Source organism: Stegostoma tigrinum, chromosome 17 (genome assembly GCF_030684315.1).
Source record: "Stegostoma tigrinum isolate sSteTig4 chromosome 17, sSteTig4.hap1, whole genome shotgun sequence".
NCBI lineage: Eukaryota > Metazoa > Chordata > Chondrichthyes > Orectolobiformes > Stegostomatidae > Stegostoma > Stegostoma tigrinum.
The window spans coordinates 4745847-4989944 of record NC_081370.1 but is presented as its reverse complement, the minus strand read 5'-3'; the positions used below and the strand labels follow the sequence as shown (position 1 = coordinate 4989944).

Here is a 244098-nt window from a genome sequence, read left to right as displayed (position 1 = left end):
CAAAGGAGGGCACAAATTTGATGGGACAACACATCCATATTAGCACAAGCCAAACAGAGACATGCCAGGGAATTCCTAGAGGCCTGGCATTCCAAACAGAGCTCCATCAACAAACATATTGAACTGGACCCGTTGTACAAACTACTGAAAAATAGAACCAGAAGTAACACCAACCACCCCAGCAATCCGAGGCATGTAAGTACAGGCGAGACTGAACAGCAACACTTCACCAAAGGCGCACTGATGATGTTACCTAGCAGGGTGACGAAATGTCTGTGATCAAACATACCGGCTTGGCGAGCAAGTCTACAAGCTCAATCAGCTCTGTTGCTGTAGATCTGGAGTTGCGTATATCACACCAGGCAAAGATGGTATATTTAGTTCCCTACTGATCATTAAGTGATATTGTTCCTGTCGTATATTGTGTTTTTGTTTTGTCTTGTACTGATCAGGACAATGCATAAATACCAAAGTAAAGGTAAAATAATATTTATGCTGTAAGAGAGGAGAGTGCTGATTGGGTGACAAGTAGACTTTAATTGGTAAGGACATGAGCATGTACTGTTAAGGCTGACTGATTGTTAACTACAAAGCTTTGTTTAAATTTTGAAGCAGTCATGTTGATTCTGATAGGGCAATGGCTGGACCAGAGAAATGAACGAGAGAATGACTGTCACTTATCTTATTGAGCTGAAACAGATGTAGCGTGTATGCATTACCTTTCCACAAAGGGACTTGTGTATTAGCATGTGTGAATTCCAGTAACAGCACGTTTGCTACACCGTAAGCCTGACTGACAATCTTAAATGAGTTGTCAGTATTATTCTTCACATAGACTAGATTATTTAGCGAATATGGTTTAATCATAATCACATCTCTTGTTGGACACTATGTTGTGAATTTTGTGATTGCAGGCTAGTTGAGCACAGTCAGCGCCTTGCTTAATGTGAGCAGCCAAAGGGTTATAGTGTTGGGTATGTTTCTTCAGTCTTTGGAATGTATGCCCTACATCTGATCAGGATAGCCGTGATGTTATAGAGCCACAGAGATGTACAGCACTGAAACAGACCCTTCAGTCCAACTCGTCCATGCTGACCAGGTATCCTGAAATAATTTAGTCCCATGTGACAGCATTTGGCCCATATCCGGGTAAACCCTGTGATAATGGGAACTGCAGATGCTGGAGAATCCAAGATAATGAAATGTGTGGCTGGATGAACACAGCAGGCCCAGCAGCATCTCAGGAGCACAAAAGCTGACGTTTTGGGCCTAGACCCTTCAGCAGAGAGGGGGATGGGGTGAGGGTTCTGGAATAAATAGGGAGAGAGGGGGAAGCGGACCAAAGATGGAGAGAAAAGAAGATAGGTGGAGAGGAGAGTATAGGTGGGGAGGTAGGGAGGGGATAGGTCAGTCCAGGGAAGACGGACAGGTCAAGGAGGTGGGATGAGGTTAGTAGGTAGGAGATGGAGGTGCGGCTTGGGGTGGGAGGAAGGGATGGGTGAGAGGAAGAACAGGTTAGGGAGGCAGAGACAGGTTGGACTGGTTTTGGGATGCAATGGGTGGAGGGGAAGAGCTGGGCTGGCTGTGTGGTGCAGTGGGGGGAGGGGACGAACTGGGCTGGTTTTGGGATGCGGTGGGGGAAGGGGAGATTTTGAAGCTGGTGAAGTTCACATTGATACCATTGGGCTGCAGGGTTCCCAAGCGGAATATGAGTCGCTGTTCCTGCAACCTTCAGGTGGCATCATTGTGGCACTGTAGGAGGCCCATGATGGACATGTCATCTAAAGAATGGGAGGGGGAGTGGAAATGGTTTGCGACTGGGAGGTGCAGTTGTTTATTGCGAACCGAGCGGAGGTGTTCTGCAAAGCGGTCCCCAAGCCTCCGCTTGGTTTCCCCAATGTAGAGGAAGCCACACCGGGTACAGTGGATGCAGTATACCACATTGGCAGATGTGCAGTTGAACCTCTGCTTAATGTGGAAAGTCATCTTGGGGCCTGGGATAGGGGTGAGGGAGGAGGTGTGGGGGCAAGTGTAGCATTTCCTGCGGTTGCAGGGGAAGGTGCCGGGTTTGGTGGGGTTGGAGGGCAGTGTGGAGCGAACAAGGGAGTCACAGAGTGGTCTCTCCGGAAAGCATCTCTCCGGAAAGCAGACAGGGGTGGGGATGGAAAAATGGCTTTGGTGGTGGGGTCGGATTGTAGATGGCGGAAGTGTCGGAGGATGATGCGTTGTATCCGGAGGTTGGTGGGGTGGTGTGTGAGAACGAGGGGGATCCTCTTTGGGTGGTTGTGGCGGGGGCGGGGTGTGAGGGATGTGTTGCGGGAAATGCGGGAGACGCGGTCAAGGGCGTTCTCGACCACTGTGGGGGGGAAGGTTGCAGTCCTTGAAGAACTTGGACATCTGGGATGTGCGGGAGTGGAATGCCTCATTGTGGGAGCAGATACGGCGGAGGCGGAGGAATTGGGAATAGGGGATGGAATTTTTGCAGGAGGGTGGGTGGGAGGAGGTGCATTCTAGGTAGCTGTGGGAGTCGGTGGGCTGGAAATGAACATCAGTTACAAGCTTGTTGCCTGAGATGGAGACCTGAGAGATCCAGGAAGGTGAGGGATGTGCTGGAGATGGCCCAGGTGAACTGAAGGTTGGGGTGGAAGGTGTTGGTGAAGTGGATGAACTGTTCGAGCTCCTCTGGGGAGCAAGAGGCGGCGCTGATACAGTCATCAATGTAACGGAGGAAGAGGTGGGGTTTGGGGCCTGTGTGGGTACGGAAGAGGGACTGTTCCACGTAACCTGCAAAGAGGCAGGCATAGCCGGGGCCTATGCGGGTGCCCATGGCCACCCCCTTAGTCTGTAGGAAGTGGGAGGAATCGAAAGAGAAGTTGTTGAGGGTGAGGACATTGATGACTGTATCGGCGCCGCCTCTTGCTCCCCAGAGGAGCTCAAACAGTTCATCCACTTCACCAACACCTTCCACCCCAACCTTCAGTTCACCTGGGCCATCTCCAGCACATCCCTCACCTTCCTGGATCTCTCAGGTCTCCATCTCAGGCAACCAGCTTGTAACTGATGTCCATTTCAAGCCCACCGACTCCCACAGCTACCTAGAATACACCTCCTCCCACCCACCCTCCTGCAAAAATTCCATCCCCTATTCCCAATTCCTCCGCCTCCGCCGCATCTGCTCCCACGATGAGGCATTCCACTCCCGCACATCCCAGATGTCCAAGTTCTTCAAGGGCCGCAACTTTCCCCCCACAGTGGTTGAGAACGCCCTTGACCGCGTCTCCCGCATTTCCCGCAACACATCCCTCACATCCCGCCCCCGCCACGACCGCCCAAAGAGGATCCCCCTCGTTCTCACACACCACCCTACCAACCTCCGGATACAACGCATCATCGTCCGACACTTCCGCCATCTACAATCAGACTCCACCACCCAAGACATTTTTCCATCCCCACCCCGTCTGCTTTCCGGAGAGACCACTCTCTCCGTGACTCCCTTGTTCGCTCCACACTGCCCTCCAACCCCACCAAACCCGGCACCTTCCCCTGCAACCGCAGGAAATGCTACACTTGCCCCCACACCTCCTCCCTCACCCCTATCCCAGGCCCCAAGATGAATTTCCACATTAAGCAGAGGTTCAACTGCACATCTGCCAATGTGGTATACTGCATCCACTGTACCCGGTGTGGCTTCCTCTACATTGGGGAAACCAAGCGGAGGCTTGGGGACCGCTTTGCAGAACACCTCCGCTCGGTTCGCAATAAACAACTGCACCTCCCAGTCGCAAACCATTTCCACTCCCCCTCCCATTCTTTAGATGACATGTCCATCATGGGCCTCCTGCAGTGCCACAATGATGCCACCTGAAGGTTGCAGGAACAGCGACTCATATTCCGCTTGGGAACCCTGCAGCCCAATGGTATCAATGTGAACTTCACCAGCTTCAAAATCTCCCCTACCCCCACCGCATCCCAAAACCAGCCCAGTTCGTCCCCTCCCCCCACTGCACCACACAACCAGCCCAGCTCTTCCCCTCCACCCACTGCATTCCAAAACCAGTCCAACCTGCCTCTGCCTCCCTAACCTGTTCTTCCTCTCACCCATCCCTTCCTCCCACCCCAAGCCGCACCTCCATCTCCTACCTACTAACCTCATCCCACCTCCTTGACCTGTCCGTCTTCCCTGGACTGACCTATCCCCTCCCCACCTATACTCTCCTCTCCACCTATCTTCTTTTCTCTCCATCTTTGGTCCGTCTCCCCCTCTCTCCCTATTTATTCCAGAACCCTCACCCCATCCCCCTCTCTGATGAAGGGTCTAGGCCCGAAACGTCAGCTTTTGTGCTCCTGAGATGCTGCTGGGCCTGCTGTGTTCATCCAGCCTCACATTTTATTATCTTCGATTCCTTGATTGTCTGTGTGGATTTTGCACATTCTCCCCATGTCTGTGTGGATTTCCTCCGTGTGCTCCGGTTTCCTCCTACAGTCCAAAGATGTGCAGACTAGGTGGATTGACCATGCTAAATTGCCTGTAGTGTTCAGGGATGTGTAGATTGGGTGGGTTATAAGGGGGATGGGTCTGGGTGCGATGTTCTGAATGTTGGTGTGGGCTTGTTGAGCTGAAGAATCTGTTTTCACACTGTAGGAATTCTATGATTTCATTGTAAGAACACATCAATCTGTGCTCAGTGAAATCCCACAAACAGTAGTTTGATGATAATGAGATCTTTTTTTTCTGAACACAAATGTTGCCCATGACACTAGGCATAATTAACTTCCTTGTTCTTGTTTAAGTGTCCCGAGTTCTTTTACATTCATAACACAGATTGCGTCTCAGCTGGGGGTCCATACCTCCGACAACGCAGTGCTCTCAGGAATGCACTGTGACAGGCTTGAACACAAAGCTTCAGACTAAGATTAGACCCTGAACCTGGTGATTAAGAGGTGAGATTGCTCCCAACTGAGCCACAGCTGGTACAGATGTGTTAAATGCAGTGTACTTTATCTGACAGTAGTCCAAATTAAGACCACTGCAGCATACAAGGATGAAGAATGCTGGAAATAATTTGACCTGTTCATAGGAAAGAAAGATGAGAGATTGCCTTTGTCATAACTATGTAACTTCTGTAGAAGTTGCACAAGTGTGAGTGAGGTGGGCATGATTGTTCTATTTTCCTCTTGTTTTATTGCAGCATTACTGGTAACATGGACTACTGAAGACAAAAATAATGCATCTGTCTCATCCTACTATGTTTTTTCTCCTGGGACATGAATTGTTTTTTTTTCTCGATCTGCTTATATGTGCTTTCCGGTCAAGCATTAGTCCTTTTGCAGTCTGATGCCCTTGTTGCTATTCACCACATTTATATATGGCTGAATTGCATACCTTAATACATCAAAATGCAGAAATTGAATTCAGCTCTGTAGCACATATCTCTTCTTACATAAACTCCTGACTTTTTGTTTGAAGTGTTCCTAATTTTAATATTTTGCATGATGCCTCAGTTCTCTGCCTCTAATATTTCCAGTTTGATTTACAAGCTTGGAATTTTATTAGAATACCAATTAGTAGGCTATGATAAAACCTTTGCATCTGAATTGTTCCCTGTGCTCTTATCTTTTTTACAATTATATGTACTGACACTGGATGCAACAGATTGTTTGTGCGTTCATAAGTGATTTATTATAACAGCATTCCACCATTTCAATTTTAGTGTAGGGTTTTTACCAGTCATTCAAATGTTTTATTTCTCACAGCAGCTGCCGTTATGTGCACGAGGACATTTTTCAACATGAGAAACATTATTCTGCTTTTTCTGCTGCCCTCCCGACACCATCACTGATATTTTTACTACCTATACAATTCTCTGGATTTACAACTATCTCCCATTAATGTCCTTGTGCTATTTGCCATTGAGACAAGGCAGATGGAATTTAATTTGGATAAATGCGAGGTGTTGCCTTTTGATAAAACAAACAAGGGTAGGACTGATACCATTAAAATTAGGGCCTTAAACAGGGAGACCTAGGAATTCAAGTACATAATTCTTTGAAGTTTGCATCATAGGGTGATTAAGCGTGTTTAGCACGCTTGCCTTCATTGCTCAGTCCTTTTGAGGATAGGAGTTGGGATGTTGGTGAGCTGTCTTCTGGAGTACTGTGTCCTGTTCTGGTCACCCTGTTATGGGAAGGATGTTATTTAGCTGGAGACAGTTCAGTAAAGATTTACCAGGATGTTACTGGGAATAGAGGGATTGAGTCACAAGGGGAGGCTGGAACTTTTTTTCACTGAAGCATAGGAAGTTGAGGAGTGATGTTATACAGGTGTAAAAAATCATGATGATGTAGATAAGGTGGGAATATTTTCCTAGGGTGAGGGTTTTTTTTAAGGTGAGAGGAGAGCAATTTTAAACAGTCACGAAGGGCAATTTATTTACACAGAGAGAAGTTCACATATGGGATGAAGTTCCAGGTACAGGTGGTTGCAGGTACAGTTCCACGTTTAAAAGACATTTGGATAAATACATGAATAAGAAATGTTTGGAGGGATATGGGCCAAGCACAGGCAGATGGGACTAGTTTGGGAACATGGTCAATGTGGACAGGTTGTGTTGTGTGGCTTTATAACAAGGATAGGATTCTACAGGTCATAACTGAATCTTGTGCTTTGCAACATCTAGTCAGCTTGAGACTCCATCTATACCGCTGTTTGATCAGGGTTCAGTCATCATGTAATAAAACCACTTGGAATAGTTCCAGCCAGAGTTTAGAGGAAATGTTACCTTGTTTGTTTAGCTTGGTCTTGAGAGCCCCAGACGCTCCAACTATTGTTCTCTTGCTGTCTACAGTGCTGATTGTAATGAATGATATTAGTACAAGCTCAAGGACTAAGTGGCAATAGCCCAAAATGATGCAGCCCAAAGTTAAAAGGGAACATATATCTCCCACAATATGTACAAACAGCTTCAAATCAAAACTGGTTTTTAGTTACAAAATTGCACCAGTTTCACAAGTGGTCTCATTTTGAAAGAAGCCATTTATTTGAAAAGGAAAGTTTACATTTAGCAAATGGTACAGGTAAACCATGCAATTGAAGAACGTTCTAGTTTGCACGATGAAAGTGAGGAAAAACTTTGATGGCAGTGCCTTTCAGGGCTGGTTCTGGCACATCAATGCCATTCAAGCTGTGTGCCAAATAACCATTTAATTTTGCAGACCTGAAATTCAAATCCTAGAAGTTCAGTTAGTTTGTCAAATTTATACCCTTTAAAGGTTCTCCTTGTGCTGTTATCTGTACTTCAGTCACTGATATGCTAAATTGAAACTGAATAGGTCACCTCTTTCCATATCTCACAGGAGAGTGTACAGTGACTCAAAAACACTTGGTCATCGACTGAATTGGCTGACAGTATTTTTGACGGGCCACCAAGTTTAGTAAGTTGGCAATACGGTTGGCTATTCACTATTATTCTACCCTCCACACTTATTCCTTGTGTAGAATTACATACTTAAACTAATCCATTCATGGAAATTACTTTTGTTCATAATGTTTTAATTGCAATTTTTATTAATAAAATCATATGCTAGTAAGCGTGCATAAAGGAGAAACCAGCATCCCACTGGTAACCTTTGTGTATAAATTTTGATACTAATGTTTACGTGCATAAAAGGAAGTGAGGGCAGTAAAAAGAAATAGCAGCAGACTTTCCACCCAAATCTGATAGCATGCTAGAGTCTTGCTCCTACCTGAGAATGAGTCAGTGTAAATGAGCAAAAATAGTTTTGTTAATGGTAAAACCTGACCAAATGCAAAGCTGGGAATTCAATGCAACATATATGCATTGGCTGTTGCTGGTTATAGCATAGTGTGTTAAGATGAGAAAGAGTGGGCTGTCCAGGATTAGAGGAGGTCCTTAAGGACAAACCAGTGTATTGTTAACATCAGCTGCACATACCTGGGAGTGAGAGAGAATCTGTGTACATTGAGGCTCGCATTCTGTAGGCTGGCTGTATATATCATATCATTAGTGAATTTTATTCAGCTGCAGCCCTGTAAAATTTGTGTGGACGATCCTTCCAAGCTGCTGAAGAGAAGCTCATTGGTCTAGAAATACAGTTCTGTAGATCTCAGGTTTTCACCATCACTGATGTTGTTTTATTTTCAATATGGTGTTCCTCCGATGCGTAAATCATTCAGCCTATGCCTTATGCCATTTTGGTCAGGGCCAAACAGTAATTGTCCTTCATCTACATGAGAAGCAGGTTTGGGCTATTAATGTATTTAAATAAGATGGTTAGCACCTTTTTCCTTGCTCCTTACCAACACCTAAGGCAAGTCAGCATCAGTGGTTCTTTTCAGAAGCCTGTAATTGTGATGTTAAACTGCCTGAAATGAATAAAAGGTGAATACTTTAATCAGCACTGCCCCCAGTTTTGAGATCTCCACCGTCAGCTCTCATCTGCTTCCCTTCCCTGCCATCCTTAACCTCTGAGGCTCAGCCAATCATCATAATCCTCAGTTGTTTCTTGGAACACCTGCACATAAAGCTGTGTAGCCTCTGACCTCCTTTCTACATGACAATGAGGTACAAAACCTAAACTGTTCAGGCATCTCCATTTGAGCGCATGTTGATTGCACTTATGGCCCCAAATGAATACAGCTAAACTAATAAAGCCATTGAATCATGGAACATAGGAGGACACGTGGCCTGGCCTTTTATGCCAGTGCTTTCCAGTGAGTCCCACTTCCCTATTCATTACCACTTCAGGAATTATCAGCCGTTGTCCAACCTGTCAAGGAGTAGCTTACTTTTGGATAACTTTTGCTTTCCGTTTTAGAAAGTAATGTATTGCAATAATTATTAAAGGAAGGTAACTTTGGTTTCAAATGCATGTTTGAATGTGTATACACCATCAATTGACGGTTTTTCTGTTGCGCATTTACCTCATTTAATTCGTCATTCCGTACATGCGTATGCACATGTTCTGTTGTTAAGTCTTCTCATACCTGAGAAAAATGCGATAATAGATGTCTCGTCAGCTAAGTAGTGAATTGCAGTTGAGTCAGAAGATTCTCCAGCATTACCTATAAGCTCTCTTGATTTATAAGTGCCCCCAGTCCTAGTTATCCTTCTTATCTAGTTACTGAGTTCTGTTACTGCAGGTTCTCTCTCTGAAAGAGCAGAACATTAATTGAGTATTAACCAGGATCTTCTCACTCGTATATTAAAATATGTAGAAGTTATAAAGCAAAAACTGATCCTTCAGATTAATTACTCCAGCTTATAAAGCAAATAGTTATAAATGTGTTTAGCTGGTTAATTTCCTTATCCCTGCACTTTTATCCAGCTATCCAATTTGTTTTGCAGACAAAGAAACTGAACACCACTACCTGGAGTTTCTGTAGGGTTTCTTTCAATCTCACTGGAAGTTTGGCAGAAACATTAGTGATATGATGAAAAGTTGGTGCGTGTTTGGAATCCCTTAAGAATGAGGCTTCTATGAGCACACTTATCCACATGGGCAGTGTGTTGTCATTACGCACAAATGATTAACTGTTCCAGCTATCAGTGTGAATGTATGAGTCACTTAACAAATGGTGCAAATCATAAACTTGATAGAGATGAGAATCATGCATTGACCTACCATAGTGCACCCCGTCCAAATGGCAAACATTTTTTCTCACGTCGCCACATCCAACTACCTTTGCTAGAAGACTATTTCATCACTCTTTACAATCTATATTCCAATTCATTACTTGCAAATTTTCATTTCCCGTGAAGTGACAGTATCTACAGAAGGATCCAAACACTAGTTTTATTACTTAGTCTGGATTGTGTTTAAAACAAGAAGAGTTCTGCAGCAAAACAGGATGAAATTCCAAACATGGAAATTAATTTCTCTCTATGGTTTTCGCAAACCTTTTAAACAAGTATTTGAAAACTTATAGAAAAGAGCTACCATTTATCATTATCTCTATATAAGTGCATTGTATTATGAGTAATAATTTTCTGCTTTGAATTCATTTTTCATTATGTACAATTTTTTCATTAAAAATCTATAAAATATTCACTTAATTTAATCTCCATGTGTGTGTATATATATATATCCCATCTTCATATTGTACAGGAATACTCTTACATTACCACAATGTTATTTTTCACATTATTAAACTTATTACTAAAACTTTTTTAGTGCCTCACAGTAATGAAATCTATTTACATCAGGTATTCCTAATGTTACTGTACCATTTGAGGAAACGGTGGGCTGTTCAGTCCCCTGGACATGTTCTCCTTTTTAATCAGACTATGGGAGACATGCACCTCAACCCAATTTTGGCCACTTTTGGTACATACCACTCAACAGCTTCAGTTAGTTAAAACCCAATGCTCCCAGACTCAAAACATTCAAAATACCCAGCACCCAAAGATTTTTGATTGTGTGAATTATAGAGTTCCATGACGATTTTTGTTTTGATGAAATTCTTTCTGATTTTATCACTGAATGGTGTTACTATTGTGACCCTTTTTTTCTGAATCTGTCAGCAAAGAAGATAATGATTCTGCATTGTAACAAAGTGTGAGGCTGGATGAACACAGCAGGCCAAGCAGCATCTCAGGAGCACAAAAGCTGACGTTTCGGGCCTAGACCCTTCATCAGATTCTGCATTGAATCCTTTTCTAACCATTGAATCTTTTTCTTAATTCTTCTTCAAAAAGGGGAACATATCATATTTTGTTGATACTAGATTTGTTTTTAATCAATAGAAGTTCCCATGCTGTTCAATGGTATTTGTTCTCATTTATTGAGTAGAAAAAACAAGAATGATGCTTAACCTAAAGATTTTGGTTGACATTGTCCCCAAAAAATAACTAAAGTCTTGCATATGTCTACACCTTTCGTCCAGGTCAGCCCAAAGCTGATTATAGCCAACGATGTAATGCCAAAATAATCTGTGAGATGTCCCACAAATAACAATATGGTAAATGGCTAGATGTTGGCTGAAAGGTAGGTGTTCGCTCCTGAACTTGGTTATTTTTCTAAATAGTACATGTGACCTTTGCATCCACTTGAAAAGGCAAAGGGGTAGTTTGTTATATATCATATCAAAGTTGCAGAAGTCCCTTTAAGCACCACAATGTAATATTGGGCGTGGCTTGAACCTATCGTTTTCATGATGTAGGGGAAAAAGTGCTAGCCTGAGCCAAGGTGGATCGTTGTCTTTATCTATGGGATATTTGATTTGATTTATTTATTGTTACATGTACCTAATTACAGTGAAAAGCTTTGTTTATGAGCAGTACAGGCAGATCATTGTAAGCAAGGACATACAAATCATAGGGTGGAAAAAAAACTTAGAGTGTGTTGCATGGGGCATGCGCTAGGCAAGATGAACATTAGCAAGATCAGCATTGTTTGAAGGTAAAGAGTTAGATACAGGTTTATACCTGTCAAAGGAGGACGAACAAAGAATTGCTATATTATGAAGATTAGATGATGCAGTTTGTTAGAAGGACAATTACTGATTGACCTCTTAGACTGAGAACTGAAACCCAATCTTCCATTAGAAGATTAGATTTGCTCTTTCTGATGGCTTCAAAAATTTCCACATGTCATTAGATCGATAAACCCAGTTACCAGAAGGCAATCAAAATTTTCCGTAGGCATATGCTGGTTCGACAGAGCTCACCAAATCAAACTTTAGATAAGAGTGTACAACTGAAACATTGACACAATGAAACAGTGTTCATCTGTTCCTGGGTGTGATCTTTAAAATACAACACTTTCGTGATTGAACGGGGCTTGGAAAAATATGTAGTTCCCCAATACTCTGCCTTAAGGGAGAACAAATTCACACAGAATTTCTCAAGGTAAGCTGGAGAGCTCTGTGATGAATTTTCCTTTTGCCAGAGATATGTAAATCAGTTGTTGTTTAAAAGCAAACAGCAGGTAATTAATCTTTGTGGCTATTCATATCTGAAGTGAAAATCAGATGACAATATAGACGTGTCCATTATCAATCAGTGATACACAATATACATTTAAAATACTGTTAAATTGACCATGATGTTAGGACAATTTTTCACAACAAACTGTTTTGCTCTTACTGTGTTCTAAGTGTAGCATCAGAATTTATCACTCAATGCTTAAAAGGTCAATATGTCATTACATATTCATCAATTCAAGGCTGTTAACCCAATATATTTGAGACAGTTTGTTATTAATAATTTTTATTTATTATTGCTTAAATTTCTTTTAAATAATTACTGAATGCAGTCTGTCCTCTGAGACGAGTGTAAAATACTTTATAATCCAACCACTGGGATTTTCAGCAAGCAAGGTGCAAATAAACAATCTATACTGTTTACAATCTAATCTGTTTGCTCCTACAACGGTGATTACATCTGTAGGAAGGATTGTACCTGTTGAAATTATGATGGGGAAGCCTTCAAGTTCCCAGCCTGTAAAGTACATTATTTTATAAATTTAATAAGAAGTTTAATTTCTCTCTTCTTCATATTTGGATTTGAGAAAATCAATAATACATAATTAGTCCTGTCAGAAGTGGTCTCAACTGGAACCCCATGAGGAAAGACTAATGTTCTAATCCATATCTGCTCCAATGCAAAGACTCAGAGCAGTAAAATTACAGCAAGTTGGAATATATTGCCCAAGGAAGTGTAGGGGCAAAGTTTTTTTGCCCAAGCAGGTACACATTTCAAACCCAGCTGGCTCCTGTTGGATTATTGCCAACCCCAGGAAAAATGGATATCAGAGCAGTCATCAGAAAGCTGGGATTGCTCATTAGACATACATAGGTTGCAAACAGCACCAAGTATTTTCTACATTTTTCTGTAAAGCAATCACATTTTGAAAACTAGTATGCCTTCATTGATTCACTGGCAAATTCTAATAAATTGCACATTCAATGGAACTATCAGAAGGAAAGAACTAGAATTACATATAAAACAAGTCTGACTTCATTACCACAACATAATAGATAATTCAAATATATATATATATGCGCAGGTATCTGTGTACATTATAACTGCAAATCAACTCAAAACCACATATGCCTTGAGTGCACCCTGACAATTTACCGTTTTATGCATGACATAAACAGTATGCTCGCTCCTCTTATTTATTCAACAAACACCCAAACAAATAGCCAGAAGATGCACAAAACCTTTCCTGCCTTTCACGTTATTTTGTAGTTCCAATAATGTACATCCAGGATCCCTATTTATCCACAAAGTCTGATCATCGCAATATATCAGTCAATTGTTTGCAAATTCTTTCTCACTGCTACAGCATAAATAGTTTGAAAAAGGCAAATATTTAGGAAAGGATTCAGTCCAGGGTTAATACGTGGGATTATTTGTAGGTCTAGGGCTAACATAGCTCTGCTTTCTGAATGGGTAATAACATCAGACAATTACCTCTTTATTATGTTTAATCATTCTTCACCTATATATGAACCATTCAATATGAAGCACACAATAGGATAGCAACTTCATATCAGCTCTTGTTATCGATGCATTCAATTATCAAGCCAAGTTCATTGTGATTTGTAGTTGGCTCTTCCACTATCCTGCTACACATTTTCCAGTACAAGGCTGATGCAAGTAAGTCAATAAAGTAAAAGGAAAATTAGTGTCTCAAACTTGAATTTCCCAAAGCACCAGCCATAAAATGTAAGAATTTAGTCACCATGCAAAATATTTACACGTGCCAAGAACATGTCATTGTTGCTTTGCTTTATTTCTTTCGGAGAGCATGCCACATGGAGACGGGTTTCCTTAATGTTGCCAGCATCTGATTCCAATGAGTGCCGCCCATCCCACTGGTCTCAGGCCCAATGATTACGTGTCCTATGTTCTCAGTTCTTCCATCTTCAATGCATTCAGCCACTGTTATTCTCAATGATAATTCCTGAGCCACAACAAAATTCATAGATCATTTAAACTCTTGAAAGAATTGGGGATTGCAGTGTCCTGTTATGATATGCTTCAGTGAAAGTATTCAAAGGCATTCTTCATTGAGGGAGGGGTGGGTGTGTGTGTGTGTATAATTAATATTGTCCTCCTCACTTATTAAGTAGCAGAGTGGTGTTAACATGGTTTATGTACTTTAATTCGGTGGCAAAAATTAGATGCTGGATGTTAAAACTAACCTTTTCTGTTGAAATTCCTACTTGTCACTAATACATGGATTGCTTTGGGACGCGTCTTCCCTTTAGTTTCTGCACTGGCTAAGAGAAGAACAAGCTGAGAAGCAAGTCTTTTCTATAATATTTACTAATTCTGTTCATTTATATGATAAAATCATTTATACATAAAGATTTACTGCATTAGAACTGGAAATGAAATAGAGGTTGCACCAGATTGTATCTAGGTGTGACAGAATGATAGATAGTGAGCTCTACCGGATACTATTTTCAAATTAAATCTGTTAATTATTACACCCAGTCTGGAAAGGAAAGGCTTGCATTTAGAGTCATAGAGGGTACAGCTCGGAAACACTCTTTAGTCCAACTTGTCCATGCTGACCAGATGTCCTGATTTAGTCTAGTCCCATGTGCCAGCATTTGTATGGCATCTTTGATCAACTCAGATATCCCAGTGTTTCACAGCCGATGAAATACTTTTGAAGTCAAGTCAATGCTGTAATGGCCCAGCAACAGACAATGCTGTTGGTGCTCAGCACAGTTAGACACATTTTCAGCCTCCAACAGATAACAGGCCACAGTGGACTGAATTTCTACATCTAGCTCAGAAAGACTGTAAATCATCAATTTCTCACATCAGTGCTTATTTATTATGAAATTGAAATTAATCTGCATTGGCTAAGCTGCAAGCCAATGATGATACAGTAGCTTGTGTGAAATCTTAACAGTGATGTTTATAAAATAGAATCAAGGGATACTGAAGAGCCTACATAATCAGTTTTGCGCCTCCAGTTATTATTGCTGAATGACACATAGTTCTCCCATGGTCAGCCTTTCCTTTGGACACCTCCTTTGCACCAGTCCAACACTGGACAGAAAGAAATTGACTATCATACATACACAATAAGCAATTGAATTTATGGCAAGGAGAAAAAAAAACAGACAATATGCTCGATTCGTACCTGTAGAACAATCGCGGGTACTGAGAATATCATGGCCTCATTGAAAACAGGATTAGGATCATCTCGCTTCACTGCTGTCTTTTTCTTACTTATTTTCCTTGTGTCTTGAAGGAGATAAACTTTCACAAATGGATCTGTACACAGCCACGAAAAGGACAGAGTGTTATTATATGTGAAAATTAAAGTTCTTATTATAAACAAATATATTCTGAGGTAGAGGAAAGAGTAGGAACATGGGATTTAGGGGGACGAATGGGTCATTCACCCTTCAAGACTACTTCACCATTATATGAGGCCAGAAGTCTGACAACACTAGGTTACAGTCCAACATGTCACCTGATAAAGGGGCAGTGCTCCAAAAGCTTGTGATTTCAAATAAACCTGTTGGACTATAACCTGGTGTTATCTGACTTCTGACCTTGCCCACCCCAGTCCAACGCTGGCACTTCCACATCACTATTTAAAAAGAACATAATTCTGGTTGTGATTTTCACTCCACATTCCTGTTTCCCCTAACCCTTCATTTTGATTCCCTTGTCTATTGAAATCTATCCAGTTCTATTTTGAACAAATTTAATGACCCAGCCTCCACTGCTTGCTAGGGAAGAGGATTCCATGGACTATTGACGCTGATAGATAGGATTTCTCCTCCTCATCGTTTTAATGTGTCCCCCAGTTCCAGTCTTCCCCACAGGAGGAAACATAATTCCCATAACCACCCTATTAAGTCCTCCCATGAGCTTTTATACATCAATAAGTTCACCTCTCATTCCACCAAACTCAGATGAGCATAGGCCCAATCAGTTCAATGCCTCTTTGTAAGATCAGTCCTTGATCCCAGAAATGCGTGAGCTTTCTCTGAACTACTTCTAATGAAATTATGTTTTCTTTTCCATTAAGGAAACCAAAATTGTACACAGTTCTCCAAATGTGGTCCCACCAAGGCCAAGTAAAGCTGCAGTTGAATTTCCCTAATTTTATATTGCATTCCTCTTGTAATAAGTGACAACATTCCACATGTCTTCCTAATCACTTGCTGTACCAACGTGTGAATGTTTTGCCATTTGTGCACCAGGACACACAAATCCCCCTGTATGACTGATTTTTTGATCTCTCTCCATTTAAATAGTATGCTGCATTTTTTTTGTTCTCCCTGCCATATTTTCACACAGTATTACAGAATCCGAATCACAGAATTGTGATTCAGTCCATTCAGTCCTTGCATTGGCTGTCTGTGCATTTTACTTATTGGCATGCTCTTGCCTTTTTCCCATAACCCTGCACACTATTTAAATGATCGTCTGATGCGCATGAATGTGTGTGAATTGAACATGCCTCCACCGAACTTCTGGACAGTGCATTCTGGACCCTAACTACTTGCTGAGTGAAAAGGTTTTTTTGTTCCCTCACTTCACGTTCGATTCTTGTGAACAAGCGCTCTAAAGCTGTACCCTTTTGTTTTCAATCCATGTGCAAGTTTCTCTTTATCTGTTCAGTTCCGACATCTCATGCTATTAAAAACTTCTCTCAAATCTCAACTTAGCCTTCTCCTCTCAAAGGGTAATAACATTTCCAATCAAAATTGAAATGCCTCATCCTGTGACTATTCTCATAAGTCTCTTCTGCACACTCTCCAGTGTATTTACATCCCTCCCCTAGTGAGTTGCTCAGAACTGCACGCAATATTCCAGATGAAATCAAATCAATGTCTTATATAAGTAAATTCAACATACCCTCCAAGTATATGTATTCTATGCTACACCTCAAGAAGCCAAGAATACTACATAGTTTATTAGCAGCTGTTTCGACCTGTTCTACTATCTTTATGGATTTATGCATGGACACACCCAAGTATCTTTGCTGCTGCACACCATTTGGAACAGTTCCCCTTCTTTTATAGAAACCAAAAAAATTGTGGATGCTGTAAATCTGAAACAAACATAGAAACTCAGCAGGTCTGGCAGCATCTGTAGAGAGAAATCAGAATGAACATTTCAGGTCAAAGTGACCTTTCTTCTCCACGGATGCTACCAGACCTGCTGAGCTTTTCCAGCAATTTCCCCTTCTTTTATATTGTCTCTCCGTATTCTTTATACCAAAAATACATCATCTCACACTTCTTTGCATTAAAACATGTCTGCTAGCCGTCTGCCTGTTGCACCAACATCCTTTTGAAATTCTACACTGTCCTCTTCACAGTTTAGAATTCTTTCAATTTTCATGTTGTTTGCAAACTTTGAAATTATGCCCTGCATGCCAAAACCTATTTTTATATATCAGGAATAGCCTGACTCCTGGGGAATTTCCACCCCCAAATTTAGGGAACACTGAATATAATTACCAGTACCTCTGTAATTTCCACACTCATTTCCCTCAATATTCATCTCATTCCATTTCTGGTCCCTTATTCAACTTTAAAATACCAACAGCTTACCCAATACCTCCTCCTAAGCAACTTTAAACCCTTTCTAGTGACTGAATTTCCTCCTCTGTCACAATCAGTTGGGCTACATCTGCCTCCCGGGTAAAGACACATTCAAAATATTAATTTAAGACTTCAGCGATGCCACATGCCTTGAAGTGTAAAGCCACTTTTTGGTCTTTATTCACCCGAATCATTCTATTACCATTCTTTTATTACTGATGATCTTATAGAAGACTTTTCAACGTTCCTTTAATGTTAGCCTTTTTTCACAATTCCTCTTTGCTTATTATATTCGCTTTCTCACCTTTCTTCTGAACACCTGTATTAAGCATGGTTTGCAATTGTATTGACTGCCTATCACTGCTCAGAAAAGTAAATTAGTTAAACACATTTTTCTTTCACAAAGCCATGATGATATTTTAAGCAGAGATAATGGGAACTGCAGATGCTGGAGATTCCAAGATAATAAAATGTGAGGCTGGATGAACACAGCAGGCCAAGCAGCATCTCAGGAGCACAAAAGCTGACGTTTCGGGCCTAGACCCTTCATCAGAGAGGGGGATGGGGGGAGGGAACTGGAATAAATAGGGAGAGAGGGGGAGGCGGACCGAAGATGGAGAGTAAAGAAGATAGGTGGAGAGGGTGTAGGTGGGGAGGTAGGGAGGGGATAGGTCAGTCCAGGGAAGACGGACAGGTCAAGGAGGTGGGATGAGGTTAGTACTCATCCCACCTCCTTGACCTGTCCGTCTTCCCTGGACTGACCTATCCCCTCCCTACCTCCCCACCTACACCCTCTCCACCTATCTTCTTTACTCTCCATCTTCGGTCCGCCTCCCCCTCTCTCCCTATTTATTCCAGTTCCCTCCCCCCATCCCCCTCTCTGATGAAGGGTCTAGGCCCGAAACGTCAGCTTTTGTGCTCCTGAGATGCTGCTTGGCCTGCTGTGTTCATCCAGCCTCACATTTTATTATCATGATATTTTAAGCATCCTGCTAAACTTCCTTTACAATGAACTCCCTGTGACAGATACTTGGCTAACTAAAGTTTATTCACCTGCTTTCTAGTCTCCCCTTTTAGATGGGAGCATACGAGGATCAGGGGTAGATCATTTGATCCCTTGATCCTGTTCCACCATTTAATAGGATCATGGCTGATCTGATTGTAACAGCATATCCGCATTTCCATCTACTCTATAACTTTCACCCCTTCCTTGCCAAGAATCTATCCAGCTCTGCCTTAAAACATTCAAGAACCCTATTCCCATCACTCTCTTGGGAAGAAAATGGCATGGTGGATCACTGGTTAGCACTGTATCCTCACGGCATCTGGGGCCTGGGTTTGATTCCAGCCTTGAGCAACTGTCTGTGCGGAATCTGCATGGGTTTTCTCCCACAGTCCCACGGCCATGTTAAATTGTCCATCATGTCCAGGGATGTGCAGGTTAGTGGGGTAGCCATAGGAAAATGCAGGGTTGCAGGGGTGGTCTGTGTAGGATGATATTTGGAGGGTCAGTGTGAACTCAATGGGCCAAATGGCCTGCTTCCACACTGTAGGGTTTCTATGAAAATATTTCATCTCTTCTGTTTTAAATGGCACCCTCTTGTTGTTAAATGGTGAATTTTAGTTCTAAATTGTCCCGCGAGAGGAAACATCTTTTTCACATCCCTGTCAAGGCCCCACACAAACTATGTGATTCAAGCAAGTAGAAATTCCCAATACCAAAAGGCTTTCTCCAACGGATACAAGCCTAGCCTGTCAACATTTCCTTATAAGACAACATGTCCATCCCAGATATTAGTTTGAGCAATGTAAAACAATTACCATCACCAAGGAAAACAATTCAAACTAAAGGCCGAGAAGCCCACAGGACCCAACAGCCTGCATGTTGAGGTCTGAAAGAAATGGCTGCAAAGAAAAATGATGCATTGGTCACACTCTTCCAAAATCCCTTAGAATGCAAAAGGGTCCCAATGGAAAATGGCAATTGGTTCATCTCATTTAAGAAAACTAATAGGAAACAGAAAATACACAAGAATGAACTTTTTGTGGTTGGTCAGATGTAACAAGTGCTGTGCCACAGGGATCAATGCTGGGGCTCCTAAACCTTCTCTGATGTGCATTCCAATGCATTTAATATCCTTTCTTAAATAAGGTGACCGGTATTGTATACAGTACTCCAGGTGTAGTCTCACCAGTGTCCTGCATAACTTAAGCATAACTTCTGCACTCTTTTATTCAATTCCTCGCATAAAAACAAAATCCATGAGCTTTCCTAGTCATTTTCTGCATGAGAAAATTGGTCTTCTGCCATTCAAACATTAGGACACATACAGTCCACTGCTCTACAATCCCTCACCATTTAGGTAACATGCTTTTTTTTAATACAGACGTAAAAATTGACAATCCCATATTTTGCTCCATTTATCACATCTTTGCCTCCTCACTTAACCTAACCTTGGGTCATCAGCAAACTTAGCAACCATCCCATCATCCTTTTCATTCAAATAATTTATCTAAATCAAAAAGAATTGGGGCCCCAGCACTGATCCCTGTGGCACAGCACTTATTACATCTGACCAACCACAAAAAGTTCATTCTTGTGTATTTTCTGTTTCCCATTAGTTTTCTTAAATAAGATGAACCAATTGCCATTTTCCATTGGGACCCTTTTGCATTCTAAGGGATTTAGGAAGAGTGTGACCAATGCATCATTTTTCTTTGTAGCCATTTCTTTCAGACCTCAACATGCAGACTATTGGGTCCTGTGGGCTTCTCAGCCTTTAGTTTGAATTGTTTTCCTGGGTGATGGTGATGGTTTTACATTGCTCATTCCCAGTAACATTATGATTGTCAATTCACCTCATGATTTTCAATTATTTTTTGGACATATTCTAAGACTTCTACAGTGAAGACAATCACAAAATATCAAGCCATCCACTCAGCCATTTCATTGTTTCCCATCATTAATTTACCAGTTTAATTCTCTTCAGGAGGAATATCAGCTTTAGTTACTCTTTTCCTATTTAAATACTTGCAGAAACTGTCTTTTATACTACTATATCTCATAATCTGATTTATTTTCTTTTTTTAGTCATTCCTTGTGCTTTCTTAAAACCTGACTGATTACATTTGCAGAATTGCGCAGTGTTTTTTTTATTCTCAATTTGATATGATCCTTAACTTCCTACATCAACAACAGATGATGCATCCTCCTCAAACAACCTTTCTTTCTTGGAAGCGCAAATCTTTGCTACCGCTTATTGAGCATCTTCTTAAAAGTCTGTTTCTCCATTTCTAAGCTCTGACCTTTCAATCTAGTTTCTCAGTTTGCTTTAGCTCGCACTACCTCAATACCCTTCTATTTTATTCAGGTTTAAAATGTGAGACTTAGAACTACATTTCTCCTCTTCAAACTGAATGTAAAATTCTATATCATGTTGTGACCTCCGTTACTTACAGGCCCCCCTACCACCAGGTAATTGATTAATTATGTCTCATTGCACTTGCCAGGCCTAGGATAGTTTACTTGCTGGCTGTCCCCAGAATGTATGGCTCCAAGAAATTGTTCTGAATACACACCAGTTAATTTTATCAATCTTATTCACTCAATCTACATATAGATTAAAGTCACTCATGATTATAGTGATAGTTTTCTTACATGTCCCATTGACCTCTTCTTTTGTATTGTTCTCCTACATTGTAACTGAAATTAAAGGGCCTATAAACAATACCCACAATTGACCTCTTATCTTTCCTATTTGGTATCTGTGTCCAAACCTGCTCTTTTGAATTAAGATCATCCCACATTACAGTACTGATGACATCCTTAATTAACAGAGCTACCTGCTCTACCTTTTCCTATCATATTTTTGCCTCTTTTGCTGACATTCTGTCTATTGTGAATTTGCTGCTAATTGTCTATTGGATAACATAAATTATAACAAAACTGGTTTTTGGAACTTGTCAATTTCTGCCAATCTAATTAAATATCATCCTGGTAATGTATTGATCTGGTACTAAATATGCCTCCTTTTGACATCATTCATTCAAGTATTGTGAAATGTTGGACTTAGTTACAAAAGCAAAATTAATTCATACCAAAAAGTCCACCGTTCTTACAACTTATGATGAAGAAGGATCAGTGTTGAAGGAGACTTTTTTTTCTACAAGAAAGTTGCTAAAATTAACTGATGCAAAATCCGTCAATGTGATCACTCATATGGCAGACAGTGAATACTGACAAGAATAAACCCACATTGCAGAAAGTGAACACAAGCAGGACCAGCCCACATTTGTTACACTGAATACTCCTAGGATACGCTGAGTGAGTATCAACATGATCAAACTACATAATCAAATGCGTAGACTTATGTCATAGGAGTTTCACCACCAGTTTGCACCTCCAAGAGTTAGCTTCATTGGATTGATTTGGGCTGGTAATAAAAGCCCCATTGCTGCAAATAAAGAGGGTGATATGACCCTGTTCTGCTGTCAGCAGGGACAGTCAATAGTTAACTAAGAGCCTTCCATCAGACCCATTTTCCAATTAAGAAAGGTCCCCATTGCTAGTGTTGGCCAGTCTGAGGGTCTAGCTCCTGGAAAAGAGCATCACAATGGTGAGGCATGCTTGAAAGCAGCTGTGTTAAGTTGGGGGTTACCATGCTCGGTCAACAAGGGCCTGATAATCTGGACAGAAAGAGAGTGGGTTCCAAGATAATAAAATGTGAGGCTGGATGAACACAGCAGGCCAAGCAGCATCTCAGGAGCACAAAAGCTGACGTTTCGGGCCTAGACCCTTCATCAGAGAGGGGGATGGGGGGAGGGAACTTGAATAAATAGGGAGAGAGGGGGAGGCGGACCGAAGATGGAGAGTAAAGAAGATAGGTGGAGAGGGTGTAGGTGGGGAGGTAGGGAGGGGATAGGTCAGTCCAGGGAAGACGGACAGGTCAAGGAGGTGGGATGAGGTTAGTAGGTAGCTGGGGGTGCGGCTTGGGGTGGGAGGAAGGGATGGGTGAGAGGAAGAACCGGTTAGGGAGGCAGAGACAGGTTGGACTGGTTTTGGGATGCAGTGGGTGGGGGGGAAGAGCTGGGCTGGTTGTGTGGTGCAGTGGGGGGAGGGGATGAACTGGGCTGGTTTAGGGATGCAGTGGGGGAAGGGGAGATTTTGAAACTGGTGAAGTCCACATTGATACCATATGGCTGCAGGGTTCCCAGGCGGAATATGAGTTGCTGTTCCTGCAACCTTCGGGTGGCATCATTGTGGCAGTGCAGGAGGCCCATGATGGACATGTCATCAAGAGAATGGGAGGGGGAGTGGAAATGGTTTGCGACTGGGAGGTCCTCCGACACTTCCGCCATTTACAATCCGACCCCACCACCCAAGACATTTTTCCATCCCCACCCCTGTCTGCTTTCCGGAGAGACCACTCTCTCCGTGACTCCCTTGTTCGCTCCACACTGCCCTCCAACCCCACCACACCCGGCACCTTCCCCTGCAACCGCAGGAAATGCTACACTTGTCCCCACACCTCCTCCCTCACCCCCATCCCAGGCCCCAAGATGACATTCCACATTAAGCAGAGGTTCACCTGCACATCTGCCAATGTGGTATACTGCATCCACTGTACCCGGTGCGGCTTTCTCTACATTGGGGAAACCAAGCGGAGGCTTGGGGACCGCTTTGCAGAACACCTCCGCTCAGTTCGCAACAAACAACTGCACCTCCCAGTCGCAAACCATTTCCACTCCCCCTCCCATTCTCTTGATGACATGTCCATCATGGGCCTCCTGCACTGCCACAATGATGCCACCCGAAGGTTGCAGGAACAGCAACTCATATTCCGCCTGGGAACCCTGCAGCCATATGGTATCAATGTGGACTTCACCAGTTTCAAAATCTCCCCTTCCCCCACTGCATCCCTAAACCAGCCCAGTTCATCCCCTCCCCCCACTGCACCACACAACCAGCCCAGCTCTTCCCCCCCACCCACTGCATCCCAAAACCAGTCCAACCTGTCTCTGCCTCCCTAACCGGTTCTTCCTCTCACCCATCCCTTCCTCCCACCCCAAGCCGCACCCCCAGCTACCTACTAACCTCATCCCACCTCCTTGACCTGTCCGTCTTCCCTGGACTGACCTATCCCCTCCCTACCTCCCCACCTACACCCTCTCCACCTATCTTCTTTACTCTCCATCTTCGGTCCGCCTCCCCCTCTCTCCCTATTTATTCCAGTTCCCTCCCCCCATCCCCCTCTCTGATGAAGGGTCTAGGCCCGAAACATCAGCTTTTGTGCTCCTGAGATGCTGCTTGGCCTGCTGTGTTCATCCAGCCTCACATTTTATTATCTTGGAATTCTCCAGCATCTGCAGTTCCCATTATCTCAGAAAGAGAGTGGGGGTTGCTGAGCAGCACCATTGCTGCAAAGACAGTCAGTATCACTGTGAGCCCCCCCCGTGGGCCACGGAATACCCATGGTGGACATTCCCATCAATACCCACTGGGAAGACACCAAGTTTCACCTGGCAATCTCTCCACATGGCAGTAAGCCCTCCTGACGTGGGCAAAGTGTCTGCTGAGATGCCGCACCTGAACTCCCAATTTTCCTCACTACTGGCACTGTGGCATAATAGCAGCAAGATACTGTCATGGTATCATTAAATCCCTAAAGTGTGGAAACAGGTCATCTGGCCCATTGAGTCCACCCTACCTCTGAATAGCGTTCCTCCCAGGCCCACTTCTCTCCTACCCTATCCTTGTAACCCTGCATTCCCATGGTTAATCCACCTAGCCTGTGCATCCATGGACACTGCACAATTTAGCGTGGCCTATCCACCCAACCATCTTTGGACTGTGGGAGGAAACCAGTGCATCTAGAGGAAACCAACACAGACATGGGGAGAACGTGCAAACTCCATACAGCCAGAGACCTGTGGCTGGAATTGACACTGCTAACCACTAACTACCATGCTGCCCCGGTCATTTTATCAGTCCTCCTCCTTTCAGCTCCAAAAGAACAGGAATATTTGGCACATTAAATCAGCATTGCCAAGTGGCACTTTGGTTGATAGTTATTCGCAAAACATGCTGGAAGTTTCTATTTTCAGAGTTACTTCTGAAAGTATGAAACCTATAATTTGAAAACAGATAAACGGAAGCTTCCGAAGGGGTGGGTTTGAAGCTGCTTGTATTTGAATAACATGAGTGCTATCCTGGTACCTGGATAGCAGTGAGAAATTGAAGATGATAATTATTACTCAGCACTTAGCTAGCTGAAAAGTACTTTAACCTGCATCTAACTCATAAAAAATGCTTGGAAAAAATTGGAAAGGTAATTGAAAGTGGGCTTGTCATTTTACAATTACTTCCTTGGAGACAAATTTGCTATAAAATGCTTTTACAATCAAGTAAAATTGAGCTTGTATTAGTCCTGTTAGACTCAGCAAGTTCATCCTCCTTACTTTCCACTGTATGGGGTGCATTGTGTTTCTTTAAGCAGTGAATCTGCCTTCTCACCTTACCCTTTCACTATGTCTTTGATGGAATATTTAACCAGCCTCTGAGAGCAGAGGTGTTAAAACATCTTCCATGTTAAAATCCATCTGCAGTCATTAGTCCACCCACCTAGCTGACCCAGTTACTTTATTCTTGTCATTAGATTGCGTTGTCTGTGTTGCAGTCTACAGAATTTTTTTTTAAGAAGTATCACAGAATCATACAGCACAGAACAGGCCCTTCGGGCTGTGGAGTCTGTACTGCCAGAAACATACCGCCAACTACATTCATTCCACTTTCTCACAACAAGGCCATAGCCTTGCCTGTTAGGACATACTTAGTGCTTCTCCACGTATCTTTTAAAGGTATTGTGGTCTCCTGCCTCAACGACCTTGCCAGGTAGTGCATTCCAGATTCTCACCACCAACATTTTCCTTCAAATTCCCTCTAAACCTTCTATCTTTCAGTTTAAAGTTATTCCCCTTTGATATTGACCTTTCCACAAATAGGAACAGCTGCTTTTAATACACCCTGCCAATGCTCCTTACTCACCTTTATTGGGTTCCTCCTCTGCTCCAATTAAATGAACTCAAGCTTGTCAGGCCTCTCTTCAGTGCTGAAATGCTCCATCCCAGACAATATCCTGATGAACCTCCTCTGCGACACCTACAGTGCAATTATATCCTTCCTAGAGTGTGGTGACCAAAGCTATGCACAGCGTTCCAGCTGGGGCCGAACCAAAGTTCTGTACAGCTCCAACATATCTTCCCTGTTCTAATGCCACAACTAGTAAAAGCAAGCATGTCCTAAGCAAGGGGCTCACCTTTGTCCCCCTCCACCCACACATCAACGAATACCGGTCACGTTTGGACATCGAGCAGTTTTTCCAACGTCCTCGCCTCCACGCTTACTTATTTAACCGGGAGCCGAACTGTCCCTCCACTGACCCCTTCACCCGCCTCCAACCCAAGTCCTCTTCCTGGACACCACCCCCAGGCCTCCTAACCTCCCTCGACCTCTTCATCTCCAACTGCCGTCGAGACATCAACCGCCTCAACCTCTCCACCCCTCTCACCCACTCCAACCTCTCCCCCGCAGAATGGGCAGCCCTCCGCTCCCTCTGCTCCAACCCCAACCTCACCATAAAGCCTGCAGACAAGGGAGGGGCAGTGGTAGTATTGCACACTGACCTCTACATCGCCGAGGCCAAACGCCAACTCTCCGACACCACCTCCGACCGACCCCTTGATCATGACCCCACCCCCGAGCACCAAGCCATCATCTCCAACACCACCCATGGCCTCACCACCTCAGGTGATCTCCCACCCATAGCCTCCAACCTCATTGTTCCCCAACCCCGCACAGCCCGCTTCTATCTCCTTCCCAAAATCCACAAACCCGCCTACCCTGGTCGACCTATTGTCTCAGCCTGTTCCTGCCCCACCAAACTCATGTCCACCTTTCTGGACTCCATTTTCTCCCCCTTGGTCCAGGAACTCCCCATCTATGTCCATGACACCACCCACGCCCTCCACCTCCTCCAGAACTTCCAATTTCCTGGCCGCCAACACCTCATTTTCACCATGGACGGCCAGTCCCTATACACCTGCATTCCTCATGCAGATGGCCTTAAGGCCCTCCGCTTCTTCCTGTCCTGCAGGCCTGACCAGTTCCCCTCCACCGACACCCTCATCCGCCTAGCTGAACTCATCCTCACCCTCAACAACTTCTCTTTTGATTTCTCCCACTTCCTACAGACAAAGGGGGTGGCCATGGGTACCCTCATGGGCCCAAACTACGCCTGCCTCTTTGTAGGTTACCTAGAACAGTCCCTCTTTCGCACCTACATTGGTCCCAAACCCCATCTCTTCCTCAGTTACATTGATGACTGTATCGGCGCCGCTTCTTGCTCCCAAGAGGAGTTCGAACAGTTCATCCATTTCACCAACACCTTCCACCCCATCCTCAAGTTCATCTGGGCCATCTCCAACACATCTCTCACCTTCCTGGGCTTCTCTGTCTCCATCTCAGACAACCAGTTAGAAACTGATGTTCACTTCAAGCCCACCGACTCCCACAGCTACCTAGAATACACTGCCTACCATCCACCCCCCTGCAAAAAGTCCATCCCCTATTCCCAATTCTTTACCTCTGCCGCATCTGCTCCCAGGATGAGGCATTCCACTCCCGCACATCCCAGATGTCCGCGTTCTTCAAGGGCCGCAACTCCCCCCCCTGCAGTGGTCGAGAACGCCCTTGACCGTGTCTCCCGCATTTCCCGCCACACATCCCTCACACCCTGCCCCCGCAATAAGCGCCCTAAGAGAATCCCCCTTGTCCTCACATACCACCCCACCAACCTCTGGATACAACGCATCATTCTCCGACACTTCCGCCATCGACAATCCGACCCCACCACCCAAGACATTTTACCATCCCCACCCTTGTCTGCCTTCCGGAGAGACCACTCTCTCCGTGACTCCCTTGTTCGCTCCACACTGCCCTCCAACCCCACCACACCTGGCACCTTCCCCTGCAACTGCAGGAAGTGCTACACTTGCCCCCAAACCTCCTCCCTCACCCCCATCCCAGGCCCCAAGATGACTTTCCACATTAAGCAGATGTTCACCTGCACACCTGCCCATGTAGTATATTGTATCCACTGTACCCAGTGTGGCTTCCTCTACATTGGGGAGACCAAGCGGAGGCTTGGGGACTGCTTTGCAGAACACCTCCTTTGGTTCGCAATAAACAACTGCACCTCCCAGTCACGAACCATTTTAACTCCCCCTCCCATTCCTTAGACAACATGTCCATCATGGGCCTCCTGCAGTGCCACAATGATGCCACCCGAAGGTTGCAGGAACAGCAACTCATATTCTGCTTGGGAACCCTGCAGCCCAATGGTATCAATGTGGACTTCACAAGTTTCAAAATCTCCCCTCGCCCCACCGCATCCCAAAACCAGCCCAGTTCGTCCCCTCCCCCCACTGCATCACAAAATCAGCCCAGCTCGCGCCTGCCTCCCTAACCTGTTCTTCCTCTCACCTACCCCCTCTTCTCACCCCAAGCCGCACCTCCATCTCCTACCTACTAACATCATCCCACCTCCTTGACCTGTGCGTCTTCCCTGGACTGACCTATCCCCTCCCTACCTCCCCACCTATACTCTCCTCTCCACCTATCTTCTTTTCTTTCCATCTTTGGTCCTCCTCCCCCTCCCTCCCTATTTATTCCAGTTCCCTCTCCCCATCCCCCTCTCTGATGAAGGGTCTAGGCCTGAAACGTCAGCTTTTGTGCTCCTGAGATGCTGCTGGGCCAGCTGTGTTCATCCAGCTCCACACTTTGTCATCATCTCATGTACCTCTTTTATTACCCTATTAACCTGCCCTGCTACCTTCAGGGATGTGTTGATAATCACCCCAAGGTCCCTCCCTTCCTCTGAACTTCCTAAGGTCTTGCCATTTACTGAGTACTCCTTTGCCTTGTTGTTTTATCCCCAAAGTGCATCACGTCTCATTTATCAGGGTTAAATTCCATTTGCCGTGGATGTGCCCATCTGAGCAATCCATTCAAATCCTCCTGCAAACTAACACTTTCCTCCTCACAGTTGACCATCTAGCCAATCTTTGTGCCATACACAAACTTACTTATCATGGGTTTGGAAGGTGTTGTCTAAGGATCTTTGGTGAATTTCTGCATCTTGTAAATGGTGTGCACTGCAGTTACTGAGCATTGGCGGTGGAGGGAGTGGATGTCTGTGGACAAGGTGCCAATCAAGTAATTATTTTGTCCTGGATAGTGTCTAATGTCTTGAGTGCAGTTGGAGTGAAATTCATCCAGGCATGTGGGAGCATCACACTCCTGACTTGTGCCTTGTGGATGATGGGCAGGCTTTGGGGAATCAGTATTCCAAGCCTTTGACCTGCTCTTGTAGTTTATGTGGTGAGCCCAGTTGAGTTTGTGGGCAACAGCAACCGCCAGCATGTTGACAGTGAGGGATTTCTAATGTGAAAAAATAATAACTGGGTTTTGAAGATTTACCAGCAAGTCCCATGAATCTGTGGAGCACCAGGCACTGAATTAAATTCTACTGGATGTTTTGAGAAGTATTGCTTACAACCTGATTCGACCCCACCTGCTTCACTTACCAGATGTGGTCTTTCCATTGTTCCAGACTAGATTTTTGGCTTTGACCACCACTACTGTCAGCCTCTCTGCTGTAGGTAAGTAACTGAGAGAGAGCAGGATCTCTCCAACTGTGTCCGTTGCCTAACAGACAGAAGTATGGTCAGTTGTCCATATAACAGTTCAGTGATCCAGCAAAATGAAAATCAGCATTAGGCACAGTAATGTTTGACAAGTTGATTTGTTTTCCAGCTGGTAGGTCAGTTTACTTCGTGGTGCATTCACATCCCCTGTGGCCATTACAAGGACAAAGTAGTTATACCCCTCATTGTTGGATAAATAACATCTCAGTCCTTGTAACTATAATCACAAATTTCATCTCACCATCATAATGTAAGACATTAATGTCCTTAATCATGATCAGTTTTAATTCCATCTTAATTGTTATTAAATAGTTATTATCACCTTGAGTGATTCTAGCAACTAGGCTGGGACATTTCCCAGTCTGTGCTAAATACATTGTTAATATGTTAATGAATGAAACATTGCTGGCGCTGTGTAAGTGTCCCCTGCTGAATGCTATTTGTTTTGTGTTTCTCTCACCTTATTGACATCCTGCAGATAAAGCCAAGTATTGAAGGCACGGCAGCTGAGATCCAGGTCTGACAGCTTCAGGTCTGCCAACCCTGTACTGATGTTTCTGTCATCTTCATCGATTCCAAATACTGAAAAGCGTAGACTGTTCTCCTCAAGAGCAGAGGGGTCCAGTGGAATGGAAAACTTCTCATCAAAGAAGACAGAGAATGCATTTCTCTGAATCTACGCAAAAGAAAGGGTGTAGCTTGAGGTAATAATTTGTATTTCAGTTTGTGATCACAGTGTTCGGGGATCATCTCAACTCTATCCCTGATCATTCAAGATCATTTGCATCATTTGTAATTTCACTGGCTTCAAATCTCAAGGCCTCAAATGAAAACTATAGCACATTTTAATGTTGTTACACGGTGCAGGCATTTCCGGTTGTATTCTTCCAGCAGTGAGTACGGCTTTCTCACAAAACCTATCATTAGCCTTAGTGCAATGGCTCTGACCCTTTTTAACTGTTCCTGAGACTGAACTAGGTTCATCCTCAGAGTACAAACCTTAATGGATAAACCAAATGTTCCCTTGGCACATTAATGTCACAACCAAGTCTCTGTTCACTTAAATGTAAGATGCCTTCCTTTAAATCTGTTGGCACTCTGTTTTAAATAAACTGTACTTAGAGAGCTGTGACTAACAATCATTTAAAATTATAATAACATTAAAACATGAATATGACAGCATCATGCGTTTCTAAGGCTACAGCAAGCCGTAATATTACACAGTAACACTGCAATAATCTCGACAGCACAGAGCTACTCTATGTAATATAATAAACACTGATAATTTCCAAAGTAATACAAATATTACAATGCATTCATTATTACTTGATATGCATTCGAAGGATGCCAAATTCATTCCATTTTGAGGAGATTTAGATGCTTCATTGCAGCATTTCAGATTGATTTGACTGTCCAAACAAAGCTTTTCAGGTACGGTTGACTGACAACATTCTTGAGCTGCAGACAAGGAATGATATCTATGTACTTCTAAGAAAGCCAAGCTACTAAGCTAGCCATACCCAGCCAACTTAAAGATCTGGGCATTGGTTCCTCCAGACTTGGTTATTGGCAATGCATACAATATGTTTAGCATTCTATGTTTTTAAGGCACCTCCTGGCTCAGGATGTGATATAGCGGAGGAGAGGTGTTGAGGGATGACTGTAGTTGATATATGCTTAACTTGAAAATGTCTGACAAAAGAGCCTGGAAGAAGATTGTTAATGGTGGATTGACAACTGGAAAGTGATTTTGTGTTGGTTAGTGATAAAAACATGAAAATGACTTAAAAAAAACTGAAACAGCGCAACATAGACCCTTTGCTCAAGATTAGAGAGGACCACGAGCAACCAAATAATGAAGGCACCCTGTAGTATGTTATCCATTGCCTTGCTGGTGCTGAATGTAAATACCAGCTTAGGAACTTGTGACTGAAAAATCAAGCTGTACTATTTGGGATCCGTTGTTCAATCTGTACTCTTTATCAGCCATCAAAGAACTCAGTGCAAAAAATTAGATATTTTCCAACTGCTTCATTAATATTGGAAGAAAAGAGAGAGATATTCTAAATTCCTCATTGGGGTTGTTGGTATTGCTGGTGAGGTCCGCATTTGTTACCCATCCCTGAACTTGGACTCCCATGCCCCTTTATGCTTTCAATTTCCAAAGCCTTTCATCGTTTAGAAAATAGTCAATGCATCTATTCTTCCTAACAAAGTGTACAACCTCATACCTTCTAACAGTGTATTCCATCTGCCACTTCTTTGCCCACTCCCCTAGCCTGTCCAAATCCTTCTGCTTGTTCCCCGCTTCCTCAGTAATACCTGCCCTTCCACATATCATTTTGACATCTGCAAACTTAGCAACAATGCCCTCAGTTCCTTTATTCAAAATGTTAGCATATAATGTGACTAGTTGTGGTTCCAACACTGACCCCGCGGAACCTCACTGGTCACCAGTTCACTTCACTGGGCTTATATCAAATAACCTGGGGTCACTAACACCCACATGAATTGTGTGCTTATGTCCTTAGTTGCACTGTGTCTCGTTCCCTTTTCCCTAAATATTACATAAAGTGTCACCAAACTCTCCTGTGGTGCAAATGGGAATACTGTCACTTGCTTACGTCTTTTCTTTCCTCAGCTACGTCCTTCAGATGTGATCTCATTAGTGATTGAGCTCAGCAGTGATTCTGCACGAAATGTCGTCTTCAGACATATTCCATCTATCAAGTTATATCACCTGTGGTGTTCACAAATAATATAAAGCAGAAATAAAACAATTTGTGCCTTGGTGACAACTCAAAATAATTCTAGTCTACACTGTGTCTCTAGTATCCTATTATTAGAGCAATTTCTCCATCATAAAGTCATTTTCTCCTCCTGGTGAGTCAAACAGAAATTGTCCCTCCCTGGGTATCAAGGTGCACTGATGATATTTCACAATTTACAATTGCCTTTTACAATTACATTTTACAAATGCCTGATGCTAGCAACAAGTTACCAGTACCTTCCAAAGCTGTGATTACTACTATTAATGAGGGCATGGGCGGCAGATGTCTGGAAACAGGACCAACTCCCCTTAAATCCCCACACCATCCTGACCTGGAACAATGTCGCTGTTCCTTCATTGATATTGGGTCAAAATCCTCAAACTCCCTTCTTGATAGCACTGTAGGCATCCCTACACCCTGAGGACTGCTGCACTTTAAGAAGGCAATTCATCAGAAACTTCTTCAGGGCAATTGGGAATGAGCAATAAATGCTGGCCTATCCAGCAATGCCCATATCTTGTGAATAAAATTTAAAAAGGAATGAATTCCACTCCGAGATTTTTACATACTTCCCAATGGAATTATGAATATTATCCAAAAATCTTCCTGAAACAATATTTGAAGAAAACTAACATCTTAAACCTGTTTTAATTTACAGTATAACTCATTCTCTGTAGTTCTGGTTTGGTGACACGATATGGAATTTAAAAGAAAACCATGGGTTGGAAGTCACATGCACCCCTCATAAGGGATAACAAAGTGCAGAGCTGGATGAACACAGCAGGTCAAGCAGCATCTTAGGAGCAGAAAAGCTGACGTTTTGGGCCTAGACCCTTGCTGGCCTGCTGTGTTCATCCAGATCTACACTTTGTTATCTCAGATTCTCCAGCATCTGCAGTTCATATTATCTCTCACATGCACCCCTCAGCAGTGTTTGGGGATGGGGATAATGTGTATTGGCTGAATGGTTGAACCCCATCCCCACACATTCCCAGTCTCCTCCGAAATGCAGAGAGTTGTTTGGGTGCCAAATTCAGCAGTTTACCCAAGTATATAAATAAATAATTAAGGGTCATTTGAGCCTGTTAAAGCTCAACAAACTCAAATGGCCCCAGTATTTCTCCCCACATGCCATAATGATAGAATCCCTACAGTGTGGAAGCTTTCATTTGGTCGACTGCATCCACAACAACCCTCTAAAGACCATCCCACCCAGGCTCACCTCCATTCATGCAACCCTGAATTTCCCATGGCTAACCCACCTAGCCTGCACATCCTTGCACACTATGGAGCAATTTAGCATGGCCAGTCCACCTAACCACCTAACCCACGTCTTTGGGCTGTGGGACAAAAACTGGAGCAAACACAGGGAGAATGTGCAAACTCCACACAAACAGTCACCTGAGGCTGGGACCACACCCAGGCCCCTGGCTTTGTGAGACAGCAGTGTTAACCACGGTGCCACCCCAATCTGGTCGGTAGGGAGATGGGAATGAAGTCCACAATTGTTTTTAAAAGCTCTTTAGTGTGGCAGGAGAGATGGAGTGCTCATTATCCTGTCAGCATAATCTACATCCTGGGAACAAGATAATCACCCTGTTCCTGAAACGTCAGCTGGTGTCAGGAATCATTTCCGTTATTGATATAGCTCCCAGTCAATGGAAAGTGAGGGGGACAGTTGAGACAAAGAATCTGCCCTGATTCTTAATAAAATGCAAAAGCTTAGCTCTCCGCAAATACTGTAATTGGCAAACATTCAGAAGACAGTGAGCTCATCGTGTGAAGTGCATTGCAAATAGGTGCTTGCAAGCGAATGCAACGGTAATTGAAGGAAATGTGTCACAGTCTGCTGCCTACTCAAGTCCCAAGAGAAAGTAAAAGCTGGCTAAGGTTCCTTTTCATGTCATCCATTCAATTTTCAGCATTTGTTGAAAATCTGCATGAAACAATGAAGGAATACTCAAGTAGCTACCAAGGTCTTTAGAAAATAGGACACTGAGAAATGAGACTATTTAGAACTTACAAAGATTTTTTCCTTGTCAAAAAAATGACAGCTGTGCACACTATTGCATCTCATTTATGGTGTGTCTGACTTTGGAGGGTCAGATCATTCTGACACTTGTTACAAAACCAGAACTGTGGTTATTCAGGAAATAGCAGAGCTGTACCTTAACAGGGAGCAGCTCCTAATTGGCAAAGGTTAAAAGAAGGCATGCCAGGGCAGGGTCAGCGTGCCAAAGATCAGAACAAACAAGTAATTATCTCTGGCAGGAAATCCATGACAGCAAACCACCAGCTCCACTGTAGTTCAGGAGGTGAGATTCAAAAAGTCATTCTAACTCACATCTAAGTAACTTCAATCGAGTCCTTCAGTCCAGTGCACTTTTTACAAAACAAACTCCATTATAATGGTCCATATTATGCATTATAGTAATCAGGCTACTAAAGGGATGAGTGCACAGTAATATAACCTTCAGTTATATTCCTTGTTACTGCAGGACAGATGGATGTGCTGCAATATAACAGTGTTCCTGATGCACTGTATCAGAAAGGAAAATGGTGTCGGTAAGCGAGAAAGTTCCACACCTGATACGGAGCGGAAACACATATCTTTGAATCACTACAGGCATGTGACAGCGTTTTCGCCTGCATTGACAACCACTTGGAAACACAGCAGAGTAAATGTAGCAAATATACATTTGTACTGGTATGCTGGTGGCTGGTCTGTTGGCCGGGCGTGAACAGTGACACAACTGACAACAGAGTTCAGAAACAACTTAATAGAGATGGCAGATGATTCAATTCCCATCGGTAAGACTCAAAAAGGATTTACCCCTGTGCACTTTGGCATCCAAAAGCTACCAAATGGATTTCTGTAGAGTTTACCACCAGTTCTTTGCAAGTAAGCATGCCCGACTGATATATGCTACCTGTTCTACACGACGGATTAAACTACTTACTGTTGGCCTTGCTGCTGAAACATGCGAGGCCTGTGGGGACTGAGATCTACCACAGTAATTCTGCTGCATGGCCTTGTGGCCGCTCAGAATCAATATGCAAAGGAAATTGCTATTAGACAGCATGTACACAGAATTAACACATTCTCCATTTAACATTGCTCCTATTTATTAGTGGGGAGGAGTATTCTTTTGTAGGATGCATTCCCTTGCTCCTAACGAACAGGAAGAGCCTTCCTTCAGATGTAAATGTGTAACAATATTTATTGAACCCAGCAATGGAGATTAGTTTCATCTCAGTCATAGGTCCTAACTGCTTACAGAAAGAGAGCATCTCCCTTACGGTGAAAGTGCTTCTGATGTATCCTTGTTAATGCTTTTACTCCCCTACCTTGTGAGAACTCAGGCATTTTACATTGCTCACTGTTTGGTTACAAAAGAGGAACTCTGCTGGGAAATGTATCTCACCTTAAAAAGAAATTCTCTCTACATTTATCCAGCAACTAATTTGAAGGCTGAGTGATCAGTACAGTTAAAATCTAAAGTTCCTGAGTCTCCCTGTCTGGGATGGCTAGTTCTTATTGTTGATGACAATGGCTTATATGCAGAACTCACTCACTCTGATGTATAACAGGATTAGAATACCACTAACCTATTGCTTCAGATCTAATTAAAACCTGGATCGGATGGTATGGATACAGTTGTCCTAAATTGATCTGTTTTTCTTTTGAATATTGCCACTTCAAGGAGAGAGTCATAAAGTCAAGGTCCTGACGAACAGTCAATGGGGAACTTCAAACCAGCGTCTACAGGAAAACGACACATACGGACCAAATACTGAACTACAGGAGTAACCATCCCAACACCCACAAATGGAGCTGCATTAGAACATTATTCCAACGAGCCACCACACACTGCAGCACAGAGGAACTACGAAGAGCAGAAGAAAATCACCTATACAGCGTATTCAAAAAGAACGGGTACCCAATGAACACAGTCCGCCGATTTCTCAGCAACAAACCCAAACAAACAGACAAAACAGGCCCAGAAACCATAACCACTCTCCCCTACATCAAAGACATTTACGAAATGACTGCCAGACTACTCGGACCTCTTGGCATCAGGGTAGCCCACAAACCCACCAACACACTAAAACAGCAGCTAATGAACTTAAAAGACCCTATACAGACAACAAGCAAAACGAACGACATCTACAAAATACCTTGCAAGAACTGTGACAAACACTACATTGGACAAACAGGCAGAAAGCTAGCCACCAGGATACATGAACATCAACTAGCCACAAAACGACATGACCTACTATCACTAGTATCCTTACATACAGATGAGGAAGGACACCACTTTGATTGGGACAACACATCCATCCTAGGACAAGTCCAACAGGGACACGCAAGAGAATTCCTAGAAGCATGGCATTCCAACCGGAACTCCGTCAACAAACACATTGATTTGGAGCCAATCTACCATCCTCTGAGAAAAAGAACAGGAAATGACATCACCAATGCAGGAAAGGACATCACCGACCCAAGGAAACCTAAACAGATAAATAGAAAGTGGGACATAACACCAGCGCTTCATCGGAGGCTCACTGATGATGTTACCTAGAATGGTGATGAAACGTCTGAAAACTAACCTTCCAGCTCAGCGAGCAAACTTACATCAAGGTCCTGAATTGTGTTTCCCTCAATGTGGGATGACATGTGAAGGGAGTGAGGTAACATAGCAATGGGCAACATGGCAAGGACACTGTGCCTGATTTTTACCCACCTCTGTTGGTGTATTGACAACAGTGGGGTAGGTGCCAGGTGGCCAGCCTGTCCTTTAACCAATCACCACTTTGGGACCTAGCCCTGCCACCATTGATGTTCTACCCAGCAACAGGTGGATACCCATGCTACGTGGCATGAACAGGTAAAAACTGCTGTCCAGACTATAAGCTGGTGGGCATTGGTCCCTCCCTGTTTGGACATAGCCCCTCCTCAATGGAGACTGGCACCCTTGCTTGTTCCCAGTCCCTGGTCTTGTGATCAGTGCCCTGCCTGACTGGCACTGGAAAAGCTGCCCACTGACTCACCCTTGAGTCCAACCTTCAGTGTACCCTGGGTGAAGACCGCTGCAGCTTGACCCTGTCAGACCTGACAGCTATCAGCGAGTGGTGGGACTTCATTGCAATGGGAACAGTCAGAGTAGAAGATACAGAGGCTTGAACACATGCACCAGCAGGTTCAAGAACAGCTTCTTCCTTGTCATTATGATGAATGGGCTGTCCAACTTCAAAGAATGCTGATCTTGTTAATGTTGGTCTTGTACGGGGCAAGTCCTGTGCAGTACAACCGATATGCCCTACACTGTCCATTTTTTTCTTTTCACCCTATGATGTATATGCCCCTAAATACTACGATCTGCCTGTACTGCTCACAAACAAAGCTTTTCACTGTGCTTAGGCACAGATGACAATAAATCAAATCAAATCAATTCAAGACCTTAACAGCTCACCAACCGTTAAACTAGGCCCTGCCTTCCTTGCTCTCTGGAGATGGGTTCACCCCCAATTTTTTTGTTGTTGAGAGAGAGCCCATTGTTTCTGTAGAGAAATTCTGACCAGTGTCACTGTAACACAGAGGAAGGCCATTAAGCCCATCAAGTCCATGCCAGCTCTCCACCGAGAAGTCACCCTCCCCCCCCGCTATCTCCACAGTCCTCTAAGTTTATTTCTCTCATGCAATTTAATCTTGAAATCATTCAGCTGTTCTGCATCCACTCGCCGAGTTGGCATGAGCTCCAGGTCATTACCATTCTCTGCATAAAGGAAAGTTGTTTCTCATACTCCCGCTGCATCTCTTAGCCTAAACCGAATGATTTTTTTCGAGTGGGGTTTAGAATGGTGATGGGGGGTCACAACATTTTATGGAAGGAAGAACTCAGTGATCTTTTCCGATTTTTTGTTTTTGCAGGTTCATACCTTCATGATAGGAACTTGGATTCGTTCCGAATCGAATTTAGCATCTTTGCAATCTGCTTTCGTCATAACCCAAGTCAATGAAGCACTCTCATCCAGCAGTTTTTAGGTTCCAATCTCACTCTCGAATTTGAGGGGGGAAAAATCAAGACAGATACTCCAGGAACATTACTGAAGAAGAGCAAAGGTGTCAGGGATCCCAGATTTTGGATAAGATGTCAAACCAAGGTCCTTCCTGTTCTCTCCGGGTGTATGTGAAAGGTCCCATTGGCACAGTTTTAAATCTGGGCAAGGAAATTAGCCTTTGGGTCCATCCCCGTATTTGCCTCTTGATTAACATCACAAAAGCAGACCATCTGGTCATTAACTCATTGCCAATCTTCAAATCAGCCTGTTCAGAAATGTTACGACACACCTCTGGAGCAGATGAGACTTGAACCTGAGTCTTCCGTTTTAGAAGTGGAAAAACTACCACTGCGCCACTGTGACTCACTTAAAATGCACTCAAGCAAGGTAAGAGTCTACTGTACAATCTTCTGATTCATAGTCAAACCCATTATCCATTGAGCCACTGGCCCCAATGACAAATGGAGTGCAGAATGCGAGTTTTGATCACACTACCTCTCACGTGTAAAACACTTTATTATTTAAATGAATTGCCCTCAACACAAAAATGCAGTCACTGCTGAAACTCCTCGGTGAAGTTTGTTCGAGTCCCACATTACAACAATGACTGTACTTCCACAGTAGGCTGTGACCTAGCGAAGTGTTAAATTAATGCAAATCTTTCTTCCTTCCTGCCCAGTTTTGAAGAATAAATCTATTGGACTTATAACTTAAAAATAACAACAGAAAGTTGTACTAGCAAAAAAATAACATTCAGTTATTCCAGATTCTTAATCACCCATGGCCTGTTTTATCTGAAATAAATCTGACAATTTTCTACCTTTCAAAGGTTATATCTTTCCAAATTGACACCATGTGCACATGTACTGAATTCCAACGTAATATGTAAATACTGAGAACAACAAATGCTGAAGATCACAGCGGGTCAAAAAACATCTATTGAGACAGAGCAAGCTGATGTTACGAGTCTAGATGACTCTTCATCAGAGTTCTGATGATGAGCCATCTAGACTCAAAATGCTAGCTTGCCCTCTCTCCATGGATGCTGTCTGACCCGCTGTGATCTCCAGTATTTATTGTTTTCAGTACAGCTTCCAGCATCGGCAGTAATTTGCTCCAGGATACTATTTGAGTATGCTGTTGATTCTTGTGTTGCTTTCCACAGTCACTGCTGATGTCCTGGTTCTGCTTTTGTTCACATTTCTCCTATCCCTCCATTTAATCTTCCTCTGTTTTAGCAGGAGAGATTCCAGTGGGCCATGGTAATTCATTCATTGAGAGGCACCCTTCGCGTTATTAAATTTAATCTTCTTTTTATGATCTCAGAATTATCGCTTTGACCAACCTATCCTGGGTTCGATCTCATATATTAACTTTGACTCTGGGTGAAATTGTAAACTGGGCATTATCAATTCAGCTATGCCTCTCATTTCGAAACCGAACCTCCTGACACTTCTTGAGAAACTAATTTCCTTGCAGACAAGTGGACATTTTTAAATATTCAATATTAATATTTTATATTTCATGCTTCACAAAATTGAACTTTTTGTGAAATGGGGTGGTACATTGCAATTGCACTAGCAACTGCATTGTTTGCACTTAGTTCAAAGCAAGCAAAATTGTTATCATAGCTTAAAATAAGGAAAGTGAAAACAAACAGACTTACAGGTACAGAATGGCAGAAAACAGTCTTCTCAAAGATGGGATTGAACCAAAAAAAAACAACCAATCAATGAACAACATGTGCTACTGTGAATGATCGATTTGATTGCTTGCACTGATCTTTGACCAGCATTGCCCTGAAATCCCTCCTTCCACTTCTGCTGAGGAGCAATCATTAACCCAACCCATTGTGTTCAATAGAATCCGCGGAGATAAATCTGGCAGTTTGTCCCTGAATGTAATACTCTCTGCTGTCTGAATTGAAAGATCAAAGCATCATCCTTTTAACCTCCATTCCTGCACAGTCAAGCGTGAAAGTGAAAATTCATCCGGCTTACCCGAGAAATTCCAACAATTTGCTCATCAGGCAGTAAGCTGATACGCACGAAGCAAGATTCAAAATTGACATCCTCTTTCTCAAGCAAATCTTTCCCTTGTACCAGAGTGACGTGCAAGGTATTTGAGTTCATATTGTATTCTAAGCACATCTCAATTTGCCCAACAGTGAAGTCATGGCCAAAGTTATTACCAATGGAAGATATGGAATTCAGTGAGTCTGTAGATACAGATTTTTTCATGTGTCCATAGGATGTCAACTCCAAATCTTTAGTCATCAGTTCCAGAGTTCCGAGCTCATTAATAGTTTCAAATGTTTCATCTATCTTTAGGCTTGATTGACGGCTTGGAAAACTTTTCTCTGGAGGTTTTTTATAACTTGAAGCCACTGATCTCTGGGGAGAGAAAGAGAAAAAAAAATCAATCCGAGCACTGACACATATTTCTGTCTGTAATTTAAGTGACTGTTTTGAACATCTGACTTCACTATGTGAAACTGAACTTAAACTAGAAACTAGACCAAGTCCAAATATTCAGACTTCCATAACCATGAAGAACACTAGTGACTTGTTGAAATGGTTTGCGGTATTGTTCACCAAAGTTAATGGATGTACATCAAAAATATTACTGATAGTTTGTCTCATACCTTTGAACCTAAACTGCTTTTTTAAAAAGGCAATCTATATAGTTCTCATATAAAAACAATTTAACACAACTTAGGTTTGAAGAAATATTGATTGAGAATGTTTCTAGCTTGGGAAAGGAATCTTTATCTACAGTAGGATTAGCCCCATTGTGACACTCAGTCACACAGTTATACCTTTGTACTGTTTCACCAGCCTGACAAGATCGAAGAAAATTAGAAGATAGCTCAATATGTTTTATGTTAAGTATATGGTTTGGTAATAAAGCATTCAGACACACTTAAAATAGGTTCAAAAACAAAGTTGCTGGAAAAGCTCAGCAGGTCTGGCAGCATCTGTGAAGGAGAAAACCCAAAACATTAACTCTGTTTTCTCCTTCACAGATGTTGCCAGACCTGCTGAGCTTTTCCAGCAACTTTGTTTTTGTTGCTGATTTGCAGCATCCGCAATTCTTTTTGTTTTTATTTAACATATGTTCAACTTCAGATCATTTGTACCATTAAAAATGAGTTAACGTACAATAATTTCCAGCACACTATTTGGGAACAGTAGTGAGCTTCTCACCTTTTTCAGATTATTATGTTATTCAATTTGATCATTGTTGGCCTGTATGTTAAATCTACACTTTAGTTCCATGTTCCTTACATCCTTATCTAACAAAAGTTTTCAATCTCAGTTTTTAAATTTTGAATGGACCCTGCACCAGTCACCCTTTTCGGGACAGAGTCCTAAAATTTCACGATCTTTTTAGTGAGGAACTGCTGTCTCAGAGCAATGCTAAACGGTTTGGATTTAATTACAATGTTATGCTCTGTTGTTCTGGAAATCATTTATGTCTATCCACTCCATAAAACCCTTTAATCATCTTGAACACATCTGTGAGATCGCTCTTCAATCTTTTAATCTCAGGGGGATACAGGCCTAATCTATACGACTTGTCTTCTCACTTTAATTTTCTTCAGCTCGATTTTATTGCAGGAAATCTATGCTTCGTACCATCCACGCATGTCTCTCCAAATGTATCAAAGAGCCTCTGACGCCTACCATGCCTCATCCTGAGTTTGAAGAGTCCTTAACCTTGCTTGTACAATTAAAGCTGGACTTTGGCCAATTTTTCCCTGGAAACTGGCAATTCAAACACAACTCTCAATGCATGGCTACAGTTTGGTTTCGACAGTAGCCCTGGGAGTAGGCTCTCTCTTGACATTTTGAATGATAGTGACTCTTGCAGAATGAAACTAAGTGGAACAAATAAACTGTGGAGAAATATTTCTAAGGAAAGGGAAAAAGAAACAATGCAGAGACGCACATGAGCTGCTCAGTGGAAGATGTATGTGAACATGCTTACTGTATTCTTAATTTCGATGATTCACTGACAAAATTTTACTTATTGAGTTTTCAAATTCACCAAAGATCCTCAGACAGCACTTTCCAAACCCATGACCACTTTCATCAAGAAGGACAAGGGCAGCAGATATATGGGAACACCACCACCTTCAAGTTCCCCGCAAAGCCACTCATCCTCCTGACTTAGAGATTTATTGCCATTGGGCATTGTGGGTCAGCAGTGGTTCAAGAAGGCTGCTCACCACCACCTTCTCAAGGGCAACTGGGGACGGGCAATAAATGCTGGCCTAGCCGCGATGTCCAAATCCCACAAATGAAGAAATAAAGTTCATTTCATAATTTTAATAGCCTGAAAGGCTATTTGCCATTGGTTCCACAGAATGTGACCAAGAGAAACCTACACTCTTCATTCTCTGACACCAAAAGCTCACCGTAGGCTGTGAAATTAAAGCTCTGGGAAATTAGATTGACAAATCAAACACCTTATCATCTTTTTAGACATTTTAGAGGTTTTTTTAACTTACGTATTTCAGCAAGTTGGCTAATTTATGGTAATACATTCGCATGTAAATAGGGTCCAATCTGTTTCCTTTTTAAATAGACATGAAACTCAACCTACAGAGTGAGGACCGCGTAACCACATTGAGCATTTATCACCATAAGCTTCTTGTATAATGAAAACAATATCATAGAAAAAGCTGTAACAAGGCCAACAATATCATGTTGAAATCTCTTTTGAGAGCTCGGTACATTATAATTGACCCAATTTGACTCACTGGGAGATGCTGATAAATGGAAAATTCCAAAAGATAAATAAACTTTTCTTACTTATGCATGACCCTTCACAAATCAAGTGATCACCCAGGGTTTAAAACAGCTCTTTTAACAATGACATGCATTTTGTTAACTTTTAATTAAATGTCCATGCAGAGAGTGCACTGAGATCAATTTTACATGATAACTAAAGTTTATTGACATTTTTGTTCAGTCTTAAGTGAAATCCAAAACTTAATTGAGGGTGATTGATTAGTCAATTTGCTTAAGCTAAGTCTTTAACCACAGTATGTTAACACAATACACACTGTAAAAGACCCCATAGGTCTTTCTTGGGAATACAAGGCATACCTTTCAAGTACATATCCAATTCTCTTTGAAAGTGACGGGTTTACTGCAATTCAGGAAGAATTTCAAAGCCTTGAAGAAGATACACATCAGATTTATCAGACTGATTCCAGAAGGGCAGGGAATTCAGTGTTGTACAGAGATGAGAGAATCTGGTACTATTCTTAGAGTATAAAAAGTTAACAGGACACTTAATAGAAGCGTTTATAGATTGTTGGAATAAATAAGGAGTGACTGTTTTTGTTGGAAAAAGGCTGCAAAATCAAAGAACATGGATTTAAGAGTTTTGTCAAAAGAACCACACAGAAATCTGGATGATGGTGCAAGTCTTCTGATGTCTGGATTCAAGGTGATGAAACTGAAGTTGGGAGATAAGTGTCAGAATATTCTGGAAGTCCAGGCATATAGGCATATGTGGAAATTGTTCAGGAATTTTACACTTTCTGCGGCTGTCTCCAAACCTTAGCTCAGAGCAGAGACTTGGACCGGGTAAGTGGAACTTAATGGCATACTTACCCAGGAAGTATTATGCTGTTTAATACCGAGACTATTCATTAGGTACAAACTTTAACTCAACTGAACGCTACAACCAGGCTTCCCCATCTCTCCATCTCCAGCAATCACATCCCTGAATATGTGTCTACACCCCAATCATCCAACTCCCTCTCCAATCTGCCCACTAGCTTCCAATAATTGAACTAGTGGAAACCTCTCCTCCACATCCACTTTATCCATGCCTCTCAGTATTCTGTATGTTCCAATGAGACTCCCCACCTCATCTTTCTAAACTGCATTGAGTACAGACTCAGAGTCCTCAATAGCTCCTCATAAGACAAGCCCTTCATCTCCAGAATTATTTTTGTAAACCTTGTCTGGGTGGCCTCGATTGTGAGCACAGTGTTTCTTAGTCACAGGGCCCAAAATTACTCACACTATTCCAAATATGGTCTGCCCAGATCCTTATACAGCTTCAGCAGTACATCTATGCTCTTGTATTCTAGCTCTTTCAAAGTGAGTGGTAACATTGCATTTGCTTTCCTAACTGCTGATTGAACCTGCATATTACCCTGAAGAGAATCCTGAATCAAGACCCCAAGTCCATTTGTCCTTCAAATTTCAGAAGCCTTTCCCCCTGGAAAATAGTCTATGCCTCTGTTCTACCTACAAAAGTGCATACCCTTATGTTTCAAAATTGCAATCCATCTGTCACTTCTTTGCCTATTCTCCTAGGCTGCCCAAATCCTTCTGCAGCCTACCTGCTTCCTCAACGCTACCTGTCTCTCCACATCCTTCCAATTTTCTCAGCATTGACACTGGTAGATTAGAGGCACATTTTTTTCACAGTAAATTGTTGACAATATAAAATGCACTGCCTGAAATGGTGTTGGAAGCTTAATTAATAATTTTAAGATAAGATTTAGATAATTCCTTGAGAAGTTTTCTTCTGTAAGGCGAGGTTCTGTGACCCTGTGTTGCTGCAGCAACCTGTATAAACATGTCAGGATAATAAAATGTGAAGCTGGATGAACACAGCAGGCCCAGCAGCATCTCAGGAGCACAAAAGCTGATGTTTCGGGCCTAGACCCTTCATCAGAGAGGGGGATGGGGTGAGGGTTCTGGAATAAATAGGGAGAGAGGGGGAGGCGGACCGAAGATGGAGAGACCCCGCCGCATCCCAAAACCAGCCCAGTTCATCCCCTCCCCCCACTGCACCACACAACCAGCCCAGCTCTTCCCCTCCACCCACTGCATCCCAAAACCAGTCCAACCTGTCTCTGCCTCCCTAACCTGCTCTTCCTCTCACCCATCCCTTCCTCCCACCCCAAGCTGCACCTCCATCTCCTACCTACTAACCTCATCCCACCTCCTTGACCTGTCCGTCTTCCCTGGACTGACCTATCCCCTCCCTACCTCCCCACCTATACTCTCCTCTGCACCTATCTCCTTTTCTCTCCATCTTTGGTCCGCCTTCCCCTCTCTCCCTATTTATTCCAGAACCCTCACTCCATCCCCCTCTCTGATGAAGGGTCTAGGCCCGAAACATCAGCTTTTGTGCTCCTGAGATGCTGCTGGGCCTGCTGTGTTCATCCAGCTTCACATTTTATTATCTTGGATTCTCCAGCATCTGCAGTTCCCATTATCCCTGTATAAACAAGTCATATGTCTTCATACCAACACCATTGAAGTTTTAAAGGGGTAAGAAATGTACAGTCACTATCCCCTGCATTACAATACCCAGAAAGGACAACTGTCTAGCACATACCTTGAATGTTACTGCTCCATTATCAGGTCAGTCCTAGCCAAGGATCTTGTAACAGTGAAACTGGACTGTTTTGAGGGATGTAGGGCATTAAATTAAACACATGCCATTAAAATGTTTGGGGAGCACAGATACCTACCTACAGCACACAGACTGCAGTGGCTCGAGAAGGTAGCTTTTCACCACCTTCTGAAGAGCAACTGGGGGCAGGCAATAAATGCTGGCCAGACAGTGAGACCCATGAGTAATTTTTTTTTAAAAAATCATGTTGCATTGCATTACTCTGAAAAAGGGAACAAGAATTTTCCCTGGAGTCTTGGTCAATATTTATAACTTAGTCAACAACACTTAACCTGAGGTTTTTAGTCATTTATTGCTTGGTTGCTTGTGGGATCTTGCTGTGTGGCTATAAACCATGGGCTGACACTGCATCAGTGACTATGCTTTGTGATCTGCGCTTTGTGTCATCTTGAGATCATGGAAGGTTATACATATTATAAGCTTTTCCACCATTGCCTTCAAGACAAAGTGATATCTCTTTATTCAGTTGTGTTGCCATGATATTAATAGTGCTGGAATACACCTCTATATTATTATATTGTCATGGACATCACAATAATGCTATTTCAGCCATCTCTCCTGCCTGTCTAAATGATAAAAAGGTAGACCGAACACTTTTATTTCAAAACAAAGAACATATAAAATAATCAGAGGGTTAGATAGGGTGGATAGGGAGATCCTTTTTCCTAGGATGGTGACGGCGAGCACGAGGGGGCACAGCTTTAAATTGAGGGGTGAAAGATATAGGACAGATGTCAGAGGTAGTTTCTTTACTCAGAGACTAGTAAGGGAATGGAACGCTTTGCCTGCAACGGTAGTAGATTCGCCAACTTTAGGTATATTTAAGTCATCATTGGACAAGCATATGGACGTACATGGAATATTGTAGGTTAGATGGGCTTGAGATCGGAATGACAGGTCGGCACAACATCGAGGGCCGAAGAGCTTGTACTGTGCTGTAATGTTCTATGTTCTATGTTCTATGTTCTATGTTCTATGTTCTATGTTAAAGAACCTAATATTTCTTATGATTGTACGAGATGACCTTTCTTCTTCTCTCTACTGGACTTTGTCCAATATTTCATCATTAACTTGGGACTCAAATGCTGTAACAGGAACAATCTCAGTTGTTACATGTTATTAATTGTTTGCTACAGTGTTGCTAAAGATCTAGATCTGTGATTAACCAGCAGTCTAGAGGTCTATAATAAATGTCAGTGATGCTGGTATATGGCATTACCAATAACACATGATGCACCAACAGCTTTAGTTCCTTCACTGACCTATTGAATGAAGAACTACACTGACAAATTCATCACTGCTACCATCGCAACACATTGAAGACTACAACGTTAAAATGTCCTGATGTTGGGAATATATTCACAGTGAGTCATGTAGTCAGGACTTTAAACTACGTGCATGACAAATTATAAAATGATCTAATATTATGTTTGAATCTTGTACTGATGGCAAAAGTGTTGAATAAATTATGCAAATAAAAAAGGTCTGAAACACAATACATGTACTCAATGTTTGTTCACTCCATAAATTTTATCATAGTTTTCTTATTTGATAGACTAAAATATATTTATGCTTGATAGAGTGCTCAGAGGCAGCACAATAACATTTAGGCTTCATTAAGATGCCTCTGGGGATAACTCAACCGAAATGGCTGTAAAATCAACAGCAAGTGACTGTTAACATCATCTGAAAGGAGATCACCGCCTAAGGGGTCTGAGCGACAAGCTCCGGTATAATGTTCCAGGAAGTCATTCCCAGTTGGGAAGCCGAAAGAAGTTTGAGGGCTGGGGGTATCCCAGGCAAAGGAGGGCCAAGGCTCCCATGTGAATCCTTGTCATGTTTGTCGACTTTTCTAAGCCTGTTTTGATTTGGCCTTGATTCTTCCTCCCCATTCCCCAAGGGAGCTAGTCAGGTCAAAGCAACTGATTGGACTTCAAATTAAATCATCAAGGCCTAACCTGTAGACTCTGCTGGCAATGTAAAATTACAGTTGGGCATATTATGGTTGGAAATTGTGCAAAAGTCCCCTCTGATGATTTAACTGATTCCCCGCTTAGCTTTCCCCAGGTGGGTGGTGCTAATATCAGCCACGTCAGGTCTTCCTCATAGAATCCCTGCAGGTTTGGGTGGATTGGCCGTGATAAATGTGGGAGCAGGCCATTCAGTCCATTGAGTCCACACCAACCCTTTGAACAGCATACTGCCCAGACCCACCGCTCCCTACCTTCTCCCTGTAACCATGCACTTCCCACATGGCTATTCTATGTAGCCTGCACATCCCTGGTCACTATTGGGCATTTATCACGGCCAATCCACCCGAACCTGCACATCTTTGGACTGTGGGAGTAAACTGGAACACCTGGAGGAAACCCTCGCAGAGATGGTGAGAATATGCACACTCCACCCAGACAGTCATCCGAAGCTGGTGCTGTGAGGTAGCAATGCTAACAGGGCAGAAGGATTGTACTGTCCCAAAATACTCAAATACGATAGTTGTATAGTTTCCCTTTCATACCGAATTTGAGGCCTTTCGTACTGTCGGGCTTAAGGTATCGCTATGGCAATAATATTGGAACTACTGTTCAGTAGGATACATGCAATCAGCAAAGTGCGATGGTCTTCATCCCATCGGCCTGGACTGAGGTCAAACCCATAACTCAGAGGTGGAAGCTAACTCACTCACTGGTGCTAATATTGTTGAATTAGTAATGGGAGCAGGCATTTCATCTTTGGTAAGCAAGAAGTTTCTATTAATTCAGATCAAGTTCAATTATTATTTCACTCGGTTTGTCTTGTTAATATTCCTGTCCTAATAAATTGTGTCAGCATTCAGAATCTGCCAGCTGCATTGCTCACACTTCAATGAATACAAAGGCATGGAGCACTTTCTTTTTTAACCAGTAAGTGCCCTGTTCAATTGGTATTGTCCCTGAATACTTACAGACAATACATGAATATTTCATAGAGATACTGACTCTTTTTCTGGCTCGTTGAAATGAAGCTGTGTTTGGCTCTTATCTGCACTGAGTAATTATAGCTCTAAGTACCACCTTGGAAAGATGATACAGTTACAAAAATACGCAGAGAATTGCGTTCAACGACTATTTTTAATGGTCTAATTTTTGAAATGCAAGAATTGTGTGATTTTCCCTGTTGTAAAGCATTTTTTATTTAAAAAGAAATTGCAGCTAATGTCCTTGCTTCTCGATGGAAATATGCAGTCTGCAGAGCACAGTCAAGCTGTACAGATCAAGCTGTACCTGGAATGAGGGATGTCAGGCAGATTATGGTGATCAATTCACTGGGTTCTGGCTACATTTACATCCCATGACCAAGTGCGAGCTCAATACTATCCTAAGTTCATCTTCAGGGCTCATCGTAATAACTCAGGCAACCTAATCAGTATCAACTGATATTGAGTACTACAGAAACGCCAGTGGAGGTTAGGGGAGAGGTAGTCAATGATTACAGAGGGCATCTAAAGGACAATGGGAGAGTGAGCGTGGTGGGCATGAGTGCAGGCTGATACCAGTCCCTGGTTAAACTTATAGAGGGAAGGGGAGGTGATGCTGCTCTCTCAACTCCACAGATTCTAGTTTTATTTTTTGACTTTTTTTGAGTAATTTAGAATCACAGAATCCCTTCACAATGAAATCAGGCCATTCAGCTCATCAAGTCCACACTGACCATCTGAAGTGCACCCAACCCCGACCCATCATTCTGTCCTATCCCTGAAGCCCTACATTTCCCACGGCTAACCCACCTAGCCTGCATACCCCTGGACACTATAGGCAATTTAGCACGGACAATCCACCCTAACCTGCACATATCTGGGCTATGGGAGGAAACCAGAGCACCCAAAGGAACCCCACACAGATAGAGGGAGAATGTGGAAACTCCACACAGACAGTAGCCTTTGGGTGGAATTGAGACCAGGTTCCTGGCACAATTACATTCATAATTGCTTTTAAGTCCTGTGATGTATGGCAACTCATGACCTAGAAATGCTAGAGAGTGCTTTTGCATGATATATCAAACTAAATTCAATAACTCTGAGTATGGAAATGAGGCCTTGCTCATTCCAGGGGAATGCTGTGGCCACTGAAATGAAGTACCTGTCAATTTAGCAGCAGAACAATATTGCATTTTTATCACTCACATGAGCCAAGATTTGAAGGATAACTGGTGCCAATGGAATGATGGGCAGAAGTTTTAGCCACTGCCAAGTTTGGGAACTGATGGAACTCAAATGTCTTTTGTTCCTTTATTTTCATTTTATTCCTTTATTCATTCATGGGGTGAGGGCGTTGCTGGCCAGGCTAGCATTTACTGCCCATCTCTAAATGCCCAGAGGGCAGTTAAGAGTAAACCACATTGTGGATCTGGAGTCACATGTAGGCCAGACCAAGTAAGGATGGCAGTTTCCTTCCCTAAAGGGCATTAGTGAACCAGATGGGTTTTTCCTGACAATGGACAACAGATTCATGGTCATCAGTAGATTCATAGTTGAATTTAATATTGAATTTAAATTGCAACATCTGTTCTGGTGGGATTTGAACCCAGGTCCCCAGAATGTTATCTAGGTCTCTGGATTGGCAGTCCAACGATAATACCACTAGGCCATCGCCCACCCCTATAAATACCAATGTCAGTCAGTGCGCTAGATTCCTCTCCCTATTCTGCACAGTAGCGAGTGCAGGTGACTTACACTATTGAGGCAGGCAGCCAGTTAGTTCATTAATACACTTTCTGAAATAAGGTTGCCTCTCATTTTCTGTTGTCTCCTGAAGTGATAGTGGGTGGTTTTAACTGCTTGGAGCGGGGTATCTAGCCAGCTTGCTTTGGTCTGGATATTGCGAAAGGCCACCCTATAGATGGAGAGCCCAATCCCAAAACTTGTAGCCTGGGTGTATTGTTCTTCACTTAGACTTGAAGAAGCTTGGTGAGCAGTAACCTCTATGTTGAAGCTCCCACTCAGTTATTTACTCTTTATTGCAGCGCACTGCTTGTATTCATTTGAAAGGTTGTTGACTGGTTCTCCAGGTTCAAGAGCCTGTCCCACCCTCAATCACACAATGTGTCCTCATGCCACCTGAGGGGGACATATCTGTGAAAATCCCATTGAGCGATTGTTAGCCCCACATCCACCCACTCCGCCTGCCCCGCCCCACCCCTGGGACTCAGTGTGGGACCTGGAAACAAAGGGGTAAAGGATTATACATCAGAAAAATCACATGCTGGATTGCTTACAATTTGTGGTGCAAGAACATCCTTGAGCCCCGAATCACGATATGATATTGACCTCCTCCCTATCTTGGAAATATCCTGTGACATTACAGGCCTCAGAGATCTCTGTGTGCCTGTTGTGCTTCTTTGACTTTTACAACATTTCTTCAAACTTACTTCTTTCACGAGGCTTTTGGTAATTTAATATCACCTCATTGGCTTGGTGTCAAATTCTGATTGATTATTCTCATGAGAAATTCCCTTGGAATTGTAACCATGTTAAAGACTTAATATAAATGTTAAGGCTGTCTCTGAAAAGTACCAATTTGAAGTGCATCCACATCCTATGTGTTCTGTTGCCAGCTGATCTGAGCAGCTTTCTTTACGTTTAAAACCCACCTGATTATTGCAAAATTGAGGAAATAATTGTGGAGTCGGCATTTCATTAGCAACTCTGTGCTAAACTTCCTAATTTCTTTCTAATAAGATAATGTTTGTCAGTTAGCTGGAGCTAGCACCCGTCAGTCAGTGATAAGATCCCTATCATTCAGTCAAAATGGTGCAGTTTGGATGTCTGCATGCAGTAACTAGATTGTCACTTCTGAATAGTGGTTGTCCAGGAGAGGTACTTGTACCCAATGAAGGTAGGTGCAACCCACAGCCCCATGAATGCATTGGCCACTCATTATAATGATCATAGAACGATAGAGTGTGAACAGACAGAATGTTGGCCATTCACTCCTTCATACTCATGCCGGCACTTTGTAAGAGCAACCCAGCTATTCCCATTCACACATCTTTCTTTGCAGCTTGCAGGTTTTTTTTTCCTCAAATAATTGTTTCGTTCTCTTTTGAAGATCCAATGGAAGCTGTTTCCACCACATTCTCAGATAATGCATTCAGATCCAAAAGATATTTGGCGTAAAAACATTTTCCCTCACTTCAATGTTTTTTTTAAACCAATTATCTTAAATCAATATTTTCAATGATTCTATCAATGGTTTCTCCTCATTGACTCATTCCAAACCTCTCATGACTTTGAACATAGAGTCATACAGCACAAAACAGATCCTTCAGCCCTACTCATCCATGCTGACCAGGTTTCCTTAACCCAACGAGTCCTATTTGTCAGCATTTGGTCCATATCCCTTTAAACCTTTCCTATTCATGTACCTATCCAAATATCTTTTAGTGTTGTAATTGTACCTGTCCCCACCACTTCCTCTGGCAGCTCGTTCCATGCCAACGAGTGTGTGAAAATGCTGCCTCTCAGGTCCCCTTTAAATCGTTCCCCTCTCACCTTAAACCTATGCCCTCTAGTCTTGACACTCTCCTAATCTGGGAAAAAGGGACTATTCACTTTATCTAAGCCCCTCATGACTTTATAAACCACTATAAGGTCACCCCTCGGCCTCCTCTGCTCCAAAGGAAAACAATTCTAGTTTACCCAGCCTTGCCTTGTAACTGAAGCCCTCCAGTCTCAGTAACATCCTGGTAAATCATTTTTGCACCCCTTTCAGTTTAATAACATCCTTCCTATAGGACTGCAACCAGAATTGTAGACAGTATTCCAAATGTGACTTGACCAATGTCTTGTTTAGTTGTAGCATGTTATACCAATTCCTATACTGAATGCTCTTACCAATGAAGGCAAGTGTGCCAAATGCGTTGTTCCCAACCTGTCTACCTGTGATGCCACTTTCAAGCAACTATGTACCCAAACCCCTGGGTCCCTCTATTTGACAACACTCCCCAGGGCCCTACCATTAAGTGTATAAGTCCTGCCCTAGTTTGTCTTACCAAAATGCAACACCTCACACTTACCTAAATTAAACTCCACCTGTCATTCCTTCACTCATTGTCCTAGTTGATCAAGATCCTATTTAACTCTTAGATAACCTTCTTCACTGTTCACTATACCACCAATTTAGGTGTCATCTGTGAATGTGCTAACCATGCCTCCTACATTCTTAACCAAACCATTTATATGAACGATTAACAACAGTGGACACAGAACTGATCCTTGAGGTACACTACTGGTCACAGACCTCCAGTCCAAAAAGCAACTCTCTATCACCACTCTCTGTCTCCCAGCTCCACCAAATTCTATTCCATAATCATCTTCTTTGACAAGAATCCTTCATTCATTAATGGGATGAGGGTTTCGCTGGCTGGGCAGCATTTATTGCCCATCCCTAATTGCCTCAGTGGCAGTTCAGAGTCAACCACGTTGCTGTGGGTCTGGAGTCATGTGTAGACCAGACAAGGTAAGGATGGCAGTTTCCTTCCCTAAAGGACATCAGTGAACCAGATGGATTTTTCCTGACAATTGACAGTGGATTCATGATCATCTTTGGATTCTTAGTTCCAGACATTTCATTGAATTCAAATTTCACCATCTGCTGTAGCAGGGCTTGAACCTGGGTCTCCAGAACACAATCTGGGTCTCTGGATTAACAGTCCAGCGATAATGCCACTAGGCCATCACCTTCCCAAGCTTCATAGTCCTGGCTTCTCCAAAATATTTACCGAATGGAAGTCTCCGATCCTCAAAAAATTTTTTTGCTAAAGTACCAAATAGGAGACAGCCATTTGGCTCATAGTCCGAATCCTAGCTCTTGAAGCAGCTATTGTCATAGGTGCAGTTTCATCCACCATTTCTTTCTAATGCAAGTTTTGGTTTTTCTTTTCTATATCCATCTCACTTTGGAAAAATGAACAGAATTCAAATGCCTAAAGAGGATCCAAAGCACTCTCATAGATCACTGTCCAAGCAGTATATGATTAACCCTGCTGGGATATACTATTAGTGAGAATTCACAGGCTTACCTTTTGCCGAACCTCGGAGTATGATGTTCCATACTTCTGCTCCAAGTATCTGTAATCGTAATTTGGGAAAGGAGAGGGAGCAGGATAGTTTCCAGATTTCCACAGTTTCCAGAGGTTCACTCCAATGATCATCAGGATGATCAGGACTCCTGAACCATATATGCCCATTTCCCAGGCTGGTGGATTTTTGATCACTGTTGGAATCATTAATAAAGCATTGCTGTTGTTAACAATACCAGCATTCAAAGAAAGTCAACTGTTCACTCAGCTGTACCTGAACATTCACAAGAGAGTTGTGAACAGAGGCTCATCAGACTCTAAATCAGGTTAGGTGCTGGCAGGATGTTTTTTTGTAAGTGAATATCACAGTACTGTGTGCTGGCATAGATGAATGTACAAATTGCAGCACTGTGTTTACATGGATGGAATATGTACATAGGTGCCAATGTGAAGTAAGATGTTGACAGGGTTTCATTTCCAGATATGTTAGCAGAACTGAGAGGTTCAAAAGTTGAAGGAAAACTAATGAGGGCAGGGCCCTTAATCAGGTCTGACCCATTTTTGCCCTCACCCTGCCTCTTCCCTCCCACAACAGTGATAAGGTTCCCTTTGTCCTTACCTACCATTCTAACAGCATCCACATCCAAAAGATCATCAGACGCCATTTCCGTCACCTCCAGTGAGTTCCACCACCAGACACATATTCCCCTCCTCTCTCTTGTCTGCTTTCCATAGGGACTGTTCCCTCTGGGACATCCTGGTCCACTCCTCCTTCACCCCCAAACAACCCCTGACAATCCCACAGCAACTTCCCCTGCAACTGGTGAAGGTGTGACACCTGCCCATTTACCTCCTGTCTCCATGGTATCTAAGGGCCCAAACATAGCTTCCAGGTGAAGTAACACTTCACCTGCACTTCCCAGAATCTAGCCTACTGCACTCATTGCTCGCAATGTGGTCTCCTCTACATTGGAGAAACGAAGTGTAGATTGGGTGACTGCTTCGCAGAACATTTACCTTCTGTTCGCAAAAGAGACCCTGAGCTTCCAATTGCCTGCCATGTTAACACACCACCCTGTTCCCTGGTCAGCATCTCTGTCTCAGGCTCGCTGCAGTGTTCCAGCAAAGCTCAATGCAAGCTGGAAGAACAACACCTCATTTTCCACTTGGGGACCCTGCAGCCCTCCGGACTCAATATCGAGTTCAATAATTTTAGAACCTAAACTCTCCCATGTCTTAGCCCCAAAACCACACACCAGGCCTAATGATCACACAGCCTGCCTTTACACGTTTCCTAATGTTAGTTACTAACAGTCCCTATTAAGAGCTATTCACACTCCAAGCTAGATCATTATCAACTCTCATGTCTATCCAACAGCTCTCTCTCTTTTTGGGCTCTATCTGCATCTATTGTTTACTCCCTACCCCCTCACATCCCCTATCTTCAGCGTATAAAATGAAGTTTTCCCAGCTACCATCAGTCCTTAGGAAGGCTCACTGGACCCGAAATGTTAATTCTGATTTTTTTCTTCACAGATGCTGCCAGATCTGCTGAGATTTTCCAGCAACTTCTGTTTTTGTTCCTAAAAACCAACTGAGTATGTTGAATCTCTCATCATGGCTAATACCCTCCAAACCAGTAAACCGTTTCTGTACCCTGTCCAAAACCTCCACATCCTTCTGGTCATGTGGCAGCCAGAACTGTATGCAATATTCCATGTGTGGCCTAACAAAGTTCTATACAGCTGCAACATGACTTGCCAATTTTTATACTCTATGACCTGACTCATGAAGGCAAGTGTGCCACATGACTTTTTTGACCACTTTATTCACTTGTATCGGCACTTTCAGGAAGCTGTGGACCTATATGCCTCCATCCCTCTGTATGTTAACACTTCTCAGGGTTCTTCCACTTATTGTATATTTACCTTCTGCATTTCACCTTCCAAAATGTAATTTTACTCAGTTGTGATGAAGAACAATGCCTGAAGGAATACATGTTTGGTGCATTTTAAATTGATAACATTTTTTACAATAACTGCTTGAAAATGGGCCAGACAGCCCTGTAATGAATTTCCTACAGCTCATGTTTCAGATGGTCTTGTGGATCGTGTTGTTAATTTTGGCTATTTTTGAGGACCAATGAAGGTGACAAATGCTTATGTGGGAAGCTTGGATCCAGCAGTGAAGTGTCAACTTTATTACTTGTTTCCAAAAGCGCAGAACCTCTGTTCCTAGAAGCATTATATTTCATTGCAAAATGGAAAGGGTTGTTATAAAACAACTTGCCGCGATCCAGCTTGGAAACAACTTAACAACATTAAATTGAAAGTGGCTTTTACCTTAATCAGAACTTTTCTACTGGAGAACTCACAAGATCCTATGGGAATGTGCTGCTTCATTTGCAACACCCATAAAATTAGAGTGAAACAATTCTGAAGTTTCTGTGCTAATGAAACTCGAAAGCTTGTCACTTAGGAAGAGAAATCTACCTTTCTTATCTGGCTGATATGTTACTTCAGACCCACTGCAGCAATGTGGGTTGACTCTTAATTAGCCCAGCCATAGCCTAAGAACCAATTGGTTCAAGGGCACTAGGAATGGGCAACAAATGCTGACTCAGCAAGTGACACATATATCCCAACAATCGAGTAAAAAAGGAGAGTGTGGGAAAACGAGGGAACATGCTTGGTGGATAGACTGAGGATTGATACTAAAGAGGCATCATACTGATCTTGAGAGCTGGGCTCTTGTTCTCAAGAACTGCAGCAGCTTTCTAACCAGCTACCTCTACACCCACACTCCTTCTGCATAGCATCATGGGTCATACAACCCAAATACACATCTTCCAAAGGCAGATAAAAATGGTGGAAATGAGGCTCTGAGGCAGGCTCACCTTTTGAAAGTTTCAAAAGGGCCGGATTCTTATTTTGTGGATCTAACATGAAAACCTAAGAGTTGGAGTCTAGTGTGTGAGCGTAGAAATTCCACCTCTGCTTCGATGCTGAATTTGAATGCCCTCCGCTGTCTCAGTCAAACTCAGTCTCATTTCTCTTTACAGTCAGAATGTGGCATCCCCCTGGCTTCAGTCAGTAATCTTCATTTCAACTGATCCCTATTGGAAATTGGTTTAAGTTGGAACAATTAGAATCTTCTTTAACCAGCATTTTCATTTTACTCATGGGCGTTGCTGTCCAGCCAGTATTAATTACGCATTTCCAGTTCCCCTTGAGAAGGTGGTGGTGAGCTGCCTTCTTGAACCACTGCAATGCATGTGCAGTAGGTGCATCCACCATGCTGTAAGGGAGGATACTGCAGGACTCTGACCCAGTGACAGCTACAGCACTTCCAAATCAGGATGGTGAGTGGCTTGGAGGGGATCTTGCAGGTGATGGTGTTCCCATGTATCTACTGCCCTTGTCCTTTGAGATGGAAGTGGTCATGGGTTTGGAAGGTGCTGCCTGAGGATCTTTGGAACACGTCTGCAGTGCAGATTGTGCATAGTACACTACTGAGTGTTTGAAGTGGAAGGAGTGTATGTTTGTACATGTGGTGCTACTCTAGCTAGTTGCTTTGTTCTGGATGGTGTCAAGCTCCTTGAGTGTTTTTGGTGCATGCCCATCCAGGCAAGTGGGGATCTTTTCATCACACTCCTGACTTGTGCCTTGGGTGGACAGGCTTTGAGTAAGTTTCTGGTCAACAGTTATCCCTTGGATGTTGACAATGGGTGATTCAACGATGGTAGCGTCATTGAATGTCAAAGGGCAATGGTTAGATTGTCTCTAATTGGAGATGGTCATAACCTGGCATTTGTGTGGCGTGATTGTTACATGCCACTTGTCAGCCCAAGCCTGGATATTTTTCTGATCTTGTTGTGTTTGAACATGGACGGCTTCAGTGTCTGAGGAGTCATGAATGATGCTAAACATACCAACTTATGACTTTGTGATGGAAGGAAGGTAACATTTGAAGCACTTGTAGATGGTCAGGCCAAGGACACTACCCTGAGGAACTCCAGTATAGATATCTTGAAGCTGAGATGACTGAACTCCAACTACTACAATCATCCTCCTATCTACCAGATATGACCCCAACCAACAGAGAGTTTGCCCCCTGATGCCATTGATTCCAAAATTCCTAGGGTTCCTTGATGCCACACTCAGTCCAATGCAGCCTTGATGTAAAGGGCTCTTACACCCACCTCACTTCTGAAATTCAGCTTTTGTTCATGTTTGAACAAACACGGTAATGAGGACAGGGGCTGAGGACAGAACCTAAACTGGGTGTCACTGAGCACGTTACTGCTGAGCAGGTGCTGCTTCATAGCACTGTTGATGACACTGTCCATCAATTTACTAATGACAGCAGACTGATGGGGTGGTAAATGGTTGTGTTGGATTTATACTTCTTTTTGTGTACAGAACATACTTGGGCAATTTTCCACATTGTCGGATAGATACGAATGCTGTAACTGTTCTGGAGCAGCTTGGCTTGGGGAGCGGTAAGTTCTGGAGCACAAGTATTCAGTACTATTGCCAGAAAGTTGTCAGGGCCCGTAGCCTTTGCAGTATCCAGTATCTCCAACCATTTCTTGATATCACGTGGAATAGATCAATGTGGCTCCACATGATGGAGGTTATTCTCCACATGAAAGCGGTGGTCATTCATACCAAAGCTGTCATGGACAGATGCATTTGCAGCTGGCAGATTGGTAAAGATGAGGTCAAGCACTTCCACCACACCCACCACCTTACAAAACTGACATCTGTAATGCTGGGGACCACATGAGGAGGATGGATCATTCACTCAGCACTGCTGGTTGAAGATTTCTGTGAAGCTTCAGCCTTTTGCACTGACGTGCTGGGATCCCCCATCTTCAAGGTTGGAGATATTTGTAGAGCAATCTGCAATGAGTTGTTTAATTGTCCCTCACCATTCTGAACTGGATGTGGCAGGACTGCAGAGTTTAGATCCGAACCGTTGGCTGTAGAATCACTTAACTCTGTCTATCACTTGCTGCTTTCGCTGTATGGGGTGCAAGTAGTCCTGTTTGGTGGCTTCACCAGTTTGATACTTCATCTTCAGATATGCCTGGTGCTGCTCCTGGCATGCCCTCCTGCACTCTCCATTGAACCACGGTTGATCCCCTGGCTTGATGGTGAATGTTGAGTGGGGGATATACCAGACCATGAAGTTACAGGTTGTGCTGGAGCACAATTCCGCTGCTGTTGATGGCCCAAGGCACCTCATGGATGCCCAGTCTCGAGTTGCTGGATCTGTTCAAAGTCTGTCCCACCTGGCATGGTGACAGTGCCACGCAACATGATGGAGGTTATTCTCAATGAGAAAGCGGTGGTCATTCATACCAAAGCTGGTGAGGTCAAGCACTTCCACCACACCCACCACATGACCAGCTCGATCAATAGTGCTGCTGCCAAGCCACTCCTGGTGGTGGACATTGAAATCCCCCATGCAGGGTACATTTCATGCCCTTGCCATCTTCAGTCATTCCTGTACGTGTTGTACAGCATGGAGGAGTACTGATTCATCAGCCGAGGGAGGACAGTACGTGGTAATCAGCAGCAGGTTTTGTTATCCATGTTTAACCTGAAGCCACGAGATGTCATGGGGCCCAGGGTCAATGTTGAGGATTCCCGAAGCAACTTTCTCCCGACTATATATATTTCAGTGCGGCCACCTCTGCTGGGTCTGTCCTGCTGGTTGGACAGGACATATCCAGGGATGGTAATGGTGGTGCCTGGGACATTGTCTGTAGGGTATGATTCTGTGAGTATGACTATGTCAAGCTGTCACTTGACTACAGGTTTCCCAATGTTGGCACCTGTGCCCTGATGTTAGCAAGGAGGACTTTATGTTTCTGCCATTGTCTTTTTTGGTGCCTGGGTCAATGCCAGATGGCCTGTCGGTCTCATTTCTTTTGTGAGACTTTGTAGCAATTGATACAAACAAGTGCCTCACTAGGCCATTTAAGAGGAGAGTCAACCACATTGATATGGGTCTGGAGTCACATTTAGGCCAGACCAAGTGAGGATGGCAGATTTCCTGCCCATCATTATTAAGTGAAATGAAATGAAATCCGTGCAATGTCCTTTCCTGTAATTCAGCTGAGCTCCACTTTACTCCCACCCTCTAGTATCATTCTTGGTTCTGTGCAACAAATGTGAAATAAATGGGCGGCATGTTTTAGGCCTCTTAATGATTTTATGTCCATTAAAATTCGTTGGAAATAGGAAATAGGCTGCTGGTTCACTGTTATGGTTTTACATTCCTGGTCAAAAGCACTGTACATTACTGACTTACATTTTCTGTCTCTAGCTAACTTTCCTTCTCACTTATTTTTGTGCCTTTGAAAGTGGCTTTCTGTTACATGCACCCTTCTTCTCAACCAAAGAGATAATTTTGAGAATGTCAGATTATCTGCCTGTTTCTTTACAAACCACATTTACTCTAAAAGCAGCAATGTTAGTTGGTGTTAAAGGCTTTCTGCAGCACTCACCACTTATGGGATATTCCGTTGGGTTTTCTTCCATGGTGAATTTGTGGCTTTTGAATTTGCCTGCCAACGAGAAACAGGGCAATTATATCATCCACAGCAGTCTAGTAATAGGAGCCCTGAATAAAGCAAAACAAACAAATCAAATATTTTTTGTGAATTTTGAGGTGGTGTTCAGAAAATTAATACAAAAGCCACGTATTGCAGAAGCTGGAGATCTGAAACAATATCAGAAAGTGCTGGAGAAATGCGGGGCAGCATCTGTGGAGAGAAAGAAACAGAGGATGGAATCTTCCCAGTCCCTGAATGATATAAGCATAGAAATTTAGAAAATAGGTGCATGAGTAGGCCATTCGGCCCTTTGAGCCTGTACTGCCATCCAATACGATCATACCTGGCCATGCAATCTCAGTATCCCATTCCTGTCCCCTCCCCACACCCCTTCATCCTCTTAGCCGCAAGGGCCATGTCCAGCTCCCGCTTGACTACATATAATCAACTGGCCCCAACAGCTCCCCGTGGGAGAGAATTCCACAGGTTCACAACCGTCCGAGTGAAGAAATTCTTCCTCTTCGCAGTCCTGAATGGTTTACTCCATATCCGTAGACTGTGATCCCTCGTTCTGGACTTGCCCAATGTTGGGAATATTCTTCCCAAATCCAGCCCATCCAGTCCCATCTGGATTTTATATGCATTGGCTACAAAGTCAGGAAAAAAAAATGTCTGGAGAGATTAGCAAGAATGAGATTCTGGACATCACAAGGAAAAAGTCCCATTCTACAACCAAATGTTGAATGGTGAGTTGAGAATCTCACTAGTGAGTGGAGAAAGGCATATTGGCATCCATTTATATGTATCAGCATGTCATTAGTACATGATCGTGCCTCAATTATATGATGTTTCCTATTTTCCAAACTGGTAGTTGCCATGATCCCTGTACCTTTGAGAACTCCCCTGTTACTGCTTCAGTTCAAGGGGTGGACAACTTATGAGCTGGACAGGAACCATTCAATAATAATTCCCCAAGTCAAAGTCTCTGGTTCACAGCTTGCTCCTCCAATCCTCTATCTTGGGCATCAGATACCAACACCACAGGGCACACTCCCCAGGCAGTGGGACCCATTCCCTCTGAACATGGTCTATTGTATTGGATGCATTCTAGCCTCCCTGCAGTCTCATTATGTCTTCAAACCACTTATATTATTGGAGTGCGCCAGCGCCTTTCATGGTAATGCTTCCAAAGGGCACTTTGTGTGAAGGGAAAGGCATCCATCTCATAGATTCAACCAGGGTGCACCTCTTGGCACTCTCTTAGCAGTCACTCACTTTATGCTGAGTTTGAGACTCACGACATCTCCACTTTGCCTTTCTGTGTTTTTCCCTCTTACTGAGTTTTAAGGCTCTCAGTACTTCTAGAACATAGAACAGAGAACAGTACAGCACAGTACAGGCCTTTTGGCCCATGATGTTATGCCAGACTTTTACCCTAAACCTAACGTCGATCTAACCTCCACCGCTACCTTATACTATCATCCATCTGCCTATCTAATTGCCGCTTAAATGCCCCTATTGAGGCCGACTCCACTACCCTCTCTGGCAATGCATTCCACGCCCCTACCACTCTCTGAGTAAAGAACCTACCTCTGGCGTCTCCCCTATATCTACCTACTTTCACTTTAAAACTATGTCTCCTCATAAAAGCTACCTCCACCCAAGGAAAAAGTCTCTGGCTGTCTACTCTATCTATACCTGTAATCATTTTGTACACCCCTACCAAGTCACCTCTCACCCTTTGTCACTCTAAGGAGAAAAACCCTAGCTCTTTCAACCTTTCCTCATAAGACCTTCTCTCCATTCCAGGCAACATCCTGGTAAATCTCCTCTGTACCTTTTCCAATGCTCCCACAACTTTCCTGTCATGAGGTGACCAGAACTGGACACAATGCTCCAGATATGGCTGAGCTAGGCTTTTGTATAGCTGGAGCATAACTTCACGGCTCTTGAACTCCATTCCTCTTTTAATGAAAGCTAACACACCATGCTCCCTCTTAATAACTCTATCCACCTGGGTGGCAGCTTTCAGGGAACTGTGGACATGAACCCCATGGTCCCTCAGCTCCTCCACACTGCCAAGAATCTTTCCGTAATCCCTGTATTCTGATTTCAAATTTCAAAATGAATCACCTCACACTTTTCAAGGTTAAACTCCATCTGCCACTTCTTAGCCCAACTCTGCATCCTATCACTGTCCCTTTGTAACTAGAACAGCCCTCCGCACTTTCTACAACTCAACCCACCTTTGTATCAGCCGCGAACTTACAAATCCACTCTTCCACTCCTACATCCAAATCATTTACAAAAATCACAAGTAGAAGAGGACCCAGAACAGATCCTTGTGGTACACCACTCGCAGCTGAGCATCATGTTGAATATTTTCCGTCCCCTACCACCGTTTGTCTTCTAAGGGTCAACCAATTCTGGACCCAATCTGCCACATTTCCCCCTATCCCATGCCTCCTTAGCTTCTGCATGACCTTACCACGGGGAAACTTATCAAAACAGGTCAGGGGGCAGGTCATTCCTCACAAACCTTATTGAGTTCTTTGAGGATGTGACTAGAAAAGTTGATGAGGGTCGAGCTGTGGATGTGGTGTATATGGACTTCAGCAAGGCATTTGATAAGGTTCCCCGTGGTAGGCTCATTCAGAAGGTCAGGAGGAATGGGATACAGGGGAACTTAGCTGTCTGGATACAGAATTGGCTGGCCAACAGAAGACAGCGAGTGGTAGTAGAAGGAAAATATTCTGCCTGGAAGTCAGTGGTGAGTGGAGTTCCACAGGGCTCTGTCCTTGGGTCTCTACTGTTTGTAATTTTTATTAATGGCTTGGATGGGGGGATTGAAGGATGGGTCAGCAAGTTTGCAGACGACACAAAGGTTGGAGGTGTCGTTGACAGTTTAGACGGCTGTTGTAGGCCGCAGCGGGACATTGACAGGATGCAGAGATGGGCTGAGAGGTGGCAGATGGAGTTCAACCTGGATAAATGCGAGGTGATGCATTTTGGAAGGTCGAATTTGAAAGCTGAGTACAGGATTAAGGATAGGATTCTTGGCAGTGTGGAGGAACAGAGGGATCTTGGTGTGCAGATACATAGATCCCTTAAAATGGCCACCCAAGTGGACAGGGTTGTTAAGAAAGCGTATGGTGTTTTGGCTTTCATTAACAGGGGGATTGAGTTTAAGAGTCGTGAGATCTTGTTGCAGCTCTATAAAACTTTGGTTAGACCGCAGTTGGAATACCGCGTCCAGTTCTGGTTGCCCTATTATAGGAAAGATGTGGATGCTTTGGAGAGGGTTCAGAGGAGGTTTACCAGGATGCTGCCTGGGCTGGAGGGCTTATCTTATGAAGAGAGGTTGACTGAGCTCGGTCTCTTTTCATTGGAGAAAGGGGTGAGGAGAGGGGACCTAATTGAGGTATACAAGATAATGAGAGGCATAGATAGAGTTGATAGCCAGAGACTATTTCCCAGGGCAGAAATGGCTAGCACGAGGGGTCATAGTTTTAAGCTGGTTGGAGGAAAGTATAGAGGGGATGTCAGAGGCAGGTTCTTTACACAGAGAGTTGTGAGAGCATGGAATGCGTTGCCAGCAGCAGTTGTGGAAGCAAGGTCATTGGGGTCATTTAAGAGACTGCTGGACATGCATATGGTCACAGAAATTTGAGGGTGCATACATGAGGATCAATGGTCGGCACAACATTGTGGGCTGAAGGGCCTGTTCTGTGCTGTACTGTTCTATGTTCTATGTTCTAAAACACCTTACTTAAATCCACGTATACCACATCCACTGTTCTACCTTCATCCATGTGTGTGGTCACCTCTTCAAAGAATTCAATAAGGTTTGTGAGGCATGGTCTACCCCTCACAAATCCATGCTGACTATCACGAATCAAACAGTGTCTATCCAAGAGATTATAAATCCTGCCTCTTAGAGCCCTTTCTAATAACTTGCCCACCACTGACATCTGCTTTGAGTTTCATTTTAGTGCATACACAAAGCCAGGCAACCTGTGATGACTTTTAGCAGTGATCCATCAAGGGGGTGGACATACATCCCCTTGCTATATCAATTTCACATATGCACCATGCGCCAGCAGCTGTAACCCTCGATATGCTTCAACCAATGCCCATGTCACAAAGTCATGAGGAGGTCAAGTCCAGTCAAGAGAACCAGAATTCAATCAGGGGGTGCTGCACAGCAAGTCAAGGACAGTGTCTGTTATCCATCCAGGAGCTTGTGCACAGTTAGTCAGTCACTTGGGGCAGTGAGAGTTAGGTGGTCCATGTCACTATGGTCTGCCGAGTAGGCCACCGTCAGTCCTGCAGGTCCAGGGAGTCATGATATGGCAGTCAGGAAGTTGCACAGGAGTCTGGACCAAGCAAGTCAGTCAGTGGGGTTGGCCACAGTCAGTCCTGGGGGTCAGCTCACTGAAAGATGTTAACAGAGGCCATTGGCTTGACGGGGAAGTCAACTGCGGAGGTTGGAGGCAGTATGCTGGGATACAGAGGGGACGATAATTGTGATGGGTGAAACAACCTTTTTTGTAGTTGGAGTGTGGGACAAGATGATAGTACATTGAACAAAAGGGGTTACTGTCGGAGGGGGTGTCACCATGGATCATAAAGACCCTGGCTTTGTAGGAGGAAAAATGAAGCACGGTGGGTAGTTTGTACCACTAACCTTCAATTCCGGGATTTGAGGGTTATTGTTGAAAGAGGAAGTTTTAATTCAAAGACGTGTGTGTGAGAACATTTGGAAGTTCAGCAAGGATTGGCTAGACAGAGAGAGCAAGGAAGATAATAACACAGTGGTTCTGGGGCAGGATGCCTTGAATACCAGGCTGAGCTTGTGAGCCACTATGCTGAGTGTGATTTGCGTTGCCTTCTATACTCTTGTGACCTGCAAGTGGACACTGGGAAAAGCAAGATGGCTGCGGCCACAACTGGAATGGGCAGAGTGAACGTATCATTTTCTGTCTCTTCACGTGGCGAGTAATATAAGGGCTATGAATGGGAATCGCATTAATCAGGCACTTACATTGTAGAGGGCGAAATGCAGGCAGTATCCGATGCAGTGAGATACAAGTCCTGGTCACAAATAATCTAGACAATTACACATTGATCATCACCATTTCTGTGAGGCAAAAGTAATTGCAGTTGACCTTAAAAGTGGCACATGCAGGCTGCAAAGGAAAGATATCATTGGCTGCACAAACAGACTTCCGTCCATCTTGTAATTATTTGCCGTTCTGCTTGAATATGCTAAGCTGCTTTAATTGAATGATGTTGGGATAGTGAGCATTGATTTGGTGATCATACAGTATTTACAATTTGCTGCTTTGTTGTGTTCTTCTGAATAAGGTCCCTCTTTACAATATACATTAATGATATATACAAAGGCATTAAAAGTAATATTAGCAAATTTGCTGTTGACACAAAGCTGGGTAGCAGTGTGAAATGTGAGGAGGATGTTATGAGAATACAGGGTGACTTGGACAGGCTAGGTGAGTGGACGGATGCATGGCAGATGCAGTTTAATGTGGATAAATGTGTGGTTATCCTCTTTGGTGGCAAGAACAGGAAGGCAGATTACTATCTAAATGGAGTCAAGTTAGATAAAGGGGAAGTACAACCAGATCTAGGTGTTCTTGCACATCAGTCAATGAAAGCAAGCATGCCGGCACAGCAGGCAGTGAAGAAAGCTAATGGCATGCTGGCCTTCATAACAAGACGAATTGAGTATAGGAGCAAAGAGGTCCTTCTGCAGCTGTACAGGGCCCTGGTGAGACCGCACCTGGAGTATTTTGTGCAGTTTTCGTCTCCAAATTTGAGGAAGGACATTCTGGCTATTGAGGGAGTGCGGCATAGGTTCACGAGGTCAATTCCCGGAATGGCAGGACTATCATATGTTGAGAGATTGGAGCGACTGGGCTTGTATACACTTGAGTTTGGAAGGATGAGAAGGGACCTGATTGAGACGTATAAGATTATTAAGGGATTGGACACTCTGGAGGCAGGAAGCATGTTTCTGCTGATGGGTGAGTCCCAGAACCAGAGGACACAGTTTAAAAATAAGGGGTAGGCCATTTAGAGTAGAGTTGAGGAAAAACTTCTTCACCCAGAGAGTGGTGGATATATGGAATGCTCTGCCCCAGAAGGCAGTGGAGGCTAAGTCTCTGGATACTTTCAAGAAAGAGATGGATAGAGCTCTTACAGATAGTGGAATCAAGGGTTATGGGGATAAGGCAGGAACAGGATACTGATTGTGGATGATCAGCCATGATCATAATTAATGGTGGTACTGGCTCGAAGGGCCAAATGGCCTACTCCTGCACCTATTGTCTAGAGTCCATTGTCTATTGTTAGAAGTCCATGTAGAAGGTTTCTACGGTGATCCTTATCCCACTGTGTTGGACTACTGTGGTGAACCATCATTTGTGAGTGATATGAATACTAACTGCTCACATTACTAAGAACCTATCCTTTCTGATAGCCCCCACATAGGTTCATTGGAAACATAACTAACTGGGATCAGAGCAGAAGTTATCATTACTGTAGCAGCAGGGCAACAAAGGCACAGAGAAATTAAGGAGGAACAATTTGGTAGGAAACCCAGATAAAGAGCAACCTCTAGCAGTTGCTAAACAGACCTCACATGAGGGAGTTGTACCTGAAAGTCCTCTCAGGATGTAGAGTTAATTCAGAGTCCATCATCTTTGATAGGATTTCCCCTGAGGTAGAGTGTTGCTGCAGTCTGAAAATGTCTGAGAACCCCGTTCACAAGACTGTGTCATTTGCTGCTTTAGGACTTGCAACATCAACCCACAAGTGAATCAAGGCTGTGATCGATACCATTTGTCCCAGGTCACACTACTTCAACACATTTCCCTATTACGAGGTCATTGTTGCAGCCCGGACAGGAGGCTATGCCAATGCAGCTAGCTTTCCCCAGGTGCTGGGTTTTATAGACTGTACGCATAACACATTGAGAGTCCCATATCATGCTGTGACTGACTTTGTCAACAAAAGTTCCATTTTATCAACGTATGAGTCATTTGTGATAACAGATATCTCATTTTGGAAGCCTGTGCCAGGTAACCTGGGAGTTGCCATGATCCCTGTACCTTTGAAAACTCTCTTGTTCCTGCTTCAGTGCAAGGGTTGGATGACTTATGAAGATGGTGACAGGGACACAAAGTTATCATTTACAAAGATAGTAGGACCTGCCGACGCTGCAGAATCTGCGACAACGAGGTGCATCCAGCTCTACACCTTGTTATCATCTACAAATGTGGCTGATGTCTCCGCTACTCAACCTCCTGACTGAGGCCGAGTGTAGCTATAATGCAACCCAGCTTCGGCCAGGCCCGTCATAGGGTAGGCAATGTGCCTGCCGAAGATGATGTTCCACTGCTTGAATCGGTCTGGGGAAGCCTCACAGTACACTGCAGAAAGAGTGTAGAGCATAATCCTAGCAAGCTGTTCCCCACACAACTGGAGCAGGCAAAGAGGGGAAGTGAAAGCTGAGAATGTAGGAGCAGTCTTCCCAGTTGGGACATGAAAACACTGAGCAGGAGGCACATCACAATTTGTACGCCTGGCCTGGCAGCAGTCTATCAAAATAAACCAGGCGCAACTTAAGTTCCAGTAGATGACACCTGAGTGCAGTTGTCATTCATTGATTGTAAAACTGATGTTGCTCAAAAGGCAAGCAGTCCACGTTTGTTCACAAAGATAAAAGCAACTTCCATCTTTAAGTGCTTTTCTTTGCTTTTGTTGTTGTTGAATAAAAATGAATGTTTTCAACTGTTTGAAGGTTTTCTAGTCCATGAAGGTTGGGTAATGAACAATGACAAAGATTGGGCATTGGGAATAAATGTTGCGTTGTCCTAAATCAGGGTTCTAAGATGCGATGATGCTAAGGATAGGAAAAACTGTGAAGTTACTTCTTAAACAGCAGAAGGTTTATAAATGCTCAGTTGTATTTGCAATGGAGTGTTAGCTATGTACCGTGAGAAACCTTTGGATTTGGTGCCACGCGTATGGTGAAGGGTGGATCTTGATTGGCAGTATTTGGCTAAATGTTGGTGGGGCTTTAAAAATGGCCCTGGTGCCAGGAATCCAAGGAGATGTTTGTTGTGGTGAGACAGAAATATGACAAGCTGGGTACCATCGGGACTTGACACGTGGGTCATGAGGTGGATTTTTGGAAATTAGCATGAACAAACTCACTCGGCCTCACAAAGAGAAGCATTGACTAATCTTGACAATTTTCTAACAGACTTCTAATATCTCAACTGCAATATGACTCTTTTTGAGTTAACTCTGTGTTTCTCTCTGCAAAGTTGTTGCCAGACCTGCTGAGTTTCTGTAGTACTTTCTGATGTTTTCTCCGCTCCCAGTTAAATAACACTGCTGTCTTTGAGGTGTCATTTTTCCCAGGATGCTGTACGGGCCCATGAAGAAATGACAGCCAATGCTGATGACAGTAAGCCAAGATTTAAAGAAGAGATTTGTTGTTCTGTTTCCTCTTCTTCAAGCCATGGATCACAATAAACTGTGCTCGTAATGAAACAACGTCCAAGACCCCTTTATATTAAAATCACATCGCCAAGGCAACCCACTGGTCTCCTGGAAAAGAGAGACAAATTTTCATAAATGTTTGATGAAGTAGAGGTAATAACAAGTTCACCTTCAGGCTAAAGGTGAACGAGTAAGTAAACTTCGAGTTTGACTCTGGAGAGGATTTGTGAATGGAGGCAGCACCTATTCACATGTCCCTGGTCGTGGTAACATGAGGTCACAATGTAGTTTCACATATACTAGGGCTTCTCAGACCAGATAAACACGTCAGTCATAGGAGGTCCCATTTTCTCCCTCATTGAACTGTCAGCATTTACACGTGCACTCTACGATGAATCTATGTACTTCAGACACTTCACCACAGTCATGGCCCATGGGCCTCAGTCTTGACAACTGAGATGCACCGGGCAACCTTTAGCAGGATTCCTGTCACATTTACAGCAACTGGATGCTTTAATAAGCGGAATTTTATGGTGCTCCAGCAGGGACGCGGTCATAATAAGCAAGGACATACTCTAAGAAGGTACAGCAGACCCCAAAAATGTAAATCGTCACATTTGTGTCAAACGCAACGAGAGTCAAAGCTATCAAAGGTTAATTCTGGGTCTGATTTGGAGAGGGGGGGTGAGAAAGAGTGAGAGAGAGATCGAGAGATAGAGAGGGAGAGAAGGGGAGAGAGAGAGGGGTGGAGATAGAGATGGAGAGAGAGATGGATGCCCCTTCTAATCAGGAAATCATATGACCTTTAGCACTGTTACTTTATGTTTGTCACCTTCTATCAGGCAGTTCCAGGAAGCATTCATGACAGGTGGACAATAGTAAAGCGGGTGGTGTGCAGAGCGCAGTCTATCCATTAGCGTCAATGTTTGATAGATTGGATTTAGATAGTGTGAGCAGAGATAAGGGAAGTCTGGAACTGAACACAGAATCGGTGTATAGACAGGTTAGCCAACTCTAGATGCTTTACCAGAGGTTTGACATGTCTACATAATCATGTGACAATGATGTCAGTAATGCATAAAACCTGATCACATGATTATTGATTATATGCTATTTGGTTTCTGCAACTGTACATGAATTTATCAAATGGAACTTGGGCCCCCTGCAGTTAAACAGTTTTGCTTGTGGTTTGCATCAGTAACTGCTCTGCAACAATTCTAAGGATCAGGAGGCTTCCCACAAATAGACAAAAAAAGAACAGCATGCATGCAGGGCAATTTGTAGAGGGCAACTGGAATTGGGAGGAGCTTTCATTTCATTAGTAACTGTACAATAATGGGGTCAATGTCAGAAAGATATATGATGATGTTGTATAATGATATCAGTGTCACATTACAATGTAGAACGAACTGGAGGGAAACGGAATATATAAATAAGAGCAGAAATATGCTATTCAGGACTTCAAGCTTGGGCCACCACTCAGGAAGCGTGTAGCCGATTTGTTTGTGATTCTTTTGAATTCCACATTCTTATCGAGCCCTCATAACCCTTGATTCACCTGCCTAACAAAGATGACTCCAACATCTTTAAGAATACTCAAACGATCATGCCTCCACCTTCTATACTCTCAAAACCCGCTGAGAGAAAAGGATTGTCAGTGCCTCCATGTTATTGGATCAACTTTTAATGGCTGAAAAAGATTAAATTACAGCCATTCCCAATGAAGTTCCAGGGACCTGGAGGATTGTCATTCAGAGCCGAAGGACAACTCACGGCAAAGCGTAGGTGAAACGGGATAGAAATCACGGAATCTGCCTGGCATTCAGAATGAAGAATACTCTTGGGACTGAGAGGGAAGGCATGCTTAAAGCTTATGCTAATCTACAAGATGGATGAAATTGTAGCCTAGAGAGTGAAGGTTGAGGTGAGTTTCAAACGTTGTTCGCAGTTGGGGAAAAATTAAAGAGAGGGAACTACATTGCCATAAAGATAATATGAAACCAATCTGCTTATACATATGAAGAAAAGAGCCATACCCACTTATGGATAATATTTAAAATAAAATGGAACGTCTGTTCAGACAAGAAGTAAGTTCCCTGGTTACTATACCAACAAAATGGTGCTCAGGTATGGTTATAGTACTAAAATTAAATGATTCAAACAAAGTTCAATGAAACCATAGGCATGGTTTGGAACAGATTTATTTGAATTCAAAGGAAAGATCTTCATTATCATCATAGGCAAATACTCAAGGCAGGCTTAGGTAAACAATCTACACAAAACCTGGCAGACACAATGATAGAATGCCTCGAGAATGTACTCAATTCTGGACAGTGTAGTCACTTCCAAAGGTTCACAGTTAGCAAATGAACAGTTTAAGAGACTTGCATACGTAAACAATTTTATTCTTGTTAAAAAATGGACTCCACTGTCCTCAAATGAATGGGGAAGTTTGAACAGGGGTTTGTACAATCAAGGCATTATGGAAGAACATGGTTATTTAGACAGAAGTGAAAAGGAGCAATTCAAACAGTCCATAGAGACCAAACTGTAGATAAAAAGTTTCTGCAAAAAGCTCATGGACTCCAGCAGCTGTACTTTGGGAGGTAAGTTAGATCCCAAACACAGAATAAAACCGTAACTGTTGATAATGAATGGTAACTGAAATTGTATTTAATTCAATCACACTCCCTGATGACCAACAGTCACACAGGTTGGAATCATACAGGGGCTTGAACAATGTGGAAAATGGCAAGAAATCTGGGACGGCCATGTGAGATGTCCAGTGGGGCCTTGCTCAACATTGGGAACATTGTCCGCCAGAGTTCCAGACGAGACTCTGGCTTGGGAGTGGCAAGATCATGGGGATCAGCCTCATTAATGCACAGCTTCCTATCCTACTCTCCATGAGGAAGCTGGACGTCGAGAATTCGCAACATGAAAGTCAGAGGGGGGTAACCCCGCTTCCGCTGCTGGATCTCCATCATGGAGCACAGTCTTAGGTAGCATGGTGTAGAATTGCATCCTAAACTAAGCTGCACCTTTAAAAGAAGGCACAGCCAAAAATCAGAAGGCCTGGGAATAGTGTTGGGATTCCTAGGATCAGATCCTAACCAACACTTATAATGAGCTCCTGAGTCGAGCTGAATTGGTAATGATCAGGCCATGGTTGCAATAGGTCAGCAATGTTCTACCTACCTTACAGAAGCCCACTGATCCAAATGCCTTCCCAGTGCCTCTGGAGACATAAAACCCTGCTCCTTGGTTCAGGTGTCAGGCAGCAATCGCAAGCCAATCACATCCAGGCATATCTGCTGTTGAAAAATCAAATCAACAACATTATTATTGTGCTGTTGCTTTTCATACCCAGGTTGACTCACTAGAGACCCGTCCATTTTGAGATTCAGGAGATAACAGATACCACTGGGGACAAAAAAGATACAAATAGCTCAGAATCCTTCAGAGGGGTAGAAATATAGAAACTCAACTCTCGGGAGGAGTCAAATCTCAGCATCCAGTGCTAGAGATCCTCTGCAAAATTTAAACGTTGGGAGTGGATGCCAAATAGAGTGCGTAGCTGTTCAGGTATGGGAGGGTTATGTTGCAGCACTGTGTGTGCTGTCCTGTTGCACTCTGGGAAGGAGAATAGTACTCGGGTTGCCTGTTATTTCATTAGTTTTTGCATGAGGGTCAATTGCTGTGGGATAGTCTTCATTTCTGGAAGTGGACTGTGATTTTTTTTTTAACCCCACACCTCCTCTTCCAGCCCAAGCATTGCCATTGGTGGGGATTCACAAGTGTCGCTTGCATTTAGGGTTAGGGGTTAAATTAGGCAAACCACTCCCTTTGCCCATGATGTCCACCCTTCATGGGGGCTGGTTAACTTGGTTGCTGGACGGCTGCATTGCCAGCAGCATGAGTTCAATTCACTCTCCAGCTGAGGTTGCTATGAAGGATTCTCTGTCTCAACCCCACCCCTTGCCTGAGGCATGATGGTCAAACCCACCACCAGTCGCCTCTCTCTAATGAGAAGCAGCCCTAGGATCCTCTGAGATTATGCCAACTCTACCTTACTTCCCTCATTAGCATCACCCATGTCACTTTCTTCCCCATTATTTGGTAGTCATTACTGTAGACCCAACTATAATGCATCCAAAGTCCCTCTCACCTCCCATGATAGTCTCCCAGAGAGCATTCTCTGTGCCTTCACAATTTCTCAAGGAAGGTTCCTACATCCACAGGAATGAGAGTGTGACTTCTGGGCCCCAGTAGATTCAGTGGAAAACATGGAAGGTGGACCCTTTGCAGTCTGAAGAAACTATGTCAGAAATGTGTCAGAAATCTATAACCAAGTGTCACAAATGGCTAAACTTCATCAATTCCCCTCTGGGCTGATGCAGTAATATGCAGAAGAGACAAAGTTCTGCTTAATCCCAAATTTTGAGCTGCAAATTTTCTTAAACATGGAGATGTCTGGAGTTCAGACCTCTTCCATTATTGCTGTATTGATTTCTAGACATTTTGTGCCACCCATCAGAAAATTCCATTCTTGCTAAGGTAGACCAGTGAGTTTGCAGTGATGGGTGAGTGGGCTTTTGGGCTGAATTTTATACAGGAGCACCCTCCAATAGCCCCAGCATAAGAGTTGGGGGCAGGTTTACCAGCATTAGGACTGCAATGGTTCAATTCGGCAGCTCACCACCAAGGCCAACGAGGATGAGCAGTAAATGTTGGCCAGTCAGTGGGGTCCAGGTGTATGACTGAGTGAAAAGAAACCTGACCCTTAATTAGGTTGAGTCAGGACTTCCAGCCCCATCTGAGAGGAAGCCCTACCTTCAAGAGATGCTGACCAATCATATAGCCAATATGTGTGATAATGGGAACTGCAGATGCTGGAGAATCCAAGATAATGAAGTGTGAAGCTGGATGAACACAGCAGGCCAAGCAGCATCTCAGGAGCACAAAAGCTGACGTTTCGGGCCTAGACCCTTCATCAGAGAGTACTGTGTTAGCAGTGCCACTGGGTGCAGTGGCCACAGCTGGTACTACAGTGAGTCCCTGAAGATAAGGAGGTCTGGAACAATGAAATTTATAAACTAGGCTGGTGCCATGCATGGGGCAGGTGGAGAGAGTATGTGGGAAGCCTCTGACCGGCCTGAGGGTAGGCCTTCCTTAGTGCGCGTGTTTTCTTGACACATGAAAGTCATGATGACAGTGAGTGGAGATGCTTAAATGGTTATGACTGCCATGGGCCCAGACATCTGTCTTCCTACCATCCCACCCTCCAGGGGATGGGGGTATAACAGGCAACCCTTGGTGTGGAATGGGGCCCAGGGAGCAGAATTTTGGACAAAGTGAAGTTGACAAAAGGCAGAGGAAGGGTGACCATGCCAGACAGCAAAAGGATTGTCAGGCAGTGTTTTTAACCAGCACAAGCCACTCTTAAAGGCAGGAATAGAGAGAGGTGTGGAGAATCCGAACGGTTCTGGAACACATTGTAAACACTAACTCACTCGCAATTCTAGGTTTTGTAACAGACATGACTGGACCTGCACTGGTGAATGGGAGGATTTGTCCTTCAAACAACTCTGGCACAGATCAGAATTGATGCATTCTACCCTGCTCCCAAAGGCTATAGGAAGCAAAGTGGGATGGCTGGTGCCTGGTTCTCTGATGGCACTATGGGGGTTGTGACATGTTAATTCCTGCAGAGGGGAGGATAAAGCCAACCTCGCTGACCAAACAGGCAAGAGCTGGAAGTGACTGTTGCAATCAGCAGTCAGAATGTGGTTGCTTGAACCTGGATTCGGTGCCACTAGAGGTTCAACGACCTCTCAGGAGTGCAGGAGAAGTGAACGTAATCTCTCTTACAGGAACCAGCTCCCAGACAGGGATATCTCCAATATTTTTCAGCACAGCACACCATAGAGCTGCACTCCTTGCAGCCCCATTTGTTCCTGTCTCTTGAGACCCAACATCAGACCTACTAATGCTCACACTCAGCATCATCTTACTACATTCTCACGTCCTTCCCGAATGGTGACCATCCACACAGTTGTTATCACAGCCTTTGCAACGCAATTCTTGCACTCGTAATTCTCTGACGTCTCTCCATGTGGTAGAAGACAGCACATTGCTCCAGAGACAAATGAGAATGTTGGGGATGGTGCAGAGGAAATGGCCTTGGAGACCAGGCAGAATGGAAGAAGAGTGAGACAGAGATGGAGGGATTTCTAATTCTGGGAGTGATTTCTCCCGAGGGTTGAGTGTAGGAATTGGGGTCAGTAGGAGGACAGCAGTGGTTTGGCCTTGTGGTGCCATAAGGCTTCACACACTCAGGTTAACTGAACTGTGTCTGGTTGAGTCTGTCCTGGGATTAGCTGGTAGCTCAGTGACTCCAGACACCCTGAACACATCAAGCCCCTCCCTCTTTCGGAATGTAGAGCAGTTTTCACCTCTCGTCTTACAGCTCTTTTGTATCACTTGCAACTTGGTGAGCTTCTGTCAGTCTAGTCTGGGTAGTATGTGCTCTGTGAGTCAAAATTGTCCAAGATGGCAGCAAAATAGGATGGCCCATCAGGAGCTTGTCTGCTCTGTCCATTTCTTTCTCATTTCCTTCTCTTTATTTTTTCTTCTTGGTGTTTGTTCCTGGCCTCAGCGTGGACCCATTGAGGTGTCTTTGCTGTTATGTCGGCCTAGTCTCTAAGCAGCTCATGGCAGTGTCTCGGCCTGATCTGTCAGCGATCGTGGTGGGTCTCAGCCTACTCTCTCATCGGCTCGTGGTGGTGTCGGCCCGGTGCGAGATTAGGTCCTGCATGGGCATATTCCAGAGGCACCAGGGGGTGACTGGGGAGGTGGCAGCATCCGCAGCAGCGATGGCATTGCAGCCCAATATGGGAAGAGCAAACAGTGAGGGAGCTCCCCTGGTATCTGTGACAGAGGCATCGAGCACACGCAGCCGAGGTCTCCCAGAGAGCTAGATATACTTCTTGGACACAAGATGATGAGAGGCACAGACGGAGTGTATAGCCAGAGACTATTTCCCAGGGTGGAAATGATTATTACAAGGGGGCATAATGTTAAGGTGATTGGAGGAAGGTCTAGGGGAGATGTCAGAAGTAGGTTCTTCACACAGAGAGTGGTGGGTGTGTGGAATGCGCTGCCGGCAGTGGTAGTGGACTTAGTTACTTTAAAGGCTTTTAATTGACTCTTGGATAAGCACACAGATGACAGTATAATGATGGGTAAGCAGGGTAGATTGATTTTAGTAGGATAATAGGTCAGCACAACACAGTGGGCTGAAGGGCCTGTACTGTGCTGTACTATATTCTTAGTGGAGGACTCATCAAAGCCTGTTGAACTTTTAACTTCAGAGATAATGGGAACTGCAGATGCTGGAGAATTCCAAGATAATAAAATGTGAGGCTGGATGAACACAGCAGGCCAAGCAGCATCTCAGGAGCACAAAAGCTGACGTTTCGGGCCTAGACCCTTCATCAGAGAGGGGGATGGGGAGAGGGAACTGGAATAAATAGGGAGAGAGGGGGAGGCGGACCGAAGATGGAGAGTAAAGAAGATAGGTGGAGAGAGTGTAGGTGGGGAGGTAGGGAGGGGATAGGTCAGTCCAGGGAAGCCGGACAGGTCAAGGAGGTGGGATGAGGTTAGTAGGTACCTGGGGGTGCGGCTTGGGGTGGGAGGAAGGGATGGGTGAGAGGAAGAACCGGTTAGGGAGGCAGAGACAGGTTGGACTGGTTTTGGGATGCAGTGGGTGGGGGGGAAGAGCTGGGCTGGTTGTGTGGTGCAGTGGGGGGAGGGGACGAACTGGGCTGGTTTAGGGATGCAGTAGGAGAAGGGGAGATTTTGAAACTGGTGAAGTCCACATTGATACCATATGGCTGCAGGGTTCCCAGGCGGAATATGAGTTGCTGTTCCTGCAACCTTCGGGTGGCATCATTGTGGCACTGCAGGAGGCCCATGATGGACATGTCATCTAGAGAATGGGAGGGGGAGTGGAAATGGTTTGCGACTGGGAGGTGCAGTTGTTTGTTGCGGACTGAGCGGAGGTGTTCTGCAAAGCGGTCCCCAAGCCTCCGCTTGGTTTCCCCAATGTAGAGGAAGCCACACCGGGTACAGTGGTTGCAGTATACCACATTGGCAGATGTGCAGGTGAACCTCTGCTTAATGTGGAATGTCATCTTGGGGCCTGGGATGGGGGTGAGGGAGGAGGTGTGGGGACAAGTGTAGCATTTCCTGTGGTTGCAGGGGAAGGTGCCGGGTGTGGTGGGGTTGGAGGGCAGTGTGGAGCGAACAAGGGAGTCAAGGAGAGAGTGGTCTCTCCGGAAAGCTGACAGGGGAGGGGATGGAAAAATGTCTTGGGTGGTGGGGTCGGATTGTAAATGGCGGAAGTGTCGGAGGATAATGCGTTGTATCCGGAGGTTGGTAGGGTGGTGTGTGAGAACGAGGGGGATCCTCTTGGGGCGATTGTGGCGGGGGCGGGGTGTGAGGGATGTGTTGCTGGAAATACGGGAGACGCGGTCAAGGGCGTTCTCGATTACTGTGGGGGGAAAGTTGCGGTCCTTGAAGAACTTGGACATCTGGGATGTGCGGGAGTGGAATGTCTTATCGTGGGAGCAGATGCGGCGGAGGCGGAGGAATTGGGAATAGGGGATGGAATTTTTGCAGGAGGGTGGGTGGGAGGAGGTGTATTCTAGGTAGCTGTGGGAGTCGGTGGGCTTGAAATGGACATCAGTTACAAGCTGGTTGCCTGAGATGGAGACTGAGAGGTCCAGGAAGGTGAGGGATGTGCTGGAGATGGCCCAGGTGAACTGAAGGTTGGGGTGGAAGGTGTTGGTGAAGTGGATGAACTGTTCGAGCTCCTCTGGGGAGCAAGAGGCGGCGCCGATACAGTCATCAATGTACCGGAGGAAGAGGTGGGGTTTGGGGCCCGTGTAGGTGCGGAAGAGGGACTGTTCCACGTAACCTACAAAGAGGCAGGCATAGCTGGGGCCCATGCGGGTGCCCATGGCCACCCCCTTAGTCTGTAGGAAGTGGGAGGAGTCAAAAGAGAAGTTGTTGAGTGTGAGGACGAGTTCAGCTAGGCGGATGAGAGTGTCGGTGGAGGGGGACTGGTCGGGCCTGCGCTGTGGGAGTCGGTGGGCTTGAAATGGACATCAGTTACAAGCTGGTTGCCTGAGATGGAGACTGAGAGGTCCAGGAAGGTGAGGGATGTGCTGGAGATGGCCCAGGTGAACTGAAGGTTGGGGTGGAAGGTGTTGGTGAAGTGGATGAACTGTTCGAGCTCCTCTGGGGAGCAAGAGGCGGCGCCGATACAGTCATCAATGTACTGGAGGAAGAGGTGGGGTTTGGGGCCTGTGTAGGTGCGGAAGAGGGACTGTTCCACGTAACCTACAAAGAGGCAGGCATTGGACTGACCTATCCCTGGACTGACCTATCCCCTCCCTACCTCCCCACCTACACTCTCTCCACCTATCTTCTTTACTCTCCATCTTCGGTCCGCCTCCCCCTCTCTCCCTATTTATTCCAGTTCCCTCTCCCCATCCCCCTCTCTGATGAAGGGTCTAGGCCCGAAACATCAGCTTTTGTGCTCCTGAGATGCTGCTTGGCCTGCTGTGTTCATCCAGCCTCACATTTGATTATCTTGAACTTTTAACTTAATTCCTTTATTTTCTCATTCAAATTAAGAAAGACTTTAATGTTAACTATCACTGTATTGCTTTATTTTGCTACTTATTCTGCTTAACATTTTAACTCTGTTTTTCTTGTAACTTTGCACCTTTTTTTAATCTAGGTACCTTTGTTCCTAAGATGGCACCATGTGTGGTGATTGTGCTCTTTTTACTGTAATCTATAATTGAGTATATGTAACAATAAAAATCTAAAACCATTGAGAGATAGGCATGAAACTAGGGGAAGGTAAAGGAAAAAGTGGGAGTAGGGTCCCTCAATGGTTTATTGGAATGAGGTCTGGTGAATAATGTCATTTAGAGTCTTGTTTATTGTTGACTTCTCTCCTGCCATCTGCTAATGCCAGTATGGTTAATTCTCCACCAGTTTGTAAATTAATATTGAAATAGGAAGAAGCTCTGTTTCTGGAATGAAGGATGTGGAATTGGAATTTCAATCCGGTCTTGACTGAATATACATGAATCAAGCCTGCAGTGAATACTGTTGTTCCTGTTCCCTCCAGTTCTTTTCCTGTTATATTCTGTCATGGATTGTAGAGATGGCTGTCTAGGGCTGCATTTATTGGCTGGTTGATGGTGTGGAGCTGATGTTGCCAGCAGATAGACAGATAAATAAATTTAGGGTCCCTTGTGCCAACAGCTACTTCTGAAGGAGCTAGAAAAATTCAGAAGAACAAGAAAAATTGTTGTAAATGCAGACACTATATACTAGATATGGATAAATGTTTGATGAATCCAAAAGGGTTGAAACAACAAAACCCATACGTGATGATAACAGAACTTCCTCCATCACATTCCACCTACAGGCCGAAGCATCTCCTTTGTGGTAAATCCCTTGGACAAAGACATAAAACTACCACTAGGCTGGCAGAATTAAGGAATATTAAGGCAGTTCAGCTACTTGAATTTGGAGTTTATTTGTACTGCAAGTGGGAAAACAAAAACACTTTAGCATTGCAGACCGGAATAGAATAGTAATTTGTTGTTACTTGTGTTTTCACAAAAAAAAATGCAATGAAAAGTACAGTGTGGAGTTTGCACATTCTCCCCATGTTTGCATGGGTTTCCTCTGGCTGCTCCAGTTTCCTGCCACTGGTTAGGGTGGATTGGCCATGCTAAATTGCCCAGAGTGTCCAGGGATGTGCAGGCTGGGTAGGTTAATCATGGGAAATGCAGGGTTACAGGGATATGGTGGGGGGGTTGGGACTGGATGGCATGTCCTTTGGAGGGTCGGTGTGGACTCAATGGGCTGAATGGTCCGCTTCCACACTGTAGGGATTCTATGATGCTAAACGTATAAGTCACGTTACTCTGGCACCTATATTAATAACAGAAATCGTATATATGTATAAAAATTAAGACAGAGTCCATCTTTTCTCAATTCATGGACTTATGGGATCCCAAGGACATGGAAGAGACAGGAATCACATCCTCCAATGTCGTGGAGGGCTGACATCGAAGACGCCAAATCTCGGGTTGTTGCGCTGAAGCGGGCCGCCATGCTGGGCCTTTGAAATCCCAGGCTGGAGGACGCCACAGAAGCCACCTCGAAGAATCCTGGATCGTTGGAAACACCAGGAGGTGGCCAAATGGCCACAAGGAATGGTCCACACTACCTTGGCCGCTGCAGAAACCTTCTGAAACCTCCCCCAACCAAAGCCAAAGAAGGTGAGAAAAAGAAGCTGATAAGAAAGAAGGATGGCAACGGGCATGGTGATCAGAAGCACATAAACTCAGAAGCCCAAACGAGTTTGAGCACCAGTACTGCCCGACACATCTTCAAAACTCGTCAAATTACAGAGACATTCAATCACCCAGCCTGAAAGATAGGAGGACAAGCAACGTTCACTTTTTTTTAGAGTGAAAGGAACTGTTTGGTACCATCGTAACAATCTCTACAATGAGGCGCTCTTAAAATTTTGTTGTCTCATCCTAATTCGTGGCAAAGAAAATTGTCAAATCAGAAAGAAAAAGAATACACACTGTTGCTGAGCAGTTGATATGCTACTTGCCATTGACATTCTACGCAAAATTTTTGTAAAGCAGTAAACATGGATGAAATTTTCATGTCAGATGATATTCATTTAATGCCAAGTTAATGAATGTCAAGCATCATTTAATATCAAAGTAGTTAATGTCAAATGAATGTATTTCACAGTGGATTGTTCGCCTGTGTAGCAAACACTTTGTGAAATTCTCAAACATTTGTAATATATCCCACCCCTCTGCCTGTTTGGTATGTGCAGAATAAGGAAATAGAAGGGGGCGTTTTGTTTTGCAACAAGACATCAGCAAACCAATGACATTTTTGAATTGCTTGTATAATTGATTTTCAAGGCAGACGGAGAAAAGCTCCTCACTAACAAGGCTGTCAAGAGTTATTGGTGCAGGCAGGAGTGTGGAGTTGAGGCCCCATCAGTCATAACATGTGCAGGAGCAGAGCAGTATTTAAGGGCTGAATGGTCTACTCCTGCACCTAATTATACTGTTCACACGCACATGAAATCAACTGCACAAGTTGCACTGAGGTGGAGCAATGACCAGAAAGGCTTATGGTGTTGTGAAAGACCTAAAAAGCCTCTGCATATGCATTATATTAACGCCTTGCTTGCAAGGGACTTGCTGTGAAAGATGTTGAGCCAGATTTTCTCAATATCACAATTGCTAACCTTGTTCATTTTATAAAGTGTGAGGAATAGCTCAGTTGACGTTCTTGCTTCTGAGTCAGATCATTGTGTGTTTAAGGCCGACGCCAGAATTTCAGCGCAAAAATCAAGGCTGACGCTTCAATGCTTTAGTGAGGGACGCCTGAGTTGCCAAAGATGCCAACTGTCAGATGAGGTGTTGAACAATGACCTTGCCTGACCCCTCTAAACGATTCCATGACACTAGTTCAAAGAAGAACTGGTGAGATATCCTAGACAATACTTACCTTCCAATCAACATCAGAAAAGATTGCTCACTTTCACATTGTACACAGGAAGCTCCTACTAACAGGAAATTGATAGATATGTGCCCTATAGTATAGCATAGGGAGTCGGTTAGCTTGAATGGTTTGCGATGCAGAGTGATGCCAACAGCGTGGGTCAATTCCCACACTTGATTCTTCTTCTCAACCTCCCCCCTCACATTAAACCACGACCAGCTGGTTCTCCCTGATAATAGAGCAGCCTTCTGGTCCAGCAGGATTATAGTGACTTTTCCTTTAGCTTTACATTTCAAACGCATTGCATTGCCTGTAAAATACTTGAGATATCTGGTCAAGGAAGGCACTATGTAAGTGCAAGCCTTCATTTTTTTCTGAAGTACAGCAACAAATTACATGGACTAAAATCTCATTCTTGAAGACAGGCCACTTCCCAACATTATGATGGAGGAGCAAATTATTACAGATGCTGGAATCTGTACTGAAAACAAAAAAAGTGTTGGAAATCAGGCAGCATCTGAGAGCAAGCTAACGTTTCAAATCCAAATGACTCTTCATCAGAGCCAATGTTGTGACCTTGCATCCTGCCTTCCAGTGCCTACCCACGCTATTTTCATGGTGGGGATGGGCCGGTATCAGGGTCACCGTCTCCTGAAGCAGGCCCTGAGGTAGACATGAAGGGAGGTAGAGCCCAGGCAGGCATTTAAGTAACCTGCCTCCAATCAGCCCAGCTTTATTCACTGAGGCATTGGTCCAATTCTGCAGATGAGAGTGAAGTCCCAAACCCTTCACCCCTACATTCCTCAACCCCATGCAACTTCACTTCTCTTTGCTCTTATCTCCCTTCACTTTATGCTTGAATATCATCCCATCCTCCTTATTCATCTATGTTGCCTCCATATCTCCTATGGTCACTCACTTTCCCCCATCTACCCCTCTGAACTCCAAATGCTCATTGGTACAGTATCCACTTTGTACAGAATTCTTGTGACCTATGAGGAAGACTTTGAGATGTTCAAAGAATGGCCAAATTCAACAGACCATCATTGAAAAGGGCCACTTTAATTCTCTAATTCTAGTAGTTATAAAACTGGGAAGTTAAACAAACTCACAAACTCCGTTGATGGCTGACAAGCAAAACCAGCTGAGTAACATTCATTAGGGGGTTTGCAACTCGGTGAAGCATTCATAATGGGAGGACAACTGTGTTGACATAGCCTCCAGAGCTGAATATACTAAAGCCTTTGAAGTCATTGAAAGTTCTCAGCTTTCTGTTCCAGTTTTGAAGAACTGAAACGGATAAGACTCAGCGACGTGAAACAATGAATCAGATTTCTGAGCTGTCATTCAATGGAAATATTAAACCACTGGATTCCAATGACACAGTCAAATCTGCAATCAATGTCGTTCACTGCAGAAGATAACTTTATACATGAAGGATGCATTCTGAGCACCTGAAGACTCTCCCACTTACAATGCAGGTCAATGCAATGGAGTTATCTTTCAAGAACAGAATCCTATCATCAATCACAACAGTAAATTAACAGAAATAATTTAACCAAACAGCACTTTGCCACACAGCCCTTCAGCTCTTCAACCACATCATGAAACAAACCCACTACATGGCCTTCCTCAGCTCCTGTAACCTTCCCACCCATCCCTGGCTCCCGTTCCACCTTTTGACCCTCCCTTCCAGCTGCCAATCAGATTCAACCTTCCCATTGGTCCACCAGGTTGTACCTACTACCATTGTCCATCTATCACCACCATTCCATTACCCCACCCCACCTCTTTATCTGCAGCATCCCCTACCCCCACATCCATTCCTGAAGAAGGGTAATTCCTGAAATGTTGACTGCTCCTTTCGTCCAAAAGCTGCCTGGCCTGCTGTGTTTTTCCAGCCTCCTGTTTGTGTGTCTTGGATTCCAGCATCTGCAGATTTTTCGACATGTGAAATTAGCAATACACCTTCAACTTACCTGTCAAAAGGCTGCCAGACTACAGAACAGGGATTCCCAATTGTTCACGACACCTTTAAGCTTTTCTGAACCTCATTTCCTTCAGACATTTGCCTGGCATTATCGACATTTCAGGAATGGCTATTCCAGCAATGGAGCTGGCAAAGCCAGGACCAATGAATGTAAGCTTGACATCTCCGCAGCTTAAAGTTCTCATGATGGGAAATGGGGGTAGGAATCCCAGAATCAGGTCTTGCCTACCATCTCCCTGTGACCATACATAAATATCTGGACTCCCATTGTGCTGAAGTGGATACAGAGCACAATCCATGCATTAGCAAACCTAACTGTCTTGAGACAGTATACCACTTATATGTTTTATCTTATGCATACATTTTTAGGTGATAATAGGCCTGAACAAGCCAGTGAATGATGATGCGTGGGTCACTAAACTGGGTTACCTTGCAGACACAGTCAGTGAAATGAATTATCTGAATAAAACCACACAAGGTAAGAGAGCTCACTCTATTGCTCAGATGAAAGAATTGACGCATTCAAAAGGAAACTGGAAAGTTCTTGTTTCTGTGCCAAGATCCTTGAAATCTCTTCCCAACAACATACTGGGCATTTCTACATTAGGTGGGCTGCTGCAGTTTAAGAAGTTCATCAGCACCTTTTCGGGGGCAACAGGAGATGGGCAATAAATGCTGCCCCAGCCTATATTCCATAAATAAATAATAACAATAAATTCCTTCATTCAAGTAGAATACATTGATTTTTGATGTAATGAAGCTACATGTGGCAGTGTAACTTTCTGATATGAAATTTCATCCAATATATTATTTATTTTCAAAGGTACGTGATGGCACAGTCTGCTATCCACTTATTAGCTGCAAAAGCTGTCAAGGATAATATTGAAGCTAAGCTGCCATGCACCCAATGATTAGAGGCACCCAATGATATTTCATAAGATAGTTATGAGGGAGCTAAGTTCAGTGAATGGACCACAGTTATGAACATTGCTGTGGCGGGCTCCTTTTTCCAGAATATCTGCAACATCTTGAGGCTTACTGAGTGCTGTTGCCGAAAGGCAACAGATGAATTGGACTCACAATTTCACCAGGAGGAGAGGCATTCCCATGGTGAATGATGCCTTTTCCTGCAAGGTCTGTTAGTCTAACTTATTAATACAGCAAAGTGCCAGAACTCCAAGCAGTTCCATTTCCTCAATATCCAGCTGGTTACTAGCATTGATGTCCTCACCCTGCTCTGAGTCTCCAATTCAGGGTACAGTCAGTAGCAGATTTCAGGGACAACCTCTTTGGTGAAACAAAGGTACCCAATGTCCTGTTCCTTGCCAGAACTGGGGTAGGAGAATTGCTCCCTGAAACCTATGGGTGGGAAAAGTCTCTTGCTGAGAAACTCTCTCCTCCTCCTCCTTCCACATTTAGCAGTTTACTTCCTCTGTGTTGTGACTGTTAATTCTCCCTATCATTTTCCAGGCCAAGGGATAGAAATTACTGTCCCCATGACTGGGATCAAGTAACCTGAGTAAAATCCCTGAAATCAAAATTAAGGCCTCTAGGTTGTATAACTCTAATGTAAGATAACAGTGCAAATCACCATACTTTTCCGCTGATCTGGTATAAACAATACAACTGAACAACTTGGGGCAACACAGTGACTCAACAATTAGGACAACTACCTCACAGCACTAAGGGCTCTGGGTTCAATTCCAGTCTCAGGCGACTGTCCACGTGGAGTTTGCATATTCTCCCCCATGTCTGCTTGGGGTTTATTTACGGACGCTCGGGTTTCCTCCCACAGTCCAAAGATGTGCAGGTTAGGTGGATTGGCCGTGCAAAACACGGAGCTACAGGGATAGGGTGAGTCAGTGAGTCTGGGCTCTTTGGAGGGTCAGTGTGGATTTGTTGGGCCAAATAGCCAGTTTCCACAATGTCGGGATTCCATGGAACAAGTAATCAAAAAGAAATTGATGGTTTCTTTAAATAGCATTGGTTGGGGGTTCTTCCTATATATTTAGCTGTGTGTGTTTAAGAGAGGATGGTAGCTTGAATATGTCAAAATTATTTCAATGCTAATGTCATCAGTTTCCTACACTGCACATCTCTAGCTTACAATCCCTGACCCAATGTAAAGATTGGTGACATTCACATCTCAGCAGCACAAGTCTACAAGTGGATGCCATGTAGGATTTGAAATAGAGTTGTGATGCTGGAAATACTGTTGTCCAAATTTACTTAAACAATTATAACTTTGAAATTAGTAACACAATTTCAAAACTAAAGAATGATTCCAAACTGAACTGTATTGGTAATACAAGGACTGCAGTAACAAAATACAAGAGGAAATTTGTTGGACCCGTCCAAACTATCACATTATGTTTGGATGGAAAATTGGATAGTCTAGTACAGGATTCAAATGGAGAAGGATATGTCATATCTGACCCCTAATAGTCCTTAACATTTTGTCTAATTTTTGTTTATTTGATTCGCTTTGACTTATTATGTCACATGCACCTAGATAGAGTGAAAGGTTTTGTTTTGCGTGCAATACAGGCAGATCATACTTTACAAAGATCATAGGGTAATCGAACAGAGTGAGGAATACAAAGCTTCAAAGAAGGTGCACAAAAGCAAGATCAACGTTAGATCTGAAATTTGACAGGGACCATTTCAGAAGCTATTCTGGAACATGTTGGTACTCATGTTTGAGGCTTTTGTATCTTCTGCTTGAAGGAAGAGGTTGGAAAAGATTATAATTGGGGTGGAAGGGGTCTTTGAATATGTTGGCTGCCTTTCCGTGGCAAGAAGAAGTATAGATAGAGTCAAAGGATAGCAGGTTGTCTTGTGTGATGGCCTGGGCTGAGATCACAACTCCCTGTTAGAGTCCTGTGCAGAGCAGTTGCCACATGCATGCTGACCATATTCCCAAACTAAACTAGTCCCATCTACCTACACTTCATCCAGGTCCCTCCAAACCTTTCCTATTCACGTCTTTGAAATGTAACTGTACTCGCATCCACCACTTGCTTTGGCAGTTCATTCCACGCATGAACCACTATCTGTGTAAAAACGTTACCCCTCATGTCCTGTTTAAAACTTTCACCCCTCACCTGAAAAGTATGCCCTCTAGTTCTGACCATCCCTGGCCTAGGGAAAAGACATCCTGCTATTCACAAACCCCTATAATGTCAGGTGGAGGGTATGTTATTTTCCCGATACATTGCTCTTATTCTGACTGGAATGAACATCAAATCAGAGAAAGGAATGTGCTCAAAGAGGGCCACCTTCATAGGTTAGATTAAAAATTGCAGCTGCAATTTTCTAACTCTCATTTAAACAGGACATGGTGCCACATCACAAGCACAGTGATTGGTACATTATCCATCAAATTCTAATGACTAACACTAATTCCCTTAACAATACATTTGAATGGAATTAAAAATCAAGTGTCCCAAATCCCCATCACACAGCAGCCTTTTTAGTACTCATACCTTTTCTGAGTTCAGTAAGTCATTTCTCCAAAGAAATAGGGTGCACCAACATTACATCCTAATTAACTTGACCTACTTCTTTTTGAAAATTAATTTTAACATGTAGTACAAGAGGAATGCTTCATGAAACTCCACAGGATACAGTTTGTATCCCATGTTTGACAGTGCTCATAATTCAGTTTAACCTAGATTTTCGACAGACTGCATAGAATTTACTTCACAGGGACAGGACATCACAGCTCTGTGTTGGTGTTTAGACTGTAAATAAATCATCTATCATCATATTTAATTTCAGATCCTTCTAGTTCTTTCTCCCTTAAAGTCAAGATTCCCTCTACATGAACCTATGCTATCCACATGGCAACAGATTTAGGGTAGTTTACAGAGAGCTGGGAAAATCACGTCCAATGGGGAGGAAGTGGGGTGATTGGGAGAAATAGAGGTGTCTGTTCTGGGGAATTGCTAGGGAGTCAGGTCAGGCGCAAGGAGATGAGGGGATGGTTGAGTCAAATTCAGGAGAAGGAATGGGTGATCAGATCCTGTATGTGGTAGTGTCCAGTAGTGATACTGTGGCATGGGGTGTTGGGATTTGCAGCCTGTGTAACCTGATTCTTATAGCTTGTGGTTACAATCACAGTTCCTGGTAATAAGAGAAAATAGCATTCCGTTTCGGAATGTGAGCTCACATTTCCAATGAAGGATTCTTCGCAGCTGGCACCACTTGACCTACTGCGCAGCTCGCCTTTAAATGTAGTGCCGGCAGTGAAAATCCTGGCAATGTGAGTACCTCTGCTGCTGATAGTGCCAGCACAGTGCCATAGCAATGTGGTTTATACATTATGTTTGTATATAGCTGCATAAAATTCCATAAGGTCAAAAATGTCAGGACACCAGGTTGTAGTCTCTGATGAAGGGTCTAGACCCAAAACGTCAGCTTTTGTGCTCCTGAGATGCTGCTTGGCCTGCTGTGTTCATCCAGCTCCACACTTTGTTATCTTGGATTCTCCAGCATCTGCAGTTCCCATTATCTCTGACCAGGTTGTAGTCTGACAGGTTTATTGTGATTTTTGACCTTGTCCACCCTGATCCAACACCAGCAACACCACATCATAAAATTCCATCAGATAACTTGCTAAAGCTTAGGGAGAGAAAGCCTCAAAGAAACTGCCCAAAACGACCAGCTGATACTTGGTAAAATTCTGCCAAACTCGCTTTCTGTTGCAAGGAAAGGGAGAGTTTCAAACTGAATGGTTTGGAAGGTATTTTGAGTTAAAGAATTTCAACTGACATCGGACCTCTGAGCTGCAGAATGCTGCAAAAGCAGAAACAAACATCCGGAGCTGTCCATTTCTCCAGCCCTCTCTCTCCGTGCACGGAAAAGACAAAAAAATGAACCTCAAACAAGCTCAAAAGAAAGAACTTCAATGCCAAAGAAGACCTAAATACCCCCAACCAATCATCGTATCAAAGAATGACCATCACCCTATAGACAACAGTGTGTCATCACTGACAAAATTAAAAGAACAGTGAGAATTAAGTTTACATCTTGTGATCTGGACATTTTATCTTTGGAATTTTGCTTAGCCTCTAGATATTCTTTTCTCACCCACATTAACCATGCTGAAAGATTTGTCTTTTGTCTGTCTTAATCACGACTAAGTGTTCATATATTTTATGATTTTAAAGGGGGTATAGTTTACATCACATTGTAGTAGATTAGTAAGCAAATGGTAGAAAAGTAGGTAAATCCCTCTTCCGTACCTACATTGGCCCTAAATCCCACCTCTTCCTCCGTTACATTGATGACTTTTTCGGCGCTGCCTCATGCTCCCACGAGGAGCTTGAACAGTTGATCCACTTCACCAACACCTTCCACCCAACCTTAAGTTCACCTGGACCATCTCTAATGCCTTTCTCTCCTTCCTGGACCTCACTGTCTCCATCTCCGGCAACCACCTAGAAACCGATATCCATTTCAAGCCCACCGACTCCCACAGCTACCTAGAATACACCTCCTCCCACCCACCTTCCCGCAAAAATTCCATCCCCTATTCCCAATTCCTTCGCCTCTGCTCCCAGGATGAGTCATTACACTCCCGTAAATTTCAGATGACTGCGTTTTTCAAGGACTGCAACTTCCCCCCTCAGTGATCGAGAATGCCCTCAAACGTGCCTCCCACATTTCCCGCAACTCATCCCTCACACCCCCGCCCGGCAATAAAAACCAAAACAGAATCCCTCTCGTCCTCACGTACCATCCCACCAGCCTCTGGATACAACACATCATCCTCCGACACTTCCGCCATCTGCAATGCAACCCCACCACCAAAGGCACTTTTCCCTCCCCATCTTTATCTGCTTTCCAGAGGGACCACTCTCTCTGTGACTCCCTTGTCCACTCCACACTCCCCTCCAGCTCCACCACACCCGGCACTTTTCCCTGCAACGGCAGGAAGTGCTACACCTTCCACCTCACCCCATCCCAGGTCCCAAGAAGACTTTCCACATCAAGCAGATGTTCACCTGCACATCTGCAAATGTAGTATACTGCATCCGCTGTACTCATTGTGGCCTCCTCTACATCGGGGAAACCAAGCAGGGGTTTGGGGACCGCTTTGCAGAACACCTATGCTCGGTTTGCAATAAACAACTGCACCTCCCACTCGTGAACCATTTCAACTCCCCCTCCCATTTCTCAGATGACATGTCCATCCTGGACCTCCTACTGTTCTACAAACCATTCAAAGTGTATGAAAACCCAATTCAACCACCAAATCACCAATGTTCTTGATGGACTACTGTTCAGGTCAAAAACAATTCTTAAAAAAAAGCAGAAATTGCTGGAAGAAACTCAGCAGTCCTGCTAGCATCTGTGGAGAGAAAGCAGAGTTTAATTTCAAGCCCAGCGGCACTTCTTCAGAACTGATGGTCATTGGAAAAAGGTTGGTATATGTGCTCCAGGAAAGGTGGGGGCATGGGGCAGGAGTGAACAATCGGTGGAGGTAGAGCCCAGAGAGAGAGAGAGAACAACAGTTGGACAAAGGAATGGTAAAGTCAACCTGGGAGAGTGAATAGCTGCTAATAGCGACCATTTATAGCTGAGAATGGGATGTGTGTGGTCGCAGTTCATGTGACGACGAGGCCTGGTGTGTTTGGGTTAGGGTGAGGACATAGGAGAAGGTTCTAGATTCAACATCAATTTCAAACATTATTGAAATTGATGTTGAGTCGAGAAGGCTGTACAGTTCCCAAACCAACAACAAATTGCTGTTCTTTCAGCTTGTGCTGAGGCTCACTGCAACATGCCCAAGACAGAGATGTTGGCCCAGAAACACGATGATGTATTGACATGGCAGGCAACTGGACACTCAGGGTCACTTTCTTTCAGACAGAACGTAGGTGTTCTGCAAAGCAATCGGTCAGTCTGTATTTTGTCTCCCCAATTTATAGGAGACCACATTGCGAGCAGCAAATACAATAGGCTAGATTGAGTGAAGTGCAGGTAAATTGTTAAGTCACTACAATGGAAATCGATCTCTCTATATAATAGTGCAGTACCTTAAACCAGTTGTAAAAGCTGGAGTTGTCTGAAAATGTTCCATACAACATTTTTAATGAGTAACATATAATAAGTAGTACACCTGGACAATGTTTGGCCAAGCATTGGAATAGTGAACCTCCAGACTAGTTGATGGCTTTACTCCTTTGTGCAATCCTCTAATTCACTCTCCAAGTGGTCCTTGATCCCAAGCAACCCATATATAACATATATTGGATTAATTTGCACTCTGTGTTTCATATAATTTCAAACAGAATGGTTTACTACTCCTGGAATTGTTAAATATATTAATGCAATTCAAAGACAGTACAGATGTGCAGCTTTATGGACGTATATTTAAAGGATTTACTGTAGAAAAATAATGCACAGGTTCTTACTTGTTGAATAGGTGAGAGTCATTTTAGATGAGAGTATAACAGATTCATCCCCCTGGTGCCCAGGAATAGATTGATTCTACGTCACTTGCATTTTGCTCTCCAGCATTTAACATTGATCAAAGAAATTTCATTGGAATACAAGTTTCAAATAAGTTTTAATCTACCATATAAACAATGTTTATTAACTACTAAAATAAATAATGTTGGAATTCTGTATTAATGAACATATCACATTAATATAGAAATTCATTTATGTTGATTGTAGGTAGGACAAATTTGGTCAAAAGTTGCTTTAAAAATGGTTTGGTGCATTTTCTTCCAAATTTATTTCCACTATGTTGGCTGAGTCTGTGAACCTTGAACTCTAGCAAGGAAGTGAAGTGGGAAACAATATTGTGACTTTGGGCTGTGCCAGTTTTGCTCTGCAGTCAGTTGGCAAAAGCAGTACTGCAGTGTGAGCCAAGCAAAACCTTTTGACAACTCTCATGTCTTTCAGCTTACAAGAAATCCCGGCTGTGCTCACCACTGGAACTAATATCCTGTGAGAGATCAGCACATGTCCTGAGAGAATATCAGGCAGCTTTATAACTGGGACTAGATTGACCCAGTGTTGCCAACATTCCTTGGCATGATGTCATCAAAGAAAGGGCAAATGAAGATATATGGGAACACCACCATCTCCAAGTTCCTCTCCAAATCACTCACATCTTGACTAAGAAATATATCGCCATTCCTGCACTGTCACTGGATCAAAATCCTGGAATTCCCTCCCTAATAGCATTGTGGGTCAACCCACAGGAGGAGGAATGCAGCGGTTCAAGAAGGCAGCTCACTGCTACCTTGTCAAGGGCAACTAGGGATGAGCAAGAAATGCTGGCCAGCCAGTGACGCCCACATCCCACAAAATGAATAGAAAAAAAAAATGAAGAGGTCTGGTTACATCATTAAAATGGTTCTTTTGTTCCAAATTTTTATGGTATTTCTATGATTTTCAAAATTTGATCTGGAGATTGCAAAACAATTTTATTGCAGACACCAGTAGTTGGATGGGAATACTCCCAGATCAGTTCGTTGACAACCAGATGCAGCATAACTTTCCCTCATTTGCTGAAAAAACAACAGGATTGATTACATTTGTACATTTCTTGTTAAGGCCTTAATTAAAAGTGTGTAAATCTTATCATATTGTATCAAACTTAACTCAATAGTTTAACAAAGGAGGTATCCGTTTTTAAAATCTGACTTTCTAACAATGTCTCTGAACTGATGTTTCCAACACATTACCAGATTTCTTAAATACAACTCAAAGATTGCCACCAGTTACATTTACCTCATTACCATATATTGCAGACAGGAGATTTTTTTATCTCAGCAGTCTTCAAAAGTTCTAAAGTGGATGTTCATTAATTCAAAACATTTTCTTTGTGATTTTACAATTGCTGATAGTACTATGCAAACTGAGGCATTGTCTTATAATAAACAAAAAAATACCATTTCTCAGGCAATAACTTGCATTTAAAATACATTCTAATAAATGGCAGATCTGTAAAAGGGAGAAACAGAATCATGAGTAGTTGAGAAAAGGAGGCCATTTGGTCTGTCATGTCCATGATGTCTCTCTGCAAGAGCAAATCAGCTAGTCCCACTCTTCCTACCTTTCCCTAAAATGCCAAAAATCCTTTTCAATCACAGAATAACCTAATTCTCTTTTGAAGGTCACAACTGAATCTAGTTCCAATGTCCCCTTTGTCTGTATATTCCAGATATTAACCACTCATTTTATGATTAATTTTTTCCCTCACATCTGTTTCTCTGCCATTCATGTTAATCTGTCATCCTCTAGTTCTTGACAATTCTATCAATGGGATCAATATGATGCTTTTCACTGTATCCAGACCTTCCAAAAAATTGCATGCCTCTATCAAGTCTCACCTTCTCCTTTTCTTCAGTCAGGTCTGAGGGTAAAGTGTTTGACTTTCATATATTAACATAATTTGCTTGAGCGTTTGGATTTTGAAGTAGTGGCATGTTGGTTTTGGTCCAGGCATACAAAGGTTTCAATAATGAACTTATCAGTCTTTCTGGAGTTAAGGTGATAGCGATTGGTTTGCAATGTGAGACTTTTATGAACAATGGAAATTAACGTTTAAAAGAATTAGAAACAAAGTTGCTGGAAAAGCTGAGCAGGTCTGGCAGCATCTGTGAAGAAAGAAGCAGAGTTAATCTTTCAGGTCTAGTGACCCTTCCTCAGAACGGTAAAATCACAAAGGATATGTTTTGAATTAATGAACATCCACTTCAGAGCTTTTGAAGACTGCTGAGATAAAAATCTTCTCTCTGCAATATATGGTATTGATGTGGATCTAACTGGCGGCAATCTTTGAGTTGGATTTGGCATATGCGATACTGTGTTGGAAACTTGGTTTTTTCTGAGCAATGGTCACCAGACCTAAAACTCTGTTTTTCCTTCACAGAAGCTGCTTGCTTATAAGCCATTGCTTATTGGTTCAGTATTTATTGCCAATCCCAATTTACCTGGAGTCACATGTAGGCCAGACCTGGTAAAGACACGCCCTTTAAGAGAATATGGCAGGTTTACTTCCCTAAAATACATTAGTCAACCAGATGGGTTTTCTGAAACAATTGATTGGTTACAAGGTGTCCACTAAATGAGCACGGTGGCTCAGTGGTTAGCACTGTTGCTTCACAGCGCCACAGACCCGGGTTTGATTCCAGCCTCGAGTGACTGTCTGTGTGGAGTTCGTACATTCTCCCCATGTCTGTGCAGGTTTCCTCTGGGGTGCTCTGGTTTCCTCTCACAGTCCAAAGATGCGCAGGTTAGGTGGATTGGCTGTGCTAAATTGCCTGTAGTGTTTTGGGATGTGTAGATTGGGTGGGCTGTAGAGGGATAGGTCTGGGTGGGATGCTCTGAGGTTTGGTGTGGACTTGATGGGCCAAAAGGCCTATTCCCACACTGTAGAGATTCTATGATAAACTAGCTTTTCATTCTAGTTTTTTTTAAATTGAATTCAAGTTTCAACATTTGGTGAGGCAAGGTGGATTTGTACTAAGGTCTCATAAATTTAGGGTTCCAGAAATATATGGTATTACCACTATGTCACTGTTACATTGCTTTGCAAATGATTATGCTCATTTCAGGGCAAAGGGATTGCAATATTTGATTAGCTGAATTGAAGCAGCCAATAAATGGTCTTCATGCAGTCTGCTCATTTCACTGACTGTACGATGCACCCAAGTATGAAATGGGTAGCTGATTGGTTTTATGCTTGACATAGGGTTCCATCAGTAAGATGGTCACCAGGACACACCAACAACCTATGCTTTATCCAGCTTGCCATTCTCTCTTAAAGGAGAAGTACACTCATTCACAAGCAACTGCAGCTGGAACTCTGCCGGAAAGGGTTGGATAGGTGGAAGAAAATGGAATAACATGAGAGAGAGCGAGAGAGAGAGAGAGAGAGCGCTTCCCCACTTTCTGATGCAGGGCTGGAGGCCTTAGTCCAAGAAGCTGAAGGAAGTGAAAGGTGATATTTTCTCAGGAGCCAGAAGCCTTGTAAGACAAACACATGAACAAGAGTAGGAGGTGCCCAGAGAGGTCAATCCTCAAAGTCTGTCCAAGAACCTGGCTGCAATGCTGGAAAAAGTTCAATGATCTGAGACACATGGTCAAGATCACCAAGTGCCCAAACACACTGTGCGTACAACACCTTCTCCTTCTCATATACTCAATATGCCACAGACCTGTCACCCATTCATCAGCGAACAGGCTCATATCTAACATACAGATACTCAGCCGTATCCTCACAGACCTAGCATCAGTGTCAGTTTCTCACTCATCCTTTGCAGCTTCCACACACTTCTAGTTATATAGCTAAGTCAGATCCAACATTTTGTCATACCCTTCATGCCATTTTGTGTTTTCTTTGTGTGGAGAAGCAAAGAATTGGAGGGCAAAAGACATGCCTGCATCTCCTGAGATAATGGGAACTGCAGATGCTGGAGAATTCCAAGATAATAAAATGTGAGGGTGGATGAACACAGCAGGCCAAGCAGCATCTCAGGAGCACAAAAGCTGACATTTTGGGCCTAGACCCTTCATCAGAGAGGGGGATGGGGAGAGGGAACTGGAATAAATAGGGAGAGAGGGGGAGGCGGACCGAAGATGGAGAGTAAAGAAGATAGGCAGAGAGAGTATAGGTGGGGAGGTAGGGAGGGGATAGGTCAGTCCAGGGAAGACGGACAGGTCAAGGAGGTGGGATGAGGTTAGTAGGTAGCTGGGGGTGCGGCTTGGGGTGGGAGGAAGGGATGGGTGAGAGGAAGAACCGGTTAGGGAGGCAGAGACAGGTTGGACTGGTTTTGGGATGCAGTGGGTGGGGGGGAAGAGCTGGGCTGGTTGTGTGGTGCAGGATCCCTCCCCCCACTGCACCACACAACCAGCCCAGCTCTTCCCCCCCACCCACTGCATCCCAAAACCAGTCCAACCTGTCTCTGCCTCCCTAACCGGTTCTTCCTCTCACCCATCCCTTCCTCCCACCCCAAGCCGCACCCCCAGCTACCTACTAACCTCATCCCACCTCCTTGACCTGTCCGTCTTCCCTGGACTGACCTATCCCCTCCCTACCTCCCCACCTATACTCTCCTCTGCACCTATCTCCTTTTCTCTCCATCTTCGGTCCGCCTCCCCCTCTCTCCCTATTTATTCTAGAACCCTCTCCCCATCCCCCTCTCTGATGAAGGGTCTAGGCCCGAAACGTCAGCTTTTGTGCTCCTGAGATGCTGCTTGACCTGCTGTGTTCATCCAGCCTCACATTTTATTATCCTGCATCTCCTGAGCCATTTGAAGAAGGCCGTTATGGAGGTCGTTGCCTCCTGTATTGCTGAGAATATTGAAGATGATGTGTGGTCTTCTCTTACATTCTCAAACTCTGCCTCATCCTCATGCTGCTAACTGGCAGAAGTTCAAGCTGCAAAAGTGGCCATGAGTCTCTTGTTTCCCATTCTGTTCAACTTCTTTCATATCAATTATTTCCTTCTTTAATTTTGCTCTCACTTGCCCAGAATGTACTAGTGGGCTAGTCAGTGGTAGCCAACTGACATCAGATGAAAAGACATAACTCGATCTAAGAGATAGCAAGAACTGCAGATGCTGGAGTCAGACAGAACGCAGTGTGGAGCTGGAGGGACACAGCAGGCCAAGCTGCATCAGAGAAGCAGGAAAATTCTGCAGAAGGGCCCTGACCCAAAACGTTGACTTTCCTGCTCCTCTGATGCTGCCTGGCCTGCTGTGTTCATCCAGCTCCACACTGTGTTCTAACTTGATCTAATTCTGGTGGCCAGCAGCTCAGTTACCTTTGAGAGCAAAGCTTCCCAAACTGTGATTGCACAAAGATCACATTTGTAGCTGTGAGTATCCCTCCTTCAAACAGAAATGGTGACTGTGGAGAATTCCCAACCTGGAGGCTCTGGTAGGACACAACTGGGTCTCTTAGATGCATTTCACCGAATAGCCCAAAGCGATATCTTATTTCGGAAAACAGTACCTGTAGTGGGTTTGAGTGGGCCTGGAATGTTTGTGCGCTGACTGGCCCAGGTTCATGTGTGGGAGGTGGAACTCAGTCACTGACCGGCAGTAGGAAAAAGCCAGCATGTCATGCAAATAAATCAAGAGGTAGCTCCAACGCAGACAGGCTTTTGACTTGTCAATGGAGTCCTCACCCTGGACTGGTGACAATGTTTCACGGGCACCAACAATTAGCTCAAAAGTGGGAAATGGGAGAATGGTTGCTGAAAAAATAGAAAGGATGGGATTTGAGAAGAGGGTCAGCTGGTTGAGGTAGTGGAAGGGGGATGGATTTGGAAATAAAGGTGTGTGTGTGTGTGTGTGTGTGTGTGTGTGTGTGTGTGTGTGTGTGTGTGTGTGTGTGTGTGTGTGTTTAAGTGTGTACGGGGAAGGGGATATTAGGTAGATGGCCGTATTAATGAGGATGAGAGAATTGCTTCATTAAACCTTCCATTACAAAATATGGTGAATTTGAAACTTGAGTTGAAACATTAAATCTTTACAAAGTGCTTTAAAACAAAGACTTTTTTTTATTTGCATGATATTATTATTGCATTAACCTACAATATACCGATCTTAATAATTGCTTACTTCTAATATTATAATGATATTTTTATTGATGTTTACTTTTGCCGTTGTCTGGGCTCATGTTTGTTTTTGGGTGTTTAAAATGGAAGCATTAAACAGTAGTTTTGGAAAGGCTATCTGAAAGGGTAAGATGCAGAATTAATCAGCATATGAGAGTCATTGGGTTCAGGTAGACTGTAGTCAGGCCAGGAAGGAAGGATAGACTGAAGAGCAGATTCCCAGACAGTGCTGCTGAGGCTGAATCAGATGGCAGTATCAGTGGGGGAAGCGTATAGGAGAAAGCTGGTGGAGGTACACATGGAGATATTTAGTGCATTGGCAGCCTTGCCATAGCACCGTTGGTCTCTGCCCAGTCAAAGATTCTGGAATAGTCTAACCGGAACGTAGCCAAGTGATTTGAACAGAATGTGTGCTATCCTGCACACTTCTTTCCTTCGTCCCACTGAAGTGAAATGCTCACTGAAAGACTGTCAATAAAGGCCTGAGTTTCATGAAAGTCAGAGGTGTATTGCACAGCGGAGTAGTATTTGATAAATATTACACTTCTGATGATAAGCTAAAGTACTTACAAACTGATTGAGAACATTTGAACTGTAAGAGTACAAGGATCTAGCATTGAGGAGAGCTTCAAACACCAGCCACGAAAGCAATGTCATACGGGCTGGGAGAAGAAAGGCTTATGATTGCAAAGGGTTAAGGTCTAGCGTTCAGGTCTCCTCACTGTCTCTGTAACAATCATCTTTAACGTCTATGTTATTTGTATATAGTAGCCATTGTGCAATAAATTCATTTAAGACAGGAGCATTTTTCTGTGAGGTTACCAAGTGACCAAAGAGGTCCCATTGAACTTACCAGGAAAGAGGATGGTGACAGCAAATCTCTCAGGTAGCTCACATTACATGTTGATGCCAATGATTCAGTTCACAACAGTAGTCACCATGGTACTGTCAGAATCATGATAACCAATTTGTACACTGCAAGTTCCAACGTACGACAAAGAAATAAATGGTCAGAGCATCAGTTTGGCTGTTTGTCGAGGAACAAATCTTTTCTAGGACACAGAAAGAAAGTAAATATTTACTTGGGCTCTCTTATTCGCATCTTAGAGGACAGCTACCCTATTGGTTCATCTGAAAAATGGCACATTTGGAAGTGTAGCACTCCCTCAGTACGGCATTGAAAAGTCAAGTCGGATTTACACCCAGATTTCTGCACCCTTGTGCTATCATTCTGGGCTGGGATTTTCATTTGGTGTTGATGGTGGAAATGGAGTCAGAAATGATAAAAAGGAGTTTTTGAAATCACTGTTTTGCAGTGTCCTCCTGACTTTGGTTTACTTTTGAATGTCTTCCCCAAGAATCAGAAATGCCTTGGATCATGATCCCACATATACCACTTCGGAGTTTGGGGTTACCACTGTGACCCCTATAGGGGATCATGAACTGTGCTGACATCTGTCAAGTGTATTGAACAGGTTGCAACCATTGGGTGAAGCCTGCTGGAATGTCATGGAAATTCTGACAGTCAAGTGTAAGTCATACACTTGTTTTGACATGTAAATGTTTAGACAACTTCAAATGTCACCTTTGGATGCTGTCTTGTGATGCAGTTTGATTTAAGCTACTGCGATTCAAAGGGTGAGTTATGTAGAAGTCAATTGAAATCTCCACTGTTTGAGATATTCAGCTTCATTGGAATGTTTTTTTTCCATTGGGTAAAGTGACACTCAAAACTGTAGAAGATATGTTGGAAAACTCTTCTGTCACACTTTGGAGTGTGAGTTAAACGTCAAAGGAATTTACTTTTGAAAAGAATTGCCACGCTGCTGTATGGTTAAAAAATCTGGTCCACTCCATTGATTGACTGCTTCAAAATGGAACGGACACTGACTGTAACTTCGAGAAGAATAGATGTGTTTATAAGTTTAGCAGACTTATAAGTTTACACTTCCAATAGTTTACTTAGATAGCTAGAACTATTATGAATGCTTGATTACGTTGCAAAAGTTCAAGTTCCACTTATCTTAAAGGGAGTGCTCACAACTTCAGTGACAATTTTGAAAGGATATTGAAATATTATCTATCTTCGATCAGGTTACTGAATAGATATTTGTGTGTTTATACAACAGATTGACCACATGAGATAATATAGTTTTTTTAAAGACCTTTGGAAGACAGATATTTCAGGAGGACATATATTTGAATTATAATTCTACTTTTCTACTATATTTCTATTAGATCGTGTGAAGTATTTTTCCCCAGTAAGCACTGTGGTCTGCCCATCATGCTAAATGGGGGAGGGGTAAGTGGGTGAGTGGTTGCAGAGGATACATGGGAAAGGGGTGGAGAATGGAGGTTTTAGAAAGCATGCGAGCCTGAGAACATAGAGAACAAAAGAGGGTATTGGGGTTACAGCAGAATGTGGAGAGGGCATGGGAGGGTGGATTAGGGCTTGAAGAGTGGGGGCATTTAGAACAGCATTGGGAGCTGGGCTGGTGTCTCTGAAAACTTGCATCCAGCCTGCCTCCAGACCCATACTGCTTTGTTTCTTACAACCTGTCCCTTCCACACCCAAAATACAATGAGACTGGGCTCTGCAGAAGGGTTTGGGTTTCAGATCAGGAGTTGGCCCATCTTGCATTTCCCAAGGCATATTGTTGCTAGATGAAACAATCTGTACTTGCTCACATTATACACTATTCTGCATGGAAACAGCTTTCAAACATTGACTTGCTATATGTGCATGTAGACATTTACAAATGACACCTAGAGACATTGAACAGAATGCATTTTCTCACACGCATAAACAAACATAGGAATATCTAGACATTCCAAACTTCCAATAGTCAACAAAAATTTAATTTAATTGATTAACTTTGAAGCTGATATGAGAGTCAGCTAGAGAATGGTTTAAATGGGGGTGACGGGGAGAACACAGCTGAAGAGGCAATTACACAGCTCCCTATCCATTGATGTCTTTCTATAAAGCAGGGCTGTTAGTGCGTGGGTGTTTAATCTGGATTTCTGCAGTGCTACCAAACACATTCTGTGGGAGATTGCTCTCCTGAGGGATAAAAACAACTGCATTTTCTTCATATAAATTACTCTATCTTGTAGATTATACAACCTGACTCTTGATCTTCATTACTGCCTTCTGCATTGTAAATTTAATTTACCTATTTGCCACTGGCTAACTGTTCTTGTTTGAGTTGAACAAATTATTTAGAGGAATCCTGAAACAGGTTTAATGCAATAGTAATTACACAGGAGAGATTTACTTTCTTTGATCAATTTCTAATTCTAAATGGGATCCTTTTATTTAGCTAGGGCACAAATTAGCTTCAGATTCTCACCTTCTCCAGAAATCTAAGGAAACTTGTAATAAAACAAAGCAATTAAAGTAGAAAATATGCAGTTTACCAATGTCTCTTCACGAGTCTAGAGAGAGGTTTTGAAGATGGAATTAACATAACCTAGAATGACAGATAAACGCTCTGATTATTATTTCATCTTTACTCTGACTAACAAATATACATCAAGCAAAGTTAAAGAATCAGAACCTTATAAAGGCTATCCATACAGTTGTACAATAAGAAATCTAGGATATAGAGCAAATAGCAGTGTTGCCCTATTGCTCAGAAAGTAGTTCCTGCCTTGTTGATTAAATAGAGTTCTTGCAAGCAATCCTTTATTGTTTATGTATAACTGCGATTCAATTGTGAAACAAATGCTCTCTCTAGCACGTTAAGCATTTCCCGGCTGAATAAGCATGGTTGACATAGCAATATACAGCGAACATCAAATAAACCAAAAGCACAAACTTGTAACAAGATTAATGCCTGCCCTGGTGAAGAAATAGGAGCTGTCAACTATTCTCCAGTGGGTAACTCTGAACTTGTTCAACGAGCAAGAAGTTTGCACAGGCACACAAATAATCTCACAAGGATAGCAGGCCAGCGTGAGAAAGGGTGTGTCAGGTTAGGCGTAAAGAAAAAGGAAGAAAGTCCTTTAAACCTATATCTATCAGAGCTGAAGGGTATGATGCGATTTCAATCAGCTGGAGAGTAAAGTTAAGAATTAACTTTTAACATAGCTAACTTCCAAATGGAATTTAATGGCTGAATTAAATAGAATTAAATTAAATGGATGGCTGGGTAAGCAAATATTGCAGCTGTAGAATGCAACAGCTGGTAGATATCAGCAATATCCATAGTGAGTGTATCCATGTGTAGTTCACTGCTCAAGGAAGTTTGACTATGGGATGACGAGCTTGAGTCTGAGTTGTGCTCCCTGTGGCATCTCAGGGAGGGAAGAGTTACCTGCTATTTCAGCAGGCAGCGTTAGATTAATCACACGAAATCTGGTGTGTTGGCAGAGACAGTGGGTGCTCCTGTGAGCCAGGCAGATAGGGGGACCTAGGATTGAGCATGCGAGAAGCCTCAGTCAGTGCCATTGTCCGATAGCTACAAATTTCTTGCTCCTCCAGTGTGGACAAGGGCATAGAATGTAGGGAAGGTAAGTGAAGTGATCGCAGGACTGTGGCCCAGAGTGTCAATCAAGTGGTGGAACCAAAGAGAAAGGTAGTAGTAAAAGAGGGTAGCCAGTTAGCAGATTAGGGATTGTTCTCTGTAGCAAAGACCAAAGAGTTCTGAAGGCTTACGTAGCCATGTGTACTATGGACCTCCTCTGGGCTGGAGTAGTGGTGAAAGATCCATGCATGCACCAACAATGGTGAGACTATGAAAGGAATTTTACTGAAGGAATATTCGCAGCCTGGGGCAAGATTATAAAGCAGAAGTATAAACGTAATAACCTCCAAGTGATTACCTGAGCCACTTGTAAATTGGTAAAAGGTAAATAGAATTGGAGAGATGAATGTGTGGCTCACAGATTGGTATTGGAGGAATGGATTCAGATTTATGGGGCAGTGGCTCTAGTACTAAGGGGAGAGAGAGCGGTTCTATTGGGACAGGTATAGGTTGAATTACACTGGGACAAGTGACCTGGTGAATCAGATAACTTGGGTTATAGATAGGATTTTAAATGAATGAGTGGGAAGGGGCAGGGTTCAATGGATAGGTAGTTTTAAAAGTAAAAAAGAAACAAGAGAGCTGTGGTGTGAGGTAGTCAAGTAGTAAATGATTGAATTGTGATAGTTAGGTGTAGAAAATGTATGCAGAGCAGGGCAGCAGAGATTAGAACCCGTGCAAGAAATAATTATTTTAGAAAAGCATAAGACTTTTTTTCTGGATGCCAGCAGAAATTGTAACATATGAAAGCACAAATTCAAACACATTAATATAACTTGGTACCTGTTAGAGAAAAGTGATTGCAGGATGACCAGCACTATGAATTCAGTATTTATGAGTGTTAATTGTTTCAGAAGAACAGGCAGACAGGAAATGGAGACTTGTAAGGAGGGCATGAAAATGTTACGGCGTAACTTTAATCTGCATATTGACCAGACAAACTAGATAGGCAAGAGTAACATGGAAGATAAACTTGTACATCAGGTATTGTTTCTTAAAGCAATACATTGCGCAACTTACAATCTACCTACAAAAGGCTATTTTAAACCTAGCAAAGTATAATGAGATAGGATTAATAAGACATCTCAAAGTTAAGGATATACTGGCTTTGGAGGCAGTTCAAATGAGATTCAGACAGTACCAGATGTCTGGATTTCTCTACCTGAGAATGTGTGGAGGCTAGATCACTGAAAATATTTCAAGGCGAGACAGACAGATGTTTGAAATATCAGGAGTTGATGATTGTGTGGAGCTGAGATGAAAGCAGAATTGAGTCTTAGGGCATATTAGCCATGATCTTGTTGAATGGCAGGGGCAGACATCAGGAATGTCCTACTCATGCTAAATTTCATGTGTGTTTATTTTGGTGAGCAATGAGACATTTCACACACTACAGAAGTAATCTCGACCCCGCTGAACAGCAACAACTGTCCCTTGATTTGAACTTCAGTCTACTGAATGAATCAAGGTTTCTGTTCGGGAGGATGGCCGATATTGAGCTTGAAAATGTGAAGACCATTTAGAACTTGATCATAGAACAGTACAGCACAGGAACAGGCACTTCAGACCACAATGTTGTGCTGAACATAAAGCCAAATGAAACTAAATTCTTCTGCCTGCCTGCCCTTGGTGCATATCCATCCATTCCCTGCATATTCATGTGCTTATCTAAAGTACCTTAAATGCCCCTGACATATCTCTCTCCATCACTACCCCGGCAGCGCATTCCACACTCCTACCACTCTCTGTATTAAAAAAAATTCATCCTTCATATCTACTTTGCACTTTCCCCCTCTCACCTTAAATGCACGCCTCCTAGTATTAGACATTTTAACTCTGGGAGAAAGATTCTGACCATCAACAGTACCTATGCATCTCATAATTTTATAGCACTCTATCAAGTCTCCCCTCAGCCTCCACTGCTCCAAAGAAAACAACCTGTGTTGTTCTAGCCTCTCCTTTGCTTTTTTTCTTGTTTGGAGTGAATGGCAATACTTGGAAGGAAACTGCATTTATTCCCAGTCTCATTCTTCCCCCAAATGCAAGCTAGACGTGCAAAGGTGAAAGTCATCAAAGCCTCCAGGTTGGAAACCCCTGGGATCAAGTGCCAAGGCAGTGCCTAATTCATCAATTGACTTCAGTGGAGAATCATTGACTTCTAGGAGGAATAAAACTGGGCCTGGAATAAAAGCAGCATTGGCTTAGAACTCAATAGTTGGATTTGCTTCAACTACTCTCATTGTCTCTGGCCCCGTTTTACAATCTGTTACATCACTGTTGATTTAATCTCTTCTGATGGTTGCAATTTTGCCATCCTATTCAAATCTAAGATCCCTGGGCAGATCAGTGACAGATGGAATTTAACACTGACAAACGTGAGCTAGTGGACTTTGGAAGAAGGAACAAGACAAGGGAGTACTCAGTGCTTGGCAAAGCCACTAGGAAGCTCAGAGGAACAGAGGAATCTTGGGATTCTTGTCCACAGATCCCTAAAGGTGCAGGCCAGATTGATAGAGTAGTTAAGTAGGTCGAGGGGATTCTTGCCTTTAGCAGTCAAGCACAGATTATAAGAGCAGGGAGATTGTATTGGAGCTGGAATTTTGCTTAGGCCAGAGCTGGAGTGCTGTGTGCAGTTCTGGTCACCACACTATAGGAAGGATATGATTGCACTAGAGTGGATGCAAAGGAGATTCACCAAGATGTTGCCTGGGATCGAGCATTTCAGCTATGAAGAGAGGATGGGTAAGCTTGGGCTCTTTTCTTTGGAGTTGGGAAGGTTGACGGGGTGGGGCGGGGGGTGGTACCTGAGAGATTATGAGCAGCATGGACACTGGATAGACACAGCTGTTTCCCTTAGTTGGAAGGTCAATTTCAAGGTGACGTAACTTCAAAGTGGAAGGCAGAAGGTTTACAGGGTGTTGATGTGAGATGCATTGCCTGGGAGGAAATCTGAGGCGGGAAAACTCACACCCTCTGAAATGTACTTGGGCAACTATGTGAAGTATCACAACATTCAGAGCTATGTGCCTAGTGCAAGAAGGTGGGATTAGTGTAGGTGGTTGTATAATTTTTGGCAGCACAGACTTGATAGACTGAATGGCCTATTCTGGACATATGACCCGATGATTAAGCTAAGATCCTGACCCAATAAATTCTCCAGTTTGCTTTAAAATGCATGACTCGATTGCCACCCATTCTTCCACATGCTTTCCAAAAAGAGATGGTTGGAAAATCCCGAACCACAATAACTGCCTAAATTATTGAGATTCATGCATTCAGAACACTTATAAATTATTACAAGTAATTAAACATCAGTTGTTTAACTACTAATTAATGCCACAATGTTGGAACAATAAACACTTTGCAAAATCTAACAATGTGCATTAATGCAAAGAAGGTGCTATAATTCCCTTGGGTTCACTACAGGGGGAACAGTTTTGGAAAGAAGTTAGTTTAGTTCTCTGTCTCCTCAGGGTTTAGACAATCCTGAGATTTATCCATCACAGATTAGGCTGAAAGCCATAGGCTAACCTCCTAATTAGTTTTGTTACATCTTACCCAAACCACACATTGAGAGAATTAGAAAACAGCCTGCTTAATTATTTTCTCTGTGAAGAATTTAAATGATGTTAATTTTTTTTTGTTGGGAGTGGGACTGTTTGAACAGTTGGCGCAAAGTTAGACACATTTTAAAGGTCACTAATGCAACACCTTTGTTTGTGTAGTGCCTTCTGCTTCACTTTGAAATTACATTTGTTGCCTAAATCATGTGAAGTAACCCAAACTGGAGGAGAGCAGTGAAAGAACACCTCATTCAGCAAGACTTGCACCGCTTCTGCTTTCCACCATGTGCAGTTACTGGTGCCAAGAAAATTTTCAAAGTCTCCCAGATGGTTTGGAAACCTTTTAAACTTCCTGGGCTGAGGATACCTCTTGTATACGTCACTTACATCAGTGCAGTCTGGGCTGAACCAGCTGAGACGTTTGGGGAATTTTAATTGCAAGCAAAGTACATCCAAAATCATGGGTTCATAATTAATGCAATGTTTTATATTTCTTCAAGGTTCAATTCACCGCAAACAGGCCTTGCCCACACTTACTGTCTGAATCTGAAGGAATTCAGTGATTGCATTGGTTTTGGGAGGGATCTACTAAATTAATTCATTTTCTTGGGTATTTGTACATGCAAGCATGTTTTAAAAGCTTTCTCATTTTAAAACATATTTAATTTACTAATAAACTGACTAGCCTTTACTAATGAAATTATTAAATGGTTCAGTAAATTTTTTAAAAAATTGCTTTTTCATTGATTTCAAATCAGTTTATCCAGAGGCTGGAAAATTGCACATTCTTATTACATTTTCTTACATTTTGATGACAGAAATGTATTAATAATTGCATCAATGAAAGTGCAACAGTTTACTACTCTCAGATTTATAAGGAAGTGCTTTGGAATAGAATGAAGGAAATAATTAGATTCCATTATACCGCCTGATAATGCTGATTCATGGCATATTCAATGTTAGTGATTGTTGTATTATAACTGAAGGGTTTCAGAACATATCAAGGCAGTTACAAAATGTCACAAATTCTGACATTCTGGTATAAAAGCCCTTGCCTTGCATTCAGTCCTTTGTGTGTGGCATGCAATCAGCGTAGTGTCTTTAGTCAGCAATGTGTATGTGATGTACAGTAACATTAGTAAACCACAGAACCCATGCTGTGTGTCAGCTTGTAATGTTTTAGCTGTGCAGACAGTCAGTGCTGTAAATCAACTTCATGACATCTGCCTCGCTGTGGTATGTGTTGTATGGACAAACCACAAAGCAGATCTGGTGGCAGCTATAAAAGCTGGTTCGTGGAAGTCAACAAATGCTGAAAACGTGATAGCAGCGTGACAGTTGTGGAAAGTTATTTTCCAGTCAATACTCCTACAGTTTATTTGAGTACAGATCTGAAGTCCCACTATAATCAAGACCAAAGTGCTACAAGTAAATCTAAAGATAAGGTGACAGATCTCTACTGAAAGACAAGGAGTACTCTGTAACTCTCTTAACAGCAATGTAGTTTATGAGAGGTTCTGTAAACTCTGAATTTGAAAAAATATCAGTGTTGAAGTTTAGCTCTGTTCTAAGAATGTGATCCTGAAACAAATTAATGAAAATAAAAACAGAAACCTATTTTTCTACGTAAAAATGTTGTACAAGTTTCTTGATGCTGTTCAAATCTGCTATTTCCTTTTCCAAAATGGCATTAAAAATAAGAACAGCCCCTCCAACATCATCACTAATTTATGGTTTGAATGTCATCTACAGTCAGGAACCTGTAACTTTTAAAGCTACGATTATAAAATGATGAGAAGACAATGAGAAAACAAAAGTAAGGCACAATGCTGCAATATGGTTCTTAATCCTGATACTTACAAGAGCGTAAGGGTATAGAAGAAAGACAGAAAGCAAACATTGCACAATGGACTAACAAGCTATTGACATTTTGTAAAAGCTTTAGTTATTTAAAGAAATAATCAATCTTTATGAATCAACAGACAGCTTACAAGAACAACAGGCAAGCAAACATCATCTTGTTTTGGGCTCTGAAACAAGAAGAACAAAATCTTTTGGTATTTTGATGAAGATGGCAAAGGCCTTTACATTTTTTTTTCAAATTTGAGAAGAATAATTTAAAGTTTGAGTATATTTCAGGATACACAGTCTTCCAATCATGTCATATGAACAATAGCCAGGTAAATCAATGAACCAATTTGTAGACAGGTATCAATACAAAGGTACAGACATGATTTCACTGAAGCTAGCTCGGCTGAGAAGTGTTTGGAATTGTCCTCTGCCTCAATGCCCATTAAATCCTTCAGGTTAGCACTACTGGACAGACGCAAAGGATATAACCATCAGCATTTTACAAAAAGAAGGATGGGAAGTTCTAAACAATTGTAATAGGCCAGCAGCATCTGCAATTGTTTGATTCCAGAACAACTATTGCAATTGTCAATGGATTCTTTAGCACATCCAAATCTTGTACGAAGAGTGGATTATCTCACTGACCAAAATAGTGCCCAGCATTACATGCCAAACGCAAGCTACACTTGACAAAAGGAAATTTTGCTAAAATGTGTGAAAAATCTAATTGTCTAGAGAAACCCAAATTGCAACACAATGTTTCATTGTAGCATGTAAAGAAGAGCCAACCAAGGAACAATGATGAAAGTTTCTGAAATTTAGTCCATGGCACACAAGCATTTCAACAAAGTCCAAGAGATAACTGCAACATTATGGCTGACAGACCCCTGTCAGACAGTACATGTGGTAAATCTGACAGAGCACATGGATACCTTCAGAAAAGCTTAAGCTTTCACTTCCATCCAAGTGACATATACCAAAGGAATGACTTTCCACAATTGACACAGTTGAAAGTACAAGTAACAACTATTTATGTAGCTTACATGAGATGTACTCAGTCAAATGTCACACTGTTGTGCACTCCACACACCAGGTCCAACATACCGTGCATTGGCATTTTCTATCTTAAATGCCACAATATGAACACTGGGTTGGAGATCTAAATCCTTTTACATAACTGAAATGGATGAAACACCTATTATTGGTTTGCCACAAATCCTCATGTTACCATGACCCATGAGGTCAAATCTGACAGTTCTTTCAAAGATTCCAGATTGCAGTATCGAGTTAATCCACCACCCGACTAACCTCTACCGGTCAGGTTTAATGCTGTTGGCAACTTTAAAGATCTACATTGTTACATCTGAACATTGATGCCTAGCTGAGTATCAAACATACTTGTAAGTGCAGCTTTCAGGTTCAGCAAAAGCCCAAACTAGAACTGGACACTGTCGCACCAAACAAAGGTTTTTGGGGTCTGTAAGTGGTTATTACTGAATCTGAAATGGGATACAGCCCTAACATTGATCCCAGATATTTTGGAAGCCAAGCAGAAAAGAACCAGCAAGCTATGTCAGGTGGTGGCCAAATGCAACAGCTCAAAAAGATCATCAATGGGTGACCTGAACACCCCCAACAGCTTGCCCAGCTTGTATAATCCCGGTAGTCATTCAGAGATATGCTGGGCCTCTCTGAGAATACACTCTTCAGAAGCAAAGAACTAATAATTCTGCAAGCTCTATGTCAAGATATACTACATCTTAAATTTAGGTCACATGGATGCAAAAATCCTCCAAAAGGTTAACACAAAAATTCACCTATGGACCTAGAACCAATAAGGACGTCAATCAACTGATCCAGTCAGTCGAAATATATCAATTCTATCAACTTCTGTAATCAAGAAAACCTCTTGTTCAACATGAGATTCCCTTAGCGCTGTAGTGCATCACTGATATTTTCACTGACAAAGACAGAATCTCTTTCTAGTGAGAGTTTTGCCAAATTTCCTTTTATGCAAAAACACCATTTGTGTGCCAGTTCATAGAATTCCTATAGTCTGGAAGCCCATTGAGTCCACGCTGACCCAGGCTCAACCCCTACAATATCCCTATAACCCTGCATTTCCCATGGCTAACCCATCTAGCTTGAACATTCCTGACCACATTGGGCTGGTTAGTACGGCCAATACACCTAACCTGCATATCTTTGGACTATGGGAGGAAACCCACACAGATATGCAGAGAATGTGCAAACTCCACACAGAGGTTGGAATTGAACTCAGGTCCTCATGTCCATGAGGTAGCAGTGCTAACCACTGAGCCACCATAGCCACATTGACTGCCTTATTTAGTATGTTAAGCATTTCACAAGAAAGGTGTCTAGGAACAGAAACTCTCCCCATAATTGTTATCACCACATTGGAAAATCAAACCAATGTTCTACCTTAACATTTAGATACCAGTGAGAAAAGTTATTCTACTCGTTAATAAACATAAAAGCACACAGCTTTAGTTTCCATTGGCTGAAAACCAAGGCAAACTATTAATAACAAAAGTAAACCACTTTACAATATTGTTAAGATGCACTGTTGCCAAAACGTACATAACTATCCTCTAAATCTATGCCAATGAAATCATTACAAACGTAAGTAACTGAACTCTTCTACAATGGTATAAGAAATATTCCTATGCAGTTACTACTTTCATTGCCATATTGAATCATATAAACTTTTGGCCTGATCAGCTCCTCTCAAAGGTTTAGGGGAGATATTCTAGCTTGAATAAGCAGGTTGATAAAGAGCGTCAAAATATATTAATAAACATAACCAATTGTGTCCGCTGTAGCTCAATTGGTAACACTTTCACTTCTGAGTCACAAAGCTCGAATTTCAAAATCCCTTCAGGACTTGAGTACAAAAACTGCAGCTGACACTCCTGTGTGTAGAACTGAGAGAGGGCTGCACTGTTAGAAGTGTTGTCTTTTAGTTGAAGTGTTGAACTGAGATCCTGTCCACCTCCTCAGGTGGGTCCACAGCACTGTTTCAAAGAAAAGGAGGAGAGTTATTCCTAATTCCCTGACCAACCTTTATCCCTGATTCATTGTCACAAAAAGGACATCATATTGTCACTCTCATATTGCCGTTGTGGGAGGTTTGTTTGTGGAAATTGGTTGCGTTTCTTCATACATAACTACAGTAGCTCCAATTTTAAAAGTACTTCATTGGCTGTACAGCACCTTGGAACTCCCTGTGGCTGTCAAAAAGGCTGTATAAATGCAACCCTTTCATCCAAACACTTTAAATCCATGTTACATTTCTAAGTTCTGAGGAATGGTCACTGGACCCAAAATGTCGACTCTGATTTTTCTTCACAGATGCTGCCAGACATGTTGAGCTTTTTCAGCAACTTCTGTGTTTGCTCCTGATGTACAGCATCTGCAGTTCCTTTGGTTCACATTTCCAGCTTGCTGGCATTCTGATTGGGGTTTTTTGTCAATTCAGCGTGGTGTCTAGTTACTCAGATAAACCTAATTGAACAGGTGAGAGGAAGAACAAGTTAGGCAGGCTGGGATGAGCTGGGCTGGTTTTGGGATACAGTGGGGGAAGGGGAGATTTTGAAGCGGTGAAATCCACATTGATACCATTGGGCTGCAGGGTTCGCAAGCAGAATATGAATTGCTGTTCCTGCAACCTTCGGGTGGCATCATTGTGGCACTGCAGGAGGCCCAGGATGGGCATGTCGTCTGAGGAATGGGAGGGGGAGTTGAAATGGTTCGCGACTGGGAGGTGCAGTTGTTTACTGCGAACCGAGCGGAGGTGTTCTGCAAAGCGGTCCCCTAGCCTTCGCTTGGTTTCCCCAATGTAGAGGAAGCCACACCGTGTACAGCGGATGCAGTATACCACATTGGCGGATGTGCAGGTGAACATCTACTTGATGTGGCAAGTCATCTTGGGGCCTGGGATGGGGGTGAGGGAGGTGGTGTGGGGGCAGGTGTAGCACTTCCTGCAGTTGCAGGGGAAAGTGCCTCTCACCTATCCCCTCCTCCCACTTCAAGCCGCACTTCCATTTCCTACCTACTAAACTCATCCCACCCGCTTGACCTGTCCGTCCTCCCCAGACTGACCTATGCCCTCCCTGCCTCCCCACCCATACTCTTCTCTCCACCTATCTTCTCCTCTATCTATCTTCAGTCCGCCTCCTCCCCGGCCTATTTATTTCAGAATCCTCTCCCCATCCCCCTTTTCTGATGAAGGGTCTAGGCTCGAAACATCAGCTTTTCTGCTCCTAAGATGCTGCTTGGCCTGCTGTGTTCATCCAGCTCCACACTTTGTTATCAAAGAAATGCCCAGTTGTTTGAGGGACGTGAATGTATTCTACATAAATTAAGCTGAACAAAATAAAATCCCTCCTACTGTAAGGGTAGCCCCATTATTTTGATGGCTGCTCAATTAGGTTTGACATGTTTGAGAGGGATTTTACAAGTGGTTTTCCTTTGCTGACTGAGTGAAATGCCACAAATTTCCCCGCATTTATTTTCAACAATGCTGCTTGGAAAAACAGTTCTTACTCATTTTTATTTATTCCAGATCCACAGATGATTTCCCCTTTCTTCTTTTCTTCCTTTCAAAGAGATTCTGTGATGTGTTAATTGTAACCAATTCCTTCCCTCTGGGATCCTTGTGGCAGATGGCTTGGAGCATCAAAATGTGGAGCGTGCATAAAACAGGATCTTGAATTCGCCTTTTCCCATTTTGCTGAGGGATCAGCGCCCATTTCTGCAACTTCTACCCTTCCACAGAAGCTGTAGCTTAGGGGTCACACACCAGAATTCACTCCAGGAGATACTGTGAGGTCCTGTCACGATACTATGGTTTTAAGAGGTCTATTTTGTCCGTTTTCTTTTAAATGAAGGTTTTAAGACAGAAGTGCAAAGATGTGAACAGCTTGTGAGATCTTGTGTTATTTTAAGAAGTTAGAAAAATAGGAACAGCTTGAAAGGGTGTGGTCAAGCTCCCACAGAACTAGGATTTTTAGTTTCTCAGTTTTTCAGTTGCAGTTGCTGCTGAGGTTTTGAAGAAGGGGAAGCTATTTTTCACCTCGCTCAGTTACAGGTAAAACCTGGGAGCTTTCTTCCTGCTGCTGGAGTTGCATATGAGGCAACCGGTTTCTGAATTTGCTTTTTGCCAAACACATCTTCATGGAACGTTACTATTTTCATACTCTAACTGTTGTAGCTAACTAATCTATTATTCTATTAAGTTGTCCAATCGAGTTCGGTTATTTCAATTCCTTCTTTCTTTCTTTTGTTGTATTTTAACTCTAGTGGGTGAATAAAGCGTGTTTTGTTCTGGTCTGGTCGGTTGATCAATCGAACTGCATCTGGAAAGCAATCCTTTACATTTATGTTGAAAGTAAGGAAAAGTTAAGGTCTAAGACTATCTTCTGAATATTTTGGCGGGGTTGGGGGGGTGCGGTTGGTCTGGTCCATTACAGTCTCTCCTTCCTTCAGGATTCTCTTTAAAATTTACCTCTTTGACCAAGTTCTTGCTCACTCTTCCTCCAAATATACGTTGCCTTGTCTCGGTGTTCATTTTCATCAGTTATGCTTGTGGTTGCTGTTGTATCTCCCCTGATGGAGTCGGGCTGCAGAGGAGATGAGGCAACTGATGTATGGTGTGTATGTGAGGTGTGAACTTACTTGTGAATGCATGATCAAAAACGGTGAACTCATGTGGCACCAGGAAAGAGCTCCCACTGGCCCCAAAAGACCCTGCAGCCAGATAGGGCACTGAAGGGGTATATATAATTATTTCAATGGAGAATGACGTTGAACAGCTACCTATTGGTGTCTATCATGAGGTGGTCCAATGATTACACACAAGAGGGATTCATCCTTCTGAACGCACGTAAGATGGATCCCAAGATAGATTGCTTCTTCCTTAAGGAATCCCACCTATCCAAACTCAGATGCACTGAAATAATGTTAGAATTTATTGCACATATATCAGCGCGTTCCTTCCTTGAGCCTCCTGAAGAAAAAGATTATCATCCAAAAGCCAGCTACCCTGCAGCCAATTAATGCTGGGAGCAGCATTAACCATTTAAGGTCGCGACTTCCTCTTTTACCTTAGGAAGAAGTTTCGTCTTATAGCCCCAGCCAAGCCAGGAAACAACTGAACTACTTTCCTCGTCTTCCTTTGCCCATGAACTATTTTTCACAGCCTCTGTCTAAGTGAAAGTTTATAAGAAGGTTAGAGTTTTAATTTATAGTGATATACACTGATGGTTTGTAACTGTTCATTGGTCGCTAGAGTCTAATTACTGTTAATGAATAGTAAGTCTTGTTTAGTACAGAAATCTTCCCAAGTTTTCCGTCAACCTGGGTTTGGAAATTGGACAAGTTGGGAAACTTTATGTCCTTGTTAAAAAAATTCTTTAAACTTTTCTGGTGATTCCTGGTATATGGGTTTGATTTCCAGCATGCTACCCTAGTGAGTGGAGGCATCCCCGAACTCTGCATTGAACTGAGGTTAATCTCCAGGCTTGATAGGCTGGAAAGAAATGCAAGTTGCCACTCCTTGGACCACAGGCAACCCTCAAAAAAGAGAAGATACTGACACGTCCAGAGGATCAGCAGGCAAGGTAGAAGAAATCACTATTCCTCATAGTCATGACCCAAAACCACAACCCCTCCCCCACTACCGCTTCGAATACAGTGACCCTACCCTGACCAAAGCGTAGTGCACAGCTTAAAACCTATCACATTTCCAACTTTTCCTGGTTCTGTCGAAAAGTCATTGATCTGAAAACTTAACTCTTGTTTCTCTATCCCTATATGACGATGGTTTGAGAAGGCAACTCACTATAGTTTTCTCAAAGGCAATTATAAATTGGGAAAATAAAGTCCCCTTGGTCCCAGTATTAAAGAGAGATGACTGGTGGTTGGTTTACCCTGAGGGTTACCATGCCTAAGGTGAGGGGAAAAGTTCAGAAAGAGAGTCTTTCATGGTAACTTCAGGCAGTGCAGGGCTTTAACTCTGCAAACCAGTCATCCAGTTAAGGATGGGAAATAAATGCTGGACTTTCCAGTGACACTCATATCTTATGAATAAATAACAGAAGAAATGTCTGACCCAGCAGTGAATCTGCACAACTTGCTGCCTCTGCTGATCAATTTCAAATATTTCTGGGCTTTGGAGCTCGTCTGAGAAAATAAACAAACAGCGAAATTCACAGTTGACTTTGGAGAAACCTACGTGGGAGAGCTCACAGCAGGGAAGTAGCTAAGTGGTTAATTTCAAAACATAGCCTTACTGTTTTATTTTGTAACTCTACAATAGTGAATAGAGTGGGTCCTTTTTGATTATATGTTTTTATTCAGATATGTCTCATGACTAAACTTTAAAAATATAAAAACACAGGTACTAAGTTAGCCTGGAGCAGTATTTTTAGAGCAGTGGGATGGTGCTATTTTCTGGGTCTGTAGATTGTTAACGTGCAAAGATGGCATTTAGTGGAGTGATGTGCTCTCCCTGTCAGAGGTGGGAGATCAGTTTGAATTTCCATGTTATCGATGATTATGAATGCAGGAAGTGTGGTAGTGAATCCTATCAGATTGCAAGGATCCATTTGAGTGGCAGTTAGGGGCAATGAGGAATTTATAGGAGCTAAGGGGTGTGATGGATGGCAGTTACAGGAAGGGAGATAAACTGAAGATGCAGTCAGGTAGTTGGGTTACCTCCAGGAAAGGTTATAGACGGAGGCAGATAGAGTAGGAGTCTCCTGTGGCTATCCTCACCTCAAACAAGTATGCTGTTTTGGAAAATGTTGTGATGGACTCTTGGGGGAATATAGCACCGACAGCCAGGTTTCTGATACTGAGACTGGCTCTAACGTAATGAGGGGTGTCTCAGGTTCCAAGTGATCCATTGTGATACGGGATATTTCTGTGGCCACCAGCGGGAAATCAAAATGGTGTGTTGCCTCCCTGGTACCAGGATCAAGGAAATCGTGGAGAGGGTGCAGAATATTCTCAAAGGGGAGACCAGCAGGAGGTTGTTGTACACATTGGAGCTAAAGACTTGGGAAGAGAAAAGAACAAAATTTTGAAGAGAGAATATAGGAAGTTAGGCAGGAATTTAAAAAGGAGGTCCTCGAGGGTAGTACTATGTGGATTGCTCCTGGTGTCACTAGTTAGTGAGGGTAGGGAAAGGAGGATAGAGCAGATGATTGTGAGGCTGAGGAGCTGGTGCAGAGGAGAAGGATTCACATTTTTGGAACATTGAGGTCTGGAGGATGGATTCTACCTGATTGGAGGGGGTTGATTATACTGCTGGGGAGATTCACTAGAGCTGCTCAGGAGGATTTAAACTAGTCATCGGGGTGGGGGCATGGGTAGTTGGGACCCAGGGAGATGATGAGGAAAGAGATTAGTCTGAGGCTGGCGCAGTTGGGAATAAGAGTAAGCTAAATTGTTAGGACAGGCAGGAACAAAGCAGAGAACAAGGTAGGACTGATAAATTTAACTGCCTCTATTTTAATGCGACAGGCCTCACAGGTAAGGCAGATGAACTCAAGGCATGGTTGGGAATGTGGAACTGGGATATCATAGTGATTACAGAGACGTGGCTGAGGGATGGGCAGGACTGGCAGTTTAATGTTCCAGGATATAGATGCTGTAGGAAGCTTAGAAAGGGAAGGAAGAGAGGAGGGGGAGTGGTGTTTTTGATTAGGGATAACATTACAGTTGTACTTAAGCAGGATATTCCTGGGAATACGTGCAGGGAAGATATTTGGGTGGAACTGAGAAATAAGAAAGGGATGATCACCTTACTGGGATTGGACTATCGACCTCCTCATCCCAATAGTCAGTGGGAAAGTGAGAAACAACTTGTAAGGAGATCTCAGTTCTCTGTAAGAATAATAGAATGGTTATGATAGGAGTTTTTAACTTTCTGAACATAGCCTGGCACTGCCATAGTGTTAAGGGCTTAGATGGAAAGGAATTTGTCAAGTGTATAAGATAAAAATTTCTGATTCAGCATGTGGATGTACCTACTTGAGAAGGTGCAAAACTTGACCTACTCTTGGGCAAGGAGGAAGGGCAGGTGACTGAGGTGCCAGTAGGGGAGCACTTTGAGGCCAGTGACCGTAATTCTATTGGTTTTAAAACAAGGATGGAAAAGGATAGACTGGATCTAAAAATTAAAGTTCCTAACTGGAGGAAGGCCAATTTTGACATTATTATTAGGGAAGAACTTTCAAAAGTTGATTCGAGGTGGATGTTTGCAGGTAAGGGGATGGCTGGAAAATGGACGGCCTTCAAAAATAAGATAATGGGTGTCCAGAGACAAGATGTTCCTCTTAGGGTGATGGGCAAGGCTGGTAGGTGTAGGGAATTGAGAAATTGAGATTTCGGTCAAGAGTAAGAAGGAAGCATATGTCAGGTGTAGGCAGCAGAGATCAAGTGAATCCCGAGAAGAGTATAAAGACAGTAGGATTATACTTAGGAGACAAATCAGGAGGGCAAAAAGAGGACATGAGATAACTTTGGCAAATAAGGTTAAGGAAAATGCAAAGAGATTTTACAAATACATTAAGGACAAAAGGGTAACTAGGGAGAGAATAGGGCCCTTTAGAAATCAGAGATAGTAGGAACTGCAGATACTGCAGAATCTGAGATAACAAGGTGTAGAGTTGAATGAACACAGCAGGCCAAGCAGCATCAGGGGAGCAGGAAGGCTGACGCTTCAGGCCGAGACCCTTCTTCAGAAATCTTGAGTTTTCCGAAGAAGCGTCTAGGGCTGAAACGTCAGCCTTCCTGCTCCTCTGATGCCACTTAGAAATCAGCAAGGCTGCCTATGTGTAGACCTGCAGGAGATGGGGAAGATACTAAGTAAGTATTTTGCATCACTGTTTACTTTGGAGAAGAATGTGGAATATAGAGAACATGAGGAAATTGACAGCAAAATCTTGAAAAATGTCCATATTACAAAGGTGGAGGTGCTGGATGTCTTAAAACTCATAAAAGTGGAAAAATCCCTGGGATCTGATCAGAATTCTGTGGGGAGCTAAGGAAGTGATTGCTGAGCCCCTCACAGTGATAACTGTAGCATTGATAGCTGCAGGTGAGGTGCCAGAAGACAGGAGATTGGGTAACACGGTGACATTATTTAAGAAAGGTGACAATGCAAAGCCAGGAAACTGTAGACAGGTGAGCTGAACGTCAGTGGTGTGCAAGTGGTTGGAGGGAATCCTGAGGGATAGGATTTTTACATGTATTTGGAAAAGCAAGGACTGATTAGGGATAGTCAACATAGCTTTGTGCTTGGGATATGGTGTCTCACTAACTTGATTGAGTTTTTTGAAGAAGCAACAAAGAATGATGAGGGCAGAGTGGTGGACATGATCAACATGGATTTCAGAAAGGCATTCGACAAGGTGCCTCATGGTAGACTGGTTCACAAGGTTAAACCACGTGGAATACAGGGAAAACTAGCCATTTGGATACAGAGACAACAAAGTGTGGAGCTGGATGAACACAGCAGGCCAAGCAGCATCTTAAGAGCACAAAAGCTGACATTTCGGGCCTAGACCCTTCATCAGAGAGGGGGATGGGGAGAGCGTTCTGGAATAAATAGGGAGAGAGGGGGAAGTGGACCGAAGATGGAGAGAAAAGAAGATAGCTGGAGAGGAGAGTATAGGTGGGGAGATAGGGAGGGGATAGGTCAGTCCAGGGAAGACGGACAGGTCAAGGAGGTGGGATGAGGTTAGTAGGTAGGAAATGGAGGTGCGGCTTGAGGTGGGAGGAAGGGATGGGTGTGAGGAAGAACAGGTTAGGGAGGCAGAGACAGGCTGGGCTTGTTTTGGGATGCAGTGGGGGGAGGGGATGAGCTGGGCTGGTTTTGTGAAGCAGTGGGGGGAGTGGAAGAACTGTGCTGGTTTTGGGATGCAGTGGGGGAAGGGGAGATTTTGAAGCTGGTGAAGTCCACATTGATACCATTGGGCTGCAAGGTTCGCAAGCGGAATATGAGTTGCTGTTCCTGCAACCTTCGGGTGGCATCATTGTGGCACTACAGGAGGCCCATGATGGACATGTCATCTAAAGAATGGGAGGGGGAGTTGAAATGGTTTGCAACTGGGAGGTGCAGTTGTTTATTGCGAACCGAGCGGAGGTGTTCTGCAAAGCGGTCCCCAAGCCTCCGCTTGGCTACCCCAATGTAGAGGAAGCCACATCGGGTACAATGGATACAGTATACCACATCGGCAGATGTGCAGTTGAACCTCTGCTTAATATGGAAAGTCATCTTGGGGCCTGGGATGGGGTGAGGGAGTAGGTGTGGGGGCAAGTGTAGCACTTCCTGCGGTTGCAGGGGAAGGTGCCGGGTGTGGTGGGGTTGGAGGGCAGTGTGGAGCGAACAAGGGAGCCACGGAGCGAGTGGTCTCTCCGGAAGGCAGACAAGGGTGGGGATGGAAAAATGTCTTGGGTGGTGGGGTCGGATTGTAGATGGCGGAAGTGTCGGAGGATGATGCATTGTATCTGGAGGTTGGTGGGGTGGTGTGTGAGAACGAGGAGGATCCTCTTTGGGCGGTTGTGGCGGGGGGGAGGGGGTATGAGGGATCTGTTGCGGGAAATGCGGGAGACACGGTCAAGGGCGTTCTCGACCACTGCAGGGGGAAAGTTGCCGTCCACCGACTCCCACAGCTACCTAGAATACACCTCCTCCCACCCACCCTCCTGCAAAAATTCCATCCCCTATTCCCAATTTCTCATGCCTCCGCCACATCTGCTCCCAGGAGGAGGCATTCCACTCCTGCACATCCCAGATGACCAAGTTCTTCAAGGACCGCAACTTTTACCCCCACTCATATTCCGCTTGCGAACTCTGCAGCCCAATGGTATCAATGTAGATTTCACCGGCTTCAAAATCTTCCCTTCCCCCACTGCATCCCAAAACCAGCCCAGCTCCTCCCCCCACTGCATCCCAAAACCAGCCCAGCCTGTCTCTGCCTCCCTAACCTGTTCTTCATCTCACCCGTCCCTTCCTCCCACCTCAAGCCGCACCTCCACTTCCTACCTACTAACCTTATCCCGCCTCCTTGACCTGTCCATCTTCCCTGGACCGACCTATCCCCTCCCTACCTCCCCACCTATACTCTCCTCTCCACCTATCTTCTTTTCTCTCCATCTTCGGTCCGCCTCCCCCTCTCTCGCGATTTATTCCAGAACGCTCTCCCCATCCCCCTCTCTGATGAAGGGTCTCGGCCTCAAACGTCAGCTTTTGTGCTCCTGAGATGCTGCTTGGCCTGCAGTGTTCATCCAGCTCCACACTTTGTTGTCTTGGATTCTCCGGCAGCTGCAGTTCCCATTATCTCTGATACATTTGGATGCAGAGCTGTCTTGAAGGCAGAAGACAGAGAGTGGCTGTGGAGAGTTGCTTTTCCGATTGGAGGCCTGTGACCAGCGTATGCCACGAGGATCAGTGCTGGGTCCACAGTTCAATTCAATTATAGAAATGATTTGGATGGGAACATAGGAGGCACAGTTAGTATGTTTGCAGATGACACCAAAATTGAAGGTGCAGTGTACAGCGAAGAGGTTACCTCAGAGTATAATGGGATCTTGATCAGTTGGGCCAATGGGCTGAGGAGTGGCAGATGGAGTTTAATTTAGATAAATGTGAGGTGTAGCATTTTAGCAAGGCAAATCAGGGCAGGATTCATATACTTAATGGAATGTTGCTGAACAAAGAGACCTTGGACTGCAGGTTCATAGTTCCTGGAAAGTGGAGTCGCAGGTAGCGAGGTTAGTGAAGAAGGCATTTGGTATGCTTGCCTTTATTGGTCAGTGCATGAAGTTTAGGAGTTGGGAGATCATGTTGCAGCTGTACAAGACATTGGTTAGGCCACTTTTCGAATACTGCGTGCAATTCTTGACTCCCTGCTATAGGAAAGATGTTGTTAAACTTGAAAGGGATCAGAAAAGATTTACAAAGATTTGCCAGGACTGGAGGGTTTGAGCTATAGGGAGAGGCTGAATAGGCTTGGGCTATTTTCTCTGGAGCATCAGTGGCTGAGGGGAGGCCTTAAAGAGGTTTATAAAATCATGAGGGGTGTGCATTGGGTGAATATACAAGGTCTTTTTCTCCAAGACGGGAGAGCCCAAAACTAGAGGGCATTGTTGAAAAGGTGACAGGGGAAGGGACCTAAGGGGCAACGTTTTCACACAGAGGGTGGTGCGTATATGGAATGAGTTGCCAGAGGACATAGTGGATGCTGGTATAATTTCAACATTTAAAAGTCAGCAGGATGGGTATATGAATAGGAAGGGGTTGGAGGGATAATGGGCCAAATGCTGGCAAATGGGACTAGATTTATTTAGAATGTCTGGTCAGAATGGATGAGTTGGACCGTACATCTCTATGCCTTTATCACTCTATCTGATAAATATCTTCAGCATTTTCTGCTTTTACTTCAGATTTCCAGCATTTGCTGACTTTTGCTTTTCTGTAAGTGATCAACTTCTCCTGCCTTCACGTAAAATGGCTTTCCTCCTCTCCAGACTTTGTGGCCACAACTGACCGAGTTGCACAGGTAGGATTATTTCCATTTACTGATTCACAAAGCCAATGTTCATGAAATTTTAAGACAAATTGATCTTCAGTAATGGATGACTCACAAGAAAAAATGCCATATAGACGATGTAAGTTTACACACAGCATTCACTGTCATACTTAACCTCTGAAGGGCTGAAATGATTTTACCCATGCAAAAACAATTTTATGACAGCTAATGTCAAACCTACCCTCAGATAGCCTTGACAAAGTCCACAAGGAATGAAGGCGACCTCCAACGCTCCAGCACCACCACTTCATTCTATAAGGAATGGAAATTTATTCCTCCCTGGCTGCTTTTAGCAGCCCTGTGTATATTACATCACATCCTAGTGTTTCATCTAAGGATGCTAATCTCCTCAATACTTCCATTCTCTCTATGTTTATCGCACCCAAAATTTCACACTCCTCCTCCTTATGTGCTTGAGAATGTAATGATTGTGTAGAATTATTGGTTGTAACAAATGATTCATTGATATGTTTAAGTTCTTACTAAAATACATAGCTTTCAAAGATGCAATTTTTAACTGATCACCCATCTAGCTCCCATACCTTTTTCTGAATTTCCTTGAAGTTAGGTTCAATTTTAAATATGATTGATATGATTTCATACTCATCATTCTCCATCCTGACAGCTCACTCCCCTTGGACAATTTTTATTTGTACTTCAACTCATTTATTATAAATAATTGTTTAGTCCCTCCCACTTTGTCACTATTTAATTGCATTAATTAGCGAAAATGCTTTGCCTTGCTTTGTTTTTCCAATAGAAATAAAAGTATGTCCCTCAGGATTAACCGGAGCAGAAACAAGGTTTTGGGTTAGTTATAAATGTTTAATAAGATTTATGAGCAATCCCGTAAAAACTGACATGAAATGCTAGTTAATTATTGAAAGCTTGTTTTGTGATTAAGTGCTTTGCTCAATGCAAGGCATTTTTTTTCCCAGATCCATTTAGGAGATTACATTGTAATCAGCTAGTTTCCACTGCCTTGCTGCTGTGAGGATGACAGTTTTCTTTAAATAACATCAACTCATTCTCGCTGCCATGATAGAACATGGAACTTGCTCCCACATGGAAGAGTGAGGTGAATAGCACAGTCACGTTTAAACAGAAGCTAGATAAGAACATGAGGGAGAATGGAACAGGACTTAATGCTGACAGGGTTACATGAATAGAGGTTAACTTTAAACCTTGCAAAGGTACACTGGGCAGAATGGCTTGTTTCCTCCTGTATAGTAAAAACACAGGGCGCATTCTTCAAAAGCCTTAAATGATTTTAAGATATTGCATTACTGACATCAATTTACTGCTGATGAAGGATGCCACCAAATCTTCACAAACGTTATTTAAATCATTTGAACTACAGCTTGGAATTGCTTTTAAAGAAGATCTCTTACTTCTCTCAACTCCGAATATGTTGACCGTTAGAGCAGATTTTAGACAAAAAAAATTGTTTTGGCATTATGAAATAGCAATTGTATTTTGACATCGATATGAGAGATATATCATCACTCTTGTTTTGAATTAGTGTATAACTTGTTTTGGCTTAAGCATAAAATCTAGGCTGACACTCCAGTAGACTATTAACAGAACACTGCACTATTGGACAGACAGTCTTTCAGTTGACACATTAAACTGAGGCCCTATATGGCAGAAATAAAAGATCTTGCAACACTATTACAGAATGGTTTATCCCAGTATCCTAGTAAATATTTATCCCTTAACCCAGAATACTAAAACAGAATATTAGTTTGTTATTACAGTATAATCAGGTCTGGGCCGTTGCCTCTGTGCCCATTTATGTGATAGTTCATCTTGTTTCTCAGAACTGAATCCAATAATTTTAGCTCTACCAGGGTGAGGTTAAATGACCCATAATTATTCTATCCCTCACTCCATTTTTATATGAAGGTACAATGTTCACAGACCTCCAGTGCTCCAGCACCACGACTTCATCCAGTAAGGAATGGAAAATTATTCCTCCCTGGCTGCTTTAGCAGCCCTGTGTATATTGTGTCAGGATCTAGTGTTTTATCTAAGGATGCTAATTTCATCAATACTTCCTCTCTGTGGTTATCACTTCTAAAATTTCACACTCCTCCTCCTTACGTGCCTGAGAATGTAATGATTACATAGAATAATTAGTTGTAACACATGATTCTTTGGAACTCTTAAATATCTTAATAGCTTCGCTCAGTTTATGAAATGAGGGATAGAATAGGCTTTGCTGCATCCGGTAGACTACCCTCCATGACATAAACCCACACCAGGCATAGCCTTCATTGCATTCTTGCCATCTATTCTCTCTTGTGCCCTCCCCCCATCACCTCAAGTGCTCAGGGCTCCACCATTCTTTAGAGGATGTTACCCATTATTTCCACTGGGTTCATAGTCTGATAGTCTTGCACCACATTACCAAATGTAGCCTTCCTGCCTGGGTTAATGGCCAGCCGACTGTCACTGGTAGCTCTTCCATCTGCTGTCCTACACCCATGATGTTGGCAGTGGTGATCCCTTTCAATGCTTGAGCGCTCTGTGTACTCTCCCTGTCACATCAGCACTACTTAAGCAAACAGACAGCACCTGAAAGCAATGCGCTCCATTCAGAATTCTACCTTCCAACTCTAACAAGTCCTTAACAGGCTTTTAGACTATTTTAAGTGGAGCAGTCGATGTCTAAATGCCAGCAAGTCCTGGACAGTATCCATGTTTGGGCTGACAAATTGCAGGAGATGTTCAGACTATTCAATAGCCAAGTCATTACTTTTTCCAACCAGAGAAAGTCCATCAACATTCAATGCCATCACTCTCACCAAATTCACAACTACCAATAACTTGGGAGTTACCATTGACCAAAAATTAAGCTGGACTAGCCACATAAATACTGTGACTACAAAATCAAGTCAACAGCTAGGAATACTGCAGTGAGTAACTCACCTTCTGACTCTCCAAAGCCTGTCCATCAACTACAAGGCACAAGTCAGGAGAGTGATGGAGCACTCCATCCTGTGGGAGTTGATTAGTTCAGTTGAGTGTCCGGCTGGTTTACAATGCTGAGTGGTGCCAACATCTCGGGTTCAATTTCCGGACGAGCTCAGGTTATCTTGAAGGGCCTGACTTCTCAAATTTGCCCAAGGTGTGGTGACCCTCAGGTTAAACCCTCCCAACAGCTATCCCTCTCTCATGAGGGCAGCCTGTAATCCTCTGGGACTATGACATTTTTAATCTATCTTTATTTAGGAATACTCCCACTTGCCTGGACAAGAGCAGCTCCACCAATCAGAAGCTTGACACAATGAGGACAAAGTAGCTCACTTCATTAGAATCACATCTTTAAACAGTCACCACCTATGCTCAGCAGCAGCACAGTGTACCATTTGCAAGGTACTGTGCAGAAATTCCCCAAGGATCCTTAGGTAGTTCCTTTCCAAACCCATGACAAGTACCATCAAGAAAGAAAGACAAGGGCAGCAGATATGTTGGACCATAACTATATGCAAGCTCCCTCCAAGCCACTCACTACCCTGACTTGGAAACATATCATTGTTCCATTTGGCATAGGCTAGTTAAGTTAAGGACCAAGATTGGCTTCCCTAAAAGACATCAGCAAATCAGATGTAAGATAACACAGTGTGGAGCTGGGTGAACACAGCAGGCCAAGCAGCATCTCAGGAGCACAAAAGCTGACGTTTCAGGCCTAGACCATTCATCAGAGACGGGGATGGGGAGGGGGTTCTGGGATAAATAGGGAGAGAGGGGGAGGCGGACCGAAGATGGAGAGAAAAGAAGATAGGTGGAGAGGGGAGTATAGGTGGGGAGGTAGGGAGGGGATAGGCCAGTCCAGGGAAGAGATTACAAGAGAGTGGCAGTGGGAGACTGATTCCCTGAGGTTGGTCCGGAGGGAGGAGGGTAACTCCTTCAGGTTATTTTTCCTGGAAGAGGCTGGAAGAGCAAATCAGATGTCTTTTTTTTAAAAAAACAACTGTTTCAAAGAGTGAAACAGCATGGAAACAGATCCTTCGGTCCAACCAGTCCATGCCGAACATAATCCTAAACTAAACTAGGCCCACCTGCCTCCTCCTGGCCCATACCCTTGAAAACCTTTCCTATTCATGTACTTATCCAAATGTCTTGTCAATGTTGTAATTGTACCCACATTCACCACTTCCTCAGGGAGTTCATTCCACATGTGAATCACTCTCTCTGTAAAAAAAAAATCGCCCTGGATATCTTTTTAAATCGCTCTCATCTTAAAAAAATGTGCCCCCGTGTCTTGAATTTCCCCATCCAAAGGAAAAAAACGATTACCGTGAATCCTATCTACACCCCTCATGATTTTATAAAGCTCTAAAAGGTCAGCTCTCAATTCCCATACTCCAGTGAAAGAATTGACCTCCTACCCAGCCTTTCTTTGTAACTCATACCTGACATCATCCTGGTAAATCTCTTTGGAATCCTCTCCAGCTTAATAGTATCTTTGCTATGACTGGGTAGCCAGAACTGGACACTGTATTCCTGAAGAGGCCTCGCCAATGTCTAGTACCACTTCAATATGACGTCTCAGCTCCAATACTCAAAGGACTGATCAATGAAGGCAAAACATCTTTTTACCCCCCCTGTCTATATGTGATGCAAACTTCATATAATTATGTACCTGAACCCCTAGGTCCCTCTAATCTACAACACTACCCAAGGCCCATCCTAAATCCTGCACCTGTTTGTTGTGCTAAAATGCAGTGCCTCACATTCTTCCATATTGAACTCCATCTGCCATTTTTCAGCCCATTGGCCCATTTGATCAGGATTGCTCAGTAATCTTGGAAAACCTTCATCACTCTCTACTATGCCACCAATTTTGGTGTCATCTGCAAACTCATGCCTTTTATATTCTCATCCAAATCATTTATATAAATGACAAACAAAACTGAAGTTGTTGACTTGCTCGCCGAGCTGGCTTGTTTTTGTTCAGACATGTTGTCACCATGCTAGGTAACATCATCAGTGAGGTCTCCGATGAAGCGACGTTATTCTACTCCGCTCAGAATTTATACTGTCTGGTCTGTTATGATGAGTACTGTAATTTCTAGTTTTGATCTGTATGGGCTTGTATATGGGGTCCAATTCTATATATTTGTTGATTGAAGTATGGGTGGAGAACCATGCCTCTACGAATTCCTGTGCATGTCTATGTTTGGCTTGGGCTACTATGGTTACTTTGTCCTAGTTATTCTGATGGCCTTCATCATCTGAATGTACAGGTATGAAGGAGAACTCATTGTGCCGCTTTGCTGCTAGTTGATGTTCATGTATTCTGATGGCTAGTTTCTTTCCTGTCTGACTGATGTAATGTTTGTGACAGTCGTTGTATGGTATCTTGTAAACTGCGTTCATTCTACATGCTACAGAATGCTACTAGCAATGATTAATGATGCCAATAACTTACTCCACAGGTATGAATGAGAAATTGTGAGTCAAAAATCACAGTATCTAAACTCTAAACCAGCAATGGTCTTCAACCCTAGAACAGGCCATCACCATCAATCAACACAAAACCAAAACCAAGGAGAGACATGAGCTACTGGACAAACTCACCGAACTGACAAGAGAAACCCCCTAGTCCTCACAGACCACCCCACCAACCTCCGGATACAACGCATCATCCTCCAACACTTCCGCCAACCACAATCTGACCCCACCACTAAAGACATTTTTCCCACCCCACCCTTGTCTGGCTTCTGGAGAGACCACTCTCTTTGGGTCTCCCTTGTCCGCTCCACACTCCCCTCCAGCCCCACCACACCTGCAGGAAGTTCTACACTTGCCCCCACACATCCTCCCTCACCCCTATCCCAGGCCCCAAGGTGACTTTCCTTGTTCACCTGCACATCTGCCAATGTGGTATACTGCATCCGCTGTACACGGTGTGGCTTCCTCTACATTGGGGAAATGAAGTGGTGGCTTGGGGACCACTTTGCAGAACACCTCCGCTCGGTTCGCAATAAACAACTGCACCTCCCAGTCGCGAACCATTTTAACTCCCCCTCCCATTCCTCAGATGATATGTCCATCCTGGGCCTCCTGCAGTGCCATAATGATGCCACCCGTAGGTTGCAGGAACAGCAACCCATATTCCACTTGGGAATCCTGCTGCCCAATGGTATCAATGTGGACTTCACAAACTTCAAAATTTCCCCTCTCCCCACTGCATCCCAAAACCAGGCCAGGTCCTCCCCGCCTGCCTAACCTGTTCTTCCTCTCAACTATCCCCTCCTCCTAACTCAAGCCGCACCTCCATTTCCTACCTAACCTCATCCCGCCTCCTTGACCTGTCCGTCCTCCCTGGACTGACCTATCCCCTCCCTACCTCCCCACCTATACTCTCCTCTCCACCTATCTTCTCCTCTATCCATCTTCAGTCTGCCTCCCCCTCTCTCCCTATTTATTCCAGAACGCTCACCCCATCCCCCTCTCTGATGAAGGGTCTAGGCCCAGAATGCCAGCTTTGGTGCTCCTAAGATGCTGCTTGGCTTGCTGTGTTCATCCAGCTTCACACTTTGATATCAAGGACAACAACAAACTGGACACACATGATTAAGAAACCGCTCTAACAGACAACTCACAAAAACTGAAAAAGCTGTTCTATTACACAGACTGAACGATAACCACAAAAATGTGAACAGAACAGACTTCGTGGCCACCCTGGAGAACACTTTAAAAGACAACAAACTTACAGGTGAAACACAACAAGCAATCTGATAAACTATAATCCCCATACTACATCGAAGGAACAAACGGGACAACCTGAACACAACAGAGAGAAAAGCACGAGATAAACTCAAGAAAGACAAGAACATTATATTCCTACCAGCAGACAAGGGTGCATGACTGTCATTATGAACAAACCAAGCTATGTTAAGAAAGTGCAGACATTGCTTGCAGATACAACCACTTGCCAACAGGTGGTGATAGACCCAATACCACTGCTTGCGAATAGGATCACCCAGACACTGAAGAGACTAAAGGATGCAGGGCAGATAACCAAGACAGGCTTCATGAGAATGAAACCAGAAGGCACAAACACCTCCCGCTCTATGAACTGCCTAAAGTAAATAAACCAGGCATCCCTCTCAGACCCTCAGATGGCCTCAAGGCCCTCTGCTTCTTCCTGTCCCGCAGGCCCGACCAGTCCCCCTCCACCGACACCCTCATCTGCCTAGCTGAACTCGTCCTCACCCTCAACAACTTCTCTTTTGACTCCTCCCACTTCCTACAGACTAAGGGGGTGGCCATGGGCACCCGCATGGGCCCCAGCTATGCCTGACTCTTTGTAGGTTATGTGGAACAGTCCCTCTTCCGCACCTACACAGGCCCCAAACCCCACCTCTTCCTCCGATACATTGATGACTGTATCCGCGCCGCCTCTTGCTCCCCAGAGGAGCTCGAACAGTTCAACCACTTCACCAACACCTTCCACCCCAACCTTCAGTTCACCTGGGCCATCTCCAGCACATCCCTCACCTTCCTGGACCTCTCAGTCTCCATCTCAGGCAACCAGCTTGTAACTGATGTCCATTTCAAGCCCACTGACTCCCACAGCTACCTAGAATACACCTCCTCCCACCCAACATCCTGCAAAAATTCCATCCCCTATTCCCAATTCCTCCGCCTCCGCTGCATCTGCTCCCACGATAAGACATTCCACTCCCGCACATCCCAGATGTCCAAGTTCTTCAAGGACCGCAACTTTCCCCCCACAGTGATCGAGAACGCCCTTGACCGCGTCTCCCGTATTTCCAGCAACACATCCCTCACACCCCGCCCCCCCCCCCACAACCGCCCAAAGAGGATCCCCCTTGTTCTCACACACCACCCTACCAACCTCCGGATACAACGCATCATCCTCCGACACTTCCGCCATTTACAATCCGAACCCACCACCCAAGACATTTTTCCATCCCCACCCCTGTCTGCTTTCCGGAGAGACCACTCTCTCCGTGACTCCCTTGTTCACTCCACACTGCCCTCCAACCCACCACACCCGGCACCTTCCCCTGCAACCGCAGGAAATGCTACACTTGCCCCCACACCTCCTCCCTCACCCCTATCCCAGGCCCCAAGATGACATTCCACATTAAGCAGAGGTTCACTTGCACATCTGCCAATGTGGTATACTGCATCCACTGTACCCGGAGTGGCTCCCTCTACATTGGGGAAACCAAGTGGAGGCTTGGAGACCGCTTTGCGGAACACCTCCGCTCAGTTCGCAACAAACAACTGCAACTCCCAGTCGCAAACCATTTCCACTCCCCCTCCCATTCTCTAGATGACATGTCCATCATGGGCCTCCTGCAGTGCCACAATGATGAAACCCGAAGGTTGCAGGAACAGCAACTCATATTCCGCCTGGGAACCCTGCAGCCTAATGGTGTCAATGTGGACTTCACCAGTTTCAAAATCTCCCCTTCCCCTACTGCATCCCTAAACCAGCCCAGTTCGTCCCCTCCCCCCACTGCACCACACAACCAGCCCAGCTCTTCCCCCCCACCCACTGCATCCCAAAACCAGTCCAACCTGTCTCTGCCTCCCTAACCGGTTCTTCCTCTCACCCATCCCTTCCTCCCACCCCAAGCCGCACCCCCATCTACCTACTAACCTCATCCCACTTCCTTGACCTGTCCGTCTTCCCTGGACTGACCTATCCCCTCACTACCTCCCCACCTATACTCTCTCCACCTATCTTCTTTTCTCTCCATCTTCGGTCCGCCTCCCCCTCTCTCCCTATTTATTCCAGTTCCCTCTCCCCATCCCCCTCTCTGATGAAGGGTCTAGGCCTGAAACGTCAGCTTTTGTGCTCCTGAGATGCTGCTTGGCCTTCTGTGTTCATCCAGCCTCACATTTTATTATCTTGGAATTCTCCAGCATCTGCAGTTCCCATTATCTCTGATACTATCCCTCTCAGACCCATTGTCTCCCGACCAGGCATACCGTCGCACAAACTGGTCAAGGGCCTACAATAGAGATTGAAACACCTCACAGACGGATCACCCCTTCCTATCCACTCAACCCAAGATTTTCTCGATGTCCTCAAGAACGGCGAGATTGTGGTATCCTTCGACATCACCGCTGTATTCACATCAATTGACATCCCACTCTCCAAAGAAACAGTGGCCACATACTAAAGGAAACAGCAACACAGACCAGCAGCACCATCAGCAAGGACAACCTACTTAAATTACTAGACCTCTGCCTCACCACACATTTTGTTTTTAATGTCAAATATACGAATAAATCAACAGTAAACCAATGGGGTCACCCATCTCTGGACTCATATCTGAAGCACTCATGCAAAGACTAGAACACACCACCCTCCCCCACATGCAACCTAAACTGTGGATCCAGTATGTAGATGACACATTTGTCATTATTAAATGCAACAAATTGGAAGAGACCCACCACCTCATCAACAGCGTATTCACAGGGATTAAATTCACAAGGGAAGAAGAAACCAAAAATCAACTTCTGTTTTTGGATGTTAAAGTAGAACGACTGACAAATGGGGAGCTCTAAACCTCAGTTAACAGAAAAGCAGCTCACACTGATCAAATCCTCAACTTCCACAGCAACCACCCAACGTCCACAAACAAAGCTGCATTAGGAAACTATTTAAACAGTCCTGGGCACACTGCAACACTCCAGAAATATGCCAGGAAGAGGAAGAGCACTTATACAAGATCCTCCCTTTAAATAGATATCCCCACAACCTCATCCACAGATGCCTACATAACAGGCAACGACAGGAGGACACAGTATGCCCTAAACACAGGCCACTTGGCCCTACATCAGGAACATGTCAGAACTGACAACGAGACTCCTGAGCCCACTAGGAATCATGGTGGCCCACGAGCCCACAGCCACTCTACGACAAACACTCACAAGGATTAAAGACCCCATTTCCACAACATGCAGAAGCAACATAATTTACAAAATACCATGTAATGACTGCCACAAACATTACATCAGGCAGACAGGAAGGAAACCATCCATCAGAATACATGAACATCAGCTAGCAGCAAAAAACCATGATGAACTCTCCTTAATACCTGTACATTCAGACAATGTAGGGCATCAGATTAACTGGGACGAAGTAACCAGAGTAGCCCAAGCCAAACATAGACATGCATAGGAATTCCTCGAGGCATGGTTCTCCACCCATACTTCAATCAACAAATATATAGAATTGGACCCCATATATAAACCCGTACAGATTTAACCGGAATTGACAGTATTCACCATAATGGACCTGACAGTATAAATTCCAAGTGGAGTAGAATAACATCATCTTCATCGGAGGCTCCACTGATGATGTCACCTAGCATGGTGACGAAATGTCTGAACAAAAACAAACCAGCTTGGCGAGCAAGTCAACAACCTTATCCAGAACCCGAGTTGCAGATCTTTGCCAAAACTTTAGACAAACAAGAGTTGCACAGTTACTATTCGGCAAGCTTTTACTTCAAGGATTTTTCAATTGAATGCAAATCTCACAATCTGCCAAGGTGGGATTTGAATCTATGTCCACAGAACATTAGTCTGAGTCTCTGGGTTATTACTGCAGTGACAATGTCCCCATGCCACCAACTTCCCTCATTCTGTTGCTGAAAGTAGAATCAAAGATGACGGTAGGCCGACGGTGATGGTGATTATGAAATTGGAGAATAAATATGGTCCAAGACAGAACAACAGGTGAAAAAGGAACATCTGTTCAAATTCCTGGCTACTGTCTGCAAAGTGCTTGAAAAATAATTGCGTTCCCTGCAAAACCATAGGAATTGATTTGTTCCTCACGAGGGCCATCAGTAAAGGTTTCAAATTTTAGATAGATTAGTGTTCAATGTACTGCAAGAAATAAAAAAAATGACACACTGACAAAGTGATTACTGCAGAAGCAATAACAACTTACAACATTCAAATTCTTTGAAGCTGCACTATGTGATCTTGGGGAACTGCAAAGAGTGGCGACTTCAAAAGGAAAGCGCACGTTTATTGCGATGTCAGCCTGAGAACACATGCAAAATACAAAGCCTTTGCCAAAGTTTGTCCTGAGGATAAGACTTCATGATGTGCTATACAGGATCTGCATTACTTTTCCAGACAACATGAAACAAACGTCGGGATTGTTAACCAATGCTTAGGAGAAGTTGAAGTCGTAGGATTTCACGATGCCGAAAGCTATCTGTAAACATTACAGATTCAGCAAGGCTTTCATTTAGCCTGTTAAATGACTATGTCAACTGGAAAGGCTCGATTCAGACTTATCCAGTCTGCTGGCCTACTCATCTGGAATTAGAAACCTATAACTGGGGCAAATCAAACTCCCACCAGAGCAATGAAGCGATGGTTTTGCAACAAATCTCCTGTTTTGGTGCAAATGAGCCCTGTGCCAATACCAGAGCAGAGGACAGCAAGAATCCTTGGAAGAAAGAGCAAATCAGGGCTCAGCTCTGGACTCAATTATTTACCTACATTAAAAGTCACCAGTTTTGGCACACAGCCAAAAGAATTTGCAACATCTTTGCCTTCTGGCAAGCATATTAAAAATGCCCACACTTTAGACTTGAAAAAGCTAGAGCTTTTGTTTTAAAAGAAAGCTTGCAATGTTGCCTAGTAAGAGGACTGCTTTATGCTGACATTCTGTTACACACCATGTGACTCTACAGTGCATCCATGAATGTAGCCCCTGAAATACTTACACATAACCATTGGTTCCTGATGACAGTTCCTATTGCTTTACACAATAAATATGATTTTGTGGTATGTAAAACACAATATTAACCAAAATAGTAGAATCAATAAAAGTTCTATTTTTCCCTCAGATATGAATTGAAAGAAGCAAAGATCAAGTCCCACTTCTCTCATTTCCAATCTTACTAGAAGGCGCATGAGACAATAGTAATGGAGTTGACCAATAATAGCAATTATTCTTTAATGAATTAGATTGCAAAAAGCCCAGATACGAGGCAAAGAAAACTCCAGTGGTGATGAGCTCTGAAAATCAAAAGTCAAAAATCACTTGCTCTTTCCACAAGTCACATTTAAATTACTCCAACATGTCATTGTAAAGTATCACTTGCCAAAGGAAATTTTCATTAAAGTTAGTCACAACTAACTGCTTTCTCTCATGACTGGGAGGAAAGACCCGAAGGAGTAGTGGCCGGGGTGGGGGGTGGGTGGGTGAAGAGGAATATAAGGGTTAAATATGTGGAATGTGGTCTCAGTACATCAAAGGATTATCAAGGCATCCTAGTATGCTGCACTGATGGTAGGACACTGCACTAACATACTTGTTCTTAATTTTGAAGCATCATCACTTGCTGATGAAATCAAAGAAAAATTGAGTAATGTCTGTGGTGCAAACCTTTCCTGTTAAATTTGGCATCAGGCCAAATAGATCTCAATGCATCCAGCAGCAGTGAGGTTAGCAAGCAGACTGGCTTCACCAGAGAGCTACAAAGCTCACACATTCTCAATCAACAATATTTGCACACATTACATGATAATCTTAGATTGAAGAAGTGATTCCAGGCCTATGCCATTCAAAGTTCTCCACCACTGATGTCCTCCTCACCTCATGTCCAGATTTATTTGTATTGGTTATTGATTTCCTTGTGCATTTCTTTCTTCTCTGAAGGACTGATTTTGTTCCAGCATCTTCTGGTTCAGCTTTCATGTTTTATGCAGCATGCACAGAACAATCATTAATTGGTAACTTCTTTTGAAATGCAAGACAATCGAAACATAAATTATCCTACTAATGGTGCATTTATGCGATGAAACAGTGCCCTAACATTTTGGATTGAAGTTATCTAGTTTTAACAGTGCAAATACAGCAGTTATTTGACACATACAGGAACGAAATGAGTGATCTGTTGCTGTTATAAATCTAACGGTGGTGCAGTGCAAACCAGGGAAGAGATAATAGTATCTTAGGAATATCATTGGCCTAGTAATACAGATGCCTTGTCTAATGGTCTGATGACAGAGGTTTAAATTTACAACTAAGTCTAATCTCAGTAATGGTGACAAGGTGTCAAATAAAACCATCGATTATCACAAAAGCCATCTGATATCTTTAGGGAAGGAAATCTGCAATCATTGCCCAATCTGGTCTACATGTAACTCGCGGCCTACAGCAATGTGGTTGACTCTTAACTACCCTCTGAAATGGCCCAAGTAAGTCACTTGATTGTTTCAGCCTGCAGCAGAAAGTCAAAGACAAACTGAACCATCCTGGCCACATGGCATTGACTGAGGCATCAAAAATGCCCTGATCCCTGTCGATTCTGCAAAGTCCTCTTTACCTAGATAGAACATAGAACATAGAACAATACAGCGCAGAACAGGCCCTTCGGCCCTCGATGTTGCACTGACCTGTGAACTAATCTAAGCCCATCCCCATACACTATCCCATCATCATCCATCTGCTTATCCAAGGACTGTTTAAATGCCCCTAATGTGACTGAGTTAACTACATTGGCAGGCAGGGCATTCCACGCCCTTACCACTCTCTGAGTAATGCACCTGCCTCTGACATTTGTCTTAAATCTATCACCCCTCAATTTGTAGCTATGCCCCCTTGTACAAGCTGACGTCATCATCCTCAGAAAAAGACTCTCACTGTCCACCCTATCTAATCCTCTGATCATCTTGTATGTCTGTATTAAATCCCCTTTTAGCCTTCTTCTCTCCAATGAGAACAGACCCAAGTCCCTCAGCCTTTCTTCATAAGACCTTTGCTCCAGACCAGGCAACATCCTGGTAAATATCCTTTGCACCTTTTCCAATGCTTCCACATCCTTCCTGTAATGGGGCAACCAGAACTGCACGCAATATTCCAAGTGAGGCCACACTAGCGTTTTGTACAGTTGCAGCATGACATCACAACTCCGGAACTCAATCCCACTCCCAATAAAACCTAATGCCTTCTTAACAGCATTATCAACCTGGGTGGCAACTTTCAGGGATCTATGTACATGGACACCAAGATCCCTCTGCACATCCACACTACCAAGAATCTTTCCATTGACCCAGTATTCTGCCTTCCTATTATTCTTCCCAAAGTGAATCACCTCACATTTATCCGCATTGAACTCCATTTACCACCTTTCAGCCCAATTCTGCAGTTTATCCAAGTCTCCCTGCAATCTGCAACATTCTTCCACACTGTCCACCACTCTACTGACTTTAGTGTCATCTGCAAACTTACTAAGCCATCCACCCATGCCTGCATCCAAGTCATTTATAAAAATGACAATCAGCAGTGGTCCCAAAACAGAACCTTGCAGCACACCGCTGGTGACTGGACTCCAGGCTGAATATTTTCCATCAACCACCACTTGTTGCCTTCTTACAGAAAGCTAGTTTCTAATCCAAACTGCTAAATCTCCCTCAATTCCATGCTTCCATATTTTCTCCAATAGCCTACCATGTGGAATTTTATCAAAGACTTTACTGAAGTCCATGTACACCACGTCAACTGCCCTTCCCTCACCCACATGCTTGGTCACCTTCTCAAAAAACTCAATGAGGTTTGTGAGACACGACCTGCCCTTGACGAATCCATGTTGACTATCTCCAGTCAAATTGTTGCTTGCTAGATTATTATAAATCTTATCTCTTATAATCCTTTCCAAAACATTTCCTACGATAGACGTAAGGCTCACTGGTCTATAATTACCTGGGTCATCTCTACTGCCCTACTTGAACAAGGGCACAACATTTGCAATCCTCCAGTCCTCTGGTACTAAACCTGTAGACAATGAGGACTCAAAGATCAAGGCCAAAGGCTCCGCCACCTCCTCCCTAGCTTCCCAGAGAATCCTCAGAAAAATCCAATCTGGCCCAGGGGATTTATCTACCTTCACACCTTCTAGAATTGACAACACCTCCTCCTTACTAACCTCAAGCCTTTAAATTCTAGAAGCCCGTAACTCACGCTTCTCCTCTATAATATTCTCCTTTTCCTGAGTGAAAACAGATGGAAAATAATCGTTTAACACCTCTCCAATCTCCACAGGGTCCACACACAACTTCCCACTTATGTCTTTGACTAGCCCTATTCCTACCCTAGTCATCCTCTTATTCCTCACATACCTATAGAAAGCTTTAGGGTTCTCCTTTATTCTACCTGCTAATGTCTGTTCATGTCCCCTCCTTGCTCTTCTTAACTCTTTCTTTAAATCCTTCCTAGCTAGTCTGTAACTCTCCATCGCCTCATCTGAACCATCTCGTCTCAATGTCACATACGCCTCCCTCTTCTGCTTAACAAGAGATACAATTTCTTTAGTAAGCCATGGTTCCCTTACCTTATCACTTCCTCCCTGCTTGACAGGGACATACCTATCAAGGACACACAATGTCTGTTCCTTAAACCAGCTCCACATTTCAACTGTCCCCATCTCCTGCATTTTACTACCCCATTCTATGCCTCCTAAGTCTTGCCTAATCACATTGTAATTGCCCTTCCCCCATCTATAACTCTTGCCCAGTGGCATGTTCCTATCCCTTTCCATTGCTAAATGGAACATAACCGAATTATGGTCACTCTCACCAAAGTGCTCACCTACCACTAAATCAAACACCTGGCCTGGTTCATTACCAAGTACCAGATCCAGTGTGGCCTCCCCTCTTGTCGGCCCTTTGACATATTGTGTCAGGAAACCCTCCTGCACACATTGGTCAAAAGGGATCTAGGGAATTGCGCCATAATCCGGGAAAGCTGTCTTGCAAACTACACAAACAGCAGTTTGACGGTTATAGTCACAAAATCACAGTTCATCACAGTTTACAGACAACGTCCATAAAGCACGATCAACATCCCGTCCCACAAGCAGGACAACGTCGCCAGGCATGGTAGCACATTGCAGTCAGGATTGAGTGTCCCTGGGAGCCTTGACCTCCTGAAGTCTCATGACATAAGATTTGATAATGGGAAGAAATGCTCCTGATGACTATTAATTTTCGCAAGCCCACCACTCTCCCTACTCCACTCCCTTAGCTGATAAATTAGTACAGCTTCAGGTGGAACACCATTCGATTGAAATATGGAGGTGGTGAAGGCAGAGAGTGTACTCTAGGGATAGGATGTCAATGTTGATCACTCAGATGGCATGGTGGCTCAGTGATCAGCACTGCTGCCTCACAGCAAAAGGGGCCTGGGTTCAATTTCACCTTTGGCTGACTGTCTGTGTGGAGTTTGCACATTCTCACTGCATCTGCATGGATTTCCTCCAGGTGGTCCAGTTTCCTCCCTCAGTCTAAAGATGTGCAGGTTAGGTGGATTGGCTGTGATAAATTGCCCATAGTGTCTAGGGACGTTAAGGCTTACGTGGGTTAGCCATGGGAAATGCAGGGTTACAGGAATGTGGTACGGGTTGATGGGTGAGATATTCTTTGGAGGGTCAGTGTGGACTTGATGGGATGAATGGCCTGCTTCCACACTGTAGGGACTCTAAGGCTGGTTTGGCTGCATCAGCACTGACCTAGCCATCTGAGTTCTAAAGGACATAGCTGTTAGCCCGGGTCTACAAAATGTAGTGAAGGAACTACCAAGTGGAAAGGAACTACTTGACTTCATCCTTACCTGTCACAGATGCATCTGTCCACGACAGCATTGCTAGGATTGAGTACCGGATATTCCTTATTGTGACAGAATCACATCTTTATTTGTTCATTCATGAGATGTGGGTGTCACAGTCTGGACCAGCATTTCTTTCCCACTTCAAGTGGCCCTTGAGATGGTGTTGGTGAGCTGCCTTCTAGAATTGCTGCAATCCATTTGATACAAGTAGGCCTATAATGGTGTTAGGGAGTGACTTGCAGGATATTGACACAGTGGCGATGAAGAAGCGATGATACATTTCCAAGTCAGGATGGCGTGTGACTTGAAGGAGAAACTTGTAGGTCATGTATCTGCTGCTTTACCCTTCTCAATGGTGATTTCTGGTGATTTGTAGCTCACTACAAAGGCTGAATCTTCTGCTCCAAGAAGTGGGCAAGCTTAGAGGTAAGAAATGGCGCTTACTTAGTTGGGGTTGTGCACAGCAAGTCAACTACTTCCTCATTTTCCTGAGAATAAACTCTCTTGGTGGGAAGGCCCATGGTTGGCCTTCCTGTCCTGTCACCGGTAGAGGCTGAACTAAGAGTGTGAAACTGTAAAAGCAGTAAAAGCATGGAACTGCAACGTTCCTACCTCTGGACAAGTCAGACAAGGGTGCACTCCAGTCAGTCTGAAGGTTGTGCTCCATTCTGTCTGGTGGGTCGCGGCCTGCAGTCAGTCCTGGATTGGGAAAGCTCCATCCAATGCATTGCCGTAGCGACGCTAATGCATGACCAAGGCTCAGTCTGGATGTTCTAGTGAAGTGGAGAAGATGGTCACAGGTATGAGGGAAAATGTGGTAATGTGAAAGTTGGATGCTGAGCGTTAGAGTTGGGGCTGGAGGTGGGTGGGCTAAACATTCAAGAAATGTCAGAGTACAGTTTGCTTTGATCAGAGGGGCGTGAAGGATCTGTCTGGGTTTCTAAGGGCAGGTTGGAGACTTCGGTTGTAGTAATAATGGGCTTTGTAGTTGAGGGTGGGGGAGGGATGGGCAATAGAGATGGTGAAACACTGAGGACGGAACAGAATGGGGGTGAATCCAGTGGACAACAGACATGGAGATTGGTTGGAACACAAACAGTTCTGCTGCTAACCTGAATCTCACAATGTTCCCTATGTTTTCTTCAAATGAACTATGCAACTATCTTTCAATTTCAAACAGTGCTATGTCCAAATTGGCATCAGGGGTGGGTGGGGGGTTATCTCTTGCATTTTGTGCCTCCATAATGAGGAGTCCAGCAGATGGACAAGAAGGTTGAGTTGCCCTTACTTGCAGCATCTCATCACATTTCAATTAAATCACCTGAACTCATGGATCCTAAATATATTTTTGCCTCATTGCCACATCTAGATCTCTCAGGTGAACAATATGTAATGCAGCAAAAGGGATGCATGTGATCTATAAGCTGGCCCAGTGGTACAAGGCACAATGAATGCACAATTTGGCAACCCCTCTAGGTACTATAGCCACAAGGGGAAAGGTGATAACAGCTGTGGTTAAATCTAAGGCGGACAAACGGTACTTGTTGCCAGCACTATCATCTCAATGCCACAATTGAAATGTTCTTCTATAAATTCTGTGAATAGGAGTCAATTCTACTGATCAATAGAGTCATTCAGGGAATGTGGCTTATTTGGGTTGTCAGGAAGCTTTCGATAAAGCTCCACACAATGCTTAAAAATTAAAGCAAATGGGACAGGAGGTAATTTATGGTGACAGATAGAAAATTAGGTAGTAGGTAAGAAACACAGAGTCGAAACAAATGAATCTTTTTCTGAATGGCAGGCAGTGACAAGCCGGGTACCACAGAATCAGTACCAAAGCCTCAACTATTCATGTTGTGTGTTAATGGTTTAGATGAGGAAGCTAAATGTGATATCTCAAAACGTGCAGATGACATAAAGCTGGCTAGAAGGGTGAGCACGATGCAGAGATACTGCAGTGTCATTTGGACAGGCTGAGTAAGTGACAAAATACAGTATAATGTGGATAAATGTGAGGCTATCCATTATGGTGGCCACACTAGGAAAGGACATTGTTACTTGAATGGCTGTATAGCGAGAGGGGGGAAGGTTTAATGAGACCTGGGTGTCCTCATGCACCAGTCATTGAAAGTAAGCATGCAGGTGCAGCAGGCAGTAATGACAGCAAACTGCATATTGGCCTTTATAGTGAAAGGATTTGAGCACCGAATCAGGGATTCTTGGCTGCAGTTATACTGGGTATTGGCAAGGCCACACCTAGAATATTATGTGCAGTTTTGGTGTCCTTATCTGAGGAAGGATGTTCCTGCTAGAGAGGGAATGCAGTGAAGGTTTATCCCAGAATGATTCCTGGGATGGTAGGTCTGATGTACAAGGTGAGATTGACTTGGTTAGAATTGTATTCACACGAGTTTAGAAGAATCGGGAGGAAATCTCATAGAACCCACAAAATTTTAACAGGACTAAGACAGGTTAGATGCAGAAAGGATGTTTTCAATGATGGGGCAAGTCCAAAACTAGGGGCCATAGATAAGAGGTAAACTTTTTAGGATTAAGATGAGAAATTTCTTCACCCAGGCAATGGTGAGTCTGTGGAATTCACTACCACAGAAATTGTTTGAGGCCGAAATATTATGTGTCTTCATGAAGGAGGGTGGATATAACTCTTATAGCTAAAGGAATCAAGAGAAATGTGGGGAGGGTGGGATTGGGGTGTGGAGTTTGATGACAATACCGAGTGGTGGAGCAGCTCAAAGAATCGAATGACCTACTCTTGCTCCTTTCTTCTATCTTAATATGGGAAAGTGCACAGGCCTTGCTTTCAATTCCCTGGAGATGCTCAGTACCACCAGGTGCATGGTATGTGACTTGCAAGGAGCTGTTGTTTGACACGTGGAACCCATGATGGTTGGGGAGGAGGTGAGTTGGGAAACATTGTGAGGTAATGTACTTTCCTAGGACAGATGAGGCAGTGCAGGTGCCTGAGAGAAAGAGGACTATCTGCAGGACATTCTCCACAGATCTCCTGAAAACTACATCAAGATCAACCCTGCCATTCTTCAGGTCATCTTGTTCCTCAGAAGAGAGCGTCCAGGGAGGTGTCATGTACTCAAATGTTAAAAGCAAGAACAACAAATGTGGCAGCAGCGGCAGCGTAAGCAGAATCCAGAACTGGTTACTGACCAGCCTGCGCAACTGGGCCCACATAGCTGAGAAGTGTCATCCCAAACCTGAACCTGCAGCTTTTGTTGCAGCTATCTGCAGAAAACAGACCAAAAATCAAGGGATGACATCCCAGGATATCCTGGGAAGTTATCTTCTGGATGAACACCTCCATCCTCAAAGACTGGGAGGGAATACCATTCCAGTTGTCTTGAAAATGGCAGCCGTCCTCAAGTTCTGTGTGTCATTTCAGGGAACCACTTGCGGAATCTCACAGGTATTCACATAGAAATGTATCCAGGATATCACTGCTATTGTTTGCTAAGGCTGGCCTATTGACTGATTTCCCATTGGATGCTGGTGGTCAGCAAGTTATGGCTTATTGTCATTGCAGGATTCCTTCAGGGTGCAGACTGGAGCCAGAGTAACCACCCTGTGACAGCTACTGCCGAATGTAAGGATCCCATACCCAAAACCAGCAAAACTGGGGTTATATACAAAATACCATGCAAGGACTGTGAGAAAGACTACACAAGTCAAACTGGAATAAAATTGACAATACGCATACATGAACACCAACTAGCCACTAAAAAACACGAGCAATTTTCACTTGTCTAACTACGTACGGACAACGAGGTGCACAAATTTGACTGAGACAACACTTTGATAACTGCACAAGCCAAACAGAGACATGCCTGGGAATTCCTGAAGGCCTGGCTTTCCAAACGGAACTCATCAACAAACACATTGAACTGGGGCCTGTGTACAAACCACTGAAAAACTGAACTGGAAGTGATACCAACCACCCCAGCAATCTGTGGCATATAAATAACAAGTGGGACAGAACACCAATGCTTCACCGGAGGCGCACTGATGATGTTACCTAGCAGGGGGACAAAACATTTGCAACCAAATCCACCAGCTCGGCGAGCATGTCTACAACTGCATCCACAACCCGAACTACAAATGTTCTTGAAAACTTTAGACTGTACCCATCAGAGCACGCTAACAACCACCAGCAGTCTTTCTGAATCGGGAAGGCTACCACCCCATGAAAGTGCAGATCGTGAGTGAACAGACCAGCAAATAAAGCAGGGAGATGTCATAATGCCCTCATTCTGGAACATTTAAAGCTGCCTGAAACTTTCAGCCTCCCCTCAGCTTGTACAAGGATGGTAGGTCAATGACAAGCCCTGTCCTCAAACGCTGAGTCATGACATGTCAGGAATCCACAGGCTGACAATGCTGCACATGCTTCCACAAGGACCATTGTACAGCAGACCATAAGGCTCTTGAACATGAGATTTAGATGCCTGGATTGGTCTGGCAGTAAAATGCAGTGTTGCCCAATCAGAGTTATGTAGCTTCCATAAACTTACTCAGGAAGTGGGGGGATATCTTGGGAGAGGTTATAACACATCTCTCATACACGATCTTCTGTACTGAATGTAACCTTAGAAATTATACTTGAAGTGTGTACTCCAATTTTAGGCATTGGACATAATTCTGTGTTGAGTAAACCTACTACTGAAATACAGTGAAGTGTACAATCCAGGAGCTAATCACAATTAGCTCCCATTGGATGCTGGTGGTCAGCAAGTTATGGTTTATTGTCATTGCAGGATTCCTTCAGGGTGCAGACTGGAGCCAGAGTAACCACCCTGTGACAGCTACTGCCGAATGTAAGGATCCCATAACTTGCTGACCACCAGCATCCAATGGGAGCTAATTGTGACGATTTAGATTCTGTTGATTTATGCTATATTTATACTATACAATTCACTTAACTTTCCTGTAATTACCTGCATGCACAATGCTATTGACTGTGTAAATTAACAGTAACAACGAAGCTCATTAGTCAATTGATCTCTGTGGCCACCTCAGTCTTTGATTTAGGAACAGGAGTAGAGCATTCCTTGAGCATGGCCCACTATTCAACGACTGATCAGCCACTTCACGACTTTACCCACCTTATCCCCACAATCCTGCATGCCACTGGTAATCAAACATCTCTTTACATAAACCTTCAACAGACTCAAAGGCTGAGCTTCCAAAGCCCTCTGCCGTAGAGAATTTCAAAGGTTTACAAACAGTAAAAACAGTTCTCCTTATTGTGGGCCTAGGTGGGATCTCTCTTATTTTTTTAAAATGATGGGTTTTAGACTCCCCAGCCAGGGAAGACATTTAATCTGCATCTACCCTGTCTATACATTTAATACTTTGCAAATTTCAATGTGATCACCTCTCATTCTTCAAAATTCTATAGAATGTGTGATAACACGGTGTGAAGCTGGACGAACACAGCAAGCCAAGCAGCATTGGAGGAACAGGAAAGTTGGTGTTTCAGGTCAAGACCATTTCTGAAGGAGGGTCTCGACCCAAAACACCAGTTTTCCTGCTCCTTTGATGCTGCTTGGCCTGCTGTGTTCATCCAGCTTCACACCATGTTATCTCAGATTCTCCAGCATCGGCAGTTCCTACTATCTCTATAGAATGTGGGTCAGGTTTCTACAACTGCATCCACAACCTGAACTACAAATGTTCTTGAAAACTTTAGACTGTACCCATCCTTTCATAAGATAGTTGGGCCATTCCAGAAACAAGTCTGGTGAACTTTTGCTGCACTCTGTCTATGGCAGTAAAATCTCTCTCGGGACAAGGAGACCAAAACTGCACACAGTGCTCCGCGTGCAGTCTAACTGAGCTGAAGCAAGACTCCCGTACTCAAATCCTTTTACAATCAAAGCTACAATTCCACTCCTGTTCCTAACAGTTTGTTGCTCCTGCATGTTGGCCACCTTGACTCATTGGTAATGTCTCCCTTTGCCCATCTGCATTTTCCAACCTTTTATAACTTAAGAGGTAATTTGCACATCGGTTCCTCTTCCCAAATCAGCTAAGCTCACATTTTATTTTCACATTACATTCCATTTGCCACATTTTTGTCCACTTTTTAAGCTTTTCCAAATCTTCCAGAGGCTGCTTTACATCTTCCTCACAACACAAATTCCCACTTAGGTTTGTATTATCCGCAATTTTGGAAACATCATATTTGCTCACCAAATCCAAACAATTGATATATATTTTGAACAGCGGGAGCCCAAGTACTGATCCTTACACTGCCCTACTAGTCACAGACTGACAAAATGAAAGTCACCCAATTATTCCAATTCTCATACCAGACAATAAACATTCATTAATTCCTACAAGTATATTGCCTCTAATCCCATGTGTTTTAATTTTTCTAACCAGCGTCCTGTGTTGGGAAAGCGGGGTGAAATTAACAGAAGCCTTCTTTAAATCTAAGTGTATTCCATCCTTTGGCTCTCTATTATCGATTTTGTGAGTAACAGCCTCAAGAAAAACCAACAAGTTCAACAAAAATAACTTCCCATTCATAAATCCCTGACAAATTCAATCAGATTATAATCAACCATGCTTGTATCCTTTATGTAGATTTTAACAGTTTCCTCGCTGACGTAAGGCTAACAATCTGTAGTTCCCTGCTGTCTCTCTTGTTCCCTTCTTAATCAGTGGGGTGACATTTGTTCCCTTCTAATCCATAGGCATCTTTCCAGAATCTATGGCACGTTGGAAGATAATAACCAATGTATCAAATATCTCTACCACTACATCCTTCAACAATCCAGCATGTACACCATCGAGTCCCGGGGATTTATCAACTTCTAGCCCCATTAATTTCTCCATTACAATCTTCTTACTAATGCTAATTTCATTCAACGCCTCATTCTCTCCATCCATTTGGACCTCAATATCTGGGAGATTTCTTAAACCTTCCTCAGTGAAACAAGACTCAAAGTATCATCTAGCTTATCTGTCATTTCTCTATTCCCCATTCTCTATTCCCCTGACTGTCTGTAATGGACCCACATTTGTTCAGCTAATGTTTCAGTTTCATGTACCTATGGAAGCTTTTACTTGCCAGTTTTAATGGTTTTTTTTGGTTAGATTACAGTCATATTCTGTTCTTCCTGCCCTTATTGGTTTTGTGGTCCTTATTTGTTGTAGTCTTCCAATCCTTAGAATTACCAATATTTCTGGAAACTTTATAACTTTTCTTTTTAACTTATACAATCCTGAACTTCCTTTGTTCGCCATGGGTAACTGATCCTTTTGAGTTTTCACACCTTGAAATAATATGTAGTTGCTGTAAGCCATGTAATAATTATTTAAAGATTATTTATTACCTATGTACAGCCATACATCTTAATGTATTTTCATAATCCACATAAGCCAATGTGAACCTTATGCCTTCACATTTCCCTTATTCAAATTTAATGTCCTTGTTCTGATTGAACAAGACTGAACTTTCAACAATGTAAAATTCTACCTCCCACCCACAGCCTCCAACCTCATTGTTCCCCAACCCCGCACCGCCCGTTTCTATCTCCTTCTCAAAATCCACAAACCTGCCTGCCCCGGTCGACCCATTGTCTCAGCCTGTTCCTGCCCCAACGAACTCATCTCCACCTATCTGGACTCTATTTTCTCCCCTTTGGTCCAGGAACTCCCTACCTATGTCCATGACACCACCCATACCCTCCACCTCCTCCAGGACTTCCAATTCCCCGGCCCCCAACACCTCATTTTCACCATGGACGTCCAGTCCCTATACACCTGTATTCCGCATGCAGGTGGCCTCAAGGCCCTCTGCTTCTTCCTGTCCCGCAGGCCCGACCAGTCCCCCTCCACCGACACCCTCATCCGCCTAGCTGAACTCGTCCTCACCCTCAACAACTTCTCTTTCGATTCCATCCCACTTCCTACAGACTAAAGGGGTGGCCATGGGCACCCGCATGGGCCCCAGCTATGCCTGCCTCTTTGTAGGTTACGTGGAACAGTCCCTCTTCCGCACCTACACAGGCCCCAAACCCCACCACTTCCTCCGTTACATTGATGACTGTATCGGCGCCGCCTCTTCCTCCCCAGAGGTGCTCGAACAGTTCATCCACTTCACCAACACCTTCCACTCCAACCTTCAGTTCACCTGGGCCATCTTCAGCACATCCCTCACCTTCCTGGACCTCTCAGTCTCCATCTCAGGCAACCAGCTTGCAACTGATGTCCATTTCAACCCCACCAACTCCCACAGCTACCTAGAATACACCTCCTCTCACCGACCCTCCTGCAAAAATTCCATCCCCTATTCCCAATTCCTCCGCCTCCGCCGCATCTGCTCCCACGATGAGGCATTCCACTCCCGCACATCCCAGATGTCCAAGTTCTTCCAGGACCGCAACATTCCCCCCACAGTGGTCGAGAACGCCCTTGACCGCGTCTCCCGTATTTCCCGCAACACATCCCTCACACCCCGCCCCCGCCACAACCGCCCAAAGAGGATCCCCCTTGTTCTCACACACCACCCTACCAACCTCCGGATACAACGCATCATCCTCCGACACTTCCGCCATCTACAATCCAACCCCACCACCCAAGACATTTTTCCATCCCCACCCTTGTCTGCTTTCCGGAGAGACCACTCTCTCCGTGACTCCCTTGTTCGCTCCACACTGCCCTCCAACCCCACCACACCCGGCAGCTTCCCCTGCAACCGCAGGAAATGCTACACTTGCCCCCACACCTCCTCCCTCACCCCTATCCCAGGCCCCAAGATGACATTCCATATTAAGCAGAGGTTTACCTGCACATCTGCCAATGTGGTATACTGCATCCATTGTACCCGGTGTGGCATCCTCTACATTGGGGAAACCAAGGGGAGGCTTGGGGACCGCTTTGCAGAACACTTCCGCTCGGTTCGCAATAAACAACTGCACCTCCCAGTCGCAAACCATTTCCACTCCCCCTCCCATTCTTTAGATGACATGTCCATCATGGGCCTCCTGCAGTGCCACAATGATGCCACCCGAAGGTTGCAGGAACAGCAACTCATATTCCGCTTGCGAACCCTGCAACCCAATGGTATCAATGTGGACTTCACCAGCTTCAAAATCTCCCCTTCCCCCACTGCATCCCAAAACCAGCCCAGTTCGTCCCCTCCCCCCACTGCACCACACAACCAGCCCAGCTCTTCCCCTCCACCCACTGCATCCCAAAACCAGTCCAACCTGTCTCTGCCTCCCTAACCTGTTCTTCCTCTCACGCATCCCTTCCTCCCACCCCAAGCCGCACCTCCATCTCCTACCTACTAACCTCATCCCAACTCCTTGACCTGTCTGTCTTCCCTGGACTGACCTATCCCCTCCCTACCTCCCCACCTATACTCTCCTCTCCACCTATCTTCTTTTCTCTCCATCTTCGGTCCACCTCCCCCTCTCTCCCTATTTATTCCAGAACCCTCACCCCATCCCCCTCTCTGATGAAGGGTCTAGGCCCGAAACGTCAGCTTTTGTGCTCCTGAGATGCTGCTGGGCCTGCTGTGTTCATCCAGCCTCACATTTTATTATCTTGGATTCTCCAGCATCTGCAGTTCCCATTATCACTAAAATTCTACCTCATTGTGTTTCCAAATCCCTAAAGGTTATTTTAGCTGTAAGGTTGTTAAATGGCAGCTTTTCATTACACAATACTAGATCTAAAATAGCATGTCTTCTAACTGACTGCTCAACTTACTGCCCTAGAAAACCATTCCCAACAAACCCCAGAAATTTGTCCTCCAAAGCTTCAGCAGTAAATTTGTTCACCCAGTCTGTATGCATATTGAAGCCACCCATGATCACTGTGTTGAATATACTGTACGTTTCTCTCAGCTCCTGATTAATATCATGACGAACGTGACAACAACAATTTGGTGGCCCATAACTAACTTCATGAAATGCCTGCTGCTCCTTGCTTGTTTACAAGTTCCTCACAACCTGATTCCACACGTTGTTCTTCTGATGAGAGACTCCCCGCTTCCCTGCGCTACTAATGTATTGGTCCCATTTTTTATTGTCAATGCAACCCCACCTCCTTTTCCTTCTTGCCTTTCCATCTGAAATGTTGAATATCCTCAAAAGTTCAGTTCCCATTCTTGGTCACCCTGCAGTTACATGTCCGTAATGGCAAAAGATCATCTCCATATACCTCTATTTATTCCTTCAGAGCATCTGTCTTGCTGCATGCATTCAGGTAGAATGCCCTTAACTTTATCTTTCTGACATCATTCCACTTTCAAAATTTACTTGTTTCTCCTATCTCTTAGCATTTTTTGACTTCCTACTACCAAATTTACTTCCTTCCAATTTGGGTTACCCCTCAGGTTCCCATCCCCTGACAAGGTAGATTTAAGTTACACCCAACCGTACAGTGGAAAAATTGATGATTGATTTGCATTTTTTGGAACAGAATGAGCAGAATTTAGATGTTATGAATAAGAAACAACATAGGAAGTCTCAACTTAATTTACTGATATATAAACGTAAATGAGGGCTTGGTGAAGAGGCTGGAATATAACTTTTTTTATCAGTATAAAATGCATATTGAAATTTTTCATTACAACTGTAACATAATTAGGTATTTTGTCGGTTTAAACACACACTTACCTTGCAAAAACATGAGAATTATATCGGCAATTTTGAAATTCACAGAGGTAGTGTTAAATTAATGGGTTACTTCCTTAATAAGTACATTGAAGCAACAAAATTGTCATCAGCTAAAAGTATTATTCCAAAAATTCGTGAAGTAATCCAATCAAGTGGAGCAAAGCTAACTGTTGGAAGATGAGACAATAGCTCTTGTGATTAAGGGACTGAGGGTGGCATTAAAATTTTAGGTTACTTTTGAAGTTTATATGTGTCGTAGAAATTGTATTCAATGAAGTGGCAATGTCTTTTTAGAAGCTAAAGCCAAATAATTATGGCAGTATATTTGGTTCAAGTGCCCAAGAAGAAACCCAGCAATCTGATTGAAAACTAATGAGCCCTTGAAGGAATTCTACCAAGAAAATTCGCAAAACTGGCTGAGAATTAAATCAAGTGAAAACACACTGAGTTCTCTGCAGGGATTGAATGCACCGTAATTTTCCGAGAACACAGGAAGCCTTTGAGACTTCTTAAAAAAAAAGACTTATCTGATAAAAATGTCACTTGGGGATTTTCTGAAAAGACACAGTCCAATTTATGGCTGTTAAGGAATTCTAGTGGGAATGGAAAAGCTGGGCATAGAGAAAGAAGTCAGTGGGGAAATATCCTTTGCTTGCAATTTGTAGTGAAACAGTAACAATCACTTTATGCGTTTTAGCAAGATTCAAAAGATTACAAATCTGATAGACTTCCATCAATGTTTAGATGAGTAATCTTAGACATCACAAAGTAAATGTTTACTTCAGGACTGTATGGCTCTATTCATTATAGTGCTGATTGAATAACAGATTGGTTGATAGCATGCATGTTGAGACAACATATGGCATATATAATCACGTCTGCTTCACTTCAGTTGATAATACACTGCAGTATTAAAAGAGGGCTGTACTGCTGGAAAGCTATCCTTTAGATGAGGTGTCAGAATGAAGCCCCATCTGTCTTATCAGGAAGCTGCACAAGATCCTACGGCGCCTTTGGAAAATCTGTCAGACTGAGTCTTTAGCAGGTGGCAGGGCAACCAAGAAAAGGAGCAACAACGCATCATCCTTCAACACTTCTGCCATCTACAATCCGACTCCACCACCAAAGGCATTTTTCCCACCCCACCCTTGTCTGCCTTCCATAGAGACCACTCTCTCTACGACTCCCTTGTCCGCTCCACACTCCCCTCCAACTCCACCACACCTGGCACTTTCCCCTGCAACCGCAGGAAGTGCTACACCTGCCCCCACACCTCCTCCCTCACCCCCATCCCAGGCCCCAAGATGACTTGCCACATCAAGCAGATGTTCACATGCACATCTGCCAATGTGGTATACTGCATCCGCTGTACACGGTGTGGCTTCCTCTACATTGGGGAAACCAAGCATAGGCTGGGGACCGCTTTGCAGAACACTTATGCTCGGTTTGCAATAAACAACTGCACCTCCCAGTCGCGAACCGTTTCAACTCCCCCTCCCATTCCTTAGACGACATGTCTATCCTGGGCCTCCTGTAGTGCCACAATGATGCCACCCATAGGTTGCAGGAACAGCAACTCATATTCCGCTTGGGAACCCTGCAGCCCAATGGTATCAATGTGGATTTCACCAGCTTCAAAATCTTCCCTCTCCCACTGCAGCACAAAAACCAGCCCAGCTTGTCCCAGCCTGTCAAACCCGTTTTTCCTCTCACGTATCCCCTCCTCCCACCTCAAGCCGCACCTCCATTTCCCACCTACTAACCTCATCCCGCCTCCTTGATCAAACTGTCCTCACCAGACTGACCTATCCCCTCCCTACCTCCCCACCCATACTCTCCTCTCCACCCATCTTCTTTTCTATCCCTCTTCGGTCCGCTTCCCCCGCTCTCCCTATTTATTTCAGAATCCTCTCCCCATCTCCCTTTTCTGATGAAGGATCTAGGCCTGCAACGTCAGCTTTTGTGCTCCTAAAATGCTGCTTGGCCTGCTGTGTTCATCCAGCTCCACACTTTGCTACCTTATAAAGGAGAAACCGAGTTGGTCTCGCCCTCACTATTCCACCAATCGCAGATGCAGCTCTCAGATACACAACCGGTGGAGGTGACTAGAGCACGGGGCTGGAGAAGAAACTGCAAGATGCAGCGCCAGTTATGAGTAAAAATGTGGTGCAACTCGATAAAGCTGCAACACAGGATGATGTCGTATGTTCATCAAGAAAGCAATAGGTTAGACACATTGTGAATGGTGGTGGACAATTAAAGAACCAATTAGACTGGATGAATAGCCCCATCCTCAGTGATGGCAGCATGATCAAAAGATGGGGGTGAAGCAATTGTAACCACATTCCATCAGAAGAGTTAGTGAATGATTCAGCTCAGCCTCTTCCTTACGTTCCCCACTATCATACGGGCCAGATTTCTGCCAATTTGATTCAATCCATGCAACATCAAGAAATAGCTGCAGATACTGGATCCAGAAAACGCTGCGGGCTCATTCCAGCTGTGGTAATGAAGACTTGTACACCAAATGTACCTCTGGTCTTGAGGGGATGCCTTTCTCATACAGAGGGTGGTGCATCTATGGAATGAACTGCCAGGGGAAGCGGTAGATGCAGGTACAGTTGAAACATTTAAAAGACATTCAGACAGGGACATGAAGAGAAAAGATTTATAGGGACAGGGGACAAATGCAGGCAAACGGGATTAGTTTAGTTTGGAAAAGCTGGTCAGTGTGGATGAGTCAGACCAAAGGGTCCATTTCTGAGTTTTAGTGGTCGATGACTCTAGTCAAGCTGTACTACTGCAGCTACAATGCAGGCACCTGGCATGGTGGAAAATTGCCCAGTATATCCTGACAACAAAAACCAAGGAAGTCCAATCCAGCTAAACAATGCTCCATCAGTCTACTCTCAATCAGAAACCAAGTCATGGAAGTGCACAGTGAATCAGGCAGCAGTTATTTCCCAAACATTTTTTCACTGAATCTCAGTTTCATGCAGGACTACTCAGCTCCAAACCCTATTACAGCTTTAGTCCAAACACAGATGAAGGAGCTGAAATATAACAAGCAAGATTAGCTGACATCAAGGCAGCATTTGACTGAATGTGGCATCAGGGCATCCCAGCAAATTTGAGGGTAATAGGAAAGAAGCCAGTCCCCATTGACATGAAAGAAGGTGTTTGTGGTTATAAATACAATACCTTCTAAAGCCGATAAAAGACCACTAATGAGGAACTTATCTCCTGACTGCCCAAATCTTCTCCACCATCACGGCAGAAATCGGGTGTCTGAATAAAATGATCCTCACTTACCTGATTGAGTGTAGCTCCAACATAACTCAAGAAGTTTAATACTAAAACAGCAGCACCCCATCCAGCAACTTAAACATTTGCTTCCTCGATACTGACACACAGTGGCAGCATTGGGTACCATCTATAGATGTACTCCTGACTGGACCTCTCATATTTTAAATTTAGTGCTGGTCTCGCTCTTCCGGCAGCCGTAAAGTTGTATTCCTCACTCTGTTCTACCGCCCTAGTGCACTTTGTATGGTATGATCTGCCTGTGCTGTGTGCAAAACAAAACTTTTCACTGTACCTAGGTACATGTGACAATAATAAATCAAATCCTTCTTTTGTGCTCCTGAGATGCTGCTTGGCCTGCTGTGTTCATCCAGCCTCACATTTTATTATCTTGGAATTCTCCAGCATCTGCAGTTCCCATTATCTCAAATCCTTCAGTAGCAGCTTTGAAACCATCAACCTCGATTACCTGAAAAGAAACAGAAGCAGACACATGTGCTCATTCCCTTTCAGGTGATGCAGTATCCAGACATGAAAATATATAAATGTTCCTCCACTGTTGCTGAAAACTGTCCCTAACAGCACTGCCCATGTACATAACCTACACAGACTGCAATGGTTTAGAGCAGGCTAAGACATCTTAAGGAAGGTGAGGAGCCACCAATAAGTGCTGACCTTGCAGTGTGTTGTGTTGCTGCTGTTTTTCCCGACAACAGCAGCAATAATTCGAGGGCACAACTCCATTGTTTATGGAATGTTTTGGATACCCCCAGATATTGAAAGGGGTTATGTTAATGGAAATTCTTCCCTTCCCACATTGGTCTTTCATTGTTATTGAAATAATCAGTGTAGAATGTAATGGGCTGCTCGTCTATAAATTCAAGCACTTTTACTTCATACCAGTAGTTCGGTAGCAGGGGTGTGCAGTCATGTAATGTCGGATTGACGATGCCAGTCAGTATACTACATCATGCCTTCGGGCATTTTGAATGATATTTACTGCATGCTGCCTTGATAATAGTCAAAACCATGAAATTACTGCTTCGACACCCAGCTGCATGTGACTGTATAATAACTAAGGGCAAGAAATGACTCAGCTGGTCAACCGACTCTGCTTCATATTATGATGAAGCATCCTGAGTAAACGCTCCCCACCTCTACTGCACACATTAGCCTTGAGAGTGGGGGAGAAAAGGAAAACTAGAAAAATCTCGGGCCCGGAAGTGAAAAAATATGCTGAAAACTCCCCTCCCACCCTTCCTGGCAATTGAAAGCATCCTGGAAATGAGATGGCTACACTTTAACTATTCAGTGTGAACCATATCCACTTGCAAAGTGATGGGATTTATTAAATAGTATTTAGGGATACTGCAAGTGAATTTTTAAAAAAGTTTTGAGTTATATACATAGCCCAAGACGAAACTATGGCCCAGTCATGGTTTTCAGTGGAAGATCAACATTGACTGATATTAAAGTTGCATATTATGTTCAGATAGTTCCAGGCACACAAAGCTGGCAAAAAAGGTGGAAGTCATGTTGATGCTGGGAACTGTGGAGTTATGCTACATATGATTAAGTAGAACCTCCAATGAGTTTACTGGCATTTTTGTTTTGGAAGTTTAACTGTTTTCATCATTGCTGTAGATTTTCCGCCATGATTGCAGGCAAAGGTTGAAAGAGCCCATCTGGAAATTCTGCCCTGAATCTTGGAGTCTCTCTTCCTAAGTGTTAAGGTAATGGAAACGTTACAATTGATAAAGGTTATTAGATTGGCTGATGCTAGATGCAGGGATGTGCAGGCAACATAATTCCTGCTTATAATGTCTAATTTACATGCACAAAACACTCTGTGCAAGCTCCTGCTTTCTGTGAATGCACTTCATAACAACGAGATTTCCGAAATAAAGCCAGCAAGGATATAGGTAGCTTGTTGTGTGATCACCTGTCTGTCCTCAATATTAGAGAAGTAAATAAAGGAATGAAACTTCTCCTCCAATATACCAACCCCTTCTCAGGGATACATTGTCTTGTGCAGCAACACTGGCATGTTCTTTGAATGACATGGGAAATACCTCTAGTGAATATTTTGATGGTCCCATGATTTTGACAGCAACAAGAGTAGCGACAAGAGAAATATTCCAAAACTTAAATAACATAGGAGCACCTCTATGAGCACTTCACTTTTTTATTTATTTGTTTCACCTACTAAGTGTACGACTACGTAAGTCGCCATTCACTGGCGCCCACTTGGTTGCAAAAATCGACAATTAAAAGATTTTAACAGACCCAAATGTAAGCAAGAACAAAGGAAAACTCCAGTTCTCGAAATCCCAAGTCCCATCTCCGCAAAGGTGCAGGGGCCGTTCCAATCGCCAGGGCACCCTGTCACCATCACTGCCACACTGGCCCGCTTTCACTACCCTCCCCAATTTACCGGCCCACTCTCGCCACCATCCCCAATTTACTGGCCCACTCTCGCCACCCTCCTCAACCTACCGGCCCGCTCTCACTACCCTCCCCAATTTACCGGCCCACTCTCGCCACCCTCCCCAATTTACCGGCCCACTCTTGCCACGATCCACAACCTACTGGCCCACTCTCACCACCTTCTCCAACCTACCGGCCCACTCTCGCCACCCTCCCCAACTTACTGGCCCACTCTCGCCACCCTCCCCAACTTACTGGCCCACTCTCGCCACCCTCCCCAACCTACTGGCCCACTCTCGCCACCCTCCCCAACTTACTGGCCCACTCTCGCCACCCTCCCCAACCTACCAGCACACTCTCACCACCCTCCCCAACTTACTGGCCCACTCTTGCCACCCTCCCCAACTTACCGGCCCACTCTCGCCACCCTCCCCAACTTACTGGCCCACTCTCACCACCCTCCCCAACTTACTGGCCCACTCTTGCCACCCTCCCCAACTTACCGGCCCACTCTCGCCACCCTCCCCAACTTACTGGCCCACTCTCGCCACCCTCCCCAACTTACTGGCCCACTCTCGCCACCCTCCCCAACCTACTGGCCCACTCTCGCCACCCTCCCCAACTTACTGGCCCACTCTCGCCACCCTCCCCAACCTACCAGCACACTCTCACCACCCTCCCCAACTTACTGGCCCACTCTTGCCACCCTCCCCAACTTACCGGCCCACTCTCGCCACCCTCCCCAACTTACTGGCCCACTCTCACCACCCTCCCCAACTTACTGGCCCACTCTTGCCACCCTCCCCAACTTACCGGCCCACTCTCGCCACCCTCCCCAACTTACTGGCCCACTCTCGCCACCCTCCCCAACCCACCGGCCCTCTCTCGCCACCCGCCCCAACTTACCGGCCCGCTCTCACCACCCTCCCCAACTTACCGGCCCGCTCTCACCACCCTCCTTAACTTACTGGCCCACTCTCACCACCATCCCCACCTTACTGGCCGACTCTTGTCACCCTACCCAACTTACTGGCCCACTCTCACCACCATCCCCACCTTATTGGCCCACTCTCATCACCCTCCCCAACTTACTGGCCCACTCTCGCCACCATCCCCAACTTACTGGCCCACTCTCGCCACCCTCCCCAACTTACTGGCCCACTCTCGCCACGCTCCCCAACCTACTGGCCCACTCTCGCCACCCTCCCCAACTTACTGGCCCACTCTCGCCACCCTCCCCAACCTACCGGCATACTCTTGCCACCCTCCTTAACTTACTGGCCCGCTCTCGCCACCTTACTGGCCCACGCTTCCCAACTTACTGGCCCGCTCTCGCCGCCTGATTGCTGCTGCGTCACTGGCCCACTCTCACCACTGAACCGGCTCACTCTTGATCCATCGCTATTGGTCCGGCCCACGTTTGATCCGCTGTCGCTGCAGGACATGGCCCGCGAGTTCAGCTGCTGACACACTGTTCCTGGTCGTGACCCAATTCCTACCAGATAGGTAATTATTAGGGCATGGGTTGTGGGGGTGGGGTGGATAGAATTACTGCAGAGAGGAGAGAGAAAAAGAAAGGGAATGGAAAAGGAACTGGGGAGCAGGGAGTGGATCCAAATGGAGTGACCTACCCTGCCACCATCTTTGATTGAGCAGACATATCAACTAGTGTCAAATTGTTTCAAACTGGTTTATGTATTACGCTTATATACCCTCCTTCTCTTTGATCATTTCTGTTGCTCAAGCTGCTGCTCTGCACCAGAGTACTCACTGTTGAAAGGATTGACAGAATGAACTTAAGTTTCTAATATTAAATTGGAGGGAGTGCTGAAATTGGCAGGTGGTCCACTTCCCCCACAAGGCAGTGAAGTGAAAGTTTATCTTGGCGTTTCAGTTGATTGTTGCACTAGAGCCTGACGGAAATATAATGCTCTGTTAGCTTAAGGAATATAAAGCAAATGTTAAACCAAATGTGGCTAAATTGACAATTCTGGTGAATAAAATTTTAGTGCTTTTCTTCAGACTGAACATCAAACTTGAAAATGTCAGACAAATGAACAACATCTGACAACCAGCCAAACAGATGCAGCCTAAATGTCAGAATGCTGGTTTCAGGTAGGAAATGCATTATAACAGTAGCAATATTAAATGTACCCTTATGACCTAAAATGCTATCCTCCAATTGCATGAGAATTACTGGCAATTCAGAGAATCAGTCAATAGGTTTGTGGATGACGCCAAAATTGTCAGTATCGTATACAGTAAGGAAGGTTACTTGTGATTACAAAGGGACCTTGATCAATTGGGCCAAGGACTGGGAGATGGAGTTCAAATTAGATAAATGTGAGTTGCTGCACTTTGGAAAGATGAACAAAGGCTGAACTTACACAGTTAATGACAGGGCCCTGGAGAGTTTTGCAGAACAGACAGACCTTGTGGTTCAGGTTCATAGTTCATAGAAAATGGCATCACTGGTAAGCAAAGTGGTAAAGCAGGCGTTTGGCATGTTGGCCTTTGTTGCTCAGAAAATTGAGTATAGGAACTGGGATGCCAATGTTGCGGCTGTGCAGGACGCTGGTGAAGCCACTTTTGGAATACTGCATACAATTCTGGTCACTCTGCTACAGAATGGATCATATTAAATTGAAAAGGGTGAAGGAAAGATTTAAAAAGATGTTACTTGGACTAGAGTGTTTGAATTTTAAAGGGAAACTGCATAGGCTGGGACTTTTCTCACTAGAGCTCAGAAGGTGGAGGAGTGACCTATTAGAGGTTTATAAAATTATGAGGGGTGTAGGTAAGATAAATAGCAATTATCTTTTCCCTGCAGTTGGGGAGTTCAAAACTAGAGGGCATAATTTTAAAATGAGAGGAGAAAGATTTAACAGTGACGTGGGGACAATTTTCACACAGAGATAAAGACAGAAATTGCTAGAAAATTGCAGCAGGCCTGGCAGCATCTGTGGACAAAAATCAGAGTTAATATTTTGGCTCCACTGACCCTTCTTCACAACCAAGTTCTGAAGAAAGGTCACTGGATCTGAAACATTAACTCTGTTTCTCTCCATAGATGCTGCCAGACCTGCTGAGATTTTCCAACAGCTTCTGGCTTTGTTTCTGATTTGCAGCTCTTTTGCTTGTTTTACACAAAATGTGGTTCGTATGTGGAATGAACTGCCAAAGGTAGGGTAGGTGCAGGTACACTTAAAACATTTAAAAGATATTTGGACAGATACATGATTAGGAAAGGCTTAGAGGGATGTGTGCCAAACACAAGCAAATGAGATCGTTTAATCTGGGAAACCAGGTCAGAATGGAAGAGTTGGCTTGAGGGGTCTGCTTCTGTGCTGTATGAAGCTATGTCTCCGAGTGTGAGATGTGTGAAATAACTCCACAGAGGCCAGTATCCTGTCACACCTTATTTACACGTGGGGTGTCCTTGACACTGATCCAGCTCCTTCAGAGCCAGCTCTCAGATTGAACAGAACCTCCTGCACTCCTGTTTATATCTGTCAGCCCGGGCTCCCTGATTGGACCAGATTAACAGCCCCAATCAAGGAAATCATATTCTATGAGATCCACCCGGCTGATCCTTGTTCCGTTCACCACAATGTTTATTGAAAAAGCACGCTTTTATGAAAGTTCTGGTTTGTCTTCTTTGCTGTGGATAATTTAAACCACTCCATGATGCACTTTGAGGATGTTTGTCCTTTTATTATTGGAAAACTTTTTCACCCAGCACCTCTCCCCATCAGTACCCGCCTAGCTGTGACACAATCTATTGAAGTCTGAGAACAGGTTTTCCATCATAACTATTAAATACATCTTAAAGGCCAAAAAGTAGGTTCTGTGTTCCTCTAGCACCCAGCGAGCTTTTTTCAAGTACCACATTGATTTTCTGCTATTGACAGAGAGCAAAAGGCATTTTAAAATGAAATCTGCAATAAAAATGGCAATCTGCACCTTTGAGATTAGAAAAATAAAGCCAGAGGTTTACTATTGTATTACTGGAGCTGTTTTGTTTGGAATTATTTGAGACTGCGCTGTCAAATTGCTCACAAATCAGAAATAACATGTTACCTCACCAATTTGATATCATGTCACATCAGAAAATATGAATCCGGGTAATCAAAAACATTGTAAAATAAGTAGGGTAGAAGCAGCATTTTAAAAAAGAAGAGAAAGACAGGTATTGAGGCTGGAGGTAAGAGTCGAGTTTACCACTATGCGACAGAAAGCCTTGCACAATTGTATAGCAATGAAAGTTGAGGTGTTATCAGAGAGAGAGCCAACATTGGTCGTTGAGTGTAGGGGAGATGGATGAGCAAGATTAGTAGTGTGAGTTAGGGTATAAGCAGCAGGGTTATGCATGAATTCACATTGGTAAAAGATACAAGGTTGGTGCTAGCTGGCTGGGAGAAAAGTGATTTGAGGACAAATTCTTCCAATTGTTCTGAAATCCCTGATGGTGACCTTGATGGCCTATGTCCATTGTTGTGAGAGATTGACTAATGTGCGTGTATTCTTCATATTCTGTTTAGGTTTCTTACGAAGTTTAACAAATATTCCTTGGTCTTCTTTGATGGGTCTTCCTTCAATTAAATATGAAATAACTTGGATTAGGCCATGGCACTGTATCAATTGTTGCAAAGAATACAATTTCCTGTTAGGTAATACTTTTGCTATCAATATTAGTATGTTTTATAATATAATTATTGTAACTACTTTAAAAAAACCCATGCTTCTAACAAGTCCTCTAGCTCCACTTTGCCTTTCAGTCGCTCACGTTGAGTTCCAACAGCTTTGTAAATCATAGCAGTTAAAATGTAGCAGTTGATTACCGGTGTTGATTCAGTACTTTTACACAGGGAAGATTCATTAATATGTACTTTAGAACAATCTTAATTGCTCATCTGATTAAAATTGAAAATAAAATTCAACATTTTTAGTTCAAAATTCACCTCTCTGTGCCAACAGTGTTCTATGCTCAAAGCATTTCAATCCTTTTCTAATCTGGTCCACATGTCCAACCCATCACCAAACCTTCGGCCACTTGTCCTAATGTTTCCATCTATGGACTCTTTCTTCTCCTGAAACTTGGGGTATGGTTCCTCCACACCAGCCTGGCTTCAATTATTAGTGGTCATCCTTCACGTGCGACTCTCTCAATGTTGTAGCTGTAAGCATCTGGCATCCACACTCAGGAATGTTTCATGATCAGTGGATTCTGTCCATTCCTCGTCAATACCTTTTTCTCTCTATTCCAAGTGATAGGCTAATTGCAAGCCCTAGTTTCAATTATCTAATGGAATCAGAGCAGAATTTTCTTATAATGCTTTTGCATAATTTCAGGAGATTAAATGGCTCCAGGTGTCTGTGAAATGTTCATTCTTTTACCATAGCCCGGCCACCATTCGGCTGCTCTCCCATTTGAGAGACTCCTGGTAGTGGTATAACCTGATAATCACCACACCTCAGGAGAGGGGAGAGGTTGAGAAGGAGAGTCCTACACGGTAACCTCAGCCTATGTGGGAATTGACGCTACTCTGTTGGCAACACTTTGCATTGAAAACTAGCTGTTCAGCCAACTGAGCTAACAGTAAGGCTTTGGCCATTATGATTACCTGGGGCAGGTTAGATGTACAAAGTGCTCATTTCCTTCCTGTGATTTCCACTGCTTCCTGCATTTGAAAGGCGTCTGGTGCTTGGCACCAATTTACTTCGTGTGCTAAGCTGGGTAAGTCAAACCAGCTTACGTCTTTTTAATGTCTCGAATTGTATCTGTGCTATGCCAATTAAGCCATTACAGAGGTCTTAGCTTTGCTGCTTAATTATTGCCTAATAATTTGTATTATTAATTGCTAAAATATGACTGAAAGTAACATGGTGCTGATTGTTAATAATACAAGCATTGCAGAACTCAATGATACAATGCACTGCCACAATGATGCCACCCGAAGGTTGCAGGAACAGCAACTCATATTCCGCCTGGGAACCCTGCAGCCATATGGTATCAATGTGGACTTCACCAGTTTCAAAATCTCCCCTTCCCCTACTGCATCCCTCAACCAGCCCAGTTCGTCCCCTCCCCCCACTGCACCACACAACCAGCCCAGCTCTTCCCCCCCACCCACTGCATCCCAAAACCAGTCCAACCGGTCTCTGCCTCCCTAACCGGTTCTTCCTCTCACCCATCCCTTCCTCCCACCCCAAGCCGCACCCCCCGCTACCTACTAACCTCATCCCACCTCCTTGACCTGTCCGTCTTCCCTGGACTGACCTATCCCCTCCCTACCTCCCCACCTACACTCTCTCCACCTATCTTCTTTACTCTCCATCTTCGGTCCGCCTCCCCCTCTCTCCCTATTTATTCCAGTTCCCTCCCCCCATCCCCCTCTCTGATGAAGGGTCTAGGCCCGAAACGTCAGCTCTTGTGCTCCTGAGATGCTGCTTGGCCTGCTGTGTTCATCCAGCCTCACATTTTATTATCTTGGAATCTCCAGCATCTGCAGTCCCCATTATCTCTGATATTTTGGAGCTGTTTGACCACCCTGAGCAATCTTCTCCCTCAACTCATGATTGTCTATTCACTGAGTCAATTTTATTCAGCCAATCTTAGTTTGGTTACTCAGCCCAGCACAAGGACCCCAGGTAGCTGTCATTCATTGCAGTGAGGTGTAGGTAATTGTCATTTTGGAAAACCCCGAGATGATGAATTTGTGAATGCTGAGCGGAAAGGACTGTTGGGTTTCAGTTTAGCTCAGATTTCCATTTGAAAACCAGCTCTTGTTATTTTAAGTACTTAGGCTCATATAGCCTTCCATTCTCAAGCTAGATAATTAAAAAATAAAGATGTGGAAACAGTGGGCGAAAGCATGGACTAGCTACTCAAATTTTGGCAACGGTCCAATTGTTCTATTTCTTTGCTTGTTAAGATCTTGTTAAAAGCCAGTCACAAACAATTCATATCCAGTGACATGGGGAATGGAAAGGGATTGAAACAGTTTTGAATGCCAGGTCACATCTGACATTAATGGACTGAACTGTTGAGAAGATCTTTGAAGCATCATCACAGGGACCAAAAGCAAGGGGCTGCTTTAAAGAGGTAGAAAACAGGAATCACAAATGCTCAGCTGCTGAAGAACTGACACACATGGTGTGATTTCAATATCCTGTAAATGTTGCTCTAATTTTAAGAAAATGTCCTCCTGCCATCTCCAGAAACAGTTTCTGCAAGTATTGAATATTTTTATATCATTTCCAGCAACTCCGTTAGATCAGCCGTCAATCTTTTAAACTCAAGGGAATATACATTATGGTTTGCAATCTGCCGTCACAATTTAAACCCTCAGGTTCCTGTTTAATTATGGTAAATCTGTGAATACATCCTTCCTGACATGTGGTGCCTATACTCCATTTGAAGTATTTCCAAAGATCTTCATAACTAAAGCTTAACCTCTTTCCCAAACTCCATGCGGACTTGAACTCCAGGCCTTGAGGTGAAGCCTGGTGCACTCTGGGTTGGAAGGATTGTTTATCTGAACTCTTATTTCTCTATTTTTCTAATTTACTGCTGGACTTTTTATTTCGATTTTCTAATTTTTTTCCCTAAGAATTTGTACTTAAAAATCTGTAGCTAGGTGCCTAAGATGGGGGTAAATGGCGATTTGTGAACTTTTCACTGTAATTTTGTGCCTAAATGCGGCAATAAAGCTAATTCTAATTCTAATTCTTCATATTCCAGCCTCCTATGATTACTTTACACCATAAGATTACTTTTTGTGCCTGTCCACTAGCTAGAAGTTATTTATATGCATAAGAATGTAAGAAACAAGAGCAGAATTATTAGATATATCTTCTGGAGTTAGCTCCAATTCAATAAGACCCTGACCATGGAGAGCTAAATCCCTCTGCTGTGTTGCAGGTACTATTCTCTTGCCATTAAGAAAGTATTATGATTTGTCTTTTTTTAATCCAAAGTAGATAACCTTGGAGATAGCAAGAACTGCAGATGCTGGAGTCAGAGATGGAGATGGAAGAACACAGCAGGCCAGGAAGCATCAGAGAAGCGGGAAGGTTCTGCAGAAGGATCCCAGACCCAAAACGGCAACTTTTCTGCTCCTCTGATGCTGCCTGGCCTGCTGTGTTCCTCCACCTCCATACTTAGATAACCTTGGACATTTTTGAAATTCATTTATGGGGTGTGAGTGTATCTGGCTGGGCCAGCATTTATTGCCTGTTCCTAGTTGCCCTTGAGAAGGTGGTGGTGAGCTGCCTTTTTGAACCGTGGCAGTCCATGTGCTGTAGGTAGTTCTACAATGCCCTTAGGGAGGTAGTTTCGGCATTTTAACACAGTAACAAGGAAGGAACGGTGATATTTTCCATCTCATGATGGTGAATGACTTGGAGGGGAACTCGAAGGTGGTGGTGATCCCATTTATCGGCTGCCCTTGTCCTTCCACATGCAAGTGGTTCTGGGCTCAGAAGGTGCTATCTAACAATCTCTGGTGAATTTCTGCAGAATTTCTTGTAGATAGTATACACTGATGTTACTGAGTGTGGGTGGTGCAAGGAGTGGATGCTTGTGCATGTAGTGCCAATCAAGTGGATGGTGTCAAGCTTTTTGAGTAATGTTGGGGCTGCATTCATCCAGACAAATGGGGAGTATTTTGTCACAGTACTGCCTTTGTCTTGTAGATGGTGGCATGGCTTTGGGGAGGCAGGAGGTGAATTATTGCTGCACTATTCTTAGCCTCTGATCTGGTCTTAAAGCCAATATATTTATATTATAAGTCCAGTTGATTTTCTGGTCAACAGTAACCTCCAGAAAGTTGATAGCAGGGAATTCAGTGATGGTAATACCACTGAATGACATGGGGTGGTGATTAGATTGTCTCTAATTGCAGATAGTTATTGCCTTGCATGTGTATGGTACAAATGTCACTTGTCAGGTAAATCCTAGATATTTGTAGCATTTGAACATGGATTGCTCAGTATCTGAGGGGTCGCAAATGGTGCTGAACCTTGTGCAAACATCAGCGAACATCCCCACTTCTGACCTTACGAAGGAGATTAGCCACGATTGTATCAAACAGCAGTGCAGGCTCGACAGCTGGATTGCCTACTCCTCCTCCACATTCTTCTGTTCAAGTGAGGATACTGGACGATCGTTTGGATAGAAATAGTGTAGACGGCAATGGAGGAAAAGCAGGAGAGTGTATTATGTAATGGTGCTTGTTTGAAGACCCATTGCAGGTTTGATGGAATGAAGACTCTCCTTCTGCACCCTTAACAATTGTGATTCAGAGTCAGATTCACCACCTTGGGAGTATAGTATACGAGCCCACAGAGGTGGGCAATTTCCAAGGCAGGCTGATGAGAAGAGTTGTCTCAGCTCTCGCAGACTTTGTCCTTGTTTCAAAGAATTTAGGGCCCCAGGTTTAAATTGTCAGCTAAAACCATACTTTTGAGACAATTATGTTTTTTGAAACTCAGTCAACAGCTTCATAGAAACAATTCCTGGGCAAGTATTATCAAAGAACTCCACTGAAACTGCTCAAAAAGGTAAAATATCAGCTGACTTGTTCAGCAAAACAGTGCAAGACAAGTCTTCGTCTAATAGTTAGACAGCTACAACTGGATTTTTTTGACAGTTGTGAAAATGTGTCGGTTCATGATGGTTAAGCAGATCTTATCTGTCCTTCAACAGTGTTACGTCAAGTGGATTTCTGATTCTCACAATGAGCATTAATGTCCTTGTAACACTCAAAATGGGGACTATTTGAATTCTAAACTTGGGTCCCACACATAAAGAGAAGTCTTTAGTGCAGCGCAGTGGCTCAATGGTTAGCATTGTTGCCTCACAGTACCAGGGACCCAGGTGTGATTCCAGCCTCGGGTGACTGTGTGTGCAATTTGCATGTTCTCACTTTGTCTGTGGGTGTTTCCTCTGGGTGCCCCGTTTTGTTCCCACAGCCCAAAGCTATGCAGGAGTTAGGTGGATTTGCCATGCTGAATTGCACATAGTGCAGGATGGGCTATTAGCCATGTGAAATGCCACATTACGGGGATAGGGTTGGGGGGTAGGTCTGCATGGGATGCTCTTCAGAGGGTTGGTATTGGCCCGATGGGCTGAATAGCCTGCTTCTACCCTGTAGGGATTCTACAAAGCAGTTGGGAGCCTTGAAGAAGGCGGTTCTAATCTGGAGGAGTGAAATACCTGGGAAAACTTGGGAGCTTTGCGGATAATGTGAGACTGGAGGATGTATGATAAAAGAATTGTTGTATTCTGAAAATATGACAAAGTGAACGCAGGCCTCATATCACTTACTCTCCCTTGACTCCGACAGTCACCATTTACTCCTGGCTCCGAGTTTGGCAATACCTAAACCTTGTTTTTTTGCTATTTCTCCAGTCCTCAGGGCCTGGAAATATATAGATGGAAGTGGAAAATGGGTGGGTGCTGAACTGACAACCTGTTTTACGCTCCACACTGTTTTCCTTGCCATTGACTTGTAAAGCCTTACAATTCTGTGGGTTTTGTTTTGGAGTTTCCAGTATTCATTGTTTTAACTTGTATGTGTCATGGGCTTCAGGTGGGGATACCACTGCAGCAAAACTGAGTAAAATAGTCTGTGTTTCCAGCTTCACCAACATTTGGGAGCACAATGGAATCTGATGCCTATCAATTTGTGGACAATATAACTTTGACCTTGAAAAGACCAGTTATTTATGGGGAATGGAATTGCTTTCACTGAGTCTCATAGAAGGCAAGATGTGCCACCACATACTTGGTGGAAACAATGCTAAGGGAAAGGAAAAAAATGCAAAAGTGAGAAAATATTGTGGTTACTGAAAATGCATCGATCAAGTGGAAAATAATAAAATTCATCAACACGATAGGAATGGATCGGATTAGTGCTGACTTTTCCAATTTCTGACCACATTCAGTATGCCAATTGAATACAATTTCAACACAAATGTGATGCTTAGAAAGCAGCTATTCTTCCTCCCCCAAATCAGTTTTTCATTCATTTAATCAATTAGAACAAGGAATCTTGGCTGCCAGGAGTTAAATGTTTATTTAATGTTTTTGAGTTTATTGCTTTCGGGATATTGTTTAAAGATTAGATTTTATATCCTTGCAGTAACTTCTGTACAGCATAACATGATCCTGATTAACCAATGGAAACCTAACAGCAAGATTAATAGCCCATTATTGAGTGCCTTTTCTAACACTAAACCAAACTCCCTTTCGGACTATTCAGCACAAAATGGTTTTAGTTTATTAATAAGATTTGCTATTGCTAATATTCAAGATAAAAAGTGTTGATTTTAAATCAAATTTCATTTACATGATATCCAAATCATTATACTGAATGTCTGTTCCATCCACCACTGGTTCTTACCACGCCTGTCTCTTCATTGTTTTAATGTCCTTTCTGCTCTTTTCACATTCTGTCTGGATTTCATTCTTTTTGCATCCTGGCTCACTGTCTGTCCAATGTATTAATGCCATCTGCAGTGGTCAGTTGGAGAATCCCACTTTTCATAGATTCATAGAATCCCTACATGTGGAAACAGCCCATTGAGTCTATACCGACCCTCCGAAGAGCATTCTACACAGACCCACCACCATACCCTATCCCTGTAACCCTTCATTTCCCACTGCTAATCCACTTAGAATCATGGAATTCCTATGACCTGGAAGCAGGCCATTTGGCCCATTGAGTCCACACCAACCCTCTGAAGAGCATCCCACCCAAACTTGACCCCCTCACCCTATCCCTGTAACCCTACATTTTCCATATATAATCTGCTTGGTCTGCACATCCCTGGACACAATGGACAATTTAGCATGACCAAACCTCCTAATCTGCTATCCCAGCACTCCGGTTCAATCCTCATAGCCCTGCAGTTCCTGGGCACTTTGTGTAACTTAGCACAGCCAATCCACCTAACCCGCTTGTCTTTGGACTGCGAGATGAAAGTGGAGCACCTGGAGGAAACTCACGCAGACATGTTCATGTTTCTCTTCCCTGTGCCAGGGACACCGATGGCACCGCTGATCCATGTGGCCCATATATATAGGTGTGGGATAGAATGAGAGGCCTTTTCAATTGGCCCCACACCAGGCTGTGTTCTTACCCACACTGGAAAATGACCTCTCCTTTGGCACCTTTGGTTGTGCATGTTACAGCTTGGCTGGTGTTACTTAACGGCAATTGAATTTGAGGTTCAGAAACAATTGGGCCCTGATGAATTTGGAGAAGGTGGTTCACAGTAATCAGAAAATAAGACCAGGCTCCTGGCCCAGATTGATAAAAATTTCCACGTGGATGGGATCTGACTCAAAAAGATGAAATAGGGTGGTGACGCAGTCACAAAGTAATCACTTTGACTTCGGACCTTCTGACATTGGAACAGTCAACAGAAAGGAAAACCAGGAGAGAGGTATAAGAATGACTGATCAGGCATCATCATTTTACACTCGCATTCAATTTCCGACATTATGTGGACTGGGGACTGGTCTACAAAGTAAGTAAGAACTTGTGTTCAGAGTCAGCATTACAAAGTCTTTTCAAGAATATTGCTGGTTCAGCCCTCATTATTCCTCTAGTTCACAAATTCAGCAAAACTCCACATAACCAGAGAAGTAAATATAGATCAGATGTAGCAGCTCTATTAAACCCTAGCGCCAGCACTTTCATAAGTGCAACAGATACTTGTGATTATGTAGCTCACACAAATGAAACAACCGGTGGTACAGTTGTCTCCTTACTCTGTCAAACAGAGCAGGCTGTTCAGTGTTAATCATCTGGTTAACACTTTGATATTGCCTGCAACTAATAGCCCTGTTCCTGGGATGCAAAGCTATCACCAATTTTGTCGTAGAAATGTTTGAGACTTTATCCTGAAAGAAATGTAAGACCATAAGACACAGGAGCAGAAATTAGGCCATTTGGCCCATTGAGTGTGCTCCACCATTCAATCATGGCTGATAAGTTCCTCAATGCCATTCTCCCACTTTATCCTTGTAGCCCTCAATCCCCATGATAATCAAGAACCTATCTACCTCAGTCTTAAATGTACTCAATGACCTGGCCTCCACAGCCTTCTGTGGCAGTGAATTCCATAGATTCACCACTCGCTGCCTGGAGTACTTTCTCCTTATCTCCATTCTAAAAGGTCTTCCCTTTACTCTAAGGCTGTGCCCTCAGGTCCTAGTCTCTCCTACCAAAGGAAACATCTTCCCAACATCCACCCTGTCCAGGCCATTCAGTATTCTGTAAGTTTCAATGAGATCCCCCCATCATCCTTCTGAACTCTAATGAGTATAGTCCCAGAGTCCTCAATTATTCCTCCTGTGTTAACTTTCCATTCCCGGGACCATTCTTGTGAGCCTGCTCTGAATCCACTCCAGGGCCAGTACATCCTTCCTGAGATTTGGGGCCCCAAAACTGCATGCAATACTCCAAATGTGGCCTGACCAGAGCCTTATAAAGCATCAAGAATACATCCCTGCTTTTATACTCAAGTCCTCTCAAAATAAATGCCAACATTGCATAAATTGGGTAGAGCAGAGAAATTACATGTTTACTCTAAGTCCTCCTCATCTGTAGAGGTGACTCTGTGTGAAGAAAGACCATTTAAATGAGGTGACACAAAGCTCATGAATGAAGTGATGGCTGTAGTGACTGTAACAAGGTCAACCAGATGGATCGCTTAGGATATGAGTTCCCTGATTGGGGCTGTCACCAGGCTGACAGGAATTCCTATGAATTCCTCCCACATTAGCCCTTTTGATACCATGCCATGTTGTTTCACTCCCCCCTCCGTTTTATACATTGACTTGCCCCCTTCACAACTGTTACTTCCTCTCCTTGCTGTCTCTAATTCTTACAATTGAGTTCCCAAGATTCCCTCCTCAGCAGTACCTCCTGAAAACCTACCAACTCCTTGACTATCAGTGGACAGACTCTCACGACTTACTACGGCCCGATCCCCATGGCCAGCTTGATGAGTGACTAACAGAAGCAAATATTGCTGGAAAACTTCAGTAAGTCTGGCAACATCTACGAACAGGAAACATAATTTACATTTCGGGTCCAGGGACCCTCCCTCAGATCGCTTTAGAACTGCTCTGAAGGAGGGTCAGTGGATCCAAAACATTAACTCTGCTTTCTCTCCACAATGCTGCCAGACCTGTTGACTTTTCCCGAGCAATTTCGTCTTTGTTCCTGATTTCCAGCGTCTGCAGTTATTTGTTTTTTTTTATGAGTGACTGTGCCCTGGACTGATCACTACGCAGCTCCCTGAATGACTTACTTTGACTCACAGACTAGATGCACTGGACCTGGAGAGCTGACCATGGTCCACTTCTAGAACATTAGTGATACAGGGCCCTTGACCACCTGAAATGGCCGACTGGCTGTATCCTAACCCCTGAACAGATGGTGCACACTGCCTTTGACTTACTTTGCTAGTAACCCCACCAACTGACATCTGTCGACTTTGACTTGACTGCGCAATACTCCGCTTAGACTTTGAGGCACGGCCACTTTGTTGAAGCACTTTCAGTGTGAGAACTTATCAGCTGCTGGTCCATGGTGCAGGTGTGAGATTGACATTGCACACTGCTGTACACCAAACATGTCCACCCCTGAAAGCATTAAAATAATAGATGCCTTAGCACTCCAAAGCAGAGCACAGTGACACAGAAATGCATTCTCAGTGAGTCAGAGATGAGCCTTGAGAGTATGGAGAAGCTAATACTTGTCTGATGCCAACCTCCATGCACCAATGTGTGTGCTACTACCCATGGAGCATAGCCTGATATGTTGGTGACTGATGATCGAGGCCTGGAAACAGAAACCGCATTTCCCAGTAATATGGTTGTTGCACAAGTTATGTCTATAACTAACCAAATGTTATCCAATAGAAACCAAAAGAGCTGCAGATGCTGTAAATCAGGAACAAAAACAAAGTTGCTGGAAAAGCTCAGTAGGTCTGCCAGACCCACTGAGCTTTTCTATTGACTTTGTTTTTGCTCTGACTTTCATGTTGGGATTTGTTGTCGTCTAGTTTCTGTAGGGCATGTGGAAGAATGGGAAACTGCACATCAAACAGGCAAAGACTAGGCAATAATGACATGCAAATGGATGCAAATAGGCCTCTTGCCAATCGCTAATGAGGTTCTTAACTCAATGTTCAAGACTTGGTTCGAGAATTTGACTTTAACTTTTCAATATCAAGAATCTCAGTCTTGCCAATCTCACATTATCTTTCCAACTGGCTCATCATTTAGGGACCAGGAAGATTGCAACACATGATTTGCCTTTTATCTGATACCAAATTACTTCCAGCTTTCATCCCACCATCAGAAAGGTGGCCTTCCGCCTCCCACACAAGTAATTGCTTCTTAGCTTAATCTCATATCTTAACTTACTCTAAATTTTGTTCACTCTTCACCCCAGTCCTGCTAACGTCTCCGCTTTCCAAGCCAACAATGCCTGAACTTTAAAGTTCTCATTCTTGTTTTCAAGTTCCTCCCTGTTCTCACACTCTTATTTATGTTGTCTCATCTAGCCTTTCAAACATTCAATCTGCCCTTCTCCAATGCCTACTGAACATCTCAAATTGCAATTGCTCCACAATTAGTAGCCATGCTTGCATGTCCAGTTCCTCAGCCCTGGGCTTCCATTCTTAACCCTCTCCACCTCTTTACCAACCTCTCTAATGATGCCTCTTAAAACCTAGCCAACCTCATCACCTCAGGTGACCTCCCACCCACAGCCTCCAACCTCATTGTTCCCCAACCCCGCACCGCCCGCTTCTATCTCCTTCCCAAAATCCACAAACCTGCCTGCCCAGATTGACCTATTGTCTCAGTCTGCTCATGCCCCACCAAACTCATATTCACCTATCTGGACTCCATTTTCTCCCCCTTGGTGCAGGAACTCCCTACTTATGTCTGTGACACCACCCACACCCTCCAGCTCCTTCAGAACTTCCAATTCCCCAGTCCCCAACGCCTCATTTTTACCATAAACGTCCAGTCCCTACAAACCTGCATTCCCCATGCAGATGGCTTAAAGACCCTCCGCTTCTTCCTGTCCCGCAGGCCCGACCAGTCCCCCTCCACTGACAGCCTCATCCGCCTAGCCGAACTCGTCCTATCCTCAACAACTTATCTTTCGATTCCTCCCACTTCCTACAGACAAAGGGGGTGGCCCATGGGTACCACATGGGCCCAAACTATGCCTGCCTCTGTAGGTTACGTGGAACAATCACTCTTCCCGTACCTGCACTGGCCCCAAACCCCACCTCTTCCTCTGTTACATTGATGACTGTATCGGCACCGCCTCTTGCTCCCCAGAGGAGCTCGAACAGTTCATCCATTTCACCAACACCTTCCACCCCAACCTCAAGTTCAAGCTTTTCTGATGAAGGGTCTAGGCCCAAAATGTCAGCTTTTGTGCTCCTAAGATGCTGCTTGGCCTGCTGTGTTCGCCCAGCTCCACACGTTGTTATCTTTGATCCACTGTCATTTATCTATTACGTTTGACTGTACTGATGCACATGCTCCAAATGCCTTGCACATTTTGGGATGTTAAATGTATTACATAAATGTAAGTTGTTGTTGTGAAGATCGGCATGTAAGTTTGCTGAGATTTGTTAAAAGGATAATGAAAAAAATTGGGTCACAGGCAATAATGGAAGGAATTCGAAAAACTTTTTTTAGCTAAGTGAAAAGTCAGAGAACTGTCAAACACTGTATGGTCATTGTAGAATGCTCAAAGATAACTTATGAAGAATTCACTGGGTATGGCGAAAATATTAGACACTATGGGTCACTACTCTTCAAATTAATGCTTAGCTATTTAAAAATAATGAAAATAATAAAATTAATAATTTATTTAGATGAACATATTGTTTTGCACAAACTAAGCAAGTGCAAACACATAGAACAGCCAGGCTGAATACTATCTACTGGAGGGTCCTCAGTGAGATGGGGCATTTGATATCACACTTCCCTAGATGCTTAGTGAGCTCCCTAAGATGATGACTGTAGGGAAGGAAGCTGGTGATATGGATCACTCTTAAACAAGGTCACCAATAGTCCTGACGAACTGTAAGCCCAAATGTTCACTGTCGTAATAGAAAAGACGTTTGAGGAAATGATTAGGGATGGCAACATGGTTCTTAAAAAAGGGGGCTGCAAAATTTGATTTGTTCAAAGAAATCACCATTATGTTGGATGAGGGAAGCTCAGGGAACAATGTTTTGTTAGGCATCCAAAAAGCATTGATTAGCTGTCACACAGGAGGCTGTGATCAAACCTGCAAATTTGAAGCCTGTGGTTATTGAGTCAACATAATCAAACTGAATTGAGAGCGCGCTGGTTCTGTAAAAGGATTGAATGGAGACTATTCAGCTTTAGGGTCTAAACAATAGAGATTCTAGATTTCTGTAGGTTATCAGAAACTAGTTTATAGTACAAAAGTATACAATGAACAACATTAGAGTAGTAAATCTGACTATGTTCAAATCCATGAAGGTTTCATTCTCATGTGATCTCTGCCATTATTAGAATGGGAGGTGTTACTGTTCCAGATATTAACCCTTCAGGTGCACTTGGAAGTTTGTAGGCAGGAATAGTTATAGATGAACTTAATCTGTTCATAAATAGGACTCTAGTGGGGACACACAGGGATTAACATTAGAATCACTGCTCTTTGTTTTTATTGATCATCTGAATGTTGGTGCTTGTGGCATCACCTGCCAAATTATAAATGAGACTAAGATCTTTACAAGTATTAGAACTGTAACATTGTACTGCTTTGGGCAAATTTTGATGTGTTCAAGCAATGATTAGTAACTTGGAAAGAGCTGTTGTGTATGTGCACAGGAAGAATGCATAGCAAGCTTACATCCTTCAGTGAAATACATTAACGAAAGTGAAGCAAAAAGGAGATAGAATCTAAGGATTCAAGTGAACACCACAAAGGTTCATGTGAGAAATCAAATGGGATGTTTACTGCTGTCAGAGAACAATTAATCATACTTTCTGTTCATTACAAAATCCTCATGCTTGGCCTCAATTAGAACACATGATAGAATTTGGTCTTTATGTAAAGAGTGATCTTTTAGCTTTGGAAAATGAGAAAGGGTGGGGGCAATGGGTTGAGGAGTTGGAGCATATTCGTTTAACTAATTTCTGCTCTAAAATATGTCATGTTTCTAAGTTGAATTCAAGTAGTGGGGCTCCACATTTTAGAAAATCTTCGAATTAAGAGTGGCCTGATTGACATTTATGAGAGGGTGAAGGGAATTGATTGTGTTGAGGGTTTTGAGGCATGTCTGACTGCCACTCCAGTGGGTAAGGGGAATGGTCTCACATCCCTTTTCAGTCACCAAGTGGGTGAGAGGATACAAACCTGCAGTAATCGTGAAAACATTTCTCTTCGCCACTCCTTTTGACAAACCCCTCTCCCAGAGAATCCCAGATATTATAATGGAAGGGAATACATCTGCTCTCCTGCACCAAAGAATTATTTTTTAATTTGGCGATCAAATTCAGTGTGGGAACTAACTTTCATTTGGGAGTTAAAAGCTAAAATAATAGAAGTTATTTTGCCTGAGATGACAAAATAAAAGCATTAATTAAATATCTCAGAGATCATTGATTTGGAGTCTCAGAGACAAACTAAAAACATTCCAGATAGATTCCAAAAAAAAAGTGACTCATGGAAAAATCAGACTAAATTAGATTGAATCTTGAGAAGAGAAAGTATATTGAATTCAGATCAGGAAGTTAACATTACATTACTGGAGCTGCAGGCAGCTTGAGGAAACTTATTAAAATATAAGATCCAACATCTGAAAGGATGAGAAAATAAAATCTACATTGCAGGTACTCAACATAGAGCTACACTCAGCTGTCACTGAAGTAGCTTTTGGGTAGGGTCTGCTCTGGCCTATGGAGTTTTGTTTATTCACTCCTTAAAACTTCATAGCTATGTTGAGATTGATCGACAACAATAACAACTTACAGAGTAACACAGTGTGGGGCTGGAAGAACACAGTAGGCCAGGCAGCGTCAAAGGAGCAGGAAAGCTGACATTTCGGTTTGGGACCCATTTTGAAGAAAGGTCCTGTCCCGAAACACCAACTTTCCTGCTCCTCTGATGCTGCCTGGCCTGCTGTGTTCCTCTAGCTCCACGCTGTGTTATATCTGACTCCACCATCTGCCACTCTTGCTGTCTCTGAGTGAGTTATAAGAACATAAGAACTAGGAGCAGGAGTAGGCCATCTGGCCCTTCGAGCCTGCCCCACTGTTTGAATAAGATTATGGCTGATCTTTTTGAGACTCAGATCCACCAACCCGCCCACTCACCATAACCCTTAATTCCTTTACTGTCCAAAAATTTATCTTGCCTTGCCTTAAAAACATTCAGCGAGGTAGCTTCAACTGCTTCACTGCGCAGGGAATTCCACAGATTCACAACCTTTTGGGTGAAGAAGTTCCTCCTGACCTCAGTCCTACATCTGCTTCCCTTTATTTTGAGGCTATGGCCCCTAGTTTCACTTGCTAGTGAAAACAGACTCCCTGCCTCCACCTTATCTATTCCCTTCATTATCTTATATGTTTCTATAAGATCTCCCCTCATTCTTCTGAATTCCAATGAGTACAATCCCAGCCTACTCAGCCTCTCCTCATAATCCAACCCTCTCAACTTTTGAATCGACCGAGTGAATCTCCTCTGCACCCCCTCCAGTGCTTAATATCCCTTCTCAAATAAGGAGACCAAAACTGCACACAGTACTCCAGGTGTGGCCTCACCAGGACCCTATACAGCTGCAGCCATAGCCTCCCTGTTTGTAAACTCCATCCCTTGAGCAATGACAGACAAAATTCCATTTGCCGTTTTAATTACCTGCTGCACCTGCAACCCTACTTTTAGCGATTCATACACAAGGACACCCAAGTCCCTCTGCACAGCAGCGTGCTGCAATTTTTTACCATTTAAAACATAGTCCAGTTTTCTGTTATTTCTAACAAAATAGATGACCTCATACTTATGAACATTGTACTCTATCTGCCAAACCTTTGCCCATTCACTTAGACTATCTATAATCCCTCTGCAGACTTTGTGTCTTCTGCACACTTTGCTCCACAACTCACCTTAGTGTCATCTGCAAATTTTGACACAACTCACTTAGTCTCCAACTCCAAGCCATTCATGTAAATTGTAAACAATTGAGGTTCCAACACTGATCCCTGAGGCATACCATTAGTCACTGACCGCCAACCAGAAAAAACACCCATATACCCCTACTCTTTGCTTTCTACTGGTCAACCAATCCTCTATCCATGCCAATACATTATCTGTAATACCGTGCAACTTTATTTTATGAAGCAGCCTTTGGTGTGGAACCTTGTCAAATGCCTTCTGGAAATCCAGATACACCACATCCACAGGTTCCCCATTGTCCACCATGCAAGCAATGTCCTCAAAGAATTCCAACAAATTAGTTAAACATGACCTAACCTTTAATGAACCCATACTGGGTGTTCCCAATGGGATAATTTATATCCAGATATCTTGCTATTTCTTCCTTAATGATAGATTTAAGCAATTTCCCCACTACCAAAGTTAAGCCTCCTGGTCTATAGTTACCTGCTTTTAGTCTACTTCCTTTTTTAAACAGTGGCATCACATTGGCTGTTTTCCACTCTGCGGGAACCATGCCAGAGTCCAGTGAATTACTAGTGCATTTTCTATTTCCCCTATCACCTCTCTTAATACCTTGGGATGCATTTCATCAACGCTGGGAGACATGTCTATCTTTAGCCTCATTAGTTTGCCCAGCACTGCCTCCTTAGTGATAATGATAGTTCCCAGGTTCACACCTAGTTTGCCATCAGTTTTCGACAGGTTATTTGTGCCTTCCACTGTGAAGACTGACACAAAATAACTGTCTAATGCCTTGGCTATTTCCTCATTCCCAGTTATTAAATTGGCCTTCTCGTCCTCTAAAGGACCAATGTTTACTTTCGCCACTCTTTTATGATTTACATATTTGTAGAAATTTTTGCTGCCTGTTTTTATATTCTGAGCTAGTTTACTCTCATAATCTATTTTTCTTTTCTTTATAACTTTGTTGTGGCTTTCTGTTGCCCTTTAAAGATTTCCCAGTCTACTAGTTTCCCACTACTCTTTGTTTAACTTACAGAGTAATATGATTTATGGTTGCATGGTGCAAAATTCACTTTAAAAAGAACAGTTGCTACTTTAAAAGTCCTTCAGAAGAACTAATTCACTTCAACATTTCAGACATAAAACTGGATTTCTCTCAGACTGTTGCCCAGGGCTTGATCGCTCAAGACCGGAATTTCAAGTGGGCCCCACTGAAGGCAATGGCGTCCAGTCTTCTGAATGCTTAACTAAAGGAATTTTTTCCTCATCCAATACTGGATTTTGGATACAAACAAAGTGCTGCAGAAGCTGGAAATCTGAAACAAACACAGAGAATGCTGGAGAAACTCAGCAAGTTTGGTAGTATCTAGCAGAACTGAAGAAGGCTCACTGATCTCAAAACATTAACTCTGTCCCTCTCTCTCTCCACAGATGCTGAATGACCTGCTGAGCTTCTCTAATGGATGTGGGATAATCCATCTGACAATTTAGCAACAGTGGAGGAGTTAAAGTTGAGGCAAGGCTGGAGGTCATCAGTATATGTGTGAAACTTAATGCCGAGCCTTCAGGTAATGCTGCTCAGGGATGGTACATGGGTGAGAGGTAGATGATGGGAGATCAAGGATAGATGCTTGGGGGACAACGGAGGTATTGATGCAGGAGCAGTGAAATAAGTCATCGCAGTTGATGCTTAGATAGATAAGAATGGAATGAGGTGAGAGCAATACCACTTCGTTGCCTTGGACCATCATCTCTTCTGTCATTTGATTATCCTTGCCTTCCATTCTGGAACAGACTTCCATCCTGCCTCCTCTCCTTGCTGTATCTCTGATTTTTCTGGTCCTGATGAAAGGTCATTGACTTGAAAAGCATTCACTTAGTTTCTGAAACGGCATTTCCCCTCCTTATTTCAGATTTTCAGCATCTTCAGTGTTTCCTTGTATTTTTGTAGCAGTGTTGAAATGATTACATACATCCTTCTAAAAGTAGTTTTTTTAATGCGATGCGAGGAGTGCCAGAGGTTGGGAATGAAGTTTTGTTTTAAGCTACGGGTGTGGGACACACAGGGTACATTTAATGTGATAGTACACTTTGATTTCATTCTCAGAAGTACGCCATCTCTGTCGCTGTCCCTCTGTGACAATTCGTAGTTTGGGGGCACTGCCTTTGTGGGCAGTGATTCTTTATGTTAGTTCTTACGTTATAGTACTTCTTACGAGTAATAAACAAATTGTTACGAGGCCAATTCTAAGGACTGGACCATAAATTACAAAAAAACGGATTATAGTTGAACTCGAACTCATGGATGTGATATCTTTCACAAACTTCAGTCATAATGCTGTGGTTTTGTCATTGCTGTGGTAAAAAAAATCAACTCATCATGCATTAGGTAGCTTTTGCAATGTTCTTGCAGTAGTCTCAAATTTCCTTGATCTTCTTGGCAGCTGTCAGAATCCACCCACCCAAGCCCTCCCACAGCTCATTTGTGTCGAGTTGCCAATTGTCTGGCAGTGAGTGCTCTGGGTGAGACATTCCTGTTTTACTGGTGCTACTGTACTCTAAGCAAATTCGACTCATAAATGAGGACAGCTGCTCCCCAGTCACTCGATCCAAGCTGCAGCGAGGACTTTTCAGAGCTTTCAGCTTGCACTTACTTCCTGGATTTTTGGCTTCACAAGCCTTAGTTTAAACCTGCTTTGTACTCCTGACAGCTTTTGACACTGAGGTTTGCAATTCATTCACGCAATTCCATTCGTCTATGGCTTTTCACCCTCCAATTCTGCAGTCTCCCACTTAAAACTTCAGACCCAGGTACATGTATCCTCCCCCACACCTTTTCTTACTGAGACTGCAATTGCTTCTCTAGCTTTATAATAAACAGAATAGAAAAGCACACCGAAGGGAAATTCTTGTCCCAATAATAAGTGTCCTACGTTTTGGAACATTTGGTCCTTTCAAGCTGCTGCAATGGAATAGAGCTACACTGGTCAGGGGAGTAGTCAGCTACTCATGGAAATAATCTTTAGCAAAGCTGCTGAGTTCATCTAGACTGATATTGCTGCTGGGCAACAGAGGGATAGTACCCAGAGTTTTACTGAATTGATAAGTCTCCAAGTTGCCATTGATCTCACTGTACCCCTTGCCTCATTGAAGGCACCAAAAGGTGACCCCTTGACATTCATGAAGGGATTCCATTGAACATTCCATCTGCTGCAAATTATGGCATCCTTCCTGTGAATGGAAAACATACTGGCAGCTGGCACAATGCTTTGAGTCTGAACCATAGATTCAAAGAAACTTCACAACATGTTCAGCCCATCATGCTCATATCGGTCCAGCCACATTCCACTTTGCCACTGTGAGTCCTTAGTCCTGTGGCTCACAATGAGTTAAGTCAGCATCCCAATACTGTGGGGCAAGCTATTGCTTCTAGGTCAAGTCCCAGTTTCATACTATGCTCTGGGTGAAAGAAATATTCCCTTTTCTCCCCTTTATTGCTTCAAGTAAATTTCGACATATGCATTATCCCCAAGGAGCTCCTCCATGTAGATCAGTGGGCTCTCTCAATTGTAATCTTACTAGGCTCTTCATAACTATATACACAACGAGTCATACCTCAGCCTCTCTTGTTCCAAGGAAAACAATACTAGCCTATCTAACCTTTCCTCATAGTTATATCTTCTTCCAGTTCTGCATGGCAACAATCCCAGTAAAGCCATCAATTTGGAAGAGTCAGGACAGGGGTCTATGTGGGGACAGGCTCCAAGCCTTTACAGTCAGACAGGAAAATACTGCTGCATCTGAAGTCAGAGAGTGGGACCTGTTCATGAACTGGCTGGCTACCTCAGGACTGTCACCTCCACCTGTATCAATAGCCACCAAGGTAACTATCCTTGTAAACATTACCCATCCATAGCATATGACTGCTGAGCAGTCCTTGATGACCCTACAGGACCGTGCCAGTAACAACCATAAGGCTGCAGTAAATCTGGAGCTCTGCAGGCAGCCATAGAATGGTTGATCAGGACTCCCTGACTGTTGTCAATCCTGTATTTTCAGGCTGGTCAGTTATAAGAACAGCTCATATCTCAGCTACCCAACTGATCATTGAGGGTGCCCTGGCAGAGTCTAGTGGAATGGTGCCTGTGAGTGAAGTTTGAGCTGTCTGTCAGTATTGCAAAACATAGACAGCACCCTGAGAGTAAATATTCACATTGGCTGATAGCTTCCTTTCCAAACTGCCATTCATGAATAATCAAGTGCAGGAGGTACAGCATAAGAAAACATATTTTCCATTTGAAACTTAAAATGCAAAACACTATTTCCACTCCCATTATTCTCTGATCAAATTACACTGTCCACCCCTTCCCATCTGTTGTCACAAAATGTTACCAGAGACTCAGGCTAGCCATGAGGATGTGTGACCCCACTAGCTGCACAGGTGGATGGTGAGACTGGAGACTTTGAGCTTGCACCTTTGCCGCTAGATGGCGGGAGTTATAAACTGGGCTCAGCTTCCACCATCTGCAGGCATCATGCTCTGTCAAAAGCTGTCTACGTATTCACGGGAAGCAGGCCATTTGGCCCACTGAGTCCGCACCGACCCTCCGAAGAGCATCCCTCCAAAAACAGTGGCCCAGACTCCAACTCCTTACGTCCTGCACTTCCCATGGTGAAACCACCTAACCTGCATACCACTGGCCTGTGGGAGGAAACCAGAGCACCCTGAGGAATCCAACACAGACACAAGGAGAATATGCAAACCACAGGCAGTCACGAGAGGCTGGAATCGAACCCGGGGCTCCTGGCACTGTGAGGTAGCAGTGCTAATCACTGAGCCACCATGCCACCCATGTATTGATATACTCTCACAGGGACTTTAGCCAGCATCATTCCATGAGACTCTACCCAGGCACCCTCCATGACCACCTGGGTGACTCAGATATGAACAGTTCTTAAAACACAGGATTGGCAACAGCTCTGATCAATGTTGCACTCCAACTACTCCACACTGCCAAGCTCCAGAATTACTGCAACCTTATGAATTTTCCCAATGTGCTGATCAAAAAAAAAGATTTACAGAGGTTGAACGACTTCTGCTCTGAAATGCTTTGGGGCCTCTGCTGCTCAGCACAACACTGCCACACCACAAGGAATTACCCTTCACAAGCAAATGAAAATACCACAACTTTCCAAGTTGCTCGACCTGATGATGAGCATGCACTCATGAAGCGTTTGTTTGATGGTGTAAATGCTTGTGGAAAATTCCAAACCTGAGCATCATAAATATGACACAGTCTCCAATAAATCCATTGAGCAATCCATGAGAAAGTTCTTTACACCAACAGTAATGTCCAGAACGATCTGTTGATGGGTTCAGATGCAAAAAAAACCACGAAGAGGCTGATATGGAACACTGGCAAGATCAGCTGGACCAAAAAGTCAACTTCTGTAAATAACACAAAGTGCTGGAGAAACTCAGCCAGTTGAAGGGTGATCTTAAAGAGATTTATAAAATCATGAGGGGTTTAGATAAGGAGAATGGGAGGTTCTTTTCCCCAGGGTGGGGGATTTCAAGACTCAGCAACATACTTTTAAGGTTTGTGTGTGGAATGAACTTCCAGAGGAAGTGGTGGATGCAGACACAGTTACAACATTTAAGAGACATTTGGATAGGTACCTGAATAAGAAATATTTGGAGGGATACGGGCCAGGAGCAGGCAGGTGGGACCTGTTTAGTTTGGGATTATGGTCAGCATGGACTAATTGAAAGGTCTGTTCATGCGCTGTATGACATTATGACTATCCCTTTACACGTCCATCCCCCACCAGGATGGTCTTCAGGCTCTGTGTTTCTTCCTGGAGCAAAGGCCTAGACCTTGACTGAGTTCGTCCTCACCCTCAACAACTTCTCTTTTAACTCCTCTGATTTCTTCAGGTAAGAGGGGAGGCCGCAGCTACTTGCACGGGCCACAGTTATGCCTGTTTCTTCATGGGGTACGTGGAACATTCCTTGTTCCAGTCCTATTCCTGCCCCTGCCTACAACTCTTTCTCCAAAATATTGATGATTCCTTCAGTGTTGCTTCCCCATCTCAACCGGAATTGGAAAAGTTAATCGATTTTGCTTCCAATTTCCATCCTGCCCTTGCTTTCAGCTGATCTATCTAGGATTCTTCCCATCCCTTCCTTGGCATTTCTGTTTCCATTTCTGGGATAGACTGGCCACTAATATTCACTATAAACCCACTGACTCCCGCAGGTACCTGAGCTATAAATCCTCGCACTTTGCTTCTTGTAAAGACTCCATACCATTCTCTCAGTTCCTCTGCCTCTGTCGCATATGTTCAGACGAGGTCAACTCTAACAAGCAAGCCTCCAAAATGTCCACCTTCTCCCTCAACTGAGGATTTCCTAGTTCCATTGTTGACAGGTCCGACACGTCTCCCGCACTTCCACCCTCACCCCTTCTCTTCACTCCTGCAAGTGATAGGGTTCTCCTTGTCCTTACCTACCATCCCACCAGCATCCACATCCAGAAGATCATCAGATACCATTTCTGCCACCTCCCGTGAGATGTCACCACAAACACATATTCCTCTTCCCTCCCTCGTCTGCCTTCTAGAGGGATTGTTTCCTCCAGGACACCCTGGTCCACAGTTCCTTCACTCTCAATACCTCCCCACAGCGCACGGCACCTTCCCCTTCAACCGAAGGTGCAACACCTGCCCATTTATCTCCTCCCTCCCCAGTATCCAAAGGCTCAAACATACCTTCCAGGTGAAGCAACAGTTCACCTACATTTCCACTTACTACATTCGCTGTTCACAATCTAGTCTCCTCTACATTGGGGAAGCAAAGCATAGACTGGGTGACCGCTTTGCAGAACATCTATGTTATGCTCACAAAAAAAAGACCCTGAGCTTTCAATTGCCTGCCACTTTAATATACCACCCTGTTCCCTGGCCAACATCTGTTTCAGGCTTGCTGCAGTGTTCCAGCAACACTCAACACAAGCTGGAAGAACAAAACCTCATCTTCCACTTGGGAATCCCACAGCTTGCTGGATTCAATATCGAATTCCATAACTTTAGGGCCTGAGCTCTCCCATCTCCTGGCCCCCTACCCCATACACCAAGCCGTGTTACCACATAGTCTGCCATTACACACTACCTATTGTGAGTCAGTAACAGTCTCCATTAAACAGCAATTCACCCTCCTAGCCAGATCATTATCAATGCCTTTGTTTATCCAACTGGTCTTCTCTCTCTTCGGGCTCTATCCGTTATCCTATTATTTACTGCCTACTCACCCCCCTTCCTATTTTCTGCAAATAAACTGACATTATCCTGGCTACCATCAGTTCTGAGGAATGGTCATCTGGCCCGAAATATTAACTCTGACTTTTTCTTCGCAGATGCTGCCAGACCTGCTGAGATTTTCCAGCCACTTCTGTTTTGTTCTTGATGCAATGACTAGATCTGGCAGCATCTATGGAGATAGAAATAGAGTTAATATTCTGAGTCTAGTGACTCTTTCCAGAACAGGTTGTGATTCCCTGTCTTGAGTTCTCGCACCATCTCATTTCCAACTGCAATTGTAGTTTTTGAGTAGAATCTAGCCTCAGTCGTTAATGAAGAGATTTTGGTAAGGTGTGGTGAGATAATGCAATAGGTAGCGAGGAGAGAAACCTTCAATGAAATGCAGCAAAACTGACAATTCACCAAAAAAAAAATATGCAGTCCAGTGTGATTTGCTTTCAGGGGAATATGCAGCCCAACATTGTCACATTACCTGGCTCTACTAACCAAGCTGTGATCCAGCTCCTGGGATATCCGTTTAGCTCTGCAGCTTGATACCAGTAGCTCCCAGTACATTGGCATTTTGGGTCATTTCCCTTTTGGCCCAATTTCACAGAAGATGCAGGAATGATCTGGAGAAGTCAGTAGTGGCCAATGGTTGGGGGAAGGGGATTAAAGGGTAGAACCTGCACACTGCAGATACAGAATGCAATCCCGGCAAAAATTAAAGTCCTTCTGCTGAGCCCACCCCTTTGTAAGCAGGAAGGAAGAGAGTTTTGACATCTTTAGCACCAATGAAGCTGCCTCACAGGCCATTATCCTGACCAACCCCACAAGGCAGATAGGGCCTGTATACCTATTAGTGATTATTCATTTAGGGCCAAGGTTCATTAATCAGGGCTCTTTTCCAGAGGTGTTATTGGTTCAGATGTACGGTAGCTCATTCTTGAGATGTCTCCTGAAAGTAGATCAAACTGGGGTGAACCTTACATGTTTTTTGGTGAAATGTTGAATTGTTGTATTTCACCAAGGCCTCCTCATTAACTACCTAGCCTGCCCCTCTCATCTGAAATCAGCTCTATTCTACCTAATGCTGTACCCGGAATATCAAAACAAACTTAGAAGCTGAGGAAATCGGAGCAGGAGTAGGCCATTCTGTCCTTCAATCTGGTCCTGCCGTTCACTGTGATCTTCCAGTTCCATATCCGGTTCCCACTTTTCCCCAAATCCTTCAATCCCTTTGGCCCCCAAGTGCTACATCCTCTGAGGAAGGGTTCTGAGGAAGGGTCACTGGACCCGAAATGTTAACTCTGTTTTCTCCTCCACAGATGCTGCCAGACCTGATGATCTTTCCCAGCAACTTTGTTTTTGAAATCACACAATGTCTTGGCTTTGAATGCTTTCATGCTCTGGGTGAAAAGATTTCTCCTCCTCTCTGCCCTAAATGAACTAGACTGAATCCCTAGACTATGACCATCACCACCCACCTCCCCGTTCCTCCCTCCCCAACTTGATCTGGACTCCACTGCCATGAGGAGCATCTTTCCCTGGATGTGCCCTGTCTAATCCGGTTAGAATTTTATCAGTTTCAAGAGAAGTCTACGCCTAGCCCTCGTTCTTCTGAACTACAACAAACATAACCCTCAAGCAATTCAACTGAATAAGCGCCCACTGCTGTGACAACTTGGTATGGGCTTGCATCCGTGGTGTCGGTGCCATCTTTGTACGGCCATTGGGCGTCCAGACAAACACTGTTATTCCTGACGTTTGTTCTGGACATGTAGAGAAGTGGTAACCAGTAACCCATTGTGCAGACAAGTTCCTGGAGTCCTGCTGCTGACGGGATGGTGCATACATGCAGCATTCTCCTCTCCCCGGGACCAGCAGAGGATGCCATGACACCACACTGTACCAGCCTGGTCTCTAGATTTCCCTCCAATCCCCCGCCCAGATCAGTGCAGTCCCAGACGTCTGTAGAATTTCCCAGCACTGTTGCAAGAAAAGTCAACATCCTCTCCACTCCACCAACTTAAGTGTCACCATCCCCTCTCTGGTACCTCATACCCAATCTATCTCTGCTACTGCCCTCCCCTCCCACCAAGGCTCAAGCTCTACAGCCCTCACTATTGTCTGCAGCTTTTTCTCTGATTGGCTCTCATTCCCTCTCCCTACCAAACGCATTAACACCATTGGTCCTGCCAACTCACTCACTCGATGAGGATATGTACAGCTAAAACATCTAGTGCTATTTATTTTTAAATCCCTTAATATCGGTTCCTTCTCAGTCTGGGAAGAAAACAGCTCACAAGAGGGCAGTAAATATCAAGATGAATGGTAGGCTACATGTTATTCAGTTCCTCAGCCCTTGTGAGAGGTGGATCCTGACTCTGGCACTGACAGAAGTGGTCTCACCAACGTCCTGTACAACTTCAAAATGACATCCCAACTCCTATAGTCAAAGGTCTGAGCAATGAAGGCCACGCACCAAACGCCTTCTTAACCGCCCTGTCTACATGTGATGCAAACTTCACAGAATTATGTACCTGAACCCCTAGCTCTCTCTGTTCTACACACTACCCAAGGCCCGACTGTTATCTGTCTAAATCCTGCCCTTGTTTGGTTTACCAAAATGCAAGACCTCATATTTATTCAAATTAAACTCCATCAGCCCCTCCTAGCCCATTGACCTAATTGGTCAAGATCTCTTTGTAATCTTCCACACTGTCTAGTATACCACCAATTTTGGAGTCATCCACAAACTTCCCAGCCTTGCCTTCTATTTTCTTATCTAAGTCATTTATATAAATGCAAACAAACAAAGTGGACCCAGCACTGATCCCTGTTGAACACTGTTGGTGACAGGCCTCCAGGCTGAAAAACAACTGTCTACCATCACCCTCTGTTTCCAGCCATAAAACTAGTTTTGTAACCGCCTGCAAGCTCACCCTGAATCCCATGTGATTTAACTTTACTAATTAGACTACCATGCGGAACCTGGTCAAAGGTTTCACCAAGTCCAAGTAAACAACATCTACTGCTCTGTCCTCAATCTTTTTGGTTATTTTCTCAAAAAAAATTCAATCAAGTGTGTGAAACATGACTTCCCTCGCACAAAACCATGCTGACTATCCTTAATCATTCTTTGCCTCTCTCGATGCATTTAAATCCTATTTTTCAGAATCACCTCCTACAACTTACCCACTTCGAAGTCAGACTCACAGGTCACCCCATGGCCATATCTGTGTAACTGCAATCATGTCATGCCCATTTAGAATGATTTGCACTAAAATTCATCCATCTTATTATGAATGCTTAATGCATTCTTTAACAGTTTTATTTCTTTAACAATTTTACTCATGGCTTTTGTACGGGGGCTCAATTTTGTGTAAGCCCTTGTTTCCTCTGCTTTACACTTTCCCTTTCTTCTGTTCTATCCTTTGTTTGTAACTTGTTTCCCTTTGTTCCTCACACTCAGGTTCCCATTTCCCTTGGCACTCTAGTTTAAACCCTCCCTCATATTATGAACAAATGCTTCTGCGTGAATATTGAAAAAAAGTTTAAAAATATGGGCAACAGAACAATCATTATTGTTACTTGATTTTCTTTAAGCCTACACCTGGAGAATTACGTTAAATTCCCATTCTTAATTTTGTTGTCGAGTAAATAGTTCAGAAATTTCTCAACATTCCAGAGAACTCTTGTGTACCAAGTACTCTTGAGGGTCCACAGCAGGCCTAGCAGTGTGAAAAGCAAGAAAGTTGACGTTTCTGGTCAGGACCCTTCTGCTCCTCTGATGCTGCCTGGACTGCTGTGCTCCTCCAGCTCCACAATGGGTTATCTCTGACTCCAGCATCGACAGTTCATACTGTCCCTTGAGGTCAAGGTGCATTAGGAGGGTGGTTGCCGGGGGGACAGGGATTACTGTCGCAACCATGACTTATGATACGATTGTGCTGACCTCTGAATAATTAGTTCATAATAGTGCACAGGTATAACGAAGTCAACCAAGGACATGGCAGCGTAGATAAGATTGTGGAAGATGTGGTTGCTATGCGTGGACTAGACTGGGAATGCGCTCCAGAATAGTCTGAACAGAGTCTGCTCCATCATCCTGGTGTACTGAGCATTGCACAAATGGAGCAGGCAATGAGGCAACCTCCTCGTTGCTGAGGAGCAAGAGCATTTATCCAAGAAAAAGGAAGAGGATGTCGAGTAGGAGGAAGCCATCATCGTCTATGACAGATGTCAACAGCGTTGGGCACTGCAACCCAGGGAGGACCAGACTAGCACTTATTTACAGTAGGCAAGAGCTAGGTGCACCAGGCCATCATGCAATATACAATTGGCATTGTTGACAATGCTGGCATTTGGTTTGATGTTTGGGGTGAAACATTACCTTTATTCTTTATTTTGTTGCCCATAAATGGAAGCTAATTTTTGGAAGAAAAACAATTCCCAGAGAAACTCAGCTGGTCTCACAGCATCTGCGCAGAGGAAGCAGACTTGATGTTTCGAGCCCAGTGGCCTTTCTTCAGAACCAAAGTTAAGGCTAATGTTTGGAATTGTGTGATTGTATGCTTGTATTTCGTCTTCCCCAGTGGACAAAGAACAGAGTAGCAGTGATATCCAGTGGTATTTAGATGGGGTGTAGCTGAGGACAGATAAAGTGAGTGATGTGACAGTAAAGTAGAACTGGCAGTGATGCAAGGGAGTTGTATGTGAGAGAGAATACCAGCCATGCCCACTATGTGCCACGAGCAGTGTAGCTTAATGGTTGCCATACCATCACGGTGCCAGTGAGAGGCAACATTGGATTGCCAACGCTTCTCTGGATGCAGGGCAACTTCTTAGAAGACGGTGCAGGTGAAATGGATGCTCGGCTTTGGTTCAATATCAGGCGAGTTGTTCTGGAAAGCGCACATGGTAAAATAGGACTGGAATCAGACATAAGGGATGCAGTAGGCTATAGGAAGATAGTTAACAAGGGGAGTTTGGTAAGAACATGTGAGAAATCTCACTGGGTCTCAAGAGAGAACCACTCAAAGAAACTTGACGCAACTTGGATTTAGCCCAGAAAAGTAATATTCAGGCCATAGTCTTTCTACTTTAGTCTGGTGTGGGATAATCTAAATCTACACACAGCACACTGTTTACTTAGAGATGTGCAGCTCGATTACCTCATTGCAAGGTTGCTTCAGAGTTCCACAACAACCAGAGCCCAGAAATGTATCAGTGGAATTATCCTTTGTAAAACCCCTAATAGAGTAACAGAGTGCAGGAAAAGGCCGTTGGATCATTTTATGAACGTTGGTACACTGGAACTTGGAACGTCTTTAAATATTAACATTAAAAAAAAGTTCATTCCAGATTGTTCACATCTGAAAAACATAACCTAAAAAGAATATTTTCCTGAAGTAAAAATGATCCAGTAATGTGTTGTAATAGTACTGCAAGATCACTTTGGTGGTGTGAATCTTAAAGATGCACCAAATTTTTGTTTTGTTTGGTATACAGTTGCCAGAATTATGATGATAACACAAATAATGTGAACCTGACCCTTAGTTATCTGTGCAAAATATTGAACAAATGAAGTTTCATAGGATTCCTCTGTATTTAGCAGGCTAAAAATCTATTGCCTATGGAAGTCCTGTTTACTCGGCAGTTCAGGATAATTTCCCATGTAACTATGATGTTTTTGTTTATTCAGTGGGATAAGCATGCCTTGAGCTTCTGTTTGCTCAGCAGGGAAAATATCTCTCATTATCATTATATATGGAATTCCAACTTAGCAGCATAAGAATTATTTGCTGCGTTTGCTTAGTAGAATAAGGGTTATTCATTGTACAGAGTTCACAGTTATTTACCACTATTTAACGAACAGGCAGGTTGGAGGCAGTATATATCGTAACACGTACACATCCGCAACATAGAGTGAGTGGTGGGGATTAAAGTGGAATCAGCCACCAAACACAAAGTTGGATGGAGGAGAGTTCCAAACAGGTTCCGACTGTAGAAATAATCTTGAAGACTAAACAGAATCATTAGGAAAGCAATTGGCCGATGTCATTGATCAGCCATATCCATTTTCACTTTGTAGGCTTGGGGTCAAATTACTTTACTGCAATTGTTGCCAGTGCACAATCTATAAGTGGTACTTTGAGCAGACCTGCAAGATCAAATTGCTGCATTTTTATATTCAGTCAAGGAAGCATATGCATTGTGGTACCTTTATGGTTGACTGGAGAACCACCTCACTCTCTTTCATTTGTACTGCTCTGCCTTTATGGTTGATCTGAGGCCAAATAAATTGCATTTTTAAATCTCCCTTTCCTCCTACTTCTTTCCCTGACTCCAGAAGGCTCAGATACATTTTGCTTTAGATCCTAAAGCAGACAGCATGTCCCAGATTACAAAAGGTTTGGTGCAGACCTCTCAATATTGGATTCAATTGGAGGTTTCAGATGTGTACGTCAGTCTAAAGTTAACATTATTGGACTAGTGGCTGGAAGGTTATGAGTTTCGATTTCAGTGTGGAAAGCTGAGATATCTAAATTGTGATAGCACCAATCAGAAAAAGAAATATAAGTACCTGGAATTTTGTAGATGCTTGCCAATATTTTTCAGAAAAAGCAACCAGTCATCATTGCTTGATCTGGCCTACATGTGACTCCAGTTCTACAAGTTAAAGTGAGATATAGTTTCCCCTGAGCAACGAGCATAATTTACTGCTGCAGAACAGAACAACTGTAAATGCAGACAGTGATAAAAAATGCATAAGGCTGTGTCAGCATCCCCCATGCCAGGAGAACTAATTAAAAACAAATTCATTATAAAGCAGAACAAATTTTGAGATCATTTATACTACAAACTGTACCATTGAAGCGCACTGTGTCTAATCAGAGTACAACACTTAATAAGTCATCAGAAAATATACTGTTTTACAACTTTTTAAGAAATCAATCTGCTCAGTGCTGTTACTGTACACATCTGGTGCAGGTCAGACTTGAGCCCAAGCCTTCAGGCTTAGAGGTAGAGACACTGTACCGCAAAAGCCCTTGAAGCACACCTTCATAAGACTTATCAACCAATTTATTGCCCTCTACACTTTAACTGCTAATTGAGATGTTCAGTAATACACAAAACGCTATTCTTGAAAACAAAGATGAGACTTTCAGAAACTTTTATCTTTTTGCATTCCATTAGATCCAGCCCTAACAAACCTGAATCATGCACAGCTTTCCCACATGGCTCTTAATTCATCCTGGTGGTTAGGGAGGCAAGAAAGCCCAAAACAAAGGATACATTGAACCAATTTCAAGAAAATAGTTGAAATATTCCTCCTAATTCCCAAAGGCAACCAAAAGACAGAAGCAATATGATATGCTGTGAGGTGAAATTAACTCATACATCCACAAGATAACTTTTCTTCACAAATATATTTCTTCCTTACAACTCACTGTTGTAATACCAGAGGTCCATGTTTCTCCATTGTACATGATCCCAACTGCAATCACATCCCCGTAGCCAAGACACCTGAGTTAGGGTGACATCACGATTAAGCTCCATCACAGAGTGACAGATCTGACTTACAACTCACTTGGCATTTCCTCCACTAATTGGCTTCCGTACTTTTTATATGGCTCACTAGGAAGGCTCACAAGCAGGAAATGGAATGCAAAGTTGGCTTAAACTGGTTGATTATGTAAAGCATGCAGATAACCTAATTGTGCCGCTAAAAATAACTAGTCCAGAGCATCTTGGTTTCTATTTGCACAATTATACTGATATCATTATACATCACTGAATACTTTATTTTGAATTGCCTCCAGTCACTGATATCTAGATGTACCGGGAATTAAAAACAACTGGCATGATAATTATGCTTTCAGATGAATAATGATTATTTCCACATCCTTAGTATCAGTGCCATGTAAATGTAATTATGTGTGAAGAGCATGTGCTGGTCCTATCACATGACAGCATTACAAATGCATAAGTTGCAGTTTTCTTTCTTTAGTCTTTTTCATAAACCAATCAAAATTCCCATTAGTAATGGTGGTAGGGAAACACTGAGTGAACAGTCAAGATTAGGGGAATGGTTTTTCCTATTTAACATGGCATTAATACGGCTCAATTTTAATGAGGCATGCATGAGCAGGAATGCAGACAGCAGGAGAGGGATGTATGGAAAACCAGGACAGTAGGTGAGGATTAGTTTCCAATAATCATTGCCTTCCTCTGCTGTTATTAGGCATGACTAAACCAGTTTTGCCATAATTCTAATTGACTTCAGTTTTGCTAGAGCTCCTTGAGCAAACGCTGCCTTGATATTCAGAGCACGCACTTTTACCTTGTCTCTTGAGCTTAGCCCTTTTGTTTATGCTGGGCCAAGATTGTAAACAAGGTCAAAAGTGAGCATCTGTGAGCAGTTTATTGCTGTGAAACTGCTGCTTGATAGCACTGTTGATGACACCTTTCATCACTTTACTGATGGTCAAAAGTAAGACTGATGGGCAGGAATTGGCTGGATTTGATTTGACCCTACTTATTGTGGTCAGGAAATATTTGGGCTATTTCCATCCTGTTAGGTAGGTACCTGTGTTATAGCTTTCCTGGAACAGGCTAAAGGCACAGATAGCTCTGGAATGCATATCTTGAGTACGACAGCCACAATGTCATCAAGATCCACAGATTTTACACCCATTTTTGATGTCGTGTGGAGCGAGATACCCGAAACCTCAGCAGGAGACCAGAATGGATCAGCCCCTGAGCACTTCTGGCTGTAGACAGTTGAGAATGTGATGTGGTTTCCCCTTAGAAAATGTACAAATATTGTCACTTTTTTTGCTTCACTGCTTCAGACTTACATTGGCACAACCTTCATTAATATCATTCAATGCAATGCACATTTCTCCTTTCTTCAGTTTCATTCTAATTTTCTTCATTGCTGGTAAGTGGAATTATTGCCAGAAATGAGCACTAATCTGATTTGTTGGTAATTATTGTTTTGGCAGCTTGTGCATGAATTCTGCTTTTTGCATTGCAAAGCTGATATTCTGTGAATTTAAAATTAATAAATTAGAATTCATCAAGGAGATGGAGGAATTCTCCATGGTTAAGGAACATACCAAACAGGCGTTGGATTCTTACAGCATCACCTGCAGAACCAAGTAGGCAGCATCGGATTTGCTATTGAGTAACATGGCAAGATTAATTAATGGCTTCAGAATAAGGGTTCCATGCTACCCTCCAATACTGAAGCAGTCCATGTTCAAATGCAACAAGATTTGGACAATATCCAGGCTTAACCTCACAAATGGCAAAAAATATTCATGCCACACAGATGCCAGGCAATGACCATCTTCAATGAGAGATGATCTAATCATTGCCCCTTGACATTCAGTTGTGTTACCATCAGTGAATTCCCTATCAACATCCTTGAGGTTGCCATTTATCAGAAAGTCAACTGGACTCACCACATAAACACAACGGTTACAAGAGCAGAAACTTGGAATCCTGCAGCGAGAAACTCACCTCCTGACTCATTAAAGTCTGTCCACCATGTACAAAGCACAAGTCAGGAGTGTGATATGATACTCCAAAGGATGGATGCAGCTCCAACAACTCAAGAAGCTGCACACCATTCACGACAAAGTAGCCTGCTTTACAGGCACCACATCCGCAAACATCCGCTCCCTCCTGCATTGACCCTCAGCAGCAGTGTGTTCTATCTACAAGATACAGTACAGAAATTCACCAAAGTTGCAACTTCCAAACCCATGACCAGTTCCATCGAGAAGAACAATGGTGCAGGTACATGGGGAACACCACAACCTTCAACATCCCCTCAGCCACTCACCACCCTGACGTGGAAATACATTGCAATTCCTACACTGTCAATGGGTCAAAATTAGGCATTGTGGGTCAACCTTTAGCATATTGAATGCAGTGGTTCAGGAAAGCAGCTCATCATCACCTTCTCAAGGGCAACTAGGGACAGGAAATAAAGGCTGGCCTACCCAGCATTACCCATGTCCTGTAAGTGGGAAAATAATGCAAATCCCTCCTTCCCCTGTAAAGAGAGCACACTATGTTTCAAAGTTTAGATCAGTTAGCAAGGGAGATGTGTGAGTCCGTGATTAAAATTTTCAACTTAAACAAGGACAACCATGTGGGCATGATCAACATGCTTGAGGCAAGGTAAGTTGACAAGCTGCATGACACTTTCAAAGCGTAATAGTCATATTTTTTCCTAAACCAGCAGCAAAAAGTAAGGTCTGCACTGAAGCACCATTTCAGTCTTCTGGAAGAACACAAGACATTGCTCACAGGTGGCAAAGTAATTAAAGAGGCGATGACTGAATAAAAGAGACAACAGTCACAAGGTCTTTAAGAGCTAAGCAAAAAAAAAGCATTCTAGAGTGTGGTGAATCCAATGTAGGAAGGCAAGTGAAATCTTTGTCCAAAGACATCTTTCAGCAACTATAGTAGGACCTGGAGGATAGTGAATGCTCCTCACTGGATTTGATGAATCCATTGACATGACCGACGCAGCGATGCTGATGTTTTAACCATCATGCCAACAAAAAAACTAATGTAACAAACAAAGAAGATCTTGTCACACATTTGCCCGTTAAGGACAGAACAAGAGATGAGAATATCCACAACAAACTCAAACAGTATGTGCCTGAGAAAAACATTCCAGTCAAGAAGTCGGCTTCCATCATAAGTGATGCAAATACAGGCTTTGCTGCATCTTGCAGAAGTGGTCCTGAACCTCCAACCCCTTTTATCAATTATCATTATATTATCTACTTGCAAGTATTAGTGAGCAAGTTGCGCACTTGCTTAATGAAACTTACTAAATTTGAAAACTCGATTTAAATAAGAGACCTTCAGCATCGCCTGTGAAAGTCCTTACGAGACAAACTTAATGCTGTCTACGTGAACTACTCCAAGCTCACGTGACGCGCTTGAGGGAAGATTCTGCAAAGATTTTTAGATCTGATGCCTGAAATTGTCGCTTTTTCTTAAACCAAAAAAAATGGAGGTGTGCAGTGAGCTGTCAGACAATGCACTGCTACTCAATTTTGGCTTTTTACAAAACTGAACAATAGATATCATATATGATCTGTGCTGTGAATGCATTCAAACTGAAATTGGGCCCGCAGTCCTCCCAATTAAAAGAAAGTGCTGCAAAATTTAGAGTCTGGTAAAAAGGATACTAAATCAAATCAAAAAGAAGTTCTGCATGGGCCCAAGGAGATCTGCAGAAGAAAAAAATTTCAGGAAGTAAATGCGATGGAATACATTATATTTGTCTCAAATGCCTTCCTTCAAGTGAAGGGGCTACCAAATCCATTCAGGAGTTTGGTTTCCCAAGCAGCACGGTTGATGTGGAGATGACCTCTGTGCAAAATGACATTCAGCTGAAAAGTCGGATCAAGAGACCATAATTTTGAGGGTTCTTAAACAGATAAAAAGAACCAATCCTATCATCCTGTGCTTTTGGAATGAAAGCTTAATTGACTCTCCACATTCCTCTGTAAAACAGCATTCTCCTAAATTAAGATAATTACACCCAAGGATCGCGCCCTCCTCACGGACACCCACCCATTCGATGCGATTAAGATCGCAAGGCACTGGCAGATATAGAGTCACGGGTGTCACATTCAAACTTGGTGAGAAGGCGAAGAAGTGATCGGTTATATGCACTTATTATTAGATTTATTACAAAAGTCTATGTTCTCCTGCGGATAAATCCTGAGTTGCTCTTAAATCCAAAGTGATCTCGTGCTTAAATCTGCCAAGCGTCAATTTCGGTTGGTTTCACAGAGAGTTGCTTCCCCCGAGCTCCAATTCTCCACTGCTCACCTCGTTATGCCTGCTCCGTACCTCTAACATATTGATTTGTGCTTTTGCGCACACTCCCCAGCGGTGGATGTACTTTGCTAATGCCACACCCTTCCGGCGTCATATTTAAAACCCAACTGTACACCAAGGCAAAGACTGCCAGACAGGAATAGCCATTCACAAAGCACGCGAAATGAAGAGCTTCCAATGACATTTCATTGGAAATAAAAGATCATATTTGATAGTGCATTGCTACATTTCTTCTTCATCTTCATCTTCATCATCATCTCGCTGATAGACTTCCATAGTAACTGCAGCTATGAAAAAGAAGTTATCTGTCCTTAGCCTCATGTAACGTTTGAACCCCTAAGGCCTTGCGTAACCTATCTCATCACTGTTCACTTTGGGAACATCATCTGTTGAAAAGCCTTCAGATAGTCATTAATCTTAAATTCTACAAAACCAGGGGAAAAGTGAAGAAACAAACTGAAAAAGGGCGTTTGCTTCTGGGACCAAACAGGCACTGCTTACTTTTCATCATATTTACATTCGATGAAGGAGGACTGCACACAACTCTGATCTATTGGAGCCAAGTGTCACTTTTTAAAAGTCCTGTTTGACTCATTGCGCCTGACGCCGCAGTCTCCCGTGCAATATCTTCATCATCCCCCTCAGAAGATAGTTGTTGTTGTCCCCAGCTCTTCACAGTGCATCACATTCTTTCTTTGCCTGCTCCAGTGTGCAGAGAACAGCATGCAAGGAATATGCGGGAAACTATATATGCACTATGCTGCAAGACCAGCGCCCCCTCCCCAGATTGATGCTAGCATCTGCACCTTATCTGTAGCAAGCCTGTCACTTGTTCCATGATGATCCCAGTGGAAGAATGGCCAACATCGCGTAGCCTCAATCAGGGATTACACAATAGAGTGATCAGCCATGTTTGCTGAAGGTAACAATTTCATATGTTTATATGTTCATATCCATAGCTGTAAGATTATTATGATGCCTACATCCACAAACAAGTCACTAACTCATCAATGCCTTTGTAAAAGTTTCAAATAAATAACTTGCTTGCATTATTCTATTTAATTGATGACCCCCAAACCCTGACACATTGACAAATCAATATGAGCATTCCAAATATGTAATATACCATTGGCAGACAATAATAATGTTTTGTCAATTCTATCTTGTACTGTATTCTCCATATAAAAGACATGTCACCATCCAAATTTTATTAATAAATAAACTGCAGAAATCTTATTGTGTTTCTGTCAGTGAGCCAGGGATGCACTAAAGCATGATATTTGATGTGTGACAACTGAGCAGTATAACTGTAGTGACAAGTAGCAAGGATGTGTACAGGATTGTCTATGCATGCCATACTCTTAATATATTCCAATGACTTATTTTTGACTGTGTGGTTTCCAAATCTTCATGTGCATCATATGTAAAAGATGTAATAAGAGCTTTTTCAACTCTTTGCCCGAGTTCAGTTGAGCACTCATCTCAATGGGAATGAAAGTGGACAGTTTATTTTAACAGGATTGCAATTGATTGCATCATCCAGTTCATGTCCTTGCCAAGTCAAAGATTTACCTCCATATTTTCCTGTATTTAAGTTTATAATTTTACTGGGTCCACTTTTGCACATTAAAGATTTCCATTAGTACCTGCCTCAGAAGTATATTTGGGAGGGCAGGGGTGGGGGGAGAGGACAAAGTGGTAGGATCCCATAATGTTTTATCCCCATCCCTATTACATGGCTTATAAATCTAGCTGGGTGCACAACGAACAGCTCTTCAAGTGCTTTGCTTGGTGTCAGATTGGATGTAAGGACTTAAAACAAATACTTACTGTTATGGGCCACCCAGTGTTTACCAAGCAACAGGCAAGTATCGATAGAAGTAAATCTGAAGGTTGCATTGAGGTCATTGCTAGACTATTTCCTGATCCAATACAAAGTTTATACAGGTGATAATTTCCTTGCAGTTGTCCCTGCTTGACTCATGAAACTTCTCTGCAAGTGTGGCAGCATTCACCCAGATCCATAGAATTTCTACTCCCTCTTGAAGTGACAGCTTTGAGTTTGAACAGTTCTGAGGGTAATATGGCTCTTTTTGCTCTCTCATGACATAATCATAACCTTGAATTACTTATGGGCAAATTGAACTTTTAAAAATGCCAAAGGAGGCCTGACAATGTAAATTCAGTGGCAGTCTAAACCCCTTATGTGGATTACACTGAGTTTCATGAGGAAGTGCAGAATAATTCCTCTGAAGAGTTTCAAGGGAACTTCACACACCAATACTTCAATGGGAGAGATGCCATTCAAAAAAAGGATCTCTTGTAGCTTGTGACCTAAAATGCAGACAGGATATGAATTAAAGAAAGGAAATTCTGTGTGAGAGACATGTCAGTGTTTTATCCAACAGGAATGCAAAGACAATGGGTTATAAACTAATTGCAAACTTAAATCTTAGTGCCCTGCTTGCAGTTTAAATTCCGCTGTTCTAAACTTTTCAGTAGAGGAGCACAGCTAAGGACTTCTAATAAACTCCTCTGTGGATACAGGTAGCAATAAATAAAGTGTCACTCTAATTGTTATCAATCCAGAAATGAAGTAAACTGGGCAAAATTCCTTGCAGAATCAAGGATAACGAAACAATTACTCAACTTTCAGAGCTAGTGCTATGAGAATGACTCACTGTAACATTTCACTATTTATTTGTCGCAGACAAGCCAAAAAATGATTAGTATGTTCATCTTGAACTTTTATATATAGGGCTCACCTCTCACTTTTAATCTGTGTGTATATGTGTGCCATATTTTATTATCTTTTTAATGTTTAAAACTAAATAACTCAAATAAAACTTCATTCTTACTTTGGCCCATTTAAAAACATAAAATTGGAAGTAGGAATTGGTAAAGCTTTGGATCATGTCTGGTTTGTGCCTTTCCAATTCTTAATCATGCCCCGGTTCTAAAATCAGTATTCCTCAATTTATACCTCAGCAATTCTAAAGATTTGAATTGAATCTTGCTCAGTTTTTTATTCTAACAAAAACAGAGATTTTCCTATTATTTGGTTCCATCTTCCTTTCCTTTAATCCAGGTCATTTTTGTAAGTACAATAACCAGAATGAGTTGTGATAATCTAAATCATTTTCACGGATGCTCCAGGGAGAATTAAAGGTGCTTCCATAAGCTTGCAGTCCACATAGCTGATGACACATTGCAATTTTCATTGGCAATCATTCCTTCTCAAGTGAAAAGCCCTTTTCACTGATGAGCTGATGAAAGCTTCTCTGAATCATTGCCTTTATGATTGTATCCCTCCTGATCACAAGCTTGTTATTTCTAGCACACATGTCTGGAGTTCTGAATGCCATTTGCCTCTTGCCTATGCAGGCGCTGATCTTTAGAATTCTGTTCTTCACAGTGACCTTCACTTACAATTTAGCATGAGGATTATAATGAGAATACTTCTTGCAAAACCTTCTTTAAAGTGCTTACAAATAACATTATGCCGTGAGGTCTCTTAAGATTAGTTTAAAGGACCTCCACTAGCTGTTATGCCGAATCAACAGTATTCCATGTGATTGCCTATCTCTTCCCATATCATTTTTTCCTCAGCCATTTCTTCCTTTTCTTCAATCTTCCCTTCCACCCAAACCGGTCGTCATATTACCAATACTTGAATATCCTCAGTTTTCCTCCCTATGACCTCCTTCCTCCTATCACCGAGGCATTTCCTAACAAAATTAAGGAGCTGAATCATATTTTTTTATGAATATGTCTGAGTTGTGTCAAGTATTCTGAAGGATTTCTCACTGTAAGGCCTCGCAGGTTATGTAACCGCATCTTAACCAAACCCACCTCATTTATTTCCAACCATTATAGCGTCCAATTCTGGCCCCATCTTAACACGTGTGTTGCTAAAACGACCTGTCACTCAGCAGATATCTTTGCTCCTGTGCCATCTTTGAAAGTTACAGTGAACCTTGTCAATACTTGTCCACCAGGCATTGCCCCTCACAGACAACATCACGAAGGTACGTGGTTGACACTCCCTCACACACACAAGCCCTATTCACTGTTTAATCACCTCATGTGTTGCATGTCAATAGCTATGTCATGTCTGAACAAGTTCTAAGTCAGTGCCACCCTGTCTCAAATGCCAGCTGCAGACCTGAATCCTGACATTGTCAGGCAGGAGATCATTATCCACAGGCAAGCAATCCGAAAAATTGCAAAGATAAATGCAAACTTTTATTCACAGTAAAGAAAAGGCACTTGAATGTAGTAAAGGGAGGCTGAACTTCCCTCTCATTATGCCAATGCAGTTGGAAGGCTGCAAATTCAGTGGCCAGGGCTATGGTCGGTCATGTCTAGGGGCTGACCGTCAAAGTCAGCCAGAGGTCTGAAGCAATTACAGTCTGGGGCTCCTGTCCAACGATCCTTCAGCTGTGCTCAAGGGGAGGGCTGAATGGGTTGTCAGAGATCATATGACAAAATGAGTGGGGAAGTCAAGGTCTGAGGTTGGGAGCAAATCAGTCGTTTGTAGAAGTAGGAATAAGGACAGCGTCAGACAGAAACTCGAGGTGAATTGTGGAGATAGGGAAGTTTAGAACAGCATCAGATGGCATTGTAGGCCATGGTGGGGAGAGGGAAGTGGCTGTGATCACTACCATTGCCTTCTCAGAGAATATTATTGGAGCAAGGTTTAATGTCAGAGTTCAGGGGGAGGCAGGACAGTTGTGGATGACAGTACATGATTTCCCTGACTGTGTGTTAGAGGACTGACCGCTGAACACTCTCCAAACTCTAAAGAGACAGATCCCCTCACTGTTAGAGTCCCAAGTGACGGATCCCTCCTGACCAGTAGCCTGCCTGTGTCTCCGCACTAAACAGCACCTCAAAAGGCAGGAAGGAGAGCCTTTAGCTCTGGTTGAAAACCAGTGTGCCAGCAGGCAACACCCAGGGCACAGATGGGTATAGATTGTGGGTGGGTACGAAGTGACCAAGCACTGAAAGTAAATGGGAGTGGCCCTGAGATACAGTCTGGTCTAATCAATGAGCTGGCTGCCTATCTGAGCACACATGGTATCTGTACTGTAGCATCCTTGGTGCTAGTTGCTGGTGAGCACTGTAGTGCACGTCAATGGTTCCTAAGTGGCCTGACAGTATAAGGGTGAGGGGTTGGGTGGGGGGGTACAGAGGGTGGAGGTGGCATGATGATCATGATTGGTTGATAGATGCAGGATGCCAATGACCATGGATGAAAGATGTGCCGGTGCCTGTGGACCAAACCGTGGTATGTTTTTTTTTGCTTAGTATCCAGTATGGAGGTCATTGTGAGCCAGTGGTGAGCTGACTCTACCAGGCACTCATTCTGGTTCCCTTGCTGAACTTTCCTCACCTTTGGGCTTAGTGCCAAGTTTGATCAGACGAGGGTCTGAATATTAATGAGGTGAGTTGTGGTGTAAACAAGGCATTTTGTGGGCATTATTGCCTAGCAGTGGCATTTCTCTGCTGCCTAATGAGAACCTCATCATGCTACTTGTGACAATGGAAAGAGATGATCTCGACTCTGAAGAAGGGTCCAGACCCGAAACATCAGCTTTCCTGCTCCTCTGATGCTGCCTGGCCTGCTGTGTTCCTCCAGATCCACACTGTGTTATCTCCACATTTAGTTGGGTCTGACCAGACTTCACACCCAACTCTGTTGCACGCCTCACCAAAGTCTACATCGCTCAGATCCCTATAAAATTTCAACCACAGCTTCATATTAAGTTCATCATTCTAATTGAAAGGACTAATTTAAGACAAGTCCAGTAATCCAGGTACTCCCTAACCACAGTTGAAATGCAAACTGATGCAACTCTGAGATAATAAAGTGTGAAGCTGGATGAACACAGCAGGCCAAGCAGCATCTCAGGAGCACAAAAGCTGACGTTTCAGGCCTGGTCCCTTCATCAGAGATGCAGCTTTGATTTACTTTGCTAAATTGCAAACAGCTCTTTGGAGATGGAAGCAGCAGAATAGAAATGTGTCTAAAAGCACTGATCAGTGTTTTTTTTTATCAGTATCCTGGACATTGCATTAGCCTGAGTATCCTCTTCATTTTTGTGCAATTTTAGGACTGTTGGTCAGGGAGGTCACCTGAACAAAAGGCACAGCCAGGGGAGCATGGGGATCACTGGGGAGAGAGCAACCACAATCAGAAAGTGACAGAGAATGATAAAGGAGAAGAGAGAGACAGCACACACACATACAGCAAAAGAACAAGAGATAATCTGGAAAAAGCAGAGACAAAAAAAAAGTGTGCAAGAGAACAAAGGGAATACACGAAATAGAGACATAGAAAAGGAAGAACAGATAAATGCAAAAAGAAAGAAAGAAGAGGAGAGAAGTAATGGGGAGGCAGAGAGGAAGATACAAAAAGAAACGGACACCACAGTCGACACAGAATGGCAGGGAGGCTGCAAAGAAATGGCAACAGATACAGAGCAAGGGAATTAACAGGAAAGGTATCCAAATGCTGAAACTGTAATAGTGTCCCTCGGGTCATCATTAATGTTGATCAATCAGGTTAAGCGAAACTTGTCTGAAAGTAATTGGGGACATTTTTGCTTTGGGTGTATCATGCTGTTTCACAGAATAAAAATACATAAATCACCGAATAAGATGGGAAAATACACAAGTGAGATCATATCATTCTATATACAAATTCCAGAATGTTCCAAGGGAATGAATATCCTGGCAATTGGATTAAAAGCTTGTTCTGTCAGAATTTATAAGGGGGAAAATTATGAGTCAGAAATTCATAGAACCTCTTGTAAAAACATTTTTAAATGCATAGAGCCAGCCCTACTAATTTAACATTTGCTTTTGAATTAAACTTCCATCTGACTTGTCACTTCACCTTGATTTAATTAATCCAGACGTTGCCAAAACCTTTCTAAAATCAAGAACTGTGATAACAATCAAATGTCATTCATTCACTCACATACTCCAATACTTTCAACACATTTGTCAGAGTTCCTCTTTCATGCATCAGGATGCCAATTTTCCAGGATTGTTCTGAAATCTCTAGGAATCAAAGAATAGTCTCTGTGCTTTGGATTTTACATCCACCGAGCAGGTAGTATGGATGGCAGATAACAAGGTGCAGAGCTGGATGAACACAACAGGCCAAGCAGCATCAGAAGAGCAGGAAGGCTGACATTTCGGGTCTGGACCCTTCTTCAGAACGAGTTTTCCAGCTCTACACCTTGTTATCTCAGATTCTCCAGCATCTGCAGTTCCTACTAACTATGGATGGCAGCACGTCTTTGGCTACTGTCCAGTCCCATGGTCAATAATCTCCAGCCGCAAATGGGAAGGAGCTCAACTTCCAAGAGCTGCTGGCCTTTGGCTGTCTGTTGGCTTTCTAGTCCCAACAGTGTCACTGGGAGTTGTGGCTACAACTGGGACTGCATCTAATTCCCAACAGTATTTGTCACTGGGACTGGATGCAAGGGAATCAAAAAAAGTGGTGTCTCTGGGGCCGGGCTGACAGGTATCAGTGTAGAAGGGGAATTGGATAAGGGGCAAGGGTGGACAGAACTCTGATCCCAACCCTAAGCCCAACACCTGACCCCTATTTTATTGTCTAACCCTAATTTTGCAGCCTACCCTCAATTTACTGCTTAACTCTAACTTTACCAACCAATCCTAATCTGACACACGAATTAACTCTATCCAGCCGCTAAACCTAACTCTAACCTTCATCCCTGCCAAACACAGCAGGAAATAAACCTAAGGAGATGTTTCATTGATCATGAAACTGCATGAGATCTGAAGAGCTGTGGTCATATGGATCGAAAACCCAATAATGGGGTGGAATAAACCTTAGTACTTCCAGTTGAAATTAGGACCAATATGTAAGGCATCCTTTATTCAAGACTGAAACAGTGTTACCTGTCAAGTTTCTTAAACTGCCCTCGTTGGCCTCACTCCACTGACCATGAAATTGTGACAGAGCTGGGAAGTTAATTAGCTGAGTGGCCACAGGTCTTACCTCAGCCAGGATTCCACAATCTTTTCCGTGGTCCTTAAACCTTTTGAGATTGGAGCATGCTCAGAATTTCCATCTACTCCAACTCCCCATATTCTCAATTTCAGGAGTATATGTCCTTTGGGGAAGGAAACTGTCATCCCCATCTGGTCTGGTCTGCACGTGACTCCAGTGGTTGATTCTTAACGGCCCACTGGGCAAGTAGGGATGGACAATAAATGCTAACCCAGCCAATGACACTCTCATTTCATGAATGAATAAAAAAGGAAATGACCAACAGGGCCTGATACCAGGCTACACCAGGAAATTCTGTTGCAAATGATAATGCCAAATTGGGCTCATATATCAAATATAGGATATCAATTCAAAAAGGAGTTAGTTGTTTTCACCAGAATCCCCACTGATTTCAGTCAGGGTAGAAAGGAAAGATTGAGCTGTTTTGTTGGGCTGTTGCTGTGCTTCTGCTTCTTCCCTCAAAGTAGCTTAGAGTTACAGCGCACCTCCAGATATGTGTCAGTTCACAGTATGATGTATTCTTGTGAAAATTGCCTGCTTAGTTAATAGTTATCAGTCATATTAGAGATGATTTTCTCACATTTCTACTGACAGAGTGGGGCACAAATGTTTTTGACCCAAGTACCCAAGTATGTGGCTAATGATTAGAGAGGGATGAATGATGCATGGCAATATTTAAAAAAAAACACACAAAAAGATAACAAGGTGTGGAGCTGGTTTTTGAAGCCCTTCATTTTACTGCTGTGGAATTACTCATCAGTTACATAGAAAGTAATAAGAATATAAAGAGATTGTTAATTTAAAACATGGAAGATTAAAGAGAGAATTGTATGAACAACCATCACAGTTATAATGCTGCGATTAAATAAATATAAATAAGAATGTGATGAAGAGTACTTGGAAAGATGACTGTTTCCTACAGTTATACCGATGTATCAGTAACCTCCTCATTGGCTAAATAGGCACTAAAATTGAGCTGATTTCAAAAAGTAGGATACAATATATCAAAAAGACATTTTTGTGTGAGAACTAAATGCACAAACTAAATTAGTTTTTGCAAAACCTAAATTAGCAAAAATTGTTACAGAGATGGTAGGAACTGCCGATGCTGGAGAATCTGAGATAACACAGTGTGAAGCTGGATGAACACGGCAGGCCAAGCAGCATCAGAAGAGCAGGAAAGCTTAACGTTTCAGGTCGGGACCCTTCTTCAGAAAATTTTCTGAAGAAGGGTCCCCACCCGAAACGTCAAGCTTTCCTGCTCCTCTGACGCTGCTTGGCCTGCTGAGTTCATCCAGCTTCACACCATGTTATCTTAGCAAAAACTGTGACTGATGCAAACTCTATCTCCCAATGCTGTTTTCTCAAACCTTCAGTTTAAACTTTCAGTAGAATGTGCTTCCTGTCAGATTTATCACAGCCACAGCTCATCATGCGGGAGATTGTCACACTTGAAAGTGTTGCATATGCAAAGTGTATGTCACAGATGAGCGCAACAAATATTTCTGAAAACGGAGGAACTGAGTATCAATAACATGAGCCGGTGGGTACGGGGGCATTCCGATTTGGAAATATATCGTTGTACTTTTATCATTGTGAAGCTCAAAGCCTGGGAACTCCTTACTGAACTGTAGGAGTACCTGCACCATTCTGCTTGCAGTGGTGCAAAGAAGTGGCTCAACAGCACCATCTTTTCAAGGATAATTACGGATGAGCACTAAGAGACAGACTTGCTAGTAACACCTATATCCCATGCACAAGTGCAAAAAAGACATTTCTCTTCTCCCATTGGCCTGCAATTATTTTTCATTTCTGCAGAGAGATTTTATTCATAATTGAGCTTTGTTCAGCGTAGATTGAGTGTTCTGGAAAACAGACAACATACTTTCTGTCTTGCACTCATGAGGATAGACATATTAATACCATAATTCAAAGTTTGTATGAAAAAAGTTGTGCTGACATGTGGCAAGTAGACTTGATTGATTGAAGCGTAGCTACGAAAAATGTAGCCAGACAGACTTGTCTCCCAACATCTTAATTGTATTAAGCTAAGGCAAGAATAGACAGAATGTCTTGGAGGATGCATCAGGGATCATAGGAACATGGGAATAGCACTATGCTAATCAGTCCTTTGAGCCTGTTTTGCAGTTTAATGAGATCATGGGTGTTGCAACTCCACATTCCTACATTTGTCCCACATCACTTACAACCTTTGCTTAACAAAAGATTACCGAAACAAAACAAATAAAAACAAAGAAATGCTGATGCTTGGAATCAGAGACAAGATGAGAAATTGCAGGAAAACTCTGGAGGAACTCTGTTCTAGAATCTTCGACAAGAGAAATGATTTATCTTTAGCTGTCTTTTCCTTTTAAAATCATTCAGACTTCAATTAGATCACCCTTAACCTTCCAAATACTAGAGAAAACAATATAATCTCTCCTCATGTCTTAACTCCTGAAGTCCAGGTATCCTATGTTACTGTATAAGTTAGAAAAGGTGCAACACCTGGATTTTTTTTTTCCTCCTCCAGAAACCAGAACCCTGCGTATGACTATATGTGGCTTCTGGTTTAAGTGAACAATATCACAAGCCTGACTGATATTCTTAAATTGATTATCGGCGTTATTCTTAGCATACTCAGGATCATTTCGCAAGTGCTCCTCAATGTTGGGCTCTACATTGAGTTTTGGAAACATGGGCTGATTGAATATGGTCTGTCAACAGAATGTGCGGCCTTATATGCCTGGCATCACATTGACACTGAAATTCATGTACCACATTAATCGATTTTAAGGTAAACATAATATCTTTTTGGATTGGTAAGCAACATTGTATCATTGGAAAATACCATCCACATTGTTACTGCATAGCAGCAATGTTAAACTATTGCTGAAATTTTTCAGATATATGAAAATATACTGAAAGTGGCAATCTTGGATGTATTCATGAGTTTATCTGAAGTGCAGTGACAAATGTTCTCATCAAGGCAGCCACTATCTCACAAGACAACTCTATTTTGACATTAAGCTTGTGTGGTCAGTAAACACTGAGGACCTACTTACAAATGTTGCTGATAAGACCAACTTATAAGTGCGTAGAACAATAAGAATTCCAATATATTTGTTGACCAGTGAAGGTACATATGCAATAGTTAATAATAGAATATAGGGAGCTTGTTTGACTGCTCCATTTCAAAAGGTAATTTTGAGCATGGGATGGATCCCATTAATGTGAGTAGGGCAAATTCGTATATAGTCCGGTCAAGATGGTGGTGGAGTAAGACGCTTCAACCAGAGCTCCTCCACTCCTTCTGTTTATTTCCGGTTATTTTTTACTTTTTTTCCCCTGTTTCCCCTTCATGGTGTCTGCTCTGATGTTGAGTGGACTGGAGGCTCAGAGCGGAGCAGTGGGGACGGTCAGTGGGCTGGAGGCTGGCAGCAGAGCGGGGACGGTCAGTGGGCTGTAGGCTGGGAGCAGAGTGGGGACGGTCAGTGGATTGTAGGCTCAGAGCAGAACTACTGCCCTCTTGATATTACCATCACTGAATCTTTCACTAACAACATCCTGGGACTACAAATGGCCAGAAATTGAACTAGACTGGTCCATAAATAGTGTTTTTGTTGCCATGGTCCCAGAGGGATGACTGATGGTAATTTTAACCTGACACCACACATCCAGGTGAAATTGAGTAGGCAAGGCCTTCACAGTAACCTCAGCCTTCATTGGACGTGAACCCATGCTGTTGGCATAACACTGCATCATAGACCAGCCATCCAGCCAAGTGAGTTAACCACCCTCCTAGAGGCTAGGAATACTGCAGCAAGTATCTCACCTCCTGACTCCCCAAAGCCTGTCAAACATCTACAAAGAGCAAGTCAGGAGTGTGTTGGGATACTCCCCACTTGCCTGGATGAATGCAGCTCCAACAAACACTCAAGAATCTTGACTCAATCCTGGACAAAGCAGCCTGCCTGATCGGCACTGCATTCACAAGCATCTGCTCCTTTGGCTACTGATCCACTAAAGCAGCAGTGAGTAATATCTACAAGATGCACTGTAACATGTCACCAAAGATCCTCAGACAGCACCTTCCATTGCAGTGATCCCTAACAGCTGGAATGACATGGGTAGCAGATACAATGGAAACATCAGCACCTGCAAGTTCTCCTCTGATCCACTCACAATTCTGACTTGGAAATATATGACCATTCCTTTACTGCTGTTGGGGCAAAATCTAGACATTCCCTCCCTAAGGTTATTATGGATGAGGACATGTGAGGGATGGAGGGCAGATAACAGAATGGTTAAAGCTTTGTTTGCAGCTGAAAATGAAATTGGTTAAAACAAGCAATAGAATGCCTTTCACATACTTCCACTTATATGAGAGTCCAATTAATTCTGAATTATTTATCTGATCCTTTCTTGACAATGTTAAAATAAACTGGCAAAGAACTGCAAAGCATTTGCAGTCAGATTAGAATCTCTGTGAAATATTATTATTTTTCTGCTGAAGTATTTAACACAGCTTGTTCAGTAAGTAGCCTAGTGACCAGAATGTGGTCTGTCAAGGCTATGAATGGGTGCTTTAAGAATTTGTCCAAAATGCTGTCATAGTTTATAGGCTATAGTTTAAAAATAAGGTGTCCCCCATTTAAAACAAAGACAAGGATACATTATTTTCTCTCAGAGAATTGTGAGTCCTTGAAATTTCCTTCCCAAAAAGGCAACGGATGCAGAATCTTCAAATATGTTTAAAGCAGAGATAGATAGGTTGTTGATTACCAAGGGGCTGAATGATTATTGAGAACATGCAAGAATGGAGTTTTGAATTTAAAATCAAATCAACCATGATCTGATTGAATGGCAGAGAAGGCTTGAAGGCCCAAGAAGCTTGCTCTTCTTCCTCACTCATATGTTTAAGAGAGAATTTGAGAGGGAAGGAGAGGGAGAATGTGTGGAGGGAAGAAAGGGAATGAGAGCGTGTGAGGGAGGAGGGAAGGTGGGTGGGAGTATCTAAGGGAGGGAAGGAAAGTATGCGTGTGAACCTGGGGTGGGGCACAGGAACAGGGTGAGGAGAACCTGAGTCTTGGGGTGGGCCTGAGAGTGTTGGGGGAGGGGTGTGTTGAGAGGGTGACCAAAGAGTGTGTGTGTATGGTAGGGAAGGGAAGTAGAGGTTGGGTGGGTGGGAAGGAGCGAGAGAGTCCGATTGTTATACATAGAGACAATGAGTTTAAAGCATGGAAACTGATCTTTCGGGCTAACTCCTCCACGCTGATCAGATATCTTAAATTAATTAGCCCTTTTTGCCAGCATTTGGCCCATATCCCTCTAAACCCTTTCTATTCAAAAACCTATCCAGATTCCTTTTAAATGTTGTAATTGTACTCACCACCACCACTTCCTCTGTGTGAAAACGTCGTCCCTTAGGTCCCTTTTAAATCTTTCCCCTCTCACGTTAAACCTACATTCTTTGGTTTTGGACTCCCCTACCCCTACCCAATCCAAGTTGCTCATGATTTTGTATACCTCTGTAAGGTCACCCCTCAGCCTCCGACACTCCAGGGAAAATACCTCTGGCCTATTCGGCTTCTCCCCATAGCTCTAACTCTCCCACCCTGGAAAAGTCCATGTAACATTCTTCTGCAGCTTTTCAAGTTTAACAACACTTTTCCTATAGTAGAAATGCCAGAACCGGACACAGTATTCCAAACATGGCCTAACCAATGTCAAGATGACCTCCAAACTCCTATACTCAATGCACTGACCAATAATGGCAAGTTGGGAACTAAGGAGAAAAAAGTTCGAGTGTAGCCAAAAATATGAATTATTGCTAACTGGCTTTTTATTTTCCTGGGCTTTTTTATGAGCTACTCATTTAAGTTTTCAATTTACTGTTTTGGAATTGTTTTGCTGGTTGCAAGTCGCTGTTTCAATGCTTCAGTTTCACTGTTTGTGTCAGAGCTGATTTTTCTGAAATTTGCTCTCATCAACCCACCATGTGAGAACAGAATTGAGATTCTGCCCCTTGCTGTGTGAAGAGATTGGCCAATCCTTATTTAATAGACTCAAAATGTCTCATTCTGTGCGATATTTACAGGCAGAGATCCATACATAAAGTCAAGCCTTGAATTATAAATATGAATTTTGTTGAGTTTTGTTTGGTGTCTTCTTTATATTTACAGTTTAGTCTGAAGGTATTTAATCCTGAGGTGAAAAGTAGGGTTGCCTAAATTGGGTTCAGTTTGTTTCAAGGAATAAACTATTACCTTTATATCTGCCTGTTATAATTCAGCATTTTATCGTAAGAAGGTAAGAAATAGGAACAAGAGTAGGCCATTTGGCCCCTCCTAGATTTAAAATGATCATGGCTGATCTGACACTCCCAAATCCACTTTCCTGCCCTTTCCCCTTAATTCCTCTCCAACTCAAGTATCTATCAGTTTTTGTCAGCCACGAAAATGCCTACCTATTCCCCTTACAATTGAATCCCCTACAGTTATAAATTGCTATCTATCTATCCTTTAAATATACCCAAGTAAAGAAAGCAGCTTTTTAAATAGATACGTTGCCTCATGATAAAGTCCTTATTTAAGATTCACGTTTCATAGGAACATTATAATAGCTCTCTCCCTTATTCTTTTTTGTCGAGACCGGCCCTCAGGAGCTAGACAGTACAGAAACTCTGGAAGGATAGATGAAGACTGTAATCAATTTACTCCTCTATAGATTCAATGTTGATATATTCCTTAACTTCACCTGTATAGTTTTTTCATCAATATCGAATGAATCCTCATTTTTACGATGCCAGTGGTTTCTGATAATGTCATATCAAATAACTGTCCCCACCATTTTATCAGACTTAAACAGACCCTCTCATTAGATTTCAGAGGTCAAGGTTTTTGAGGGTCATGAGTTCAAATATCACCAAGGCAGACGGTGAGGTTTGAATTTAATAAAGATCTGGAATTATAAGTCCACATAATGGTGGCTATGCAACCACTGTTAATTCTTGTAAAAACCCATCTGGCTCACTACTGCCCTTTAGGGAAGGAAATCTACCATCCTTACCTGGTCTGGCTGACTAGTGACTTCAGACTCAGACTCACAGCAACGTGATTCATTGCTAACTGCCTTCTTCGCAGTTAGGGTTGGACAATGAATGCTGGCCTCGCTAGTGACACCCACATATTCTGAAGAAATAAAAGCAAGTCAAGCTGAGTGTCTGGTAATTTATCAAATAGGATAACTGCATTTATATAATTAATCTAACATAGTAAAATGTCCAAATGATTTTCACATGACTATTTTTGAACAACTTCTGTCATCAAGCCATGGTCATCAAGCCATGGAGTTAAGGTAGATGACCAAGTGTTTGGTCAAAAAGGTAGCTTTTAAGTCATGTCTTAAAAGAGAAAGGAGACATAGAGAAATGGAAAGGTAAGGGTAGGATCTCCAGAAATTAGAGCCAAAGCAGCTGAAGACATGGCTGTCAATGTTGAGAAAGAGAACATTTTACTGATTACATTGCTTAAATGAGGAGAGTCCTGGAGCTAAAACATTTTGTAGAAGCTTTTACAAGGTCAGGAAGTACCAAAGCTCTTTGCAGTTTGTTGAGTATTTTAGAAATAATCGAATGTAACCAATATATGCACAGAAGGTACCCACAAGCAGCAACACAGTCGTGATTCAATAATGGATATTGGATAATAGATAGTAGTGATTGGGTTCTTGCAATGTTGATTAATGATGAATATTGACCAAGACACTGGAAGAATTCCTTAATCTTCTTGAAACAGTGTGAAGGGTTATTTTATTTGTATCTACCATTCATTTCTCAACAGTAAAAACTGATGTGAAATATTCATTTAATGTCTCACCCTTCTTCTGACGTTCAATACAAACGCAGCCTCATTGATCTTTAAGGGTTGCTACTCTCTCCCTCGTTGCTCTATTGCTCTTAATGTATTTGTACAAACCCTTTGGTTATCTTTCGAGTCTTTTTTCTCTTTATCTTTTATATTTCTAAATATATACATTTAAAAATAAAATAAAACCAAAACAAAATTGCAAAGGAGAGATATTTTTAAGATCGCGAAGTACATTTGTCAACTAAATTTTGTTCCCAACGGAGTTTGAAACTTGATTAACACAATCTGCAGAACAATTTTTCAATATAATTTATGTAAAAAATACACAAAGGAGAGATTGTTTGTTTATATATGGAGCTTGTGGAGAGGCCTTATGTTTATGGCTCTGGAGAGAGTTTTTTATATCCAGAGATTGAAAGCTGAATGTTGGATTATTTGAGGAGGAGTCACTTCTTTATTTGTTTAGGTAAGCGTTTGATTTTTTTTGATAATAAGAGTTTAGAAGCATTTTGTTCCTGTGAGAGTGAAAAGCAAGGTTGGAAAGATTAGGAACAATGGATGAATAAAAATATTGAAGTTCCAGTCAAGAATAGATTAGATATAGACAACTGAGAGAAATTGAATCTCTTAAAGAGTATAAACAGTGTAGGGGCATTCATTAGAAAAAAACTGATGTGAACTATTTATTTAATATCTCTCTCATCTCCTGAGATTCAACTTGAAGACAACTTCATTGATCTTTAAGGGGTTCTACTGTCTCTCTAGTTGCTCTCTTGTCTTAATATATTTGTATGTCTAGATGAAGGGGGTAAACCCAAAATGTTGTCTTTCCTGCTCCTCTGATGCTGCCTGACCTACCCTGTTCCTCCAGCTCCACACTGTATAACTTTTCTTATGGAAGGAGACACAAAATAGCACAAAATACTCCAGGTGTTATCTGACCAGGGTTGTCTCATACAAGTGCAGCAAGGCTCCTGTACTCCAGCCTTCATGCTATGAAGGCCAACATACCATTTGCCTTCATGATTGTTTGCCGCAAATACATCCTTGTTTTTAGCGACCAGTAGAAAAGTACTGAAAACAGCAAATACTGGAGATCACAGAGGGTCAGGCAGCATCCTTGGAGAGAAAGCAGATGAATGCTTCAAGTCTGGATGACTCTTCATCAGAGCTTAAGTGAAGTGAAGAGGGGACAGCATTTATGCTATAGTTGGGAAGGGTGTCAGAGTGTAGACTGCTGATGGAGAAAAGATGTTGATAGGACAGATTAAGTGATTAGAATGTGAGAATGGCAGAACATTGGTGTGTCTAACTGCCAGACTGGAAAGGACAGACCGTCCCATTGGAGTGGGGGGAGGGGAGAGATGGCATAATAACAGAATGTAACAAGGTAAAAGAAAGGGAAGAAATGGGAGGTGGTTCACAATTTGAAGATGCTGAACTCAATATTAAGTCCAGAAGGTTGTAGAGTGCCTAGTCTGAAGATGAGATGTTGTTCCTCCAGTTTTCACTGTGATTCACTGGAGCACTGTAGCATGCATGGATAGACACAGGAGCATGTGAGCAGGATGGTGTGTTAAAATGACAGGCTACGGGAAGGTCAGGGTCATGCCTGTGCATGGGCCTGAGGTGTTCCGCAGAACGGTCACCCAGTTTGTGTTTGGTTTCTCCAGTGCAGAGTTGGCCAGATTAGTTGCAGCAAATACAATACACCAGATTGGAAGGGGTACAGGTTAAATGCTGCTTCACCTGGAATGACTGTTTAGGCCCTTGATTGGTGAGCAAGGAGGAGGTGAAGGGGCAGGTATTGCACCTTCTGTGGTTACATGGGAAGGTGTTGTGGGGAAGGTGGGGTGATGTTGGTGGTCAAGGAATGGGCTAGGATGTCCCAGAGGGAACAATCCCTGCAAAATGCAGGCGGGGGAGTGAGGGGAAGATGTGCTTGGTAGTGGTATTCTGCTGGAGTTGTCTGAAATGGAGGAGTAGGATCCTTTGAATGCAGAGGCTAGTGGATGAAAAGTGAGGACAATGGGAACCCAATCACGCTGTTGTAAGTGACGGGAAGGGACAAGGGCAGAAGCACGGGTGATAGGTCGGATGTGGGTGAGGGCCTTACCAAACACAGAGGGCGGGAAACCAGTCATGGAAGAAGCAAGCCATGTCAGCCTCACTGGTTTGGAAGGTGGCGTCATCCAGACAGATACAATGTAGGAATTGGGAGAATGGGATGGAGTCCTTGCAGGACGTGGGGTGTGATGAGCTTTAGTGAAGGGAATCTGTGGCTTTCAAGTTTATAAGTACACCCAGTCTCCTTTGTACATCAACATTTCCTGATCCATAACTATTTCAATAATACTCTTAACATTGTCCTTTTCCTATCAATCACTTCACAATAAGTGACACTGTACTGCATCTGCCATTCATTAACCCAGTCACTCAACTTGTGTAAATTACCTTGGAGCATTTTTAAATCCTTCTCACTACTCACAATCCCATCTAGTTCTTGTGCAGTCAGCAAACTTGGAAATTTTATATTTGAATCACTTATTTGTTGATGTAAATTGTGGATAACTTGAGCCTATGTACTGATCCCTGAACTACTCCATACGGCCTTGCCTTTCGCTCAGAGTAAGACCCATTTATTCCGACCTGCTAACCAATTCCTAATCCAATTACGAAGAAACAGAAAAGTAGATGTGAGATCATCAACCTGAAATGTTAACTCTGATTCTGTCTCCACAAACGCTACCTGAATTTGCTGATTACATCCAGCATTTTCTGCTGTTAATACCGTTCCCTTTGCTTGTTTTAATATTCAACAACTTCGCTGAGTTTAAATGGAAGAAAAGTCGCTGATTTGTTGATGACAAGAACACATGTAGTATTCTAGCTGAAGCCAAATGCAGGCGTAAAGAGCTCTCTACGTAATGACCTGCTGCAGTTTCTGACACGGGCAAAGGCATAGTTCAGTTTAAAGGAAACGTGACTTCTAGTTACACAGAACCCAATTAATATTTAAAGCGTAGTACACAACACATGATGGTAAAGTTACATGCTAAAACTGTGACTTTTGATTGCGGGGCTCTCCTCACATGATACCTGAATGGGCGAATCATTGTTCAGTGATTTGTTGGCCCTTCAACTCCATTTTGCAGAGGGCCATCTCAATTCTTCAAACTCAATGTCATTGAATTGAGTGGTTCATTGTCACTTGCATCTCATAGTGAATAATGCAGTGAAAACCTTCAACTGTCACCACAATCTGCCGCCATTTTGAGTAGGTATTTTGAAAAGATGTAACTGAGAAAGTGTCCACCTCGGTTCGACCGCCTTTGCCATGAGCCTTGAACCAACTCAATAACGATGCCAGCACCTCCACCCCTCCTCCATCGCCCTGCTGCTGCCTTTGCTGGACCCACCAACGCGGTTCTTCAGGCATCGCCTCTTCACCGCTGGGATCATCTCGCCGATGCCACAGTTGACCACCCCCGCCCAGGACTCCCAAGCTCCCCTGCCATTGCCATGCCAATAACCAGGCCTCCCCACTCCAGGCCTACCATGACTGCAGCCAAGGGTGACGCTAGGAGACCCGGCTCTGCATGAACCGCCACTTCAGCTTCCACCTCGCCAACGCCAGATTCCCCGCTCGGGGCCTACTACGACCAGGAGTCCCTTGCTCTGTTCCAGGCCAGGCTGTTGCTGCCTTGCCAAAAGCCCTGCTCCTCCGAGGTGCCACCTTCTCCAACTGGAAGAAGATGAGGAAAGGAAGAAAAAGGTAAGGATAGAAGATCCAAAGGGTAATGAAGAAAGAAGGAAGAGGCTGGTCTGGAGCAAGTGGGCTCAGTAGCCCAAACATTGCTTATTTTCACAGCACTTACATCTTGGAACCTTGTCTTCAGTAACTGGTCGTGTGAAACACTATGGAACAACCCAAATCTAACTATGATAAATGAAACCAGAGGATGAGGTTCCTGTATTTTCTAATTTTAGCAAAATAAAATTTCACAATGGTTTACTCAGAGTTAATTTATACTATAATCACGACTTTACATCTGTACAAGCTTCTTGTCTTCCATACCTATTCCTGAATATTACAATAGGTTTTCAGGATGCAAGTTACTCGTAGCAGGATTCTTAAGCTCTGACCTGTTTTTGTGGCCACAGCATTTATGAGGCCAATGGTAACACCCCCAGGATGTTGACAGTTGATGATTCATTGATGATCACTGACTGTCAGGGTGGGATAATGGTTAGCTTCTCTTAGGTGGAGATGGTCATTGGCTGGCACTTGTGCAGTGTGAACATCTTGTAGTGACTAACTCACTTCCGGATTCCCAAAAGTCTGCCTATAATCTGCCAGACCTGAGTCAGGAGTGTGATGGAATACTTGCGTGGATGGATGCAGCCCCAGCAACACTGAAGAGGCTTGACACCATCCAGGACAAAGCAACCCACTTGGCTTTCACCAAAGCTACAATCACCTGTATTGAAGGTCAGCATCAACAATGTGTACCATCCATAAGATATATTAAAGAAATTCCTTCAAGCTCCTTAGACAGCAGCTTCCACCTGCTCAACCACCTCCATCTAGAAAGACAGGGGCAGAAGATTCATGGGAACACCACAATTTGCAATTCCCCTCTAAGGCTTTCACTATCCTGTCTTGGAAATATATTGGCGTTCCTTCAGTGGAATTGGATCAAATTCCTGGAACTCTCTCCCTAATGGCATTGTGTGGTTCAAATGGTTCAAATAATGGGAAACAAAGTAGTTGGTAAGAATGTAGAACTTAATTAATATTGGTCGGAAGAAAAGTATTCAGAAACTAATGGGACTAACAAATCTCCTGAACCTGATGGAGTACATCCTGGGATTCTAAGAGAAATGATCACAGAGACAGTAAATTTAATGACTTAGATGATGGGAATGAGAGTAAGGTGTCTTAAATTGCTGACAACACAAGTCTCGGTTGACTCCTGAGATGGAACAGTTAGCCTGTGATTAAAAGTTGAAGACAATAAGCTAATACACTCTGGAGTTTAGGAGACCAGAAGTTGTTTTCATTGAAATATACAAGATTTCAAGAGGGTTAATGCATTAGACACTGGTTTCAATGTGAGAGGCATGGCTTATTGTAAAGGGGAGTGACTTAAAGAGTGACAAGGCCTGGGGACAGTTAACAAGTAACAAGGAGTCAGGTACTTCTCATGACCAAATGTTTCACAACCATAAGGACCGTACTGTTGAAATGAAGAGATTTTGTTTGATGAAGGACAGATCAGTTCTAATAATTTAAATTAGACCATTGGTCCAAAAGAAACTGCCAAAAGTGCAGACTAAAGTCAAATCAGAAAGGGTTCGTCAAGGAGCAAAGTGAACATTAAAAATCCAGCAGGAACTGATTTAATGTGCTGAATGAGTGCAAGAGCTTTAGGCCAATGAATTGGGAAGTAGAAATATGGAAAGCAAGGAAATAAAGTGTAAGTTTCAACAGTAGGTTCAGATGCAAACATGTCCCTAGGAAAAAATCACAACAAGTTGAATGGAAGTAGGCACGATTATTTACAATAAGTCACAGAACAATAGGACTACCTTGTATAGAGAGACTAGGTGAGTTGTTGCGGTACGGGGAGGAGATGCACAATGACTGCCTCATAGTGCTAGGGGACCTACGTTCAATTCCAGCCTTGGATGACTATCTGTGTGGAATTTGCATGTTCTCTGTGTCTGCGTGGGTTTCCTTTGGGTGCTACGGTTTCCTCCTGCAGTCCAAAGATGTGCAGGTTAATTGGATTCACTATGTTAAATTCCTCTGTGATGTGCTAGATTAGCCATGGTAAATGTGGGGATAGGGTAGGGGGCTAGGTCTTGGTGGGATGCCCTTCAGACAGTCAGTGCAGATGTGATGGGCTGAAGGGCTTTGTTGTGCACTGTAGGGATTCTATGATTGTAATATTGTTACAAGAAGGGGAAGACAAACTGTAAAAATGCAGAATAGAAGGCAAGATAGACACTGTGGCTTTTCAAGTGCAAGAAATGTCGTACAGACAGGATACGCCACCAAAAGCAGAAGTCCATTCAACTGGGACTTTGCAATTGCTACAAACTAATTAGAGAAAAAACAGCAAGAACTGAATTCAATTATGAAAAGTCCAAAGGTGAAGATATTATGCAGGCAAACAAAACTTTTAAATGTTTAAAATGGAGCATTGTGGTTTGAAATTTCCATCATTAGGAAGCGCCAGGGATATGAAATTTTTTTTTACAGGATGCTTCTTAATTGCAGGACTTTTTTGCAGCAAAGGAAAGGAAATGCGTTCTCACTGCAGGAAGCTAAAAAGATCAGAGAGTAGCTAAAATGTACATTCAGGTCAGAATCCGTTTTGATTGAGTTAGTGGAGTTTGGTATTTTCTTTTCGTGAAAAGTTGAAGAAATTCAAAGAAGAAATTCTAAGAAGGGATTCTGTAGCAATATGCATTTTGAGTACGGGGGGTACCCGATTCAGAAATGTTTGAAGTATAAATGCTCATACTTATGAATTCAATGTCATATAGGGGTATAATTTAAAAGATGCAATATATGAGTGTTTCCTGTCCTTATGACTGGCCCCTTTATATTTATAGTCTTGCATTGTTTTCTGACTTGAGCACAAATCAACTTGCAAACAGACTGCAGAACAGAACCGATTGGCAACCAAGAACTGCCTGTATTATTTTGATAACAAATCACAGTGGGATAAAATTTATTCAACTAAATGTGTGAATGAGAAACGTCTGAGGATCAATTTTACAGTTTAAAATAGATGCTGGAAATGGAGAAATCTTCAAATTGATTTGGGTAGATAGCAGCAGTTGGTCATTTAATTTCTTTCCAGTAAAGGGATACATTTTAAGAAACTATGAATACTGAAAATAGATGTTTGAAACACCAAGGGGCACTAAAAGAAGCTGGAATATAATATGTGGAATTTTCTATTTTTAGTTTGTACCTTTTGAATAGTTGTATATATTAATTTATTTGAGAAAAAGAAAAATATTTTTATCACTGGCAGGGTTGCCTAAGAACAAATGGAGTGAGGGAATAGAGGATGATTATAGATTGATGCCAGGATAACTGGGTGAGAACTGGATGTGTCTATATATTTAGAATATGTGTGCGCGGTGAATAAATAATCAATATGGGGAGGTTAGTGATGAGTAAGTTGAAATAAAACTCAGACTAGAAATGCATGTGCCTGGACTCTGTAAAGCCTCCCATTTAATCTCTTGTATTGCTGAAAGATACACATTTCATCGAAGCTTGTTGACTTGCCCTCATTAAGACAATTTGCAAGGATATCAATTCAATGGCAAAACCAATAATTTGTACTGTATGGGAAGAGAATATTGAATGACTGGCAAGTGAACTCTGACCGATAAAGGATCGTTAATGGAGAATGCACAAACTAACAATGATTGTCAGTTAACCGCTGGCTTTGTTTAAATTTTAAACTGAGCTGGTTCACTTATATTGGTCATGGCATTACCCTGTGAAAAGAACAAGCAAAAAATATTCATCACCTATTTTATAGAGTTGAAACAGGCGTTATGTAGTGTCCAATGTGTGTAAATGTGCCACATTGCAAATTGAAGTAATTACCAATAGCTTTTTTGACCTCTACAAAAGAACCTGTATACTCCTTGAAGTATTGACTGTTAATAACTTCATCTGCAATCAGGCCTGCTACAAATCAATGGATTAATTTACTCGACTACATTGTTAGTATTTAATTTTGAAGCAATGCTCTATCCTGAGAACTGTCACCACCATGAAATCCAATCTCGCATTCTGCGCAGACCTTCACTGCCCTTGAAGTTGCTAGAAAATATCACATCCTTTAATTTTTCTTCTTACTGTGCTGCTTAATCTTATTACTGTAAAGGCATTTTAAATATGTGCTATCATAACATTGTTAATAATCTGCTATTCCTTAAGCTTGCAATGCTATATTCATGAAATGGCTGAAGAGATAGTTGATGCACTGGTTTTAATTTTACAAAATTTCCAAGACTTGGAAAAGCTTCCATCAGAATAGAAAATTATGAACATAAGTCCTTCAATCAAAAAACAAAGGAGCCAGAAAGCATGACATTTCTGGTCAATTGGTCAAACATCTGTCATCAGAAAGATGTTAAAACTGTTATTAAGGTTGCTATCGCAGGCCATGCAGTAATCAGGAATAGTCAACACCGTTTTTCAGAAGATAAATAATGTTTATAGAATTTGTTGGAGTCCTTTGAGGAAGAACTTGGGTTGTTGAATTTATTGTAATTGGATTTCAAGAAAGCATTTGAGAAGGTGCCACATCAAAGCTTTTTTTGCAGCAAATAAAAACTGATGTTGTTGGAAGTCGCTGCCTCAGAGGGCACTGTTTCCTATAGCATTGTTCTGTGTAATGCTCATTGTGGAAGGCAAGATCTCTCTTTCACAATCACTTGCCTTCGCTCTTGGTTGATGTACTTTTTTTTAAATAAAATTATTCTGTTTTCCTTTAGGAATCTCTAACTTTAACTCCAGAACTCCAGTTTCTCCTCACAAAGCTTCCTTTACTAAGCATTTTCTAAGTGTGGCTGTTTTTCCCTCCTTTTCCAAAGCCATACTCCATAAGATCTAGCAGCAGAAATTAGGCCATTCAGCCCATTGAGTCTGCTCCGCCATTCAAACATGGCTGATAAGTTCCTCAACCCCATTTCCCTGCTTTCTCCCTATACTGGGTGGCACGGTGGTTCAGTGGTTAGTGCTGCAGCCTCACAGCACCAGGAACCCAGGTTCGATTCCAGCCTCGGGCGACTGTGCGGAGTTTGCACATTCTCGCCGTGTCTGTGTGGGTTTCCTCCCACAGTCCAAAGATGTGCAGGCTAGGTGGATTGGCCATGCTAAATTGCCTGTAGTGTTCAGGGGTGTGGGTGTTATAGGGGGATGGGTCTGGGTGAGATGCTTCAAGGGACGGTGTGGGCTTTTTGGGTCAAAGGGCCTGTTTCCACACTGTAGGGAATCTAATCTAATAACCCTTGATCCCCATGATAATCAAGAACCTATCTACCTCAGTCTTAAATGTACTCAATGACCTGGCCTCCACAGCCTTCTGTGGCAGTGAATTCCATAGATTCACCACTCTGTGGCTGAAGTACTTTCTCCTTATCTCCATTCTAAAAGGTCTTCCCTTTACTGTAAGGCTGTGCCCTCAGGTCCTAGTCTCTCCTACCAAAGGAAACATCTTCCCAACATCCACCCTGTCCAGGCCATTCAGTATTCTGTAAGTTTCAATTAGATTCCCCCCGTCATCCTTCTATATTCCCATGAGTATAGTCCCAGAGTCTTCCAATGTTCCTCATATGTTAAGCTTCTTATTCCTGGGACCATTCTCTTAAACCTCTTTTGAACCTGCTCCAGGGCCAATACATCCATCCAGAGATATGGGGCCTGAAGCTGCACACAATACTCCAAATGTGGCCTTACCAAGTCTTAGTAGTATATCCCTGCTTTTATATTCAAGACCTCTCAAAATAAATGCCAATGTTACACTCCTGCCTGCACTTCTTACCAGCTCCTGCACATACTTTTGCCTGAAGGATTTGAGCTTGCCTTTTAGCTGCTTCCACAGTGGCTACAGCCTTACTTTGACAATAATTATATTTCTACTGTTGCTTGATTGTGTCTATTTTAAAATTTGTTGCTGGAGTTGTGAATCACTGGCTTGGCAAACATTTATGGCTCACCCCTAATGGCCTGGAGCGCAATTGAGAGTTAACTACATTGCTGTGGGTCTGGTGTCACATGTAGGCCTGACCAGAAAAAGAATGGAAGATTTCCTTCACTAAAGTGCAACAGTAAAATCAGTTTTTAAAATGTGATAGTCTACAGAGGTTGCATGGTTGCCTTGAGGCCAGCTCTTTTTATCCCCAATTTTTACAATCATTTCAAAATGTCATGGAGAGATTTGAATCCATGACCCCAAAGCATTGGTCTGGATTGCCAGCCCCCAGTGACATTACTCAAAGTAATATGCCATCTCTTAAAGTAATAATGCTCTTAAAGTGATAAACTCACCGGATTCCTCCTTCGCTTTCTGTATTTCCTCTCCCTTGGTATGGGTATCAGATTTGTAATGTTGGAACCTACCATTATTTGTGCAGATGTGTATTCCTGATATCTTGTGGATTTGTCATTTCTACCATACTGTTGTGCAGCAGAAGGATTGTTTCAGGTACTCTACTGCCACCAAGCCCCTTTTGTTTTTGCTCTGACCTGGGCCTATCTAGTCATTAGTTTTAGAGGATAAAACACCATGGAGTATCTACAGAAGCAGCACTGTTCTTGGTCAACAAACAGATTTTTGTATAATTGCTATACACACATAAATTTGGTCAAGCATAATTAATTGCACCTTGGGGAGCTGATACTGATACATCTGTTCTCTCCAGAAACTATTACTCCTTGTCTCTACCAACATTGTGGAAATCACAGTGCCAATGTAACATGAACAGTACCCTCTTCAGAACCATTAACTTATACAACACAAATGCTTCTCATTCTTTAAAGTTCTAAATGTTGTAGATTTTTCATGTTCTTAGCAATTGATCATTGCGTAGGCTTAGTCCAAAGAACATTTAAGGGGTGAAACGGCGCTCGACTGAACTGAATGTAATTAAATGAGTATTATCAATTGTAGAGTATTTTCTTTCCCCAACTCTGATTCATTGCAATTGATAATTAGCAAGTATCTGTCTGCTAACCTTTGGGGGAAGTGATGGCCTAGTGGTATTATTGCTGGACTGTTAATCCAGAGACAGATAATGTTCTGGGGACCTGAGTTTGAATCCCACCATGGCAGATGGTGGAATTAAGGATCTAATGATGACCATGAATCCATTGTCAGTTTTTGGGAAAACCCATCTGGTTCACCGATGTCCTTTCGGGAAGGAAATCTGCCATCCTTGCCTGGCCTACATGTGACTCCAGACCCACAGCAATGTGGTTGATGCTGAACTGCCCTCTGGGCAATTAGGGATGAGCAATAAATTCTGCCTAGCCAGCGACTCCCTCATCCTGTGAATGAATAATGGAGAAAAAAAACCCAGGAGACTGTAGGTCCACATCCTAATTATTATACAGATAGTTGATACTAGTTGCTATTACTTTGATGAGCAAAAAGAGCTTACCTGGAGAGGGTGTGTCTGGAACTCTGTTTTAACAATTCCAATAAGGTAAATGACCAAAGATAATGGGAACTGCAGATGCTGGAGAATCCAAGATAATAAAATGTGAGGCTGGATGAACACAGCAGGCCAAGCAGCATCTCAGGAGCACAAAAGCTGACGTTTCGGGCCTAGACCCTTCATCATCTGATGAAGGGTCTAGGCCCGAAATGTCAGCTTTCGTGCTCCTGAGATGCTGCTTGGCCTGCTGTGTTCATCCAGCCTCACATTTTATTAAGGTAAATGACCAGTTAACTTATCTTTAAGGTATTGCACAGGCAACCTGGAGAATGTCCTGCTCTGCATGGATCTGAACATGGGAACTTCTACATCCATTAAACATTTTAATACTTCATTTGAAAGGTCACATCTCTGACAGTAAAACACTTCCTCAGCACTATTCACAAGTACAAACGCATATCCCTGTAATGAGCAGGTGAAGAAGGATGAATCAGTTACCTTCCCTTTCGACCTCTTCAGTGCGCTATAACCAGAGGAGGTCTTGTGGTACTATCACTGGCCTCTTACTCCAGATACCCAGGGAATGTTCTGGGGACCCAGGTTCGAATCTGACCCTAATATATGGCTGAATTTGAATCTAATAAATATCTGGATTTAAGCGTCTAATGATGACCATGAATTGACTGTTGGGGAAACACCCAAATGGTTCTGTAATGCCCTTGATGGAAAGAAACTTGCCTGGTTTCTCTGATGAAGGGTCCAGGCCCGAAACGCCAGCTTTTGTGCTCCTGAGATGCTGCTTGGCCTGCTGTGTTCATCCAGCTTCACACTTTGTTATCTTTGTCTGGTCTTGCTGGAAAGCACCATCTCCTGCTGGTTCAGTCACAGTCCCTCCCCTCTGTTCAGTCAAGAACGTTTTCCTGAAATACGGGCTGATTTGTATATTTTGATGTCTGAGCTCATTGTTTGCATGCCTGGTAGCTGGAGGCAATGTTGTTCACTTCCAATATGTGAAACTTACCATTCAAATATAAAGCATAATAGGAGATGAGGTTTCTTCATGCCTGATTGGTTGGACTAGTTTCACTACCTTTCAATGAAAATGAATTTTAGTTTAGATGACATTGGTTATTTCTTGTTTGTTTAACAAAGGTTGGTTAATCTGTGGTGGTCAGATAAGGCTGTGGCAATTTTAAGTCAGTTTTTTCTCTATTATAAAACTATTTCAGTTCATGAAAGCTCAAGTATTAAAAGACAGATGATAGAATTTTAAAAATTGATATTCAATATTTTATCATTATCACAACAATCCACATTGCTTTCAATAAACACTTTGAATGAGAATGCTGATGTTTTTCACTTCAACCTTAGCATTTTTATAAACCTATACAACTATTGGTAGGACTTAATGCCAACATTAGTATATAGTAAACACGATGTAATTGGTGTGCGCATTTAAGCAGATTATATTTTCCTCACTCAGCATGTTAGTATAAAAGGGTAGAAGGTAAGCTTGTGTGAAATGCCAATATTATTCATTGGTTTTGTATAAATGGCCTTGTCTATGGTAATTTCATCCTTTACATAGTGTTGAAATGTAAATAACAAAAACAACAAAAAAAGAAAGGAATGACAAAAAGCAATACAGGACTTAGAAAATGTAAATAAAATTAAAAAGATTTAGTGTGCTCTTAAATTACTGTCCAGTTCTTAGCATATTGCTTCGATTCAGAAAAATGCGAGTTTCAGATCTCAACAGGTTGTACTACCTGGACTAATGTGGCTGTTTTTAGTGAGAATTGGGTCTTTATTCTGCTGCCATTTCCATTTCACACCTCTTCTTAAACATTAGCGTACTTTGTCACTGCTCTGACTGTGGCGTCCAAACCTTATTGCATACTTGGACCAATGCAGTTAAATTGCAACATGAAGCAAATGTGACATTGGGTCATTTCTTTCACATATTTCTAATGTGTTGAAAGCAAAAAAAGACTTGAGATAACATTGTACCTTTCATAACTCAGGACATCACAACTTGTTTTTTACCCAACAAAGAACTATTCAAGTTTTGTCCTGCAGTAGTATAGGAAACATGGCAGCCAATGTGTGGACAACAAGCTCCCACAAGCAGCATGAGAATGACCTATTTATAATGTTGAATGGGAGATTGGTATTGGCCAGAGCAGCAGCGATAATTTGAAATGATGGCATTGAATTGTTTACATCCACCTGAAAAAGTGGACAGAGTTTCTCTTTAACATTTTATCTGAAAGATGGTATCTCTGACACTACAACACTCACTCAGGATTGAACCATTTCAGTTCGGAGGGATGATCAAGGGGAAATTAGACATTTCTTTCCTCTGGAACTAAAAAGGTTATAAGGTGGATCTGATAGGAAGGCTCAAAATTATGACAGTCTTAATAAGCTTACTGTCTGAGTGTGCATCAGTAATTGTAATGCATCGGTTTAAGATCATGGTAAAAAGAACAAAGTCAGCAGTTAGATCTGAGAGGGTTAATAAGACTGGAATATCCAACCAGAGACAAAACTAGAACCATATAGCCTTTTGATGGAAGACATGATTGGTTAAATAGATTGATAACAACATTTCTATGATAGCTTTCCTTTTAAAAACAAAGGGCAGCTCCAGTATGGACCAATTTAGTACTTGTGGCCACAAAAAACTTCAGAGGCACATTCTGCTCTTGATATTTTGTGGCAAGGCTTCTGATCTGTAATGCATTTGAAATGGAGCGAAGCAAAGAGCACGCTGTACTCGATAAGGCTTTCGGGATTCAGAGTTATGCCCGAGCGAGGAGCCCCCGAAATAATTGGATTGAATGCTCGCACGCTTTAGTTCACTCCAATGGTATGAAGTCGTTTGACTCAACAGATCCATGTCTGTGTTCGTATCCCTTAAGTCACAACATATCCCATTCCCCTGTCCTTCTTACCGTGTACCTGCTTCCCCTCAAACACAGCTAATCAACCACTCTCTGCACTAATGCGTTCTGTGGATGAATAATTCGCTCCTTTCCTCTGTGCTTGAATAAATAACCTCAGCCTGTTCAATATGTCCTCATTGTCGTGATTCTTCCAATATCTTTTAGTTCATAAAAGAGAGTTACAATCGGTCACAGCAGACTACATATGCCCCCATACCCCCCCCCCCCCCATCCTTCTTAGCGATAATTAGCTTAGCAGACCTGGAAAATGAATATACAGCTCAAGCCTGCAGAGAAAATCACTGTTGGATAGAATTGATTTCCACCTTTGATCCTAAACTTAGTGACCACAATGAGCCATAAAAAAAACGCCAGGAACTAAATGCTTTCGAGTCCTGTTCTTTTGTTCCAATACTGTGTGGAGCGGTTAGACCGGGAGAACCCTGTTCATTCATCAAATCGACGCGTTATCCAGCGAATGAGGGTTAAAGTGTGTTATTTAACACGTTACGGTTTTGCTGAGCATCCCTGGGAAGCCAAGCGTTGCGACTTGGCGCTGCTGTGCCGGACTGCAGGGGATGTCTGCCAGCAAATGGTTTGTGCCCGTGAACACAAAACCTTCCCCTGACCCAAAACCAAAACTCAAATCCGGGACAGCCTTCCTAAACAGGGCGGGGGGAATCTCCAGAATACAGGCGACCCACAGGAGAAGCGTCACCCCGTTACAGAAAGGACAGCCACACCGCACGAACTCTTAACTACACAATCTCACCTGCAACACAGCCCCCACGAGAATGGAGACAGGTATTCTGCTCCTCAGTACGAGCCAGTACAGGAATCCTGTCCCAGCGACAGGGGCAGCCACATGGAACACGATAAAGATAAACTCCACGCCGCAAGCAACGCTACAGAAAACAGGAAATAGAAAGAATTGCCTGAAATCTGAAGCAAAAGAACTCAGCCGTGTCTGGCAGCATCTGTCGAAGGAGCCTCAGACACAATGCTTCGTTCCAGAGTGACCCTTTTGTCAGAATTCAACCCAGTATCGCTCAGTACCAAGCACGATTCCTGTACAGTTACATATTAGCAGAATCCTGCTTAATATAACGCACCAGGCACAATACACCAGGTCTGAAGCGGGCAATGGTGCCCCGTGAAACACCAGACCTTAACATCTCTCTCCCAGCACATTGTGGGGCGGGGGCGGCGTTTACTGAAATGTAGCAAGTGCAACAATCCCATGATGTGTGAAAGTACAGCTGCCTCAGCATCTCTTGCTAAGCACAGCGCAGCATTCTGAAATCAATATAGCCCAACAAATAATTATAACCGCACCGTGCCAAGCAAATGATGACCCACACACCCCTCCTCTTCACAACTCCATCACAGTCCAATACATTTGTTTTTCCACCAGCCCTCCGCCCCAAATTTCGGGAAGGCTAACTGAGTTCTGTAAGTAGCCCCCCTGTAGCTGGGCACTGGGATTATCTTCGTCTCCTGGACTGCTCTGGCAGACAATGGTAGAAAATTGCACATTTTATCATTTCTCCCGGCGCAACTCTGTTGAAGTGCACTTACTTGGGAAGTGTGCCGAGGACCTCCGGGGTGAAACAGAGAGCCACCCGCTGTCACACCTCTTCCCCCTTCTGTCTCTCTCTCTCCTCTGCGGTCCCTCTATCCCAGGATCCTGCCGCAGAGCTCAGCGGTCTCCCTGTTTAACCCTCCGGGCTCGGTGCCGCAAATCCCCAGCCTCTGTCGAGCTTGCAAGGCTCGGGAAGGTGCGTGCTGGAGATGCAGCACCCCCTCCTCAGCAGCTTCCCGGCCCCCGGGAAGTTTCAGAAGGCGCTGGATCAATGCAAGTTGTTGTTGGCGGCACTCCGCCAGCGAACCCTGCTCCTGCTCCAGATCAACAGAACTCAGGGCTTGCTCCCGGCGCCAGGAAACCTCGCAACTGAGTGCCGGCCTCACTGGGATACCGGAGCTTTCGCTAATATAATAAGTTATTCCAACACTTTCCAGAGGGAGCTGTCCTCTGGCCCGTTCCAATGCTCTAGAGCCGCCGAACTGAACGAAGAATTACCGCTTCCAGCGCAACCATTCGGGCTAATCCAACTGCGGAAGGACCGCCCTGCGTATCACTGATACGGACTTGGAGGAAGATAATAGGGGGAGGCTCAGAGAGAGAAAGAGATGCTAACAGACAGGTCAGCGACAGAGGAAGACCGACACTGACTGAGAAATCTCAGCCAGTGACTCACAGAGACACACCGGGGAACGCTGACTGCGAAAGCTCAGCCAGTGACTCATAAGGAGACACTGACTGAGAAATCTCAGCCAGTGACACACAGAGACACTGACTGAGAAATGACAGCCAGTGACTCACAGAGACACACTGCGGGACGCTGACTGAGAAATCTCAGCCAGTGACGCACAGAGACACTGACTGAGAAATGACAGCCAGTGACTCACAGAGACACACTGGGAGACACTGACTGAAAAATCAGCCAGTGACTCACAGAGACACACTGGGGGACGTGAACTAAGAAATCTCAGCCAGTCGCACACACAGACACTGACTGAGAAATCTCAGCCAGCGACTCACAGAGACACACCGGGGAACGCTGACTGCGAAAGCTCAGCCAGTGACACACAGAGACACTGACTGAGAAATGACAGCCAGTGACTCACAGAGACACACTGTGGAAGGCTGACTGAGAAATCTCAGCCAGTGACTCATAAGGAGACACTGGGAGACACTGACTGAGAAATCTCAGCCAGTGACACACAGAGACACTGACTGAGAAATGACAGCCAGTGACTCACAGAGACACACTGCGGGACGCTGACTAAGAAATCTCAGCCAGTGACTCATAAGGAGACACTGGGAGACACTGACTGAGAAATCTCAGCCAGTGACACACAGAGACACTGACTGAGAAATGACAGCCAGTGACTCACAGAGACACACTGGGAGACACTGACTGAAAAATCAGCCAGTGACTCACAGAGACACACTGGGGGACGTGGACTAAGAAATCTCAGCCAGTCACACACACAGACACTGACTGAGAAATCTCAGGCAGCGACTCACAGAGACACACCGGGGAACGCTGACTGCGAAAGCTCAGCCAGTGGCACACAGAGACACACCGGGGGACGCTGACTGAGAAAGCTCAGCCAGTGACACACAGAGACACTGACTGAGAAATGACAGCCAGTGACTCACAGAGACACACTGTGGGATGCTGACTGAGAAATCTCAGCCAGTGACTCATAAGGAGACACTGGGAGACACTGACTGAGAAATCTCAGCCAGTGACACACAGAGACACTGACTGAGAAATGACAGCCAGTGACTCACAGAGACACACTGGGAGACACTGACTGAAAAATCAGTCAGTGACTCACAGAGACACACTGGGGGACGCGGACTAACAAATCTCAGCCAGTGACACACAGAGACACTGACTGAGAAATGACAGCCAATGACTCACAGAGAACACTGGGGGACACCGACTGAGAAATCTCAGCCAGTGACACACAGAGACACACTGAGGGATGCTGACTGAGAAATCACAGCTGGTGACTCTTAAGGAGACACTGGGAGATACTGACAGAAATCAGAGAGACATGGTGGATGACACCGACTGAGAAATTGCAGTCAGTGACTCACAGAGTCACATCAGGAGGCACTGATGGAGAAATCACAGCCAGTGACACACTGCATCATCCTGGGAGACACTAACTGAGAAAGCGCTGACAATAACACAACAATGCAAAAGGAAATTACTGGTAAAGTCACAATGACCCACTGTTAAATAAATTACATTCTCACACAAACAAGAGAAACATGCAAACAAATAAGTACATCAAATCTTAAGACATGTAATGAGATTCACTCACTGAAATAGACTTATCAATACTGAGAACACCACTAATAGAATGAAAGAAAAACTTGTATTCCTAAGGTGACTTTCATAACCTCTGGTTATCTCAATGTGTTATACAGCTGATTAAGAGCATTGAAGTATTTACTGTCGGAAAGTGGACACTCCATTTTGCATAGCAAGCTCCAGCAAACAATAATGGAATAATGATCTGATCATTTTAGCGGCATATATTAAGGAATACATATTAACCATGACACCAGAACAAATTCCCTGATCCACTTCAAACTAAGTCATTACAGGTTTAAAATTCACAAGAGATCATTGTTGTAAGCCACTTTTAATGTCCCATCCAAAAGTTGGTGTAGTAGTAGGGTATTGCAGTTGCAATCTGGATTCTATGCTGAAATACCTGAAATGGGACTTGGACCCACAACCATCAGACTCAGAAGGGGATGAGCCATTCACTTAAATGCCCCACAACTAACAGAATTTATACTCAGTAACACACAGGTTCACCAAACCTGGAGGACAGGACAAATAGAAAAATTACACCCTGAAAAATGGAAGTATAGAGAGTGCACACTGTAGAATCACTATAAACATGAAAACAGGCCATTTGGCCCATCGGGTCCATAGCAGTCTTCCCACCCAGACCTATCCCATCCCTGTAACCTTGCATTTCGCATGGCTAATCCACCTAGCCTGCACACTCCTGGACTCAATGGGTAATTTAGCACAGCACAACCCACTCAACCTGAACATCTTTGAACTGTGGGAGGAAACTCTCTCAGACACAGGAAAATGGCATACTCCACACAGACAGTCACCTGAGGGTGAAATCAAACCCAGGCTCCTGGTGCTGTGAGGTGTTAGGAAGGTGTGAATGATCTTGTCCTGAAGAAGGGCAATTCCCTCTTTTTAACCCCCACCTCAGCTGGTTGCAACAACATTTTTGTAGTACACAGCTATCATGCTTCAACGAAAACATTCTTTGCTAGAAAATTAAACAGCAGAATGTTGACTGCTCCTTTCCTCCGGACGCTGCCTACCCTGCTGTGTTCTTCCGGCCTCCTGTTTGTCTACTGTGAATGATCTTGTATCATTCAAGTTGTTTATGTGTAATAAACTTTTGATAAGGGATTATTATGATTGATAAAGAATTCGTTCATAAGACTAACAATAAATAATACCAGCTCTTTTCTAGACTACTGACAATGATTAGAAATGACTTTAAAACTCAGGTTTCTTAGATTAGTAGAGGCAGATCTGAATAGCCATGTTTTGACGATACATAGAGTTGAAGTCTTTAAAAAAAAGGCAACCTCTATCTTGATGAATAGACCAGACAAATATACTTTACCTTACCAACAAATTATATTGATTCATGAGTATAATCTTCTTAGCATATGTGTTTGAATATCCATTTCTTTCAAAAATGGATTTGAACATTGGGTATAACTTTACTTTTGAATTGTGTGAGAAAAGGGGAAATGTGAGAATTGGCTTCCCACTTTTTAACCCCCAACTCAGTGGGTTGCAACAACATTTTTGTAGCACACAGCTAACATGCTTCAACTGAAACGTTCTTTGCTAGAAAATTAAACAGCCAATTACCAAGGTTTTCTTGAGTGAGAGAAAAGGAATTTTATTACAGACCAATCCAAAGGCAAAATGTTTAAAATGCAATATCAGACACATACATAAATGCAATTGATAAAATAGAAAGAAATATGGCTGTGGTATTCAAATATCCCTACAGTCTTTGAGATGTTAGATTTTAAATTTGCTGCTGAAGTTTAATTGTTGTATTCATAGAATCTCCTTGTGTGGAAACAGGCCATTCAGCCCAATGAGTCCACACCACCCCTCCAAACAGCATCCCACCCAAACCCATTGCCCTAACCTTTTCCTGTAACCCAGCATTTCCCATATCTAATCCACCTAATTTATATGCCCCTGGACACTAAGGGGCAATTTAGCGCAGCCAATCCACCTAACCTGCACATCTCTGGGCTGCGGAAGGAAACTGGAGCACTTGGAGGAAACCCATGCAGACACAGGGAGAATGTGCAAACTCCACACAGACAGTCGCCCAAAGGTAGAATCAAATCAGGGTCCCTGGCACTTTGAGGCAGCAGTGCTAACTACTGTGCCACTGTCCTCAACAGTAGTGGAGTCCTCCAACAGCCTGGCCCCGCATTATGGAGTAACCCCCCCCCCCCCGCCCCGATCATCATGGACCACAGGGAGGCCTTAGAGAATACTGACCATTTCCAATACCTCAGAAATGTCCCATTTTTGCAGCTAAAAATGAAGAGATCCAGCAGCGTTTCTAGTCTGCTGGCACAGCCTTAGACCGCCTGAGCAATAGGGTATTTGAGGTCTACAAAACCAGCTCTGATACCAAGCTCATGGTTTATAGAGCTGTAGTGGTTCCTCCCTTCCTAGATGGCTCTGAGACATGGACTATCTACAGAAGATGCCTTAAGGGACTGGAGCAACATCACCAACACTGCCTGTGAATCTGCTGGGGAGAAAGATGCCAACATTCCCAGCATCAATGCACTGACCACTCTTGATCGGCTACAATGGGCTGGGCACGTCTTCCACATGACCAGCACTTCACTCCCCCCAAGCACATGCTCTACTCCCAGCTCCAAAGAGGCAGGCAAACTCCAGGTGAACAGAGGAAGCCTTTACCACAAACTGGGAGTCACTGGCCCAAGACCATCCAAAAGTGGAAGAGGAGCATCTGGGAAGGTGACGAGCACCTCTAGACTTGCTGTCGGGCTAAAGATGGAAGCCAGGACACAACAGGGTAAGGGATGCACCAACATCACACCCTCCCCTTCCCGTGACCACCCTCTGCCCCAAATTTAACTGAGCCTGTGGAAGATGCATTGGCCCATTGAGCTGCCTATAGATTCACCCTAAGAGTGGAAAACAGTTATCCTCATCCATGAAGACTTCCAGTGATGGTGACGAATAATGAATGGAGTCTGTAGATCTTTGAATTGTTGTGAATGATTGTTTCACCAATTTACTTTTTGACGGAACATGGTTTCCAATATGATGAGAGAAACAGCCATCGAGAGAGAGAGAGAAAGAGGGAGAGAGGGAAAGTTGCAGGTCTTGTCATAAGTGCATTTCTTTGTCTGAGTGCTCTGCTACTCAAGAGAAGCTGTTAAAATATAGTTCAGTCAGTATCCCAGAGTTTATCTCCATTGTCTCTCCAAGCTGACTAACTGGCAAGTGAACATTTCATCTTGCAAAATTTTAAATTATGATACACATGTGAATTAAAAAGGAAATGTAAGTTCCTTGGAGCTGACTCTGGTGTTTGATTTTGATGTCTTTAGATAAGGTACTAATCTCAATGTGGACAATTTTGCTTACTCTAAATCGGTTTTGCAAAACTTGCCTCAGTCTGTGGCCAGAGGGCTACAATAAATATTAAAGGTTGACATTTTGCCTTGTCTTTGTAAAAAGACCATGAGATCGGAAGACATAGGAGGAGAAATAAATTATTTGGTCCGTCGTCTCTAGGATCGTGGTTGATCGGATAATCCTCAGTTCCTCCCTTCTACCCATTACCCTTAATTCTTTTACTGATCACAAATCTGTCTATTGCAGCCTTGAGCATAATGAATGAATCAACCTCAAGAAATCTTTTTAGTAAAAAATTCCACAAATTCACAACTCTCTAAGACAAGCAATGCACTTCATCTCTATCTTAAATAGGCAAATCTTCATTCTGCGATTATGCTGTCTGAGTCAAGCCCCCTAAGAATCTTACATCCTTCACTAATGACTCCCTAAACTCCACTGAGTACGAGCTCAACCTACTCAACTTTTCCTCCTCATCCAGGATCAATCTAGTGAACCTCTCTAGACTGCCTCCAATGACGGTACGTCTTCCTCAGATAAGGGGACCAAAACTGTTCGCAGAATCCACCAATGATTTGACCAGTGCCTTCTATGGGTTGAGCAACATCTTCCTATTTTTAGACTCAATTCCTTTTAAAATAAAGATCAACATTCCACTTGCCATCCCTATTACACATTAAATTTAATGCTAGAGACCACACATTACGGAGCTGGAGGAACACAGCAGGCCAGGCAGCATCAGAGGAGTAGGAAAGTTGGCATTTTGGGTCAGGACCCTTTTCTGAAGAAATGTCCAAACCCAAAATGTCAACTTTCCTGCACTTTTGATGCTGTCTGGCCTGCTGTGTTCCTCCAGCTCCACACTGTGTTGACTCTAACTCGAGCATCTGCAGTTCTTGCTATCTCTGAATTTGGATGCTTGTTTATTTTTGTGATTAATGCACTAGAACCCCCAAATCCCTCTGTGCTATAACTTTCTGCAGTCATCCCTATTTAACTAATATTCACTTTCTGTATTTGTCCTGCCAGAAGTGCATAACCTCACATTTTCGCACCTTATATTCCATCAGTCAAGTTTCTATCTTCTCACTTAATCTGTCTATCTTGCTCTTTTGACTCATGTGTCGAACTCAGTACTTTCCTTTTTTACATACTCTCGTGTCATCTGCAAACTTGGTGATAGCATATCCACTCCCATTATCCAAGTCATGAATATCGTTAGTAAGCAGATGTGGCACGAGCACGGATCCCTCAGGCACTCCCACCTTTTACATGTTGCCATCTTGAAAATGCCCCCTTTTATCTAACTCTATCCTCCACTATTTAGTAAGTCCTCTAACCATGCTAATGTACTACTGCCAATATATGAGCTTTTGTCTTATTAAGTATTCTTGTTTAGTACCTTATCAAATGCCTGTTGGAAATCCAAATAGATTCCATCGACTGGCTAATTTTACTCCATGAAAAGCTTGAGGCATAACAATCAGATGATGGAAGCTAAAATTCAGTAAGTTCATATTTACCAGTCTAGTAACAAATGGACTACTATAACTGATCTTTAATTACTATGAACTCCATGTATAGTGTCCAGAAGTAATTCTTACGATAAACATTCATAAGTGCTTAATTAATTTTCTCAAGAACCCACATACGAACATAGGGGAAAACCATCTAGGATAATATCAGATACATTAACAGTCTATTTGCCACATATTTTGAAATATAGTAACTTACAGTCATGTGTTATAGTGAACAACAATAGGAAAACTCCATCCATTGTTAAGATGGGAGAATTTGCTTAAATTCTGCTTGTGATGATAATCTGAACATGGTAAATTTTGCGAAAATCCATTTGAACTAAATTAAATATCTTGGAATATTTCTTATGGCTAAACTTTCAGTGGTTTAGACACAGTTACACTGTGGGCATCATAGGCACACATGCGTTGAATATGTAATGAACATTTTGTATAACGACAAACCCTATTTCTCCATGCAAATGAATAATGACAATGTTCATTTTACACTGAAGTTACTATTCATGTACAATGAAAATATGAGGATTAGTCTTTTGTAAATCAGTTCATGTCTGCTATTGGAATGTGCTTCACGTATTAATAAAATCAGACTCATTATTCATAAAGAAGTTTACCTTTCTAGATACTAACTGAAACTCATAATTATATTAAAAAAGAATCAGATAGGTTCTAATGGAAGAGTTGATCAAATTCTGGATTGCAAACATTTGTGTTTTTCTAATGTGTGTATCCATTTATAGAAAATATTCACAGCCCAGCGCACAGTTCAATGTTTTGATTAAAAAAATCTCTAAATTGTTATTTGATTCAAAGTCAGCCACACAGCAATTGCAAATTCATAGCTAAACTGTTCTCTGTAACTGATGTGCAATTTACTGGTGGGTTTGTTTTTATCAAACTGTCAATCAGTACCTACCCATCTTCTCTCTCCTCATATGATTTTTTTTATTAATCCATGGGATATGTGACTAGACCCACATTTAATGCTCACTTTTAATTGCCCTTGAGAAAGTGTTGGTGAGCTGTCTTTTGGAACTGCTGTAGCCTGTTTGGTGTAGGTATACCCACATTGTTGTTAGGGAGACAGTTCCATGATTCTGACCCAGCAATAGTGAAGGAACAGTGACATATTTCCACGTCAGGATGGTGAGTGATTCACAGGGAAACTTGAAGACAATGGAGTATCGTTTGCCCTTTTTCTTCTGGGTAGTATTGGCCTGGGACCTGGAGGGTGCTGTTTAAGGAGTTTAATGTGGTTCTGAAGTGTAGTACACATTGCTTCAACTGTTTATCAGTGATAAACGGAATAAATGTTTGTGGGGTGATGACAATCAAGTGAGCTGCTTTGTCATGGATGATGTCGAGATTCTTGTTGAAACTGCACTCTACCAAGCATGTGGAGAGTTTTCCATCATAATGCCGACTTGTCTTTTGTTGATTGTAGACAGGAACCAGGGAGTCAAAAGGAAAGTTACCTAATGCAGACTTCCTAGCCTCTGACCAGCGTTTGTAGCCATTGTATTTATATAGTGAGTATAGCTCAGTTCCTGACTAAAAGTAGCCCCAGGGTGTTGATAGAATGGGATTCAGTAACATAATGCTATTGAATGTTAAGGAGCAATGTTTGAGATCTTTCTTCAATGGAGATGTCAATTGCCTGGCAACTGTATCATTGAATTGAACTGAATTGAATTGAATCGAATTGACTTAGCTTCATTATCACGTGTACTCAAGTGAGTACGGTGAAAAGTTTACAAGTCATCACTTACGGCATCACTTTAGGTGGCTTGGCACAGATCCTTCAGTGCAAGTTCTTAAGGAAAAAAAAATAGTAAAATAAAGAAATAAGAAGTCAAGTATTACAGATCTTGGGACTAAACTAGGAAAAGATAAACAAAAAGCTCAGAATTACAGTTCTTCTAACCCAGCCCATGCCAGCACCTTGCTGTGCCAGGCCTTGAAAATCCTCAAGGCTGGAAGACCACACTGAGGCCACGCCTAACTGAAAGACCACCGCAGACCAACAAGGGATCGCCATGCCAGGCCGAGAGACTGCCACGCCGGGCTGACAAGATGCCATGCTGGGTTGAAAGGACGCCTCACCGGCTCCGCGCTGAGGCTGGGAGTCCATGTCCGTGCTGAGGGTGGGCGTCTGAATCTGCACTGATGCCTGGAGTTCAGGATGTCACCGAAAAGAAAGATGCAAAAATAAAAACACAAAAGAGAGAAAAAAAGAAACTTGATGTAAATGTTACTTACCACTGGTCAGCACAAACCCGAATATTGCCTAGTTTCAGCTGCATTGCAGGACATGCACTGCTTCTGTATCTCAGTTATCAGGAATGAGCTGAAGGTGGTGTAAATGTCAGTGAGCATCCCCATTTCTAAACTTATGGTGGAGGAAAGATCATTGATGGAGTAGCTGAAGATGGTTGGGCCTAGGACACGACCCTGAGGAGCTCCAGGTCAAAAATAAATCACATGAAGCCAGGGTCTAGTCCACAAGCTTATTTGAAGCCACAGCTTTCAGAGTCTCATTCCTTCTTCAAGTGTCAGGTGACACCTGGGTGTCAGCTCTTTTGTCCATGTTTGAATCAAGGCTGTAATGAGGTCAGGAGCTGATTGACCCTGGCCCTGAGCAATCATCAGCAGGTTATCACAATGTAATTGCTATTTGACAGCACTGATGATAACCACTGCCATCATTTTTGTTGATGACCGATGGGGCAGTAATTGACCTGGTTGGATTTGTCATGTTTTTTGTGTGCAAAACATAACTGGGCAATTTTCCACACTATGTGCATGCAAGTGTCATAGCTGAACTTGAACAGTTTGGCTAGGGGTGTGGCAAGATCTGGAGGACACATCTTCAGTGTTATTACTGCAATATTGTCAGGGTCCATGGTCTTTGCAGTATCCAATGCATTCAGTCATTTCTCATTGAGTGAATCGAATTGACTGATGACTAGCATCTGTGGACCTCATGAGGAGGTCAAGATGGATCAGCCACTTAGCACTTTTGGTGGAATATTGTTGCAAATTCCTTGGCAATATCTTTTGCACTGATGTGCTGAGCTGCCCCATTAAAGAAGCAAAGCTAGGCAGCAAACGTAGGAAAAGAAACGCCCAATATATACATCTATCAATAGCATGCAACAGTAACATACTATTGATTTTCCAAAAAGAGTTTGCCGCTTGACAATTTTATTCTCAATTATTATTTATTTCCTCCATTTCTAATTTACTGTATGTTTTTACCAACTTTTGAAATTCCCACTGCTCAAAAATTATCTTGGAGATCCTCCACCACTATTCTATCTGCCCTGCTGTCTGATGCACTCTAAATCTGTGCCAGCAAGGTTGAGATAAAGAATTAGCTATTTCAGAAATTGGGTTAGTTTTCTGTGCTGCAATTTATTGCACCAAGCCTCCACACATCACCTCCCTTAACTGAAGACTGAGTGTCTAAGGCTTTGCAGGAAATGTATTTCTACTCAGGATACTGATCCATAGATATATCTATCCTTGTGCCAACTGTAGATCAGATTTGCCATTCCTTATTCGATTTTCATTTATTTAATTTAACTCCTACAGTTTTGTAGGATGTGCTCTGAGACAGCGTAAAAATGTAATAGCTACAATACATTATAATGAAACATCAGAGATTGGAATTCAATTATATCAATGTGTTATTAAAAATCAGATCTTAAAATGAAATTTAAAAAATACAAATCGACAACTTTTTCCAAGTGAATGGGATGTGATGTTGATGAGTGTGCAAAATGTTAGTATTTATATCCACATGAAAGAAATCAAGAAGGATAAATCAATAGTTGGGTCAACCTCATGCCATGATTTCTTCAATTCCTAACTTTACCTCTCTGCACTTTAGCTGGCAGGATGCCTAAGTGGCTTTGTTGTCATTGTTTTTAGTCTCCAGGTTAGAAGACCACTGAGGGGCAGATAGTGGACCTGCAGTTCATCCGGTTTCCTGTATTGAGAGATATTGCTCCAGCACTAGCTACTGGCCCTCTAGCAGCTCTTTAATAGTAGCCAGCAAAAGTATGGAGGGTCAGGGTGGTGATTAGCTCATCTGGCTGAACCGTTGGTCAGTAATGCAGAGAGTGATGGAGGAAGTTTGGTTTTCAGACAAACAGTGTATAGCGGTGTTCTGCAGGGATTGGATGCTGGGTCCACTGTTGATTGTCATTTATATTAATGATTTGGATGAGATTATAGGAAGCATGGTTAGTAAGTTTGCAGATGACACCCAAAGTAGACAGTGAGGAAGGTTGTCTAATAGTACAAAGGGATCTCGATCAATTGGGCCAGTGTGCTTAGGAGTGGCAGATGGAGTTTAATTTGGATAAATATAAGGTATTACATTTTGTTGAAACAAACGAGGGCAGGACTTATACAGTTAGTGGTTGGGCTCTGGGGAGTATTGTAGAACAGAGAGATCTAGAGGTTCAAACACACAGTTCATTGGAAATTGCTAGAGTGGTAATGGAGGTGTTTGGCACACTTGCCTTCATTGCTCAGATCATTGAGTTTGGGAGTTGGGACATCGTGGTGAGGTTACTTGAGGTACTATATACAGTTCTGATTGCCTTGCTTTAAGAAGGGTGTTATTACATTGGAGTGGGTTCAGAAAAGATCTACAAGGATGTCACCAGGATTGGAGGGTTTGTGTCATTGGGAGAGACTGGATAAACTGGGGCTTTTCTCACTGGAGAGCTGGAGTTGAGAAGTGACATTATAGACATTTATAAAATTATGAAGGGCATAGATAAGTTTAATAGCAAAGGTCTTTTCCCTAGGGTAGGGAGTTCAAAACTGGAGGTCATAATTTTAGGCTGAGAGGAGAAAGATTTAAAAGTGACCTGAGGGGCAACTTTTTTCACACAGTGGGAGGTTCGTATGTGGAATGAACTATCAGAGGAAGTGGTAGATGCAGGTTGTTATGGACAAGACCAGGCCCCCTCAAAATATTTTAAGAAGGTAGCCTAGACCCTAACTATTTCTTATTTTAAAGGCAACTATAAAGTGCCTGTTCCAAATGGAGTGTGACTGGTCAAACTACTTGATGTTAAGTAAAACGCAATTTCTTTAAACACAGTAATTAAAATACAACCAAACAAAGAGGAATTTAGACTAACTTAACTCGATTGGAAAACTTAACAGAATATTAGATACAGTAACTGTTACTAATTAGCTGTTCTAATATAGTGACCACCCATAAACACGCCCCTTGCCAAAAAGGCAAATTCAGACAGAGATTGTTACATGCAGTTCTCCAATCCAGGAGGAAAAACATCAAGAGAAAATTCAGAGAGAGTAGTAGCCAGGAGACATTCACTGAAGCTTCCAGCACTTCTGAGACATCAATAGTTTCTGCTGTTACTCAGAAATTGTGATTTGCGAAAGTTGCCCATACACATTCAGACTGTTTAAAAAAAAAACCAAGGCCTCCTAAGTTGTTTACTCAACTGGCCTTCCATAGCTAGTTCGGTGCCTCTGCCTTACAACCTCTCTTCAGAAAAATGTACAAAATAACCTCTTAAATTGACAGAATTGCACAAGGTACAGTTACAACATTTAATAGGCATTTGGATAGATACATGAATAGGCAAGGTTCAGAAACATATGGGTCAACTGCGGGCAAGTGGGACTAATTTAGTTTGGGGCCATGGTCAGCGTGGACAAGTTGGATCAAAGCCTCTGTTTCCGTGCTGTATGACTCTATGATTCTATGCTGATTAATGTAGGTTTGATTCCCACACCGGCTAAGCTCACCTTGAAGATCCTGCCTCCTCAGATTAAATTCACCACCATTCATCACTGTCTAATGAGAGACCAGCCCTGTGGTCGTCCGGGGCTACTTTGGCTACTACGGATAGCAGTAAGAAGTGACTGATCAACACTGCTATCGGCCTTCTCGCAATGCAGTCCATCAAAGGCCCAGACCTGATGCATCATTGCAGGCTGTGGTCTCAGGCTAGGATCTCATTGAACATTGCTAACACCACCTCTGGAAGGGTAAAACAAATTCCTATCTTTTCTCTCATGGAGTTGGTATTTACAGAGTTTGAATTATTAAGAACACAAAGCAAAAAGAAAAGAACTGCGGGTGCTGGAGATCAGAACCAAAGACAGAAATTGTTGGGAAAAGTCAGCAGGTCTGACAGCATTTCGGGCAGTTTCTGTTCTGAAAAAAATTTCCTGGACCAGACACGTTAACTCTCTGCTTTCTCTCCACAGATACTGCCAGACCTCTGAGTTTCTCCAGCAGTTTCTTTTTTATATTAAAACCACGTGCCTTGTTTCAATTCAATATGTATTTGACTATGTGTGTATAGCTATGAAGTCAGCTAGTCTTGTCGAGCTAACAAGTAATGACTTGATTTTGTTATTTAAAAAACTTAATTAGTTAAAATCATAAAACATTATTCAAGGATAAAACCCATCATCAATCTTGCAATGTGCACACTCACTAGCATGCAGGAAGCAGAGCAAGTTTCTGGCCATGGGAGGTGGATTGAAAAAACACTTAAAGTCCCTAACTGAAAGAATTATATGTTCCAAAGTTCCTTTTGTTGTGGGAAGTCCAATGTTGTTTCAACTAATGGAAGACAGTTTTTTAGAAGACCATTTCTTTCAAACTGTAATCAATCCCATGGTGGGAGCTATGGCACTTGATGTTTCTATTATTTTTAAATTCTCTGTCTCAGTGATTTACTGCGAATTGTAAATGAGGTAGAATCCAATCCTGAAAAACAGGGTAAGGAACTATAGAGAGTTGGGAACACAGCCAGTCCATCATGCAAGCCAACCTTCTATCCATTGACTCCATCTACACTTCTCACTGCCTTGAAAAGGTAGTCAGTGTCATCAAAGCCCTTCCCATCCTGGTTATAATCTTTTCCAACATCTTCTGTCAGGCAGAAGATACAAAAGCTCAAGCACACCTATCAACACGTTCAAGAGCAGCTCCTTTCCCAATGTTAATAGACTTCTGAATGGACCTTTCAAATCTCAAAATTGAATGCTGATTTTGCTTTTTTGTGCACCTCCCTTGAAGCTGTAACTTTCGTATTCCTCTGTCAGTTTTATCACACTTTGATCTTTGTGTAGTATGATCTGCCTGTACTGCACGCAAAACAAAGCTTCACTGTACCTAGCATGGGCTGGTAGAGTGCGAAGAATGAGCCAGCACAGTATGTGGGGAATCCCAAATCCCAAAGCAGAGTGAGGGAGGTGAATCCTGGTAAAGTGTGACTTATCTCGTTCCTGCTAAGTGCCGGTGAGGAGCGGACTGGAGGCTGTTATGATGTTTGACAGTTGTTGGACTTGGGCCTGGCACTTTGTGCTGAGCTGCTGCTGTTTGATACTCTTACTGGACTGTAATGTAAATCCTTACTTTTTAATCCTCTTTTGTATCCTAACGCTATATACTTGCACAACTCTGTAAGATTTGTACCTCGGTAAATGTACCAACGATGGTGCCATTAAAAGGTAGCCATTGTAAAACTTTTCACTGCATTCCTGTACTTGGAGTGCAAGTGACAATAAGGGATATTCTGTTCTATTCTAACCTTTTCTATTTATTCTAATAAATCAAATCAAAATGCTGTTGAGAAGAGAACTGCTGTCTATTCCATTCTGCAGGCCTTCTTGACATCAGCACTCTCTGCAACACACAGAGTTGCAAGTTTGTAATCTTAGTTCTTCTCAGATGGGGTTATGTGATAGTTGGCTACCGGCATACAAGAGAGGCAATCTATATGAACAAGGGTGTTTTGAGCTCCCAAAACACGAAAGTAGTAAAGGAGGCTTTCATGCACTTCATCGCATAATGAGTCTGGTAGAATCCCTTTGTCTCTGGCCACTCCTGCGTAATAGAAGTATGTTGCTTGTTGTCAGCTTTAGTTATCTTAATGAAAACCAGTTCCTTAGCAATGTTGATCAGGCAATCATTTTGTAGCTTTCTGTGCAATTTGGCAAGCTTAGCTGGTCAGGTGGTTTCAGCAACCAGTCCACAATATAGCAATCTGATTAGTTTAGCGGTGTTTCCTTTACAAACAAAAGTTCCAGGTATGAAATTAGTCCATATAATAAAATTCTACAATAATTGTCTTATCCAGTTTTCACACATGTTTCTGCTTTGGTTGTTGTTGGCATTGCCTGCTAACATTCGTCTTCCCTCAACATTTGTGTGGTTGGCATCAGACAAAGCAGACATGACTGGTCCATATGGTAATCATGAGTATGACAAAAATAACTTTTGAAGACTGTGAATATTTCCTTGGTAGCTCATTCCATTGTGGATTTGTCCCTGGGAAGAAAGATTATTGATCCATTGTCTTGGAAACAAATAGTCTTTTTCTGTTGTGTGATTGGATTAGTAGCCCTATGGAGGCTGATTGCTGAATCTCATCAGTTACATTCAACGTATGATTTGCTAAATGGCAGGTGATCCCATTTAAACAGACAACTGTACCCCATCGAATGCTGGCAGTTTGACAGTCCTGATATCAGCACACATTGCCATTTGGATTGCTGGTGTTAAAATCTGTTGCCTTCAGGGATCACCCCTCTGTAGCATGGGGAGGCTGAGTTTGTTGCAGCAGCATTTTCCTCTGGTTTTCTAAGTTTCCGTGACATGAAGAACATTCGGATGATTGGGAGGAAATTAGGCTGACAGCTCACATGGTTGTTCAGGAACCGAACATTCTTGCTCCAAAGAAGAACGCAGTCAAAGGGCAATATCCAGCAATTCCATACAAAACAAGCTATATTACAGGTCACTGGTTATGACACGGGCTGTCTATTCAGTCACTTGGTCTGAGAACAGCAAGTTACCCAGTTCTTCCACAGTTTATTGGTCTGATTTTTATGCAACCTACAGCTTTAGCTTTTGAACAGAAATGTGAATCAGGGAAGATGTGTGACATGCAACCAGCCTGATATCATTCATATTACATCAGTGCCAACAATTAAAATTAGCCTAATGTATGGCTCTACTGTTAAACTACGACTTTCATGTTACTTAGTATCTAATTGGTATCTAATTGCAATGCCAAGGTCAGAGGTCAACTGGAAACTAACCTATCTTAAGCAGATTCCAGGATCAACTAAAGGGCAGAAGAAATGGACAGGAGTGTATTGGCTTTTATAGTTTTCCTATAGTGCTTCACAAAATCACAGTGATTGTTTGAACATGTTCAGATCTGCATCCTTTGAACATTGACATAATCTCAGGCTAGACTCCATGGTAAATATGTCTATTGTTAGACTGTACACGATAGTAAGGTAACAGAGCAGATTTTAACTTGTTACTGGGACATTAAACAAGACCACCAATGCCCAGACGTATCACTGCTTGCCTAAGAGGCCCACTGATCTCACCATTAAATTCTATCACTACAAAGGCATGACTCACGTAAGTGAAGACACATCGCAAAACTCTTAACATATACTCGATGAATTTGCTGTCACATTACTGTTTTTAAAAGAATACTGTAAGTGGCAACAGTATGTTGCTGGTGATAGCTAGTGATCTGATATGGTGTTTGGGATGAATATTGGTCGTGTATTGATTTGAGAAGAAGTTTAAAAATAGTTCAATTGGGACCGTAAGCTCAAGCAGGGGCAAGTGAGTCAAGGAAAGAGTGAAGCATGTGCTGGTGGATTATAAAAACAGCCTAGAAAACTTGAAGAGGTAAAGACCAGACTGTTAGCAAATTTCCAATTCTACTTCATTTCCATGTGTGCAAGCATAATTTAGGAGAATACTCAGGGAATTTGGAACAGAAAGTTGATCATGGTGAGAGGTATTGATAGAGTGTGAGCAATTACAATAACAATAATTAGTATCTGGAGGTACAATTTGGAGAATTGGTTTATTGGCTGATGGAGGACTGGATGGTGACAGATAAATTGAGTGGGACAGATAAGTTGACTCTGAACGTAATGTGGGCTGTCAGTCAGCATTTGGATGACAGTGGCAGGAGATATTAGACAGCTGGTGGAGGATTGGTGAAACTTGAAGTTTCTTGAGACACATGTCAATAGGGACTTGGGGAAGGAATGAACATAGAGAGGTGGCAAGAGAGCAGGAGATGAATGAAACTTGACAGCCATGAAGGATTAAATATACAGAGAAAGAGAGAGAGACAGAGACAGAGAGAGGGGGAGAGAGAACATGGTCTCCAAGTGTACATAGGAGGCAGATAAGAAACAGTTAACTTTTGACCCAGTTATTCCCATCAGAGAAATAAAGTGCTGGTGGGTAGTGGATCAAAACAGTCAGTCAGCCAGCATTCCCAATGTTCTCCCATCTGATCCTAGCAGACAGGGAGGCTATGGCCTAGTGGCGTTATCACTAAACTGTTAATTCAGAGACCCAGGTAAAGTTCTAGAGACCTGGGTTCAAATATGTCGACAGCGGATGGTGGCAAATGAATTCAATAAACAAAAAAAATCTGAATTAAGAGCTGGGAAAAGACATAAGTGACCATGAAACCATTGCTGATTATTGGAAAACTCCATCTGGTTCACTAATGACGTAGTGAGTTTTGAGAAGATTCCCTGAGAAAAAGAACAGGAAATGACATCACCAATGCAGGAAATGACATCACCAACCCAAGGAAACCTAACCAGATAAATAGAAAGCGGGACATAACACCAGCGCTTCGTTGGAGGCTCATTGATGATGTTGCCTAGAATGGTGACGAAACGTCTGAAAACTAACCTTCCAGCTCAGCGAGCAAACTCACATCCAGTCGCTAATGACCTTTAGGGAGGGAAACTGCCATCCTTACTTGGTCTGGCCTACACGTGACTCCAGACCCACAGCAATGTGGTTGACTAATTGTAGTTAATTAATTGCCCTTTGGGCAGCTAGGGATGGGCAATAAGTACCAGCCTAGCCTCATCCCATGGAAGGATAAAAAGAAAAGCATTTTAAAGCCACATGCAAGAAAATCTGTGAATGTCAGTGAAGAATCATAGGATTTCTATACCACTGGCGTTTACTTTTCAGGCTGCTCTCCAGAGAGCTTTTGAAGATGCTTCAGACAAAATACCATTTTCAATATATCAGTGGCTCCCCTGCCTGTTGAAAAATGCAATAGCTAAAGGGGTAAAGCATCTCATCTCCATGGCTCCATTACAGTATCAGTTTTCTCACCCAGATTTTTAAATTTTCTTGCTTTTGATTGATTACTCCATTATCAATTATCATTGCTCGCTGCAGCAGCTCTAGCAGTATTGGTGTATGACTCACTACCTGGGCTTTCTGCTTCTGGATAACATGCTGTAAATCAAAGTGAAACCTTGGAAAATGGGATTGAAATATAAAGGCTACTGCTTCAATTTGTCCAGCCGTGCGCTTGAGGTATTCTGAGCAATGTGGTTCGATGAAAGCATTGCAAGAGGTGAGTGTTACATTTACAGTGGGTGCATGTTGTACTGACTCAGATAACAAGAACCTGTTTACGGAGAATCTTTCCAACAGCAGAAGTAAATTCTACTCACTCGATCATATAATTTGAATGGATAAAGAATTCCAGTATATTAGCCTCCTAAACTTTTTAGGACTGGTAGAAATATGGCATTTACAAGAACATTCTATAGGACCAACAGGTAAAAGCCTATTGATGGATCTGGGCTGTGCCACAAAGTTATGTAAGTTGTACCTAGCTCTGGGGTGGAAACCAAGGTTCTACTTCCACCTCGGGAACTGATGGTGATGGAAGATGTGAAATATCACAATCAAACAGGTTGATTTTAAATGTCAATAACACCCCCGCCCCCAGCAGAGTGGGACTCATCGCTGGCCAGTCAGAACTACGTGGTAGCTGCAAGCAACAGCCTTCCTATCTGAAATATTACATGTGCAGGCTGTTGCCAAGAGTAAGCACCATCCTTGTTCTGAAGGACCACCAACCCTACACACATGAAGCATACACATGAGGGGTAGCTCATTCATCACGATAGATATGTTCACATTTTCAATTAGGAGACATTGATCTGTCTCAAGAGATAAGGAAAGAAATTGAAGACCTTGCCAATTAGTGAGAATGAAAAGAAAATCTGGGAAACTCCTTTCCAATCTTCTTGGGTAACTCAATCTGTTCCAGGAGACCATTCTTGCCCTGAACAACATTACTGGATGCATAGCTTTCGTATGAAACGGTGTCTACCCCCAGAAGCAAGTCTAACTTTTGCTTAATTATTTTCAATAGAGAACTTGTATTGCTAACTGAACTTTCGTTT

At 43.1% G+C, this 244098-nt stretch overlaps 1 protein-coding gene across 14 annotated transcripts; it reads right to left on the bottom strand.

Moving 5' to 3' along the window:
* Positions 1 to 7015: 7015 nt before the first annotated feature.
* syt12 (synaptotagmin XII) lies at positions 7016 to 225348 on the bottom strand. 14 transcript variants are annotated; one of them, XM_048545953.2, is made up of 10 exons: positions 224583 to 225348; positions 223777 to 223909; positions 71948 to 72063; positions 60173 to 60288; positions 53656 to 53849; positions 40149 to 40541; positions 29775 to 29990; positions 29195 to 29315; positions 15127 to 15260; positions 7016 to 13929 (listed from the first exon to the last, which is right to left on the bottom strand). In XM_048545953.2, the coding sequence occupies exons 4-10, from the start codon at positions 60204 to 60206 to the stop codon at positions 13756 to 13758; spliced, it is 1266 nt and encodes a 421-aa protein (XP_048401910.1). In that variant the 5' UTR covers positions 60207 to 60288; positions 71948 to 72063; positions 223777 to 223909; positions 224583 to 225348; the 3' UTR covers positions 7016 to 13755. The 14 variants fall into 14 exon arrangements, with proteins under 14 accessions (XP_048401910.1, XP_059507881.1, XP_059507879.1 ...); XM_059651898.1 differs by lacking the exon at positions 223777 to 223909 and adding an exon at positions 151419 to 151592; XM_059651896.1 differs by lacking the exon at positions 224583 to 225348 and adding an exon at positions 224117 to 224153.
* Between the last annotated feature and the right edge of the window lie 18750 nt (positions 225349 to 244098).

What these genes read in the sequence shown, in the direction of transcription:
- syt12 (XM_048545953.2), bottom strand. Translation starts at nt 60,206, where the DNA reads ATGGAAGAAAACCCAACGGAATATCCCATAAGTG. An exon ending in AAATTGTTGGAATTTCTCGG is followed by an intron (nt 29,991 to 40,148) that starts GTAAGCCGGATG and finishes TCTTTTGCGTAG; the next exon opens with ATTCAGAGAAATGCATTCTC. An exon ending in ATCTGCAGGATGTCAATAAG is followed by an intron (nt 29,316 to 29,774) that starts GTGAGAGAAACA and finishes TCTGTCTGTTAG; the next exon opens with GCAACGGACACAGTTGGAGA.